The sequence below is a fragment of the Odontesthes bonariensis genome, chromosome 19 (assembly GCF_027942865.1).
Source record: "Odontesthes bonariensis isolate fOdoBon6 chromosome 19, fOdoBon6.hap1, whole genome shotgun sequence".
Lineage (NCBI taxonomy): Eukaryota > Metazoa > Chordata > Actinopteri > Atheriniformes > Atherinopsidae > Odontesthes > Odontesthes bonariensis.
The window spans coordinates 4,407,383-4,695,740 of NC_134524.1; the positions used below are offsets into that span (position 1 = coordinate 4,407,383).

Here is a 288,358-nt window from a genome sequence, read left to right on the forward strand (position 1 = left end):
TCATTTTTACTGGTTTAAAACGGGGCAAAAATCTCTATACGAACCATCATTTCCCGACTAACAATGAGAAGCTCGGTGTACAGCCCTCTTTTGGAGAAACAGAAACCTTTAAAGGTGATAAAGAATCAAAATCATCTTTTTCACGTTTTTGGTGTTAGTTCTGAGTCTCCCCGCTGTGGGGAGTACACACGAAGTGCCAGCAAGTGTCAGAACCTCTGTTTCAAGTACTCCCCCTTTTTTGAATTGCCACCAGAAAATGGACCAATCCGTGTTTGAGCATAAAGTGACGTATCTTTTGGCGCAATCGCCCCCCCACACCCAAATCCACAGCCACCCCCTTTCAGACACGCCCCTTGCACGATTCCAAGCAGGCTTCAGTCTGAATTTAATGCTCAGTAGAGGGTCAGTTCCGACTTTGCAACAAAATCAACCCCAGCAACCAGCACAGCCTGTAAGTATCACATTTTATTTAGTTTTAAATGTGTGTTGTGCCATATTCCTGTTGTAAGAATTGCACGTTAGCTCTGGCTTGTTCATCTAAAGGGAATGAGCTTTCTTTTCAGTGAGAGCAAGGGCAGCCAATCAAGCAACGGCAACCGAATAGCGCCAACACCTACCTGCATTTCATAATGAGGTTGCCAGATAAGCTCTGAAACGACGCCAATAAGGGCAAACGACGCATTCTAAACCCAGCATAGTAACATAGCGGTTTCAGAGAGCCTTTTAGGGAGGTTCTGAGCCATTACAGACCCAACCAATTTTTTTTGGGCTACATATCACATCACAGAACAAGGATTAATGCCCCATTCAACCTTTCTCTATCACCTTTAAACTGAATTATTTTCATGGCAGCGTCGTGGTAAAGTTTGAGTCTTGGTTTCAGTTCAGACTAGTTAAAGGTTCAGATTTAAGGCTGGGGAATGTGTTTCAGGTGTCTCAATTCCGCCTGCAGCCTCCTATCAAGCGAAGCCATGTGTTAAGTCAGGGAACATTATTTCAAACCTCGAATACAAAAACCTGCTCGGTCAGCGTGGCTATCCCACAAATCCTTTCAGCTTATTAAATGCACACACAGACACGCACGTACTTAAAGACGTACTCGGTTAGAGTCGCACAGGAATAAGAATTAGTCATGCAGCGAGCAGAGTGAAGCCGTTTGAAAAGCCTCGAGGTAACAAATGTGTGTGAAGGGCTCCGACTCGCTTTACAAACTCTCACACACAAACACACACATCGGTTCATATTTTAACCATCCAGACACGGTAAAAAGTGCTCTCGGGTGTGTGACAGCAGAAACTGGATTTATTTAATGCAAACCATTAAAACACAAAGCAGTTAAAGGTTCATTACGTGATTGATGTGAACTCTAGTGCAGACGGTTAATTACTGTGTGATGGCAGTAAAATCATCTTCTGCAGTCAGGGAGACGGATGAGACCCGAGTTGTTGGTTTGATGGCAAGGTGACATATTGTGCCCTTTTATTAACCCCTTAACGCCTGAATTTATATAGCTGTATGTAAAAAAAATGTTTTGTGTGTGTTTTAGCCTTTAAGTGGATGGTAAATAATGCTGATATTATTAATTTCACTTTTGCACAAAAAATAAATAGAAATTTTGGTATGTTGCAAATATGCGACAACAGGCATAATGGTCAATAATAAGATAACAACAACACAGTAATATAGTAGTGAAAAAACAATGTTTCTTTGTTCACCCTTTTTTTTTTTACATATTTATTCATATAAAGGTTCCTAGGTCCGTAGTGAATATGGACTAACCGGCATTGGGGAACAAAGATGCTATCTCAGCTGGTTGATTGAGTCAAACGGTTTGTAGCATATATGTGACAATAGGCGTTAAGGGGTTAACGATCTGTCACAATTTTCTGAGTTCTTATTGAGATGTACGAGACAGACGTTGGTAGAAAAACCATTGGTTTGAGCACAGCGGCCTTTCTCCCAGCCCTGTTTTTAGGTTTAGGAGGATTTACTCGGTGGTCTCCCTCCGCCGCTCGATAGCTGCCGGGGTAGAAACAGTTTTTGGGGAAAATTATTAAGATTAATTTTCCAATTGTGGCATGGAGGGGGGAACTTATGGTTAGGGCCGGGTCCTGTGACCCTTAAGGTAAGGGTATGTGGAAGGGTAGGGTATACAAGGGAATAGAAATAGAATAGAAATAGAAAAATACTTTATTTATCCCCCAATGGGGGAAATTCAAATTCGTCAAGTAGCTCAACATTTTTTTTTAAATATTTACAATGATTGAATTAACAACAATAAAACAACAATAATAATACTACTACTAACTAAATAATAATAAATGACTAAATGGCAAAATAAACAAACAAACAAATAAATAAATACATAAAGAGTAGAAGGTCAAATTTTGAGGTAGAAACAGTTTTTGGGGAAAATTATTAAGATTAATTTAACTTTAGGGGGGAACTTATGGTTAGGGCCTGTGACCCTTAAGGTAAGGGTATGTGGAAGGGTAGGGTGTAAATAAAAGAAGGGACGGGGTCTCATTTAAGGTACAAAAGTTTTTTTGGGGGAAAAATGATCAAAATGATTAAAATTAATTTTTCCAAAATGTGGCATGTAAACCCCAAGTTAAGGTTAGCCGTGTAAACCTGTGACCTAGTATAGGGTTAGGGTAAGGGGCTAACCCTAACCTCTCTGATTGAGGGGTGGAGACTGAGCGAGTGCTCAGCCCCACTCACATTTCATCCATCTGGTGAGGTCGATTAACAGAGTAATGTAGAAGTATTGTTCATGTCAGAGTCTTGTCTTGTTTTTTTTTCTGTGTTCCATGTTCCTAGGTTGGTGGTGGCGATGCTGAGCTAATTATGGCTCCAACTCTGTGAATACGAAGCACTGCTGTAAGCTTCTCAAAACACCTATACATATCCATGTTTTTTAGTTTTACTATATTTAAACTTTACCTTTCTATGTTCATATTTGCAACCTTTGTTTGCTTTTTCACCTTCTAAAACAGTTCAATGAGCATGTTTGTGGTTTTTATTGGAATAAATAGCTTTTTTTTTGTTTTAAAACTCAGATTTTAAGTCTATTTTTGGGCCCGATATGTTAATTAAGTAAGTTTAAGTGAAAAAAATAACTACCAGATCCTTTAGATGAAGCTGTGCCGAATTGAAAATACCAAGATGAGGGTATATGAAACATTTCTTTATGTGGTACATAAAGGCAAAATCAAAAGTATTCAAAAACGTCCCAGATAGGCTCGGACCCCTGAAGGGTAACGACACACAAATGACCCAGTTTACTGTAAGTTGACTTAATGAAGTCACCTTCAAATAGTTTTAGGAAAAGCTGTTGACTTCCTGCCTCCTCAACTCTCGGCTCGGCCATTACGGCCTCCGCTGGGACTGAAGCGAGAGAAGATGAGTACAAATTGACTTCATGTCCTTAAAAAGAGGGACAAACACCGACACTACGGACGTGATTTATGAACACACTGATGACACACAATTGGCAAACTGTGGTTTGGGTGGCTGGACATTAAAAATGCATCAGAAGCCAATTAGCAAGGCGGAGGATGGGGAGGAAGAATCTGGGAGGGAAGAGACACGGATGGGAAGAGGTGATCGATATCAGAAGGAAAAGAAAGGAGGAAACGGCAGGAAAAAGGTAACTGGTGAGGAATAAGAGATCAATTCTTAATCTTGGGTACCTCCAGATTAGCTTTGCACTTCATGACTGCTAATAGTTTGTAATTAGTCCGGAACAGGGGGGGAGTGTTAACTTTAACGACCCGGTTAAAGTGTCCTCTGATTGGTTGAATTCCTGGAGGTTTGTCCAGGGGGCGTGGAAGGAGATGACGGTGACTCGTTAATAGGGATGGGAATTGATGAGATTTTTACGATTCCAATTCCATTTTCGATTCTGCTTAACGATTCGGTTCTTTATCGGTTCCCTTATCGATTCTCATTTGGAGAAAAAGGACAACAAACCGGTCGATTAGCATCAACTTTGTTTAGTTTAGAAGTAACACGAGTCATGACCTCACAAACCCAACAACGGTGAGGTCCACATTGGTCTATCATGGCCTGGGTAATTTAACTCTTCCTGCTCTGGTGAAAGGAGAAGCTGGAGGTAGAGGTGAACTGGGGGTAGTACCACCAGCCTCTGGCTCTGAGCCAGTCAGGCTCTGTCTCTCATGATTTCATCTAAATGTAATGCCTGAGAAGGCATTCATTTAACCTTAACCGTTACTAATAGCAGCTTTTACAATGAGGCAAATGGTGCTAACATGATAGGCAGTGTTTGTTAGTTAGTTAGTGACCTGCAGTGTTAGCCGAGGACATGCTAACGTTGCTAACGTTGCTAACGTTGCTGGGTTCAGATTCACCGACGTTAATCATTCATTCATAGTTATTGCATGTTGGTAGTATTTCCTCCCTTTGGTGAAATATTCACTTTGCAAGTTGCCCTGTTGTCGTCTTTTTTAGGGATGTGTAATAAAACTTTCGAGCGTTTGTACCGCTTGGGCTCCATGTTTACTGTTGGCTGCTGGCTGCACTGGACTCGCCACGCAACGTTGCGTGGTGACGTCATTCGCGCCCACTGGAATCGATAAGGGAATCGTTTGCAAAATGGCCAAACGATTCCAAGGAATTGAAACACTGGGAACTGGTTCTCAACAAGAACCGGTTCTCGATTCCCATCCCTAGTCGTTAATAAAAAGTAGGAGGCTGCAAGACATGAACAAGAAAACACTTTGAGAAACGTTACGTTTTCAAGCGTGATGTGGAGAGTGTGTTAAAACACCAGCTGAGGTTCAGACTCGTGACCTTTTAGTGTTGGAACGGCCTCGACTTTCAGCCTCAGTCTTCCTGCAGAGCTGACGTCGTACTGGTTCTCACCACTAGGGGCACTAGTGGAAATAGGGAGATACCATAGGTGGGTTCTCCAAGTATGGAAATATTCTTGCCGTTAACTACACGTTCATTTGGTGCATGTCCTCAGAACTGAACGTGACACAAGTTGCAATATGTAGGTGACCAGTAGGGGGCCTGCTTTTGATGTTTCTGTGTTTTGTATCGTCAGTTTCCCGCCTCGTGCTTGGTTTATTGGACCTCACAAACCATCTGTCGCAGGGGTTCCCGAACTTTTCCATGCCAAGGCCCCCCAAACAGTATTAGCTTCTGGCCCCCTTTGCAAACCACAAACAATGCTACAAAATATGTAAAGAAACATCAACTTTTAGAACGTATTTTCTTTCTTTTCTTCACGGACAGCAGCTCGCTGTGTGAATGCAGCCTGACTAAATGCTCTTCTTTACGTCTGAAGACGTCTGCCGTTTTTTCAGACTCTGCCAGATGTTTTTGTATCAAGTGACGCTGAAGTTTCGAAGGTTTTAAACACTCATTTGAGAGGGTCTCCAGACAGAGGACGCCATTTCGGGCAATCGTGGCCATTTTTCTGTACGGCTGTAAAGCCAAACTTAATGTATGCTGCCTCATACTTTCTGATTTTAGTCGGCCAGTTCTTTCAGTTTCTTCCAAGTCAAAAATCTGTCCATTTTGGCTAAGCTAGCTACATGCTAGCTTGAGGAGCAGAGCAGCTTGAGAACAGGCGCAAACCGCCAGGTCTACGATGTTTTGACTGGCAGCCAATCAGAAAGACAAGCATGGCAACTAACATTTCGATATGATATATTATTATAAATTGTATTTTACAATACTGAATAAAAAAAAATGTGACAATTTTTTATAATGATGTTTAAAAAAAAATGTAATTCTATTTTTTTATTTTTGCATTTTTTTCATCTTCACTCCAATTTTCTGAGGCCCCCCTTGCGCCCTTGGCATGGAAAAGTTTGGGAACCCCTGGTCTAGCGTAGCGACGCCTACTGATCGGGAGGTGAACTGCCTCGCGTATCCGACATCCCGACGGAGAACTTCGAAAGGACGGACTATGGAGCGACGGAGAAGCATACCGAGGCCTTTACTATGGCAACAGAGACGGTTGCTTGCGTGAACAAGGTGAAACAGGAAGTCCGTCCCGACCGTGTCACAGGGAAGACGTTCCCCCCCAACACCGCGGTGCTGCCCATTATGTTGGCTGCAGAACCAGCCTTTTATGCAGCACCTGAACACAAAAAAAACACGTTTATTGTATAATGTAGTGGCCACAGAGTAATGACGCCATTAGCATTTAGACTGGTTCTCTATAAGCCTCCCTTTCATCACACGCTTCTATCAACGGGTAAAAAAAAATCTCCCAGAAAAATGAAGGCTCCATTAGCCGCTGAGAGGAAATCCGTCTTCTTCTGCCCACGAACAGGCTGCTGTTTCATCTTATTGAGCGCTTTCCGTGGCTTTCTCCATGAAGCTGAAATGGCAGACGGACGGTCGGACAACCAGGGTGACTGGGAGAGTCGGCCTGTTGGTGCCCTGCGGGTCTGAACATCTGTTTCTTCATGTTCTGAATCGAACCGGGTCGTATTTGTTGCAGATTTTACGGCTTTAGCTGCAAAAAAAAGTGAACTGAAAACAGAAGGCAGGGATTTGCTACTCCCACAAATCAACATTTTATTCACGAGAGAACACGGAAAACACATCGAACATGCCAAAAATATCAGCTACATTAGCATCCGCTCTTCTTTTAGCAACATCTGGACCTGTCTGATGGAGGATTCCGGGCTCTTCTTTGTTGTGTTTCAGGCGGTGAAACATCTGGACTGCGGGCAGCTCAGTCCAGCAGGAACAGATGCAGGATGTGGGTTCATCTTCCGTGTCTTACTTTGGATTAGTGACTTCAACTTTTCTCCGTTCAGAGATTTAGTTTCATTTGTTTTTTCATTTCCTGTGTTCCTGTTTTATTTCCTCAGTCCTGCTTTCTGCCCCCCCCCCCCCCCCCCTGCTGGCTTATTCCACACCCTTAAATCCAAGTTGTTGTACCAGTTTTAAGGATGTTTTTTCCTCTTCTACGCATTTCTGTATCCATAAACATTTGTGATAATTTCATTTTTCCTTGAACATGGCTAATTGAATTTAGTTAGCATAATATTTGTGCCGTTCGGGGGATTTCTTGCTGTGTATTCGTGCATGAATGTATTTTTTAAGCCTCTCTATGAAATGAATCAAAGTGCAGACACATGTTTGCTGTGATTGATTGAGCCAATTTAAAGTCATGTTGTGGCTGTGCAGCATTTCAGGAAGTGTGCGGCTCACAGATAAACACACGGCTGATGTTTTCAATGCTAACAACTCACTCAAGATGTCAAATATTAGAGTTATCTTCAACTCCAGGCAAAGTGTGAAATGACTTCCTGAAGCGGTGGATTTTTTTTTAGTTTTCTCTAGCAGGAAGTGATGTTTTTAGGAGCCAATCAGTCCTCAGGAAGCAAAGATCAATTATTTCATGCTCTGTGTGTCTAAATGTATGCATTGCATTTACCCGCAGCGTTAATATGTCGAACTGTGGGAGAGGAACTGATGAAGATCGGCAACGTTTTCTGCTTGCAGCTTCTCATAAGTGAAGATTTGCATCTTTTCTTCGGAGTCATATCGCTGTGAACTGACGATATTTAAGTTTTTTAGGGCACTTTTTCATCAAATATCAGCTTTTTAGAAACAGTGTGACGTGTTCATAATGTTCGGAGCATTGATGCATTAAGCTGAATTATGTTTTGGAGAAACCGCTTCTTTAATCACCTGCCAAGACTTGTTGTATCTTGTTCTGTAGGGATGCACCGATCCGATATTTGGATCGGATATCGGTACCGATGACAATGGGCTGATTTATATCGGCTGATATTTTTTTTAAATGTATTTATTTATGTATTTATTTATTTATCTATTTTTATTTTTATTATTTATTCTTTTTTTTACATTTGTTTTGACTTTTTTTTTTTTTTTTTTTTACATTTTTTTAATTTATTTTTAATTTATTATTATTATTATTTTTTATTTGATTTATCTATCTATTTTTCCTCCTTATCCTGTCCAGCATTGGCATTCATCAAGGGCCTTCTGCACCCTCTGGTGGTGAAAAACTTTGGACTACCTGATTTATTTATTTATTTATCTATTTCATTTTTTACCAAGCTGGAGAAGCTGTTGTTTTGTTCAGATGCTTTTTTTTAAATGTATGTTTAATTCCTATTTGCACAAAGAGCTAATTGCTATTTATTTTGAAAGTCTACCAACCAAGCTGGTGAAGCTATTGTTTTTGTCTCCTCAATTTCAGCTCCTTTATTATCTAATATTTTGTTTTACATTTTATTTTGAATCCCTAATTGCACTGACTGAACCAGTTGCACCAGTTTATGGTTAAGATTGTTTTACTGGTGCACAATTATTACATAAATAAGTAATTCGGTACATTTATATCTGATTTTATAAAAATAGGAAAGAAATATTTAAGTTAAGTCTGATGTAGCCTTGCACAAAAGATTGATCCCAGTCTTTTCCACACGAGGAAACTCACCGTTTGTTACCATGATTCTGCGCTGTTTTGCTGTATCGGCATCGGGTTGGTGCATCCCTCTTGTTCAGCCATTCGGCACTAATTGTTTGGCATCCCAGGACTAAGACATCTGAACCAATCACAGCAGTTTTAAAATCTTTAAAATCCCAGAACGCTTTAGGCCCAAATGCATCTGTGATCTGTTCAGAGAATATAAAGCCAGCAGAGCTCTTAGATCCAAGGACTCAGGTCAGCTGGTCCAGTCCAGAGTCCAGACTAAACATGGAGAAGCAGCATTTAGCTGTTATGCTGCAAACAAGTGGAACAAACTGCCAGTGGAGATTAAACTTTCACCAAATGGAGACATTTTTAAATCCAGGTTAAAAACATTTCTGTTCTCATGTGTCTATGCATGAAATCTGCACGCTATCTTTGAACTTATCTGGACTGTTGCTGGTTTTTAAATTCATCTAAATAATTTTATTTGTTTCTCTTTATATTCTTTTATGTATTTTTAATGCTTCTTACACTCCCTGCTGCAATGCTTTTATTTTATGTAAAGCACTTTGAACTGTTTTGTACATGAAATGTCTTCAGCGTGGTGGGATGCTAACTGCTCGTAAAGACCCACACAGACACGTCTGGCTTCCCGAAATGTGACAAAGTCACACGCTTACTGACGTTCGATCCAAATAAATCCCAAACTTAAGACGGTAAAATGGCCTGTAAGAGGCAGCGTACACATTTACTTTCAGAGGATTGTTCCTGTTCCTCTTACTCTGCATCGCATTCAATCAATGAAACACCAGAAAACCACCAGTCTTTGAATCTGAAATAATGGAGTTGCTTAAATGAGGCTCTCAAAGCAAGAAATATCAGTAAAAGTCGCTTCAAAGGGACTTCAAAAAACGTCCCGTCTTCAAACGAGCAAAATGATCAAAGGGCGCAGCCTGTGGACGTGTGTTTAAATCCAGGCTGAAAACAGTTCTAGTTAGCTTATATACATATATTTATTTAGCATATGACACCTGTAAGTATTTTATCTGCACTCTTCACTTTTAAATTAATTAATTAATGATTATTTTTTTTTATATTTTTCTTTCCCCCCTCTTCTTTGATGGCTTTTAACTGTGTTTTAATTTTTATCTTTTAACCCTCCTGTTGTCTTGCGGGTCAAAAGTGAGCCACTACCATGTTTAGCTGTAGAAAAAATACCTTAAACTATCTTTTTCCAACTTGAAATGTTATGACTTTTCCTAAAGGGACCCCATCATTAGAAAAAGTCAGACTTTATTTTTGTTCATGTTTCCATGTGGGCTGTACACCACTAGGGTACAAAGATTGTCTTATGGGTCATTTTTGACCCGTGAATTATAAAAAAACATTTAAACACCAGAAAAAAAGTTCACTGTTTTTTTCCCCTTTCAATATAATTAATTCAGAAGTATTTACTTCACATTTATATAATAGCAATAATAAACCTTTATTATGTAAAAGAAAACTGAGAAAACAAGAAAACTGTTGGTCCAACTGACAGTTGGTTTGTGGTAAAAAAAAAAAACTGTAATCCTGAAAACTGGTGATTGTCTTTTTGTATTGTGTAACAAAAAATACATGATAAAAAATGTATTGAATTGAGTTGAATAGATAAATAACAGGTGGTTTCATCATACAAAATAGATTTTGGATTTAAAATTCAATTAAGTTGCTTTATTTTGGGGCTTTGGTAGGGCGGCTCATTTCTGACCCGTAGGACAAGAGGAGTAAACACAATGTTAAGACCGCACAAAGGGTTAAATGCCTTGTCTTTATGTAAATAAAGCACTTTGAGTTGCCTGTGGTATGAAATGCGCTGTATAAATAAAGATGCCTTGCCTTGTGTTTGTGGGACTTTTGTGTGCCATTGACCTGTTCGACTCGAGGCTCGGAGGCCGTTTCTGCCTCCGTTGTTCCGTCTCAGTGCAGAAATATTTGTGTCTTCAGCAGCACGACTCTCACGTGCTCACTCGTGTTATTTATTCTGCACATTTACAGCCGGAGACGCCTCCCTCGCTCGTCTTTCCAAATGGATGCAAAGTGTTCATTCCAACCAGACCTGCAGTACAGAGGAGGCCCAGTGAGGAACAGCCGATAACCCGACGTGTGTCTCCATCTGGTGGTGATCAGAGGAACGACACCTTTCTCCCATCTCCACACCGGCTTGTTTAATTCAACTTATATTCGTGTTTGTCTTTGCCTGAGTGGAACCAAACCATTTCTGAGCAGGAATATGAACATTTTGAAGGTAATTTTTTCTCTTAAAACCTACCGTGTGCAGCTGAAAGCTTAAAAACCACAAAAAGAACGAGTTGAAACACCTCCTACAGTTTCCCTGCATCTGAAGTTATTATTAGGGCTGGGCAATGATTAACATCTTTAATCTCATTAATCTCATGATTTCCCTGATTAATCACGATTAATCGTATTTGTACGCAAAATCCAAAAATTAATCCAAAAGTAGTGTATAGCTTTTAGCATTTAGCTTTATTTTAAATGTGCTGCCATATGAATGAAAGTGCCATAACATTTGTTGTGCAAACACACTTTTAACATCAGCATCTTTCTGTAGTTTTTCTGTAGAAGCCTCGCTCCACTGTCTGTTTCCTTGAATGACTTGCTGCTATCAGTTGTGTGTTTTGCCTTTAAGTGATATTTTAGACTGGAACTACTACGCTGAGAAGACAATTCAACTTGGCAGTGTTTACAGATGACTTTGGTTCTGTCGACTCCGCCGTCTGGAAGAACTTTAAAATGAAAATGGCCGAGTAAAAGTTCCGTACCCTTCTCCATGTTTGGTGGATCCGCCGATTACTTTATCTTCCTGTTCCACAGCAGACAGCAACAGACTTTTACAAAATAAAAGCCTGTGAGCGACAGACTTTTACTAAATAAAAGCCTGTGAGCCACAGACTTTTACAATAATAAAAGCCTGTGAGCAACAGACTTTTACAAAATAAAAGCCTGTGAAGAACAGACTTTTACAAAATAAAAGCCAAAATAAAAACCCGGTTTGAGTCCCGCATTGTACAGCCCTGTACTGCGTGTCGTTCCCCCTCTCTCTGCCCCCTGCTTCCTGTCTCTCTGAACTTTCCTATCCATTAAAGGCACAAAAGCCCCCCAAAAATTATTATTTTTAAATTTAAAATAAAATAAAAAAAGCGTTAAAAGGCTAATGCACGATAAAATAATTATCGGCGTTAAATAATCAATGCGTTAACGCGATAATAACGAGTTAACTCGCCCAGCCCTAGTTATTATGAAACTGAATTTTATCTAAACAAGTTAAATAATGTGGGCTGCGTGACATCAACAATTACAAAGCATTTTAAATTAAAGGTGCATTACAAACGGTTGCCTGTTCACCACTAAATGACCCATGGGGCTCCAAGTTTGACGAGCTTTTAACTATCTGGACAGATCATCAATATAAAGATTAAAAAGAACCTCGTCTGATTTCATTTCTGACCTCGACTGGAGCTGAAACACTTTCAGCCCATTTAATTATTATGGTCTGGTATGCATGATCTATAAACAGCTCTTTAACTGTAGTTAGCCCCATCAGGAGCTTCAGAGGCATCAGTGAAACGCGAAATAATGTTGTTTACAGTTTAAAAACACACGTCGGTAACATGTTTGGAGCCCGAGCAGAAAAATACGACTCTTAGAGGATGTTTATCCAGGTTTTTTTTAATTCTGTTTTGGGAAATTAAATTTAAAAAATGAGACGAATATTCCGAATATTCCGAATATTCCGGCTTCGTAAAAAATACCCAAAATAATTCAAACTGTATCCCTTTAATGCATAAATTAGACTATATTTCACTTCCAAGGACATGAGGATCCTCTTTATTTTTCTTGTGCACATCATGCAGACCTTTGATAAATGAGTGATACTTACTCTGGTTTTTGTCGATTTTTTTTGCTGCTCTCTGAGCTGAATTATCCTCCTGAAGGAGTTTTATAATCCTTTCCATTGATCCCACTGACAGATCTCTTGTTTAGGTTCATGTTTCCTGTGAGTCAGCAGATTTAGCTCTGCGTGCACGCTCTCTTAACCGCAGGCTCATTTGCATATTTAGGCTAATGCAGATGTTTGCTTTAGAAAGTAAAAGCTGATTCCATTTCCTCTTCATAATGTGGGAAAATGCTGCTAATTGCGACAGTTTTTATTTTATTTTCTGAGGCACGTTTTGTTTTAAAAAAGCCAAAATGTTCAGCTAATAAGTAAAGTACTTGTTGCTTTAAATTAAACTTATTTATTCAGACTGATTCTTTTAAGAACTGATATATAATGAAATAAAAAGACGAGCAACTGAACGAACAGGCGGATGAGTGAAGAAATGTAGAAATATCTTTAATTTACCATAACGGCCCGTCTTCTTCTGACGGAAACCGAACCTGGAAAAGCAAACTTGTGAGTTTTCTTTTTTTTTTCATTTTTCGACATGAAAATAAAATCCACGACTGGACTAAAAACAAAATACCAACCAAGAACTGAGGAAACCGTTAAAGACCCAAAAAGCCACGACTGTTTACTCCGTTAGGAAGGCTTATCATCGTCGTGTCAGAGTGTGCTCAGTAGGTCGGTTTGAGGGGGTCCGGTTTGGCGAGAATCGGGTCTCTGCACTTTGCGGATGATGTGGTTCTGTTGGCGTCCTCAGGCCGTGACCTTCAGCTCTCACTGGAGCGGTTTGCAGCCGAGTGTGAAGCGGCTGGGATGAGAATCAGCACCTCCAAATCTGAGACCGTGGTCCTCGGCCGGGTTGGGAACGAGTTCCTTCCCCAAGTGGAGGAGTTCAAGTATCTCGGGGTCTTGTTCACGAGTGAGGGACGAATGGAGCAGGAGATTGACAGACGGATCGGTGCGGCGTCTGCAGTGATGCGGCCTCTGCACCGGCCCGTCGTGGTGAAGAAGGAGCTGAGCCAGAAGGCGAAGCTCTCGATTTACCGGTCAGTCTATGTTCCTACCCTCACCTATGGTCACGAGCTGTGGGTAGTGACCGAAAGAACGAGATTGCGAATACAAGCGGCCGAAATGGGTTTCCTCTGCATGGAGAGGAGTCAGATGAGGTGGCTCAGGCATCTGGTTAGGACGCCTCCCCGGTGAAGAGACCCCGGGGGAGAACCAGGACACGTTGGAGAGACTATAGCTACTCCTTCCTTTGGGTGAACCGTGTTCATTATTCATGTTTTATGGGATAAATAAGCTGTTCTCGTGGTGGCTTTTACCAAAGCGTCGGCAGACGGCTACAGCTAAACCTGCTGAACAAGATGTCAGGTGCATGATCGTTGTCATTGTCACGCCATCGTGGCACCAGCTGCAGAAGCCAATAGAAATGTAGAACGGCTGAGGCTGTGTACTTAAATGAACACGGAACAAGGAAGATTTCCATTTCAACGACCGCCCAGTTGGATTGAAAAGAAGCTCAGCCCGTCTTAGATTTGCATTCACTCCACAAGGTGCGTGAGGTCGTCACTTCTATCTGATTTTACAGACTGAAGCCAAGGTAAGACTAAAGCTTTCTCTTCAAGTTCAAGTCCAACTTTAAAGTCACTTTTTTCCCCTGAATTTAGTTCAACATGTTTTTTTAAAGATGCTGAAATCAGAAGGAAGGATTCAGTATTATCTTTGACTTTATCGACACCTCTGATTGTTTCATCTGTGCTACAGACCGTCAGCGTCGGAGCTCTCGGTGCCCAGCGTTGTTTTTACAGCCTGAAAGTTTGACGAGAGGAACCTGCTGAAACCTGCAGAGCCTGCTGAAACCTGGTGAGTCGGCAGTTTTTACTGACTCCTTTCAACAGATTAATGTTTCAACTGATCCACGTTAATGTCTGTTAAGTTTAAAAAAACACCACACAGATTGTTTCAGGCTGTGTCAGGGTTAAACCTGTCATCAAATATGTATCGGGCTAAATAATATATCTCCGCTACACAAAGTTCCAGTTCTATCGTTCTCAATCGATAAATTATAGTTTTTGTGTTCTTCAAAGAGTTTGTTCTAACATAAAAACAACAGAACTTTTGAAGTGTATTTTCTTTCCTCTAAATAATGTTTGGCAACAATCAGGGCCGGCCCAAGCCTTTATGGGGCCTTAAGCAGAATTTCATTTGGGGCCCCCCTACCATCACCTCAGCTCCAGATGCCTCATTATTCCACAGGCTAAACTGTTATGTGTGTAACGGACCCACAATCATTAGCATTATTTGTAATCCTCTTACATTATACAGGTGTCATTCTTGTTTTTAACCTTAAAGGGAAAGCAAACTCATAAATATGGTTTAATTAACTTCTACATAAAGAGTGATGTATAAGTATGGCTCATTAATTTAACTATTTGAAAGTAACATCAGCAGGCTGGAGACTGCATTTATAGTAAACATGTTAAATAGTTTAATTTCTTTCAGATGTGCAATGGTGTGCAAAATGTCCAAAATACAAATACAAAATAGAATCAAATGACATCTTACAGAAAAATAAAGTTGTAATAAAATTAAATTCAAAATTGCTCTCGGGGCCCCCTGGTGGCGTGGGGGCCCTAAGCGACCGCATAGTTGGCATATGCCTTGGGGCTCTGGCAACAAGTCAAGTATTTTGTGTGTTTCGTCCTTTTCACTCACACAGAGCTGTGTTGCTGCATCGCATTCCTTTTCTCGCAAATGGAAACTTAAGGCAGTAATTTCTGGAAATGGGTCACATGGTTTGTGATGTCATGCAGGGCTTGCATAGAGCTGTGCATGCAGTGACATGCGGCTTCACTTAGGTCCGGGGCCCGGGGGTTGGGGACCGCTGCTCTACAGGACCTTTTAGCTGAGAAAACAACTTGTTGAACATTTATATCGTTGTCTTCCTCGCCATGCTGGACTCTACCTGTTGGACTCTTGCTCAATAAAAATGTTTGAGCAATACCATCTCATTGTTGCATCAGTTTATGAAGCCACGAGAGAGCAAAGGCGACTGAAAAGAGCTCCCAGCTTGATTCAGTAGCAGGTAAACGTGCCTGAAAGTAAAAAGCAGACGTCGGAGAGGACTGTTTGAAATTAATGAGAGAGTTTCTGTGCCTTTGAATGTTTTGCTTTGGATTATCTTGAGATAAAAGTTTGGCCATTTTTATTGTGACGCTTCAGCTTTCAGCTGAATCTGAGTAGAACAAATATCCAACTGTAATTCCTGTGTGACTGAGTGTAACTGAAAACCAGGCAACACGCTGCCTACAGGTGTGTTACAGATGATGTAACTTTTACTGTTCAAAGTCCACAACATACTTCTTTTTTCTTCCAGGCAAACATTGCTGTTCCAGAGTTGCTCAGCCTTTTTTGAACAAATTAATGTTTCAACTGACCCACGTTAATGTCTGTTAAGTTTAAAAAAACACCACACAGATTGTTTCAGGCTGTGCCAGGGTTAAACTATATATATATCAGCCGGGGCTATTCAGAGACAACACGGGAAGCCGGGCAGCCTCTCCCATTCTCTGGCGAAATTGCTACATCTTCAATGTTAAATTGACGATAAAACAATTATTCACAAAACACAAGATATGCCCAATACTGCATTTACTTTCATAACTACAACATGTTGTCCTGTAGCTTAATGAAGTGATTTGTTCTGAAATCGCCGCCGTTCACTGAGGAAATCATGTTATGAAGCCGCCACTAACAGCCGGGCTTCCGAGCCGAGGGACGCCGGCTTCAGGAGGGGGGGGAGAGTCAAGTTTTTTTTCTACAATTCTAGGTCATCATTGGCTAAATCGACAAAAACTCATCACTTCCGGAAGCCCGGCGTCTCTGGGGGTAGATTAGACGTGGGCGTGTCAATATGAGGGGCTGTGTCGTGATGATTGGAGTTAGTGTTTGTCCATCATGAGAGATGTTGTGGCAGCCGAATTTTTAAGCGGGGAGAAGCACGCTGGAACTTCAGTCCCAAAGCGGGTACGAAAGAGACTGGTTGTCTGTGAAAGTGCTGTCGGAGTTTCACTCATTTCCCATCGTTTCCATTTCCATCCTCACACACATACACTTTTGTAAATATTACACTGTAAATAAGAAACACGTCCTTGTTTAGAAGTTTTGTCAATCATATTCCTGTTGTGCATTTGTTTGTCGTGTTAGCTAGTTAGTTTTGTTTGTCGTGTTAGCTAGTAGTTTTGTTTGTCGTGTTAGCTAGTAGTTTTGTTTGTCGTGTTAGCTAGTAGTTTTGTTTGTCGTGTTAGCTAGTAGTTTTGTTTGTTGTGTTAGCTAGTAGTTTTGTTTGTCGTGTTAGCTAGTAGTTTTGTCACAATGGCGGCTATGCTCGCAGCTAAGCAGTTAGCAACACCAAATGTAGTTGACATGCTTTTAGCCAAGTGTTTTGATAGTCTATTATACGCATAATATGGGCTTCCCCTGTTTTAAAAGTCAGCAGCCGCCACTGATATATATATATATATATATATATATATATATATATATATATATATATATATATATATATATATATATACGTATATATGAGATGACATACTCATATATATAATTTTTATATATATATATATATATATATAATTTTTGAGGTTACTGTTGGTCAGCATTTTGATTTAAAGGATTTTATAAGCAGAAAATGTGTTTTCCATTAGGTTCTAAAGTCAAGAGCAAACACCGACTGCAACAAGATGACACAGACTACAATTGGGTAACAAATATATTTAGCGACATTTTTTAAAATTTTCTCTGATTCTTCATTTAATCCCCTTTATCGATGTACTCTGTTGTATGAAAAATTCTTTGCAGGTTTGGACGCCACAATGATCCCCTTCAAGAAGAAAGTACGCAGCGCCGTGACGCAGAACAGAGACCAGCACTGCCTCTGAAGACGTCCAAGCTCTTACCATCAGAGTGTGTGTTTGTGCCTACAGAAGAGGAGCAGGAATTACTCACAAGCTTATCTGTAACTTTAGAACAAGCTCATGAAATTGAGGAGAGAACACGTGAGCAAAGCCATTATCCTAAATGGCATGAGCGCCGTAGAACCAGGGTGACCGCCTCTACGTTTCGTGAGGTGTGTCATTTCACAAGTGACGAGACTGCCGAATCAGGGATAAAACGCATAATACAGACAGTGAACCCGACAGAAGACATGCAGAGAGGTCTTAAGAAGGAGCCTAAAATAATAGCTGAGTATAAGAAGCTGATGAATGTTACCTGTTACCCCTGTGGTCTTGTCATTCATCCTGACACCCCTTGGCTTGCTGCTTCCCCCGATGGCGTTGTTTTCGACCGCGATGAAAAGCCAACATTTGGCCTCGTTGAAGTCACATCCACCAAGAAGAAAAAGTTTGCAGAGTGTAAGTACATAGAAGGAGAAAATGAGCCTTATCGTCTTAGGGAGAACAGTCGATATTACTGGCAAGTGCAGGGACAGCTGCTCATCACTGGGATGCAGTGGTGCGACTTTGTTGTCTGGGCCAAGGATGATTATCTCATATTACGAATACGTACCGATGAAACAGTGCAAAGGGAAATCAGACAGAAAGTTGACCCTTTATTTTTCTACAAATACATGCGAATTTACCTGTCTTGGAAAAGAGAATAAGAAAACATGGCTGAAGGAAACCCCCAGAGATGGGGACTCGAGTCACTGTGACTTGGACTCAAGTCGACTCGAGTCGCTGTTTTGAAGACTTGTGACTTGACTTGACATAAAATAAAAGACTTGAGACTCGACTCGGACTTGGAAGTTAAAGACTCGGCACTTGACTTGAGACACGATGACTTGAATGACTTGAGTGTTAAGCATCTAGCATAACTTCGAACTTTGTTCGTCATTTTAAGATCCATTCTGACCAGTAAGTGCTCGTCAAATTAGCTAATATTATCCTGTTAGCCTAGCCGGTAGTTAGCTAACGTTAGCTTGATATGATACGGGGTGGACAGGTTGGACACATTGGCCAATGATGTTTACTGACAGTTACTTATATCTTTACTTATAACTTTATTAAGATCAGATTCTGCAGGTAAAATTGCAATAATAAGGTGACTTGACTTGACTTGCCAAAGAAAAAATTACTTGGGACTTGCACATGCCGGCTACACACTTCCCACTTCCTGCATATTGTTGCTCGATTGTTTAGGCTTCACCTCTGATGACTCTTCACACTCTCAAATGATAAAAACGTGATTAAAACATGCATTAAACAGACGATGCTATGAATTGCTTTTAAAACACTGCATTTTAAATAAAATATGAAATGTTTAGGCTCGTCCAGCCCTTAATGGTTTGTGTCATGTTTCCTGGTTTCTGTTGAAGTTTCTGGTTTTGGTTTAGTTGTGTGATTTTTGTTAAGTTTTGACTTTTACTTATATATAACTGGAGTGGGGGACTGGATTGTGTCGTGGTAAGATTGCCACCTTTCATGTGGGTGATCTGGTTTTGAATCCTTGCTGTAGCAACTGCAGTTTAAATATCAATTAAAGTATTTTCTCTGCCTCACCTGCCTCCTGTGTCCTGCATTTTGTTTCACTCGTGCAGTTCCACACAGCAGTTTGGACCGTCACAGGTACATATGTAAGTGCTTTGAGTAAGAAATTAAGTGCTTTTCACACAAGCACCATCCTCCTAAGGTCCCGAAACACTGATTTTATAACGGTAACCTGCGCTCGATCCATATTTAAATCACGAAAAATGACATTAAAGAAAATCTATGGTTGAAACTCCATATGTTTGAGGTAGACTTTGAACTTAAATATATAAATACAAAACACTTTAAATACATTTTCATTGAGAAAATCAATTCAATAATTGTTGATTAAACCCAGAAGGCAACAACTTAGCTGATGATGTCACACACATCAGGCCAATCAGACACTCATCAAGAAAGTCAATGAAAACTTTTTAAATTTTTATTATAAAGCAACAACAAAAGCTTAATGAAATAGGAAAACTTTGGTCATGTCGTGTTTGTTTAATTATTCCAGTTTATGTTGGTTTAGTAAAATATTATTCGCCGCACAAACAATCGCATTTAACAGACGATTATAAGTTTTATTTAGGGCTGGGCTAGTTAACTCGTTACTATCGCGTTAACTCGTTAATTATTTAACGCCGATACATATTTTATCGCGCATTAACGCAGGTTTTATTTATTTATTTAAATCTTTTTTTTATTTATCTTAAATTTAAAAAATAATTAGGTAAATAAAAAAAATTGGCAGAGAGAGGGGGAACAACATGCAGCACAGGGCCGTTCGATGCGGAACCTGAACCGGGGCCAGCTGCAGCGAGGACTATAGCCTCTTTTCATGGGGCGCCTGCTCAACCCACTACGCCACGGACCCCCCCTGTTTTATTATTGGGGCCTGCCATAGCATTGCATAGGAGAGCAGTGCCTCCATGCAAATGCATGGCAAGGCACCTATTACTATTCCGTTGGCAAAAGTCTATGGGATTTAACATTGAAAAGGGGTCTCTTTATTTATTTATAGATTTACATATTTATTCCTCCGTCCACATTCACCTCTTTAAAGGGACAGTTCGCCGCTTTAAATTTTTAAATTTAAACGGCTTTGATGCCGTTTAGGCTTGAATGCTTCTTCTTTAGACCTTGCGAACCATTCCTGAGCAGCCGTGATTGGTTGAGCGATACGCACACTTTGGCAGGCCCCTTCTAAATTTCTTCAGAAATTTTCTAGTAGATATATTTATTCTTCCGTCCACATTAATGCGGGCCCATCCCAACAATATATATATATATCAAAACGACCGACTCGATGAGTTTTCGCAGGCTATTAATTTTATTGAAAATTGGAGTTACCATGGCGACTTAATAAGCAAAAAACAGTCCCCCAAAGCCCCGCTGGTGACCCCCCATGACTACATGCTGTCCCTGTCCAGCGGGGAGCTGAACGGCAGCCTGGCCAACACCATCACCAGCTTCGTGGACAAAGGAAAAGGTAACTGCCCCTTTTTCACTAGTGGGGCATTAAAGGGACAGTTCGCCTCATTAAAGGGACAGTTCGCCTCTTTAAAGGGACAGTTCGCCTCATTAAAGGGACAGTTTGCCGCTTTGAAGGGACAGTTCGCCTCTTTAAAGGGACAGTTCGCCTCATTAAAGGGACAGTTTGCCGCTTTAAAGGGACAGTTCGCCTCTTTAAAGGGACAGTTCGCCTCATTAAAGGGACAGTTCGCCTCTTTAAAGGGACAGTTCGCCTCTTTAAAGGGACAGTTCGCCTCATTAAAGGGACAGTTCGCCTCTTTAAAGGGACAGTTCGCCTCATTAAAGGGACAGTTTGCCGCTTTAAAGGGACAGTTTGCCGCTTTAAAGGGACAGTTCGCCGCTTTAAAGGTACAGTTGGCCGCTTTAAAGGGACAGTTCACCTCTTTAAAGGGACAGTTCGCCGCTTTAAAGGCACAGTTCGCCTCTTTAAAGGGACAGTTCACCGCTTTAAAGGGACAGTTCACCTCTTTAAAGAGACAATTCGCCGCTTTAAAGGGACAGTTCGCCGCTTTAAAGGGACAGTTCGCCTCTTTAAAGGGACAGTTCACTTCTAAAGGTACAGTTGGCCGCTTTAAAGAGACAGTTCGCCGATTTAAAGGTACAGTTGGCCGCTTTAAAGGGACAGTTCACCTCTTTAAAGGGACAGTTCGCCGCTTTAAAGGCACAGTTCGCCTCTTTAAAGGGACAGTTCACCGCTTTAAAGGGACAGTTCACCGCTTTAAAGGGACAGTTTGCCTCTTTAAAGGGACAGTTCGCCGCTTTAAAGGGACAGTTGGCCGCTTTTAAGGGACAGTTGGCCGCTTTAAAGGGACAGTTCGCCTCTTTAAAGGGACAGTTCGCCTCTTTAAAGGGACAGTTCGCCTCTTTAAACGGACAGTTTGCAGTTTGAGCGATACGCACACTTTGGCAGGCCCCTTCGAAATTTCTTCAGAAATTTTCTAGTTTGTTTTACTCTTCCACAAACCTCTGCTGGCGTAGGCTATAACTTGAGGCTTCCCACCTTGCTCTTGATTCAGAGCGGCTCCCAGACATGAAGAGGAAGCATCTAATTGTAGTATATGGTGGATCCACAAAAGGGAAGAATGGGGGCAAATGTTAACTTGTTAACTCACGCTCGGATGTCCACTCTGCATCAAAGGGGGCGCAAGGTTTACACAGTCCTCGTTCATTTGTATAGTTCATCTTTTTGGCTGGATTATTCATCAGTGAGATCATTGAGGAGCTTGATGATCTTAGGTTAGGCTTCCACCAAACCAAGGAGACTCTTCAGCTCCTCTCAGTTCTTAGAACGTGGTATTTTACATGATTAAAAGAACTGACACTTCTCGTGGGACAATTTCAGACGCTAGTCCTCGAGATGGTGTAGCACCTCCATGAGCCTGAGCTCGTGCTAGTTGAGGGTCTCGGAGAAAGACAACGAGGTGATCTAAAGACACACCAACTCTGCTTGGATGGCGTTCTCCAACACACTTTTTAATTAGGCCCTGGAAAGTACTGGAAGTGTTGCTCACATCTTTTGGTCTACATTAGTAGGGATGGGAATTGTTAAGAATTTAGCAATTCTGGTTCCATTATCGATATCTTTATCAATTCGGTTCCTTGTTGGTTCTCTTATCGATTCTCATCCAGCTATGTAAAGTACAAATTGCTTTGGTTGCAGTAACACTTTAACACATTGACTCCCAAGTCACGTAAAACTACGTTTTTACTGCCCATGCGTTGGCTCCCAAATGGTAAAAATACGTTTTTACGTTTTTTTTATGGATTCTGAATCTATACATTCTTAGAATCCCTCCACCTACTTGGTGGTTTTATGAACATGTAAACTCCTTTGACACAAGGACACGACGCAAATCCTCTGACCTGGATATGTAAGTATCTAAAGTGCGACAGGCTGAAAGAGCGCACGTTTCACAAAAGCCCCAATATCTCAGTTTGTTGTTGATTTTGGTGGATACCCACCTTGGTTTAGCTAAGGATAGCTCGCTAATGGCGGCACCTAGAGACACGCAGTTTTGACCCACAACGAGTTTAAAGTCTCAGCTTTCAAACGAGCCATAACATGTTTCAGTGGCCCTATCACATAATATGCTGTGACTGTACAAAAAACGTAAAAAAAAAAAGGTTTAGAACGCTGGGAGTCTACGACATAATTCCGTAAACACCGCCGGTATTCAATGTGTTAATTTCAATTATGCACCAGCATTTAATCTATGTCCACCTCTGTCATCGCTTAGCAGCGTGTCAAAGACTTTACATTCGTGCAAAGTAGCTGCATGCTGTGTGGTCAAATGTTTCTGCATGTTGGAGGTATTTCCCCCTTTGATGTGATCACAGCTCTGCACGTGTCGCAGCTGGCCCTAGTATTGTCCTTTTGGGTGAAATACAACCAAACTTTGGAACGCTTCTGCCTCGACGCCATGTTAGAAACATTCTGAGCCAAAATGCGAAGCTTGCACATGATGTCATCGCGCAAATGCGTCAGACGTTAGCAGAACCTATAAACGGGATCGTTAGGCAGGCGGATTAACGATTCTGCAGAATCGAACTACTGGGAGCCGGTTCTCGATTGCCATCCCTATACATCAGAACTCCTATAAGCCCAACGGACATGCAAATGCTGTGGAACCTGTTGGGTGTAGTTCAGTTGCTTTGGATTACAGCCAGGTAAGCTGCTTTTCATATTAAGGACTATTGTACACGGGCCTGTTTCTCAGCTGTGGAAGAATAACACCAACCTTTGAATGCTGCTGTATGACAGCTCAGACACCCATTAGGGTCGTCCCTTCAATTGTATTATTTTGACTGAAATAGGTTCTCATTGATGTCAAATTCATACTCTGGATGCCCAGAGAAACATGATGCCCATTAAAAAACCACACCAAAACCATAGTTGTCGGCTACAGTCTAAACAATATGCCATTGTCACGCCATCGTGGCACCAGCTGCAGAAGCCAATAGAAATGTAGAACGGCTGAGGCTGTGTAATTAAATGGACACGGAACAAGGAAGATTTCCAATTCAACGACCGCCCAGTTGGATTGAATAGAAGCTCAGTCCGCCTCAGATTTGCATTCACTCCACAAGGTGCGTGAGGTGAGGTCGTCACTTCTATCTGATTTTACAGACTGAAGCCAAGGTAAGACTAAATCTTTCTCTTCAAGTTCAAGTCCAACTTTAAAGTCACTTTTTTCCCCTGAATTTAGTTCAACATGGTTTTTTAAAGATGCTGAAATCAGAAGGAAGGATTCAGTATTATCTTTGACTTTATCGACACCTCTCTGATTGTTTCATCTGTGCTATAGACCATCAGCGTCGGAGCTCTTTGTGCCCAGCGTTGTTCTTACCACCTGAAGGTTTGACGAGAGGAACCTGCTGAAACCTGCAGAGCCTGAGGTGAGTCGGCAGTTTTTACTGACTCCTTTCAACAGATTAATGTTTCAACTGACCCACGTTAATGTCTGTTAAGTTTAAAAAAAACACCACACAGATTGTTTCAGGCTGTGTCAAGGTTGTGACAGGAGTACAATATACATATATATTGTAAGGTACATATAGGTTGAAACATTGGGCCTCATGCAAGTACATTTTCGTATTTTTATTCTAAATTTCTCTCACTTTTTTCGTATGAAGGTCTCGTACGAACACGCCACGTCAGATTCAACAAACGCTCTTAACTTCGGAAAAAGTGTGTAAACGACCTGCGTAAATGATGAATCACACCTGTGCGTATCTAAGTTCACGTGCACGAGGATACAGTAGTAGATTTGCATACTCCACGCCCTAAATTATACCAATGTAAGGCTGTGCTTCCTCGCTCCTATGCCAGGAAGTGTTGAGTGTTAAGTCATGAAAATGACATCAAGGCGCAAAAAGAACAACTTTAGGGGCTCTGAGATTGAAATTCTGCTTTCAGAGATCCAAAAAGGAAAATCTGTCATTTTTAGCAGTGTAAGCAGTGGACGGGACCTGCTAAAGCGAAGAAATGGGAAGCAATTAGTGCTATTGATACCATGTCACCTGTAGTTCGTAATGTCACCGAAATAAAAAATAAATGGTTTGATATGAAAATGGCTTAAATAAAACGTCTCGCCATGGCCAGGCGATCGATGGCTGCAACTAAAGCCGTGCAATCAGCTGTTGCCTCATCATGATGGCTCTTTGATGGGGCGGTCCATGGGGGGGGTCTTCTGGCACCACACTTTCTGGTCTGCCTGGGCTGGTTCAGGTGGAGACCCTCGTTCATGGCAATATTGCGCCATGAACGAGGTATCGAGACACACCCACCTGGCCTTCAGCTCAGTGCGCTCCACAACAGCACGGGTGCTTTGATGCGTATATGTGTGCAGTCTATTGCTCCAATTATGATTGGCAGTCCAGCCACGGGATGAAAGTCCCTCTTAATTTGTACTTGTTGGACAGCGGCGTATGGGAATCTGATGTACCATGGGTGATAACCTGATGAGAGTTTTGATGACCAAGGGGAGCGCACGACTCACAGAGGACTGGGACACCCCCGATCTGTCTCCAGTCTCCCTCTGAAAGGTTCCAGTGGCCAAAAATCCAAGGGTGGTGACCTGGACGTGTGGTGGAATTGGGTTTGATCGGCGTGTTTCTCTCTGGAGTTGTGGCTCTAGCAAGCTGCATATTTGCAGCAGCACAGTCCTTTGGAATCTTAATCGCGATGTCAGCCATTCGTCTGTCTCCACATGGATATCTACACGGTCTCTTCCAAGAGCCTGACGCACTAAGGCATCCGAAAGTAGAAAGTCAGCCGCTGGTTACACTTCCTATTGACCTTGTTATATACAGATTCAAATGAACCTTCAATTAGTGCACAATTTAAGTCAAACAGAATAATGTCAGCATAATTATGGGGTATAATGTATATTTATTTATGTTTTCTTCAAAGTAATTAAATATACAATCCATTAGTCAAGCAAACGTGATTTGAATAACAGCGGACTATTTTGGGAAACTCCTACGACAGGTCTGGATCGCTCGTAAATTCTGTTTGTACCTGAAAGAAAACGTAAAATACGAAAAGATTGGTGAATGCGCAAATTCTCTTAAATCACTCGTACGGACGATTTAAGAACAAATCTGTGCGTACGAACGCTTCTTGCATGAGGCCCATTGAGTTTGAGTGTGTGTGTGTGTTGCAGAGGGGGAGGTTCACATGGGAGTAGGCGTGTGTGCGTAAAGGTGTAGACTCACCGGTGACACAGGTGTGAGAGTCAGGGTTGGGAGTAGCCATAATTTTGTTGACCGCCACGCTACGCCACGCCACGCCACGCCACGCCACGCCACGCCACGCCACGCCACGCAACGCCACGCCACGCCACATTTATTCATTCATCACCTTATGTTTCCGTTTAATCCGCTGGTTTTCATCTTTACATTAATCCATATTTGCTGCGCTGTGATAACTCTGTGCGGTTTGATTATAATAAATGAAACAAAAGCATATCTTGGATCTCAGCGTATCTCTTGCCATAAACCAGTAGCGCGTCACAAATAAAGGAACCTAAGGACCCAACCTTAAACTCTGAGCGGCTAAAAGGTTTGTGTTGGAAGCCGCAACATATTTATATATATATATATATATATATAATTTTTGAGGTTACTGTTGGTCAGCGTTTTGATTTAAAGGATTTTATACGCAGAAAATGTGTTTTCCATTAGGTTCTAAAGTCAAGAGCAAGCACCGACTGCAACAAGATGACACAGACTACAATTAGGTAACAAATATATTTAGCTACATTTTTTAAAATTTTCTCTGATTCTTCATTTAATCCCCTTTATCGATGTACTCTGTTGTATGAAAAATTCTTTGCAGGTTTGGACGCCACAATGATCCCCTTCAAGAAGAAAGTACGCAGCGCCGTGACGCAGAACAGAGACCAGCACTGCCTCTGAAGACGTCCAAGCTCTTACCATCAGAGTGTGTGTTTGTGCCTACAGAAGAGGAGCAGGAATTACTCACAAGCTTATCTGTAACTTTAGAACAAGCTCACAAAATTGAGAAGAACACACGTAAGCAAAGCCTTGATCCTGAATGGCATGAGCACCGTAGAACCAGGGTGACCGCCTCTACGTTTCGTGAGGTGTGTCATTTCAGAAGTGAGAAGACTGCCGAATCAGGGATAAAACGCATAATACAGACAGTGAACCAGACAGAAGACATGAAGAGAGGTCTTGAGATGGAGGCTGTAATAATAGCCGAGTATGAGAGGCTGTTGAATGTTACCTGTTACCCCTGTGGTCTTGTCATTCATCCTGGCACCCCTTGGCTTGCTGCTTCCCCCGATCGCGTTGTTTTCAACCGGGATGAAGAGCCAACATTTGGCCTCGTTGAAGTCACATCCACCAAGAAGAAAAAGTTTGCAGAGTGTGACTATATAGAAGGAGAAAATGAGCCTTATCGTCTTAAGGAGAACAGTCGATATTACTGGCAAGTGCAGGGACAGCTGCTCATCACTGGGATGCAGTGGTGCGACTTTGTTGTCTGGGCCCAGGGTGATTATCTCATATTACGAATACGTACCGATGAAAGAGTGCAAAGGGAAATCAGGCAGAAAGTTGACCCTTTATTTTTCTACAAATACATGCGAATTTACCTGTCTTGGAAAAGAGAATAAGAAAACGTGGCTGAAGGAAACCCCCAGAGATGGGGACTCGAGTCACTGTGACTTGGACTCAAGTCGACTCGAGTCGCTGTTTTGATGACTTGTGACTTGACTTGACAAAAAATAAAAGACTTGAGACTCGACTCGGACTTGGAAGTTAAAGACTCGGCACTTGACTTGAGACACGATGACTTGAATGACTTGAGTGTTAAGCATCTGGCATAACTTCGAACTTTGTTCGTCATTTGAAGATCCATTCTGACCAGTAAGTGCTCGTCAAATTAGCTAATATTATCCTGTTAGCCTAGTCGGTAGTTAGCTAACGTTAGCTTGATATGATACGGGGTGGACAGGTTGGACACATTGGCCAATGATGTTTACTGACAATTACTTATATCTTTACTTATAACTTTATTAAGATCAGATTCTGCAGGTAAAACTGCAATAATAAGGTGACTTGACTTGACTTGCCCAAGAAAAAATTACTTGGGACTTGCACATGCCGGCTGCACACTTCCCACTTCCTGCATATTGTTGCTCGATTGTTTAGGGTTCACCTCTGATGACTCTTCACACTCTCGAATGATAAAAACGCGATTAAAACATGCATTAAACAGACGATGCTATGAATTGCTTTTAAAACACTGCATTTTAAATAAAATATGAAATGTTTAGGCTCGTCCAGCCCTTAATGGTTTGTGTCATGTTTCCTGGTTTCTGTTGAAGTTTCTGGTTTTGGTTTAGTTGTGTGATTTTTGTTAAGTTTTGACTTTTACTTATATATAACTGGAGTGGGGGACTGGATAGTGTCATGGTAAGATTGCCACCTTTCATGTGGGTGACCTGGTTTTGAATCCTTGCTGTAGCAACTGCAGTTTAAATATCAATTAAAGTATTTTCTCTGCCTCACCTGCCTCCTGTGTCCTGCATTTTGTTTCACTCGTGCAGTTCCACACAGCAGTTTGGACCGTCACAGGTACATATGTAAGTGCTTTGAGTAAGAAATTAAGTGCTTTTCACACAAGCACCATCCTCCTAAGGTCCCGAAACACTGATTTTATAACGGTAACCTGCGCTCGATCCATATTTAAATCACGAAAAATGACATTAAAGAACTGAAGTAAATCTATGGTTGAAACTCCATATGTTTGAGGTAGACTTTGAACTTAAATATATAAATACAAAACACTTTAAATACATTTTCATTGAGAAAATCAATTCAGTAATTGTTGATTAAACCCAGAAGGCAACAACTTAGCGGATGATGTCACACACATCAGGCCAATCAGACACTCATCAAGAAAGTCAATGAAAACTTTTTAAATTTTTATTATAAAGCAACAACAAAAGCTTAATTAAATAGGAAAACTTTGGTCATGTCGTGTTTGTTTAACTATTCCAGTTTATATTGGTTTAGTAAAATATTATTCGCCGCACAAACAATCACATTTAACAGACGATTATAAGTTTTATTTAGGGCTGGGCTAGTTAACTCGTTATTATCGCGTTAACTCGTTAATATTTTATCGCGCATTAACGCAGGTTTTATTTATTTATTTAAATCTTTTTTTTTTAAATTTGAAATTTAAAAAATAATTAGATGAATTAAAAAAATTGGCAGAGAGAGGGGGAACAACATGCAGCACAGGGCCGTCCGATGTGGAACCTGAACCGGGGCCAGCTGCAGCGAGGACTATAGCCTCTTTTCATGGGGCGCCTGCTCAACCCACTACGCTACAGACCCCCCCTGTTTTATTATTGGGGCCTCAACTCTAGGCTGTCGCTAGGTGGTTGAACGCATTGATATGAAGGGAGAGAAAATAGCTCCAAGCGATATGAGGTCTGACTTTTTCGTGGAGAACGATTTCGTGATGCATATGTATTACTCTTTTGAACGCATATTGGTTTGAGAAGCAAAACGCTTTATTTTTTAAACCCCAGCCAACTAGCCGGACTACTTTCGTCAACGCCAAAACGAGGCTGGAACTCTGCTCACAGGACGCAGCAGGGGGTAAGAAGATGTTCATAAATGATGTTGCTGATATGGGATGTCATACAGCTTCATGTCAAAAGAGGCGAACTATCCCTTTAACTTCAAAGAAGCATAATGAGCCATTAGACTCAGACTCAGCTAATAAAGTCATATTTTGATGGTTTATTCTTCCATCATGGCTGCCACTCGTGCATAATCAGCACGGCTGCAGCTGAACTGTAGTCGTGTTAATGTTTGTCACCATGTGGTTGTACCTGCTGACTCCGCTGACGGGGGGAGGGGAATATCTGTTTCGACTGTACGTTTCTCTGCCTTTCATCAGAGGCCGATGACCACGAGCATCTACAGCGGTTCCTCCGCCCTGCGGGTCCAGATGTGATGAGAAGGAATTAATGAATGTGACACGCTGAATGAAGACGATCAGTTTGAGTTTTACGTACCGTCGCGTTCTTCCCAGATGAAGCCTTGGTGTCCAACTCAATTTATTTCAGGAAAAAGACATCTCGCAACACCATTCTTAGAGCCGATTCCTTTCACCCACAGCACCTTATTGATAACATCCCTTTTGGTCAGTTCCAGCGCTTACGCCGCATCTGCAATGATGAGGCGGAGTTTGAAAGACAGGCCAATGACATGACTGACCGCTTCAGGAAGAGAGCCTACAAGCCTGATACGGTGGCGCAAGCCCGGTCAAGAGCGCAGGCTCTGAAGCGCTCAGACACTCTGATTAAAAAGAGCCGTAATCGAAATAAACAATCTCGCCCCTTTTTTGTTACACAATACAGCTCAGAGGCCAAACAGGTTACACGGATCATCAGGAATAATTGGGCCATTATTAACTCGGACCCTGATCTGCAACAGATCTTTCCTGAACCCCCGTTAGTCTCTTACAAAAGAGCTCCGACACTGCGCGACAGACTCGTACACACCCATCTTCCTCCTGAGAAAAAGGAGAGTTGGCTCAAGAGACCGGTGGGAGTCTACCGTTGTTATAATTGCCCTCACTGTGCTCATCTTATTCCTTCAAAAGCACTTACTGATTTCAAATCCAACAAGGAATATAAAATAAAAGATTTTATAAATTGTAACACCACGTTTGTAATTTACCGTCTGTCCTGTCCGTGCCCAGGTGTGTTCTATGTAGGACGCACTAAAAGGCGCCTACGTGATCGGCTTGCTGAGCATAAATATGCGATACGCACTGAAAATGCTGACTACCAGATGGCCCAACATTTCCTACAAGCGCACAATAAGAACGACTCCTTGCTAAAAATTGAGGCTTTGGAGCACATCAGGCCTTTAGATAGAGGCGGTGACCGGATCCGCAGGCTCAACCAACGTGAGACGTTGTGGATCCACCAGTTAGATGCGCTTAGGTATCCAGGCCTTAATGAAGATATCGAGTTTAAGTTTTTATGATATTTTGTCTGTATGTTGTATTGATGTCAATATCTGCCCACTTGTTATTTTGAATATCTAAGGGGTATATTGTTTTGTCATGCTGTAACTTTGACAACAATTATTGTATTGTGATCTATGCCCCCCCCCCCCCCTCCCTCCCTCCCTCCCTCCCTCCTCTATGATAGGTGTGCCTTAGTCTCCCAATTGTATTGGTGGCACACTAATTTTACGCCTGATTCAGGGGTGGGGTTAAACCGTTTTAACCGTTGTTCATTCTTTGTCTTCTGCTTTGCCCTGATGAAGACCACGGAGGTGGTTGAAACATGTTGGCATTTTATTATGATTAGCCAAAGTCATTAAAGGCTTTTTAATTTAATACCTTCTTCCTGTTCTACTTTTGAGTGCCTGGGACTTATTTCTTTTCGATCCAGTATTATCTTTGACTTTATCGACACCTCTGCTTGTTTCATCTGTGCTACAGACCGTCAGCGTCGGAGCTCTTTGTGCCCAGCGTTGTTCTTACAGCCTGAAGGTTTGACGAGAGAAACCTGCTGAAACCTGCAGAGCCTGAGGTGAGTCGGCAGGTTTTACTGACTCCTTTCAACAGATTAATGTTTCAACTGACCCACGTTAATGTCTGTTAAGTTTAAAAAAACACCACACAGATTGTTTCAGGCTGTGTCAGGGTTAAACCTGTCATCAAATATGTATCGGGCTAAATAAGACATCTCCGCTACACAAAGTTCCAGTTCTATCGTTCTAAATCGATAAATTATAGTTTTTGTGTTCTTCAAAGAGTTTGTTCTAACATAAAAACAACAGAACTTTTGAAGTGTATTTTCTTTCCTCTAAATAATGTTTGGCAACAATCAGGGCCGGCCCAAGCCTTTATGGGGCCTTAAGCAGAATTTAATTTGGGGCCCCCCTACCATCACCTCAGCTCCAGATGCCTCATTATTCCATAGGCTAAACTGTTATGTGTGTAACGGACCCACAGTCATTAGTATTATTTGTAATCCTCTTACATTATACAGGTGTCATTCTTGTTTTTAACTTTAAAGGGATAGCAAACTCATAAATATGGTTTAATTAACTTCTACATAAAGAGTGATGTATAAGTATGGCTCATTAATTTAACTATTTGAAAGTAACATCAGCAGGCTGGAGACTGCATTTATAGTAAACACGTTAAATAGTTTAATTTCTTTCAGATGTGCAATGGTGTGCAAAATGTTCAAAATACAAATACAAAATAGAATCAAATGACATCTTACAGAAAAATAAAGTTGTAATAAAATTAAATTCAAAATTGCTCTCGGGGCCCCCCGGTGGCGTGGGGGCCCTAAGCGACCGCATAGTTGGCATATGCCTTGGGGCTCTGGCAACAATTCAAGTATTTTGTGTGTTTCGTCCTTTTCACTCACACAGAGCTGTGTTATTGCATCGCATTCCTTTTCTCCCAAATGGAAACTTAAGGCAGTAATTTCTGGAAATGGGTCACATGGTTTGTGATGTCATGCAGTGCTTGCATAGAGCTGTGCATGCAGTGACATGCGGCTTCACTTAGCTCACCACATCGTGACTGTTTCTGGGTTCTGTTCAAGCTGTGATGCTGAAATGCTCTACAGGACCTTTAGCTGAGAAAACAACAAACTTGTTGTTTGAGCAATGCCATCTCATTGTTGCATCAGTTTATGAAGCCACGAGAGAGCAAAGGCGACTGAAAAGAGCTCCCAGCTTGATTCAGTAGCAGGTAAACGTGCCTGAAAGTAAAAACAGACGTCAGAGAGGACTGTTTGAAATTAATAAGAGAGTTTCTGTGCCTTTGAATGTTTTGCTTTGGATTATCTTGAGATAAAAGTTGGGCCATTTTTAGTGTAGTCTGTGAATAGTTCAGTTCTTCTAGTACCACTCCCATTTTCTTTAGGCAACTGTCTTGATAGCAAAGTGACTCAGAGGTATTTCAAAGCCACAGCAGATGATTTACTGAAATGCTTAATTGTGCATACACTTAGCCATCTATACTGGTGATGTAACAGCTCTAATTTAGCTTTTTCTTCCACTTTTGGCACCTTGACGTTGTGTCTATCTCTGAGCGTTACTGACACGATTTAAGTGTGCAACAGAGGTCCGTTTTCATCAGCTAGTGTTAGCACAGTGATACAAATTCATTCTAAAGTTGTTAAACTACAACATTAATGTTGAGTAAAATCAAGACTGAAGTTTGAAGATTTTGAGGAAGAAATGTTCCTAAAACTGAATCTTGGTTAGGAAGGAACTGTTAAATGAAGAGGATGACTCATCACTACAACCCAAAACTGACTCAGTCTTAGGTGCTGTTTACACATACCCGGGTATTTTGATAAACGAAGACCTTTCCCTTCGTTTGTGCCTTTCGTTTATACACAAACAGAGTTTTTTCCTCCGAAAACGAGGCATAAAAAAAACTCCGGCAAAAGTGGAGATTTTTTAAAAACTCTGTTTAGCGTTTGTGTGTAAACTGGTTGAAAGAGACAAAAATGGAGTTTTGGGCAATTGAGAATGAGGAGTTGTCGTCATAGTACAGAGCCCCGCCCCTATCCGCCATGTTGGCAGGAGTCCACACACATGAGCCTGGCGCCATACTTTCTTCTTGAAAAGGATCCGGAAGTTCTTCCTGTCAGCAGTTCTCTATTTGGCTTCTGATTGGCTTGTGTGGAATTCTCATTGTTCTAACATTGCCACCGTCAGGCTTGGCGTAATTTAACAGCTCTTGATAGCGTATTTATGCGGATCAATGTAGATGTGTTTTTTTTTTTTAAACGGGGCTGTGTGCACCAAGTTATTTTTGCAAGCGAAGGTTAGAAAATATGAGTTTATCAAAATACCCGGGTATGTGTAAACAGCACCTGAGGCCTTTCAGAGACTTTGAGGCAGTTGTCACCACCTTGACATTTTCAAGTATTTCAACTAACTGTAAACATCTATGCAAAAGTGACACATATGGTTGTATTCTGAAAAGCCTAACAAAAAACAATATGAGAGTGAAGTGAATGTAATACAAACAAGTTTTATTTAAATTGAGGGGAAACACAACTGTACAAAAAAACAAGTTTTAGAGGTCTTCAAACAGTGCAAGAAAACACACTATAAATATATCTAGCCAAGACTTTTGAAGGTTGAACCTTGTAAACAAAAGTGTTGGCTGCATAAAAGTAAAAAGTGCAGTCAGAAATGTTTTGTTGTTTCCACACAAACTGTAAAAAAGTCATTGTAACTCCAGGCAGTGTCTCTGTTAGTTGAATACTAATTAGATGGGTGTGTAACACCCCTGATTGCCCCCACCCCCCTGTCACTCTCCATGTGATAAAGTGTGTTTATGCTGGCTGAATGGGGCGTGTTCTCACCTGTGAATAGCCACTCAATCACCTGGTACTTTACATGTGAATAGCGATAGGTGTGGCCTAGGAGGCTGCTGCAGTTAGAGAGTACAGGAAATCCAAAGATTTCTGTTCACTCTCTTTAAAAAGGGCCAGCTATATCATTTATTTTAATATATATATATTTGAAAAGTAGAAGTTTCAAGGTTTTTAATGGTGTCACTTATATGTTTGAATGACAAAAACTCACAGAGTTACAGATGTGTTTTTGGAGACGTGTCAAAAATCCCGCCGGCGAGTTCTTAGACTCCAGAAGAGCTGAGACTATCTGTCATTGAAACGTGATGATTTCTTTTCAGAATACATCTGTATACATCTGGAAACATGGCAGAAGGAAACACCAGCTCCAGGGTAAGCAAAAGGGTAATGTTTCCTAAAAATGATGGAAGAGTTAAGTTTTTTTCTGTACACTAAAACGCCAGTTTCATAGCTAATCTCAGGAAGTGTTATGCATATCCAACTGTAATTCCTGTGTGACCGAGTGTAACTGAAAACCAGGCAACGCGCTGCCTACAGGTGTGTTACAGATGATGTAACTTTTACTGTTCAAAGTCCACAACATACTTATTTTTTCTTCCAGGCAAACATTGTTGTTCCAGAGTTGCTCGGCCTTTTTTTTACTTTGTTTCTTTTTTTTATTTGTTTCTTTTGAACAGTCTAATCACCCATTAGTGTAGTTTACTCTAGAGAAACTAGTTTGTTTGCTGCTTATAACAGGTTTATGCCAGCCACTGTATTATGTGTCCTACCAATACAGAAGGGGGGACAATATGGGTCCAAGTGACAGGGAGACCTTGGTCACAATACAATATGACTATAATATGACAGCTTCTGTCTCTCAGCGGGCAGTAGCTCCATTGGCACCCATCAAAATTTCTTGAGCAATTTTCTAGTTTTCTAGTTTTCTAGTTTTCTACCGTTTCACTAGGTCTTTCCTTAGGTTTAGCCATCTCAGCTACCAGCCTGTTCTCACTCTTAGCTCCTCACATCCTGGGTGTCAGAACACTTTCATCTTGGCTAACTTAAGTGTAGTTTTCGGTAAATATTGACCAATAATGTGCATTGATTACTACACTGACTATGTATTTTATCAACATTTTTCTTTTTTGGAGCGGCAGAGACACATTTATCACCGTTTTAAATCCACAAGATCCTCTACGAGGTACCCTCCACAGTAAATTATTTTAAAGAAGATTTAAATGACTTTGAGGGAAATATGTGGCTGTAGATGCTTTGACTGATGAGCCGGGATGAATTCTTCTTTTCTGTAAAAGACATAATTGTTCTATATTTCTCATGTGAACTGAATACATACATCTGTAACCCTGTTTATTGTGCTTCAAGTCAGAAAACTATTGTAAAATATGAATTAATTGATTAAAATATTAATCTAAACTTTTTTTCTGATTAAAACCATATTATTGACAAAATAAATGTGTCGTAGGCCCAACTAGACGAAACACTGATGAAAGGAGGTTCCCACCTGATGACCCCAATGACATGTTGGTCAGCACGGCTCACTATATCTATATAGGGAGTATAGGGAATTATTCACTGGTCTGGTCCATTTTTTTTTCTTTAGCACAAGTTTATTCTGTTTACCTTAAATCCAAATCTAGCCTAGCTAGTGACTGAATAGGGCAGCTGACAACAAGGGACCCTGGGGTCGTAACAAGGATGTAGAGGATTTGTTGCAAAGTCTGTTGTCTCATTGTTGAGGGAGCTGGGTGTAAGTGGACAGAGTGTGAGGAAAATAGTGAAGGAAGTGTCAGATGAGGCAGTAAAGTCTAGTCAGTGGATTTGGATTAGAAGAAGCAATAGTAGCTGGGGGCCCAGCAGGGGGAGCACTTAGGGAGCACTAAGGGTCCTTCTGTTACCCCTCCTCCCCCCTAGTGAGGAGTTAAACAGTTTGACGGCACGGGGGACGAAGGAGTTCCTCAGTCTGTTGCACTAGGGGAGAAGCAGCCTCTTGCTGAACAGGCTTCTCTGGCTGCTGATGACAGTGTGCAGAGGGTGGCTGGCATTGTCCAGAATAGCCAGGAGTTTGTGCATTGTTCTCCACTCTGCCACTGTCGCCAGAGGGTCCAGCTTCGTGCCAACCATGGAGCCAACAGAACTGGTCTAGGACTAGGTCTGTCCCTCAAAAAGTCGATGACCAGTTCCTTAGTCTTTGAGGTGTTGAGCTGCAGATTGTTCATGTGGCACCACACAACAAAGTTCCTCACCAAGCTCCTCTACTCCTCCTCTTTGTCATCTCTGACGTCACTGTAGGGGCAGTGTTGATCTGGGGTTGCTGCAGTTGGTCAGGTCTAGATTCAGCAACATTACGTGCCCAAAGAATGAGGACAGCTGACGACCTGAATATACTGAATAGTTATTCCATCAGTGGATTTTCACTTCCCATATGGCTCAGGTATATTCCAAGATGACAATGCCAGGATTCATGGGGCTCAAATTGTGGAAGTGGTTCAGGGAGCATGATGGATTGGCCCCCACAGAGTCCTAAATCCATTTGAGAATCCGTCTCTTCCATCGTCACTACAAGATCTTGGCGAAAAATGAATGCAACTCTGGACGGAAATAAATGTTGTGACAACAGAATCTGCAGAATCTTATCGAAACAATGCCACAGCGAATGTGTGCTGTAATCAGAGCCGAAGGCGGTCCAACACAATATTAGAGCGTGGGACTTTTTGTTTTGAACAGGCAGTTTATTTGAACTTTCTCAAAATCTAAATCTCTCTCTTGCTTTGCAGAAGGCTCAAAAGAGGGTGAAGGAGGAGTCCACAAAGGATGCTGTTTCATCGGTGAGTGCACTCACTGTCATAAATGCTGCATAAGCTGTGCTTTTATTGTACTATAACCTTCATTTTCTCTTCTGATTCCCTGCAGGGAAAACATGAACATCGCTTCAAAGTGAAATTCGGTTCAGATGACCAGAAATACACCATTGACTGTCATCAACCACAAACATTGCTGGAGGCCATAAAATTCCATCTAGCAGATGAGTTCAATGAAAAGATAAAGGGAACAGATGAGAACATTTACATTAGGTTGGGTGAAGGGGCCGATGCGTCTCTTCTTGCAACAAATTTTCCTTGTTGTTGTGTTGACGAAGATGAATGTCTGACCATACGTTCATCAAAAAGGGTTATAGAGGCCCAAAACCAAACAAAGTACCGGCTCCAAGAGAAAGAACATTACTGTGTATTCTATATTGAAAATGTGGGAGGGAAAGACAGTAAATCCAAGGCAAAGCAGATCTTTAGATGCACAGATATTCGTGAAGAGTTTAGGTATTTCTGTGTTTATGGAGAGAAGAGTGAGATGACCGTGGAGCAGGCTCTGAAACAAGATGGCCGCTTTGAGAAACATCTCAGCAACTTCACTTTGTGCGATAACAAAAACAACGACATCACCAAGTGCACAGCATCTCTCAGTAGAAAGATGAACAACAGGTATTTCAGGATTCAACTTACAAGATCAACAACAAAAGGCACAAAACAACCGGCCAGTAATGTAAAACAGGAACAGCAGAAAACCCAGTGTGCATCAAATGATTCACAAAGCAAGAGCGAAACAATATCAGTCCTAGAGCGAGCACAGGAGAAGGGTATCAGTGTAAAAGAAGCTATTAGAGAGACAGGCACCAATGTCAACATGCAGGAGATCTATGACCTTCTGCGTGAGCAGTTCCAGGGCCTGAAAGGATGGATGGAGAACAGGTTTCCTGGTCAGTCCTTTCAGAAAGCACTGAAGGTGAGCAAGGAGAACTTTGGAAAGATCCAGCAGTCTTTTAGGAAAATGTCCACAGTGAGGGAGCTGGTGAAGCTCGGTGAGTCAGTTTGTCTGTTGAGGATATATGACACCAGATCCTCTTTGTCAATGCAGGGCACAGGCTTTGTGCTGTTTGGCAACTTCATCCTGACGAATGCCCACTTATTCGAACCCTTTGCCAACCGGGGAATAGAAAAGTGGTGGGAATATATTAAAATCACTGCTGAGTTCCACTTTGAAAGTCATGCTGTTGGATCGAAGAAAATGCTTGATGCCAAAGTGTTTATTGACAATCCCTCCATCCATCCATTTTCTACAATAACTTCAGGGTCCCGACAAAGCTGGAACATCCCAGCACCTGTTGGCAGTGAACAACTAGATTATGCCCTGCTTGAGCTCATCCCTGAGAGCCACAACGCTGAAACACAACAATCTGAGACATCTGTTGTACCACCAGGGCTCCTGAAGAGGTTTGGTCCCCTGCCTGGGGATGGGGGGGCCTGTGTTGTTGGTCACCCAGCAGGTGGGGTGAAGGAAACAGATCCCACATGTATCATCAGAAAAGATAAGAGGGATCAGGCTGTCGACCAGAGTTTAGAGGACTACCAGAATTACTTATTTACGGTCTGCTCGATCAAGCAAGCGATCGAAACGCACCAGCTGGCAGATGTTGTTGTGACCTACAACACTTTCATGTATCACGGCTCCTCAGGCTCCCCGGTGTTTGATGCTCACGGTCAGGTTTTCTGTTTGCACTCTGGTGGCTTTTTCTTCGGCTATCCAAAGCCAGATCACAGTGTGATTGAGTACTGCTATCCTCTGCTCGGTATATTTAAAGAGCTTGTGAGTTCTCTGAAGAAAGCCGGAAGCACAGCGTTGTTGGCGAGAGTTTGCGAGGAAGCAAAGGGAAATCCACACCTAGAAAAGATCATTGAAGTTGTGGCTGGCCCAAAGGATGAATCCTCTAGAGAGGGGGAGTCATCAGATTCTGAGGAACTGATGGACACACATTAGGTTTTTGGATCAGACCGTTCTCAGATACATGGCACATCTGGCAGGACAGAAAAGTGAGATCAGAATGATTAAACCAAACAGAAACCCTTTATATTTAGTCTGAAGCTCCACCTGCTTACATGTTGTTCATACATGTTGTTTTCTTATTTAAAAAAAGTTTGAAAAGAAGAGGGTTAATAGACATGTACCAGAGAGCCTAAAGCATCTAAAGTACTTTACTGTTGTGCCTAAGTTAATGCCGGTCGGACCATCGGTGCTAGACTAGTAGCGCGCCCAAATTCATGATGGAAACGAGAAAATAATATTAAGTATACACAAGAGTAATATGTGTGTCTAATGCCTTCGGCATTGGCAACTGTTGTTGCTCTTTTTTCTAATTGTAGAAGCTCTCTGCATCTGCTGTAAACCTATTTATGAAAGTTTAATTTCCATAATCAAGTCAAGTTTAAGGCTTTGTAAACCATTTGATTTTATTCTCCTGTTTTGTTATCCTGGGATTAAAGTAAACTCACCTTTTGAGTCCTCTGTATTACCTGCTTTTTTTATTTCTTTGATTTCTACAAGGAAGCTCAACAGGCTGCACCTTCGGAAAGCACATGCAAATAGACAAAACGCAAGCAAAAAAAACTAAAACATCGTCATAAACTTGACAGCATGTGCTGCAAATCATCACAGCAGATACAACAAATACTGAAACATGCTGCAAAGCACAAACAACAGCAAAGTGTTTCCAAGGATGCAAAAACTGGATGAACTACCATGAACGTTTTAACACCTATGTAGCTAATTACCTGAAATCAGTCTCGGTGCTACTTTTAGAGTTCTCGTTTGAATGGACCGAAATTACACAAAGAAACATTCAACCACAACTTGTTAACTAGACATTGGTTCTTTATTGAATACTAACCAGAAACATGAGCCTTAAAATGCAATCAGAAAAGCAAATGAAAGAACATCATATGCACACGTTAAAAACTTGATTTTGCTCAGATGGATCTTTAACGGAGACGGATGAGAGCAATCTGCTGATTGAACACTCCTCAAGAAAGTCAATGAGAACTTTTTCATTTTTATTATAAAGCAGCAAAAAAAAGCTAAATTAATAGAAAAATGTTTGTTTATGTTGGTTTGGTACCAAACGATTATAAGTTTTATCCAAGTTGTTTAAATCTTATAAGAAGCAGTAATAACTCTAAGTTCATGTAAAAACCAAAAGAAATAAAGCAAAGAATTTGTTCAGAATTGTTGTTTTTCTTTTGCTTGTCCCTCTCTTATTGATTTATTTGTGACAGCTTGAGTCACCGCTGCCTCATAATTATTGTTCCTGTCAGAGAGATTTGTCATTATTTGCTTTGGGAGATCAAACGGTGTCGAATGCCAGTAAATGCTGCAGCATGTTTGAGTTCACCGTGCGTGCACTTTATCACAGCAAAGACAGACGCAGTACAACAAACAGTCGATCAGCGTCGGCAGGAGTTGTTGCTCAACTCCGATCTGACCTGACAGACGTTTCCCGGTGAGTCAAAGGTTTGTCACACTGAGGCTTCAAAAAGTCCAACAGCAGCCGGGTGAAGCAGAGACGAGTCTGCACACAGAAGAAGAACGACGGGAAGAAAGATGAAGTGGTTTGGTGTTCTCATCTGTCTGGTTCCTGTGGCCTTCACACAGGTGAGTTTACTTCTTAAACAATCGTACATTATTTAACAGCTTTAGTCCTGGATTATGTGTTTTGAAGTAGATTTATTAGAGCAATAATTCATTAATTCAGTCCAAATCTATTTATTACTAATCTATGATGGAAACTGTTGCCATAACCCTTCAACCCTCCTGTTGTCTTGCGGGTCAAAAGTGACCCACTACCATGTTTAACTGTAGAAAAAAATACCTTAAACTATCTTTTTCCAACTTGAAATGTTATTACTTTTCCTAAAGGGACCCCATCATTAGAAAAAGTCATACTTTATTTTTGTTTATGTTTCCATGTGGGCTGTACACCACTAGGGTACAAAGATTGTCTTATGGGTCATTTTTGACCCGTGAATTATAAAAACATTTAAACACCAGAAAAAAGTTCACTGTTTTTTTTCCCCTTTCAATATAATTAATTCAGAAGTAATTACTTCACATTTATTATATAATTAATTTACAAACTTAAATTAATTTAAATTTAAATTAATACCAATTTTATTAATTAATTAATAAACCTTTATTATGTAAAAGAAAACTGAGAAAACAAGAAAACTGTTGGTCCAACTGACAGTTGGTTTGTGGTAAAAAAAAAAAAAAAAGTGTAATCCTGAAAACTGGTGATTGTCTTTTTGTATTGTGTAACAAAATATACATGATAAAAAATATATTGAATTGAGTTGAATAGATAAATAACAGCTGGTTTCATCACACAAAATAGATTTTGGATTTAAAATTCAATTAAGTTGCTTTATTTTGGGGCTTTGGTAGGGCGGGTCATTTCTGACCCGTAGGACAAAGAAAAGGGGAGTAAACACAATGTTAAGACCGCACAAAGGGTTAAAAAGAGTCATTCGACTCAATGTAAATGTAACAGTTGAACGTTAAATAAATGATAATTAATATTTAAATTCTATCGTTGCTTTGCTGGATTGATCCGTCAAACTGACCAAGTAGAATAATTTTCTTGTCTGTCGTTTGTCGAGGTGCAGATCGACCCCAGAGGAGCTCGTCCGGTGGAGCAAGGCACCAGATCCGATAAATGTGCCCCTCAGAGGGAGTGGCCTTTCTGCATAGACGATGACTGGGTACTTCTTCTTCTTCACTTCTACACTTTACCCCGTTTCTCCAACTAAATCAACTGAGAAAACAGATGGTGGTTTTAAATTGATAGGCCTCACCCAAGAGCATTTCGACAGAACTATGCACCACGTATGTCTGAGGATGTGAGCCTTTTTAACTTTTTGACCAAAGCTAATTTAAATTTTATAAAAACCGAGAGTGTAGCCTGACTTTGAGCTCGTCACCTCAACGTGGAAAGAGCACGACTCATGAACCGGATGTTTTTGCTAATTTACTGCCTCACTTTTAGCATTACAAGACACAAATATTTTTGGATCACGACGAAGCCTTTTACACATTTAAAGACTCTCATGTCAGCCGCTGTAGCTAGTTTTATCTGCTAGCATCGTATCTGCTGGCAACCAACGGCTTAGAGTCGCTTGGCCAAGACAGCACTGTCAAATTTGTTCTCAAGGTGTTATAAACCATACGTTTATGGCTATTTTAGTGGCTCAATATCTCTAAAAGCCGCCAACTTTCACTGTAACTCATGTCATATGCTAGCTTCTTCCTGCGTGTACATCCATCAACACGATTAGCAAACACACTATCTTGGATTATGTTGGCTGGAACTAACTCTCATTAAAAAGCACGACAGTCAGCCTAAACTTTTGATTGTGACACTTCATGCCACAAAGAATGGACTCTGACATGTTTCTTTTCATTGAATTAATCCTAAATGAACACTTTTGGTTGTAAGCTAGTTAGCTACCAACTAGCTTACACCAACTAGCTTAGTTTGCTTTGAAGATACTTTAGCTCTACATTTGATGAAGATAATCAATAAACAGTTCATTTTATGTTAGTTGTGAGCACATAAACGAGATTTATATATGATTTGATAAATGTTTTCAGACCAGCAATGGGTTCTTTTACCTTTAAATCCTGATGTAACGCTAACACAACATTAACATTTTCAAGACTCAGGAAAATATAGACAAACATAAACTGAAGATTTAATCTCTTGAACTGTTTTCATACACTGTTTATATATTTTTACAGTCTGAGAAATTAAAGTGGAATATTCAAAATTTTCCAGATATCCTTCAAGTTATGCAAAGTCTCAGTGGGTTTGATTATTGATGAGTCATAATAAATTCTGTCTTCTAATTTCATCCGTTTCTTCTTCTGTCAGGGCTCTAAATGCCCGTCGGGCTGCAGGATCCAGGGTCTGATGGACAAAAACGACCACGAACTGCTGAAAAAGATCGAGAAGATCCGTATCCTGCTGGATCAGAACAAGGCAAAGCATCGCTCCGCCGATCAGGTGTCCAAACAGACCTACAACTACCTGAAGGAGAAGCTCACCATCGATGCTGGTCAGTGTTTAGTCATCACAGAAAAAAACAAAAAACATGCAAGAACAAATCTGAAACTGAAATAACACCCAAAGATCTGGTTTCCTCACATAAATGTTGTTTTGCCATGATTTAGTAAACATTTATTTATTTCCAATGTTCTCACCAAAAAGGTGGAAACCTTGGAGTTGGGAACCCAATAAGTTAATCGTGTATTAGAGTACAGATAGAGTAATATTTCGAAACATCTGATTTAAAAATGAATCGGGATGTGTGAAAACTACAACTCTGAGTGTGCTGAATCAGGGGCTGTTTGATGAAAATCTCAAAAAATAAATATTTCACTAAATAATTTCTGTTATTTTATTAGACTTTCTGGATGGAAAGGATTAACACAAACACAAACTTCTTCCACCAGGTCACGGCAACAACTACTACGACTTGGCCCAGAGTCTGCGTCAGAGGATCTCAGACATGAAGGTCAAGATTGACAGACAGCTGAGGATCCTCTCCGCCCTGAAGGATCGGGTCAAAGACCAGGTCACTGAGATGCAAAGGCTGGAGGTACGGAGAGCCAACAGGGACAAAAACACAGATATACTCTTTGCATTCACACAGTAAACAACAACAAAATAGCCACAGAGGCAGAAGCTTTTCTTTTACCCTTAAACTACAATTTAGCTTTCTTTGAATTCCAGTCAGATCTTAGGTCTTTTAGGGCGCTAAAAAGTAAGTTAAAGGCCTACAGAAAGCTGACACTACACCCAATACATAATGATAATACATACACAGAGGAACAATAATGATCATTGGACTCTACACCAAAACATTTCATAAACGCATGAAATTTGGGATTTTGAATTTGCCGCTTGGAAATCCTTCCTGGAATTACAGACTGGGGGCGGGGCTTCCGTGTGACGTCACAGGTGCACTGGATTTTCCTGACTGCCGCTATTAGTATGCTTGTTGAGTGGTGAAGGCAATAAAACGTTGGGTTCAGTGCAGTTTTTATTGTGAGTAGATGTACGAAGTGCTGTGGGTGCGTGTGTTGCCCTCAGCAGCAGCAGCTCACACCACCGGGGACAGAGGAAGCAGAGAGACCCGCGGTCTTGTGTCTGTGTCTCCCTGTCTGCCTGCCTCCTCTCTGGTGAAATCAGCCGGAGCCATCCCGCCGTGTTCAGCTCCCTGCGGTGCGGACGCTCAGGGGGAATCCACCTGGCGGAGAGCGGACATACCGCGGGATGGTTGCCCTGAAATCAGCCGGCAGAGCGACGACGTGTGTCCACGTCGGGGCTCTTGATGATCGCTCTGCCGAGATTTCCACTCTCCACCTGGCGGAGAGTGTGTCCGCTCTCCGCCAGGTGGATTCCTGTCCGCACCGCAGGGAGCTGAACATGGCGGGATGGCTCCGGCTGATTTCACCAGAGAGGAGGCAGGCGGACAGGGAGACACAAGACCGCAGGTCTCTCTGCTTCCTCTGTCCCCGGTGGTGTGAGCTGCTGGTGCTGAGCAGTGTTGCCAAAAAAAAATCACAAGAAGTCGCTATTGGCTCTCTGAAAAGTCGCTAGAAGTCGCTAGATTGCGTCATGACGTCATAAGTGACGTAACCACGGCCATATTATATTTTTTCGCTCCTACCCGAGCCGAAATCAGCCGGCCTGAAGCTGATTTCAGCTCTAAACTCTGTAAACTTTAGCAACATTTGAAACTTTCCAGGCCAGAAAGCAGTCGTTTAGCTCCCCAACGTGTTAAAAACCTGCCAAAATACCGGCTATTTACTATTTTGTTCCCATGAATTCGGCGCTACTAAAGCTAGCCGCAGTGAGCAACGCACTTCCGGTTATTTTGACAAAATAAAATACCCGTTGCCTTTTATCATAGGGAAAGATATTACGATAAAAAAAAAGGTGCTTTTGTTTTGAAAACAGGAAGTGAACCTACCCTTGTTGTAGCTAGCTTGAAACTGCCGTTTTGATGGAAATGCCGGGTTGCCGCCGTCCAGCAGTGCTTCTGTCTCGGCTTGTATGGTGTCGCGGGGCAACTGATTTGTCACTCACAAAACAAGTTAAATTGTCGCTAGATTTAGCCAGAGATGGCCAAAAGTCGCTAAATCTAGCGACAAAGTCGCTAAATTGGCAACACTGGTGCTGAGGGCAACACACGCACTTCGTACATCAACTCGCAATAAAAATTGCACTGAACCCAACGTTTTATATTTCCAAGCGACGTCCCGCGGCACACATCGAAATTTGCCGTGAAGAAGCTGTCCAGGTCTGGCAAACTGCTGGCTTCGCTACTAGAACTACTGGGGGTTGTTCCAGCAGCTGGCACTCGCGACGTCACGCACCTGTCGTTCCAGTTTGCCAAATTCGAGTCAAATGTGGTGATGGTTTATTGGGCCTAATCAGGACTATCCAGGGGCCTAAAATTATTTTAAAATCATAAAAAAATTCCATGGTATATAAGGAATCGATCTGCTATTTCAGTTTTGTGCAAAAAATCACCTTTCTGTAGGCCTTTAACATAGGAATTATTCTGAGGGCGCCATTCAGAAGTGTTATAGTAGGTGTGTTGTATTTTATTTGTGCATTATAAACATAATAAACAGTACTCTAGCCTAGTTTATCATCTTATTTACTTTAGGAATAATTTTTTTCAACCATTTGTGTCCCCCGTCAGGTTGATATCGACATTAAGCTCCGCTCCTGCAAAGGATCCTGCGCTGGTTACGTCGAGTACAAGGTGGACCACGAAAGTTACGTGACCCTGGATAAACAGGTGAGGACTCGGTTCTTAAATCCAGCTATGTTTGCTGACGCAAACATGTGAATCAGAGTTTTGTGAATCATTATCAGCTTGTTTTGCCTAATTTCCACAGTTCAAAGATTAATGCTCAAAGACCACTTTGAGTTCCAGTTTGGTTTCTAGACCTTTTTGAGAAAATACCCAAAACGTGTTTGCAGTTTTACTGTTTTCACTACCAAAAGAAGAAACTTAAGTGAGTTAAGTCACTTGTATGGCTTAAAATAAAAACTAATTCCTTTAAAAAAGAAGGAAAATAAATAAGTGACTTAATTTAAGGAGGGGAAATTTGCTAGATTTGTTTTTAGTTTAGTGATCATTTATTTATGTAAAACCACTACTTTAAAACTGTCAATTCCCCCTCCCACTGTACTCAGAAGCTGTTCCAAACTTTTATTAAAAGCAATATAAATGATCATAATCAGTAAATGAAGGGGTCATTAACATCTTAGACACGTTACATGTGTCATTCATGTGCAGTATAAACAGCTCGGGGCCCAGTATGGAACCTTGTGGTACTCCACAGGTTCTCAGGCTTTCTCGATCACAGGATATGGACCTCTCTCTTATTTTTGTTACCCCTTAAACGAAAAATGCAGTGTTGAGTGTCTCCTGTCCGTCCCTCAGGTGCAGCAGCTGGACTCTCAGTCAGTGCAGAACATCGAATCAGTGGGAACGCTTTACGTGATGAAGAGCAGGCCACTGAAAAACGTGGTCGTGGACAGCGTCTTCAAATCCAAGGATGTGGCGGGACAGCGGAGAGAAGACATGTTCCCTGAGGTGAGAGAGGTTTCCTTTTAAACATTTTTTAATTTCTCACCAAAACTCTGAACGTTCAGCTAATGCTAGTCTGCGTTTCTTCTAGCACGAACCCTAAACTGATGACCATAGATGCAGTAGCAGAATATGCTTTAAACCTTCGGGGAATTATGCTAGCAGTTAGAATCACAAGCAGTTAAAACTGTTTCCTTATTCAGGACCTAAGATATGTGGTAGTTAACATACTTATGGCTTCAGTCAAAGAGGTAGAAAATGTTTTAAAATGTGTGTAAAATCCAATGTTGGCTCACAGATACTTGGCCATAAATAAGAAAACTATGTTTTGACAACAAGATTTCAAAAAGCTTAAAAGTGGTCTGAGATAAAGGCACATAAAAACAACAGAAAATCAGTAAAATGAACGAATGTAGACTAGACGTTTATAGATTAGTCATGAAAACCAGCAGTTTTAGAGAATGATGCAGCACATTCTGCCACACAGTGTCGATGCTGAAACGATAAATGTGCAGCCCGTGACTGTTTTCACTGTATTGTATTGTTGCAAATTCTATTGTTCTGTTATTAGCAGGCTGATTTTGTTTATTTGCTAATAATTGACGGGGCACACATTAGCTTGAGCTATTAGCTTCGAGGTGGCGGTGTGAGCATTTCTGTTAATTCCCTTTTTGTCGTGAACTTCCTTGGAGTCATGCAATGAATTCTATGATGATGTTGCAATATTTTCAAATTGCATGGACTTTATTAACACAATTTAAGACGACTAATTTCGTCAATCTCATTTAAACAGAGGGGGAAAGAGTACAAAAATATTTTACTCAAGTACAAGTACTGTTACTCTGTTGAAATTGTACTCAAGTACAAGTATATTTACCAGTCAAAAAATCTACTCAAGTAAAAGTAAAAAGTAAATAATTTAAAATGTACTTTGAGTTAAAGTAAAGTTACTTTTTCACAATCTGTGTTTTCTGCCTCTACTGTGAAGCCCACATCCGTGTAACGGATGCCAAATGGCTGAGTGGAGTGGCTAACTGTCGCAGGATCACCTCAGTCATTTGCTTCAGCTCAAATCTGTTGCCGAATGCAATAGGGAAAGGTCTATGTATTTTCCCCTCCTCGCCCAATACAGCCTCGAAATATGACCCACTACACAGATTGCCATGCCTTCTACACTGCCCTGACTTTACAAAGCATTATACAAGAAATGTGAAAGTCAACTGTAGCGCCGAAATCTCCTTGCTTGCCTGTTTGCACCAATCGTTCGTGAACACATGATAAGCCCAATGTCACTGCTACAAAGACAGTTGGTTTCAGCACCGAAAATCGTCATTGGCTACCCCTGACAGTTTACATATCTGCGGTTATCAATTCAAACATTGGGCTTATTTGTTTTGTTTAATATTCTTTCTGGCCTGATGGACGTATATGTGGTAGGACCAATAGTTCTCGAGGTCAGTGGGTAAGACGGATAATGGCAGGTTAGCAAGCGGCCGTGCTCATACTATTAGCCAGCTGAATAAGCAGATTAGTTGGCATAGCTAATTTCCGTTACAGTGCCAACAACAGGTTGCTAATTCAATATTATATTAGCAGTATCATACACAGTTTTCGGGACATGGCTAGGACTCCTAGCCTTGTCAGTTTAAACATGGAAAGGGAACGAGAAACATGACTTACCTCAACGTGCTTACGCAGATTAGATGTCGAATTCTTGTAAGCCAAAATTTTGGACATCTTACTCAGATAGGGCCAGGGGTGCACTAAGTCAGAAGAACTGCTCTCCGTATTTCCATTGTCCGCCTCCATGTCTGACTCTGCCATCCTCGTCTGAGTGAGTGACAGTTCTCACGCGCCAACACTCTTTATAGTAGGCTAGAATTCTAGAGCCATACCGGCGCAGGGGCACAACGTTCAGTATTTCCCATAATATCCCATAATAATTCATTACCAGAACGCAAATTTTTTTTTACTCAGTAACGCTTGTGCTGTAAAATGTACCGAGGTACATTACTTGAAAGAAAATGTACTTAAGTAAGAGTAAAATTACACATTTTAAAAAGTAGTTAAAAAAGTACAAGTACACAAAAAAGCTACTCAATTACAGTAACGCGAGTAATGTAATTCGTTACTTTCCACCTCTGCATTTAAATAACGACTAATTTAATCCACAAGAGCCGACTGTCAGTTATTGCTCTCAATTAACTGAATTCTGCACGATTGAAAGTCATTTTAGATGCTTCATTAAAAACGGATAACAATAAAGTTTAAAATTAGTTAGCGAACAACAAGCTAGGTTAGCTTGTTAGAGCCAACCCAAAGTATGTGATTGTTGCTCTTTTGTTAGCAAGATTACAAAGAAAATAACCAGCTGAATTTAATGAAACTTGGTAGAAAGTTTGAGCATGGGCAAAGCAAAGATTTGGATCCATCTATTTGTAAGTTTGAAATACAACAATGGTCTAAGTGGAGATCCTATCATGGTATCCCTTGGTATCAGAACGCAGAGGTATCGCATTACTCTGTTTGAGAGTGAAACTTTATTTCCTCTCAACCAAACCAAAGAACCAACCTCAGCACAACCATGTTAACTCACTCTACATTCCCTTCTTCTTCTTCCAGGTAAATACAGTCCAATTGATCCTGGAGCAGGAAGGTTCCAGCTCATCCCCAGCAACCATCTCCAAGGTCCCAGGTACTTCTTCCTCTACGTCTGGATCCTCATCTTTGTCTGGATCCTCATCTTTGTCTGGATCCGCCTCTTCTTCCTCAACCTCATCGAAATCCATCACTGAACACACGGGACGTGGCGATGGGGATTTCTTCGGAGGGTTTGGAGGGTTTGACAGTCAACCAAGTGCAAGTGCAAGTTCAAGCCACGTATCGACCAAAACTGTCAGCTGCACAAAGAGCATCAGGACGACAGTGGTTCACACGAAGGATGGACCAGTGGAAAGGGTGGAAGAGGTGGTTAATGGAGGACCTGAGTGTCAGGTGATGACGGATACCAGTAAGGGAGGGATGAGTTCCTTGTTCCCAAGCCTCAGCCACACCTCCTCCTCCTCCTCCTCCTCCTCCTCCTCCATATCTACCAAGACATTTCATTCTGGGGGCACGAAAGGAAGCCTCTTGGGAGATTTCAAATCTGGGCTCACGAATCCATTTGGTTCTGATGTTGGGCTCGATCTCGGAGCGTTCATGACCGACAACGCAGAGGATGACGTCCCTGATTTCCACGCCCGGAGTGTGAAGAGCACGCGTGTCGACCGGCAGGCCGATTTTGTAGGAAAAGGTACCAAAACATCCGATCTGGAGTAAAATCTGCAAAGCCAAGAGGGGAACGACAGCTAGATAGCATGTGTTAGCATCAGCTAGCTTGCTTGTACCAAAACAAGAAGTGAATATAATATCCTTAAATCTTTGCTGCTAGAGTTTATAGATTTCTACATCCAGTGTAATGAATAAGACCACCAGTTTATTGAAGTATTTTGGCTCACTGTTTAACCCAAGAAAATTAATGGAAACTTATCACATTTAAAAAGTCAGATGTAAGATTTGATAAAAGCACCTGTTTGTGTAAAGATCGGTGTAATTTTCTTGTGTTCTAATACATTCAATAAAGCTATATTTCTCGGTCACATTCCCTGAACTCTGACATTCTTGATAAGCTCCCAACCAAACTGCGATTTTCTGATTTTTAAGAAGAATAAAACCATGAAATTTTACACGGAAACACGTAAATTCCTCTGAAATATCTCCCAACATGCTCTCGCTACGGCCCTGTTTGTAACAAAAGATGTGCCACCCCATCAAACATCTTGCAGTCTGGCGTAAATGGGTTTGATACTGGGGAAGGTTTAGGTATTTTCTTTAGCCGGAAGCGATGTTTTTAGCCTTTTTTCAACCAGTCGAGAGAAAGCCGGCCCACGCTAACTCGCGGCTTGCGGTGTGCCCCTCTGTTTACAGATTGTGTCGAAGCCTTCCAGAAGCACCAGAAAGGGGAAACAAACGGCCTGTTTGAGATCAAACCCGTCGGCGCTATCTCCCCATCGATAGCGGTTTACTGCCAGCAGGAGGGGTTAATGGGCGGGTGGTTGTTAGTCCAGCAAAGAGAGAGCGGCGTGCGCGGTTTCAACCGCACCTGGGCTGAGTACCGTGAAGGGTTCGGCTCGGTCGATGCTCAGGGCAAGGGGGAGTTTTGGCTGGGCAATCAGAACCTCCACCTGTTGACTAACCAGGGTGAGACCCTGCTGAAGGTGGAGCTGGAGGATTGGGAAGGGGGCGTAGGCACTGCTGAGTACATAGTGAGGGTGGGCACGGAGGAGGAGGGGTACCCGCTGCATGTGTCCGGTTACACCGGGGACGCCGGCGACGCTCTGACGACGCCCAAATCTGTGAGGGCGTCGGACTTGTCCCACAACGGTATGAAATTCAGCACCTTCGACAAAGACAACGATAAGTGGGAAGAGAACTGCGCACAGGTGTACGGGGGCGGCTGGTGGTACAACAGCTGCCAGTCTGCCAACTTAAATGGGATTTATTACAAAGGCGCATACGACCCGAAAACAAACACGCCGTACGAGGTTGAGAATGGAGTCGTGTGGGCGACGTACAAAGCAGCCAGCTACAGCCTGAAAGCTGTTCGTATGTTTATCCGACCGGCTGCTTTTTAATAGGCTGGGCAGGGGTGGAGCAGTGATTTTTAAATGTGGGAGGGGGGCACATGAGCACATGAGACGATTTTAGGCTCACGTTTAGCCCATTTTTTAAAGTAACACCAGGAGCGGAGCAGTGATTTTAAATGTGGGGGGTGTTCCAGGGGGGGCACATGAGCACCACATCAAGCCCATAGACACGACGCTGAAGTTGGCATCCGATTCGCAAATTAAATGGATGGGCATAAAGGGCCATTTCACTGCATTTTGATCACCCTAAACTAGATCCTGTATGGAAACTACAATAGTTACACTGCTCAAATCTGAATGGAATTATTCTAAAGAGGCTATAGATTCATTAAAACCTTATTTGGGATTTGTGAAACCTTTTTCTGATTTGTGAAAATGCAGAACAGGGTAATTTTACTGCATTTTGATCGCCCTAAACTAGATCCTGTATGGAAACTAAAATTGTCACACTGCTCAAATCTGGATGGAATTATTCTTAAGAGGGTACAGAGTCTTTAAAACACATTTTATGATTTGTTAAAATTTTATTTGGTCATTGAAAATTCAAAAAGGTGAAATCATCTTGTTGTAAAAGTGGGGGTGTCGAAACACCCCCATCCCCCACGGGTGCGACGCCCATGAGGCAGGGCATAATAAATGTGAGCTGGAAGATGTTTGGAAGTCCTTCTAATGTTCCAAAATGATGTTTAAACAACGTTGTGTATTTCTGCTGATGATTATATTTTTGTCAACACGCTGTGCAAATGGCATTGACCTGTTTGTTAGCTTAACCAGTCCAATGTTCTTTCAGCGACCTGATGTTCTCCCTGTTGCTCAACTCTGTACAGATCAACAACTGAACTCTGCTCCATCAATAAAATTCAGTCTTCACTTCAGCTGCTGCGGCTTGTGTTCTCATTTCATATAAGATTCTTTATAAAACAACAATCCAACATTTACCCAATTTTTAAAAGTTTGAATGGCTTTTTGATTGAACTACGAGTGCTTATTTTTACTCAAATGGGAAAGTATTGAGATAAATTAGTTTTAATACACTCTAATGTGGAACTTTCACCTTATTTATTGCCTGTATTATTTCATTTATTAGGGACCGAGCAGTGAAACTGCTCCCTATTGTATCTGTAGGAGTTCTTATCATTATTCTTTGCAAAAGGTGCTCGAAAACTCGTGAAATTTTGCAAGCACCACCTGCCAGTCGACAACATGGAAAAATCTGGACTCATTTTTTTTTTGGGAGTCGCTCATTGACTCTGTAGCGCCCCCTACGATGCTTAAAAATGGTGCCCGTATTGGGGTTAGTTTTGTGTGTGACAACGAAATTCGGTACACTCATTTATCATGCCCAGACGCACAAAAAAGTCTCTTGCCGCCATGGTCCCACGTCCACAGGAAGGCGGCCATTTTGGATGGAAGGTGTGTTTTGGTGCCATTTTTCCCCGATTCCACGCCTTGCATACGATTGAACTCGTCCTACAGATTTAATGCTACAGACTTCAAACTTGGCCAGGTTACTCTTAAGACATGGGGGGAAAAAAATCATGGAGAAACCTTTTCAAACCTCAAAGGGTGTGGTGACGCATCAAAGTTCAATGACTCGCCATCACTCACCACAAAAAAATGAAGTCGCTTATAACTCCCACATACATTATCCAATCTGTCCCAAACTTCATAAGGTGAATGCTGGACCCAGCCTGAAAGCGTACATATAATCATAGTATCATCCACTTATAGCGCCACCTGCTGGGGGTTGGAAATGTCTTGTTTTTTCCACACCTCGCATTTGAACAAACTCCTCCTACAGATTTAACGGTAACAGCTCCAAACTTGGCCAGGTTACTCTTAAAGGAGAACTGCGGTATTTTCAACATTAAGCCTCTTTTCTGAGTCGTCTGCAATATTTTAGAACCCCCCTCACCGCTTTTTTGATGTTTACTGCTGTCTCCGGTATTTGCCTAATTTTGATTCATTTCAACCTGCTTCAGAATGGCAAGTCATGCGCATGTCTACAAAGGTCCGTAAAAGCACCATAAACGTCCGTTTTCAAAATCATCAACTCACCGGAGTGGTTACTGGTGTGCACTGGTAATCCATATCAAATTTCGTGGCGAAAGGTTGCTTCTGTCGTGTTTTATTTGACATTTTGTACTGGATGTTCGTTGATATTACTCCGCCACCGCTAAGAAAATAGTGCGAGCATGAACAAGCTGCCAAATTTGCTATTGCAGGGGTGGCCAACCGGTCAGAGACTAAGAGCCGCATTTTTTACTGTGTTACCACAAAGAGCCAAACTATTTACAAAAATGACAGAATTCTCTCCGTTACATCCGTCTTTTCTTGACTCGCACTCGTCTCGGTCACGTGACGCATCAACGCTGATATTAAACCCACGAAACGAGCAAAATGAGTCAAAAACAGACGTGTTTGGAAAGCTTCTTCCCAGTGAGGAGACAGAAGAAGAGGCTGTGACCACTAAGAAAAAGAAAGCTGCATTTTAAAGGCATGTTTAAGCGTTACCATAGCGACCAGAGAGGATGTTATGTCAGGAGGACGCTGCTAATAAAGTTACATACAAGTACACAGTGGATTCAAGTTTATTATTATATTTACTAAATACCACAGAGTCTGTGTTGGTCGTATCATTTTATTTTGTAGTATTTATCTGCCACGCCTGAAAGGCCGGTCTGTGAAAATATTGTCTGACATTAAACCGGTCCATGGAGCAAAAAAGGTTGGAGACTGCTGCCGTATTGAACTCAAACGAAGCGAAAACGCACATAAAAAAACAACAACACAAACACAAATTTTGATATGAATGTTAGAGCCGCATGAAACCAGACAAAGACCCGCATGCGGCTCAGGAGCCGCAGGTTGGCCACCCCTGAGCCATAGTATTCTTAGACACCTGCTCAGTGCAAGTCATAAGTGAATACAAGCAAACTAACCAAATTTAACAGAACAGATCAGACTATTTATTCCAGTAGTTAATACAGATTTTCACTTTTATTCGTACAGGCGGCTGTAGTTCAGGGGTGACTGAATGGAAGTCGTCTGCTAATCAGAAGGTTGGTGGTTCGATCCCCAGCTTCCCTGGACCACATGTTAAAGTATCCTTGGTGCAGTATGTGTAATGTAGAAAACAAACTGCAGCCTGTAACTCTGTATAGAACTGCTGTACCAGGCAGGGGCGATTTTAGGATCTGGTCTTTAGGGGGGCCCAGCCCCCAGTGCTCACAGAGGCACATTATTTCTCACTAATTGAGGCAAACTAGTACATTTATAAATTTTGGAGCCGTATTCGTTTTGCTTTGAGTAGTGTTTTCCCCTACAACATTCAATTTTGACCTCTTCATTTCAAAAGACTGTGGCTCGGCAGCGATAACAGAGAGCCTGAGACAAATATTGAAGATAACTCAACATTTATTTTGGGAGTAAAGAGTTAAAACAAAAACAAATGCTAGAAAATAAATAAAATGGTCACTAAAATAATGCATCCTTGAGCAAAAAAAAGAAGTGTTTTTGCATAATATAATATTTTAAAAATGTGCTGAGCCAGGGGGTGCCGAGCTATCTCAAGAATACCCTAGCCTCGCCCCTGTGTACGAGTCTGTGTGAATGAATGTAGCTTACTGTTTAAGTGCTAAATAACTACAGCCATTTACCTTATTGGATGTTTTACAACTAAAGCTGAAACTAAACTTTTGGTAAAAACTAAAAACTCAAGGACATGGTGGACTCAATGGCTGCAAGGTGCCCAGGTCCTGTGGCTGCAGAACCAGCCCAGATCATCAGCCCTCCACCACCGTGCTTGACAGCTGGTGTGAGGTGTTTGTGCTGATATGCTGTGTTTGGTTTCCTCCAAACGTGCTGCTGTGCATCATGAGCAAACATCTCCACTTTGGTCTGCTCTGTCCAAAGGACATTGTTCCAGAAGTCTTGTGGTTTGTTCAGATGCAGCTTTGCAAACCTGAGCTGTGCTGCCATGTTCTTTTTAGAGAGAAGAGGCTTTCTCCTGCAGCCCTTCCACACAAGCCACACTTGTTCAGTCTGTTTCTAACTGTGCTGTCATGACCTTTAACCTTTAACATGCTAGCTGAGGCCCGCAGAGTCTGAGATGTAGCTCTTGGGTTTCTGACCTTGGGGTGACCTTTAACCTTTAGCATGCTAACTGAGGCCTGCTGAGTCTGAGATGTAGCTCTTTGGGTTTCTGATCTTGGGGTGACCTTTAACCTTTAACATGCTAACTGAGGCCTGCAGAGTCTGAGATGTAGTTCTTGGGTTTCTGACTTTGGGGTGACCTTTAACCTTTAACATGCTAACTGAGGCCTGCAGAGTCTGAGATGTAGCTCTTTGGGTTTCTGACCTTGGGGTGACCTTGCTGGGACGTCCACTCCTGGGAAGATTGACAGCTGTCCTGAATGTTTTCCACTTGTGAATAATCTCTCTCTCTGTGGAACGATGGACTCCAGATAGTTTGGAAATGGCCCTTTAACCCTTCCCAGGTTGATGGGCAGCAGCAGCTGCTGATGTTTTTCCTCCTTGGCATCGTGTTAACACACACCTGAACGCTGCAGAACTTCTGCTTTCATAGAGCTGCTCACACTGACTGATGATCAGTTAATCAGAGCATTGATCAGCAGCTCCTGGCTGCTGCTGACCCTCTTAGTTCCTGTGGAAGCAGGAAGGGTTCACTTACTTTTTGCTGTTAACGACACAGTGTAATATGTCATGTGATGTTCATCTATATTTAGCTAAATTTTAAGACCCGCTGAAGATCAGTTTTCATAATGTTCTGCTGGGTAAAACATTAGAATCTAAAGACACTTTACTTTGTTTTTCGATGGACGATACTTGACGAGTTCTTCCTTTGCCCACCTTCCAACTCTTATAGGGTTTCATGACATTTGGCCCAACAAACTACCATACAAACCAATCACATACACATGGAAACAGGGAGGTACAATCTATACTAATGTAGGGTTAATTATTGGTCCAAAAGGTACATATCCCTTGTGCGGTCTTAACATTGTGTTTACTCCTCTTGTCCAAAGCCCCAAAATAAAGCAACTTAATTGAATTTTAAATCCAAAATCTATTTTGTATGATGAAACCACCTGTTATTAATCTATTCAAGTCAATTCAATACATTTTTTTATCATGTATTTTTTGTTACACAATACTAAAAGACAATCACCAGTTTTCAGGATTACAGTTTTTTTTTTAATCACAAACCAACTGTCAGTTAGAAATAGAAATAGAAAATAAACAGTTTTCTTGTTTTCTCAGTTTTCTTTTACATAATAAAGGTTTATTATTGCTATTATATAAATGTGAAGTAATTACTTCTGAATTAATTATATTGAAAGGGAAAAAAACAGTGAACCTTTTTCTGGTGTTTAAATGTTTTTATAATTCACGGGTCAAAAATGACCCATAAGACAATCTTTGTACCCTAGTGGTGTACAGCCCACATGGAAACATAAACAAAAATAAAGTCTGACTTTTACTAATGACGGGGTCCCTTTAGGAAAAGTCATAACATTTCAAGTTGGAAAAAGATAGTTTAAGGTATTTTTTCTACAGCTAAACATGGTAGTGGCTCACTTTTGACCCGCAAGACAACAGGAGGGATATATGTACCTTTTTGAGGGTCTAAAAGGTACATATATACGTACTCAAGTGGTAAAAGATACATATATGTACCTTTTTTTCTACATGCTGGGGTACAATAGACAGGCTACTTCAGTATAAGGGTACAAAATTGCCACCAGATGTACAAGATTGGTCTCTGTAAGGTACAAACCACAAGGGTACAAAACTATACCTTCTGAGGTTATTGCCCCAGTGACAAGCCATCGTACCCCTAAAGGTACAATTCTGTACTTTATTTTCTGAGAGTGTAGTGTCCATAATAATAATGCAGAGAAATGAAGAACAACACAAAAAAACATCCAAAGGATTTCTGAGGTCAGAGAGAAATGTTGAAATCCTTTCGAAGCTGTTTCCACCCCCACTATCACAAGAATTGGACAAAAGCAAACATGATCTTTGATGGTCCAAAAGTCACTCGAATGACACAAAATAAACAAAGGAAAAACATCTACTTGTTTTTGTTTGAATTGGAGCTCAGTTCAAGGTAAACTGATTTCTTCCCCCCTTTTTTTTTTTTTTACCTCTGCAGTGTGCATGAGGCTCAAACAGCAGAAGCAAGATGGCCGACATTTTCCAAGTCACGCCCAGACGTACAGGACGCAGCTCTGCTCAGCAAAATCACATGTTCCCCTCTGCTCAGATGACGATTGGGTAAGAACAACAACTTCATACAGAACTGCATTCATAAGCAGTTTTTGATTTGATTATAACATAATAGTGTCAGGATGTGATTCTGCTGACTCATGGGATGAACCAGTGTTGTGTCCACACAGAACAGACAACTCAGCAAAGAAGCCATTTTAAACTGGATCTTTAGGCACTTTGTTCCCAGCAGCCTGTCACAGAGATGTACGGAAGCTCAGAGCGGACGTGGTACGTATAAACTTTTTTTTTTATCGTTTTCTCGAGATAACAAGATAATTTACCGATGGTTTTCGAGGCCACTTTTTCTCCCCAGTCCGCCCCTGTTTATATGTGTTAATCTGTATTTCTGGCAAAGGTTTTTACCCATTTTTACCCCCCTTTTCATTGAAAACTGAATAAAGTAGCCTATGAATCAAACATGGGTTGTGGAGCGTTTGTGAAAATGCACAAAGCAAATCCCGCTGGTGTGACGAGCATTTCGTTTTCTCAAGATAACGAGTTATTTATCTCGTTATCTCGAGAAAACGATAACGGCACCTCTCTTGCATCATTCGGTAACCATGGAGACGGGCTGGTCCCCTCAGCTGGTCACTGAGGTGTAAATGCCTGTTGAGCTACAGTTGAGCCGGCCGTCCCCGCCTACTTTACCAGAAATACATATAAACACATATAAACAGGGGCGGACTGGGGAGAAAAAGTGGCCTCGAAAACCATCGGTAAATTAACTCGTTATCTCAAGAAAACGATCAGAAAAAAGTTTATACGTACCACGTCCGGTCTGGGCTTCCATAGAGACACATCATTTGTTCCCATTTCTTTAGCTGCATCTGTGAAAAACAGCTTCATAGTTTCAACTTTGTTGTACATTTACGTTAAAACTGCTTTCAGTTACCAAAAGAGTCAAATTAATATATGAAATTCAGTTTAAAAAAAAAATTAATGTTATCACGTCTAAAAGTAGAAAAGTAGGAAAAAAAAAGACAATAATAAGAATGATATGTTATTCAACATCAAGAAAAAGTAAATAAGATTCAATTTAAAGCTTAAAAAAGGAATATAAGATATAATCTAATGACTAATTATGGAACAATTAATATAAATGAAATGATTAAACTGCTTTATGCCACCAGAAATGAATAATCTAGAAGCTCTTTGTGGGTTTTAGACTGGAATTAAGATTTGTTCCCATTTCTTTAGCTGCATGTGTGAAAAACAGCAAAGATAACGAAAGTTACGTATGTAACTACGGTTCTATGAATCCTGGATGACCGCCAGAGGCGGTGCTTTCAAGCACTGGATGATACATCTTGCGCATGCGCAGGTCGAGTGTTAATACCAACAACGTCACTCGTGACCCCCTGCTGACCCCGGAGAGCCTATATACTTCCGGCAACATCAGCAGGTCAGTCCTTACAGAATCTTCTCGCGAGTATACGAGGATTCTGAGTGACAGAACGCTCTGGCGGTCATCCAGGATTCATAGAACCGTAGTTACATACGTAACTTTCGTTCTATTTCATCCTTACTGACCGCCAGAGGCGGTGCTTTCAAGCACTGGATGACTAATACCAGAAGAGTCACGAGGAATCCGGCACTTACTCACTTTATTGAGAGGAAGCAGCAGAGTCGGGCAGCAGGACCACAGCCAACGGGTTGGGAGTGGCAACATTCACCCGATAGAACCTGGAGAAGGTACTCGGTGACGCCCATGACGCTGCCTCACAGATGTCTTCCAGGGGAACGCCCCGTAGGGCTGCCCATGAGGTCGAGACAGCTCTGGTGGAGTGGCAGCTCACCCCAGCTGGCTGGGGGCGCCCACTTCCCTCATATGCCTGGGTGATGGCGTCCACCACCCAGTGAGACAGTCGCTGTTTAGAGAGCGCACAGCCTCTCCGAGGGCCACCGTAGCAGAGGAAGAGCTGGTCCGACTGCCTGATACCGGCAGTCGCGGCCACGTAGGCTCTCAGAGCCCGCACAGGGCACAGTAGGCGTAACCTGTCCTCCCCCTCCGGGGGAACAAACTGTGCCAGGTGGATAGGTCTGTTAGACGAAGACAGCACCTTCGGGAGAAAAGCGGGGTTCGGCCATAGGGAAACCCCTGAGCCATCCGAGTTCCACCTCATGCAGGAGTCGCTCACCGACAGAGCATGCAGCTCCCCGACGCGCTTCGCTGACGCGATAGCGAGTAGAAAGGCGGTCTTAGCGGAGACCCACCTCAGCCCTGCCTGAGCAAGGGGTTCAAAGGGAGGCGCGCACAGGGCGCCGAGCACCAGGTGCAGATCCCATGGCGGGGTGCGCCGCACTCGTGGGGGGCGCAGCCGCCGCGCACCTTTCAGGAAAAGGGACACCAACCTGTGGCTTCCCACCTTGCCGTTATCCGCTCGAGCATGCCGAGAGGAAATGGCCGCCACATACACCTTCAGGGTAGCGGGGGACCGGCCGTCATCCAGGAGTGACTGGAGGAACTCCAGAATCCTAGGGACAGGACAGTGCACAGGGTCCTCACCCCTGTCCAAGCACCATGTAGTGAACAGCCGCCACCTCTGTTCATAAAGCGCCCGGGTAGAATGCGCCCTCGCGTTTAGGATGGTATGGCATACCTCGCCAGAGCACTCAGTCAGCATCGGGTCGGGCCCTGCAGTGGCCAGACCCACAGCTGCAGGCGGGACGGGTCGGGATGCCAGATCCGACCCTGCCACTGAGACAGGAGATCCCTCCTGTCGGGGAGGCGCCATGGGGAACCGCTGCAGAGCCTGTGCAGCAGTGGAAACCACGTCCTCCCTGGCCAAAAGGGGGCTACCAACAGCAGCCTGTGGCCCTGCTGGAGGACCCTCTGTAGCGTAGGGACTATCAGAGGGATCGGCGGGAAAGCATAGAGGAGAACCTCTGGCCAGTCGTGGGCCAGAGCATCCTGTCCCAGGGGACTGCTCTCCTCTGTCAGGGAGAACCAGAGGGGGCAATGGGTCGACTCTTCTGAGGCAAAGAGGTCCACGTTTGCTCTGCCGAAGGTGGCCCAGATATTGAGCACCACCTCCGGATGGAGCTGCCAATCCCCCGGCGGAGGCTTGCCACGGGAGAGCAAGTCCGCCGGCTGGTTGCGTTCCCCGGGCAAATACATTGCCCTTAGGCTGGCTAAGCGTGGTGCTGCCCACAGCAGGAGGTCCCGGGATGCCTGCAGTAGTAGTGCAGACCTGGTGCCACCTTGGTGGTTTATGTGGGAGACGGCCGAAACATTGTCCGACCGCACGAGTACATGTCGGCCCCTCAAGAAAGGGAGGAAAGCCTGCAACGCTCTGTGTACAGCCCACAGCTCTAGTGCGTTGATGTGCTGTGAGCGGTCCCGCGCCGGCCACAGCCCCTGAGCTGTCCGGTTCTGCCACACGGCGCCCCACCCCGAGAGGGAGGCGTCCGTCGTGACTGCCTCGCGACGGGATGCAATGGAGCCCATGGGCATGCCCTGGAGGAGAAACGAGCGCTTCTTCCACGGGGCCAGGGCAAGAAGGCAACGGTGGGACACCGCAAGCCTCCTGTGCCGGTGTCTCCTGGCGTCCAGGTGAAAGCTGTGCAACCACCTCTGGAGGGGACGCAGCGACAGCAATCCGAAGGGGACCACAGCAGCCGCAGCTGTCAGTTTCCCCGGGACGCGTAGGAACTCCACGTAGTGGAACCGCCTGCCTTCCCGAAACGGGAGGAGGTGGCGGAGGATGTCGTCTACCCGCCGCGGCGACGGGCAGGCCATCATGGTGACCGCATCGAGGGTCACCCCAAGAAAAACTGTGCTCTGTGATGGGACAAGGCCACTCTTTGTAAAATTCACCCTGAGGCCCAAACGGGCCACATGGGAAAGAAGACACGTCGTGTCGAGGGCCGCCTGAGACTGGGACGGCGCACAGACGAGCCAGTCGTCCAGATACGGCAAGATCTTCATGCCCCGCGACTGTAGGCGCGAGAGGGCTGCCGTCACACACCTGGTGAACACCCGTGGGGAGAGGGAGAGACCAAACGGGAGCACCCTGAACTGGAAATGACGCCCCTGAAAGGCGAATCGCAGAAACTGCCGATGGTGTGGCGCCACAGGAACGTGAAAGTAGGCATCCTCCAGGTCTATGGAGGTAAACCACTCCCCTCTGGAGACCGTACGCAGAACCTCTGCAGTGGTCAACATATGGAACCTCAAGACCTTCAGGAACCTGTTGAGGTTCCTGAGGTCGAGGATAGGTCGGAATCCGCCATCTTTCTTTGCTACCAGAAAGTAAGTCGAGTAGAACCCCCCGGGGTGCACCTGGGGGTCTACCGGTTCGATAGCACCCTTGCCCAGGAGGGCGTACAGCCCCTGGGCGAGGGCTCGGGCTTTCGCCGGGTCGCGGATGACAGTCATCCTGACTCGGCCATGGGTCGGGGGCCGACGTCGGAACTGAAGTTCGTACCCGTGGGTCAAGGTGGAAAGAACCCACGGGTCCCTGGTGGAAGCAGCCCAGTAGCTGAGCTGCTGCTGGGAAAAAACGCCGACGGTCGGCCCCGTGGCCTCAGCGTCGGGCCCCCCGACCTCTAGAGGCTCCAGGGGCACGACGGTCGGTACGTGAGACCTGAGGACGCCCAGGGGGCAGTCGCTCAGGTGCCCGAAAGGGCTGCGCCTGCCGCTGAGCAGGCTGTGGGCGTGAGTACTGGGGCCGAAGGAGGCCCCTGGCCCGTGAGTGGGTGCCGCGCTGCGGGGCAGCTGGACGACCCCTAGGGTTGCCAGGCGGCGGCGCGCTTCTGTGAAGCTCAGACAGCTGCTGTCGGGTCTTCCCAGCTTGGACCGTGCGCTCGAGGGCTTCCAGAGTCGCGGAACCAAACAGCTCCCCCGGTTCCACCGGAACACTGCGGAGGGTTCTCCTGCAGGCCTCCGAGAGAGGGGACTGCGCCAACCAAACCTGGCGGCGAGCCTGTACGAGAGTAGCCATTACTCGTCCCAACTCCCTGGACATCAGTGCAAAGGCCTGTAGAGAGGCGTCAGTAATACCGTGGACAGAAGTGTCCAGCTCAGTCTCCTGCAGGGATGACGACAGGGCGAGCAGCAGGTGGGACATGGAATTACCCATGCGAGCCATACGTGCTGCCGCCTCATAGGCCTTCGACAGCAATTCGTCCGTAACCCGGCACTGGGGGCGAGGACACCTCGCCTCCTGTCTCAGAGCCTCATTGGGTGAGACGATCAGGGCGGCGATAGTGGGCTCAACCGCTGGCATGCGGTCCAGGCCGAACTTGGAGGCGTCCTGCATGGCTGCCAGGGTCCGAGCATCAGCTGTCGGACGGGCAGGGGCCCTAGGGTCCCTCCAGAACTTCTGTAATTCCCTCAGATACTCTTCTGATGGAGGTACAGTTAGTTCAGCGGGGGTTGAGGAGCGCCTGAAAAAGGCACTGGCCGAAGCTGGCTGAGCCTGCGGCACGTCCAGCTGTAGCCTGGCTAGAGCTGTACGGATGGCGGCTCCCACAGAGCCGTCCTCACTACCACCCGCAGAGCCACGGGCTGAAGAAAGGGAGCCCGCTGCAGAAGGATGGGAGGCTTCGTCTCCCAGGAGCACGTCCGGAGCGTAGTCCTGAAACATAGTAGCCGAAGCTGCTATGGAAAACGCATCCTCCTCCGGCCCGAAGGAGGCCGCTGGAGGAACAAGGGCACCTGGTTGGGTTGCTCCAGCCCCAGGCTGGAGAGCCAGGAGGAGGGACTTCATGCTGTCAAGCTCCGCTGTCAGCTGATCCACTCTAGAAGTAAGCCCGGACCCCTTGGCCCTCTTCCCGGAGGTGGGGCCTGCAGTCTCAGCAGGCCGACGCCGTGGTTGGGTAGACCGAGACGGGGCCAGCCGCTGGTCAGGGGTCAACTGAGGAGACAAGGGAGGGCCCAACAGGCGCTCTACCTCGGCCAGCCTTGCAGCCCTGACAGCATGAGGCAAAATGCCACAATTCATGCAGGACTCGTCTGAGAGACCCTGCCTCAGATGTCCGAGGCCGAGGCACGAAGGACACAGATCATGGCCATCCTCAAGCTGTAGAGGAGCCATACAGGCCGAGCAGGAGTGGTTGTGATCCATGTCGGGACCACCTCTAGCTCATATATATATATATATATATATATATATATATATATATATATATATATATATATATATACACACACACACACACACAGTGTATTTGACGATAGTATGTATTTATGAATTCTTATTCATATATGTCTTCTTCTTAGTTATAGATAAATGCTGGGAGAGGGAGCCGTAAACGGTGCCTTCGCCAACAATCAACTATAGGCCCCTTGGAGAGGGGCAAGTGAAGGTTTTATTTATTTATTATTTATTTATTTTTTTTTTTAAAAGAAAATTCTTCACTTATAGATTTTCATACAAAAGAAAATCCTGTACTCATAGATGAATGCTGGGAGAGGGAGCCGTAAACGGTGCCTTCGCCAACAATCAACTATAGGCCGCCTGTTCTGGGAGCGGGGGGCGCACACGCCGCAGTGCACCAGGAGAGGGGCTGCTGTAATTATACAATGTCTATAGTTGGATGCCGGGAGCGGGAGCCGCACACGGTGCCTTCACTGACAACCACTATAGGCCACCTGTTCTGGGAGCGGGGGGCGCACACGCCGCCTTACACCAGGAGAGGGGCTATTGCTGTATTTATACACCGTCTATAGGTGTATGCCGGGAGCGGGAGCCGCAAACGGTGCCTTCGCCGACAACCACTATAGGCCGCCTGTGCTGGGAGCGGGGGGCGCACACGCCGCCTTACACCAGGAGAGGGGCTAGTGCTGTATTTATACACCGTCTATAGGTGTATGCCGGGAGCGGGAGCCGCAAACGGTGCCTTCGCCGACAACCACTATAGGCCACCTGTTCTGGGAGCGGGGGGCGCACACGCCGCCGTGCACCAGGAGAGGGGCAGAACAATAGCAGCAACAAAATCAAAGAACCGGCACAACGAGTTGGCCGCTTAACATAAGTAGGTTACAGATGCCGGGAGAGGGCTAGCAATGTAGCTTCACCGACAATGCAACTATAAACAGACTGTTACTCACGTGCAGCGCACAGCACCGGGAGAAGGAGCGAGCATGCTACCTAGACCGGCGCTTGTAACAGCTGGTCAGTAAACTTCATCAGCCGAGGGAAAAAAAGGTTACATACCTCTCGGCAGTTCGCCGCGGTCTCTGAAGGGCGAGCAGCTCGCAGCCTCGACGGGACGTCGCGAGACCACCAGCAGCGAACGATGAAGTAGAATTGGTTTTAGAATTCGTCTCATATGCAGACGCAGTACTTACCTTGCGCAGCGAGAAGATGAAAAAGGACTGACCTGCTGATGTTGCCGGAAGTATATAAGCTCTCCGGGGTCAGCAGGGGGTCACGAGTGACGTTGTTGGTATTAACACTCGACCTGCGCATGCGCAAGATGTATCATCCAGTGCTTGAAAGCACCGCCTCTGGCGGTCAGTAAGGATGAAATAGAACACAGTGTGACAGACAGAAAACAGGATTTCTGCAGCAACAAGGTGATTCCCAAAGAGCTGTTAGCTGAAAACTTGGCATATCTCAGCATGGTGTGCAGTGTGTCCTTAAAACATTTGAGGAAACTGGACAAAAGAAGAAGTGTCAGGCCTAAAGAACTATGAAGCCCATGGCCCTACATGCACCGTTTTAATAGATAGAAATACAGCCATTACTTGATTTATTCAAACACTTGTCTCATGTTCGTTGGTCTCTAAGGGAGAATACCTGATTGAACAAAGTTCATTGATCATCTTAGAAATTCTGATTCAATAGAAAAGCAATTTTTGGTTGAGTGTTTGCTTACTTGAGTTTTTGGACGGTAATAATTTGAGCTGCTTTTAAGACCAAAAAGGTTTGCTATATGATGTTATTTCACAGGCGGTCCTGGCTAGATTTACGCCCCCCCAAAAAATACTTACCCTGGCACCAACACAACAACATATTATATTATTTGTATTATTTTATTATATATAATCTTAAATACAAAAAGGTACAAAAAGAACTGAGAAAAAAAGATGATAAAAAAATGAAATACAGTATATAAATATCAATCACAAATCCTTAAATCATCTAAAAAAATCCTAAAAATAACCGAAGAAAGCTAAAAAAAAAAAATGAATAAAGGCTACTCTATGGAGCATAAAAAAAAGATTCCTGCAGTTCTGATACCAACAGAGCTCAGACTGTAGCAGCTGTTTTCACCCTGTTTACAGCTGGCATTAACATTAAGGAATTAACATTATTAAAACTTCAAGATTTAATTGATTTCCATACAGCACAGCTATTGTTCAAAGCAAGTAAGGAATTATTACCGACAAATATGCAAAGAATATTTTTAAAAAGAGAAGGTAACTACAATTTGAGGGGCTGTGGCAAATTCAAAGTACCAGCAGTGAGGACCACGAGGAAAACCATGTGGCGTCCGTCTATGGAACAGTCCATGTGCCAATATTAAACAATGCCCATCCATTCACCTTTTAAAACTAAGATACAAAAAAATGATATTATTAAAGTACAGTGCGCAAGAAGATCGCTGCGTACGACAGTAAAAGATGTTATAATCAGTTACTCACAGGCCTTACCCTTGGGGTATTCTTATTGCCATTGCTGGTAGTTTTTAAGGAAGAAGAAAGGGGGGAAGAGAAATGTATGTATATATGTATGTATGCATATATATATGTACATGTGTGTGTATGTGTATGTATTTTTTCCTTTTCTTTTTTGCAACTGTACTATGTACAGACATTTGATGAAGAACCAATGATGTAAATGGCGGCGGCCTTATTATTTATTAAGAACTGAATGGGGGTGGGAATCTATAAGCTTGTCTTCGTCCCACTCCTTTCCAAGCTTATTTGAATTTAAGTTGTATAAATGTACTACGAATACATTACAATTTGTGTATTGTACAAAAATTGTAATGTACTTAGCCGCTTGTTCTGTATATTATTTTTGCTTGGAATAAACTAAACTAAAAAAAAACAAAAAAAAAACAAAAAACATTAACATTGCTGTGTTGTAAACACAAACCGGACCAGGTTGCCTGCTGTGTCCGAATGCGGCTAATGAGGGGATTCATTCATAATGAGGGGATAATAATTAATAACCCCTTACCCAGCGCCCACTCCACTAACTTGACATGGAAATGAGTGGTCCCATAGCAAAAACCGGCCCTGTGTTATTTATGATAAAACAAACCTCTGGAAAACTCTCAGATGCAGCTCTCATGTCATTCTCTAAAGGTCTCTAAATGCCCATCTGGCTGCAGACTGCAGGGTTTGATCTCGCAGATGGAGACTGACGTGGAAAGAAAACTGCGGACATTGTGCAAAACGGCAAAGAAGTACGAAGAAGTGGCCGAGAAATCCATGTCAGCGATGACGAGCGTCTACAACTCCAACCGGAGGGTCATCGTTAACAGATACAGTTAAGACTCAGGGAAGACGCTTGGATTGGGGTTTTTTTTCTGGGTGAAAAAGGCCAAATGTTGACTTAATTAAGATGGTTTTTTTTTGTTGTTTAGTGTCAGAGCTGAAGTTTGTGGAACGTGCAGGCGGGCTGGCCGGGAACCTCACGGCCCTGCGGAGACGATCAGACACTCTGGCACAAAAGATAAAGGAGCTGAACCGCAAAGCAAAGAGACAGATAGAGGAGCTGTATCGAACAGAGGTGAGGCGTGAACAAAGACCTGTTAATGTCAAAAATATAAAAAAAAAAATCTCTTATTCAGGATTCATTGGGCTTCATACCGCTGCTTAGAATATTTTTTGTTCTTCTGGGAGCAGACACAGTAATTTACCACAACCCCATCTCCAGTTATGGGTCCCTAAAGGCTTTAGTTTGATCCAAAGGCTGTAGCTTGAGAAAAGCTTGACGCACTGGGTTCATTTGGCAGCATTTATCTTGTGGGAAATAAACAATTTTAGCACTCCTTTTTCAGAATATAAGAAGAATTTATCTATTTCTGGTCCCCGACAATTCTTAAATTGAGGTAAATACAATTTCAGATCGACAACACGACACTGTGTTTTGAACAAAATCTGAGACAAAATGCTGAAGCAAGGTATGAAAAAGGTCACCCCGAGGTCAGAAACCCAAAGAGCTACATCTCAGACTCTGCAGGCCTCAGTTAGCAAGTTAAAGGTTAAAGGTCACCCCGAGGTCAGAAACCCAAGAGCTACATCTCAGACTCTGCAGGCCTCAGTTAGCAAGTTAAAGGTTAAAGGTCACCCCGAGGTCAGAAACCCAAGAGCTACATCTCAGACTCTGCAGGCCTCAGTTAGCATGTTAAAGGTTAAAGGTCACCCCAAGGTCAGAAACCCAAGAGCTACATCTCAGACTCTGCAGGCCTCAGCTAGCATGTTAAAGGTTAAAGGTCACCCCAAGGTCAGAAACCCAAGAGCTACATCTCAGACTCTGCAGGCCTCAGTTAGCATGTTAAAGGTTAAAGGTCACCCCAAGGTCAGAAACCCAAGAGCTACATCTCAGACTCTGCAGGCCTCAGCTAGCATGTTAAAGGTTAAAGGTCACCCCAAGGTCAGAAACCCAAAGAGCTACATCTCAGACTCTGCAGGCCTCAGTTAGCATGTTAAAGGTTAAAGGTCACCCCAAGGTCAGAAACCAAAGAGCTACATCTCAGACTCTGCAGGCCTCAGTTAGCATGCTTAAGGTTAAAGGTCACCCCAAGGTCAGAAACCCAAAGAGCTACATCTCAGACTCTGCAGGCCTCAGTTAGCATGCTTAAGGTTAAAGGTCACCCCAAGGTCAGAAACCAAAGAGCTACATCTCAGACTCTGCAGGCCTCAGTTAGCATGCTTAAGGTTAAAGGTCACCCCAAGGTCAGAAACCCAAGAGCTGCATCTCAGACTCTGCAGGCCTCAGTTAGCATGTTAAAGGTTAAAGGTCACCCCAAGATCAGAAACCCAAGAGCTACATCTCAGACTGTGCAGGCCTCAGTCAGCATGTTAAAGGTTAAAGGTCACCCCAAGGTCAGAAACCCAAAGAGCTACATCTCAGACTCTGCGGGCCTCAGCTAGCATGTTAAAGGTTAAAGGTCACCCCAAGGTCAGAAACCCAAAGAGCTACATCTCAGACTCTGCGGGCTTCAGTTAGCATGTTAAAGGTTAAAGGTCACCCCAAGGTCAGAAACCCAAAGAGCTACATCTCAGACTCTGCAGGCCTCAGCTAGCATGTTAAAGGTTAAAGGTCACCCCAAGGTCAGAAACCCAAAGAGCTACATCTCAGACTCTGCAGGCCTCAGCTAGCATGTTAAAGGTTAAAGGTCACCCCAAGGTCAGAAACCCAAAGAGCTACATCTCAGACTCTGCAGGCCTCAGTTAGCATGTTAAAGGTTAAAGGTCATGGCAGCACAGTTAGAAACAGACTGAACAGGTGTGGCTTGTGTGGAAGGGCTGCAGGAGAAAGCCTCTTCTCTCTAAAAAGAACATGGCAGCACAGCTTAGGTTTGCAAAGCTACATCTGAACAAACCACAAGACTTCTGGAACAATGTCCTTTGGACAGACCAGACCAAAGTGGAGATGTTTGCTCACAATGCACAGCAGCACGTTTGGAGGAATCCAAACACAGCATATCAGCACTAACACCTCACACCAGCTGTCAAGCACGGCGGTGGAGGGCTGATGATCTGGGCTGGTTCTGCAGCCACAGGACCTGGGCACCTCGCAGCCATTGAGTCCACCATGAACTCCTCTGGATCCCAAAGTGTTCTAGAGTCAGATGTGAGGCCGTCTGTCCGACAGCTGAAGCTGGGCTGAAACTGGCTCATCAACAGGACAAAGATCTCAAACACAGCAGCAGATCTACAGCAGAATGTGTGAAGAAGAGAAGAATCGAGGTGTTCAATGGTCCAGTCAGAGTCCAGACCTCAGCCTGACTGAGATGCTGTGGTGGGACCTTCAGAGAGCTGCATCCCTGTTATTGGCTGATACAGATCTGTCTGGGGACTATGGTAGTCAGCCTTAAACTCATCTTGATCTGATGATTGATGCCATATTTTCCTTTTTTCTAACGTTCCAAGAATAAAAATGTGAACCAAGGATGGATCCATTAAATGTTGGGTGAATGGGGGGCAAACAAGGAAGAGAATCCGTCATAGAATCGAAACTCCCTAACTCATTGGTGCTTTTTTTCAGGTGGACATTGACATGAAGCTGCGGACCTGCCGTGGTTCCTGCCGGTCGGTGCTACCATTCAGCCTCGATCATCGCAGCTACCAGGCGCTTAAAACTGAGTTGGACTTCATGGACAAAACTCGCAAACAGAAAAGCAAAACCACCACACCTCTCGTGGACATTCCCCGAATCAAGCTTCGACCCGTGGACTCTAGCTCGGTGCCATCTGCAGACTATAAGACGATTCCCACAATCCGGAGAGAACTGCTGACCCAGTTTGAGGACATCGGACAGAGTCTGATCGTGATGGACGAGTCTGCGGATGTGAATTTTCTCAATGATGTAGAGTTTGAGTGATGAGCTCTTCCTCAGGGCGGGTGGGATATTTAACAAAGGAGCCACTTTGTAAACTAGTGAAAGGACCAATTCTAATAAATGAGCTGGTTTTATTCCAGTTTTTATTAATTGTGGTTGCAGTTTAGAGCAGTTTGGGTCAGTTTCTTCCTCTTTGTTTAATGTGGCGCCAACTGGTCAGGTTTTACAGTTGACTACGAAACAAAGCCAAGAATTGAACCGATTTAATAAACACGTCGTAGGTGTGTATGTAGGAGCATATTTAGAATATCAGACTGTACATATTTATGCTGTTCATGTTTGTTCAAGCTTGAAATAAAATGGATATTTCAACCCTTTAAGAAAACCCTAGATCTCGAACACGATTTAAAAAAGGAAAAGTTTTTAAATGGTTTGCAATGGAAGGATACCGTAAAGTGGAAGAACATTGTGTGTGATCCAAGGTTCATGAAGGACGCAACTCATCTAATTTGCATGTGATGATGTCAGCCTGCTGGAGGTGGGGTAGTTTGGTTATTTTATTCGCTGTGTTTTTATATATATATATATATATATATATATACTGGTTGCTGTGTTATGGTTTGCTGTGCTCTTACGTTTGCTGTGCTGTGAATACCATGATTGAATTGCTGTGAGTGCACCGTGTGTTCCCAATTGACTGCCCCCCACATACCGTCTCCTCATTGGCGGCTCACTAATGACTCAATTGCCAACACCTGATCTGCCACACGGACAATTAGGACTCTACTTATCCTGTTGTTTGGACATTGAAAGGGTTGGGTATAAAAAGGGATGTTTGAAGACGTACGAGAGGTCAGCGGGGGATTCCGCGGGGATCGGACACGGCGGCGGCAGGCGGGCCGGCACTGGTGGGCCCTGGAGGGCCCTGGAGAGGGGAAGGCAGCGGGGATCGGACGCAGGAGGCGAGCCGACACTGGTGGACCTGGAGAGCAGGACGAGACCGGACGAGACCGGACGGAACGAAACGAAACGAACGAGCCCGAAGAACCGTGGCCTGGACCAGAGTGGTACAACACGGCTGACTTCCAACTGGAGCCTAGACCAGACCTGGAGGACCCGACGCCGACCTGTCTTTCATACAACGCTCACTAACAACCACTTAAAGGGACGTAAGACACCTCCTTTACTGTTGCCTCTGTTATCGTGGTTGCACTGTATGCTGGCTCCGCGCTGACGCTTGCTTCTGTTGTCCGAGGTTGGGCCGCTTCCTGGACGAGCCACTGACGTCATCAGGGATTCCCTCAGCCATCGACCGTCAGAGGGCGACGTCACCAGCCGGACTTTCCCACTCCTCCACGACTGGCGCGCCTACGGAGGGCCACTCGCGCCGTAACTGGACTGTTTTAACTTAATTTCTTTTATTTCACCTTCTTATTAGCTTAGGCTATTTTAGAGGACAATTTATACTTTTATCTACCTAATAAAATTGTTATATATTTTAACCTATCTCTGTGATTCTTCTGTGTCCTGGGCATTTACTGAAGTCCAAAAGGTTTTTAAAAAAGGCTTTTGGCTGACAATGACATCACTGATGACTAGGGATGGGAATCGAAAACCGGTTCTTGTTGAGAACCGGTTCCCAGTGTTTCAATTCCTTAGAATCGTTTGGCGATTTTGCAAACGATTCCCTTATCGATTCCAGTGGGCGCGAATGACGTCACCACGCAACGTTGCGTGGGGAGTCCAGCGCAGCCAGCAGTCAACAGTAAACATGGCGCCCAAGCAGTACAAACGCTCGAAAGTTTGGTTACACATCCCTAAAAAAGACGACAACAGGGCAACTTGCAAAGTGAATATTTCACCAAAGCGAGGAAATACTACCAACATGCAATAACTATGAATGATTAACGTTGGTGAATCTGAACCCAGCAACGTTAGCAACGTTAGCATGTCCTCGGCTAACACTGCAGGTAACTAACTAACAAACACTGCCTATCATGTTAGCGCCATTTGCCTCACTGTAAAAGCTGCTGTTAGTAACGGTTAAGGTTAAATGAATGCCTTCTCAGGCATTACATTTAGATGAAATCATGAGAGACAGAGCCTGACTGGCTCAGAGCCAGAGGCTGGTGGTACTACCCCCAGTTCACCTCTACCTCCAGCTTCTCCTTTCACCAGAGCAGGAAGAGTTAAATTACCCAGGCCATGATAGACCAATGTGGACCTCACCGTTGTTGGGTTTGTGAGGTCACGACTCGTGTTACTTCTGAACTAAACAAAGTTGATGCTGATCGACCGGTTTGTTGTCCTTTTTCTCCAAATGAGAATCGATAAGGGAACCGACAGAGAACCGAATCGTTAAGCAGAATCGAAAATGGAATTGGAATCGTAAAAATCTTATCAATTCTCATCCCTACTGATAACAACAGTGCGAGGTGGCAGAGAGTCTGGTAAGATGAGCCAATGGGAAAGTTGACCTACAGTTTTAGTAATGGTGCACTTTAATTGTCATTTGCACAATCCATCTTTTCTGCTGGACTATAACAGGGAGAAGCACTCTGGGGAAGCCATCACTATTTCTCTTTGAAAGATCAAACCCAAATGATCTGGGTCAATGAATTTCTAGGATGCTTGTTGGTGATTTGCCAATGCTGAACATTTGCCCATAAATCAGGCTGAATTGGAACTGTAAGCCAGTGACAACCCCAGTTCCTACAAACGTGGGACGCTGTGTGAGTTGTTGATTTAAAAAAAAAAAAAATGCATTGAAGTACAAATTTCCAAATCTTCAAAAACAGAAAATGTTGAAAGCGCTGTCCACCACTTCAGATTTGGCTTCTGTCTATTACACAAATGTTGTTGTTTTTTTAATCCAATACTTAACTGTGATTTTAAAGCTTCACTGAATTTAATTAGTTTACAGAATACCAACTATTCCCAAAGGAATCCTAAACATCTTGTGCATGAGTGGACAGTCTGAACACGGCCAAAGTTTTTGAGGATTTCTACTGGTTTTGCATCCAGTCAAATCGTTTTTTTAGATCACTCATTTCAGCATTGCTGACACATTGTTGATGATGGGTCATTGGCCCATTGGAGGTAACAAAACAGAGGAGACTGAACCTAATCTTTTCTTTTCAAGGAATGGGGGCAGCTTTGGAAATGTGTTTTAACTGGAAATGAGCAAAAGGGATTGTACTGGCAGTTTCCAGGGGGAAACTTTTCCCACATAGCAGACGGGTCTGGGCCAGACCTGGCACCAAGCCGGCACTTCTGGCCTACTGCTGGCATGGCAAGTGGTAAGTGAACCGGATGTGGACCAGTTCTGGGCCAGTAAAGGGCCGTAATTCTTTGCGGTATGTGGGCCAGAACTGGGTCAGACCAGTTTTGCTCTGTGGGTTTTAGAGACAGAATATAATTCAAGCTGATATGATACAAAAATAGTTCTGTGACTTTCTCGGGTTATCATAACTTCCCTCCGAACCCCTAACCCTAACCCTTTTGCTCATTTTGTCTGAAGGAATCTCACTTGAAAACCCATTTTTCCAGATCAGGACGATAGATAATAAGTAACAAGAACAACAGAGTACGTTCCTCAATGTGTTTATTGAGTAGCAGAGGACAGTTTCATCAACTGGTCCTGGTACAATGAAGTCGTCACACATAGCAGGGAAAGACAGATCTAAACACATTTACTCACAACTGATCAAGTTTTTCATCTCTGATGAATCTTTTTTCAAGTAAAAATGCTGCATGAAAGGATGTTTTATTAGTTCCTTTAATTTTTTTGTCCATACGTTGTGTTAGTTGAGTATAAATCTGCGTATCTATCAACAAACAGGCCGCGGCCAAAATAAACTAAACCTTTTTTTTCTCCTGTAAAGCCTTTATAATCAAAACCGTCTGAGAGCACTTTCTATTGATCTTAACTTTGGCAGCGTCCTGTTTGTGTTGCACGTGATGACACTTCAACACGATTATCTGGAGGCAAAGTAAGGCCTGATCTTCATGCTGATGGCCTTGAGCGAATACCAGCTCCCTTTCCAGTTCATCCACACCACGCCATCATCTGTGCCATGCTTTGCCATTTTTGACGTGTAGGATCCACCTATGTAATATCGTCCATTAGGATTGGCTGAGTGGCAGCGATTGTACCACCAACCGCCTCCGTCTTCCTTGGCACACTGCTTGGAGGGATCGCCGGGGGTCCTAATGGATGCAAACATGGACAGGAAAGTGTGAAACGTCTGAAAAACCTCATTTGAAAGTTTGACTTAAGTAGAAGTTCATAAATATTGGCACCAAATTCATGTTTAAGTCATAAAGTACTGGTTTAATTGCACTGACTGCGATATTATTGTTATTATTGTGAGATTATCTTGGCTATAATTGGTCCAGGTTTAGACCCTAATTCAGTTACATAATTCAAGCCTTATAATTCTTGCACATCAGTTTTTGCATGTTGAATAGCTCAGTTGCCATTGGTACAGATTTAAAACAAAAGCAAAGATTAGAGTTAAAGCTCTAAGTTTCAGTTTTCACTTATATAGCCGTGATTAAGAAGTCTGAACGTTGCATCGTAAGACCATAATGGATGAGTCTTTATGCAAAAGTTAAAGGTCAAGGGGGTTAAAAACTGCTTTAATATTTAAGAGTATAACTAAAAAGTTTGGACAAATTAAATGTAAATACTCAAGTATGGTACAAGGGCCTTAAAATAGCAACTTCCCATTGCTAATTTTTAGCATGTACTTGACTTGCTTTAAAGGTTCTGTGACCAACTTTGGTGGCTACGAAAAACATCAAAGACCCAATCTACAGTCAGTATTTGTTTTCCCTTCCCCATTTTGTGTTATACAAATATTGGTAATGATGTGATATTAAAATAACAAAAATATTGATGTATTCATAATACATACATAATTCAATTATCAAACAAAAGGAAAGAAGAAGTGAAAACTTTCTATGCAGAAGGATTCATCTGCATAGAAAGTATTCATCTGAACACTTTCAGCGGACGGCCTTTAGGGCACCTACCAGGCGTCGTTGTCTCTGTCGTATGTGCTGAACATCATGCCGTTGTGAATGGTCATGGTGCGGTTTTCTCCAAAGAGCTCCAGGGATCCTTCCAGGAAAGCGTTACCAGCGGTACCAGAGTAACCACCAACGGCAAGCACATAGCTGGTTGTGTCCGATTGGACGGTGAATTGGCGGTACTGGGCGTGGACCTAAAAATGAAAAGAAAGTTCTAGAGTTGTAATTAACTGCAAAGGTATTTCAGGATGAAGTCCAATTGGAAGACATCCTAGATGTGTCTGTTTGTTAAAGAAACTTTTAGGAATACGAATTTATCAAAGGAAAAAGGAATGACGCGACCTACGCTCTCGATTTTATTTAATAGAATTACGATCTTCAAATGGCAGGTTTCTCTGACCAACAGTCTCACACTCAAAGATAACACATCAGTCCTAATTTGCTATAGTTAGAAACCTCAACACTTCACCTTGGCTCCTGTCCAGTCCTGCATCTCGATGAGAACTTCTGTTGGGCCCACCTTGGTCAGCTGACTGATGCGGTCATTGCCCAACCAGTACTCACCTGTCACACGATGAAGAAGGAAGAAAGGTGTGTTAGTCCACCACCACTGAAGGGAATAACAGTGGAATATAGAGGTGTTATCTGTTTAATGTCTCACCGGGAGTCTCACAGTGACGCTTGCTTGCTGTAAAAGCGATGTTGCCGAACCCGCGACGATATTCATCCCAACGCCGGCCGAAGTCGACGCTGCCATCAAGCCTGCTCTGGATGAGAAGCCAACCTGGAAGGAGAATAAAAGCACTTTTAAGAACATTAAAATAAAGTTCAGAGTGACACGACTTCAGTATGAGTTAAAGTGGCTGTGCGGGTGGTGTTATCGTGCCTCCTTTCTGGCTGGTCTGATCACAGAAGACCTTGAACGAAGGGTAGAAAGCATCAGGCCTGATCAGGTACATCTGGGAGTCTTTTCCTCCACGACGGAAGATGTCCTCACAGTCCTTACCTGGGAGAGTTAACCCGTGAAATACATTTAGAAAAACAAATGCTAGGTTATTTTGTGTGCAGTTTTTTGCCCAACGAGCTTTACAATTTCTATTCTCTTTTTTTTGACCCCATTGAACATGTTTTGTTAAAGAAAGCTACAATCAATAGCCCCTTTCACACTGCGACCCGCTACCTTAGCGGGTCCAAATTGCACCTTCGACCCGCGTCGAGCAATGTGAACGCTTGGCGTGTTGGTGACCCGTGTCGCCTGAAGCCGAGATCAGGGGGCGTGGCCTAGTGGCAGAGCGTCACACGAAACACATAAAATGCTGGGCTTGTACAATGACGTAGGCACAAGCCATGCGTCGGAGGTAGGGTTAAATAGAGTAGAGTAGAGTAGAGTACTATTTATTAATCCCGAAGGAAATTCAGGTGTCAAGTAGCAAACATATATCAATCCAAAAAACACAAGGCACTATACACAACATTGCACATATAACAGCCATATAACTCTTCCAAATATTACACATATATCAGCCATATAACTCTTCCATATATTACACATATATCAGCCATATAACTCTTCCATATATTACACATATAACAGCCATATAACTCTTCCATACAATCAGCAAAAAAATCAACTTGAGGACTCGTTTTTGCAATTGTATATGGGGTTCATGGAGATGTTATTTTACGGGTGTGGATGGTTACAACGTGTGATGCCGCCGAAGAACATAAGCGGAGAATACAAGAGCACTATAGTCCCCGAAATGTGGCGGTAAATAACGTCCTCTGCTCGGAGGCTGAGGAGCTCGCGGACCTCCTTGTCTCCCCAGTTGGCCATATTAAAAAATTTCTCGAACTTGATGTAGGCTAAAACAGACTGAAACTTGTCCTCACCTGTCGCTGTTGTTCTGAATCAGCTGTCCATTCTGTCTTTTAAACTCCTCACGTCACGCCACGCCCACATCTGACCCGCGTCGATTGCGTTCACACCAAACTCGGCTCTGCAAAAAGACTAGGGTCCGACGCGGGTCGAAAGGCGAGTCGAGTTGACGCGGCAGCCCGGGTCGGCAGTGTGAACGCAACAGCGGACACGCTAAATTCGGGGATTAAACGCAGGTTATTCGGCAGTGTGAAAGGGGCTATTGGTTGGTCCAGTCTTTGGTTCATCTTTTTTTGTCCCCATTGAAAATATTTTTTTTAAAGAAAGCTACAATCATTGGTTGGTCCATTCTCTGGCTCATCCTTTTTTGTCCCCATTGAAAATAATTTTTTAAAGAAAGCAACAATCACTGGTTGGTCCATTCTTTGCCTCATCTTTTTTTGTCCCCATTGAAAATAATTTTTTAAAGAAAGCAACAATCACTGGTTGGTCCATTCTTTGCCTCATCCAATACGTAAAAACAAGATTTTCCTGATCCTCGTAGGATAAACCTTGTCGGTGTCCTGTTTTTCTTTAGCACCAACACCTGTCATTGAGGATTCATCGTATTTCTTTAGCCTCATTTATGGATCCCATTCCTGTTTCCCAAAGGTTAGACCCTACAAGTTCTGAAAAAAACTCAGAATTGAGAGTTTTCTGGGTTTTAATCCTCAACTTTCCAAATATACATGTTGAAGTGTTGTTGGGTAAGACACCGAAACCTCGGTTACCCTTCACTGTTTCCTCACCGGTAAGTTTGGATTGAAATGTATGTAACTCATCCTGTGACGTTGTGAATTGTTCTGCCCGAGCTTACCTGACACCACTGGTATGGGGCACTTGGTTGTACATGGCTCCTTGCACTCCTCTTTCTGGGCCTGGACGGCCTTTTCCAGCTTCTGGATTTTCAACCGGATGTCGTCCAGAACGCCCTGCAGCAATGACGCCATATACATTACATGAGGTGCAGCCTTTTTAGTTTTACATGCATACACAGTTAACCGCCTGTATGTCGTTTTGTGATGGCCCCAGTTTACCTGCAGCACCCTGATGTTGGAGGGGAAAACGGAGTCCACCGTCTCCTTGATGTAGACGTGTTGCTCCTCCACTTGATCTGTGTACTGACCAATGACTCTGCTGTTGTCTGAGGACATCAGGAAATAGAAAACGGATAAGACTCATCATAAGACTTTCTTACTGTCTCATGATAAAATTTATACATGTTAATATGTTTGGAGTTTTTTTTAAATAACATTCAGAAGAAAAACTGTGTCGAAACGGCCCAAAAATTTCGGCTAAAACTCTCAGAAGATTCATTTTAGCTGTTTATATTGTGGTATCGTTCTTTTTAACATAAAAACTGTGAGCAAAAAGAAGATATTTTATGCACTCTTGGAACAAATTAATGGATAATGATTAATCTCGAATCATCCAAAGACATGTGTAACATTTAAAAGGGCTCTTCTGAAGGCACTGATGCTAATTAAATCAATTTTTCTTCTAACTTGAAGTATAGCCAACGTAGTATTTCCTTAAGAAGAGCGAATTTGTTCGGCGTGAGTGTTTCTCACCAGTGAAGAGTCTCTGTCGCTCCCTCAGAGAGTCAGATATGCCGTTGACGTAGTTGTAGATTTTGTTAGAGGATTGGGACAGTTCATCAATCTGAGGCCGGAGTTCATTTATGATCTGAGGGCAAAAAAAAACAGATAAACATAGTGATGTCTCATTTTTCATGGCAGCAAAGAGTCTTTTAAGCGATTTCTCAGGCTGAATTGCTGTCAGTTTGAATGATCTTGTGGAAAGCTTTACTCAGAAACGTGTCGAAGGTTAATGAATTTACCGTCTTGACGTTCCTCTCCTGCTTCTGCAGCGCGGTCTTCAGTTCGCAGCCGGTTGGACACAAAACACCCTGATGGACAAGAAAAACCTCTGAATGACTGACTTTTACAGCAACTAAACGAAGCTTCTAAACCTCTAAAAAGCTGCTTTCTGGTGAAAACTTCCAGCCAAATCTGAGTTTACTGTGCTTCAGTTGCTCAGGTTTAAAACCAGTCCCACTTCGCTCACATACAGAATGAAAATCAGCTGTTTTATGGGTTTAAATCACCGCACATGAAGCATAACTGCTGCAGACTGGAGGACGTTACCTCACCAGGCCACTAGGCCTGACCAATCAGAGCAGACTGAGCTTTGTGGGAGGGAGTCCTGTTTTTACAGGAAACTTGAATATTTGAGTAAAAAGCACCATGTTAGTCGCTTTTTAGGAACTTTAAACTGCTAACACAGTCAAAAAAACAAAACAAGAAAGTCATCAGAGTTGTTGCCTGTAGTATCCTGAAATCGACCATTTGTTGTGCAAACACACTTTTAACATCAGCATCTTTGGCTGTGTTCGAAACCGCATACTACTCCTACTACTTCTACTAACTTTTTTAAGTTCCCGGATGCATACTAGATTCTCCGAAATGTTTGGTATGCATCATGAGGTTACTACTCATACTCAAACTACCCAAGATGCAACGTAACGTGACGTCGCCGATCGTCCTGTCAAAACGGCAGTTTCAAGCTAGCTACAACGAGGGTAGGTTCACTTCCTGTTTTCAAAACAAAAGCACCAATTGTATCGTAATGGCTTTCCCTGTTATAAAAGGCAACGGGTATTTTATTTTGTGAAAATAACAGGAAGTGCGCTGCTCACTGCGGCTAGCTTTAGTAGCGCCGAATTCGTGGGAACAAAATTGTAAATAGCCGGTATTTTGTCAGGTTTTCAACACGTTGGGGATCTAAACGACTACTTTCTCGCCTGAAAATGTTTCAAATGTTGCTAAAGTTTTCAGAGTTTAGAGCCCGAGCCAAAATCAGCTTCAGGCCGGCTGATTTCGGCTCGGGCAGGAGCGAAGTGCACTGTGTGTAAACGCTCTGCATACTGTCTGATCGAGTATGTTGTTTGCAAGTGTGTAGTATGTAGTAGGCAGTTTCAAACATAGCCTTTATGTAGTTTTTTATGTAGAAGCCTACATAAAACAGGAAGTGAACCTACCCCCGTTTTGACAGGAAATGACGATCAGTGACGTCACGTTACGTTGCATCTTGGGTAGTTTGAGTATGAGAAGTAACCTCATGATGCATACCCAACATTTCGGAGAATCTAGTATGCATCCGGGAACTTCTCGCTTACTCAAACTCGCATACTAACTCAAAAAGTTAGTATGAGTTTTATATCATATGAACAAAGGTGTTTTCTTACCATCTCCTCTGAGGCGTGAGTGCATCCTCCCGCCTCAGGCTGCTGCACCTTCTCCTGCTCTTGTTGACCTCCGACAGGGGTGGCGGTGGGGCGGCCGCCATACCTGAGCAACAAGCGAGGGATCTGTGACTAACTGCGCTGGTTTTTAGCTGCACGGTCCTGGACTCAGTCACTCGAAATTAGTTTAAACTGGTTTCAGAGCAGATTAATAAATACTTCGTCCGAGTGTTTTTATGTTACTTTCCAGGATTCGGATCGGACGCCAATGTCTGGCTCTTACAAACCAGTAAATATTGAGCACATCGTTATTTTAAAAACAGCTTTTTACTTCCCTCAAAACAACTTTTGGTTGTTTTTGGTGGTGAAAAGCTCAAGCCGACATCCAAATATTCCCACTTGTCAGCAAAATAACCGCCCAGATGTAACAGCTTGTGACTTTTGATCAAGAATTGTCAGCTTAAAGGGATAGTTCGTCTCTTTTGACATGAAGCTGTATGTCACTGCCTGCTGTGTAGACTGTGCAGACCGAAGTGCAGACCGAGCAGCAAACACTGTAACAGGTGCGGCTGTCGCTGGGTGTTTGAACGCATTGATATGAAGGGAGAGAAAATAGCTCCAAGCGATGTGAGGTCTGACTTTTTCCTGGAGAATGATTTTGTGATGCAAATGTATTACTCTTCTGAACGCATATTCTTTTGAGAAGTAAAACGCTTTATTTTTTAAACCCCAGCCAACTAGCCGGACTACTTTCGTCAACGCCAAAACGAGGCTGGAACTCTGCTCACAGGACGCAGCAGGGGGTAAGAAAATGTTCATAAATGATGTTGCTGATATGGGATGTCATACAGCTTCATGTCAAAAGAGGCGAACTATCCCTTTAACTTCAAAGAAGCATAATGAGCCGTTAGACTCAGACTCAGCTAATAAAGTCATATTTTGATGGTTTATTCTTCCATCATGGCTGCCACTCGTGCATTATCAGCAAGGCTGCAGCTGAACTGTAGTGCTGTTAATGTTTGTCACCATGTGGTTGTACCTGCTGACTCCGCTGACGGGGGGAGGGGAATATTTGTTTCGACTGTACGTTTCTCTGCCTTTCGTCAGAGGCCGATGACCACGAGCGTCTACAGCGGTTCCTCCGCCCTGCGGGTCCAGATGTGATGAGAAGGAATTAATGAATGTTACACGCTGAATGAAGACGATCAGTTTGAGTTTTACGTACCGTCGCGTTCTTCCCTGATGAAGCCTTGGTGTCCTGAGGAAGATATCAAAGAATCAGCTCTAAGCTTTTTGGTCTTTTTCTAAATCCCACTGCCGTAAGAGATGTGTTAAATGATAAATAATTAGGGCTGGGCAACGATTAAAATGTTTAATCTAATTAATCACATGATTTCCCTGATTAACCTAGAAATTCCGTCCATAAAAATTATGAACAGAATCGGTGACAAAGGGGAGGAGGAGGCTGGTTCCGGAGCCCAAGCCATGCGTCGAGGTGAGTCCGACTATATCTAGCCGGAACCGCTCAGCCTCGCGCACCAGCTCAGGCTCCTTCCCCAGCAGAGAGGTGACGTTCCACGTCCTAAGAGCCAGCTTCAGTAGCCGAGGATCAGACCGCCAAGGTCCCCGCCTTCGGCTGCCGCCCAGCTCACACTGCACCCGACCCCCATGGCCCCTCCCACGGGTGGTGAGCCTGTCGGAAGGGGGACCCGTGTCGTTTCTTCGGGCTGTGCCCAACCGAGCCCCACGGGCACAGACCCGGCCACCAGGCGCTCGCCGGCGGGCCCCACCCCTGGGCCTGGCTCCAGGGGGAGGCCCCGGTGACCCGCGTCCGGGCAAGGGAAGACAGTGTCCACACATGGTATTCATCATAGGGGTTTTGTGAGCTGTTCTTTGTCTGGTCCCTCATCTAGGATCTGTTTGCCATGGGTGACCCTACCAGGGGCTTAAAGCCCCAGACAACATAGCTCCCAGACTCATTGGGGCACGCAAACCCCCCCACCACGGTAAGGTGACAGCTCAAGGGGAGCTTATTAATTCAATTAAATAATTAATTAATTTAATTCGAACTTCAGACTTAAACCAGAGTTCTCGTGTTTTAAAGTTAAATAGAGAAAAGTGAATAAATCAGCACCTTTTACACTTAATTTGACTTTTTTTTTATCAACTTAGCGATGCAATTTGGTGTTCATTTTCTGCAGATTAACATGTTTTTCTCCTGAATATCGAGCCCAGCATGACTGATATGTTCGGTGACATACTCACCGTTTCATAGTCGTCATAGTCCAAAATACCCTGAGCCCAGGCGGCGTGCACGCACAGATACAGCAACAGCAGCGTCTTCATGGTCCACTGTCAACAGTGTTCGTCTTCTCAAACTGTGGCTCCTTTTTCTGTTGCTGAAATCTGATCTGATCGGGTATTTATCCCCCCCCCGAGTGGCCGCGTCCCCCTTCATCGATCTGCTGGAGTTGGTCAATAACTGCTGGGACAGTTTACCCAACCTGAGTCAGAGTTGAACTCGCTCGAGTTCGTCAGGGAACAAAAGGGCAAAAGCCCCGACGAGTCAGAATTTGCAGAACAGATGTGTAAGCAGTTGATATGATCTGCTGTTCACAGAGATTAAAGTCAGCTGGAACACGTTGTTGAGTAATGTCACATTTACAAAAGAAAATGTTAGAACATGTTAGAAAACTGAGAAAAGCGGCGATATTTCTCATGTGAAGTTTGAGATCTGGTGGCTGAAAGTTTGAACAAGTTGGGCATTTTTAATCAGTTATGTGGTTCATTTTACACACAGGCCTTAGTGTGACCTGACCTGACCTCCCTGACCCAGGTTAATATCTTAAAGCACCACAGGGAAAATGAACGAGGTTACGCAGATATTTGGGTCAGTTAGGTTGATTAGGAAATTATTTTGTCAAAAAGTGTTGAAATATAATGAGATTTTTTTTTAATGATTTTGAACAATGAACTTACTTTGAAAGGGATACTGTCATAATCCAAAATAGATTAAAAAAATATATATATAATTGGCTAAATAATTATGTTTGTATGGTAGTAAATTCAACAATGCATGTGTCTATGCATGAAATATCTTTTAACTTATCTAGACTGTTGCCTGATTTTAAATTCATTTAAATGATTTTATTTGTTTCTCTTTATATTATTTTATGTATTTTTAATGCTTCTTGCACTCCCTGCTGCAATGCTTTTATTTTATGTAAAGCACTTTGAACTGTTTGTACATGAAATGTGCTATATAAATAAATTTGATTTGATTTGAAAGGTTAAGTCACAGTAATTTAATTTTGGGAAATTAATATTTCTTCTATTTTAATGTTGCTGTTTATTTACTTTGCCACTCAGTTTTAAATGTTATTATTTGTTATTTTCATTAGAATATATTTTATTTGTTTCTTTGTTAATTCCTGTATTTATTTCTGTACTGTTTTCCTTTACACCATATTGATCTATTTTTTCCATAAAAAAATATTTATTATCTGCATTTTACTTTAATTTCATCATACAAGTTTTCTTTTTTTTAATGAATTAACTTCTCTGTCATTTCCGCTTTACATTTTCTGCCCCTATTTATTTTCCCTTACATTTAAATTTCTTTTTACATTTCAATGTCTCCAGTTTTACATTCAGAATGTCACGTTTACACCATCTGAGCCGCCCAAAAATCAAACAACAGGTGAAACGCTGAGCCCATTAGAGATTTTGTTTTTGTTTTTAAAAGACCGCCCGCGTAATTTGCATAATGAGCCCGAAAATCATACAAAATGTAAAAACAGAGACAGGGAAATGTAAAAAGAAGATGGGAAACGAGCTTGGGGAATTAAAGGGGAAATGACAGAGAAGTAAAAACATCTATAAACTGAATATATTCCAATTAAGATAATAAATCAATGTAAAACTGAGTGGCAAAGTATAATAGTAAATAGTTTCCCTGCCTAGTAAATAGCAACATTAACACAAGCTTGAATTAATGCAGTAAAATGTATTCATTTGACATTTTATTCACTTATTGTTACTTAATTTTAGTAGCATTTATTCATCATATAACTACATAGAAATGTATTTATTGTTTAATATATTTCAGATTATGACAGTTTCAGTCCCCTGTATTTAGATGATATTATCTTTGACGGTAAAATGAATTTAATAGATGGTTATTTTTGGGAAACGCTTCACTGAGTCAGCCACTGCCAGGAAAGTTTGTTTGTTGCAAGAGATGTTTGTTTGAGTCCAAAATGGTACAAAGTGGTGAGTTATACAATAACTAGCCCCAACACCCACACACACACACAAACCTGTGGCTGTGACATAGCTTTAAAGTGTTATCTAAAAAGGTCATCTCACACCACTTGTGGATATAATTACTATAATGGTGTCAATAAAATATGACAGAAATTGATGTCAGGGCTATAAAGGGTCAAACTGATCCAAACTTCTATCTGTTGAAAGTTTAATAACTAAAAAAACCTAAAACCGAGTCAGTTGTTTATGTCGTGTGCGTCATTTGAAGCTAATGTACAGAATTTGACAGAATTTAATTAGAATTTTCAACTTTTAATGACTTTTTTTAACCTTTCTTTATCCAGGACGTATACAACAGTGACTTACATACATACATATGCATATATGTAACTCTTTGGATTTCACCTCCACCTTCCAGGCTCCTCTTTCTCCAACCAACACCTTGCCTGGCCGGTTGAACATGTGTGTTCGTTCTGCATTCAGTTTCCATTAAATCTGTATCGTTTGTTTTTGTTTGTTTTTGTTTATTTTGTTAAACGTTGTCATACACCAAAAAGGTGCCCAGCCCGCATGGGCTTACAAGACACACCATAAGTACTAAAAAGCAATAGTCAAAAGAACATCTCCATAATTGCTAATCCAACATATATACGGTCCTCAGTAGACAACAACCCCACTCAAACATTAAGCGCAAAAAAACAATTTTGTTTATAATTTTCAAATAATGTTATCTTAATTGATATGATACTTTAGTTCCTTTCATCATGCTTATCTAAAACCAAACAAGATGATCACATGAACACATGTGCTCAGGCTGTGTTCAACCACTCTTGGAACAAACAAAGGGTCGAGTGTCATTGCAGAGGGCGGTGGTCCACTTCAAGTCATCTGCAGCACAAAACAGAGAGATTTCTGGGATCAAAAAAGGATATGCTGGTTTAACTCACCCCCTTCACACATCATATTTTCTATTGTGCAGTTGCCACAGCTAAAAATACGTAGATTTCAACAACTAATGAAAATATTAAGCAGAATATGAAATGTTTCTTGATCCCAAGCTTTCTCCGTCCACATGTCGAGGTGTTCTCGTTCAAGACATTGAACCCTGCAACAGCTCCTGGTGCGTTCATCACTTTTAAGATAACATAGAGGTATATGAAGGATAATGGCTTAACCAGGAGGGGCTGAATAGTCCTGACTCCTCTTCCTTCTTATATGGCACCACTGATTGGATTGTTATTTGGACCCTAACCCTTTGGACGATTATTTGGACCCTAACCATTTTGGACTGTTATTTGGACCCTAACCTTTTGGATAGTTATTTGGACCCTAACCCTTTGGACGATTATTTGGACCCTAACCATTTTGGACTGTTATTTGGACCCTGACCCTTTGGATGGTTATTTGGACCCTAACCCTTTGGACTGTTATTTGGACCCTAACCCTTTGGACAGTTATTTGGACCCTGACCCTTTGGACAGTTATTTGGACCCTGACCCTTTGGATGGTTATTTGGACCCTAACCCTTTGGACTGTTATTTGGACCCTAACCCTTTGGACAGTTATTTGGACCCTAACCCTAAACCTAACCCTTTGGACTGTTATTTGGACCCCAATCGTTTGGACTGTTATTTGTACCCTAACCCTAAACCTAAACCTTTGGATGGTTATTTGGACCCGAACCCTTTGGACAATTATTTGGACCCTAACCCTTTGGACTGTTATTTGGACCCTAACCCTAAACCTAACCCTTTGGACAGTTATTTGGACTGTTATTTTGACCATAACCATTTGGACAGTTATTTGGACTGTTATTTGGACCCTAACCCTAAACCTAACCCTTTGGACTATTATTTGGACCCTAACCCTAACCCTTTGGACTGTTATTTGGACCCTAACCCTAAACCTAACCCTTTGGACTCTTATTTGGACTGTTATTTGGACCCTAACCCTAACCCTTTGGACTCTTATTTAGACTGTTATTTGGACCCTAACCCTTTGGACTCTTATTTGGACTGTTATTTGGACCCTAACCCTTTGGACTCTTATTTGGACTCTTATTTGGACTCTTATTTGGACCCTAACCCTAACCCTTTGGACTCCTATTTGGACTCTTATTTGGACCCTAACCCTAACCCTTTGGACTGTTATTTGGACCCTAACCCTAAACCTAACCCTAACCCTAACCCTTTGGACTGTTATTTGGACCCTAACCCTTTGGACGGTTATTTGGACTGTTATTTGGACCCTAACCCTAAACCTAACCCTTTGGACTCTTTTTTGGACTGTTATTTGGACCTTAACCCTAAACCTAACCCTTTGGACTCTTATTTGGACTGTTATTTGGACCCTAACCCTAAACCTAACCCTTTGGACTCTTATTTGGACTGTTATTTGGACCCTAACCCTTTGGACAGTTATTTGGACTGTTATTTGGACCCTAACCCTTTGGACAGTTATTTGGACTGGTTTTTTACCCTAACCCTAAACCTAACCCTTTTGACTCTTATTTGGACTGTTATTTGGACCCTAACCCTTTGGACAGTTATTTAGACTGTTATTTGGACCCTAACCCTTTGGCCTGATCCAACAGTCCCCTGGGAACCTCATCTCTTTCAGGTGATCACATTTGACGTTAAAAACCAATTGAAGCCATCTCAGAGTAAGGATGAGAGATTATATTTGTGTGTGTAAAGTCTTACAATGATAGTTCATCATCAGACAGCGCTCAGTTTCCTCATCGTGGTCATGGTCGTGGTGGTGGTCGTGGTCGTTTTCATAGTCGAACTTCGAGCCATCGGACCACATCCATAGACCAAGCTAAGACACACAAACACAAATTCACACAAACAGCACGGGAACTTGAATATGATGTAAGGTCAACTAAGTTCAAATCTAATAAAATTGTTTCTTGTTGTATTTAAATGTGTCAACAAACCATGAAATTATAGTGCGATTTATTGCTTTCTTATCTTATATTCACTATGACTGAAAGAAAAGTCAGATATTGATCTAGTCCATCTTTGTTAGAGGACACTGTTATCATAATATCTGCGTACATGTATGGCATCGGTGCCTCCGATCCAGGTCTCTGGGAAGTAGTGGGTGTCTCCTCTGGTCAAAGACTGAAGGAAGTAATTTTCTTCGTCACTGTGGACTGACGCCAGGTTGGCCTGATCAAACTGACAGTAAAACTGGAAGGAGCAAGATAAGTTATTTCACCCATAATTTCTGTGCTACATCATGAATGAACATCTACACGATCGGTGTCTTCTCTACCAGAGCTCACCTCGGCCTCGGCCCACAGCTTCGGTGCGTCGATGAAGATGAAACATCGGTATCCGAAGCGAGACCAACCGCTGGGACAGTGCGTGTCCATCTCTATGAAACATCAGAACCCCGTCAGACTCTGTTACAGTTAAATATTTGTTGTTTTGAGCTGGCATGTTCATTTATTTCTAAACTTATCTCAGACTCTTGTACCGCTCTTTATCGAGCAGAAAGAAAAAGCTCCTCAAAGCTGCACTTAAATCATCGCTGGCTCCCCCTATGGTTTTGGGATGTAAGGCCACTATCGTAAAACGAACCCCAGTATGAATCCTGCACCTGCACAAATTGCCCATGAGTGTGTTATCTTGCTTTAGAGACTGAGAAAAGGAGACGAGGTAGTGTAACGTTACAGGACCTCACAGGACAGCCATGTACATTTCAGCAAGCACAGAAAATCCCAATGACCTCAGTTTGTGAGATCTTCTTATACCTCTTGATATCATTCTGTGTTTGTGGCCCAAACTATTTGAGACTGTGTCTGGGTAACCTTAACTGTGGTTGGGGAGGAAAGTGTCCTGACTGGAGGTTGGTCTAGAACTGGAACCAATTACTTGCAATCAATGGAGCCTCGTCTACACCTACTCTCTTCACCCATAAAGTCCTGGTTCAGTCCTCCACTCGTCGCCAGATCGTCTGCTTACCTTCAGTGGTATTGTGCCTTGACTCTGGTCTTTTCTGCAGTGGTTTCTTCGCATGTTACTGATCTGTTCCCACCTGTTACCCATGTCTTGGCAATAAACCGTTTTATCACCACCACCTCTGAGCATTTTGGTTTGTGTCTGAACTAGTGTGTCCAGTTATACAGACTGTCGTGACGGAAAGGTTGACTAGAAAAGAACGCTCAACTATACCCAAGGAGCGATGACGTGACGACGGGCAGAAGACAAAAATTAAGAAGCTATTTCTAAGGTTCACACACTTCTCTGGTTGCTGCTTTTTAGCAGAGATGGGACCAAGTCACACATGTGCAAGTCTCAAGTAATTTTTTCTTGGGCAAGTCAAGTCAAAGTCACCTTATTATTGCAGTTTTACCTGCAGAATCTGATCTTAATAAAGTGAAAACACAAAGATATAAGTAACTGTCAGTAAACATCATTGGCCAATGTGTCCAACCTGTCCACCCCGTATCATATCAAGCTAACGTTAGCTAACTACCGACTAGGCTAACAGGATAATATTAGCTAATTTGACAAGTCCTTACTGGTCAGAATGGATCTTCAAATGAGGAACAAAGTTGGAAGTTGTCATCTGGCTGTCTGAGATGTTGATGCCGCATGTCTTGCACTGAGCTGTTCGTCTTTTGCCGTCAAAACGGTAATTACGAAAGCCGAAGGCAACGACTCTCGGTCCCGCTGACATGTTGATACATATCTGATATGAGCTTATTCTCTCCAATAAACACTAAGGTATGTAGAGAGGGCATGGCTGACTGACAGGGTAGGGATCCAATCATGACACCATTCTCAGCCTGCGCTCCTACCGGGCAATCAATATTATTTTTAAAATTAATTTATTAATTTTATATTCAAACTGAAAACATGAACTGAATAACACTCAAGTCATTCAAGTCATCGTGTCTCAAGTCAAGTCAAGTGCCGAGTCTTTAACTTCCAAGTCCGAGTCGAGTCTCAAGTCTTTTATTTTTTGTCAAGTCAAGTCACAAGTCATCAAAACAGCGACTCGAGTCGACGTCACAGTGACTCGAGTCCCAATCTCTGCATTTTAGTTACAGTGCTTCATTATTTTACACTGCTGCACAACAACTCAGTCTAGCTAAAGATTTGTGTTGAGACGAAATCACTCACCACAGTTTTTGGACTGTTATTTGGACCCTAAACCTAACCCTTTGGATAGTTATTTGGACAGTTATTTGGACCCTAACCCTTTGGACAGTTATTTGGACCCTAACCCTTTGGACTGTTATTTGGACCCTAACCCTAACACTTTGGACAGTTATTTGGACTATTATTTGGACCCTAACCCTTTGGACAGTTATTTGGACTATTATTTGGACCCTAACCCTTTGGACTGTTATTTGGCCTGTTATTTGGACCCTAACCCTTTGGACTGTTATTTGGACCCTAACCCTAAACCTAACCCTTTGGACTCTTATTTGGACTGTTATTTGGACCCTAACCCTAAACCTAACCCTTTGGACTCTTATTTGGACTGTTATTTGGACCCTAACCCTAACCCTAACCCTTCGGACTCTTATTTGGACAGTTATTTGGACCCTAACCCTAAACCTAACCCTTTCGACTGTTATTTGGACCCTAACCCTAACCCTAACCCTTTGGACTGTTATTTGGACCCTAACCCTAACCCTTTGGACAGTTATTTGGACTGTTATTTGGACCCTAACCCTTTGGCCTGATCCAACAGTCCCCTGGGAACCTCATCTCTTTCAGGTGATCACATTTGATGTTAAAACCAATTGATGCCATCTCAGAGTAAGGATGAGAGTTGATTATATTTGCGTGTTTAAAGTCTTACAATGATAGTTCATCATCAGACAGCGCTCAGTCTCCTCATCGTGGTCATGGTCGTGGTGGTGGTCGTGGTCGTTTGCATAGTCGAACTTCGAGCCATCGGGGCAAAAGATTTGTGTTGAGACGAAATCACTCACCACAGTTGACAGGCATGACACCAGGCCGCGTCCTTGTGTTGGGTATCTCCTCGCCGGTAATGACGTCGACGCACCAGCAGTACCCATTTGATCCAGAGCACTGCTGTGGGAGGAAGTTCCCATAGGGGTCGCACCGCGGGCAGAACGCTCCGAATAAACTCAAGCAGTGCTGCCTTTTGTAGTCACAGAGGCCCCTCGACTGCCTGGTGAGGGTGGAGTTGATCGGACCGGCTCGACTCAGGGCCAGAACCGCAGCGAGAACCAGGGACGCACCGAACAGCTTCATGGTGAAGGCGATGAGGGGCGAGGATGACCTTCAAACACAAGAAGTCAAGATGTCAAAAAGGCTCAGACTAACAGACATGACCAGGTTCATTACTCATGAAGCAGATGTGATGCAATATAAGTACAGTGCTGACTAATCCTCCCACTTTAATCACAGTAAACCCACTTTCTTCTGGACCAGCAGGAGTCTGGAGTCTCCACTGGAAGCTTCTGCTGCTTCTCAGCCTTTTATCCTCTGCAGATTACTGCCAAACCTCCTTCTTTACAAGCTTTAGGCCAAATGTCACATGACAAATGATCCTTTGTCTTCACCCGATTATTGTGTTGCAGAAATAAAAGTGAGATTTTCTTCCTGGGTTACATCGTTTTTCATACAACTCTTAAACTACATTGTTCGAAGCGTCTCGGCTTCCTAATATGCCTCGTTTGTTCGCACCTTTCAGGTTTCGGCGTTGCTCTTATCAGATCTGAAGCTGCTCTTAACTTACAACCTGCATCATTGTGGGAATCTGGCTTGGACACAACTTTTTCCAGGTTAACACTGACCTCGTTTTATCTGATACATGTAACAGAAGCTGAAAAGGAACACTCTTAAAACACAATACTTACTGTTATACTAACTTTTCCATCAAACTTTCCATTCTTACTGATCTATTGAATCTTTTCTTTCTTCTTTCTCTTGTCTGTCTATGTATTATCTTACCATTACATTTCTATTCCCCATTTGAACTATTTATCCGAATAAAGAAGAAAAAAATCTTAGAAATATTATGAAATAAATGTGTAATCAATATTTTACATAATGACTAAAATCTAGATCATTCGGGGGAATAAAGAAAGATAGTGTAACGTGGGAAAAATACATAAATAGATCAAATCAGAACAATATATGAAAAAGAACTGATCAGAAGTAAACGAGCAGAGAATATTTAGTTACATGGACATATTTAAAGCAGAAATCTTCATTTATTTTGCGTCCTATACATAAATTATTGCACAAATGTATTAATTCTTTTTTAGTTTTGCCACATTTAATGACACATTGATCAATGCATTGAGCCAGTTGTATATTTTTGATATTTGTGCGTGATTATGGCAGTTTCACAGGCTTTAAACCTTCCTCTGACGGCAGCCTGGATGCTTTTTCTCACTGTGATGGTCAGTGCAGACACCACAAAACTCTTCCTTTGTTGCATTTTATAAAACTTCTTTTGTGCCTAAAGTTACCTGAAAACTAGACGGAACAATCGGGGTTTTTTGGGGAAGTCGAGACGCAACAAGACAACAGGAACAATGCGATGAGAAGATGATGAAACTGAAAACTAATCGTGATTACAACAGTTTGAATGGGAACGGATGGCACGTGGACCCGAAACAATAAACCTTTCTTTAACTCTGTTTTCATAGCATGTCATTTAATAACTGATTTTTATCCTTCAGCCAGACTATAGAGAACATTTCCAGTTAAAAACAACGAAGCGTTTTGGGATGCGTTGACCTGAGTCTTCTTAAGGGTCGTCTGTTTAGAGGTGGTACATTAAGGAAGTGGAGACTAAAGTGGGGACAGTCTAATAATAATCAGGTCATTATGAATAGAAAAGGGAAATGGGGACATTTTGAGTTGGTGGCACATCTTTTAATGGTATTTTTGGACAGTGAAGAAGACATTATAGAAGAAGAAATCATTCAGCAAATGCATCGTTGAAAATGGACACATTTCTTAAGGTATTTTTAAACATGTTGATGTCTGTCATGTCCAATAAAGAGAATAATCATTTAATTCTGGAGAGAAATGCAATTTAATCAGCAAATGCACTGAGAACCAACCTGCTGAGAACTATTTAATGCCTCATCATGATCACCTGTTAACTGGTAGATGAGGATCCTGGAAGGTGAATTATATCACTGCAGTATTAATTATTATTAAAGATCAGCTGCTTGGAAGAAGGCTTCCCCCTGTAACCCTTAAAGTGTGAGATATGGAGATGGTGGGCTGTGGATGACTGGTGTCTTTTTATTATTATTACTATTATTATTTTATGTTGTATGCGCTGTCTGGGGGGTTGGGATGGGGGCTTTTGTTTTTTTGTATTTTGTATAACAATAAAATGTGTTTAAAAAAAAAGAGATCAGCTGCTGTTACAGATAACAAGATAAAATATAAACCAGCTGAAGTGTAGCAGAGAGGAAGGTGTGGTAGAAACCTTCAGAGGTCTCCATCAGTGGGTTGGGCTGTCGTTTCTGTAGCTTAGCAACAGCTCAGCTGATGATGTCACACACAGCGTCAGCAGGTAACTCAGGTGAGCTCTGTGATCCTCCTCCTTTCCTGTTAGCGCTCTGTCTGCGGTCTCTGTCTGCGGTCTCTGTCTGCCCGGATAGTCTTAAAGCTGAGCAGAGAACTGTCAGAGCTGTTCCTGCAGCCAGGTGTCTGCCATCTCACGCCTTCATTTTGTCATGTTTTGGTATTGAACGCTTTATTTGGGGTTCTTTTTTTTTTTTTATTGTTCTTTTTTTTTTTTAATTGGGCTTATTTCGGGAGTGGTCAGACCAAGAAGTAAATACATATTAAAGCTTTGGGGAGTTGTTTTTTTTTTTGCGGGGCTTGAGATAACGAAGCAATGTGGATGTAATGATATCGGTGCTTTCTAATTCACGGCGTGCACATGTCATGCAAGATTGAAACAGGGAAATAGCATTTATTGTCTTCACAGTAAAAGGGGTGGTGTATAAAGTGTAACTGTAACATATTGTATATTGAAAAAAAAAAAAAAAAGAGCTGTTCCTGCAGCCAGGTCCAGGATTACAGCATCTGTTGTTAACCAGCTCTGTGATCCTCCTCCTTTCCTGTTACCGCTCTGTCTGCAGTCTCTGTCTGCCCGGATAGTCTTAAAGCTGAGCATAGAGCTGTTCCTGCAGCCAGGTCTCTGCCTGATATTCCTGCTGTGTCCTCATCAGGGCTCCAAGCTCGTCCATTTTATCCACCAGTGATCTCACATTTCCCATTATGATCAGGGGAAGAAATTATTTAAATTGTCTCTTTTTTTCTAAATTGTCTTCCCATTTGTTTCGGTACCTAACTTACTGCACTTACTCTAGCACTAGTTATGCTCTTAGCTGTTTGGTTTTGGAAGGAAATGTACTTATGATTTCTTGTGACCTGAAGTTCTTTTGCCTACCGATGTGGAACGTACTTATTGTAAGTCGCTTTGGATAAAAGCGTCTGCAGAATGACCGTAACGTGATCCTCCTTTTCCTCCATTTTGTTCCCGCTCTGCATCCCAGACGTCTGCTCTTGAACTCATCTGGATTTGAGGTGTTGTTCCAGGCATTTCTCGGTCGTTCCTGTCTCCATGGTTTACATCACGACAGATGTGCAGCACAGCATCCAAACCTCTTCTCAGACGGTGAAATTAAATATGATTTCATCGTGTCCAGCCCGCTCACTGTGTGCTAATTAAGTGCACCCTGTATCCTCATCATAACCACTTTAATGTCAGACCCGTTTTCTTCTGTAAAGTTCACTTTGTGTCAGATCCAAACAACCAAAAAACACATTTTTTTATGTGAGCAGCACTTACGTCTCACTCTGACCGTGAACTTCCTCTCCTTCTTTGCAGAAGGATTCGCCACTTCTGATTGGACAGGACGGGCGTGTTTTAGTACTTTGCATACTTATTTATGGGTGGTGTAATTATCTGGTGCGTATGGACTAAGCGTGTGAATGGCTTCACATGTATTTTTTCAGATTCTGTGACTGAAAGCTGCAGCAGTCTTTCTTAAACAAGGCTTTTTCATAGGATTGTTTTCCCTTTTGTGAAATGTCAGCTCTTCTCTCATGAAGAAAACTTTGATATTAAATCAACAACGTTCTTATAAAAGCAGTAATCTGACTCGGTTGGTATGAGCCAGAGTCAGAGGGGAAGTCACAGTCCATGCATTTTGGAGGTTTCAGTTCTCAAACAACACAAATTAGCATCTGATTCCTTCCCTTCAGCTCGATTTTTGAGATAAATTCAACAAAAAAACAATAATTACTGAAAAGTGATTTTCTTTTTTCTTAAAGTCGCCCAAGTTAAACTGAAGTCTTTAACTTTTGAAAATGTTCAAAAATTTGAATGAAGTGTTATTTAACCAGTTCATTTCCATGCTCAGTTCCTCTTTTTTCCGCTTGGCTTCAGATTTCACCCTCGACTTCTTACTTCCTCTCAGTAAAGTCGGAGAAGCCCCCTTATCTCAGTCTGTTATCTCTCTCGGGTTCATGCGACACCTTTATCGGGACTCTGCTCAGAGGGAAAGATCAGGTAAGACCACACAGATTTACTGAGGACATGTGCAGCCTTTCACCTGTTGCTAGATGTGAGGAAAGCTGAACTGTTCCTTCACCTGAAAGTCGTCTCAGCTGCAGCCGACAGGAACAGGGAAGCAAATAAAGGGCTATAAAACTAATACAGCCTGATTACCAAACTGCGTCTAACTGAAGGTAATGTCTCCAGCAAGAGTTAAACCTCATTAGATTTGTATGATGTTATATTCTTTAACGATAAAGTTTAATTTCCTTCAGTCACCGCTTTTAAAAGTGCATTTTCCTGTCGGACTCTTTCTGCTTCGTGCCTCTTTATCCTTTCTCATGTCAGTTATGTCAAAGTTAAAGTTAAAGTAGGATTAAATACGATTATTTTCTAATAAGTTGGATAAAAAAAGTTTTAACCCCTTAACGCCTATTGTCGCATATATGCTGCAAACCGTTTGACTCAATCAACCAGCTGAGATAGCATCTTTATTCCCCCAATACCGGTTAGTCCATATTCACTACGATATTCACTTCGACAAGCACTTTTTTCTAGTGGGACCGCAAAGTGACGGACTTATTTGATATAAAATCTGCAAAAGGTTGTTGTTGTTATCTTATTATTGACCATTATGCCTGGTGTTGCAAATAAGTAACATACCAAATTACATACCAAACAGACCAAATTGATCAGGATGCCTGTTGTCGCAAATTTGCAACATACCAAAATTTCTATTTATTTTTTGTGCAAAAGTGAAATTAATAATCTCAGCATTATTTACCATCTACTTTAAGGCTAAAACACACACAAAACATTTTTTTTTATATTCAGCTATATAAATTCAGGCGTTAAGGGGTTAAATTAAACTTGAATTTTATGCTAAAGTCTGTGACCTTTCTCCCATTTTCACTTCACTTAAATTGTGGTAAACTTGCTCTCAAAGCAGCACAGTCTGAAGGTTCCTCACTGCACTTATTTATTTCATGTCTTCCTGAAAGAGTTCGAACGTGCACGCCAACCTTCCTCCTTCGGGGTTGCTGACTGCAGCTCGGTGGGCTTTGTTTTTAACGTCCAAATAACACCAATTTATTGAACACGTGTTGAATTTCAGTTATTCTGTTGGCTGTTTCCCTTCCGGCACACTTTGTTTCATACCGATGCATTCATAAATGACAGAATTAAATAGTTTAATTGCAGATGAATGAAGTAAGTTACCTGCCAGCAGCACATTTTATCGCCTTGGCAGAAGCTGGACATCGTTTGGTGCAGCAGACCTTTTGGATTCTCACTCAGGGACATCGTATTAGCATTTGAGTGAATATCACAATAAATTCTGTGGTGGAATTAATCCTCACAAAGAGCTTACAGCTGAATTAAATGTTCTTTACTATTCTGATCTGACAGGAAGCCCTCAGATGAGCCTTTGCTGCTCATGTTTGGTTGGAATGGCAGCAAAACTTCTTGGAACAGACCTGAACTGGTCAATTGGAATCTTTAGGTCATATAAGCTGAAAGCTCAGGGTTCAGGAAGTTCAACCTTTGCTCTGCTAATGCTACATACGGTTAAAGTTTTAAGACAGACCCCATAAAATGTGAAAAACTTCCTCTTTTTGATAAATTCTACTTCCTTTTTTTTTTTTTTTTTTTACCCTTTTTTTTTACAGCATTATGGCAGCAGAATTGTAATCTGAATACCGTTTATGCCAAACACATTTGCTATGCCAAGGGAAGCTTTCTGAATGTAAAGCTCCCCTTGATGCCCATCAACTCCTCGCTTTTATTTATTTATTTTTGTTACAATACTTAATATGATGTGATAATAGTGTCGAACTGGACCGGGGGACAGAGAGAGAGGGAAAGCGAAGAAGAGAAAAAAAAAAAGGAACAGAAACATGGAGAGACAAACATAATAAAAACAATGAAAAATCAGACAACCAGCTGCTACACCTGTAAAAACAAAACAGAAGACAATTCACGGCTTTTGTGGGGAATCCAGCCTTAGAGCCACCAGGAGCACCTGTAAGCAGACAAGCAGAGAACAAACACACAAACAAACAAACAAAAAAGCACAAGCAGCAGCAATCTCATATAATACACTGCTCACTAAGCAGTTGTTGTGTTGTCCTGTGGTTTAAGGTCATTTGTATCCACAGTTTATATCTGTATTATATGAGATTGCTGCTGTTTGTGCTTTTTTGTTTGTTTGTTTGATAAATTCTACTTCCTCCGTGCGTGATTTTCACTTCTATGTCTGCAGCCCACCCCAGCCAATAAATCAGCTCTGCCACTGAACCGCATCATGAGTGGCGGCTGCCGCACCCTCCTCCTCGTCTTCCTCTCCTCGTGCACGGGTCTGAGCGCGTGCACGGGCGACGGAAGGTCACCCTGCAGCCGCTGCGACCCGCAGCTCTCCTGCAACTGCTCCCACGCGGGACTGACCCGCGTTCCCATGGTAACGGACCGAGCTCTGAGCCTCGATCTGTCCTTCAACAACATCACCACGGTGACCGATGACGACCTGACGGGACACGCCAGTCTGAGGACTCTGGATCTTCACGGTAATGCTGTTGGGAAACAGTAAAAATCACAGAAATCTCATGTTTTCAGTTCTGTGTTTTATCACGTTTTAGGTTATTTCACGTCTTAGTTTTTAAGTTCCTGTTTTGTTAAGTTTTGCCAATGTTTTTCCTCAGTCCCCATGTTCAGGTCATTAGTTTCATTCACTTCACTCGTCCATTGTCATCAGCTGCACTCAGTTACCCATCACCCTGTTCAGTATTTTGTTTCCAGGTTTCTTTAACGCGGTCAAGCTAATTTATTAGCTTCACACCAGTTCAATGGATCTAATGCATTTCGTGTTGGAATATTTTTTTATTTTCACCTGCCATGGACAGATATATCGATCGTTAGGTTCATTAGAAATGGGCTGAAGCAGAATTTTAGTGGTTAATCTTATGGTTTGTGCATCCTGTAGCCATCAGAAGACCAACCCAATCAATGATAACGAGGGAAGCTGCCACAGTACCGTGCAACTTCAGCTCTTTAGAAGAAGCTAAATCATATATCATGAAAGTTTGAGCCACCAAAGTCGAGCTGAGCTTAACCCTCACACACTAAACATGAACAGAATCTGAGAGTCTGAAGTCAAGTTAAACATCAGTCAGTGGGGTCACATGGCACTGAAAGGATCGGATTATTGGCTAAATTACAATAAGACCTAGTTATTAAGTTAATGTAGACACCTTAATCTGACAAGAAACTGGATCGGATCGGGTTAAGACCCCGAGATAACTCCATTCAAGGTCAAATTGTTGTTGTTGTTGGTGGTGAAGAGGTCAACAGGAAGTGGCTCTATTAGCAACAGCTGGAATGGGTACAGCGCCACCTATCATACCGGGGTATGACACGCTTTGTGCCTCTGATCCCATTCATTCACCGCCATATTTCCAAGGAGAATTACCCTTATAACTCATTCTTATTGTAATTTAGCCAATAATCTGATCCTTTCAGTGCCATGTGACCCCACTGAGTGATAGCTTTCCTAAAATAATGAGTATCTTTCACAGTCTACAGAATCCAAGGAAAACCGAGTATGTGTTGTTAGGCTGGGTCGTCGGCCGCCTTTTTCCACCCTTTGTTTGAGGGGAAGATCCACAATCTTAGTGGGAAAACCTGATAGTTCAGTTCATATCTAATTCCGAGTCCTTGCTGATGGGACTCTAACTCTCTAGCTCTGCTGGGTCGCCAACAAACACAGAGCTGCCGTAAATTTAGACTTTACTCTCCTCCAGGGAACAGATTATCTGTGATCCATCAGTCGGCGTTCGACTCTCTGTGGAGTCTGGAGGAGCTGGACCTGTCTGACAACCAGCTGGCTGCTCTCAGCCAGGAATGGTTCAAGAAGCTGGTAGCTCTGCAGCGCCTCAACCTGCTCAACAACCCGTACAGGTGAGGAGCCCACTTGGACTGTGGGAACTCTGAGCATCCATCCATTATCGGGTCGCGGTGGCAACGAGTCCAGCAAGGACACCAAGGCTGTGTTCAAAACCGCATACTTCTCCTACTACTCCTACTAACTTTTTAGTTAGTATGCGAGTTTGAGTATGCGAGAAGTTCCCGGATGCATACTAGATTCTCTGAAATGTTGGGTATGCATCATGAGGTTACTACTCATACTCAAACTACCCAAGATGCAACGTAACGTGACGTCGCCGATCGTCATTTCCTGTCAAAACGGCAGTTTCAAGCTAGCTACAACGAGGGTAGGTTCACTTCCTGTTTTCAAAACAAAAGCACCAATTGTATCGTAATGGCTTTCCCTATGATAAAAGGCAACGGGTATTTTATTTTGTGAAAATAACCGGAAGTGCGTTGCTCACTGCGGCTAGCTTTAGTAGCGCCGAATTCGTGGGAACAAAATTGTAAATAGCCGGTATTTTGTCAGGTTTTCAACACGTTGGGGATCTAAACAACTACTTTCTCACCTGAAAATGTTTCAAATGTTGCTAAAGTTTACAGAATTTAGAGCTTAAGATTTCGGCTCGGGCAGGAGCGAAATGCATTGTGGGTAAACGCTCTGCATACTGTCTGATCGATGAGTATGCAGTATGTAGTATGCAGTATGGAAGTATGTATTATGTAGTATGTAGTATGTAGTATGTAGTATGTAGCATGCAGCATCCAGTATGCAGTATGTAGTATATACTATGCAGTATGTAGTATGCAGTATGTAGTATGTAGTATGCAGTATGCAGTATGTAGTATATAGTATGCAGTATGTAGTATGTAGTATGCAGTATGTAGCATGTAGCATGTAGCATGTAGTATGCAGTATGCAGTATGTAGTATATACTATGCAGTATGTAGTATGCAGTATGTAGTAGTACGTAGTATGCAGTATGTAGTATGTAGTATGTAGTATGCAGTATGCAGTATGTAATATGTAGTATGCAGTATGCAGTATGTAGTATGCAGTATGTAGTATGTAGTATGTAGTATGTAGTATGTAGTATGTAGTATGCAGTATGTAGTATGTAGTATGTAGTATGCAGTATGTAGTATGTAGTATGCAGTATGTAGTATGTAGTATTTAGTATGCGGTTTCGAACACAGCCCAAGACATTCCTTTGCCCGGCTCCTCCTGGGGGATATAATCCCTCCAGCATGTTCTGCGTCAGCCCTGAGGCCCATCCTAACCAGATGTCCTGTAATTCAGGCAGAAACATTCAAATTAAACCTGAAGTTCAGGTGTGTCTCAGTACACGGTGTTCTCACCGGCTCTCCTGCAGGTATCTGGGCTCTCCATCGGTGTTTTACGGACTCATCAGGCTGAGGAGGCTGGCGTTTGGAGGTCCTGCCCTGGAGGAGCTGAGGAGGGGAGATCTGTGTGGAGTCACCCAGCTGGAGGAGCTCACAGTGCACGCCAACAACCTGTCCAGGTTTCACCCGTTTCTGTTTTAATCATGACAGATGCTTGTTGTTTCCGTTTCCCTCCAATGATCCAGACTTCCTGTAACCTTTAAAGTGTCCTGATCAACAGTTCTCCAGCTTCCTGAAGCTCTTTCAGAGTCTTTCTTTGGACATTTTCTGCTTCTTCCCTCATCTTCAGTCCAGTCCTTGTACCTGAGCATCTTCAGAGAAATGTGTTTTTTCTTTGTTAAACCACTTAACTCTGACCTGTGAACCATTCAGGCAGGAAAAAGGCTCCTAACTCAAGGGATGAACCAGTGTTGTGTCCACACAGAACAGACAACTTAGCAAAGAAGCCGTTTAAACTGGATCTTTAGGCACTTTGTTCCCAGCAGCCTGTCACAGAGACACATCATTTGTTCCCATTTCTTTAGCTGCATCTGTGAAAAACAGCTTTATAGCTTCAGCTTTTTTGTACATTTACGTTAAAAACGCTGAAAACTTGGCATATCTCAGCATGGTGTGCAGTGTGTCCTTAAAACATTTGAGGAAACTGGACAAGTGGAGGACAAAAGAAGAAGTGTCAGGCCTAAAGAACTATCTACAGCAGATGAACAGGATCTGAAAGTGATGTCCTTAAGAAAGAGGAAAACATCCAGCAAAGACCTGACACAGGAGCTGAGAGATGCATCTGGACCTTCAGCTGATCCATCTGCTGTTGGCCCAAGCCTCATCAGAAATGGGCTCCATGGAAGGGTGGCTGTCAAGAAGCCGTTCTTAAAGGGACACTAAGTAATAAATTAAGTCATTTATTAGCTCAAATCAACATATTCATTCATAAATTAGTCCTCATTGGTGTAAAATTATCTCTGTCAACAATCTCAATTATCCTCCTGAGTGAAGAATAACTTGTCTGTATCTGCATAGAGCGGGCAAGCTCGATGGAGGCTGCCATGTCCTTCCGGGTCTATTTAAAAAACAACGAAGTGCCGAGAGGGACAAAAAGGACTTCGAATCGCGTTTTCCCAACGCCAGGCCTGCAAGCGTAAATGACGTCATTTTGACGTCACGTCCGCCGAATGGCTTATTACTGGCGCTAATGGTAAATAGATTTTATCTCGTAAATTATCCCACTAATAATGCATTGATTGTTACCAAACTTCTGCTGTAGTACACATAGGCTCTTAACTCACAAAACGAGGCATTAGAAAGTTTGTAAGTTTACCGGGAGTTTATTTAAAAGAACACTTTCCAGATAGCAACTACACACTGCTGCTAACGCTACTGCTGCTAACGCTAACGCTACTGCTGCAAACGCTAACGCTACTGCTGCTAACGCTAACGCTGCGTCGACGTCACTTCCGGTAACTCCCGGAATATGACTCTGTGTTTATAGTGTTATTGTATGTGTGTTATGTAATCCTTTGTACTGTGTGTCTTGATGTCTTTTTGTTTGTATGGAACTTGAGTCTGAAGCCATAGCTTCTTGAATCTTGACACATACCGCCTGCCGTAGTTCAAGAAGTTGCAACGCACATTTGAAACTGCGAGGCGCTAGAGACCAAATTCATTCGACTTTGCAAAATAAAATTGCACCTCTATATGGGGGAAGAAATTACAAAGTGTCCCTTTAAGGAAGGGAAACAGGGAGAAAAGGCTGAGCTGTGCCAAAGGACACAAGAAGTGGGCTGAAAATCAGTGGCAGCAGGTCTGATGGAGGGATGAATCCTCCCCAGAGCCCGGAGCTCAACATTACTGAAGCAGTGTGGGATCATGTTGGCAGAGAACGGAACAAAAGGCAGCCCACATCCAAAGAAGAGCTTTGGGATGTCCTTCAAGAAGCCTGGAGAACTATTCCTGAAGACTCCTTAAAGAAAGGACAGAAAGCTCGTCTGACAGGGTTCAGGCTGTTGTTTGAGATATTTCCATATGTAAAATATATAAAACGTCTTCTCTCCTCCTCCACTCTTTCTGTCTCTTCTCTACAGATACGAGTCTGGTACTTTGGCTGACATCTGGCCGCTGGGCCGGGTCACTTTAAGCCTCCACCGTCCCTTTTTAACAGATGGAGCCTTGGCCTCGGCTGTGCTCGCTGACGTTTCGTATCCTGAGACGCCGATGGTTCTGGAAGACCTCCATCTGACTGGGAACCCGTCCGTTCAGCCCCTCAGAGAGTCAGCCAGGAGGAGGATCAGGTCTGCTGTGTTTCTTTTCTTTGAGTTGAATTTGTTTTACTTTTGACATTAAATACGTACTTTCTTGTCGTGTGACTCTTCAGGCACTTGTCTTTCCGTAACTTTTCTGCATCTGATGAGTCCATTATCGACTTATTCGTGGTGATGGATGGAGTTCCGCTCTCCTTACTCCACTTGGAGGATGTTACACTGACCGGCGAGGGCAGGTGGGACATCTATCTGACCTGTCGACCTTGGTAAAACGTGTCTTTAAAACCTGAAACACCCGGGAATGGCACTGATGGAAGCAGCTTCTCTGCAGGTTGTTTTAAAAGTGTTCCACCACTCAAAGGAAAGAATCAAACACAATATTCATTGTCATTAGGTATAAATATGAAATTAATCTCGATGAATTAGAAAGTAAAAATATTAGGGCTGGGCAACGATTAAAATATTTAATCTAATTAATCACATGATTTCCCTGATTAATCACGATTAATCGCATTTGTGCGCAAAATCCAAAAATGAATCCAAAAGTAGTGTATAGCCTTTAGCATTTAGTTTTATTTTAAATGTGCTGCCATATGAATGAAAGTGCCATAACATTTGTTGTGCAAACACACTTTTAACATCAGCATCTTTCTGTAGTTTTTATGTAGAAGCCTCGCTCCACTGTCTGTTTCCTTGAATGACTTGCTGAACAACGCACTTCCGGTTATTTTCACAAAATAAAATACCCATTGCCTTTTATCATAGGGAAAGCCATTACTATACAATTGGTGCTTTTATTTTGAAAACAGGAAGTGAACCTACCCTCGCTGTAGGTTCACTTTCCTTGAAACTGCCGTTTTGACAGGAAATGACGATCGGCGACGTCACGTTACGTTGCATCTTGGGTAGTTTGAGTATGAGTAGTAACCTCATGATGCAGTCTTTGTATTCATTTACCAACTTTTGGTTGAATATCTAAGAACTGAAGCAGACATTTTTTGTGCTTAACATGAGCATGTGTTTTACATATGCATTACATACCAAAACCAAGTTTTAGTGACGGTTTAATTGGGTTCACCTCCACTTATTTAGAGCATAGAGGATAGAGCAGACCACCACACTGGAAAAAATGCCCCTCCAAAAATAGGTAAAAAAAACAACAAATACGAGACGTTTTTGCTTGAAATAAGCAAAAAAATCTGCCAATGGAACTAGTGAAAATCGGCTTGTCAAGATTTCTTGAAATAAAATGTGATATTTAGGACTTTTGAGTTAAAAGTGATCTTGAAATTAGCTAAAAAATGAAAAAAAAAGCTTTCATGTGAAATATGACTCAAAACAAAATGTTTTCAAGACTTTTTCATTTAACAAGATATTCAAGATTTATTGTATTAAAACAAGTCCCTATATCTGGCTGAAATGGTGCTTGTTAGGCAGTTGTGTCTTATATCAAGTGTAATGAGATACTCAATGAGACAAATATACTTGGTAAGATTTCGATTTTTTTCCAGTGCAAATGATAGAGCAGGATCTTAAAGAATCCCAAAGACCCCAGGATTCTGTCATCTGGTGACAAAAGTGCAAAATATATCCGCTTTAAAGTCTCCGTGAAGTCAGATATGACGTGTATGTCTTGCATTTAAAGCTACTGTTACACCTGTACCTGCCCCTGCAGTGGCAATTAAAGGAGTTTTGTTGGTATCCTGAAGTTGAACGGGTTGTTCAGCAGGGCTTAAGCAAATTGGTGGGACCAGTAATGACCAATCAAGACTATCCTCTTATAAACAAATAGCCCCATTGGTTGATTATGTCTAAAAAACATTTCATTCCTAATTCTAGCTTGGAAACTGTGACCATCAACTGGGTAGTTGTGATGTATAAATAGCGAGTGCGACTCAGAGGATGAATGAATGAAAAAGAAGTGAAAAACAGTTCAAGTGACAGCGCATAGTGCTGTATTGTCAGGACAAAACTAGCTAAACTAGCTAATTTGCTGACATTCAGATATGATTCAGAGTGCCGTGACAGTTTTTATTCTTTTGGTTGGTGGTAGGTGGGAAAAGGCCAACTGGACGGATCAGAAAAGCATCGATGAGTTCTTCGTTCGGAACGTCTTGGTGCTGGATGTCTACAAGTTCACCTCGTTTCTGGAGCTGAAGTTCCTGCTGACTTACCCCAGGAGGGTGTCCGTCATAAACTCCAGGGTAACTTCCGTTTTAGTCGGACCAACACAATGATTCGACTTCTTTTGGAACACCATGTAAACGCGCTGTCATGGCAATTAAAGAAATGGTGGCTGACAAGTTGATCAGGTAAATGTTTGGTTGGTCTGATTGGTTGGAGCTCACTTAGGACTTTGACGGGCAGGTGCTTCGTCCAATCACAGGTTCAGTGTTTTATGAAAGTGCCTGACCTTTTAAGATGGTTTTATGAAACAAACTACTTAGGCCCACCAGTGTTTGATATACAAAGCTGCCCACTCGCTACTTTCAGACGTTTTCTAACCCCCAGCCGGTCGCCTCGTGCACGCTCAGGTCAGCAGAGCGGATCAGAGAGAAGTCCGGATAAAATCTGTTGGTTTCCTTAGCCCCGAAACGTTTATTTAAAATTTGTTTTTTTTTAAATTGGACCTATCAACTGAGAAACTAATGACTCGTGCCACAGTCAGTGGGGTTAGATGGCACTGAAAGGATCGGATTAAGGGCTAAATTACAATGAGACTGAGTTATTAAGGTCATGTAGACACCTAATCTGACAAGAAATTGAATCGGATCGGATTAAGACCCCGAGATAACTCGGTTGACACACTAAACCTGCTTGTAATCCAGGGGTGTCAAACTCATTTTCACAGAGGGCCACATCAGCATAATCGTTGCCCTCAAAGGGCCAGATGTAACTTATAAATGTAACTACTCCTTAATGTTAAATTACTCTGAATTTATTACTTATTCAAGTTACATATATTACACATATATTTGCATAGATGTAAAAAAAAAAACATGTTTGCTTGTTGCTCTGTTGTTATATCATAAATCCTTTTAATTTGTCAGGTTATGAAACCCACATCAACTCCATCAATCAACGATCAAACTATCCAAGTGAATAAAGAAAAATAACATCAAACACAAGTTATGACATTTACTTTGTTCCAAACTTGAACTATCAAACAAAGCTCGCTTTTACTGCCGCATTGTTTTCTTCAGAATGCGGACGTAGATCGTACGCTTTGACAACCGCCTCATAACACAAAAGACGTACCGTTTTTTCTCCTTGAAGCACAAACACGTGTTCGCCTTCCCATCTTTCTTGAAACAGAAAAATCGATGCAGATGGAAGGGCATCTGCATCAACTTTTATCTTCCTGGACATTTTGGGGTCATTATTTGTATTTCTCAATTCCACTTGTTGGGAAAATTCGCATTGATTTGGAAACACTGCACTCTAGTGGCGGGATGCCGTCACTTCACGCATAACATAATCGCCATGCATTGTGGGAAATGTAGTTTTTGGTCACTGCACGTATTTGACATTTATTTTTAGACAATCAGACCTTTTAGGCTCTCGCGGGCCACATAAAATGACGTGCCGGGCCACATTTGGCCCGCGGGCCTTGAGTTTGACACATATGTTGCAGATGCTGAAGCACGTGGTGAATCAGACTTTGCGTTCTGCGCATGCTCCAGATGTTTTCCCGGGGTCATGACCCGGAAGTCAAAGGAGACGATATTCCTGTTGTTGTCGCCGTCAGAAAGAAACAAACAACGCGATGGAGAATGCTCCGTTGGCCATCGAGTTTGTGCAACAAGCAGCTTGTCACAGACCAAATGTAGAGGGACGTAGCTTCATCTGGCTCTGCGTTCTCCATCTTTCTCCAATGCCTGAGTTTGTTGTTGTTGTTGGTGGTGAAGAGGTCAACAGGAAGTGGCTCTATTAGCAACAGTTGGAATGGGTACAGCGCCACCTATCACACCGGGGTATGACACGCTTTGTGCCTCTGATCCCATTCATTACCCTTGCTCAGCTCATTCTTATCGTAATTTAGCCAATAATCCGATCCTTTCAGAATCATGTGACACCACTGAGTGTCTCACGGATCAGTCAAATTAAATGACTGATCTGAAGGTCTGGGCCAGACCGGGAAGAAGTCTCGAGTCTCGGTGGAATCGGTGTGATGGTGGGTTTCTGGAAATAGCTTAAAAAACCCTCGAGCCTGTTTTCTGCCATTGTTTTCACACAATTTCTCCATTGGCTGACTTACCAACAAAACAAACTGCGTCGATGTACCCAGCAACACAACGGCAACATGGCGGCAAGCCAGAGCAAAAACGCAATTTTGTTCCCATCAGAAATCTTTAATGGAACGATTACTAGTTGAATTATATCTAGAACTTTCCCCAGTTGTGTTACGCAAACTTGCATTACATACATTACACTAGACAGTTGAGTTATCTGACAACGCCTGTCTGAGGCGAGCTTTAATGTTGGGCTGTTTTTTATGGAGAGGTTGTGATAAACACGATAGCTGGCACTAAAATGACTTAAAAACTTTCTTTAGGTGCTCGCAGGAGTCTGTGGACTCCTGTTCTTACAGGCTTTTAAATGCTGATGCGTGCCGAAGCTGCTGAGAAAGCAATTGTTTGTTCATTTTTTTGTGCATTTCCTCTTTTTCTTGAATCTCTGAGGAAAAATTAGCTGAACACATGTTTGAAACAAGTTTGATGTGCATCAGATCATTTAAGGATTCGAGATGAAAAGGTGCTGGATGTAACCCGCAGCTAATGTAAAGTTCCATCTGTGTGAGTTTCCTCAGTCAATGATGACCTTTACCTTCAGGTGTTTGTGATGCCCTGCCAGACGTCCCAACTGTTGGTGAACCTGCAGTACCTGGACCTGTCTGACAACCTGCTGACTGACCTCACTGTGGCGGAAACACTCTGCGAACGAAACAAAACGCTGGAGGAGCTCAGAGTTCTGAACATGAGCGGAAATGCCCTGCAGGTGTCACTTGGAAACACAAAGTAAAATCATTGTTCCATGCTGGCATTCTTGCCTTGTGAAAGTTTGACGGTTTCTCTTCCTCTGTTCAGTCTTTGTCCACGCTGAGCCGACTCGTAGCCAAGCTCACCAAACTGACCCACCTGGACATCAGCAGAAACGGCTACAGCTTCATGCCCTCCAGCTGCTCCTGGCCCTCCACCCTGCGATTCCTCAACATCTCCAGGACAAAGCTTACCAACATCTCTCCCTGCCTACCCACATCCCTGGAGGTAGATAGATTAGACCAGTGTTTCTCAATTCCGGTCCTCAAGTACCACTGCCCTGCATGTTTTCGATGTTTCCCTCCTCCAGCACACCTGATTCAAATGATCAACTCAGTGCAGTGGCCTGATCAGGAGCCACTCATTTGAATCAGGTGTGCTGGAAGAGGGAAACATCGAAAACATGCAGGGCAGTGGTACTTGAGGACCGGAATTGAGAAACACTGGATTATGTGTCAAACTCAAGGCCCGCGGGCCAAATGTGGCCCGCCACGTCATTTTATGTGGCCCGCAAGAGCTTAAAAGGTCTGAAATAAATAAGTCAAATACATGCAGTGACCAAAATAATAATACTAATAATAATAATAATAACTTGGACTTATATAGCGCCTTTCAGGGTACCCAAGGTTGCTTAACAAGAGAAAAGAAGGGGGGAAGGGTAGGGCGGGGGGGGGGGGGGGGGGGGTGTAAGAAGAGTAGGACATGGAGAAGAGATGTGTTTTTAGATTCTTTTTGAAAAAAACTAAAAAAAAAAATAACACAATGAAAAACTACATTTCCCACAATGCATGTCGATTATGTTATGCGTGAAGTGACGGCATCCCGCCACTAGACTGCAGTGTTTCCACATCGATGCGATTTTCCCAACAAGTGGAATTGAGAGATGCAAATAAAGATCCCAAAATGTCCAGGAAGAGAAAAACTGATGCAGATGCCCTTCCATCAGTTTTTCTGTTTCAGAAAAGTTTAACAGAGTAAATGTCATAACTTGTGTTTGATGTTATTTTTCTTTATTCACTCGGATAGTTTGATCGTTGATTGATGGAGTTGATGTGGGTTTCATAACCTGACAAATTAAAAGGATTTATGATATAACAACAGAGCAACAAGCAAACATGTTTTTTTTTTACATCTATGCAAATATATGTGTAATATATGTAACTTGAATAAGTAATAAATTCAGAGTAATTTAACATTAAGGAGTAGTTACATTTATAAGTTACATCTGGCCCTTTGAGGGCAACGATTATGCTGATGTGGCCCTCGGTGAAAATGAGTTTGACACCCCTGGATTAGACCATGAAGAAATCAGCCCAACATTCCCGACACCATCACATGGGAAGGATTCACTCTGTGCTTCATTGCTTTCAGGTGTTGGATCTAAACAACAACGACCTCAGTGCCTTCACTCTGCCCCTGCCCGCTCTCAGAGAGCTCTACCTCTCCGGGAACAAGTTTCTGAGGTTGCCCTCAGGACAACTCTTCCCCAATCTACAGACATTGACGATACAGGTCAGAAACAGTCACGTCTAATGCTTCTGCTTCCAGCCTTCTCTGTGTTCCACAGTGTGACTCCCACTGTTTGTTTCACAGTCAAACACCCTGAACACATTCGGCCGTTCGGACCTCAAGTCATACAGGCGCCTCCAGACTCTCCAGGCAGGTCAGAACAAGTTCATCTGCTCCTGCGACTTCGTCCCCTTCCTCCAGTCTCAACTTAAAGGAGATGGAGACGTGAAGCTGACAGATGGCGAGGACGGCTACGTCTGCGACTCCCCTCTCTACCTGCAGGGGGAGCCCGTGGGTCGAGTTCGCCTTACCGTCGTTGTGTGCCAGCGGGTTTTGTTCGTGTCTGTGAGCTGTGGGTTGGCGCTGTTTGCCTGTGCTGTGGTGTGTGTTCTGCTGTGGAGACTCCACGTCTTCTGGTACCTAAAGATGACCTGGGCATGGCTCAATGCCAAGCGTAGCACCCGGCACCGGCAACGACGCAACGATGTTGAGGAATCAGAGGCGTTGCTGCCTTTTGACGCCTTTGTTTCCTACAGCGAAAGAGACGCTGGCTGGGTGGAAAACTTTTTGGTCCCTGAGCTGGAGGAGCCAAGGTTAGTGTGTTTGTGTGACACTCACTTACCGACTGAGCAGCAGTTTCATTAGTGTAGATAGTTTTCAGTATAATCGACTAAAAGCATCATGGAGGGTACCACCACGATGCTTTTCCAAGTTACTTTAGACTTTACAAAGATCCTCAACCTAGGGGTCTCCTAAATTAACTTTAAAAGTCAGCACTGGCACTTCATGTGTATTGTATACAGGACAACACCAGGGGAAGGGGGAAAGCTCGATGGGTAAATTCCTTGAAGGACACCACAGTTGTTCTCCCTGGACCCTAACCCCATTTCCTAGGTGCATCCCTTACAGAGTTTAGGTTCTCGTGCCGAATTACTTTAGACTTTACATTCAGCAATGATGTAAAACATATTTTAATGTGAAGCTATTAAAAGACAAGGGAAAAAGCTTTGTGTAAAGGGGATGATTGTTTCTTTTTCATGATGAAAGAAGCTTACATGGCAACCCCCAAAGGGCCTCGAAGTCCCCTTTAGCAATTCAAAAAGGTTAATCATTAAAACCTGGAGATGCTTTGTGATGTGGTTCTACAGAGAGTCTGTGAAAGCTGCTACTTCATACTGCAGATTAAACTGCATATCTCATCACAAAATCAACATAACCGACAATGTCTGGCTAGACATGTTGAAGTATCCTTGGGAAAGATCCTCAACCTAGGGGTCTCCTAAATTAACTTTAAAAGTCAGCAGCTGAAAATGTGCACTGGCACTTCATGTGTGTTGTATACAGGACAACACCAAGGGAAGGGGGAAAGCTTGATGGGTAAATTCCTTGAAGGACACCACACTTGTTCTCCCTGGACCCTAACCCCATTTCCTAGGTGCATCCCTTAAAGAGTTTAGGTTCTTGTGCCGAGTTACTTTAAGGACGAAGAGGCAGACATGTGACACACTGAACTGAACTGCTTATTCTTTCGCAGAGAAACCGGCTCCCGGCCTTTAACCCTTTGCCTCCACAAGCGGGACTTCCTTCCTGGACAATGGATTGTGGACAACATCATGAGCGCCATCGAGCGCAGCCGGCGGACCGTCTTTGTCCTCTCTGAGAACTTTGTCCAGTCCGACTGGTGCCGCTACGAGCTGGACTTCTCCCACTTCTGGCTCTTCGACGCCGGGGGAGACGCGGCCATCTTGATCCTGCTGGAGCCGCTGTCCAAGGACGACGTCCCCAAACGCTTCTGCAAGCTGCGCAAACTCATGAGCTCCACCACCTACCTGGAGTGGCCTCAGGAGGACGAGGGGAAGGAGGAGTTCTGGAGGAGTCTTCGCAATGCTTTGAAAGGAGAGGGCAACTGAAACTGAGAGAGAAGGAGGCGATCGAGGAGAACAAAGGGAAACAAAGACGAGGAAAAAAAAGGACTTTTAGATTTGTTCATTTGGAGGTTTCGGTTTGCCTCACAATGCAGCTGCAACAAGATAAAGTTTTCTCACTTTCACGTTGAATAATTCCAGATATATTACATACTTTTTGGTTGTAATGTGGTAAAATGAAATCTCTTCTTTTTTACGTCAGTTTGAGGAAGTGGTTTGAGCCAAACTTGTGACTCAGGAATGGCTTCACTGAAGTTTATTTCCTCATACGCGGCAGGAAAAGTTATTAGCTTTGTATTATACTTCCAATTTAAATCCAATGTTTGATTCTATGGGTTCTTGTTTAAGACTTTATGAAAAGAAAATTCCACCCATTATGTACTCCCAGCACACGTCATAAACACGAGATTGCAGGAAAATGGTACCATTAGTGACACCATTGGTGAAGTGTCCAGTCACTCTATTTGGTGTCTTTTTTCCATGATGTAATGATGTAATTTTTGCTGTTTATTCTTTAAGCTTGTAATGTTTTTTTTAGCAGCTATTGTGGTGCATATTGTGTATTTTCTGTGTAACTGTAAGTATTGTAATGACGGCGTGTTGTGGTGAAATGTAGGTTTTCAGGTTGAATTGTTGAAAAGAGCACTTTAGGTGCCAGTGACTGTTTCCAGGACTCTGTTTCCGGAAGACTTTTCCGGAACTGAGTTAAACTTATTTGTTTGTCTGCTCCTCCATAATCAATATGACATCAGGGTCAACTTACCTCCTCTTAATGGTTGATTTTGAAGACTGAATTTTATCACAGCAGTAGAATCACCGCAGCGAAAACTGTCGTGAGCTTAAGATAAAAAGAATTCATCGAAATGCTCTTCCTCCTGAGCCAAAGCCGCCGGCCAATCAGATCAGTGGTTAGACTCACGGCTTCTCTGAGCCACAATTAAAAGCGTTTTTGGGCAAGACACCGAACCCCAAGTTGCCAACTGACACATCAATCGGTTGGTAACTTTTAAAGTGGCCAAAATTCATCACCCTTACCCTTATGGTACAGTCCATTTAAAATCTAACAAAGTACTAACCTCTTCTTTTAACATCCTGTAAATCCGGCAGCTTCTTCCGATGCGAGGGATCAGGTGCGCCCCCTTGTGTAATCATCCGGTAACACGCACACTACACAGGAAGTTTGTGGGCAGTTACGCTGAGGATGGAGACGGCTGCTTATGTGAATGCGATGTGAAACAACAGGTAGATCCCCACCTTTACAGACTCTGCCTCTCTAAAGCCCCGTTTCCACTATGCAGTGCGGTACGGGTCGGTTCAGAACGGTTCGTTTATATCAGTGTTTCCACTACCACGAAAGCGTACCGGTCCCATGGAACCCGTTACCATGGAACCCGTTACCATGTCTGTAACCCTTCTGCTTGGGGTACCGAGCACACAGAACCGGTTCCCTTGGGGAGGAGCCAAAGCACTGCGAGCTGGTGATTGGTCGAGCATATGACGTCATTGCGCAGGGCAACGGATATCTGAAGAACAACCCAGCACAAAAATAAAAAAAATTGGATTATTTTATAAATAATTATGATTACAATTAATTGAATTCCAATTGGCTTGAATTGGACTTTATTATTTAAGTGCCTTGAGATGACATTTGTTGTATTTGGCGCTATATAAATAAAAATGAATTGAATTGAAATGAATTAAACAAACACACCCGCGCCGTTTAAGAAATGTCTGCTTGCAACGGAGTCTGGAGTGCTGAGGAGGTCCAGGCTCTGCTCTCCGGTGTTGGTGAGGAGGCTTTGCAGCGGGAGCTCGATGGCGCTGTGCCAAACCAAAAAGTTTTCCAGCTGATGGCCGCAAAAATGGCAGAGAGTGGTTTCAACCGGACCGCGAGCCGAGATAATAAACCGTCACGTCTTTACGTAAATCGACGTAGTGACGCTTCGGCATGCACTCCGCCCACCCCTGAGGGTCCCCATTGTACAGCAAGCTGACCCCAAAGCGACCCGACCCGTACCGTACCGATACGAAGTGACCCGACCCGTACTGACAGTGGAAACGAGGCTTAAGGTGCTCTTTTTATACTCAGTCATGTTACAGACCTGTTGCCAACCAGCCTCATTGGTTTGAACATGTCCCTCCAGCTGTTTCTTTTTAGTACCGCTAAGATGAGCGAACGTTTTTCATGAAATAGTAAAATATCTCACTGTCAACATTTTATATTTTTTCTATGTTCCATTGAGAATAAAACATTTGTGCATTAGATCTGAAAAATGACTTTATTGTGTTCGGGGCAGAGTGATTGGACCTAAAGAAACCACTGTTGGTGTCATCCACAGTTGCCTCTCACCAGGAGGAATAGTTTAATTTACTCATTCATTTATATCTTATCTTATACCTTATTATACCTCAGGGTCGCTGGGTTAGGCTCCAGGCCCCCCGCGACCCGACCGACGGATTCAGCGGGTATAGAAAATGGATGGATGGATGGATGGATGGATGGATGGATGCTTTATTTTCCGCTTTCTTAGAAAGGCTTTTAATGGAGAATTAAAGGTAGGGTAGGAGATCCTGGACTTTGAGTCCAGCGAAGCTGCATTTTGAAAATACACAGGTAAAAAGTCCCAACCCTTTTCTTCACTTTCCCCCCGAAGCCACGCCTCTAGAGTACATGAACGCGCACGAGCACGAAGGTGCACGAGCACTGTTCTGACAGCAAGCATCGATTGGTTTGGCTAACTTTTGCTAACGTTTTCTCATGGCGGATTCACAGGTAAGAAAATACCTTTCAACATCATAATGAACCGTTTAATAATGCTAGGTGCTAGCCAAGCTGGCTCTAGTTTAGCTTCCTGCCAAGCTTCTGGACGCGTAATTCGTTCACGATGAAGGGTACGCGCACAGGGGGGGGAGGGGGAGGGAGGAGCAGATTGCAGTTTGATAGACGCATCAGAATCCAATCATCATTAACGGTCCGTTCAGTATGATTGGATAGTGTTTTTCCTGGATTGTACGTTCTAGAGGCCACTAAAACTTTTCATTTTTGTGTCAAAACTTTTAATTAATTGGTTGCAATGGGGGTATGAAGAGTATTTCAAGCAATATATAAAAAAAAATGCTCCAGAAAAAGAACCCCTAGACCACCTTTAAGTGTGTTTTCCAAACCTCCAAAATTCTAGATGAAGCCTTCAACTGCTCGACTGCGCCATCAAGTGGACAATAAATGTAAAGCAGCCGGTGATTGAAATGACAACATGGCTTCACTATGTCGTCCACCATTATAATGATTCATATAATTTTATTTATAATATTTAACATATATATATGCAGTTAATTCTATGTTCTTGTCGCTTTGCTATGGAATTAATAAAGTATTTCTAATAAGTTTCACACGATTATTAATGTTTTCCTGCCTTATTAGGAGAGATCAGCTCAAAATGTTGTCAGACAGCAGAAAATCTCCTCTCTCTCGCTGGCTCCATGAACAATAAGTCTGCACCATCAGGTTCTACATCCGCGCAAAGCCGTGAACTCTTCGTGAACCGGTCACGTGGTACGGCTGGTTTGCGAGGCCTCAAACGTCGCCACAAAACTCCTCCTGAATTACTCGACACAGATCACCACTTATAGTCATATCAGCATACAGCCAGCAATGAATTTGCATAAATACTACCTCTTTTCAAACAGACAGTTGTCTTCCAGGGTCACTGATTTCTTAGTTCCTCTCTTAGAAGTTAGAAATCCCTCCTTAAGTCAGCTTACGGTCTTTCTCAGTTCTGTTATCTCCGTCATCAGGCTTCAGCTCGGCTAAAAGTAAGGTAAGACAACAGACCTGTGAAAACAACTAGGGATAAAAGGGCAACTTATCGGCTTTTTATGTGTCATTTTGCTTCATTTCAATCTGTATTTAACAGCACAGTAATAACACCTGGAGGTGTTAATTTGTCTCACAAAACTAGAGAAAAACATGTACAAATGAGGGCTACAACACGAGGGAATCGGTTGAGATACCTGGACAGAGTTTTGGTTCATGTCTCGTTACTTTAAGGGCACTTATTCTGTTTGCAGACTCAAAAGATTTGTGATTCCATCAACATTTTACCAAAGATTTTGCACATTTTGATGTGCACGAGAAAAGGTTAATGAAAGCTCAGTTTCAGGGCACTTTATTCACTCCAATCCGAGTCAGCAACACAAGCCACAGGAACGATTTCTGCAGAGCTGAGCTTTGTGGACGCGAACGTTTAATCTGGATTTAAGGGTCAGTAAACTTCACCTCTGTCTCTCTCAGGTGCTTCCCAAAGGCATCGTGGCTAAATCTTCAGGCAAACAATAATACAGTTTGTTGCCTTCTGTGCTTGAGGCTTTGTTTCTGTGTCGCCTTCTCTTGCTTCGCGCCTCCGAGCTCCACCGACAGCAGCTCTTAAGGCTTCAGTGTCGCGCCCGTGGGACTCATGTTTTAAGTTTGATGTTTTTTGTGTTCAGTTCATGTCCAGGTTTGGAGTTTAAGGCCCCGTTTACACGATAGGAAGACGCAGATATTTTCCTGCGGTTTGGCCTCTCATTTACACCAAAACCCCGTTTTTAATCACAGAAAACGATTATTTCTAAAACCTCCGGCCAAAGTGGAGATTTCTGATAACGCCGGTTATGTGTTGCCGTGTCAACTGGGAGAAACGACGTTTTAGGTTCTTAAACGTCACATTATGCGCCAGAAAATGCTTAACGTCATGCGAGCGCCTTATGTTTACAGTTTGTTTGGCTACTGATCAGGATTATCATGGATGATGTTAAAGTTCTACTCATTTTTACGTTTGTGCAAACGATTCTGGCCTTTTTGCATTTGCAACAACTGCTCTACATGGATGAGCAGAGGCGAAGGATTGCACGCAGGTCAGCCGCCAACAGGTTTGGCATAGTTATTATGTCGCTTGACGGCGTATTTATGCGGGTTGATGTAAAAGTTTTTTGAAAACGATGTTGTGTGCACGATGTTATTATTGAAAACGGAGGGGGGGGAAATATTCGTTTCTCTAAATACCCGGCTATGTGTAAATGTGGCCTTAGTCTCGTGTCTCCCCCGTCTGTTTGTCGGTTCTTTGTTCGTTTCTTGCCCCACATGCCTTACCTGCCTTGTTACCCATGTGCCACGTGACCTACCAAGTTAAGTATTTATTCATCCATGCCATGTTAAGCTCTTTGTTTTGTTTTCCTAGTATGGATCCACAGTTAAGTTTTTGAAATCCGCCTCAGCCGCGCCTTTTGTTCTTTGTTTTTGCTTTGATGAACCAAGCTTTCTTTTTGAAGTCCGCATCCGTGTCCTACCTTCCCCAGCCCTACGTGACATTCAGCACGTGCTGAGATTGCAGAACAAACTGGTGCCTAAAGTTTCAACCAAAGATGAAAGCTTTGTGGTCTGAAACGTGCAACATGACATTTACATTTAGTTAACCATTGAAACTAAGAACAGATGGGTGCAAAGAAATCTCATTTTCAAAGCCTGAGAGCCAAATTCCCACACTCTCTAATGCAAATGAGCAAATCTGCTCTGCTTCAGTTGGTGTTTCAGCCCCCAGATTGAGTCCTTCTCCTTCCACTCATGCTTCTCCTGCTGCTTGCACGGCTCAAAAAACTACCAAGTGAGTTCATGTGTCATCCAAACGGTTCATCTGCTGACAGGATGGATTTCAACATGTTTTAAATGAAACTGATGCAAGTCCCCAGAGTCTGCTTTGGTTAAAGAACAAAAAAACAACACAGAGACAGTACAGCAGCTCCTTACTCTTCCTTTAATTTAAATCTCTGCTCAAGAGGATCATTTTACACTCTTTACCTCAGACTCTGCCTCTTGCTTTAGACTTAATAACTCTTAAATATCCTGAGAACATCCTGAGCAGTTTTATTTTTATTCTAAAACGCTTACATTTCCCCGACCTGGACCATAAACAGCTGGTGGGCTCGTCAGGTGTTGAACAGCTGCTGGAAGATTAATAAAACCACTGGAAACTCCCTCTGTTCTTTGTGTTTTACTGGTGCTGGTGTTGCATTGAAATTACAACTGGGAAATTAGAATTTCTCAGTACTGTCCAAGAATTAGAGTTTCTTTGACAGGATATAAATCATAAAAAAAGTACTGGTAGAGCATGCTGTTTTATAAGCTCTTTTATTGCTGATGTTAATTAAACCATGAAATTAATGATGAAATTTGATGTAAATATCAAAGCAAAATAAGTTTAAGCTTCCCATTTCTGAGGTACAGGGAAAGCTGCATCAAATGAAGGACATAATGGGCTGTATAACCTCGTAAAGTGACATAAATTCCCCCGTGCACGTCTGAACGGCTTACTGAATGAGACATTTTCAGATATATAAGGCCCAAAACAAAAAGTATGTGAGGAAACGCAATGATTTAAGGCAAACACAAGAAACTTGTGCTAAAGAAAATAAATAGATAAATGGACTCAGTGAATAATTCCCTTTACTCCCTGTAATATAGATCAGTGAGCAGTGCTGACCAACATGTCATTGGGGTCATCAGGTGGGAACCTCCTTTCATCAACCTCCAGGAGGCTAAACGGTGATCACTGGTGTCCCAGAGTCACTCCCCTAATGCCAGCCAACACTGCTTCTTTTTTTTCCACAGCCACAGGCTACCTCAGCCTCTCACCAACTGAACATCAGTCACAGCGGGGTGGGGATACAAACCCTGGTTCGGGTAGGGGGTAATGAAAGCATGGAGGGTGCCAGAGGTGGAGGCAAGACAAGACTTGCATACTACATACTACATACTTGCAAATGGCATACTCATCGATCAGACAGTATGCACAGCGTTTACCCACAATGCATTTCGCTCCTGCCCGAGCCGAAATCAGCCGGCCTGAAGCTGATTTCCCTTAAGCTCTAAACTCTGTAAACTTTAGCAACATTTGAAACATTTTCAGGTGAGAAAGTAGTCGTTTAGATCCCCAATGTGTTGAAAACCTGACAAAATAGCGGCTATTTACAATTTTGTTCCCACGAATTCAGCGCTACTAAAGCTAGCCGAAGTGAGCAACGCACTTCCGGTTATTTTCACAAAATAAAATACCCGTTGCCTTTTATCATAGGGAAAGCCATTACCATACAATTGGTGCTTTTGTTTTGAAAACAGGAAGTGAACGTACCCCCGTTGTAGCTAGCTTGAAACTGCCGTTTTGACAGGAAATGACGATCGGCGACGTTACGTTGCATCTTGGGTAGTTTGAGTATGAGTAGTAACCTCATGATGCATACCCAACATTTCAGAGAATCTAGTATGCATCCGGGAACTTCTCGCACACTCAAAGTCGCATACTAACTCAAAAAGTTAGTAGGAATAGTAGGAGAAGTATGCGGTTTCGAACACAGCCAAGGCCATACAGGCCAACTCACCTAGAATGACCGCCTGGTTTCAAAAGGCTCACATGGGCCACACCCTCCACTTAAATATCCTGAATTTCTTCTTTGCTTCTTCAAAGAGTCTGTTTTCCCTAAGTGCTCCCCCTGCTGGGCCCCCAGCTGCTATTGCTTCTTCTTATCCAAATCCACTGACTGGACTTTACTGCCTCATCGGACACTTCCTTCACTATTTTCCTCACACTCTGTCCACTTACACCCAGCTCCCTCAACAATGTGAGGAAACGCAGTGAAGTAAAAGTGATGTCGGCGACATATCTGGCCCTCTACTGGCTGCGACTTTAGTTTCACAGCAGTCTGAGCGTGAAAAGTAAAAATGTCCAGAAGGACTCAAACTGGAGAGCTGAACAGAAGTATGGAAAAGCGTCTGGGTCAAACTCACGTGGATCAATAGATTTTTGGCTAGAGATGCACAAAACTATGGCCAATCATTGCCCCCCTTAAAGAAACCCAGCCACCTACACAACGTGGGCCAGTGATCACACAGCTTGATAAGGTCAGAAAGCAGTCGATTTCACACTGCATTATCTTTTCTTCCTTATTCCAACACTACGTTGTTTAGCGACCTAATTCAGAATCAGAATCAGAATCAGCTTTATTGGCCAGGTTTGACAAAACAAACAAGGAATTTGACTCCGGTAACTTCACTCACAAAGTACAACACTCAACAATAACATGAAATAATAAAAATTAGAAATGCAGAACAGTAAGAGTTGAATTGATTATAAATATGAATAAATAGAAACTATGGGTGGGAATGCTATTCCTGGGTGTTCAACAGAGTGACTGCTTGGGGGAAGAAGCTGTCTTTGTGTCGTCTGGTTTTGGCAAGCAGTGCCCTGTATCGTCTACCAGAGGGGAGGGGATTGAACAGTTTGTGACCAGGATGTGAGGGGTCTGCAGAGATTTTTACTGCCCTTTTTCTGGCCCTGGACCGGTACAGGTCCTGTATGGAAGGGAGGTCAGTTCCAATAATCCTCTCTGCAGCCCTAATTGTCCGTTGCAATTTGGCCCTGTCACGTTTGGTGGCTGACCCAAACCAGACAGTGATGGAGGTGCAGATGACAGACTGGATGATCGCCGAGTAGAAGGTGGTCAGCAGCTCCTTAGGCAGATTAAACTTCCTTAGCTGTCTCAGGAAGTATAACCTCTGCTGGGCCTTTTTCTGGATAGTTACAATGTGGGGAGACCATTTTAGGTCCTGTGAGATGGTTGATCCCAGGAACCTAAAGGAATCCACATTGGACACTGTTTCGTTCTGAATGGTGAGTGGGGCGAGTTGGGGGGGGCTTCTCCTAAAGTCCATTTTCATCTCCACAGTCTTCTTGGGGTTAAGCTCCAGATGGTTCTGACTGCACCACTGGACCAGCTGCTCCACCTCCTGTCTGTAGTCAGACTCATCTCATTGTTCATCGGCCCACCTGGAAAACTCGCCGGTCGGCCTCGGGGGGACTCGGTTTGGCTTAAACAAGCTTCCTGCTTACACTGTTGAGTTTTAACCCGGACCAAGAGATCTGAACACATCACAGCAGCTTTAAAATCTTTACTCTGGCTTCCAGTCAGTCACAGAATAGATTTTAAAAGCCTGCTGATGGTTTACAATCTGTGATATGTTCAGAGAATATAAAGCCAGCAGAGCTCTTAGATCCAAGGACTCAGGTCAGCCGGTCCAGTCCAGAGTCCAGATTAAACATGGAGAAGCAGCATTTAGCTGTTATGCTGCAAACAAGTGGAACAAACTGCCAGAGGAGATTAAACTTTCACCAAATGGAGACATTTTTAAATCCAGGTTAAAAACATTTCTGTTCTCATGTGTCTATGCATGAAATCTGCACGATATCTTTGAACTTATCTGGACTGTTGCTGGTTTTTAATCAATTTAAACTATTTTATTAGTTTCTCTTTATATTCTTTTATGTATTTTAATGCTTTTTGCACTCCCTGCTGCAATGCTTTTATTTTATGTGAAGCACTTTGAATTGTTTGTACATGAAATGTGCTATACAAATAAACTTGATTTGATTTGATTTGATTTGTTGTGTCAGCCCACTCTGCTTGCACCACTCTTCCTTCCTGCTTTCACTTCTGTGTCACACAGCGTTCACTAGCACGTACAAGCTGACTCACTTCCCTGTTTCAGTGCATCCACCCAAACTCTTCTTGTTGGGTTTTTTCATGCATTTGGCAGACGCTTGTATCCAAAGGACATACACTCATATCCCAGGTGGGCAGGTAGCGTAAGGGGGGTCTTGTCTAAGGACTCAAAACTCCAATCGCCCAACATAAAAGGCGGTAATCTTACCTCTACACCAGGGGTGGCCAACCAGTCAGTGAATAAGAGACGCATTTTTTACCGTGTTACCACAAAGAGCCACATCATACACATGGGCACACATGAACATCACCCCATCCCTTCCTCTCTCACACACACCTGTGGTCAGCCAGATTTTTTTAAATGTCACACACCAACATGATTGTAGCAACTAATATCAAAAAACAAAATAGTCGCTGAGAGGCTGAGGGGTTTGCTGATTGTCCGACACGCTGTACAAACAAAGACATTTTGCTGAGATCAAAATGCGTTTTACTGGTTTTTATTCAAGAAGTAGCACAACTTATTATATTGTCCTCAAAGTATGAAACAAAATCACAGCATGTAATGCCATGGACTCATGTCATGAGTTTTAGGTCATGTTTTGGTTTATAGTTCATGTCTTAGTTTAGTTTTTTTCTCATGTTTTAGGTTCAGGTCTTGTTTAGTTTTCATGTCACACCACCCTCTCCTTCCCTGCCATCAGCCTCACGTCCCTCACCTGTGTTTTCCCCATCAGCTGCACTCAATCACCACAGTATTTAGGCGCCGTTTACACATACCCGGGTATTTTGAAAAACGCATATTTTCTAACCTTCGTTTGCAAAAAAAACTAGGTGCACACAGCCCCGTTTTTAAAAAAAAACACGTTTACATTGATCCGGAGAAATACGCTATCAGGAGCTGTTAAATTATGCCAAGCCTGACGGTGGCAATGTTAGAACAATGAGAATTCCACACAAGCCAATCAGAAGCCTAATAGAGAACCGCTGACAGGAAGAACTTCCGGATCCTTTTCAAGAAGAAAATATTGTGCCAGGCTCATGTGTGTGGACTGATAGCGAGACTGAGCTACTTTTACACGTTGCGCTGGACTATAAAACTGCTAAAGCCGTGAAAAATGTCTTTGTTGTTCAATACATTGTATGACTGTGATTTTCAAAATCACACAAGCGAGTATAGCTCTCAACAACAGAAATGCTGCTAGTACCTCCATGCTTGCTAGATAAACAATGGACGGAGAGAATGTTGGTCTCACGCTAGCATCCTGCCAACATGACGGATAGGGGCGGGTCTCTGTACTATGACGACAACTCCGCATTCCAATCTGAAAACTCCGTTTTCGTCTCTTTCAACCAGTTTACACACAAACGCTAAACGGAGTTTTTAAAAAATCTCCACTTTTGCCGGAGTTTTTTTTTAGCTTCGTTTTCGGAGGAAAAAACTCCGTTTGTGTATAAACGAAAAGCACAAACGAAGGGAAAGGTCTTCGTTTTTCAAAATACCCGGGTATGTGTAAACGGCACCTTAGTCCCCAGGTCTTTTCATGCTCCATGTGAGATTCTTTTAAGCCAAGCCAAGCCAAGCCAAGCCAAGAAGTTAAGTCCTTTTTTCCATGGTATGCCAAGTGTTTTGTTTTACTTTTTCCACAGTTCAGGTTTTTCTATCCGGCTCAGTCGCGCTTTCTTTTTGATACTTTGTTTTTGTTAAATAAATCAAGTTTTACTTTTGGAATATCCGCATCCGTGTCCTCCCTTAAAACCCACATCCCTTTACACAGCAATCCAAATCAATCAAAACGAATATAACAACTGAGTGCTTCGTACATTTTTGGAAAACCTGTACCTGCTTTTCTGCTTGACTTTTCAAAGTGACCAACTTGTGCTTGCGAAAATCAGTCCCTTTCGGAAATTGAAATTGGAGTGAGCTGAAGTGGCGCTGAAGATTTGAAGCTTTGAAATGCGCTAATGACGCCTGACATATAAGGTAGAATGGCTTGCCATTACGTTCAACAAAAAAATATAAACTCTCCCACTCTGTTAAAAACGTCCTGTGTTCATCTTCATATTTTCGTTTAGCTGTGCATTTTTTCATTGCCATTTTGAGAGCGAAATTGACACAAATTGTTTACTCAAATGGTTTTACCTATACTGGAAAACTTGGCGGTATTGAACTCAAACGAAGCGAACACGCACATTTAAAAAAAAAAACACAATCACAAATTTTGATATGAACGTAAGAGCTGCATGAAACCAGACAAAGAGCAACATGCGGGCTGGGAGCCGCGGGTGGGCCACCCCTGCTCTACACGATCCAGTGTCCTTTTTTTCGTGCCACCTCTCTCTCATCCAGTTCTGCTCATCTTTTGTCTACAGTATGAGACAACCAAGCTGCTGCACCTTCCTCCCCCTCCTCCTCCTCTCCGCCACCCTGTGCCGGAGGTTAGACGCAGATGATGGCAGGTCATCCTGCCGCCGCTGCGACCTGCAGCTCTTCTGTAACTGCTCCCACAGCAGATTCATCCATGTTCCCCTGGTAACGGGTCACGCCCTGGCTCTCGACCTCTCCTCCAACAACATCACCGTGGTGACCGATGACGACCTGACAGGTCACAGAGTGCTGAGGGTTCTGGATCTCCATGGTAACACCAGTGGGACTTACCGCCTCACCGCTGTTTCGTGCAGGACGTGCTCAAACGTCAGTTTTACTCTCCTCCAGGTAACCGGTTGTCCACAATCCATCCGTCGGCGTTCGACTCTCTGTGGAGTCTGGAGGAGCTGGACCTGTCTGACAACCAGCTGGCTGCTCTCAGCCACAACTGGTTCAGGAAGCTGGCAGCTCTGCAGCGCCTCAACCTGCTCAACAACCCGTACAGGTGAGGAGCCCAGTTGGACTGTGGGAACTCTGAGCACCCATCCATTATCGGGTCGCGGTGGCAACGAGTCCAGCAAGGGCACCAAGGCAGTGTTAGAAACCGCATACTTCTCCTACTACTCATACTAACTTTTTGAGTTAGTATGCGAGTTTGAGTAAGCGAGAAGTTCCCGGATGCATACTAGATTCTCTGAAATGTTGGGTATGCATCATGAGGTTACTGCTCATACTCAAACTACCCAAGATGCAACGTAACGTGACGTCGCCGATCGTCATTTACTGTCCAAACGGCAGTTTCAAGCTAGCTACAATGAGGGTAGGTTCACTTCCTGTTTTCAAAACAAAAGCACCAATTGTATCGTAATGGCTTTCCCTATGATAAAAGGCAACGGGTATTTTATTTTGTGAAAATAACCGGAAGTGCGTTGCTCACTGCGGCTAGCTTTAGTAGCGCCGCATTCGTGGGAACAAAATTGTAAATAGTCGGTATTTTGTCAGGTTTTCAATACGTTGGGGATCTAAACGACTACTTTCTCGCTTGAAAATGTTTCAAATGTTGCTAAAGTTTACAAAGTTTAGAGCTTAAGGGAAATCAGCTTCAGGCCGGCTGATTTCAGCTCGGGCAGGAGCGAAATGCATTGTGGGTAAACGCTCTGCATACTGTCTGATCGATGAGTATGTAGTATGTAGTATGTAGTATGTAGTATGTAGTATGCAGTATATACTGCATATAATCCCTCCAGCATGCCCTGAGGCCCATCCTAACCAGATGTCCTGTAATTCAGGCAGAGACAATTCAAATTAAACCTGAAGTTCAGGTGTGTCTCAGTACACGGTGTTCTCACCGGCTCTCCTGCAGGTATCTGGGCTCTCCATCGGTGTTTTACGGGCTCATCAGGCTGAGGAGGCTGGCGTTTGGAGGTCCTGCCCTGGAGGAGCTGAGGAGGGGAGATCTGTGTGGAGTCACCCAGCTGGAGGAGCTCACAGTGCACGCCAGCAACCTGTCCAGGTTTTCACCCGTTTCTGTTTATTTGAATGGTGGCAGTGTATAAAACAATTTGTGTTTTCTCTGACTTTCATTTTCTCTGCAGTTACGAGTCTGGAGCTTTGGCTGACATCTGGCCGCTGGGTCGGGTCACTTTAAGCATTCAAGGTCCTTTTATAACTAACGTGACTTTGGCCTCGGCTGTGCTCGCTGACGTGTCGTACCCTGAAACGTCTATTATTCTGAAAGACCTCCATCTGATTCGGAAGCAGTCCCTTCTACCAATCAAAGAGTCAACTAGGAGGAGAGTCAGGTCGTACCACAAATCTCCTTTTCTGTCGTTGAATTTCATATTCCAAAACATCTTTTTTGAAAGAGAAACCAACTAATCATTTTCCTGTGGTGCAACTCTTCAGGTATTTATCCCTCCAAAACATTTCTCTATCTGACGAAGCAGTGATTGGCTTCCTGATGGTGACGGATGGAATGCCGCTGACCATCCTTTCTGTAGAAGGTCTAACTCTGACAGGCGAAGGCAGGTGGGAAACCAACGCGTCGGTGTGATCCTCTGAAAGCCTAACAGTTGCTCTTATAACACAGCTTTCTGTCATCGCGGGAAAAAACTTAAGCACCTCCAGAACCAGCATTAAGCTGTGTTCATTTCAAGTAAAATATATAGAGGACTCAGTCAGGGATGGGGGGTAACCAGCTATTGATTCATTTCTGACGCTTCTTGATCGCAACACTTTGTCTTACATATATAAACACTTGCAGGGTAGGTATATGCTGAACGAGTTAGCTGTTTTTGGTTCAGTACATGTGATTAACATCTGTCTCTGCAACACTGACATAAAAGTTGGCAAATCTATGCACGTCTTTTCTTGTTCTGTATGTATCCGCCCACAGAAGCATGGACAGCAAACTGTTACTGCACGATAAGAGCAGCTTTTAAACTGTTTTTAGAGCCCGTGTTATAGCTAACATACAAATGTTTTAAAAACAAGCCACATTACAATGTGTAGTTTACAGTTTAGACAGTTCAGTTAGAATCTAAATTTCAATTTCTAAAACCTGGTGACTCGAACAGAGGAGGGAAAGAAAGCAATGAGCTGGGGATGACGGTTACATGCTGCCATTCCAACATACCGACATTCCGACATTGACGTTCAATTGTCGGAATGGTGACATTTTTCTAAGAAATTAAACGTCCCGTCATTCCGAATTTAATTTTTTCTTTTGTCGGAATGGCGGTTTGATTTTTTCTTTTCAACATACCACCATTCCGACTTCGCGATTTCAGCACCACACGCGTGGACAGCTCGCCATGCAATAATAGGGCTGCACATGCCCGAGAGAGAGACATTCCAGCACGCAAGTCAAGCAAGACTGATCGCACCCACTCAGAAATTTACTGATGATGAGGGCTGACGAGGGGCTCGTTGTGTAGCCAATATTTCATTTGGCAGTGTAAAACGGATGCTATTTGTTTTTGTGACAGTTGCCTCAATTTATTTTACCTTAAACCACTGAGAATGCTGTCAAAGTGAAGCGGAGATGCGCATCGCAAAGACAGCACAGCACCAGAAAACCAGCAAATGCAATGTTTAGCCTATGTTACCGTGGGAGTTGAGATGCAAAAAAAGATCAAATCTTGTGCAAGTTTTTCGATATTAGGCCTATACAAATAAAATGTAATTCAACGAAAAGCTTCATGACGTATTTCAGTCATTAACAAGATCGCGGCCCACACAGAATCGGAGATGACTTCAATTAATTCATGCATGCCTTGTGCTTGTGGAGGGGACAGCAGGTTAGATAAATGCACGTGGCTGCAAAAGGAATACCAAATTTAAATGTTGGTTTCAGTTTTCAATTGGGGTGCGCAGAGTTACAATCTTCATCGCGCATTCAAGGCTGTGACAACTGTCGGAAGACACGCAACCTGCTGTTGTTAAAAATATTGCCCGTCGACATCTCTACAAAGGAAGGTGAGCCCCGATCTTAAGGGATAAACTCACACAGAACTTCCTCCCTACTCGTAAAAAGAGCAACGGTTAAATAAACCAGTGGGCACCTTTAAGTGCAATCCTCATACAATCACTATGCAAACAAACAAGACAACAACAAGATCCACATCAACAACAGCATTTTATTAACTTTTCATTCAAAATGAGGTAAATACAACTAAAATTAGCAACAAAAAAACAATAATAATAATTAATTTCGCCTAAACTGTAGGCTTTCTTTTGTCCCTATATAAACATCTATTAACATCTACAAACATCAGGGACACAAAACCCAACGATTTTAAAACAAGGCCTACTATTCCAAATTTACGATGCAGCGCTGGGCAGCGCTCCAGTCCTGCTCCAGCGTCCTGCCTCCCCGCCTGTACTGTCTGCGCAGCCGCTGAAGGCGCTCCTCCAGCTGCCTCCACTTGCGCCGCTGTGGTGGAGGTGGGTCCCCACCGGCCGCCCTGTGGCACTGGGACTCCACCAGCTGCTGTTCGTCTTTAAGGCGGCGGATGAATACCCATAGCCGTTTTTATTTTTATTTAATTAATTAATTAATTTAATTAGATTGGAGATACTAATTAATACTGGGGGGGGGGGGGGGCGATTTTTTTTCCCAGTCCGACCCTGACAGCTCCCAACAAGTGTCGGAATGGTGGTATCAAAGTGTCGGAATGGCGGGATGTCGCAGTGGCGTCATGTCTGAGTGACGGGATGTCGGAATGCCGGTTGCATACCGGGGATGACAGCAGTTAGCATGCTAGCTGCTGTCTCATGCTAGCTGCTGACTACACTGACAATGCATGATGGTATAGTTAATTCTATTAGCAGCTTCTGAACACCATCATTGTGCTATGTGACCAGTTTTTTTGTGCAGTCTATAGTGGATAAAAGGTTACAGTTAAAAATTCAGACACCAAATGGCTGATTCTTTCCATGGTAGATGTACTGAACAAGCGGACAATTCGAACACTACCAGGTGGGAGGTCAGGACTACAAAATAATTACTTCAGTTCCACAATTATTTAATTATTTTGTTTTCCTAAGAGCTGAAAAATCCATGTTTTGGTCTTCTATAACAGTCAAGAGTTTCATGAGCAAACAGCAGCAACAGCAGTAAGACGACTTGGACGTAGACTGTGGGTATAAACCCAAAGTACAAGCCTTTACATATGAGACAAAACAAAATCAGGTGTTGTGGGTCTCAAAATTAATGGAATACAACCTCAGATGAACATCACCAAATGACATATTACATTGGACTCGAATTACCACCCCACTCAGAATGAAAAGTTTAATTTACAGCAAGGGGTAATGTGCAAACTGATCTCCTGGGTCTCGTCTTCGGGCTCCGTGGTTCAACCACAGCTGTGGGTGTGACTTCAAAGGTAATGATTTCCAGCGGTGGGAGAGGCGGGTGTGAGATGAGGACTAGACGAATTTGGAAAGACTAGGGGTCAGATTGCTTTCACTGAAGGTAAACGGAGAGGGAGGGTTAGGCAAGACGTCGACAGGATGATTGACATACCCCGATATCCTGAGTCTGCAACCAGGTAGTCCATAAACAATCATCCGATCTGTGGTCCCAAAAAAAGGGGAAACAAAGGTGCCAATGGTCAGTATCTCTTCAGGTGGAAAACAGGAATCTGAACTTACAACAGTGGGCAAGGTAAGGAGGCAAGGTCCAAAGACCAAGGCTGGAGAAAACAAGGTCATACACTCTGAGGTTAGATGGATCGCTGAGCAGTGTAATATGTCACGTTTTGTTCTACTCATCTGAGGTTGTTTTTACCTGATTTTTATGTCCCGAAACATAAAACCATAGAGTTAAAAGAGGGTTTAGTTTCTTTATCACATTTCTAAAAATCTCTTTGGGAGTGATGACTGATGTTTTATCCAGCAGGTACACAACTGTTCCTTAAATTAATGACTGCACGATTATTTTCCCTGTGTTTTCTTTTTTGGTTCTATTAGGTTGGAACCTGCCACACGGACCGATCACAGCAGCATGGACGAGTTCTTCGTCAGGAAATTGGTGGTGATCGATATGTTTAAGTTTGCCATGACTGGAAACTTGGGTTTTTTGTTGCAATACCAAAGGAAACTGTCCTTAATTGACTCACAGGTAAAAATCAAGACATTAGTGGTGGCCGATTTGTTGGTCCATTCCAAAGCTACAGCAAAAGAATTGCTCCAATGCGCGGAGATTAGATTAAATATTGTTGGTAAGGTATATTATTTCCATTGGTTGGTGAAGGTTGTCGATAACTTTCTTAAAATAAGGGTTTAGCGTCTAAAAATGAGGAACTTTCTCAATAACCTGGTTCTGTATGTCAAATGATGGAGAACGTCCACATATTGGAAAATAATGAGAAACTTTCTCAAAAATAATTACTTTTATAATAAACTAAAGTGAGACTTTGTCAACACTTTGACTTGGTATACTAAATTATTTGTTTCAACATGATTAAAACCTTCTTCAGCACTCTGGGTTTGTCACCCAAATAATCGGAATATTTCGAAAATAGTGACTCGGTAACTTTATCAATATTCTGACTGGATATTAAATAGATATTAAATATTAATATGCAGATATTTCAGTATCTTCACATAGCATCTAAAACCTATTATTAACAGTCTTTTTTTTATCTCCAACTATAGAGAACATTTCTCACAATCATTACTAAATATCTCAAAACAAAGGTAACCTTGATGAATTAATGATTAATTTTTGTGTCAATATTTAATTTTGACACTTCAAAAAGATAACTATAGTTTCTTATATTTGGGAGGTATCTTTATAAGCCTTTTTTGGCTTCCAACTTCTCCAGCACAATGTTTAATTGTATTATTATTATGATGTTTTATATGTAAAATGTGCAAATAAATAAAAAAAATTAAAATTGGTAAAAAAAATAAAAAAATGATGAGGAAGTGTCTCAAATGTGCCCTTATAACGAAGTCTTTCAGCAACTAATTAAACTTTTAAATAAATAACTAGACATGTAATTACTTTAAACCTCCAAGTCAACGTTTTGATAAAGTTTTTCCTCATTTTAGTCCCGCCCATTGGCCCAACTCTTCAATTTTTCATCCTGCCTCTCTTCTTTTGGGCATTGAGGAGTAGTGGCCAACTCACCATCCTACTGGCAGAAATAGGTTCTCAATTAAAGGCAAAGTTATAAATGATTTTATCTTATTTTGGGAGGAAGTGAACGATGATTTTGAACGTTTAGTTTGGTCACGGTATAAGGTCTGTTAGCAATCCGTTGTCTAAAATAATTCGATGCCCTGCTAACACCATGCTACTAACAACTGATCATCATCAACATATCCATGAACAAGATTTCTCAAGTCTGGCCCCAACAGGTCCCACGGATGTCTTCCTGCCTCAGCCATCATCCACCACTCTGCACACTTTCATTTTATTCACCTCTTCGCTTTAGACTCCTGTTCACACAAGTCTGATCGACCAGTGAACCGAAATGACTCCTAACCGTATTTGTAATGCTCCGAGGAGTATTAGTGTTTTTCAATCAAAGCAATAGAAACACAGAGTGGGGAAAATGCTTCAAACCCTATTTAACAAAACTTGTCTAACTTTGTGACTTCTGCCCTCAGTTGTTTTTGATGTCCTGTCAGACGATGCAACTCATGATGTCTGTGCAATACCTGGACCTGTCTGACAACCTGCTGACCGACCTGACTCTGGGCTACATGCTGTGTGACGAAGATGAACCACTGAAGGACCTCCGAGTTTTAAACATGAGTGGAAACATTTTAAAGGTGCAAGCATGGGACTTGAAAAGTAAAATTAGTGGGCCTAAGAGCTTGAATAAGGGCCACTGGACTCATTCTTGGTTCTTGAAGATGTTTACAGACCACCCAGTTTGCCTAAAGATAATCTTTATGCGGAGGAAGTAGAAAGCAAAGGACAACACACCAAGCCACAGGTTCAGGTATGTGGACGACACCTGGGTCAAGATCAAAACTCAAGAAGTGGAGGCTTTCATGGAGCATCTACTTGGCGGACAGCAACATCAAGCAGAGGACGGAAGTCTTAAAGGGATAGTTCGCCTCTTCTGACATGAAGCTGTATGACATCCCATATCAGCAACATCATTTATGAACATCTTCTTACCCCCTGCTGCGTCCTGTGAGCAGAGTTTCAGCCTCGTTTTGGCGTTGACGAAAGTAGTCCGGCTAGTTGGCTGGGGTTTAAAATATAAAGCGTTTTGCTTCTCAAAAAAATATGCATTAAACAGAGTAATACATTTCCATCACAAAATCGTCCCTCCAGAAAAAGTCAGACCTCACAATCGCTTGGCGCTATTTTCTCTCCCTTCATGTCAATGCGTTCAGCCACCTAGCGATAGCTGCACATGTTACGGTGTTTGCTGCTCGGTCTGCACAGTTTACACAGCAGGCAGTGATATGAAGTGAGAGAAAATAGGGCCAAGCGATTGTGAGGTCTGACTTTTTCCTGGAGAACCATTTTGTGATGCAAATGTATTACTCTGTTGAACGCATATTGTTTTGAGAAGTAAAACACTTTATTTTTTAAACCCCAGCCAACTAGCCAGACTACTTTCGTCAACGCCAAAACGAGGCTGGAACTCTGCTCACAGGACGCAGCAGGGGGTAAGAAGATGTTCAGAAATGATGTTGCTAATACGGGATGTCACACAGCTTCATGTCAAAAGAGGCGAACTATCCCTTTAACACTGAGGTTTACAGGAAACCCAAACATACGGACCAGAACCTGCTTTTCGACTCGCATCGTCCACGAGAACCCAAACTGCCTGTAAGCAGAACTCTACATGACGGGGCTGAGAGTGGACCTACCAAGGCTGAGGGAAAACAAAAGGAACATCAGCAGTGGATACCCAAACTGGGCCTTTGTCAAATCAGCAGAGACAAATGGACCAAACCACACTGGTGGAGAAGCTAAGAAGAACAGGTGCAAACATACTGTAATTCCATATGTGCCAGGAGTCTGGGAGAAACTGTGAAGGATCTTCTCCAAACACTTCAAACCCAAGACCAGAACTCGGTTCACCCAAAGCACCCAAACACAAACTGAGTGGCGTTGTGTATGCAGTGCAGCGAGGAGTGCTCACAAGCCCATACTCACCAGCATCTAGTTTAGAACTGAAGAAGCCTTTCAGATGAGAGCTGAAACCTCTTCAAGAACCAAGTCCAGTGTCCCTTATTTAAGCTCTTAGGATGACTGAGAAAATTAGTGTTACATACTCGTTATTAAAAGTATTAAAGTTTGACGGTTTCTCTTCCTCTGTTCAGTCTTTGTCCACGCTGAGCCGACTCGTAGCCAGGCTCACCAAACTGACCCACCTGGACATCAGCAGAAACGGCTACAGCTTCATGCCCTCCAGCTGCTCCTGGCCCTCCACCCTGCGGTTCCTCAACATCTCCAGGGCAAAGCTTACCACCATCTCTCCCTGCCTACCCACATCCCTGGAGGTAGATAGATTAGACCATGAAGAAATCAGCCCAACATTCCCGACACCATCACATGGGAAGGATTCACTCTGTGCTTCATTGTTTTCAGGTGTTGGATCTGAACAACAACGACCTCAGTGCCTTCACTCTGCCCCTGCCCGCTCTCAGAGAGCTCTACCTCTCTGGGAACAAGTTTCTGAGGCTGCCCTCAGGACAACTCTTCCCCAATCTGCAGACATTGACGATACAGGTCAGAAACAGTCACGTCTAACGGTGCGTTCACACCGTTACTCGCGCGAGTTTTGCCGCGGGTGTAATTGAATTTACTCGCGCTATTTGCGCGAGTAAAAAATGAGCGAATAGCTCAAGGGGCTATCCATTTCATCCTCTCATCAACCATGGCTGATATAAGAACCATCGCGTCCTTGTACCTGCAGTGGCAGTCCGAGATTCGTCGGAAACGCACACGCCATCGTGTCTGGGTCAGTGACATCATCCGGAGGTGCACTCAGCTCGGATAATTTCGCCGCCTTCTCCAGGAGTTGCGTCTGGATGACGTCCGCCTCCAGCGGCACCCCAGGCCCACCAGGACCCAGTTTGATGACCTGCTCGGGAGGACACCAACTACAGGCGCTCCATTTTCAGCTGCGGAGCGCCTGTCCATCTGTCTCCACGTCACTGTCGTCCAGAATCTCAACGCTGATAGGCTGTCGTGACGCGAATATTTCACCAAAGTTGGATTTTCTGAACTCGCGCGAATTCACATCTTTTCACTCGCGCGGCGGCATTCGCCTCATTCGCGCCGCCGGCCCGAATCCGCGTCTATTCGCATCTTTGCATTGACTTTGTATGTAATCACGTCGCACGAACGATTCCGGTGTGAACGCACCGTTATGCTTCTGCTTCCAGCCTTCTCTGTGTTCCACAGTGTGACTCCCACTGTTTGTTTTACAGTCAAACACCCTGAACACATTCGGCCGTTCGGACCTCATGTCATACAGGCGCCTCCAGACTCTCCAGGCAGGTCAGAACAAGTTCATCTGCTCCTGCGACTTCGTCGCCTTCCTCCGGTCTCAACTTAAAGGAGATGGAGACGTGAAGCTGACAGATGGAGAGGACGGCTACGTCTGCGACTCCCCTCTCTACCTGCAGGGGGGGCCCGTGGGTCGAGTTCGCCTTTCTGTCGTTGTGTGCCAGCGGGTTTTGTTCGTGTCTGTGAGCTGTGGGTTGGCGCTGTTCGTGTGGATCCTTATATGTGTTCTGCTGTGGAAACTTCACACCTTTTGGTACTTAAAGATGACTTGGGCATGGCTCAAGGCCAAGCGTAGCTCCAAGGTCCGCCAGCGGCGAAAAGCGAAAGAAAGTTCGGAGGCGCTGCTGCCTTTTGACGCCTTTGTTTCCTACAGCGAAAGAGACGCTGGCTGGGTGGAAAACTTCTTGGTCCCTGAGCTGGAGGAGCCAAGGTTAGTGTGTTTGTGCAGATTATTTTTATTCTTTAACATTTTCTTCTTACAAAGAAAATGCTTTTTCACAATTTCCTTGAAAGCTTTGGATTCCATCCATCCATTTTCTATACCCGTTTAATCCAGTTAAGGGTCGCTCTCGCTCCCTGTGAACTAATTCTAAAGTATTGGGACGTAGGAGAGCTAATCTAGAGGTACTCAACATAACCATTCACAGTCCAACCTACCATATTTGAACACTTGCGTACACTTAAAAAATGAAATCACTGCACGCCATGACAATAGTAGAAAGTCATGTGACTTTCTCTAGCCAATCAGCAAGGATCAGACGACTTCACAAAAGGTGATGTCATTGACTCCGACCAATCAAGAATGAGCCAGAAACAGTCAGACTTTCTCTAGGGTTAGGGTTTGTGTCATTTTGTGTTCTCGAGTTCTTTTTGTTAATTTGAACATCTGAAATGTTGATATGAGTTTATAATTGTATTTCTATCCATACATTTTTTGGAACTTTTTCTTTAGACGGTTATAGAATCACTTCTTTGGTCTTGATTTGCAGCCTGAACCGGAAACTATTTAAAAAAAGTATTTTTAAAGCCTCTAATAACACTCAAGGGTTGAAACGTTAAATTTCAGTGATTGCCCATTAAAGGGTTAAGAGTAATGACTGAAAACGGTTGTACCGTGTCTACTTTACGCTGACCAAGCACTTTGTTGCCAAAAGTTAACTAAAAAGTGGGTGAAAATCAAAGTTCAACTTAAAGGGAATTAACCAGATTTTTTGGTAAAGGTCGAGAATGTCATTCCATCTTCACCTTAACTGATTCAAACTCCAAATGCCCCGAATAAATCTAAACTACTGTGAACTATAAAACTTTGTCTTTAAAGCCAGTGTAGTAAATATGAGGGATGGTCGCCGAGCCGATGAAGAGATGAGTGATGAAGAACTCTGCTGACACGGACTTAGTCGAACATAGAAATCTTTATTTCTGTCATCAGGTCCGTCTCGAATTTACAGAAAAGATGCATCTTAATCTGGAGAATGTGCGTCTCAATTAGCCGATGGAAGACACACTCTGCCTTTTCAGGGGGGGAACATGTTTTTTTCATCTCAAGGCTTGTGTCTTGTCCAGGCATCTAGCCAAGACATAGTGTATACATACGGTATAACTTTGGAATGTCTTTTCATTCAAATCTTTCCTTATTTGGCCATATGTTAACTTACTACTTGAAACCTCTGCACTCTGTGACTGGTACGGGGACGCACCCAGCGGATATGTACTCAATGAACTCACGAGCAGGCCTTTTCTCCATTTTCTCCTCTGAGTCTCAGACACCTCACCAGTTTAAGTTCCAACTCGAAGCTTTGAGGAACTATAAAAAACAAAGTCTATTTGTGATTATACAATCTTCTTAATGCATTTATGCTCTAGCTTTAAAGTGATGGTTCGGAGTAGATTCACCCTGGGGTCATTTGAACCGTGACATCCAGCCAAGTAGCCCACCCGAAGTTTTTCCGATATTGGCTGAACATCAGCTGAGTTACCGAGTTATCCCGAATAGCTTAGTACAAGGGTTAATGGACCCTGGCAGTATCTCCAAAATTACCACACTAAAATCACATGCCAACAAAGCAAGGCTGCTCAATTTCTCCATTGATAAAATAAATTCACAACTCTACAACATAAAAATTCATAAAAATTCATGTAGAATATAGCATATACTTTGTTGTCTACAGTAGTAGATCAACCCTCATCTTACTTTGAAGCTCCCAGTTCAAGGAAGTGACGTCGACGCAGCTTTAGCTGCAGAGAAGCTATCAGGCTTGTGTTGATAATAATAAACTCCTGGACTATGTACAAACTTCCAAATGCATCGTTTTGTGAGTACAGACCATATTTGTACTACTGTAGAAGTTTGGTGTCATGGCATGTGATTTTATTGTGGTAATTTTGGAGATACTGCCAGGTTCCATTAGCGCTTGTACGAAGCTATTCGGGATAACTCAGTAACTCAGCTGATGTTCAGCCAATATCGGAAAAACTTCGGGTGGGCTACTTGGCTGGATATCACGGTTCAAATGACCCCAGGTGAATCTACCCCGAACCATCACTTTAAGTCAATTCTATGACCCATGACAGAAAGAACCCTAATATGCGTTCTTCTTTATTCTCTGACAGGGGGACAGACTCTGATAATAAGAGATCCCCTAAGAAAGAGTCTCCTAAATTAACTTTAAAAGTCAGCACTGGCACTTCATGTGTGTTGTATACAGGACAACACCAGGGGAAGGGGGAAAGCTCGATGGGTAAATACCTTGAAGGACACCACAGTTGTTCTCCCTGGACCCTAACCCCATTTCCTAGGTGCATCCCTTACAGAGTTTAGGTTCTCGTGCCGAGTTATTTTAAGGACGAAGAGGCAGACATGTGACACACTGAACTGAACTGTTTATTCTTTCGCAGAGAAACCGGCTCCCAGCCTTTAACCCTTTGCCTCCACAAGCGGGACTTCCTTCCAGGACAATGGATAATGGACAACATCATGAGCGCCATCGAGCGCAGCCGGCGGACCGTCTTTGTCCTCTCTGAGAACTTTGTCCAGTCCGACTGGTGCCGCTACGAGCTGGACTTCTCCCACTTCTGGCTCTTCGACGCCGGGGGAGACGCGGCCATCTTGATCCTGCTGGAGCCGCTGTCCAAGGACGACGTCCCCAAACGCTTCTGCAAGCTGCGCAAACTCATGAGCTCCACCACCTACCTGGAGTGGCCTCAGGAGGACGAGGGGAAGGAGGAGTTCTGGAGGAGTCTTCGCAATGCTTTGAAAGGAGAGGATGAGGAGGATGATTGATTTTTGTTCGTGCTCTGTTGAAGCATGATTGAAATCACTTTGTAAAGCTCTGATGGATGTACTACAATCCGTCTCTAATCACTTTGATACTGAAGGAAATTTAAACAATTGATCGTTACCATGTTTTTTCATGTTCTTCCACACATTTATTGGAATCTTTGGAGGTGTAAGCGTCCTTATACGTACTTTGGTCTCCATGGATGACCTTTATCATTGATTACCAATAAATGCCATTAATAACCTTGGACATGGCAGCTATTGTGTGAAAGAAAGAGTCAATATATCTTTAAATCATACTGTTGCACAGTTTCTCATCAGAAACTGTCATTGGTTTACATCATTTCCAGCTAAAATTCAGACTGAATGAGAATGAGTGTAAATATGATCGCCTTGTCTCGTGTTGAACTGACCAACTGAGGGAGGTGTTGCTTCGTCCTCATTAGGGTTAGAGTTTCTTCCTTTTATTCTACTTTGGGTGTCATTCTGTTTGATTGTGTTTTGACCTTAAATGAATTGACATTAATAACATTTCTGTTGCTTTTCTGAATTCATGTTTTATCTAATTACTTTTCCGAAGAAATAATATTTTAATCATGGGGAAAATTTAAACACTGTAAATAATTGAGTTTGTCCGTCCAACTATGATCATGTAAGTATTACATTAAATTTCAAGCTGTGTGGTGTTGAAATTGTTAAAATCTGAACAAAACCACCAAAATTGTACTGTTTTGATTTGTTTGTGATTGGACAATCCTTGATTTGTGGGTGGAGACACCATGAGTCAGTGTCCCTGCATGCCTTCTGCTTCATAAGCTTGGCACAATGGTAATAAGTAGTGAGATACCTCATCTGGTGCCAACTGCTGTTCATTACGTTTCACATGTGAAGAGAAACACTCCGTGTTTTCCATGGTTCCCTGCTCCAGCAGACCTGATTCAAATAAATCTGAAGAGTTGACAGAGCTTCCGTTGCTTTGCATTGTTAAACATAAGAAAGATCAGGCCCTACCTAACCCAACACGCCCCCAAACTCCTGGTGTTTGGTCTAGTTTGTATGGTCTAGTGATGGGAAGTTCGGCTCTTTTGACTCGGCTCCCAAAGAAGAGCCGGCTGTTTCGACTCCCAAACGGCTCCTTATTTAGGATCTTTTGTAGCCTATATTTTACCTTAACTTTGCAAAAAAAAGAATCATGGTTTATGTGTTGAAAACCCTTTTGCTTTCAGTGTTTTTATGAGAGACCTTGTAATTGCCTAATTCTTTGCATTTATTCTGTGACAAAACCACTTTTACATTTGTTTATTTCAATTAAACTTTTTTATTGCACAAATTAACAATAAACTTCAAACAAATCCACAGAACAGAACCAAAACCAGAACCAAACTCCTTAATTCTCACGTGAATACCGCATGCTGGTCGCCATGCTGGCCAATCATAACAAAGCTCTGTCGTAACCAGAGCTGGGACTGAGCACTGAAAGTGTAACCTAAGCAGCGAATGGAAAAAAACTTGGAGTCGGCTCTCACTTGATGCGAGCCGGCTCTTCTGATTCACTACAAAGAGCCGATGCTTGTGCGCATGACCATCACTACTATGGTCGTCTCCCTCCTTAACTGCTGCAACGCCCTCCTAACTGGTCTCCCAGCCTGTGCTGTGAAACCTCTGCAGATGGTCCAGAAATGCCTTGCCACGTCTGGTCTTCGGTCAGCCTAAAAGTGCACACATCACCCCTCTGTTCATTGAGCTCCACTGGCTACCCTTAGCCGCCCGCATCAAGACACTCAGTGGGTCTCCATGATGAGATTAATTCAATTACAGCTATAGTTGCTCCTTATTTGAGCAAGGGTAATTCTCCTTGGATATATGGCGGTGAATGAATCGAATCATTGGCACAAAGCGTGTCATACGTATGATAGGTGGCGCTGTATCCATTCCAACTATTGCTAATAGAGCCACTTCCTGTTGACCTCTTCACCACCAACAACAACAACATTGTGCCAATGATTCCATTTTTTTTATCTTTCTGTACTTCCCTCTATGCCTGCACTCTATCTCTACCCTGTCACCTCTAACAGAGTCTGACTGGTGGTTTCCTTCTATGTAGCTTATCGTTAGCTTCGATGTTAGCTGTAATATTATATCCTCATTTGTAAGTCGCTTTAAAAAAGCGTCTGCTAAATGCATAAACATAAACAAACCTTTGCATTAGAAATGAACATGAACTTTACTTGTCCGGTCGTTTTCCTGCTTTGTACATGCACATTTAGTGACATTTTGGATGCTAAATGACCTCGAGGCTCAGAACGTTGGTTCTTGATGATGAAAAGTCGATATGAAAATGTTCAGCACTTTGAATTCTAAAGATATCTTGGCTGAAGCTGTGAAAAATAAGAACATTTGGAAGCCAGAAACAATTTAATAGAGAATAATGTTTCAATAAAGGTTTAAGCCTTTCAAAGTATATTTCTAAACTTGGACACATTGAAAAGAACAAGCTTTTTCATTACATTACAAGACTTAAAATTCACTTTCAACTAACATTTTAATTTCGTAAATCAAGGCTATAATTTTCTTGCTTTATGTGTTTAGTGCCATTCTTTTTTTTCGTTTTATTTTCCTTGTCCTGTCCAGCATTATGGCAGCAGAATTGTAATCTGAATACCGTTTATACTAAACACATTTGCTATGCCAAGGGAAGCTTTATGAATGTAAAGCTCCCCTTGACGCCCATCAACTCCTCATTTTTATTTATCTATTTTTGTTACAATATTTAACATGATATGCTAATAGTGCCGAACCTATAAAAGAACAGGCATTAACCCTCTTCTTTTCAAACTCCTTTTAAATAAGAAAACAACATGTATGAACAACATGTAAGCAGGTGGAGCTTCAGACTAAATATAAAGGGTTTCTGTTTGGTTGAATCATTCTGAACTCACTTTTCTGTCCAAACCTAATGTGTGTCCATCAGTTCCTCAGAATCTGATGACTCCCCCTCTCTAGAGGATTCATCCTTCGCGCCAGCCACAACTTCAATGATATTTTCTAGGTATGGATTTCCCTTTGCTTCCTCGCAAACTCTCGCCAACACCGCTGTGCTTCCGGCTTTCTTCAGAGAACTCACAAGCTCTTTAAATATACTGAGCAGAGGATAGCAGTACTCAATCACACTGTGATCTGGCTTCGGAAAGCCGAAGAAAAAGCCACCAGAGTGCAAACCGAAAACCTGACCGTGAGCATCAAACACCGGGGAGCCTGAGGAGCCATGATACATGGAAATGGAATTCTTGTAGGTCACAACAACATCTGCCAGCTGCTCCTTTTCGATCGCTTGCTTGACCGAGCAGACCGTAAATAAGTAATCCTGGTAGTCCTCTAAACTCTTGTCGACAGCCTGATCCCTCTCATCTTTTCTGATGATACATGTGGGATCCATTTTCTTCACCTCACCTGCTGGGTGACCAACAACACAGGCCTCCCCATCCCCAGGCAGGGGACCAAACCTCTTCAGGAGCCCTGGTGGTACATCAGATGTCTCAGGGATGAGCTCAAGCAGGACACAATCTAGTTGATCACTGCCAACAGGTGCTGGGATGTTTTGTCGGGACCCTGAAGTTATTGTAGAAAATGGATGGACGGAGGGATTGTCAATAAACACTTTGGCATCAAGCTTTTTCGATCCAACAGCATGACTTTCAAAGTGGAACTCAGCAGTGATTTTAATATATTCCCACCACTTTTCTATTCCCCGGTTTGCAAAGTCTTTGCATAAGTGGGCATTCGTCAGGATGAAGTTGTCAAACAGCACAAAGCCTGTGCCCTGAAATGACTTAGAGGAGCTGGTGTCACTTATCCTCAACAGACAAACTGACTCACTGAGCTTCACCAGCTCCCTCACTGTGGAAACTTTACTAAAAGACTGCTGGATCTTTCCAAAGTTCTCCTTGCTCACCTTCAGTGCTTTCTTAAAGGACTGACCAGGAAACCTGTTCTCCATCCATCCTTTCAGGCCCTGGAACTGCTCACGCAGAAGGTCATAGATCTCCTGCATGTTGACATTGGTGCCTGTCTCTCTAATAGCTTCTTTTACACTGATACCCTTCTCCTGTGCTCGCTCTAGGACTGATATTGTTTCGCTCTTGCTTTGTGAATCATTTGATGCACACTGGGTTTTCTGCTGTTCCTGTTTTACATGACTGGCCGGTTGTTTTCCATTACTGGCCGGTTGTTTTGTGCCTTTTGTTTTGAATCTTTTGTCCTTTGGAAGTTGAATCCTGAAACACCTTTTGTTCATCTTTCCACTGACAGATGCTGTGCACTTGGTGATGTCTTTGTTTTTGTTATCGCACAGAGCGAAGTCGCTGAGATCGTCCACAAAGCGGCCATCTTGTTTCAGAGCCTGCTCCACGGTCATCTCACTCTTCTCTCCATAAACACAGAAATACTTAAACTCTTCACGAATATCTGTGCATCTAAAGATCTGCTTTGCCTTGGATTTACTGTCTTTCCCTCCCACATTTTCAATATAGAATACACAGTAATGTTCTTTCTCTTGGACCTGGTACCTTGTTTGGTTTTGGGCCTCCATAACCCTTTTTGATGTACTAACGGTCAGACATTCATCTTCCTCAACACAAGAACAAGGAAAATTTGTTGCAAGAAGAGACGCATCGGCCCCTTCACCCAACCTAATGATAATGTTCTCATCTGCTCCATTTATCTTTTGATTGAACTCATCTGCTAGATGGGATTTTATGGCCTCCAGCAATGTTTGTGGTTGATGACAGTCAATGGTGTATTTCTGGTCATCTGAACCGAATTTCACTTTGAAGCAATGTTCATGTTTTCCCTGCAGGGAATCAGAAGAGAAAATGAAGGTTAGAGTACAATAAAAGCACAGCTTATGCAGCATTTATAACAGTGAGTGCACTCACCGATGAAACAGCATCCTTTGTGGACTCCTCCTTTACTTTCTTTTGAGCCTTCTGCAAAGCAAGAGAGAGATTTAGATTTTGAGAAAGTTCAAATAAACTGCCTGTTCAAAACAAAAAGTCACACGATCTAATATTGTGTTGGACCTCCAGCTCTGATTACAGCACACATTCGCTGTGGCATTGTTTCGATAAGATTCTGCAGATTCTGTTGTCATAACATTTATTTCCGTCCAGAGTTGCATTCATTTTCTGCCAAGATCTTGTAGTGACGATGGAAGAGACGGATTCTCAAATGGATTAAGGACTCTGTGGGGGCCAATCCATGTGTGAAAATTATGTCTCATGCTCCCTGAACCACTTCCACAATTTGAGCCCCATGAATCCTGGCATTGTCATCTTGGAATATACCTGAGCCATCAGGGAAGTGAAAATCCACTGATGGACCCTCACCAAGGGCGATGAGACTCACTACAGGAAGGAGGTCGACCTTCTGACCACGTGGTGCAGAAGTAACAACCTCCTGCTGAATGTCAGCAAGACCAAGGACCAAGACCAATTGTTAGCGATGCAAGCCACCCTGCTCACAATTTGTTCAGCCTCCTGTCATCCGGGAAAAGGTATAGGAGCCTCCGCTCCCAAACCACCAGACTCACCAACAGCTTCACCAACAGCTTCATCCACCAGGCTGTTAGGATGTTAAACTCTCTCCCCTCACCACCCTCAATCACCAGGCTGGATGGAAGATGAGAACCCCCCCCCCATGACTGTCTTTGGACTATTATTCTGCCACTTGCACACTTAAGGCTCTAGCATGGTTGCCGCGTCTGCTAGCGCGAGCGGTGTTGATGACGTCACGATTTCGTGCCCGCAATATATAGTGGCGCAAGTCGTTGCGCCAGTAGTTGCAATTTTCTCCGTCACAGAGGTGGCGCTGCTACGTTAAGGTTACCGCTACTCTACAACCACGAAAGTGGAGAAGAAAACAATGCCTCTGTCAAGAGCAGGAATACTGTAATTAATGATACTGCTGCAGTTTTCGGATCATTTTAATTTTTTAATTCAGTTAATAGAGGTGAAGGTTTGAAGCCCCCGGCATCAACTGCCCTCTTCTCTGCCTTCACGTATCTGTCCCGTAGCTTCTTCCACACATTCTTACAGAACTCTCCCTCTTTCCCCAAAGTTCTGCCCATCTCTGTGCACCAGTTTTGGGAGTTTACGTGCTCCCTGTGCTGTTTCACTGCAGTTTCGCTCATCAGTTTCGCCCATCACGCTGTGTTTAAAATCATATTAACTAAAAAATTATACTTTTACTTCCAAGAATGGAAATGTAAGGAGTGGCATATAACATATGTACAATGTATTATTCTTAATATTCACGGTAGATTTTGGTAGGTATGTTGGGTAGGCTTATTGCTGTAAAGCCTCAGCTGCTTGTGCCATCTAATGCGCTCCTGCACTATGTGCCCCACATGAAGGATCGGACAGTGGTGTGCGCAGCTAAGATCATGTTTCTTTCCTCAAGCCAATGACAAGAACTTCCGTGAGAAGTAACGCGAACGTCTGAATCATGCGGGAATTGCGGGCGGGAGCGGGACTGTAAATTCTGTCCCGCGCAGGCCTCTAGTGGGAACCTCCTTTCATCAGTGTTTTGTCTAGTTGGGCCCACGACACCTCCAGGAGGCTAGACAATGACCACTGGCGTCCCAGAGTCACTCCCCTAATGCCAGCCAACACTGCCCCTCACAACAACCATCTTTTTTCTTTTTTTACAGCCACAAGCAGTGGCGGTTGGTCAATAGAGGGCGCTAGAGCGCCGCCCCTCCCGTGAATCAACCATAACAAATATGAAATTAATTATACATTTGTACATTGCGTTTTTACTCGTGCAGTGGTGTGATAGACTCTGCTGTAGGCTACATGCCACTGCCAGCAACCATTAAATGCTTTCGACTTTAAGATAGGCTTGCTATTTGCTATTGGATATAAAGCCTTCCTCCAGGTGGTCGCCGGTAACACTGGAGTCTATGAGAGCTAGCAAACTTTTTTACCGCGAACAAGCAGAGGCAGCTTTTCATTGGCGCATGAAAAATGTATTCTAGTTCACAGCTCTGTGCGCCCAGACCAATGGCAGAGTTTTCCTTATTTTTAATCTTAACGTGATTGGACAATTCATCGAATCAATCACGTCCATCAAGCAAGCATCCGAGGAAGCGCCGGGCTCTCGGGGAAGAAGACCACAGACAGTAGGATTGCTGCAGAGGTGAGTCTCTGTTGTAGAAATTAGTTGTTGTCCATTTTTCAGTGCAGTCAAATCAAGTCAGCTTTATTTATATTGCACATTTAAAAACATCAGAATTGATCCAGTCTTCTATATTAGTCCTCAAAACATTAGACACACCTACCTTTTAATGTGGTCTTTGTTTTTCCTGAATATTTGTACATTTTGCAATAGAATAGGAAATTCAGAACCATCATCCCTCCCTACTATTATGTTGTGGTTATGGTATAACATATGGTCTATTTTCATTAAAGTAGCCTACTTTCTGAATCTATTCTGCCCCAAAACTCTTCATTTTTGATCAACCCAATGTCTGTCTCTAACTGTATTGATAGTTTAACAATGATCTAGTTGACTGGTGTTTAGATGGTGTAACATGTGGTCTATTCTAATTACAGTAGCCTATATTTCTTTATCTATTCTGTCCCAAAACTCTTTATTTAAGGTCAACAATATCCAAAGTATCTCTCTAATTGTATTAATACTTGAACAATGGTCTAGTTTAGGTGGTTTTTAGAATTTGTGTGTTGTGTTCTGATTGTGAGGTGCTATTTGACCCGTCACGCGCAACTGCGCCCCCCCAACAAATTGAATCACCAGCCGCCACTGGCCACAAGCTACCTCGGCCTCTCACCAACTGCACACCAGTCACAGCGGGGTGGGGATGCAAACCCTGGGTTCGGGTAGGGGGAAAAATAAAAGAGGTAAAGATAAGTAGGAATGGGATTCAAACCCTGGTTCTAAGAAATAAGAAAAGTAGATCTTGGGTCAAAAAAGGTTGGGCACCCCTGCTTTAGTCGATGGAGTGCCACCTAGCGTAGCGTAGCTCGACCCACTAGCCACCCCCCAGCAGAACCCAAGCAACAGGGACTCCAGGCTGGCTGGCTGGGCGATATTCAGGAAGAGGAGGTACAGCCCTAAAGTCAAGCCCGTGTTTCACCATCAACCTGTTCACGTTGAAAACTCACCGGATAGTCTGAAATCCTCGACTTTTTTGTCGGTGGGCTTTTAACGCCAGGAGAGTCCTGAAAACAGGATGCACACAACTCAGCTGGGGATGCAGTCCACGCAATAAAAAAAAGTTAAGATGACGAGTTTTAAGCAATGATGACAGAAAACTGTGATAAACCAAGCTGTTACTTACATTTGCCTTCTCCAAAAAGTTCCTGATATCCGGTAATTTCTCCTTCCCAGCATTTTTCCTTTTGGGATCCATTTTCACCTGCCAGCACAGAGATAAAGTTGGAGAACAATTGGTTCAGGCTGTGTGAAAACCTCTCTATAAACCGCTGCCTCTATTTCCTGTTTTCCATAGTGGAATCAGGGACAGCTCAACACTTTACTGTCGTTCTGTAGAATGGAGCAACAAGTTAAAGGATTTTAATGATAGTTTGCCTTGGCATATTGTAGAAATTGACATGACAAAAGCACACAGCCAAAGCTGTATAAACAGTATCTGTGTTTTACAGTAAAAATTAGGGCTGGGACTTTAGCGCGTTAATTTCGATTAATTAACTACACACATATAAGCACGTTAAAAAAAATAACGCATTTTAATCGCACACTATAATTATTATTATTATTTTATTTTTTTAAATACAGACGGATGGAAGCGTCGACAAGAGCGTGGTTATGTGCAGATTATGCAACAAGGAATTCGCGTATCACCGCAGCGTATCAAGCCTCAAATATCACCTCAACGCTAAACATGTAGCAGCTAGCGTGGAAGCTAACGGGGGCCCAACGCAGCTTAACATCCAAGATTCTATATACTGTGTTTTCATGCATGCTACATTCAGATTTCAAATAGGGATATGTTCTGTGTTTGTTGAAATATTGTTGAAAATGTTAATTTTCTAAAGGATAAAGTATATGCGATTAAAATGCGATTAATTTCGATTAATTAATTTCAAAGCCTGTAGTTAACTCGATTAAAAATTTTAATCGAGTCACAGCCCTAGTAAAAATGTTTAAAAAAAAAAGCTCATTTTTTAAGATTACACATCCAGTTTACTGTTCACATTGGCATAAATCTAAATTCCTCTTCTTCTTTCGGCCTTTCCCTTTTATCAGAGCCCGCCCCAGCGAGTGGATCTCGCTGATTTGGCGCTCGTTTTACTCCGGCTGCCCTTCCTGACCCAACCCTCACCATTTTGGCACCGATCTAAATTCTGAAATAAAATTCTGCATAAAGCCGACTCAGCTCCAGTGTTTCTGGGGTTTCAGCTCAACAATGACAGCATTTCTCTGCAACTACAAAACTCTGTGTAAACCTTATCGGCATGAAAATAAAGCACGTCCATGTTAAGTAACACCTGGAGTTACATCACATGACACCAGATCTTCCCCTCCCCCACAGGGTTGGAGCGAATAAACATTCTTTCTGCGACTATCAATCTTTGAACTCTGCCATAAACTGTCTGCAAAAACATGAACACACACGCACACATTTCTTTATAAGCCTGTGGTAAGCGCTCATTTATGACTCACCGAGTTTTCCTGACTGGAAAGTCACTGCCAACTTGAAAACAAGCGGTGAGAAATGAGGAAATGATTCAGAGGTGGAAGAACGGAGCTGAATCTGACGGATTCAAAAGATCTCACTTGTGGATAAAACACCGCTGGCGAGCACCTGGTTCTGCCGTCGGTCCGTCTTCTGTCCTCCGCTGATAAAGACTGCGTCAGCAGAGGTTAGAGGCTCTTCGTATAATGGCGCGACTTTAGTGGGAACCAATCAGCGAGCAGAACGTCATTATGGACATGTTGAATTCACGGCAGCTGGGAACTCCGAGCTTTAAGAGAACTTTCTAGAAACTTTAGGTTTCCAACTTGGTAAAAAAAACACTTCTTTCTTTTGAGTTCTGGGCCTCTTCTAAGCCGTCCTCTTGCTGGTTTCCCTGCCTCACAGCGCCACATTAAAACAACACCAGAAAAGTTTGTGAACCTTAAAAAAAAAGCTGTGCTTCTGACTCATTTGTCTGCATGAATTTAAAAACTTCATGATCACGTAGTGTTGTCACGATACGGTGCCAACAAGTACTTTGATACTTTTCCAAATAAAAAGAAAACACAATAGAATTCTATTCCTTTCAATAGAAACTCTCAGAACTATAACTGTGTATCAGTAAATAAAATAAAATACCACAAAGACCGGCTTTTCTAATGGTAGCTAAATGGCGTCACTGTGCTCATTTGTTTTAAAGCCGGAGTAATTCCACATAGCACTTTGCGCACCTGGTTTATCTACGAGTTGTGGCGTGTTGAGGGTTGCAGCAGCTGACATTCTCTCCCTTCTCCTGTCTCTCCTTTATCTCTATCACTGCACGCTAAAAAAGAAAGGAAAAAGAGAAAAAGCACCGGTCTCATCCAACCTAGTGTAGTTTACCCTATTAGTGTAACACTATTTCTAGTCTCTACCAGCCTGTTGTGAAACCTGCTGTACTTAGTATCTAATACTTAATACTAATACTGTACTTAGTATCTAATACTTAATACTACTACTGTACTTAGTATTTTAGTATCTGCTGTCTAATATCCTGAAAATATGCTTTTACTAAGTTAACAACTACTCCAGGGACTCTAAAATAAGGCTATGTGGCACTGAACCAAATTCATTTGCTAGATCCAGAAATATAACATGCAAGTCTTTTTTCTCACTCTTGGCTGTCTGAATCTGATGCCAAATCATGCTAGTGTGCTCTAAACACCCTGTGAAACCTGGTATTCCTGCCTTCTGCACAGTAGTATCTATTAAGCTATTCTTTTCTCAATAACTAGCTAATCTCTGTGCAACTAAACTAAAGAAAAGCTTCCCCTCTACATTTAGGAGAGAGATCATCCGACTCTTTCTCCTTTGGAACAAGAAAGCCTCCTGCCCTACACCATTCTCTAGGAATAACCCGTTTCTCCCAAAGCACTCGCCGTGCTGCTCGGGTCCCCCCTCCCCCCCAGCAGAACCCGAGCAGCCGGGACCCCAGGCTGACTGGGTGACGGTCACAAAGAGGAGGCTGTAATGGTAAATTCTGTCTCTTAAGCCCCGTTTCCACTACGCAGTCTTATTTCAGTGTTTCCACTACCACGAAAATGTCCCGGTCCCATGGAACCCGTTACCATGTCTGTAACCCTTCTGCTTGGGGTACCTAGCACACAGGACCGGTTCCAGGCTCTGCTCAGTACGGTACCACCTCTATCGCTGCACGCGAAAAAAGAAAAGAGAAAAGGAAAACGTACCGGTCTCATTCAAGCGCAGTATAGTACCGTTTTAAATGCCTAGGTACCGCGGTACCAATTTAGTACCGGTATATCGGACAAGCCTACAATCACATAAAACTGACAAAAAACTGATAAAAACTTATCTTTTCTCATCACATTCTGGTTCTTTTAAACAACTAAATAGTCTTTTATTTAGTTTGTCAAAGCAATAACAAATGCATCGACATGAGAGCATCAGTTAAGCAAAAACAATCCAGCAAAATAAAAAATCTTCCCACTGCTTCACTGAAGCATCACTACACCAGACCACCACTGAAACTTTGATAAGGTTTTATAAATATTTATTAAAGTCATCACCAGCACTCGTCTCCATAAGGAAACCGACCAAACTCGACCTGCCGAATGTTTTGAGGGCGATTCTGCTGTAATACGTTGACTTTTACGGTCAATAAATGTTAAATAAGCTGCACAATGGACATCGTATAAAACACAACAAAAGACATTTCAAATCAAGCTTTTGTAACAAAGCTAAATTAAATATAAAACAGCGGCTTAGGCAAAACTGTCTCTTTCTGTGATCAATGTGCAAAGAGTTGCAGCGTTAGAAAAAACAGGAACTTGTTAGTGGTGTCGAATAGTCCGGCGGGCGGGAGTGTGCACATAAAACCTAATTTCTACGTCATGCTACAAAGGAAAGCGGCACTTTGTCTTAACGGAAAAGGCATGCATGGGACGCGACTTTCAAATACTGGATCTGTGCTTAAGGTTTCCGGAGATGGCAGGATCCCAGGACCGTGTGGGTTCACCAGCGTTCAGTCCGTGAACTCAAAGAGCAGAATGAGTCAGGTCCACAAACTGCTGACTTTAAGGGCTTCTGTGATGCACGGCGGCATTCCTCAGGGATCTACTCGAGGCCCAGGGAGAAGTTTATCCCGTGAACAATACCGATGATGATGGGCTGCCAGGCCACTAAATATCTGAGCCAGTCGAGCAGCTGTCCGTACAAAACGTGAGTCTTCTCCCAGCTGGACAGAGATGAAGGAATTAAGGAGGCATCTGAGCAATAATCAGAAAAAAAAAAAAAAAAACATTTTGTAGGCACAGTAAAGTCAAAACTAAACAGGATGCCAGTCTACATGCAGTGGCAGTGTGGGACACATTGGGAGGCAAGTGATGCTGTGGAAAAATCACCACTTTTTGGGCATTTTTAGTCTAACGAAATCCACATTTTCCTTAATTTTGTTCTGTTCGGTCGGAATGAGGGGAGACTGTAACAGAGAGAAGATCAATTTCAAAAACCTTTTCTGCATCCTGTTGTAATTAAATGAACATTTTAATTTATGTTTTCAACGTTTTCTTTATAGCAGGTTGTAAGAACACATATTGAAGGAGTTGATTGGCCCAAAATCTCAAAATTGACCAATGCATGAAAAATCACTGTTTTTGCCTGCCGTGTCTCGCCTTAAAATTTCACTGAACCAAACCCACAGAAAACTTACTCTAAAATCAGAATTTAAGAGTTTCTGACTGTGGATATCTTTAATCTATCAAAGCTTGGCCTATTTTACTGGATTTAAATGGAAAATCTAAAGCTGATATCAAGCTGATATCGCTTCATGTTTCTTTTTCTCGTAGAACTAAGGCTGTGTTCGAAACCGCATACTTCTCCCACTACTCTCATACTAACTTTAACTTTTTTTAAGTTCTCGGATGCATACTAGATTCTCCTAAATGTTGGGTATGCATCATGAGGTTACTACTCGTACTCAAACTACCCAAGATGCAACGTAACGTGACGTTGCCGATTGTCATTTCCGGTCAAAACGGCAGTTTCAAGCTAGCTACAACGAGGGTAGGTTCACTTCCTGTTTTCAAAACAAAAGCACCAATTGTATCGTAATGGCTTTCCCTATGATAAAAGGCAACGGGTATTTTATTTTGTGAAAATAACCGGAAGTGCGTTGCTCACTGCGGCTAGCTTTAGTAGCACCGAATTCGTGGGAACAAAATTGTAGATAGCCGGTATTTTGTCAGGTTTCCAACACGTTGGGGATCTAAACGACTACTTTCTCACCTGAAAATGTTTCAAATGTTGCTAAAGTTTACAGAGTTTAGAGCTTAACGGTGCGGTCGCGCGACGTTATTACATACAAAGTCAATGCAAAGACGCGGATTCGAGCCGGTGGCGCGATGGGGCCCGCGCGGTGAGGCGAATGCCGCCGCGAGAGTGAAAAGATGAGAATCCGCGCAAGTTAAAAAAAATCCAACTTTGGCGAAATATTCGCGTCAGACAGCCTATCAGCGTTGAGATTCTGGACGACAGTGACGTGGAGACAGATGGACAGGCGCTCCGCAGCTGAAAATGGAGCGCCTGTAGTTGGTGTCCTCCCGAGCAGGTCATCAAACTGGGTCCTGGTGGGCCTGGGGTGCCGCTGGAGGCGGACGTCATCCAGACGCAACTCCTGGAGAAGGCGGTGAAATTATCCGAGCTGAGTGCACATCCGGATGATGTCACTGACCCAGACACGACGGCGTGTGCGTTTCAGACGAATCTCGGACTGCCACAACAAGAACGCGATGGTACTTATATCAGCCATGGTTGATGAGAGAATGAAATGGATCGCTCCATGAGCTATTCGTTCGTTTTTGACTCGCGCGAATGAGGCGAGTAAATTCAAATTACACCCGTGGCAACACTTGCCCGAGTAACGCGGTGCGATCATTCGTAAGTGAAATAAGCTTCAGGCCGGCTGATTTCGGCTCGGGCAGGAGGGAAATGCATTGTGGGTAAATGCTCTGCATACTGTCTGATCGATGAGTATGCAGTATGTAGTATGTAGTACGCAGTATGCGGTATGGAAGTATGCAGTATGTAGTATGTAGTACGCAGTATGCGGTATGGAAGTATGCAGTATGTAGTACGCAGTATGGAAGTATGCAGTATGTAGTATGTAGTACGAGGTATAGAAGTATGCAGTATGAAGTATGCAGTATGTAGTATGTAGTACGAGGTATAGAAGTATGCAGTATGTAGTATGCAGTATGCGGTATAGAAGTATGCAGTCTGTAGTATGTAATATGTAGTATGCAGTATGTAGAATGTAGTAAGTAGTATGTAGTATGCAGTATGTAATATGGAAGTATGCAGCATGTAGTATGCAGTATGTAGAATGTAGTATGCAGTATGTAGTATGTAGTATGCAGTATGTAATATGGAAGTATGCGGTATGTAGTATGCAGTATGTAGAATGTAGTATGTAGTATGTAGGTATGTAATATGTAGTATGCAGTATGTAGTATGCAGTATGTAATATGGAAGTATGCAGCATGTAGTATATAGTATGTAGAATGTAGTATGCAGCATGTAGTATGTAGTATGTAGTATGTACTATGCGGTATGCAGTATGTAGTATGTAGTATGCGGTATGGAAGTATGTAGTATGCGGTTTCGAACACAGCCCAAGTCTTTGTTAACACTCCTCATGACGTTTGGACACAAACAAAGAGGATACGGGTTGTTCATCATCCTCTTCATGTCGACCTTCTCGTTGCAGTACGGACACGTCTGCTTCTTACCCACGATGCACCAGCCGCGGATGCAGAACTCGTGGAATCTGGAGGGGCGGAGCAAGTTAAGGCTGAAAATAACGGTGGCCCATTCTCCGCAGCACACAAACTCGAGGCTTCTGAACCCCTGACCTGGATTCACACGCTAAACCCTGAACTGGACTTTCAACAAGGTGCTCAACTCTCCTCCGTGTCAGGATACATGTGTCCACAGGAGAGCTGGTAGGTATCCTCGATAAATCCCTCCTCCTCCACGTCCACCAGGATCCTCTGACCGCACACCGCGCAGATGTCATCGGTCAGGCTCCTGCTGGGGATGCCTCCCTTGGTGTAGTACTGAAAACAAGCCAAAGAAAACCACCGATTTACAGGGAAACAGTTCCTCAATGCTTCAATACTGAGGCATTATTTACGTTTGACTTTACCCCGATTGTAGAAGCCATGTAGTCAGAGCAGATTTCAGCGAAGTCTCTGCCCATGACGCCGTAGTAAAGACCGTAAAACAGCATGATCACACCGACGTCCATAGAGTCCTCCGCCTTGATTCTGCACAGCCGAACAAAGAGGTTAAAACCATGTAAGGAGGGGATGTGTTGGGTGGCGAGACGGTCAGCAAGTTAGCTTTGGTTTTGTTTGGTTTAAAGGGATAGTTCACCTCTTTTGACATGAAGCTGTATGACATCCCATACAATAACATTATTTTTTATGTTTTAAAAAATAATAATTTTATTGTCTTCTTGTGATTTTATGTAGCTGTAAAGCACTTTGAATTGCCTTGTGTACGAATTGTGCTCTACAAATAAAATTGCCTTGCCTTGCCATACTAGCAATATTATTCATGAACATCTTCTTACCCCCTGCTGCGTCCTGTGAGCAGAGTTCCAGCCTCGTTTTGGTGTTGATGAAGGTAGTAAGGCTCGTTGGCTGGGGTTTAAAAAATAAAGCGTTTTGCTTCTCAAAACAATATGCGTTCAACAGAGTAATACATTTGCATCACAAAATGGTTCTCCAGGCATAAGTCAGACCTCACAATCGCTTGGTGCTATTTTCTCTCCCTTCGTATCACTGCGGGCTGTGTAAACTGTGCAGACCGAAGTGCAGTTACGGTGTTTGCTACTCGGTCTGCACTTCGGTATGGCACGATTTTGTGATGAAAATGTATTACTCTTTTGAAGAAGCAAAACGCTTTATTTTTTAAACCCCAGCCAACTAGCCGGACTACTTTCGTCAACGCCAAAGACGAGGCTGGAACTCGGCTCACAGGACGCAGCAGGGGGTAAGAAGATGTTCAGAAATGATGTTGCTGATATGGGATGTCATACAGCTTCATGTCAAAAGAGGCGAACTATCCCTTTAAAGTCAGAACAATCCAGAGAAATGAAGATATGGAGAAGGAGAAGGAGAGAAACCACAAACAGCACCGATCCTCACGTTGAACTGGATCACCGCCTCCGCCAACACCACTTTAACTACGTCTCTGGGCTGGGTGGACCAAATGGCTTGAATTGGACTTTATTATTTAAGCGCCTTGAGATGACATTTGTTGTATTTGGCGCTATATAAATAAAAATGAAATTTCAGCAACAATATTCATGTAATTTGTGAAAAGATTGTAGCTCAGTCACGCTCCACATTCAAACTACTGAAGGCGTTTTTTTTTAGATTTACCGTCGAACCTTAAAACGGCGCCAGTGACTCACCTGAAGAAGACGTTGAAGCCGAACATCGTGAACATGATGGCCAGGTAGCCCAGAACTCCCACTGCGTAACTCAGCTTGTAGATGAGCAGGAACCACTTGTAGACCATCCTGAAAAATGAACGACGCAGGGTGAGTGCGACAAACAGCTCACACCGTCACAGACTTCGTAGATGATCGTTAACGATAAACTCTAAAACTCCGAGGGTGAGGAGGATCGGAAAGTGTGGCCTCAGCCATCAGTCGCCATCCTACAGCCATCCCACAGCCATCAGACGCCATCCCACAGCCATCAGACGCCATCCCACAGCCATCAGACGCCATCCTACAGACACCCCACAGCCATCAGACGCCATCCTACAGCCATCAGACGCCATCCTACAGCCATCAGACGCCATCCTACAGACACCCCACAGCCATCAGACGCCATCCTACAGCCATCAGACGCCATCCTACAGCAATCAGACGCCATCCTACAGCAATCAGACGCCATCCCACAGCCATCAGACGCCATCCCACAGCCATCAGACGCCATCCTACAGCAATCAGACGCCATCCTACAGCAATCAGACGCCATCCCACAGCCATCAGACGCCATCCCACAGCCATCAGACGCCATCCCACAGCCATCAGACGCCATCCCACAGCCATCAGACGCCATCCCACAGCCATCAGACGCCATCCTACAGCAATCAGACGCCATCCCACAGCAATCAGACGCCATCCCACAGCCATCAGACGCCATCCCACAGCCATCAGACGCCATCCCACAGCCATCCCACAGCCATCAGACGCCATCCTACAGCCATCCCACAGCCATCAGACGCCATCCTACAGCCATCAGACGCCATCCTACAGTCATCAGACGCCATCCTACAGCCATCAGACGCCATCCTACAGCCATCAGACGCCATCCTACAGACACCCCACAGCCATCAGACGCCATCCTACAGCCATCAGACGCCATCCTACAGCCATCAGACGCCATCCTACAGCCATCAGACGCCATCCTACAGCCATCAGACGCCATCCTACAGCAATCAGACGCCATCCCACAGCAATCAGACGCCATCCCACAGCCATCAGACGCCATCCCACAGCCATCAGACGCCATCCCACAGCCATCAGACGCCATCCCACAGCCATCAGACGCCATCCCACAGCCATCAGACGCCATCCCACAGCCATCAGACGCCATCCCACAGCCATCCCACAGCCATCAGACGCCATCCTACAGCCATCCCACAGCCATCAGACGCCATCCTACAGCCATCAGACGCCATCCTACAGTCATCAGACGCCATCCTACAGCCATCAGACGCCATCCTACAGCCATCAGACGCCATCCTACAGACACCCCACAGCCATCAGACGCCATCCTACAGCCATCAGACGCCATCCTACAGCCATCAGACGCCATCCTACAGCCATCAGACGCCATCCTACAGCCATCAGACGCCATCCTACAGCCATCAGACGCCATCCCACAGCAATCAGACGCCATCCCACAGCCTTCAGACGCCATCCCACAGCCATCAGACGCCATCCCACAGCCATCAGACGCCATCCCACAGCCATCCCACAGCCATCAGACGCCATCCCACAGCCTTCAGACGCCATCCCACAGCCATCTGACGCCATCAGACGCCATCCCACAGCCATCTGACGCCATCCCACAGCAATCAGACGCCATCCTACAGCCATCAGACGCCATCCCACAGCCATCAGACGCCATCCCACAGCCATCAGACGCCACCCCACAGCTATCAGACGCCATCCTACAGCAATCAGACGCCATCCTACAGCAATCAGACGCCATCCCACAGCCATCAGACGCCATCCCACAGCCATCAGACGCCATCCCACAGCCATCCCACAGCCATCAGACGCCATCCTACAGCCATCCCACAGCCATCAGACGCCATCCTACAGCCATCAGACGCCATCCTACAGTCATCAGACGCCATCCTACAGCCATCAGACGCCATCCTACAGCCATCAGACGCCATCCTACAGACACCCCACAGCCATCAGACGCCATCCTACAGCCATCAGACGCCATCCTACAGCCATCAGACGCCATCCTACAGCCATCAGACGCCATCCTACAGCCATCAGACGCCATCCTACAGCAATCAGACGCCATCCTACAGCAATCAGACGCCATCCCACAGCCATCAGACGCCATCCCACAGCCATCAGACGCCATCCCACAGCCATCAGACGCCATCCCACAGCCATCAGACGCCATCCCACAGCCATCAGACGCCATCCTACAGCAATCAGACGCCATCCTACAGCAATCAGACGCCATCCCACAGCCATCAGACGCCATCCCACAGCCATCAGACGCCATCCCACAGCCATCAGACGCCATCCTACAGCAATCAGACGCCATCCTACAGCAATCAGACGCCATCCCACAGCCATCAGACGCCATCCCACAGCCATCCCACAGCCATCAGACGCCATCCTACAGCCATCCCACAGCCATCAGACGCCATCCTACAGCCATCAGACGCCATCCTACAGTCATCAGACGCCATCCTACAGCCATCAGACGCCATCCTACAGCCATCAGACGCCATCCTACAGACACCCCACAGCCATCAGACGCCATCCTACAGCCATCAGACGCCATCCTACAGCCATCAGACGCCATCCTACAGCCATCAGACGCCATCCTACAGCCATCAGACGCCATCCTACAGCCATCAGACGCCATCCCACAGCAATCAGACGCCATCCCACAGCCTTCAGACGCCATCCCACAGCCATCAGACGCCATCCCACAGCCATCTGACGCCATCCCACAGCAATCAGACGCCATCCTACAGCCATCAGACGCCATCCCACAGCCATCAGACGCCACCCCACAGCTATCAGACGCCATCCCACAGCCATCAGACGCCATCCCACAGCTATCAGACGCCATCCTACAGCCATCAGACGCCATCCTACAGCAATCAGACGCCATCCTACAGCCATCAGACGCCACCCCACAGCCATCAGACGCCATCCTACAGCCATCAGACGCCATCCCACAGCCATCAGACGCCATCCCACAGCCATCAGACGCCACCCCACAGCTATCAGACGCCATCCTACAGCCATCAGACGCCACCCCACAGCCATCAGACGCCATCCTACAGCCATCAGACGCCACCCCACAGCCATCAGACGCCATCCTACAGCCATCAGACGCCACCCTACAGCCATCAGACGCCATCCCACAGCCATCAGACGCCATCCCACAGCCATCAGACGCCATCCTACAGCCATCAGACGCCATCCCACAGCCATCAGACGCCATCTTACAGCAATCAGACGCCATCCCACAGCCATCAGACGCCATCCTACAGCCATCAGACGCCATCCCACAGCCATCAGACGCCATCCTACAGCCATCAGACGCCATCCTACAGCAATCAGACGCCATCCCACAGCCATCAGACGCCATCCCACAGCCTTCAGACGCCATCCCACAGCCATCAGACGCCATCCCACAGCCATCAGACGCCATCCCACAGCCATCCCACAGCCATCAGACGCCATCCCACAGCCTTCAGACGCCATCCCACAGCCATCTGACGCCATCCCACAGCAATCAGACGCCATCCTACAGCCATCAGACGCCATCCCACAGCCATCAGACGCCATCCCACAGCCATCAGACGCCACCCCACAGCTATCAGACGCCATCCTACAGCCATCAGACGCCACCCCACAGCTATCAGACGCCATCCCACAGCCATCAGACGCCATCCTACAGCCATCAGACGCCATCCCACAGCCATCAGACGCCACCCCACAGCCATCAGACGCCACCCCACAGCTATCAGACGCCATCCTACAGCCATCAGACGCCACCCCACAGCCATCAGACGCCATCCTACAGCCATCAGACGCCACCCTACAGCCATCAGACGCCATCCCACAGCCATCAGACGCCATCCTACAGCCATCAGACGCCATCCCACAGCCATCAGACGCCGCCCCACAGCCATCAGACACCCCACAGCCATCAGACGCTATCCTACAACCATCAGACGCCATCCTACAACCATCAGACGCCATCCTACAACCATCAGACACCCCACAGCCATCAGACGCCTCCAACCACCAGACGCCGCCCCACTTACCTCGGCGTCCTGCAGGACAGAGGCTTCCGGGTGGCTCTGAAGATGATGTAGCTGGTGATGACGGAGAACATCCCCCACATGGACAGAAATCTCCACCAGTACAGTTTGATGGTGAAGTAAAGAGGAACCACCCACATCTGGACCAGAGTCACCAGCTGGAGGGGGAGACGGACAGTTAATTATGCTGAAATGGTCATTTCTTCACTCCCACCCAAGATAGCTTTGGCTACAAATGACCCAGTTACAGTTATAGCCAAAGGCTCACGAGCGCAGCTCAGCTTGGGTTATGGGGCTCAAATATCATACGCCATCTCTGACATGAGTTAGGGCCAGATGAGGCCCAAGATAATTAGAACACATTACTTGGAAAAGAGACACATCCTGTACACTTTAACCATAGTAGGGGCCATCTGTTAAGAGCAGGTTTCACACAGGAAACTGAACGTTTCACAGCAAACTTTCACACAGGAAACTGAACGTTTCACAGCAAACTTAACCCGGTAAACTTAGTCTTAAAGTTAAAAGCCATCTTTTTCCCCAACGTTGAATACCAGTTTTCAACTTAACTGAAAACTTTCCTTGGGGGTAAATAAAGGTAATGATGGGTCCGACCTGACTTAGGCCTGAAACAAACACCCATGGATGTCTGGTGCTCTGTTGGAGAAGGCTGACTGAGCCTCAGCACTGATGTAAGGAGAAAGTACCCACAGATAATGGCCTCGGTTTGGATAAACAAAAGGCGATGCGCAGAGATGGGACCAAGTCACACATGTGCAAGTCTCAAGTCTTAGCTTTCAAGTCTTTAGTAAGTTCCAAGTAATTTTTTCTTGGGCAAGTCAAGTCACCTTATTATTGCAATTTTACCTGCAGAATCTGATCTTAATAAAGTGAAAAGACAAAGATATAAGTAACTGTCAGTAAACATCATTGGCCAATGTGTCCACCCCGTATCATATCAAGCTAACGTTAGCTAACTACCGACTAGGCTAACAGGATAATATTAGCTAATTTGACGAGCACTTACTGGTCAGAATGGATCTTTAAATGACGAACAAAGTTGGAAGTCGTCGTCTGGCTGTCTGAGATGTTGATGCCGCGTGTCTTGCACTGTGCTGTTCGTCTTTTGCCGTCAAAATGGTAATTACGAAAGCCGAAGACAATGGCCGTTTCTCAATACCCAAGTACACAAGTCCGTACTCGTGTGCTTACAAGTATGGACTTCTGAGCACACAAGCACGCTCATTGTGCATTTGGAACAGAAGCATCATCGCCGCTCGTGCCGCACTGCTTTCTGGGAAAGCAAGCTGTCTGAAGTCTACACAAGTCCCCACAGAAGCAAACTCGATAAAAATGGGTGGAGCAAGCACACGTCCGGGAATGTGGAGCGTACTCGTCCGGATGCGTACTTTGAATCGGAACAGTACTTGGTCCTTCGGTGATGACGTTTCAGAAGTACACGAGTACTGACAAGTACGCATATTGAGAAACGGCCAACGACTCTCGGTCCCGCTGACATGTTGATGCATATCTGATATGAGTTTATTCTCGCCAATAAACACTAAGGTATGCAGAGAGGGCATGACTGATTGACAGGGTAGGGATCCAATCATGACGCCATTCTCAGCCTGCGCTCCTACCGGATAATCCATGTTATTTTTTTAATTCATTTATTAATTTCATATTCAAACTGAAAACATGAACTGAATAACTCTCAAGTCATTCAAGTCATCGTAAGTCAAGTCAAGTGCCGAGTCTTTAACTTCCAAGTCCGAGTCGAGTCTTTTATTTTTTGTCAAGTCAAGTCACAAGTCATCAAAACAGCGACTCGAGTCGACTCAAGTCCAAGTCACAGTGACTCGAGTCGCCATCTCTAGCGTTACGAGACAGAAACTTTGTGAACCCCCCCCTCTCGCAGCGCTCACATTGTAGGATCGGTGGTGTCGCTGCTTCCATTGCACCAGGACTATCTGAGCCACCACCAGCGTGGCGATGAGGATCATCACCATCTCGGCGTGCATGGCCTCGTGCCCCCGGTGCTTCACGTGCAGACGCTCGTGCTGCATCCTGCCAAAGAGGAGAGTGGGGCATACACAAGAAGTCAGGGCTGAATATGAAGAGAGAGGACACATTCCTTCCTTTCTCTCAAAGAAGCTGCCTTTAGTTTCTCTTAGCGTTGGTAAATGTCTTGAGACTCGGGCCCTTACGATCACTGACCGAGTTGGTAACCTGGGAGTGTTGATAGACTCAGATCTGACTTTCAGCAGCCACATCAAAGCTGTCACCAAGGCAGCTTTTTACCACCTCAGAAACATCAACAGGATTAAAGGTTTCCAGGAGAAACTCCTCCATGCATTCATCTCCAGCAGACTCCAGCACTGTAACGCTCTTTTAACTGGACTTCCCAAAAAGAGCATTAAACATCTGCAGCTCATCCAGAACGCTGCTGCTGGAGTTTTAACCCGGACTAAGAGATCTGAACACATCACAGCAGCTTTAAAATCTTTACTCTGGCTTCCAGTCAGTCACAGAATAGATTTTAAAAGCCTGCTGATGGTTTACATCTGTGATATGTTCAGAGAATATAAAGCCAGCAGAGCTCTTAAGGCCCATTTATGCCCTACGGAACCGGACGAAATTCGTCTGTCCGGTCCATACGTTGCTCCCGGAGCTTCTGTTTATGCCTCCGTCCGTATTGCGCACGTCCGTAAGAAATCCTCTAGAGGGCGGTATATATTGAGTCATTGTCGGCCGCGGGTTTGAGAAACATGGCGTCAATTGAGGAAGTTGCAGTCATACAAATGTAAATACCCCCTGACCATCTCACAAATCCTCTCCTCCATTACCTGGCATTTTTAAATCTTAAAATGTTTTAATCTCCTACTCTTCGTTCTTCTTCTTCCTCCATAACTTCCGGAGCCAACACGCTCCTGACTCTCTACTGCCCCCACGAATTCCTCTGGTATTGCTCCGTTTCGCCCGGAGCTCACCGGATTGCTAAGCTCTTGACCTACGGACAAACTGACGGATGAAACGCCCCCCGTAACCGGGTGAAAGCGTACGTTTCCGTAGTTAACGTAGGGCATAAATGGGCCTTTAGATCCAAGGACTCAGGTCAGCTGGTCCAGTCCAGAGTCCAGACTAAACATGGAGAAGCAGCATTTAGCTGTTACGCTGCAAACAAGTGGAATAAACTGCCAGTGGAGATTAAACTTTCACCAAATGGAGACATTTTTAAATCCAGGTTAAAAACATTTCCGTTCTCATGTGTCTATGCATTAAATCTGCACGATATCTTTGAACTTATCTGGACTGTTGCTGGTTTTTAAATTCATTTAAATTAGTTTCTCTTTATATTATCTTATGTATTTTTAATGCTTCTTACGCTCCCTGCTGCAATACTTTTATTTAATGTGAAGCACTTAAAAAAAAACAAAAAAAACAATTTTTCTGTCTAATTTATTTTTTGGGTTTGTTTTTCGGGGTAATTTTTTTCTGTTTTTCTGGCTATTTTTACCTGGAAAAACAGAAAAAAATGACCCTGAAAAACAGAAAAAAAATAGCCAGAAAAACAGAAAAAAATTACCCGCAAAAACAAACCAAAAAATAAATTAGACAGAAAAACCGGAGTTTTTTTTTTTTTTTTAAGTGAATGCAATACGCTTCCGTAGTTTTGTACATGAAATGTGCTACAAATAAATGAGATTTGATTTGATTTGGACATGATGGCGGCGGAGGAACTGGCAGCTCTCACCTCCAGTTTTCTCTGTGTGTCATCTTCAGCAGGTCGTCCTGTAATGAGACAGAAATAGCAGCAGCTCAGAGGTCTGTGGGTCTCACTGGACACAGAAATGTAGGTTAGCACAACTTAGACGAGTGAAAGACGGCCATGTCCGCGGAATTCAATGAAATAAAGGTTATGTTACTGTGATAGAAAACGGACATTTCTTATCTACGTTAACACACGGCTGCGGTGCCACGTTGAGGAATCACACTAAGGGCTGTTAGCCGAGAAACCGTTAGAACAACACTAACGGCTGTTAGCCGAGAAACCGTTAGCCACGTTAACGGCCGTTTTCACTCATTTAAACAGTAACACGTTGACCGTTAGACAAACGGAACGGCATTGTTTAACAGGTGTACACTCACCTGGGGATGCACACCCGCCATCCTCTCTTTTCTGCCCTCCACTTGTGCAGTCCAGCCGGTGACAGGGGCAGTTAGCCACTGAGATACCGGTATGGCAACCCAAGAGGGTCACAACTGCCAGAGCGCTCATCGCTGTGTTTGGATCGTCCACACCAGGGGCGTTGCTGGGCATACAGCTGTACGGGGGCCCAGGCCCCCAGCCAGAACACCACTGCCTTACTGTCAAGAGGTGTGACCAGAATGGCATGTGTGGGTGGGCAGTTAGCTCATCTGGGGGGGCAGAAAACAATTAAAAAAAAAAAAAATCGGTGGAAAACCACTACTACAACCTCAAGCATAATAATAATAATAATAATAATAAAAATAAAAATAATAATAGTAATAATTCAATTCGGTAGTGAAAATATGGTCACACTGGCATAAATCATGACCGTCAATTTTGTTAACCGTGTGGAATTTTTTTTTTTTTTTGAGGGTTTAAATTCAAGTAGATACTTTGGGCACGACATCCAGCCAACTCCAGCTTTTTATTACCTTCATTAAGTCTACATTTCAGATCATTATATACAACAAAAAAATCCTAAAATGTGATAACAAAAAAATAAATAAAGCTATAAACTTTGCAGATATATACTTTTTTTTTCTGGCCATTTTTTTAGATGGACAGGGCATTTCTTAGGTGGGCAGGACTTGTTCCTGGATGGGCACTGCCCCCCCCCCCAGCCACGCCCCTGCTTACTGTAGACAGAAAATTAGCCTTTACTGGATGTATAAGAACATTTATTCAAATTTGCATGAACCTCAACAGGTTTAACAGAGCTATAGGCTACCTAAGCAAATAAAAAACACTTTTGAGTTCAGTCATTTAGCTTTTTAATTCCTTCTCCTCTTCCAATACTCTGCTCCTCATTCTGTTACAGCAACATGAAAAAAAAAAAAAAAAAAAAAAAAAAAAACACAATTTACTCTGCATGCATCCATTATGTATACAGGTACATTATGTATGTTGATGTATTCCATTCTCGTATAACCTTTTCAGTCTTTAAAAAGTTTTCCTGTTTCAATTTCCTCATGCCTAAGATAGTTTAGTAAATAGGCAAATAAATCAGACGTTACTCAACAGTTACTCAGTACTTGAGCACTTTTTTACTCTCACTCAAGTAATTATTTGGATGACTACTTTTTACTTGAGTCACATTATTCTAAAGTAACAGTACTTTTACTCGAGTACAATTTTTGGCCACTCTACCCACCTCTGGTTGTGCCTCACTGGTGAAATGTAAACGTCACACATGCCAAATAGAGGCATTGCAGAATTGTGAGTGATGACGGTGTCACGGAATAGAGTAGCACGAGTATCGAAGCCAGCTTGTCGTCACATAAGGCCTTTCAAGTCAGGACTAATGCACCTCTGTTGTGCTTTCTTCCAAAGATTGTTAAGCTCTGCAGCAGCCTGCTGATGATGCATTGATCTGAATCAGGTTTGTTGAAGCAGGGAAACATCCAAAACCCGCAGGACAGCGGCCCCTTGAGGACCGACTTTGGACATCCCTGCTCTGTACAGGCATTTTTCACCTGGGTAATCCAATATTAACACTCAGACTGCTTCAATGCAGAAAGCTGTGCAATGTCAAGGTTACCCCAAAAGGTGGTGCTGTTCACTCTAGAAAGCTCATAAATTAAGTCAGACAAGTAGGTCCAAGCTTTTGAAATGAATCTTTGGTTTGTTACAAATGAGAGTTTAGCATTACTAGCTTATTAAGTTTAATATCTTACTAGAGTAGAATCTTGCAGTTTACTTTGTTTAGAAGTACATGAGAATAAAACAGGTTAACGTAGAACAATTGTAGAATTAAGCATTTAAAAACAGCGCTTTAGTATTTTCTTACCATGGCCTCTTTGAATGTGTATCAATATTAAACTTGTGTTTAAAGTGTGAGGTCATTCAGTTCTGAGAAATTATCCCAAAGCAGCGTTTCAACATGGTACATTTATTTTTAAAGTCCTCTACATCCCTCAGCGGGGAGGGATTATGTTGTGTTTAGTGCTAAATAATTAGCATGTTGAGCTTTAGTTGAAATTGCAAAGGGCACAACAATAAGGCCGACTCAAACCACTTAGTTTCACTTTGCATCAGATGGATTTATTTCTTCAACACAAATCACACGAATCCAACTTTATAATGATGCGACAGAAGAAAAGAAGAAGTCCCATCATGTGAAATCGGCACCTTCTTTTCAACAGTGGACCTGTGGGAAGAAGGAAATTCAGTCACCAAAAAACACAACTCCAAGCTAATATTCACCACTAAAATTAAAGTCGCTCAGACATCCAAGGAAGGTTTGGGCCATCTTTGGTCGTGAGACCTCTGGTGGAAACTACGAATGGCAGGGAAAAGCATCATCACAGCGACTAGACCAACAAAAATAATGCCAACCTAAACATACACACCAGTTTCTCAATCATTGGTCAGCAATGTTAGGACTCTTCTGCTCTGTCATCGGTCCAAACAGCCCAGGGGAAAGATGATCAGCCTAAAATAACACGATAAGAGTTAGTTCTGAAAGAGAAGAACGGGAAGTTTACAACATCTACTGTTCGCTCAGACATCCAAGGAAGGTTTGGGCCATCTTTGGTCGTTAGACCTCTGGTGGAAACTACGAATGGCAGGGAAAAGCATCATCACAGCAACTAGAACAAAAAAATAATGCCAACCTAAACATACATACCAGTTTCTCAATCATTGGTCAGCAATGTTAGGACTCTGCTGCTTTGTCATCGGTCCAAACAGCCCCGGGGAAAGATGTTCAGCCTAAAATGAAACAACAAGTTTGCTTTGAAATGGGAAAACTCAAATAGAAAAAGAAATAAAAATGTAAATCTATTGTTCGCTCAGACATCCAAGGAAGGTTTGGGCCATCTTTGGTCGTGAGACCTCTGGTGGAAACTACGAATGGCAGGGAAAAGCATCATCACAGCGACCAGTGAGTACAGCTGGACTTCTAAAATTCCATATACTCCATCACTGCTGGATACCAACCTGGAACCAACCGCTGATGCAGGAGCTTCCTTCCACTGGAGACCAGCTAACGTAGCCCTCAGCAGAGACCGTGTACCTGAAACAAACATGTAGGATGTTAAGTTCTGGAGCACATGGGATGGGGCAGATGATATGGTCTACGTTTATATTATGTCGCTCAGACATCCAAGGAAGGTTTGGGCCATCTTTGGTCGTGAGACCTCTGGTGGAAACTACGAATGGCAGGGAAAAGCATCATCACAGCGACTGGAAGAAAAAGAATAATGTAACCTAAACACACATACCAGTTTCTGAATCATTGGTCAGCATTGTTGGGACTCTGCTGCTCCGTTATCTGTCCAAACAGCCCCGGGGAAAGATGTTCAGCCTAAAATGATACAACAAGTTTGCTTTGAAATGGAAGAACTCGATTAGGAAAAAATAAATAAATGCAAATCTATTGTTCGCTCAGACATCCAAGGAAGGTTTGGGCCATCTTTGGTCGTTAGACCTCTGGTGGAAACTACGAATGGCAGGGAAAAGCATCATCACAGCGAGAAGCAGACCAGATCAGAGCTGGTTAAGTCAATAACTGAACTATAGGTTTTATCCAGCTGGTGTCACAACCGTACAACTTCATAGAGATATTACGGATCTTAACCATAACTCCCTTTTAAGTATGGTGTGAATTTTCTAAATCCTTCCACAGTGGATGTTGCCGTATGGGACAAAATTAAGCCATCAAAGAAAGATGATCTCTTTGAATCTCAAAGTTTTTTTTCAGTCCATCCTCAGTTTATTGTTTACATTAAAACCAGTATCAGTGTAAGAGTAAAGTAGAACATGTCCAGGGTTTATTGGAAGGTAAAAAAAAAAAAATCTTTAGCCGACACCAGCTGTTAATGGCAGAGGAAACTAAGATTAAAATAAAAGTTGAAGCTCACCTGTCCACAGGTTTCTTTCTGCCTCTCGTGCTGAAAGAATAACCAGAATCCTCCATGTTGGCACAGCTTGGCATCCTCGCTGTGGTGTCCCTGAAGGTCGTGTTCCACAAACAACAAAGCAGCCCAACTTTTAGGGAGTCGCTGCAGACGTCCACAGAACAAGCAGGAACATTTAAAACCTGGAAAGAGAAGACGGAAATTAATGGATTCATTTAGATGCCAAATGAACAAAAGCGCATTTTTCTATGAAGATTTAACTCAATTATGGTCAGTTCAAGTCAAATATACAGAGACATTTAAGTCAAATTATACAGATAACACAATCAGTTTAAATTAAATACTATAGCTCACTGTTTATACTGACATATTAGTACTGTTAATTCAGTTAGTACTGCTCCACTTGCCACATTAATACAGATCTGCCACTGCCTTTTCAGCAACCATCTTTTAGCTTGTATGTATATATATATATATATATATATATATATTCTCCTCTATATTTTATTTTCATATTTATTGCGGTTTGCACCAGGGATAAGAAGGAAACGCCATTTCAATTCTCAGTGTGTCCTGTACATATGGCAGCATTGGTAATAAAGTTGACTTGACTAATCCCCATGTAGCTGTAACATGATTACCGTTTATAAAGCTTGAAAAACAACTTTTATTCCAGCTAACTAGCTCTCCATGTTTACATACTCGGACCATAATGCTTTCAGGATAAATAATCTAGTAAAACAAGACTTTAAAAATACTGAAACTAACTAAAAGTAGTGAAAAACAAAAAGATTTGATATATAAAAACAATCTTAGCACCATTTCCGCTAAAGATAACCCCCATGCTTCCACCACGTGGTACGCTGCTAAAGTGCAGTTTTAAATAAAGTTTTTTTAAACAAACTGCCCGTTATCGTCATAGAAACGCGGCTCGATTAAAGAAAAAAAAAAAAGCTAGAGTCCTTTAGAGTTACATTATCTTTACAACAGGAGACATCCACCGCCATCCGCTGCATTTACTCCTCATATCATGTAAATATCACCATCTAACAGCTAAATATAACCTATTTAAAAGGGATAATGTTTTTATTTAAGGTATAAAGACAATATTTAGGCCATATTTACCGTCATTGTCCGACCAGTCTCCGACTCCCCCACTGCTCCTGTTCAACTGACCGAAGGCGCGCTGCTCCGCCTTTTAAATACATCATGGAGGCTTCTAAATCTGGTTTGATGCGGTTTAGCGCCGCCTGCTGGTCCGGAGGCTGAAGTGAAACAGCTACAAGAGGTCGCCTAGCATGCTTTTCTGTGTTTTCTGGCTCGTCTCCAGCGTTAAAAATATAAATTATCACCTTAAATGTCACCAAAAGCTTTAAAAAAAGAGATACACATTTGTTTTAGTATGTTTATACAGAACTAATTTTATCCAATTCAATTCAAAGTCAAATCACAACAGATGTCATCTGTTCAAAGATGCAGTCCAATTCAAGCCACTTATTATCAGATTCTTAGGGATACAATCATAATCCAATCAAGTCAAATTAATTGAATTCCAAATTAGCCCAATTGAAATAATACCAATTTGAAAAAAAGTTGCCTAGCTAAGGAAGCCAACAGATTGAATTGAATCTTCTCTTCGATTCAATCCTGAGTGAAAAAAAACTCCCTTAATTAATTTAGGGTAAAGAATGTAAAGAAAGCTTCACATCTCAAACGGCTGCAGCTTTAAAATGGCCAGAGATAAAGACCCAAAGTTTCTGAAAGTAGTCGATTTAATCACCTAATTTGCATGTGATGACATCACCGATGACATCATTGCGTGGCGGCGTCTTGGATTCCACAACTTCCACCGACTTTCTTGTGGATTTTGAACACATTTACAAAGTTTTCTCTGAATTCATCAACACAACGACGAACAACGATAAACCAAATTATGATCTTTTTCATGTTTTAAAAAAAAATCATTTTACCCACATTAAAAACAACAGAAAATCAGTAAAATATCTTTCAATCGGATCCTGATTTATCAGCGTTTGAGTGGCCAATAACTGGTGTTTGTATCTGTTGGTTTCATTTGTTCTCAGACTCCAGAAATCACGAGTTAGAATAGAATAATTTTTATTGTCACTGTAGAACATTTTGAAACAGCGAGATGAGGTTGGGCAACAAAAGGCGATGACTAAATAAAGATAAACCACGACTGCCAGAAATAAATCTGTTAATGGTTCCTCGGCTGAAGCTGTCAGACAGGCTCAAAGCCTAGCAGAGGATGAGGAGCAGAAATAATCGTTAAATAAAAACTAGGGCTGGGCAACCATTAAAATATTTAATCTAATTAATCTCATGATTTTCCTGATTAATCATGATTAATCGCATTTGTACGCAAAATCCAAAATTGAATCCAAAAGTAGCGTATAGCTTTTAGCATTTAGTTTTATTTTAAATGTGCTGCCATATGAATGAAAGTGCCATAACATTTGTTGTGCAAACACACTTTTAACATCAGCATCTTTCTGTAGTTTTTATGTAGAAGCCTCGCTCCACTGTCTGTTTCCTTGAATGACTTGCTGCTATCAGTTGTGTGTTTTGCCTTTAAGTGATATTTTAGACTGGAACTACTACGCTGAGAAGACAATTCAACTTGGCAGTGTTTACAGATGACTTTGGTTCTGTCGACTCCGCCGTCTGGAAGAACTTTAAAATGAAAATGGCCGAGTAAAAGTTCCGTACCCTTCTCCATGTTTGGTGGATCCGCCGATTACTTTCTTTTCCTGTTCCACAGCAGACAGCAGCAGACTTTTACAAAATAAAAGCCTGTGAGCAGCAGACTTTTACAAAATAAAATAAATAATAAAACTTTATTTGATTTTAAACAGACTTTTACAATAATAAAAGCCTGCGTTAATGCGCGATTAAATATTTATCGCGTTAAATAATCAATGCGTTAACGCGATTATAACGAGTGAACTCGCCCAGCCCTAATAAAAACGATTCAGTCAGTGGCTTATAAACGCTCATGTTCTTATGTTTGATTGTATTACTGATATAATCTTTATCATTATTATTCTAACAAGTTGTCATGATCCCATTTCTACTCTGTAAATTAGATTTCTACTGAATTAATTCGTATCATTCTTGTTTTACTGTTTAACCAAAAGTCTGATTTTCTTTTTTTCTTTTTTTTCCGACTTTTTATTTCTCATTATTACCTCATCAATCCTTCCGGAAACATCTGATTTGTTCACACAAAGTCAAAAGACCCGAGTGTTGTCAGACTCCCAAACGCCACCTCACGACTGACAGATGCATGAACCAATCAGCTCGCTGCCCCCGTCTTGCACCCGATTGGTTGCCGCACGGCTATCTATGACGCTCCACCCTCCCCCCTGTTCTCAGCTCTTCCTGCTCATGGTGCTGCTGGTGCTGCTGCTGCAAGCTGCTGGTGTTGCCGTGACGATGAAATCCTCCCCCCTCCCACATGCTTGCACACACACACACACACACACACACACACAGGAGAGGCAGCAAACAAGACGGTATCATGACGCGATGGCTTCAGGCTGGAAAACAGACACTGATCATCCAGAAAATATGGTGAGTGCAGGCTTTATTTTCTGGGATGAGAGGACAGGAAGATGGGTGGATGGATGGATGGATGGATGGATGGATGGATGGATGGATGGATGGATGGGTGGGTGGGTGGATGGATGATGGACAGATGGAGGAATGTTTGAGGATGACAGCAGCAGCTGTAGCATGCCTGGGAGAGAGGGATGAAGGATAGAGGAGTGGAGGAAATGAGGATGGACAGATTGAATGAATGAACGCAGGCATGAACTGATCCACCTCAGCTTTAGAGCAAAAACAAGTGTCTGTGTGTGTGTGTGTGTGTGTGTGTGTGTGTTTGTGGTTGGGTGGGTGCGTAGGTGGGAGGGTGTGTGTGCTGTCAGGCCTGTATGAACGCGTTAGCATCCCGAGTGCTAACAGTAACAGGAGGTACGTCACTTCTGTGAACAGAAACTGGGCCGATCGTCTCGTTTTCACAGCTCCACTCTGCTCTGTGCACACGTACAGAATCCAGACGGGTCAGAGGCTGGGCCGACAGGGGGGGTTTATGTGTGAGACGACGTTTAAAGTTATTATTTCTGCTTAAAAAGTCAGTCACGTGACCAAAAAGAGAAAAAATGAATCCAAAACAACTATGAACGGATATTAAATCCCAACAGAGACAAGAACTACGATAAAAATGACCACACTGAGATGTACACATGGACATAAAACTATTGTAAATTGTATTGTAAAGTCAGCTAAAAATAGATAATAAGACATCAAATAACTATAACGAGAGAGACACTGAACGACCAGTCAGATCTAAAGTGGTTGTAGCAAAATAGCTGAAAAAGGGCACAAAATGGGCACGAAAAGACACAAGACTGTTAAAAAAAGCCCCAAAATTACTGTTAAGATGCAAAACGATAAAAGGAGAAAACATGAAAATGATGAGCAACAAGACAAGAGAAAGAAAACAGAAATTTACAACAAAAATCTCTAAACAGCAACAAGAAAAGTGGTGAGAAGAATGAAATGATTGTTAAAAAAAAAACATCCAAAACAACTATAAAGATTAAAATGGAAACAACTACAGATGCACCGTCACTGACAAAAAGCACACAAAATAACTCCAAAGAGATTTGAAATGACAACGAAGAAAGATGTTCAAAATGTCTATGGAGACACATTACATACAAAGGAAACCACAAAAAGACATAAAAGACTCAAATCAGAAGCAAAATAAGTACAAAGAGACACAGAAATGCAAAACTACTACAAAGATGCAACATGATGCTGGCAAGATGCACACTGACCACAAAGAGAGCAACAAAATCAATAAAACAATGTAACATTTTATTAAAATGACGTTTAAAACAACTGAGAAGGACACACAAAATACCTTTGAAGAGGACTAATAAAGACAAAAATTATGAACTGGAGCAGAACAACAACAATGAGATTTAAAAAATGCTTCTCAAGAGATGCAACAAATTACAGTACAATTACAGAGTACAAAAACACTCATATGAGAAGCAAAACAACAAAAACCGCAAGAAAATGGCAATAAAGATATCTAAAACTGCTAAAAAAATACACAAAATATCTACAAACTACACCCAAAATGACCAAGAGAAGATATGTCAACCGCAGTAAGATGCAAATCGACCACAAAAAGATACAAAATTACCGCAGTAAGATGCAAATCAACCACAAAAACAGACAAAATTACCGCAGTAAGATGCAAATCAACCACAAAAAGATACAAAATAACCGCAGTAAGATGCAAATCGACCACAAAAACATACAAAATAACCGCAGTAAGATGCAAATCGACCACAAAAAGATACAAAATAACCGCAGTAAGATGCAAATCGACCACAAAAAGACACAAAATAACCGCAGTAAGATGCAAATCGACCACAAAAAGATACAAAATAACCGCAGTAAGATGCAAATCGACCACAAAAAGACACAAAATAACCGCAGTAAGATGCAAATCAACCACAAAAAGATACAAAATTACCGCAGTAAGATGCAAATCGACCACAAAAAGATACAAAATAACCGCAGTAAGATGCAAATCAACCACAAAAAGATACAAAATAACCGCAGTAAGATGCAAATCGACCACAAAAACATACAAAATAACCGCAGTAAGATGCAAATCGACCACAAAAAGATACAAAATAACCGCAGTAAGATGCAAATCGACCACAAAAAGATACAAAATAACCGCAGTAAGATGCAAATCAACCACAAAAAGATACAAAATAACCGCAGTAAGATGCAAATCAACAGCAAAAAGATACAAAATAACCGGAGTAAGATGCAAATCAACAGCAAAACGATACAAAATAACCGCAGTAAGATGCAAATCAACAGCAAAAAGATACAAAATAACCGGAGTAAGATGCAAATCAACAGCAAAACGATACAAAATAACCGCAGTAAGATGCAAATCAACCACAAAAAGATACAAAATAACCGGAGTAAGATGCAAATCAACAGCAAAACGATACAAAATAACCGCAGTAAGATGCAAATCAACCGCAAAAAGATACAAAATAACCGCAGTAAGATGCAAATCAAACACAAAAAGATACAAAATAACCGCAGTAAGATGCAAATCAACCACAAAAAGACACAAAATAACCGCAGTAAGATGCAAATCAACCACAAAAAGATACAAAATAACCAGAGAAAGATGCAAATCAACCACAAAAAGACACAAAATAACCACAGTAAGATGCAAATCGACCACAAAAAGATACAAAGTAACCGCAGTAAGATGCAAATCAACCACAAAAAGATACAAAATAACCGCAGTAAGATGCAAATCAACCACAAAAAGACACAAAATAACCGCAGTAAGATGCAAATCGACCACAAAAAGACACAAAATAACCGCAGTAAGATGCAAATCGACCACAAAAAGATACAAAATAACCGCAGTAAGATGTAAATCGACCACAAAAAGATACAAAATAACCGCAGTAAGATGCAAATCGACCACAAAAAGATACAAAATAACCGCAGTAAGATGCAAATCGACCACAAAAAGATACAAAATAACCGCAGTAAGATGCAAATCGACCACAAAAAGATACAAAATAACCGCAGTAAGATGCAAATCGACCACAAAAAGATACAAAATAACCGCAGTAAGATGCAAATCGACCACAAAAAGATACAAAATAACCGCAGTAAGATGCAAATCGACCACAAAAAGATACAAAATAACCGCAGTAAGATGCAAATCGACCACAAAAAGATACAAAATAACCGCAGTAAGATGCAAATCAACCACAAAAAGATACAAAATAACCGCAGTAAGATGCAAATCAACAGCAAAAAGATACAAAATAACCACAGTAAGATGCAAATCAACCACAAAAAAACGCAAAATAACCGCAGTAAGATGCAAATCAACCACAAAAAGATACAAAATAACCACAGTAAGATGCAAATCAACCACAAAAAGATACAAAATAACCGCAGTAAGATGCAAATCAACAGCAAAACGAAACAAAATAACCGCAGTAAGATGCAAATCAACCGCAAAAAGATACAAAATAACCGCAGTAAGATGCAAATCAAACACAAAAAGATACAAAATAACCGCAGTAAGATGCAAATCAACCACAAAAAGACACAAAATAACCGCAGTAAGATGCAAATCTACCACAAAAAGATACAAAATAACCACAGAAAGATGCAAATCAACCACAAAAAGACACAAAATAACCACAGTAAGATGCAAATCGACCACAAAAAGATACAAAGTAACCGCAGTAAGATGCAAATCAACCACAAAAAGATACAAAATAACCGCAGTAAGATGCAAATCAACCACAAAAAGACACAAAATAACCACAGTAAGATGCAAATCAACCACAAAAAGACACAAAATAACCGCAGTAAGATGCAAATCAACCCTAAAAAGACACAAAATAACCGCAGTAAGATGCAAATCGACCACAAAAAGACACAAAATAACCGCAGTAAGATGCAAATCAACCACAAAAAGATATAAAATAACCGCAATAAGATGCAAATCAACCACAAAAAGACACAAAATAACCGCAGTAAGATGCAAATCAAACACAAAAAGACACAAAATAACCGCAGTAAGATGCAAATCAACCACAAAAAGACACAAAATAACCGCAGTAAGATGCAAATCAACCACAAAAAGATACAAAATAACCACAGAAAGATGCAAATCAACCACAAAAAGACACAAAATAACCACAGTAAGATGCAAATCAACCACAAAAAGATACAAAATAACCACAGAAAGATGTAAATCGACCACAAAAAGATACAAAGGAACCGCAGTAAGATGCAAATCAACCACAAAAAGACACAAAATAACCGCAGTAAGATGCAAATCAACCCCAAAAAGACACACAATAACCGCAGTAAGATGCAAATCAACCCCAAAAAGACACAAAATAACCGCAGTAAGATGCAAATCAACCACAAAAAGATATAAAATAACCGCAATAAGATGCAAATCAACCACAAAAAGACACAAAATAACCGCAGTAAGATGCAAATCAAACACAAAAAGACACAAAATAACCGCAGTAAGATGCAAATCAAACACAAAAAGATACAAAATAACCGCAGTAAGATGCAAATCAACCCTAAAAAGACACAAAATAACCACAGTAAGATGCAAATCAACCACAAAAAGACACAAAATAACCGCAGTAAGATTCAAATCAACCACAAAAAGATACAAAGTAACCGCAGTAAGATGCAAATCAACCACAAAAAGACACAAAATAACCGCAGTAAGATGCAAATCAACCCTAAAAAGACACAAAATAACCGCAGTAAGACTCAAATCAACCACAAAAAGATACAAAATAACCGCAGTAAGATGCAAATCAACCACAAAAAGACACAAAATAACCGCAGTAAGATGCAAATCAACCCTAAAAAGACACAAAATAACCGCAGTAAGACTCAAATCAACCACAAAAAGATACAAAATAACCGCAGTAAGATTCAAATCAACCACAAAAAGACACAAAATAACCGCAGTAAGATGCAAATCAACCACAAAAAGACACAAAATAACCGCAGTAAGATGCAAATACACCACAAAAAGATACAAAATAACCACAGAAAGATGCAAATCAACCACAAAAAGACACAAAATAACCACAGTAAGATGCAAATCAACCACAAAAAGATACAAAATAACCACAGAAAGATGCAAATCGACCACAAAAAGATACAAAGGAACCGCAGTAAGATGCAAATCAACCACAAAAAGACACAAAATAACCGCAGTAAGATGCAAATCAACCCCAAAAAGACACACAATAACCGCAGTAAGATGCAAATCAACCCCAAAAAGACACAAAATAACCGCAGTAAGATGCAAATCAACCACAAAAAGATATAAAATAACCGCAGTAAGATGCAAATCAACCACAAAAAGATACAAAATAACCGCAGTAAGATGCAAATCAAACACAAAAAGACACAAAATAACCACAGTAAGATGCAAATCAACCGCAAAAAGATACAAAATAACCGCAGTAAGATGCAAATCAACCACAAAAAGACACAAAATAACCGCAATAAGATGCAAATCAACCACAAAAAGATACAAAATAACCACAGTAAGATGCAAATCAACCACAAAAAGATACAAAATAACCACAGAAAGATGCAAATCCAACACAAAAAGACACAAAATAACCACAGTAAGATGCAAATCAACCGCAAAAAGATACAAAATAACCGCAGTAAGATGCAAATCAACCACAAAAAGACACAAAATAACCGCAGTAAGATGCAAATCAACCACAAAAAGACACAAAATAACCGCAGTAAGATGCAAATCAACCGCAAAAAGACACAAAATAACCACAGTAAGATGCAAATCAAACACAAAAAGACACAAAATAACCGCAGTAAGACGCAAATCAACCGCAAAAAGATACAAAATAACCGCAGTAAGATGCAAATCAACCACAAAAAGACACAAAATAACCGCAGTAAGATGCAAATCAACCACAAAAAGACACAAAATAACCGCAGTAAGATTCAAATCAACCACAAAAAGACACAAAATAACCGCAGTAAGATGCAAATCAACCACAAAAAGACGCAAAATAACCGCAGTAAGATGCAAATCAACCACAAAAAGATACAAAATAACCGCAGTAAGATGCAAATCAACCGCAAAAAGATACAAAATAACCGCAGTAAGATGCAAATCAAACACAAAAAGACACAAAATAACCGCAGTAAGATGCAAATCAACCGCAAAAAGATACAAAATAACCACAGAAAGATGCAAATCAAACACAAAAGACACAAAATAACCGCAGTAAGATGCAAATCAACCGCAAAAAGATACAAAATAACCGCAATAAGATGCAAATCAAACACAAAAAGACACAAAATAACCACAGTAAGATGCAAATCAACCACAAAAAGACACAAAATAACCACAGTAAGATGCAAATCAACCGCAAAAAGATACAAAATAACCGCAGTAAGATGCAGATCAACCGCAAAAAGATACAAAATAACTGCAGTAAGATGCAAATCAACCACAAAAAGACGCAAAATAACCGCAGTAAGATGCAAATCAACCACAAAAAGATACAAAATAACCGCAGTAAGATGCAAATCAACCGCAAAAAGATACAAAATAACCACAGTAAGATGCAAATCAACCACAAAAAAACGCAAAATAACCGCAGTAAGATGCAAATCAACCACAATAAGACACAAAATAACCGCAGTAAGATGCAAATCAACCCCAAAAAGACACACAATAACCGCAGTAAGATGCAAATCAACCCCAAAAAGACACAAAATAACCGCAGTAAGATGCAAATCAACCACAAAAAGATATAAAATAACCGCAATAAGATGCAAATCAACCACAAAAAGACACAAAATAACCGCAGTAAGATGCAAATCAACCACAAAAAGACACAAAATAACCGCAGTAAGATGCAAATCAAACACAAAAAGACACAAAATAACCGCAGTAAGATGCAAATCAACCACAAAAAGACACAAAATAACCGCAGTAAGATGCAAATCAACCACAAAAAGACACACAATAACCGCAGTAAGATGCAAATCAACCACAAAAAGACACAAAATAACCGCAGTAAGATGCAAATCAAACACAAAAAGACACAAAATAACCGCAGTAAGATGCAAATCAACCGCAAAAAGATACAAAATAACCACAGTAAGATGCAAATCAACCACAAAAAAACGCAAAATAACCACAGTAAGATGCAAATCAACCACAAAAAGATACAAAATAACCGCAGTAAGATGCAAATCAACCACAAAAAGACACAAAATAACCGCAGTAAGATGCAAATCAACCACAAAAAGACACAAAATAACCGCAGTAAGATGCAAATCAAACACAAAAAGACACAAAATAACCGCAGTAAGATGCAAATCAACCACAAAAAGACACAAAATAACCGCAGTAAGATGCAAATCAACCACAAAAAGACACACAATAACCGCAGTAAGATGCAAATCAACCACAAAAAGACAAAATAACCGCAGTAAGATGCAAATCAAACACAAAAAGACACAAAATAACCGCAGTAAGATGCAAATCAACCACAAAAAGACAAAATAACCGCAGTAAGATGCAAATCAAACACAAAAAGACACAAAATAACCACAGTAAGATGCAAATCAACCACAAAAAGACACAAAATAACCACAGTAAGATGCAAATCAACCACAAAAAGACACAAAATAACCACAGTAAGATGCAAATCAACCATAAAAAGATACAAAATAACCACAGAAAGATGCAAATCAACCACAAAAAGATACAAAATAACCGCAGTAAGATGCAAATCAACCACAAAAAGATACAAAATAACCACAGAAAGATGCAAATCAACCACAAAAAGATACAAAATAACCGCAGTAAGATGCAAATCAACCACAAAAAGATACAAAATAACCGCAGTAAGATGCAAAATGGTTGCAATGATGTAAAATAACATGCAGCACTTCATGAATAAACATCAAAATGACCACAATTTATTTAATATGTACAAAAAGCCCACAATGAGCAGAATAAAACGTAGAACCACTTTAAAGAACACATAAAAAATACCATTGAGAGATGCCACAAAACATACAAACCCAAAGAAAATCTACAGAGAAGCAAAGTACCAAAAAGAAAAATGACTCGACCACAGAGACACCAGAAGTATGAAGAGATGCAAAGAGACTGAACAGAGAAATAAACTCTAAATAAAAACCGCTGATGACAGTAACACATTTCATTTCTGACTTGAGGGAAGCGGGCCGTGAACATGAACTTTCCCACGGGAATAAACAGGAGACGGATCAGATTACCAGTGCGAGCGTTTGATTTCAGAAACCGGTCTGACCGTTAACGTCAGCCTGCAGCTGCGACTCGCCTCAAACTCGTTTTTACCGACTCCCACCAACAGCTGATGGAGTCTGCTGAGGCAGGACGATGGAAGCCGCTTCCTAATTAAATGAGAGTGTTCTCAGCAGCCGGCGCGTTGGATCAGGGACATCGTGCTTCTGTTATTCCAAGCAGAGTTAAGCCGACTTCCTAAAATGAAAACTAATCTTTTAGGCTACATTTACACTGTCAGTTAAATGTTACCCAATTCCGATTTTTCTCTCTCATGTGACACAGATCGGATATGTTTTTTGACCATGTAAATAGGAGGAGGACGCATGCATTCGGATATTTTGAGATCGGATACAGGCCTCCTTCATATGTGGAAATGTATCAGATACGAATCGGATATGTGACAATGCGACCGCCGTGTACACAGGCAGATCGGATATTCTTACACATTGCGTTCCGCACGTCATTAAATATGCGAGGATTTAGGTTTTTTTGTCGCACGTGGTAAGCTAGTGCATGCGAGACGCGTAAACATACGAGGAACATGTTGGAGGAGGTCAAAACCAACGAGGCGCAGTGGACAGTTGAGGAAGTGTTGGGCGAACTTCTCATGTACCGCAACACCAACATCACACCTGTGTCAACGTCGTCCATTTGCCTCAGCAGCAGAGTTTGGTAAACACTTAAGCGCGATGTTTCAGGTGATAGGCAAGTGTAATCGCGTGAATCAGATATGAGTCACATTATTAAAGTACGTGTAACCACACGTTAAAAAAAATCGGATTTAGGCAAAAAATCTGATCTGGGCATCAAGACTTGCAGTGTAAATGAAGCCTAAAGGGCCGTGTATACTCTCGCAGCAGTCTGTCGCAGGTATGACGCAGTTATTTTTGATTTATGCCCAATTTTGAAGCGCTGTCTGCGGTATGTTAATTCCACGCCACAACGCAAGAGGGACAATCATGAACAAGCTAGGACTGCTGGTGTGGTGGGTGGCGTGTTTCTCTTCCGGTTACGGAGGTCATTCAACAACAATGGCGACTGGACGAATGCGCACTTTGATTGAGATGCAGCTGATCGATCTAGAAATAGAAGAAATATTGCTACTACTGGAGCTGGCAGAGAGGCGAAAGAAGCGTCACGGTTAGCACGCTTAGCGTCACCATTAGCCGGTTAGCAAACCAGAAATACGCATAGTGTAGAGCGGATGTAGAGTTGACCAATCAGAGGCCTCCTTTCTCTCCTCCCTGCGACGATATCTGTCCAACTGTCTGCGGTCAGTTACAGTTTTGGGGAGGTGCACCAGAGTGTCTGCGAAAGGTGGGGGGGCATGTCTGCGTTAACTGCGACACACACGCAGACGACCTGGTTTCTGACCATAAACAGGCCTTAAGTGTGCGCAGCAGAGGATCGTACATACACGTATTTTGTTTAAAACACGACCACAAACTGTCACTAGTCAGTTCATTCTGACAGGAAGTTCTTTTAGGTTTTTAACTGAGTGAAAATAACCAAGTTCAAACCACATTCCCGTTGAACAGCAACAAAAAGTTGAATCTGTGATTTATTATCAGTTAGTCTGAACATTTATTCAACAGACACAAGTCAAAAGAGATGGTTTTCAGTGCCACTTTATGGAGAAAATAGACACAAATGTCGCCTTTGAATATATTAATCGATTCAATCCTTTTTCTCCAGTAGTTTTAAAGTGATGTCTCAGTTGAGGGCACTGGAGAGGTCTTATTTCCCTAATTTTCTAACCTCCTGAGAGTGGCTGAAACGCGTTTAAATCCTCGGTGGACGATACTACACAAACCTGACTGTGTTTTTATGGGTTTTATCAGCGAGAGCCAGGCGCTGCTGTTGCCACATTGTTAAGAGGGACATCGTACGAATGTGTTGGTCGAGCTGAGTGACTGTTTCAAGTACAAAGAACATTAAAGCATAATGGTCGATCTGGTGACCCCAATGGTTACCCTGGTAATAGGTGTTTGGTAAAACTAAACCAAAGCATGTAAAGCATGGTCTATCCATTTGTATAATGCTGGTGTGGCTTACACTATTCCTTTCTTTAATGAGATTTCAGCTTGAGGAGGATTACACCAGCATTTTGTGAACATCGTACAAAAACCACGACTTATTTCTGCAGAATTAGCTCCAGACTGAGGTCGCTGCCATTCCTGCACTGCTTTGTCATCAGCACTGAAGAGAGACGTTTGCAGGAAACTGCTGAGAGGTGGAGGCCAAAGGCAAAACTGTAGCTCTTTGTTGCATTTGATTTAAAGTCACAAGTCAGAGTTTCCAAATATTAACCGTCAAAGGGAGGTTATCTGACTCTAAAGTCCAAAGACTCTCACCAGCCCTGACCTAAAAAATCCAACTATTTGTAAGAAAGATAAGACTTTACTCCCTGTTATGTAATTAAAGATTAAAAGATCTCAGCTTTAACAATAATGCTGTAACAAACAGACTCTTGTAGGTTAGTCATGAAAACATTTTTCTTGGGAAATTCTCAATCAGCAAAGATTTTAACCAAAACATCTCTTTGTTTGGAACATTTTTATATTCGTTATCTCAAAATTTCACCAGAGCATCTTCGATAGAAAACACTCGATTCGGTTTAATTCAGGGGTATATTTCAAATAATTCATGTCTGTCGTGTACAGGGCCGTAGAACCAAATTTGGGGCCCCAGGAACAACCACTACCATGCATATTTGAACCAACATCGACCCTATGTTAGGCTTTTGGGACACTTGTATAGGCTAATAGTTATTATGAAAATAAATACATTAAGACAAATATGGCTTCTATATCACAATTATGTGGTAGCCAACAAAATTAGAGATTATTTTTTAATTATTTGACTTCGGCTGCTGTCACAGTGGTATGCAACGGAATGGGAATGGGATAATCAGTTACTGTAGGCTGTAATTTTGATATTTGGGCTCACCTTTCTTGGGAAAGAAATCAGTCAGCAGTTGCTTTCCTTCATTTTGTCTCTCTTGCCTTTCTATTCTTTTCTGAAAGCCTGATTTTTTTTTTTTTGGATGACATCTTTCATGTGCCGGCTGCTGCGTTTAATGCCTAATAATAAAGTGAGTGAAATTTATTGCGCATGTACAATCAAAGGTCCGCCAGAAGGCGGACTAAACCAATGCGCACTGATAATGGGGGTGTCTGATATAGATTATAGCCTATTTGCAGGCTGGGATATACATTTCAACAGATGTATTTCCAGAGAACATTGGATTTGCATAAATTACCAACATATATTGACATCATTTAAACAATTATTTTTAAAAAACGAAAGAAGAAGAAAATTTCCCTTAGGGCCCCCCCTGTAGGCTGGACCCTGTGAATCAGTCTGACTTTTCCCCCCTTTTCGACGCCGCTGGTCGTGTAGTGGTGGAGAGTAGAATCAAGATTTCATGTGTTTTGAGGGACTTTCAAGCTGTTTTTCAGTGTGGTTGGTTGTCACAGTTTCAATAACAATGGCACTTAACAATAGTTAACAAGGGAGCCAAAGCAGGGGGGCTAAAACAGGACCAATGTCATCTGTCTTGGTGGTACTCGTCAACACTCTGGCAGCAGTTTTTTTGGATCAACTGAAAGATTTTCAGTGAGCTGTTCTGGCATCCCGCTAAAACTGCATCGTAGCGGTCGAGCCCAGCTGTGATGAAAGCATGAACACATTTATTTAGCTTCACTTTGGGACAGGGTGCTTCTGATTTTGGTTATTTTCGGCAGATGAAATAAGGCTGCTTTAGAGGCCTGTAGGATAAGTGAATGAAAAAGATCCCAAATGGCTTCCAAGGTTCCTCACAGTTGTACTACAAACCAAGGAAATGCTGCCTGGAGTGATGATGTGATCAGATAGAGAATCTCTGATGACCAAAAACTATGACCTCAGTTAAGTCTGAACTCAAAGGTCATCCAGGCCTTGATGTCTTCAACACAAGCCTGAAGCTACAGTAACTGATTAGTTTCCTCAGGCTTCATGGGGAAATAGAGCTGGGCGTCATCAGCATAACGGTGGAGATCTATGTCATATTTCCTAATAAATCATGGAGAAACATGGGTTTACAACACTGAATAGCCATTTCTGACACCCACTGTGGTCCAACCTGAGCTTATCTGGCTGCTGTCTCTACTTCAGACCTGTAGCACCAAACAGTGGACGTCTGTCCAAGTCCTTTCCAGAGCTGACAAGGTCCAAACCTTTTCGACATATAACGTCTTTTTTTTTACGTCTTCGAAAAGAAGGATTTTCAGCCTCCGCTTTTCAGCCAAATCAGGTTGTAGTTTAAACATCTGGCATCTTTTTTGTGGTGGGATGATTGTGATAAGATGAAGTTACACTGAGGGACCTCTACTCTCAACCTTTTTGACCCTCTTTACTCTGCACCAGGTGCTCTGCTGAAGCTCTTTGCCCGTTTTTCTCGTTTGATGTTGCTGCTGTTGGACTTCTACACTGTTTGACCTTTTCCTGAGAGGCCTTCTCTGTAATCGAGCCTCGTGACAGCCGAAAAAACTACAGCTGCTTTGATACTGAGGCCCAAAGTGCCAAAACAAAGGAAATCAGAAACTGTTTGTGCATGCAGATGACATCAAAACGTCTCTTCCATCCAGAGGTGTGAGCAGAATGGCATGTGTGGGTGGGGCAGTTAGCTCATCTGGGGGGGCAGAAAACAATGCCTGAAAAAATCGGTGGAAAACCACTACTACAACTAGACACCAACTGGAAAGCAGTTTTGATGATTGTTCTGCCCCTTAACCCCTTCGCCATGTTGCAAATATGTCCCATTTTGGAGAGGCTTTTAGACCAGGACTTTAGGATGCAATAGCTTTTGTTTAACATGCTCCACATTCTCCATTGAGGGTTTAAATTCAAGTAGATACTTGGGGCAAGACATCCAGCCAACTCCAGCTTTTTATTACCTTCATTAAGGCTACATTTCAGATCATTATATACAACAAAAACATCAGCAAGGGGTTAAGGTTACGGAGGGGGGGAAACACGATAAATAAAGCTATAAACTTTGCTGATATATGCTTAAAATCACCACCTGCATTTATTCTATCAATACAAGACACAAACAGAGATAATAAATCGTGGCCTTTTTTCTGGCCAGTTTTCTTTGGATGGACAGGGCATTTCTCTCCCCCCGTAGCCACGCCCTTGCTTCCATCCAAAGAAAAAACTCCCTTTTATCAGGAAGAAACCTACATCAGAACCAGAACCAGGAAGGGCGGCCATTCCTGGCCAGGAAAGAGGGGACAACAAGCACCAGGCCAGGGATACCTGCTGAGAGAGAGAAACACAAGTTATTAATGTGCACGTACAGTCACAGCGTGAACACACAGTCATCTGAGTGGAAATCTCTCTCCGAGTCACATAACTGCAGATGAATTGTAAATACTGATGAATTTCCTCTTTGTGAACCTAAACGTAAGAAGGGCTTTGATTGTCTCTGACTGGGTGACAGTTACAGACAGTCACCACACTCTACAAACAGAGCCCCATAATCCTTTGCAGCAGAGAACACGCTTGAATGGAAATGTGGGGGAGTGACCGCAGTGTAAAGATGAGCTGAAAGACTTCAGAGAAACCATCCTGCTCTCATGTCCTCTGAGGGGGGAGGATGTGTAAATTTGTATGGAATTCAGATCCATAATCCCTCCTTTCCATGGATTATTCACAAGAATACTCAGCTAATATTTTACACGGGAGCAAAAACATGTTCACGATAAGAACCCAAACATTTACGACTCTTCCTCTGCTCGTCATTTAGCTTAAATGATGCTCTGCAAACAGAAATCTGCATCATTCATGAAGAGAATAACAGAATAAAGACAAAAAAAGCCAGATTAGAATGGTAAAATAAGATGTTTATCTACAATAACATGATTCAGAAAACACTGATATGTGTGTTTATGTGTGGATTCTGATCATTTACTAATCAGCTAACTTTTTCTTCCGTTAATTACAATAATGAATTCAAGCACATCATCTCCGTCTGTTTCTTTTTTTAAGATCTCTCGAGAAATAACCCGAGAGCTCAGAACACACACCGAACTGACAGAAAAATACTGAGGTGGCGGTTTTATGGACAGCTGGAAGGCTGCTGATCCCTCTTAAGTCGTGTGCTGAACAGCCCAAGTTGTTACAGCACAACGCAGAACACAACGGCTGCCGGCAGGTTAAAAAAAAACGAATGAGAACGTGCATCATAATCCTTCGGTCACGTATATGTTTGTTTTTGCAACAACTGTTTACTGTTGCTGTACCGATGGTGCGAGAATGGGGAAACAGAATTTGTGAAAATGTCGTGTTTTCTTCTGTTGGGCTCAAAACAAAGTACTGGTAGAGCATTGATAGCTCATTTATTTCGCAAGTGAAATAAAACTAATGATGAGATCTGACGTTGATATCAAAGCAAAAAGCAAAAGCCAGAAGGATTCGACTTCCCACATCTGAGAAACAGAAAATGCAGCATGGCGTGAGGTTGAACTGCGACAGAGATCCAGAGGAAGAAGCATGCAGTGAATTCAGCTGATCTCACAGAGTCCACCACAGAGTCCACCACAGAGTCCACCACAGAGTCCACCAGAGTCCACCAGAGTCCACCAGAGTCCACCACAGAGTTCACCACAGAGTCCACCAGAGTCCACCACAGAGTCCACCACAGAGTCCACAACAGAGTCCACCACAGAGTCCACCAGAGTCCACCACAGAGTTCACCAGAGTCCACCACAGAGTCCACCACAGAGTTCACCACAGAGTCCACCACAGAGTCCACCACAGAGTTCACCACAGAGTCCACCAGAGTCCACCACAGAGTCCACCACAGAGTCCACCACAGAGTCCACCACAGAGTCCACCAGAGTCCACCAGAGTCCACCACAGAGTTCACCAGAGTCCACCACAGAGTCCACCACAGAGTCCACCACAGAGTCCACCAGAGTCCACCAGAGTCCACCAGAGTCCACCACAGAGTTCACCAGAGTCCACCACAGAGTCCACCACAGAGTCCACCACAGAGTTCACCACAGAGTTCACCACAGAGTCCACCACAGAGTCCACCAGAGTCCACCAGAGTCCACCACAGAGTTCACCAGAGTCCACCACAGAGTCCACCACAGAGTCCACCACAGAGTCCACCACAGAGTCCACCAGAGTCCACCAGAGTCCACCAGAGTCCACCACAGAGTTCACCAGAGTCCACCACAGAGTCCACCACAGAGTCCACCACAGAGTCCACCACAGAGTCCACCAGAGTCCACCACAGAGTCCACCACAGAGTCCACCACAGAGTCCACCACAGAGTCCACCAGAGTCCACCACAGAGTCCACCACAGAGTCCACCAGAGTCCACCAGAGTCCACCACAGAGTTCACCAGAGTCCACCACAGAGTCCACCACAGAGTCCACCACAGAGTCCACCAGAGTCCACCAGAGTCCACCAGAGTCCACCACAGAGTTCACCAGAGTCCACCACAGAGTCCACCACAGAGTCCACCACAGAGTCCACCACAGAGTCCACCAGAGTCCACCACAGAGTCCACCACAGAGTCCACCACAGAGTCCACCACAGAGTCCACCAGAGTCCACCACAGAGTCCACCACAGAGTCCACCAGAGTCCACCAGAGTCCACCACAGAGTTCACCAGAGTCCACCACAGAGTCCACCACAGAGTCCACCACAGAGTCCACCAGAGTCCACCAGAGTCCACCAGAGTCCACCACAGAGTTCACCAGAGTCCACCACAGAGTCCACCACAGAGTCCACCACAGAGTCCACCACAGAGTCCACCACAGAGTCCACCAGAGTCCACCACAGAGTCCACCACAGAGTTCACCACAGAGTCCACCACAGAGTTCACCACAGAGTCCACCACAGAGTCCACCACAGAGTTCACCACAGAGTCCACCACAGAGTTCACCACAGAGTCCACCACAGAGTCCACCACAGAGTTCACCACAGAGTCCACCACAGAGTCCACCACAGTCCACAGCTTACTGGGACAATGAACCAGTGAGCTGTAACATTACTGATTGTTGGAAAAAGTCAGGATCAATGAAAACTCTCTCCTGAAGTTTGGGACACGGTTTGGGTTACGGTTTGGGACACGGTTTGGGACACGGTTTGGGTCACGGTTTGGGTCACGGTTTGGGTCACGGTTTGGGACACGGTTTGGGACACGGTTTGGGACACAGACACAGTTCGGGACACGATTCGGGACACGGACACGGTTTGGGTCGCGGTTCGGGACGCGGTTCGGGACGCGGTTCGGGACTGTAACCAGGCTTTTGGTGTCGATCCGTCACCATCACGTCCGTGTCATTCATACATGTGAACTGAATCATTTCTTCTCTCCACGGCTAAATTTAGGATTTTGGGATTAAAGGCCCAGTGATTTTCTTCACATTTCTATTTCTTAGCTGGTGCCACACCCCACTCTATGCAGTCTATCACCATGGAAACCACTACCTTCCCTCCCCCCGTCTACTTTTCATCACTTTGAAGATATTTCGGTGACCCACATTCCTGCTCCCAGAGGCTCCTTATTAGCATCTCACTTCTTGGTTCACTTCGGCTGCGGGTCCTAAAAGAAACAACCCGTCCTCTTCACTCCCGTCCTCTTCACTCCCGTCCACGGACCATCAGTACCGAGGCGTGCCATGAAGGAAAGAACAAATATGCTTTCTCCTTCTTTCCCAGCAGATATCGCTGCAGTCTGAGGTTTTTATTGCCGTTTCCTTTGTGCTTGAATGCAGGAATTCTGGGACATAAGAATGTAAACATTGGAATGGGACTGCATCACTGTGGCTGTGACAGTCAGAAATCAATAAGTCGGACAAAGGAAAGATGGAGAAAAGTGACACTGCAGTCCCTCTGTGAATCCCGGCAGCATCAGCTAGAGTTACTGCTGTTACTGACGGCTTCATTTGTAACGTCTTTACTCGAAGGGGAAGATAAAAAAAGACTGTTCTTAAGTGCAACTGTGTGCAACGCTGGAGTGTGTAACAACCCTCAAACCTGAGACAAATGTTGGTGAAATCTGACCTCCCTGTCACTGTGTTCCGCTCCTGGAGATTTGTGATGTGCACTCAACGCACTCACCCGTCCAACACCAGGAAAGCTATGACAATAAGAGGTGCAATCAATTCTTCCACCAGAAATGCCATTCCTAAGCGTAACCCAGGGCCAGAGCCGTCCCGTAGCCTCACTCATGAACATCTGCATTAAGCATGTCAGGTTTGTGAGAAGAGGAACAGATGCAACTCAATTCAAATTGACATAACTTCACATGAAAACGAAGTTAAGATCTTCTACATCTGGAGGTTTGCAGCTGGTTGAATGTGTCAGTGGGTCATGTGACTCCCTGTTTGTGCTGATTTAGCTTTGGGTTTGTCCTGTTGCTGCTGTTTGGAGTCATATTCTCTGGGAGATTGCTGTTTTTGAGCACTGAGTTCCAAACCCAGTCCAGTAAGAGTTATGAATATGGGTGTGTTCTCTGTGGTTCAAACTTTAGACTTGATCAGTTCATAAATCTCAGCAGCATGGAGAAAATGCAGGTATTTCTTTCTCTCCTTTTTATGAGTGTAAAGAAAGTGGCTGAGTGCATTAAAGTCTGGCTAAGTTCCATTTTTCTTGAGTTATCAAACCTTCTGGCACCACAGAAATAAATTCGATCTGAAAATAAGTAAAATCACAGATTCAGCTACTGTAAGACTGTGAATGGAAGTAAATCTTTGTCCGGTGAGTTAGAAGCGTCACCTTCAAGAGTTCATGTGAGGTTAAAATAGTTTAAATATGTGAAAAACAGTAGATTAACTGCGAAAGCAAAGCAACATCGAGAGCTAAGAATATTTTCAAAGGATCGAAGATACAGAACACGCACAAAAAAGGTTTTTAATACTTTATCGTTTGATGGAAGTTCTGGAACTTCTTTATGAATAAAAGCAGTTTTGTATGTGACAAAGTTTTAAAGTTTCGCTGAAATGAACAAAAAGGAAAAAAGTTGGACTGAGCAACTGGAAGCACGTCGAGGAGAAGCTGTAACTCTGTGTCTGGCAAACTGAGACCCTCAGTTCCTGCTTCATGCCCAAAAAAGAGGCAAATCAAGCATCCATGTTTATCAGCCAAGTCAACACTATGACACTATGATCATCCACTTTACACTGAACGGTTAACTTTACTGCCATCTGGTGGCCAACAGAGGAACTGCAGAGTGGGTCATCTAGCTTTGTCTGTAAAAGCCTTTTCTTTATCTGCTTTTCTGGTTAATCTTTATCTCTCTCCTCTCTTTCTCCTAGGAACCATCAGATTCTGAACTCGGCTTGAAACGTCTGTGAATTAAAAAAAAACTTTTGCTTTGCCTCATATTATACCTGAGGAGGACTGGACTGGCTTCTCACAAACCGCAGTTCTCTTGTTTTTGGTGTTTCAAGAGGCATATAGCAGTCTGGGACAAGAAAACACAGGAAGCAGAAGGATGTTTAACAAGACAAACCTTTTTACCCAGCTGTAATCTTAGTGTACAGGCTCACTTGAAGGGTATTACCCCCTCTTTTCTGCATGAGGCTTCCAGAAAGGGAAGCCGACGTGGCTGATTGTGCCCTAAAATTGCATCTAAGGTCCAGGCATTCTTTATGGGGCGCTAGACTTCAACAGGCTTTTTCCTGAGATCCATCCTGTGACAAGAGTCACACTGTGAAGGTTTCATCCCGTCTCTCAAATCTACGATGGAGTAAACAAAAAAGACGAGAGGTTTGCTCAAGGAAACAAAACCCAAACAAAGTGGTGAACCTTGAGTCTGAAAAGTAAGCCCCCTCCCCTGGCTGCAGTGTGGACTAAGGGGTGTGTTCGGAGGTTCACCCCCACCAGGCTGCCACTCGTAGATGGAGGCCCACCAACACTCCCCAGATAGCAGCAGTGAGGAGTGCACCGTCCTGGAAGCTCCGCCCGGCAAAAACACCTGCCCGCAGCATGCAGGGAAGGTAAAAAGATGCTCCTTCAACAGAAAGTAACCTCCTTATGACAACTGCTGCATTAAAATGCTGAGGGTCACAAAGACTCGTTGGTTAAACAAAGCTTAAAAACAAGAAAAAGACAATTGTATGGCTTTCATTACGTCCGCTTGTCTATTATCTAAATGCCGTAAACTGTGGAATCTGCACAAGGCTAAAAGTCGGTCTCAAACCCATCTCGTAAGTCCTCACCCAACTGAACCCGACTGGCACCCGAATCTGACCTTTAGGAACCACTTCATGTCCCCAATCTTCTTCACAGACTGGAGGATTCAGCTGTTGGCTTAACTCCTTTGCCATCAGGGATACTAAATCTGGTTACTTGTCATGTAAGGATGGGAACTGAATAGAAATAATTAGAGCTCAGAGCTTTATGCAACAAAACAACCCAAAACTCAGTTCCCCGTCGGGAGCTTTTGGGTTTTGGTTGGGTTGCAGAACCTTCCCTTTTGCTACATAAAGACAATGGGCCTAATGCAAGAACCGTTCGTACGCACAGATTTGTTCTTAAGTCGTCCGTACGAGTGATTTAAGAGAATTTGCGCATTCACCAATCTTTTCGTATTTTACGTTTTCTTTCAGGTACAAACAGAATTTACGAGTGATCCAGATCTGTCATAGGAGTTTCCTAAATTAGTCCGCTGTTATTCAAATCACGTTTGCTTGACTATTGGATTGTATATTTAATTACTTTGAAGAAAACATAGATAAATATACATTATACCCCATAATTATGCTGACATTATTCTGTTTGACTTAAATTGTGCACTAATTGAAGGTTCATTTGAATCTGTATATAACAAGGTCAATAGGAAGCGTAACCAGCGGCTGACTTTCTACTTTCGGATGCCTTAGTGCGTCAGGCTCTTGGAAGAGACCGTGTAGATATCCATGTGGAGACAGACGAATGGCTGACATCGCGATTAAGATTCCAAAGGACTGTGCTGCTACAAATATGCAGCTTGCTAGAGCCACGACTCCAGAGAGAAACACGCCGATCAAACCCAATTCCACCACACGCCCAGGTCCTCACCACCCTTGGATTTTTGGCCACTTGAACCTTTCAGAGGGAGATTGGAGACAGATCGGGGGTGTCCCAGTCCTCTGTGAGTCGTGCGCTCCCCTTGGTCATCAAAAGTCTCATCAGTTTATCACCCATGGTACATCAAATTCCCATTCGCCGCTGTCCAACAAGAACAAATTAAGAGGGACTTTCATCCCGTGGCTGGACTGCCAATCATAATTGGAGCATGAGATACATATATGCATCAGAGCACCCGTACTATCGTGGAGCGCACTGAGCTGAAGGCCAGGTGGGTGTGTCTCGATACCTCGTTCATGGCGCAATATTGCCATGAACGAGGGTCTCCTACTACCTGAACCAGCCCAGGCAGACCAGAAGGTGTGGTGCCAGAAGACCCCCCTCATGGACCGCCCCATCAAAGAGCCATCATGATGAGGCAACAACTGATTGCACGGCTTTAGTTGCAGTCATCGATCTGCTGCCTATGGCGAGACGTTTTTTTTAAGCCATTTTAATATCAAACCATTTATTTTTTTTATTTCGGTGACACGGTATTAACAGCACTCGTAATTGCTTCCCATTTCTTTGCTTTAGCAGTTCCCGTAATTCCACTGCTGACACTGCTAAAATGACAGATTTTCTTTTTTGGATCTCTGAAAGCAGAACTTCAGTCTCAGAGCCCGTAAAGTTGTTCTTTTTGCGCCTTGATGTCATTTTCATGACTCAACACTCAACACTTCCTGGTACAGGACAGAGGAAGCACAGCCTTATATGGTATCATTTTGGGCGTGGAGTATGCAAATCTACTATCCTCGTGCACGTGAACTTAGATACGCACGAGTGGGATTCATCATTTACGCAGGTCGTTTACACACTTTTTCCGAAGTTAAGAGCGCTTGTTGAATCTGACGTGGCGTGTTCGTACGAGACCTTATTACGAAAAGAGAAATTTAGAATAAAAATACGAAAATGTTCTTGCATGAGGCCCAATGAGTACCATTCTTTTATCAGTGATGCTCGAATTCTAATTTGATTGGACTAATTCAAAGGAATCGTTTGATAATTACAGAAAAAAAAAAATGCTTTCTTAAAAAGAGTTAAATGTTCAGATTATTTCTTGCACGCACTGTAAATATTAAGCCAGAGCCAGCAGCTCATTAGCTTAGCTTAGCTTAGCTTAGCTTAGCACAACAACCGAACATGGTGGAAACTAAATTTAGGCAACCAGAGATTGAAGGATCAAATTATCCCTGTATTTCACATCGTTTCGAAATCACACTAAAAATAACTCAACTTGATATGAAGCATCAGCAAAACAGCTCAAAACATGATACTCTGTTGGCTTCAGGTTCAGGAGGTCGGTCAGACATTTCCCTTTGAAACCACAATGAGATTAAATAGACAAATGTTAGATCAGATTCAGTGTCAGTCCACATCATCCGTCCGTCCGTCTCTGGCTGAACACCCCTCCCTCTGCAGGTGGCTGACCTGTACTGTTCGGTGTGTGAATGTGCGCTGTGTGAGGACTGTGTGTTGGAGCACGAAGAGCACCCCAAGGTGCCCCTCAGCCAGGCCCTGGAGCAGCACCGCTGCAGGCTGCAGGAGAGGCTTGGCGCTGTCCAGAACAGGTACGAGTCGAGGTGGGAACCACAAACACCAGACAGCACACACATTTTTTTTTTACCAATGTGTCACTTGTTGTAATTTTACTTTGATAGCAAAGGATGTTATGAGTGTATGCATCCAGTAGGGGGCTCTCTCATCAAACAATTCCCATTCAACAGTCATTCCTTGTCAATACAGTCCTTATGAAGGTGTCTTATCTTAATTTAAATCACTAAACAGCCTTTCCATATCGTCACTGATTAGAGCGTATGTCAGGTCTATAAAAATCGGTACTCAGACCTATGGTAAAATATTAGAATAATTCACTTACATAAGTAGACATATCAGGACACTCAAAGTTAAATGAGAAAACACCCCCATCTGGTGGACATATAGGGAACTGCAGGTTGAGGGATAGAAGATTTATCAGGATGCTAAAGACACAACTATTTACATTTTTCATTTAATGAGTTAAAGAGTGTAATTGGTGTTCTGCAAATTAGGGACAAGTTTGGCCTTACCTTTAAATCTCCTCCCTCCAGACTCCCTCAGATTTCAGATGCACTGTCCTTCGTTAAGGAGATCCTCCAGCAGCTGACCAATCAGAGAGCTTCCATCGAAGAGGACATCCAGTCAAGCTTTGAAGACCTGCACAAGCAGCTCGATGTTCGGAAGAGTGTCCTGCTGATGGAGCTGGAAGTCACATATGGACTCAAACAGAAGGTGCAAACGTGTCAAAATAAGATCAATTAGTTTAGTTCCGAGTATATTACCTTTTATGCTTGTAAAGGTACAACCTAACGCGCTGCTTGGATAAAAGATAAGTTTCCGTCTCTAGGTCCTCCAAGCCCAGATAGACAATCTTGTCCGAGGAGAGGGGGACATCACGTCCACCTGTACCCAGACAGAGGAAGCTCTGGCTGGGGAAGCATGTGTGGCGAGCCTGCAGGTGGAACGTGAGCTGGAGGAGAGGCTGATAGAGCTGGCTCGCTTTCGTTTGTCATGCCAGCCGGAGGAAAATGACCAGCTGGATCTGGTGATGGAGACAGATGGACTAAGAAAGTCCATACACAACCTGGGAACCATCGTCACGACCAGGTGAGACCATTCTGACAGCAAATATTCTGGACAGAGTTCAAAGTAAACCTCTTCTAACCTCTTTTTTTGTGTATATAAAACTTCTTCATCTGCTTCAGCGCGGTGGCAAGCCAGAGCGAAGCCATGGGTGCCGGCCTTGAGCAGTGCATTGTGGGGCATCCTGCTTCTGTTACCATTGTGACAAGAGACAAGTCAGGGGGAGCCTGCAAAAGTGGAAACGCAATCCTGTCCGCTGAGGTTTGTTTTATGGCTGCACTCAAATTAAATGTAGCACATTTCTGTGAACAGGCTTTGGCACCTTAGTTCAACCGTCAGAAATCTGGGAGTGACCTTTGACCTTTGACCTTTGATCTGAGGTTGGACAAACAAATGAATAATGTCGTCAGGACTAGTTTTTTCCAGCTGCGTCTCCTGGCCAAAGTTGAAATGTTTTTAAGTCGTCATGACCTTGAGAAAGCCATCCATGCCCTGATAAGTTGAAGGTCAGACTATTGCAATGCCCTTTATGTGGGCGTCTCCCAGTCTTCTCTCAGCCGCCTTCAGCTGGGGCAGAACGCTGCTGCCCGTCTTTTAACCAACACCAACAGACGTGTGCACATCACTCCTGTTCTTAACTCCCTCCATCGGCTTCCTGTCCTTTAGAGAACTGACTTTAAACTTTTAATGTGTGTTTTTAAAGCTCTTAACGGCCTCGCCCCGTCGTATTTATCTGAGCTTTTAACAGTCCTGGTAGAGCTCTGAGGTCAGCAGATCAGTTTCTGCTGGAAGTGCCCAGGTCAGAATACAAACCCTGGGGTGAGCGAGCCTTTTCCCAAAGCTGCCCCCAGGCTCTGGAATAAGCCCCCCGTCCAGCTGCCTCTTATTTCTGACCTGGGCCTCTTCAGATCTAGGCTAAAAACCTACTTATTTAGGATGGCTTTAATACCCAGTAGTATGATGACAGTTTTATTTTATCTTATATTATTAGATTTTGCTGTATTTTATTGCTTTCACTGTTCTTTTATTGTTTTTATTTGTTTTTACTTCTTCTTCTCTTTATTTATTACCTGCTGTAAAGCACTTAGGTACACCGTAAGGATCGTCTGTAAAGGGCTGTATAAATAAAGTACATTTACATTTCTGTGAACAGGTTCCCTCTGAGATGACTAATCATGACCCACATGTTCATGCAGGTGTTCACCCCAGATGGCAGCATCGTAGACGGTGAGATCGTCGACCACAAGAACGGGACGTACGAGTTTGTGTACACGGTGCCAAAGGAGGGCGACTTCTCACTGGCTCTCCGTCTGTACGACCAACACATTAAAGGAAGTCCCTTCAAACTGACCATCACCAAGGTCTTAGAGGCAGAGGTAGAGGTGGGTGGAGTCCTCTTCTTCTCCTGCTGTTACAACATTTGCATGACAAAGTTGCCAAATTCTTGCCAGCCAAGTCTAAGGTATGCTAGTCAAACCGCTCATCTTCTCTTTCCTGAAAGTGTGTTTAAATGGTCCAAAATGCCCAAATTAGAAGATGAGTTGAAAACACACTTTAAGACAGCCACAATCCCAAGATTCACGTTTCTGCTCTGGGGAACGAGACCTACTCTTAGACCTATTATGATCGAGTCCCATTACGACTATGTCTTCCATGCTAATAGCTCAACATGCTGTTATTAACTTTGGAGAATTAGCCATTTCCTGGAACTTAGCATAGGTTCAGAACTCAACTGCGGCCAAAGTAAAGGTCAGTTTTAAGGACACCTATGAATCCTCTATTTCTCTCAGTGATCTGCATTTAAAGTCGTATGAAAATAAAGAATACTCCCTATCGGTTCTAAATTTTAATGTTTGAGGACGTCATAATGAATCATCGGTCCTCACCGGTGGTCTAACCTAACTTACCCTAACAATGGACATCTTGCTTAATGTTTCTGTGATGCTGGCTATCAACTCTGTAAGTCAACCCAGGTTTTCAGACTCTGGATATGCACGTGTTTACATAAAAAAGGGTCTTATTCTGCCTTAAGGAACACTGGCTGCCATGGTTTAAAATGCTCTTTGAACCAAATGAAAAACGATTCAAAGCAGTTATTGGTCTACTTATAAACATCTTAAGTTCATTTTCAGGCTTACAGACTCTAAAATGTTCATCAAAAAGGGTTTTAGCTGTCCAGGAATTGAAGTTGGTTTTTGAAACATTTTATCAGATGGATATGTGGACATGAATAAAAACAAGGGGAGTTTGGTACACTGTGCACTCACACACTGTAAGAGGAACAGCAAGGAAATCATTTCAAGCTCACAAATCATTTCAATAAATCCAATTTTCGACATCTTGGAATATCAATGGGAACAGGTTTTAGAGTAGGCTGTTTCTGTTTGAGGTTGATTATTCTCTTCTTCTGACATGTTTTTGTTTAATTTTCTTACAGAACTGCTTGGTTGCTTTTACTTGCGTTGATATCTTAGCATGAGTTGTCGTGAACCAGAAGTTATACTGGGTCTATGCTACTTTTTAAATTAATTCATTTATTATCATTAATATTATTATTATTATTATTATTATTATTAGTTAGTAGTAGTATTTGTATTAGAATTGGTATTATTATTGTTGTTGTTAATATACAATCATTGTAAATATTAATAATTTTTTGAGCTACTTGACTAATTTGAATTTCCCCCATTGGGGGATGAATAAAGTATTTTTCTATTCTATTCTATTCTTCTATAAAATGTATTCATTATGAATGATTTGACCCAAGGTCAAAGTAAATGGTGTAGTTCTGTCCAATCTTATGACCGATACTGTACGTTTTTTTTACATTTTAAAGTGTTTTTGGAAACATTTAAACTAGTATCTTGTGTGTTTAGATAAATGTTTTCTAATTATAATGAAACCTAAGAAAAGCCACAACATTTTAGTGAGCCTAATACCACATTTGCTTATTCTGTATGGCAGGGATACCCACATCTGGTCCTCGAGGGCCGCTGTCCTGCAGGTTTAAGATGTTTTCCTGCTTCAACACACTTGATTCAGATCAATGCACCATCAGCAGGCTTGTGCAGAACTTAACAATCCTTTGAAGAGATCCATTTCATTTGAATCAGGTGTGTTGAAGCAGGGAAACATCTAAAACCTGCAGGACCGGATGTGGGTATCCCTGCTGTATGGTCTCCTCAGCCTGTACAAATATTTTCAAAGTAGAACAGCAATTAAACTCTTTAAGTTCATACTTGTATTTACATATCGTCGCTGTGTCATCCTTCTGTTATCGTCTCTCCAGGTATCTCCCTCGACCACAACGGCAACCAACTCAGCCGCAAACGCCACCCCGTCCACAGGCTCCTCTGAAGGGGCAAAGAGACGAGGCAAGTCCCCCGGCCAGAAGAAGAAGGGCTCCAAGAGGGCCAGCAGCGCCTTGGGTACGCCGCGACGCAAAACTCAGAACCCCATCGAAGATGACCTCATCTTCCGGATTGGTGAGACATTCCTCTGTCATTATGCATTTAAATCCCTGAGAATCAGGTGGTGGTTGTACTAAAGGCACTGAAGCCAAAGCTCTTATTAAAGTGACAACACACATTGTTGACTGTTAGACTAATCAGGCATTTTGAAAGGCTGGTTTGCACTCTCTTACATCAAAGACTGTTTCTAAAATGTTCCCTTCATAGTTAACAGTCTACACGGAGGTACAGATTCACCAATCAAATACAGTCAAATATCAAAATAACCTACCTGACCAAAGGGTGTTGTGCCGATGATATTTTTGTTATAGACAAAACAGGTGAAATGTCAAATGTTAAACAGAAAAATGGTGCTTGTTCAGTTTTGTTTGATGTTTTCTTCAGGAACAAAGGGGAGGAATAAAGGAGAGTTCACCAACCTTCAAGGAGTGGCTGCCTCCTCCAGCGGCCGGATACTGATAGCCGATAGCAACAATCAGTGTGTTCAGGTATCCTTCGTTTTTTTGTCCGGTCCTCGGGTCTTCATAGGGTGCATATGACACCTGAAAGTATTTTATCTGCACTCCTCACTTTTAAATTAATTAATTAATGATTATTGGGGTTTTTAAAAAATTGTAAAATTTTAATTATTTTTTATTTTTATTTTTATTTATTTTTTAATTATTATTTTTTATTCATTTATTTTTTTTATTTTTTTATTGTTTTTTAAATGATTTTATTGCCTTCTTGTGATTTTATGTAGCTGTGAAACACTTTGAATTGCCTTGTTTACAAATTGTGCTCTATAAATAAAATTGCCTTGCCTATAACCGACAAACTGGGAAATGTATCACATCTCCAGATTTTCTCCAATGAGGGCGAATTCAAGAGTCGTTTTGGGGTGCGTGGACGGTCGCCGGGCCAGTTGCAGCGGCCGACAGGTGTAGCTGTGCACCCCAGTGGTGACATCATCATCGCCGACTACGACAACAAGTGGGTCAGCATTTTCACCTCTGAGGGCAAGTTTAAGGTAAGAGCTTAAGGGCTGCGGGATCACCGTGAGCCTGGAAGTCTTCTTTTATGTATAAACATAAACTGTTCGACGTCTAATCTCTCGTGTGTTGCTGAGTTTTTCTTCATCCATGCTGGTTGCATTTGCTGTCCACCAGGCAAAACTCGGCTCTGGTAGACTCATGGGGCCAAAGGGCGTGTCCGTGGACCAAAATGGCCACGTGATCGTGGTTGACAACAAAGCGTGTACGGTTTTCATCTTCCAGCTGACTGGCAAACTCATCACCAAGTTTGGTAGTCGAGGCAACGGTGACAAGCAGTTTGCAGGTAATGTTTATTCCAAGAGATAGGAATTCATTAACTCATACTATCAAATAGAACAAGCACTATCATTTAAATAAGACTTTTTGATCATATTTAAACAACTAACACAATTCCTGAGTGGACAATGTGAGTTTTTGAGAAGAAAACAGCGATTATACTTAATTTTTCAAGATGCGATTTGAAAATTAAAGCATCAGAAACTACTACAAGTGACTGATTTTCATCAATGAAAGCAGGTGAGGTATCAGGAGTCAGCTTTGTGAACCTTTGAACTTGATTGGTAACTTAAGAATGGCTGTGACTTGATGAATAACTCTTACTCTACTAATAATGAGTTCTTCGCCATATAGATTAATCTTCTTCTTGGAAAAAAAATAAAATATTTGAGTGGGTAAAGTTGATGTTAGTTGAGGTAAAATGTCAGCAGTAATGTGATACTGTCTCTATGTTCCTGCCCTGAAGGTCCACACTTTGCAGCCGTAAACAATAACAATGAAATCATCATAACGGACTTCCATAACCACTCTGTCAAGGTACATAATATATAGCATTTACTCTGTAGCTCGCCGTAGAATAAAAGAAAAGCTTTAGTCTAATGTTGTTGATATCTTTGTTTGGTCAGGTTTTCACCCCCGAGGGAGAGCTAGTGTTAAAGTTTGGCTCAAATGGGGAAGGAAATGGCCAGTTTAACGCTCCAACTGGTGTAGCGGTTGACATTAATGGGAACATCATAGTAGCTGATTGGGGAAACAGCAGAATACAGGTACAACACTGATCCACAGGGTTTTCAAGCATGTAATGACAAAAAATCCCAATTATATACACATTTCCTCTCCTGGTTCCAACATTTCCAGGTGTTTGACGGCAGCGGCTCTTTCCTGTCCTACATCAACACATCGGCGGACCCGTTGTACGGCCCACAAGGTCTGGCTCTGACCTCAGATGGACACGTGGTGGTGGCTGACTCTGGCAACCACTGCTTCAAAGTCTACCGCTACCTACAATGATAAAGGCACGGATGGAAACACTGAAGTGGAAGCTGGAGACAGGTGGACGAGGGAAGGTTAAAATGGGGGGATACGGCGCACAATGTCATAGTCTTAGTATCACTGCATGAACCTGTACCACGGGATGGATAAAAAAAGAAGAAACTCCACGGAAAAGAGTTGGCTTACATCAGAACTTCACTGCAGGTGTGTACTTTTGATGATCTTTGATCAAGAACGTAACGTAATGAAGATGGAAATATAAGATGATGGCCTGAAGAACTGCCAAAACCCTCCAGGAAATCAGAGAAATATCGCAGAAGGGGATGCAGGAATGATGTAAGTAGAGACAGTTGTGTTAACGTTGGTATCGTCCAATTTGGGGGTCGCTATTTCCCCCTAAGTTTGGCACGGATGGATCAATGGAAGACTAGATGGATGAAAGTTTTCCAAAGAAAAGAGAAAAACCAATTGATGATGAAACCACTGCTTGAATCTACAATATTGTGACTGTTGGATTAAGGGATCAAACAAATATCAAAGGCATGAATACATAAATGTGGATATTTGGAGAGAATGGATTGGAATGTTTCAAGTTTTATAATGTTTTGCCTTGTTGTATGTAATAGACAAAATAATGGCCAATGAGCTAAAAGTGCTCCATGTCTAAGGCAACTTTTTGTTATTCCACGTTATTAAAACTTCCTCGAGAGACTTTGCACCACAGTTTAAACCTAACAATTCTTTGAGGTGGTCAGGGTGCCCTTAAGCAAAGCTGTCAGTTTTGCAGTTGTGCTGGAAAATGTGTGAATGTCTAAATGTTTAAAGGAATTGCTTAAAGGGCAGCAATGTAAGGGCAGCCTCATACAGACAAATCTCCTTTGACTGAATGAGGATGTATAAAGAATTAATAAAGTTATTGAAGTGTCCCTTTAGTACCAAGCACTAGTGGTGAATCTGCCATCCAATTGGCTACCAATGGCAGATTAATAGGGTTAGATGACCACAATGTCTTGATCCCTATATGAAAAGTAAAAGGGGGTACTTTCACTTCTTAAAAACTAAGGGGTGCCCTACCGTAGCCCCAAGGGGAGGAACTAGGAGTGAGCCCAAGACATGGACCCCTTTTAGCCTGTTGTGCATTGTTTGTACATTAGGATCGTTTGAATGTGGAATGTTTATTTTCTTTCCCATATACCTGTATACTTTTTTTGAAATCTTAAACAATAGATTCAACATTAGGAAACAACTGCTTGACTCTGACTGTCTGAATGATTGGCTGGATTGTCACGGTGGCTTTGGCAAGCAGCATCGTATGTGATGGGTCGTCCGTTCATATATTTTTCCTGAGAAAATCGATGCATTGAGAAAAAAAAACCCATCTATAAATCTATCCTATATATTTGTGAGAATACCTTGTAATAATATGTTAAATTCTCAAAATGATCAGCATAATTCCAAACAGCAACATTTTTACACACTTGTTTCTGCTTGTTGTCTTAGTAACGGGAAACCAAGAGGCAGGAGATTGTCATAGCTGAAGGTTCTGGAACCTTTTTCCAGTTCCGTAGGATGCTGCTTGTACAATTCCACGTGTTCTGTCACAAAGAAAAAAAGAATACCTCAGTGTTTTGGAAGCATGCCTCTGCTATCATGTGATTGTCTACAACAAACCTACCAAGTTTCAACTGTACCCTTTTTGGATTCTCCAAACCCGTTATGCGTGCAGACCATTCAGGAAGCAGATACAGACACAGATGTTTTCAGTTTCTGGTACAAGAACAAACGAAATTTAAATTTAAAGGCTAAACCCTGGTTGAACAAAGGGTAAGTGTATGTACAACTTAGTGTCATGGTTAAACATAAAATAGGTACTGTGTTTACGGGCGAAACTAAAGGACATGCACATGACATAATACTCTGATAATGCTCACCGATTGTCAAAAAGGCTGTTTTATTGGCGTAAAAACAGAGAAAACACGTTTAAATTGGTAATTGGCTATTGTGGAATCAGCGTTACCGACAAATTAAGTAAGAAGTCAGAGTTAATTTGATAGGAAGGAAGATAGTGGATCTGCTATGTTAGATATTTAGATAAAAGATTATTTTGAACCATATTTTGACAAACTATTGACTACTACCACTGCTACTTAGCGTCCTTTGTTTATAGTCCGTGTAACTGCAGTATTATTGAAATTAACTGCCTTTGCAATCCTGATCCTGAGATTCATCAGTCAAATGTCATTCCACTGTCATAGATTAAAAAGGTAAAATCGTGCCCCTAAAACATTTTTTCTCAACTTTGCTCACAAAGTATAACGTGGGCTGCACGGTGGACTCCATACCATACCTTAGTTAAACTGTTACTATAAACCTAACCCTAACCTTTGGGTTCACTCACTTGGGCGGCTGTAGCTCAGGAGGAAGAGCAGTCGCCCACCAATCGTAAGGTGTTTCGACTCGAACTTCCCCGGGCCACATGTCGCAGTGTCCTTGGGCAAAACACTGAACCCCACGTTGCCTACCGAGGCATCCATCGGTGCAGGAATGTGCATGAATGTGTGTAAATGAGTAGAAAAGCACGTAGTTATAGACGAAGCCATGCTGTATGAGTGTGAGTGAATGGGTGAATGTGGCATGTAGTGTTGAAGCACTTTGAGTGGTCAGTTAGAGTAGAAAAGCACTCTACAAGTACAGTCCATTTACCATTTACTCACTTATAGAGCACTACATTTACCGATCTTATTTTTCCACTGGGGTCCACTTTAATTTAGCTGACAAATACTGCCTTGAAGTTTGACCAGGTATCTGGCCTTTAAATGCCTTCAGAATTTGCTCGTTGGCTTTTTCTGGCCCAAAATTGAGGCGCATATAAAAATTTCGAACACTGATTTTTAGCCAGGTGCTAATGTCCACGGTCCATAGATTCTTTGGTAAGTTTCGAAGATTCCTGTTGAGACCAAAAGCTTTAAAGATAACAAGCAGCCATGTTGGGTGTTTTTTGCCAGTTAGTGGCATGTCGAGGTGGAACCATGAAGTTGGTGCATTCCCTTTATTTTCGTCATGGCACTCAATTCAATTCAATTCAATTCAATTCATTTTTATTTAGATAGCGCCAAATACAACAAATGTCATCTCAAAGCACTTGGATAATAACTTAGATAATCCTTACCTACACTTTACATATTTTGTATCTAGGAAAGAAATGATCACCCAATGAAAGTAAACAGTCACTTATAACAGAAACTCGAAAAACAATAAAGTTTAGAAAGTAATGGGACAAAGAAGAAAAAAACTCGTCTTTAACTCCATCACCAAAAGCTTCCAGCCTCTTAAAACTGGCGCTCCTTTCGTGACACTTTCCCAAAATGTCATGTGATGGCAGTGTCATGCCAGTTTGAGGCTGTCAAATTGTGGTTAGTTGTGTGTAATGTTAATTGGTTAATCTCTTGAGGATGCAGTAGAAGGAATAAATGTAGCTAAGCAAGTAAAATGCTAATGGTGGAGTAGCTTCATGCAAACCAAGGGTCTAATGAGAAAGAAACTAATTAAATGTTCTACTTTCAGTGTGAAAACGCTGCACACGCATCTGTTTTGATATTCGCAGTGCACACCAAATGGTACATGCTGCCACCAATCCAAATCAGTTGCTTATTCCAGAGGTTTAGTGTTGTGCCGCTGTTTTGTGAATGGACTGCATACATGTTCAGTGTAGCCATGACGCAAGCTCCTGGTTTACAACATTTTCACGAGCCGATTTACAGTGATGCTAGTGCAGAAGGGGAAATGACATATAATTGCAAAGCATTTACATGTTAGTGTAGAAGAAGTGCTGTGTGATAATAATAAGAATTCTACTAAGCATTTACATAAGCTGCTGCTTACAAAAGAAAAACATCTGAGTCATTCAGCACTAGGTATGGACAATTTCAACATGCACTATTATAAAGAAACTATCTTTGTTGGTTAACAAATGCTTCTGCATCATCTTCAGTTTTATGAAAACAGGAATATGGAAACAATAATCAATATAATCCATTTAAACTGTCTGTAAGTTACTACTGGTATTTATTATTTATTAGTTAAGTAATGAGTTAATTTGATCCTGCCATTTGATTGTGTTCCACCACGTGCATTGAAATTCTTAAGTGCCCATATTCTTTTGATGCATTTCATCTTGTGCTCTGAATCAAAATGTGATTGCTGTGACTGTTGTGACTGGACCAATGTGTTTAATTAAGTTATATTATTTTTGTCAAAATAAAGTTGGCATGACGTAGAGGATCAACAACCAAGCTAGCTAATTTGAAAAACAGCTATTTAGCATTGCATTTCATGTTGAAACCAATGGACACGTTTAGCATAAAGCTAGTTTTAACTAGCTAGTTAGTTGTGGCTTAAAATGACACAATAGCTAATAGCACAACAGCTGCTAGTTTTTAAATGCTGGTACTGGTGGTTTTAAAACCATTTAAATGACAATTAGCTTTTGGTTGTTTGTGCCATTGGTTTGAATCTTAAATGCTTGTCGTTTTTACAAAATAGTTCCTAAAACCATAAAGCAAGTGCATGTTCAATAGAAATAATAGATTAAAATCCAAGTTGTCCCAAAGAGTCAATGCTGCTTTTCCATATGTGCTGATTGTGAGTCTTTTCAAAGTTAATTTTCTGACTGTTTAGCCCCCAAAAGTTCTGCTTAACCTCAGCTAGGATTATATTTCATAGATTTGTGCTGTTTTTTTCTAGCTTTTCTTTCTTTTTTTCCAACAAAATCAGACCATGTTTATACTTTGGGCCTTGTTTATGGAATATTCAGCCTTAACTTGAGAAAAACAAAAGAATGTTGTTATGATGGATGGATTGCCTTCTTTCATCTTGATTTGTAATGTATTGCAAACATTAAGCAAGAGTTAGGTAATTACCTTTAGTTAATATTAATCTGTAGTGCTGAAATAAATCTTCCAGGACATCACAAATACGATTGTTTTCACAATGAAAAAGAATAACAGCTTTAATTTAGCTTCTCCTCAGATGTACTGAATATGTGGAGTTTAAGCAGTTCTTAATGTACTTTATACAGTGTCACTTGCCTGCTCTGCCTCTCTTTGTAATTACCGTTTTACTGTCATGTCTGTTCACTGTTAAGGCTCATATCTGAATATTCACATCCACCCAACACTGAAATAAAACATTGATTCCTTAATGGCAGCCACTTGTTTTATTCTGATTTGCAAAAATTCCTCACGATAAAGGTGATGGTTGGGTTCTGTTGTCTCTTTCGATGTTTAGCTTTTTGTTTTTACATGTAAAAGTTTGGTGGAGCTCAAAAAAACCCACAAAGTCCTCATTAAAGAGGGTCATTTAAGCAGTACTTGTTTTAACTTGAATCATCATCGCCTGTAGTACGTGCCTTCGGGATAACAAAGAAACAAAACAAATCATTTACTTTGCATTTTTCATCATCTGTGGCCACATACGTGAATGTGGGACGGGGAAAGTAATGGTTCACTTGTCAGAGTAAAACGATTTTCATATTAATCAATTATACCAGTGTGTTCAGAGATGGACACAACAAAGAGCTTAATGATGATTAATAATGATGTAACATAATGAGTCAGACATTATATAAATGATATACAGATTATACAGATTTTATCATAACATAACTCAACTACATATATAAGGAAAGGTAGGTAGCACCCACCAGGACAAGTTAGGGACCAAACCATGAACAATAAACAGTAAAGGCATGGGCTTTCGTACATGTTAACTCCAAACAATACAAACTCCAGGACCAGTGAAGTTTCTTTTTAACCTTTCTTATATTGATTTGTGCATCCACGAAACACCACTACAGTGTAGAAATAGTTTACTAATTTCAGCCATTACTCTCAAATTCTTTGCATAAATATTAGGGCTGGGCAACGATTAAAATCTTTAATCTAATTAATCACATGATTTCCCTGATTAATCACGATTAATCGCGTTTGTACGCAAAATCCAAACATGAATCCAAAAGTAGTGTATAGCTTTTAGCATTTAGCTTTATTTTAAATGTGCTGCCATATGAATGAAAGTGCCATAACATTTGTTGTGCAAACACACTTTTAACATCAGCATCTTTCTGTAGTTTTTATGTAGAAGCCTCGCTCCACTGTCTGTTTCCTTGAATGACTTGCTGCTATCAGTTGTGTGTTTTGCCTTTAAGTGATATTTTAGACTGGAACTACTACGCTGAGAAGACAATTCAACTTGGCAGTGTTTACAGATGACTTTGGTTCTGTCGACTCCGCCGTCTGGAAGAACTGGAGGATTATGGGAAAAGTTTTTACTGTTACGCTCCCTATGTGTAAGGTAAGTCCTCTGTTCTTTTCCTCTAGTAGATGTAGCTATACGATGAAGGTATATGCCAGTGTTTGTACATGAGCAGACCAGTGACCGGACAAAACGTCTTTTTTCTGTGGATATCCTTTTGCGTTTCAGCTCTGCCTGCAAAGCTCCTCCCTGCAGAGGAGGCTGTTATACATAAATAGGCTGCTGACTCTCTGATTCTTAACCAGAAAAGGGTAGAGTGCCACCTCCAGGTCGGGTCATTGCCACAGGTGGAGGAGTTCAAGTATCTTGTTTGCGAGTGATGGTACGTTAGGGGGATTATACTTCCAATCTGGCCTGGGAAAGTCTCGGGATCTCTCAGGGACCTTTTGTCCCGTACGATCTGACCTTGGATAAGCGGAAGATAATGGATCGGTGTATCGTTACACCCATGCTCTGATGTGTTGGTTTCTAGTAAATTGCATTAGATGCATAGGGAGGAGCGAGAAGAAGCAATTTTTTTTTTTACTGCAGATCTGCAGTCCTCATAGCAAGACTATCAACAAGCCATGAGTGTGAGCTTCGATGCTCTTTGAAGGGTTCCTGTGGTTGCACTTTAAAGGGGTCGCTGGTGCGGGTTTGGGACGGTCCTCGTAGAGAAGCCCAGAGAATGGTCAAAGAAATGCTGTTTTCCAGACATGCTTGTTGTTTGCAACCTGCTCCTTCCATAGCTGGTTCGATCCTACAAGCTATATAGCCAGAATTAGATATTATGCATCCAAATTATCGCACCCAGCCATGAGTCTGCTGGCTGGCTCTTAACATTTATTCCATCTATATTTTAACCTGGTAGCTTTCCTAAAGCCATGCAATCCCTAGCATGGACCTAGCAACAAAAAAAGCCGCCAATGCAACATCGGAGCAACAGACTTAAGTGTCCAAGCCATAACATACACCAATGAAACATGGAAATCCTAATCACCCATCTCACAGACTAAGAAAATATGGAAACAAACTGCAACCATCTTTCCACCCAGTTTGCAACAGTTTAAACAATCACCTATACTGCAAACTGACAAGCTACACGTAGCTTCTATGCAGCCACGAGATTGACTTACACATTCTTTAAATCAGATTGATTTATCCTCTAATGTGTAATTATAAACGTTCACTAAATATATCTTTTTAAAACTCCCCTGTGTCCCCTTTCGGGAACCACCAAAAGTGTTGCTCAGTTTAGGGTCGAAAAGTAAACGATGATGCGGCTTACAGATTTCATAAAACAAAGAACTTTCTTGATTATTTACTTCTTAGACAGATGTTTGTGGTTAAAATGAAAAAAAAAACATGTATGTCCCTACATCTGAAGCGGTGTGACGTATAAATCCTCCACAAGTAGCACATTTATGATGTTGCTTATCTTCTGTCTACAACGAGCCGCCATGCGGAATCCTATTTTAAAGTATCACCAATCCTGGATAGAGCTTTTATTATTTTATTTGTTTTGCTTCTACCCATCCTTGAAAGGACATCCTCGCTCAACTTCATTCAGTGCTCTGTTTGCAGCGAGGCAGTTTTCCTGCCCGGTGCAGATACAGCAGAGGTAACACCCCAGTGCACGGCAGACATAACCAGGGTACAGATGCTATAATCATACATTTGTCTTTTTCGGAGACCAGAAACACATACAGAACATTACAGACCAGTGCCAACCCTAAACTCAGCAACAAAGTACCCGTAATGGTTAAGATTGTGAGGAAAGCCCTCCTCTTGGTTTGGTTAACGGATCCCCCGTCCCTGCCTGGTTCCCCTGGACCTGGACGCCTTAAAGCACAGAGAACTGAAATGCTGCAAAAACAGACAACTAAGAAGGTGAGGAATGACAAACTAAAAACCATAGTAAAGTTCATCAACTCAGTGATTACATCTTTTAAACTAAACCACACGAGTAAGAGCAGCCAAATACAGCAAATGTTGATGTCTCTGATCCTTTTACCCTTCTTACTCTTATGCCCCAGGTATGTCACTGGATGAACAACAGCCAAATAGCGCTCCACACAGGTCAGGGTATGAAACTGTAATTTCATAGCCCAGGTGTTGAAGAACAACACGGTCCCAAAATTGGTCAGCTCTTGGATAGCTTTGTGTCCACCAACAGAATAAAGGATGGATGCCAAGATTTCAATCAGCACCATGGCAACCATGTTGTAGGTGAAGAGGTCAGACTGACTCGTCTTTGCAGTGGTGGATGTGGAACGCCGTTGTCTCCATCGTTGAAATCCGAGGTAGAGGACGACGATGGAGAGAGGGAAGATGAGGAGGGTGTTGATGACACTGAATCCTGTGATGATGTGGCTGCTGGTTCTGAACTTGAGGCATTTGACAAAAAGAGACTGAGTGGAGAGGTTGGAGGAAGAGAAGTCGGTAGGAGGTTGGAGATCGGCGAAGGCAGAGGAGCTGACTGACATGGTCTGATTCATGGAGGTCTGAGAAGGAGAATATGAAGAGAGATCAGGAACAGAGGGGCAATTATGAAACCAAATGAAGACATGGATCATTCAAAGCATGCAAAAGTTTGATAGAAAAAACATTTCATTAAGAGTGGAGGCTGTTTTCACATTTTGTGGCACAAATCAAAAACTGCAACCTCCTAACCTTCAATCCACGATTATTAAAAACATCCTTAAGCCAGGGTTTGGTTTGCCCCATAAGAATTAACTTTTATTATATAAATGTAAGCAGTTTTAGACTATTAATACCTTGTTTTAAGGTAATTAATTTTTTTTTTTAGAAATAATCTTATATTGTAAGCCTGCCATAAGATTAATTCTAAAAAAGAATTCATGCTTTGTGCATTCGCTTGAACGTAAAGTCGTTTTGATGTGAACTTCTCATTTGCACCAGTCTGCAAGGGTCCAGACTGCACCCGGATCAATCTCCACTCAGAAAAGACAAAACCAGACTAAAGCTGGGCATACACTGTGCGATTTCTGGCCCGATTTCGACACGATTTTCACTCGTGCGACTATTTTGGAGATCGGGCCGAGTTTTGGCTCAATCGTGCGTCTCGCATCGTGTAGTATACATGGGGTAACGACAAACGATTAAGCCCTCCCGACCACCTCCCGATCGATCGGATGAAAATCAAACTTGTTTGAAATCGTGGTCGCTCCTCGTGAGGCTCTCGCACAGTTGAAGCAGCTGGACGAGCCGATTTACCTCATCCTGTCACACTACGCATGCGCAAACAAAGGCACGGAAGAGAAAATTGTCAACAGAAGAAGAAGAACACAACAGAACAGCATGGCAGCGACCGGCGACCGAGTCCGACGTGTCGTGCAGTGTGAGCAGCCAGATCGCATCAGACCATCGGATCGTACAGTGTGAGAACAGGAATCGTGAGCTGTGACGTTTTAACCCTTGCGATTCACTCGTACAGTATGAGCAGCAGCTGAATACCGCGATTGAAAAAATCGCAGAGTGTATGCCCAGCTTAAGGACATTGTCACAATGGGTGGGTAGGCAGGACATGGATGCGGACTCGAGAGATGTAAAAAGCAAACTTGGTTTATTTTTAACTTATTATTATTTTACCAAAGCAAAAGCCGGATAACAATACTAAACTGAAGGTCAAAGACATGAATGTAATTGTGACAAAACAAAACAAAAGACTTGACATAACATGGAAAAAGCACTTAGCTTAAGTCGAGTGCCGTAGCGTGGCATTAAGAGGTGAAAATCAAGGAAAAGATCTCACCAAAAGACAGGGGAGCCTGGAAACTAAATAGGGAACTGGGAGTGATAGGTGACTGAGTGCAGCTGGGGACCATGACAAACAGGTGACGTGAGTGAAACGAATGAGCAAACAGAAACTGTGGGGAAGACAATGGTAAACTAAATACAAGACATTAACCCAAAAACCAAGACATAAAACAACCTAAAACATGATAAAACATAAAACTAAAAACATGGGGAAAATCCCATGTCAGACATGAGGAGCAGAAGAGCAACTTGAATGTTTTTAGGGCTGGGCAATAAAACGCTAGCGATAGTTATTGAGGAATAACTTTTCCTCGATAGAGATTTGAAACATGGTTGATATACTTTTCCATGGATTACATTCGTCCATCTTTTGACAGACAACACAAACAGCCAACGACAACGAGAGTTGCCAATCACGTGGCTGGAATGAAGCCATGCCAGCAGCTAGCAGCTAGCAGCTAGCCGTGGCGTGTTTGTTTGTGCTGCTGCAGCCGTATAAAAACAGAAAATGAGTGCTCCCTCTGAGGAAACGACGGGAAACGCAGCCCAAGGCGTAAAGGATGACATCGTTGATGATGTTGTTGATAAGAGAGCCAGAACAGTTCGGTGGTGTGGAGGTATTTTGGTTTTTTGAAGTTTGACACAAAACAGAGTAGCATGCACTGCGAATTATGTCGAGCACATGTTCCGACAAAGACGGGGAATCTGTTTCATCACCTGAAGCAGCGCCCACTGTTTGAGCACAGAGAATGCTAACTTTTACAAACACAGCCTGGAACAAGTGCTAATCTTCCCCCGATAACAGCGCCTGTGCAGCAGCAGCAGAAGGCCACAGAGTCTGATTTATCCAGCGCCGTGTGACACAAAGTCTGAGAGACACCGTGATGTTACAGATGCAGCTTATTGTGTTACAAAAGACATGCTGCCAATAAGCACAGTGGAAAATAAGGGGTTCAACTTAAAAGTTATGGACCCGATAAATATCTATATTGACTGATATAAAAAAATGTCGTGTTATGACTTTTTCCCATATCGCCTAGCCCTAAATGTTTCTGTTGATGGGAGATGTTGCAGGAGAATCGGCATCATCCACACTTCAACGTTGTTCTGTAAACCGTTTTCATGTTCCAAATACATTGGAAGTGGTGCAGCCGGCCCAAAAGATAGTATGAATGATAATCCCAATTAATGCGTGCATGAGCGCACAGAAAGCATAAATTCCCTTTAAAGGGTTAGTTTGCCATTTTGCACATTAAGCCCTGTTTTTAGGTAGTCTGGGGTGGATTATAGATGTTCTGATCACAATTTGGACATTTGGTGCTGAACGGAGCATTTGTATTGTACACAAACAACGCACTATCGCCACCTAGTGGCTGGATGTCTTACTGCTGCTATTCAACGGTGTCCGGAAAAATAGGTCCACCAAATGCTAAAACAACTGTTAAAAGGCACATTTCGCTGTGATTTTTGGGTCAATTTATCGAAATTGACCCGAAATTCGCACCGGACGGCCCTGTGCTGCATGTCTTCCCCCTCTCTCTGCCCCCTGCTTCCTGTCTCTCTCCAATTGTCTTTACATTAGAGGCATAAAAAGCCAAAAAAGAAAAACTAGACTTCAGAGCCTGAGGAAACAAATTATGCTTTGAAACCACTGATAAATGCCTCATTAAGATCGTTTAGTGGCTGTCTCGTTGCTGTCCTTTAAGAAAAAAACTTTTAAATCTCTGCTGTTGGCTAGTTTATTAAGTTTAATTTGTTTCGTTTGGAAACTTTTCTCAAACAAGAAATGAAAACCAAATGAACACATTTGGGGGTGTGCAGTTTCTATCAGACTGGTAGGGTCTGGTTTGGAGTAATCTCTATATTTGCCTCCATGCCAAAATAGTTACAGGGAGTAAAAAGATACACGAGATGATAGTATTTAATAGTTTAATCGTAGCATTTCATCATAAAGTGACTAAATGCTTCCAGGGAGCTCTGTCTGTTGGAGCTGGACCCACAAATATATTCAGCAATGGTAAAAATCTTAGAAAGTGGATGAGTAATTCAGTCATTTCGTTACATTAATGAAAATAAAGCATATCACAGAGTCTGTGCCAGCTTGATTTACAAGATATAACCAATGTGAATATTAACAATTCATAAAATGTCTAAAAGTCATCACATTAAAGAGAGCAACAAAGGTGGAATTTATAGAATAGTAATTCAATTTGGGGCTTTTTTGCTCTAAATCTTGCAGAAAAAGAGAGGAATAGTCTTAAAACATAAACATTAATGACTTACTTTGTTGGATTCTGATCGATCTTCCCTTTAAAGTAGCGTTGCTTCTGGCGGTCCTTCTCCTGAGTCTCCGAACACATTAAATGCTGTTCGCTTGGGTTTGGCTGAATTTGTTTTAATGTCTTAGGAAAGCAGCTGGGAGCAGGACTGCAGGATCTACTTCATGCAAAACCGATGCAGATTTTCAGATACTTTCACGGTAAATTGAAGCAGGCAAATGATCCTTTCCTTCATGCAACACGGGACTTAAAAAGTGGGAAAGTGTTTAACCCCACAGCTTCACAGCTGAAATAAAACACCTTTTTAGATAGCTTTTAGCAGTATTCCATTTCTGTAAAGACTGCACAGCCAGGACAGTAAAATGTAGAAAGTTTTACAGTTTGTTGACAGCGACATCAAAATACACGAGTAGTTTTTCCCTTTACATAATCACACCCTTAGATTTGAATACAGTATTCAAATGTAATGGTTGCTCAGGCTGAACATCACCTGTTTGGTCTGTGTGTGTATGTGTGTGTGTCTACTATCTCTATGGGAACCAACTTAAACAGCACATACTGTAAACCAGTGGTTCTCAAACTTTTTTGGTCATTCCCCACTTTGAACAAGTGGGGATTTCCAAGCCTCACCTGCCCCTGTCGCCCCAACAAAAATATTGATAAATTACATTTCCACTCGATTGAACTGACACTAACATCATATTTTATAATGAATCAAAATAACATCAAACATCAAATAACTCAAAGTTCAAAAAGAGAATATAAAAGCGTTTCATTTGCAATCTGTGCAAAAAACAAAGACAACTAAAATGTATCCCTGCATTAGTGGCTGCAATGAGCCTGTTTTGCACTGCACAACTTCTCAAAACGTGGTTGGAGGCTTGAAACTGCCACTCAAGTCATGCTCAATGTTGGGCTGAGATCTGTGTTTTGTTTTCAGAGATGCCACGGCTGAAAAGCATGTGGTTGCATTGTGGGATTCTGTATGTAACTTTGTATGAGGCCATTTGTGCTTGACTGTTAACTGACGCAGCCTTTACCAGGCGGTGCTCCTGCTGTCGATTTTCTGTTAAAGAAATCCAGTGGCCTGTTAACGTGACGGGTGTGTTATAGTGATGGGATACTCGAGTTTGTATGAGTCACTCACTAAAATGAATCGGGTTTTCTAGTCACTTGAATCAATCACCCAGAGTGTGCGCCACGGAATGTACAAACAAGTTCCAAACCACGTCCCAAATCATTTTGAAAAAGGCTAAAAATCAAGAAGTCTCCAAGGCCAAACATCTAGTTTTCTTTCTTTCTCTCTAAATAAATTCAAGTAACCCAAATAGCCAATAAATTAACATTCAGTGCAAAACAGTGCAAAATTATAATAAAATGTATGAAACTGTGCACAAATAGAACATTTAAATAACCTAAACAATAGTGCAAAAATAATAATATTCTAACATTCAACTGTGCACCATTAGAATAAGATAATTATGTACAGATTGAATGAACTCTCGCTTCCTTCAAAATAAAGCCGGAAGGGAGAGTGAGCTGTGAGCTGTGAGCTGCCTGTGAACTGTGAGTCGGGTATAAATCATGAGTCCTGAACCGTGTGGAGCAGCGAGTTTGTATGAAACGGCGAGTCTTGAATCATGAGTCCTGGCTCCTGAACCATGAGTCCTGAACCATGAGTCCTGAACCATGAGTCCTGAACCATGAGTCCTGAATCATGAGTCCTGAATCATGAGTCCTGACTCCTGAACCATGAGTCCTGAACCATGAGTCCTGAACCATGAGTCCTGAATCATGAGTCCTGAATCATGAGTCCTGACTCCTGAACCATGAGTCCTGAATCATGAGTCCTGACTCCTGAACCATGAGTCCTGACTCCTGAACCATGAGTCCTGAATCATGAATCATGAGTCCTGAATCATGAGTCCTGACCCCTGAACCATGAGTCCTGAACCATGAGTCCTGAATCATGAGTCCTGAACCATGACTTCTGAACCATGAGTCCTGACTCCTGAACCATGAGTCCTGAACCATGACTTCTGAACCATGAGTCCTGAACCATGACTTCTGAACCATGAGTCCTGACTCCTGAACCATGAGTCCTGAACCATGAGTCCTGACTCCTGAACCATGAGTCCTGAACCATGAGTCCTGACTCCTGAACCATGAGTCCTGAACCATGAGTCCTGAGTCCTGAACCATGAGTCCTGACTCCTGAACCGTGTGGAGCAGAGAGCTGGCGAGTTTCTCGGGTATGGGAGGGGCTCTACGAGCTGGGAGGGAGCGCGAGCTGTGAGCTGTGTTAGCTCCGCCTCAGCCACGGAGCATGTCTCCTCTTTACAGTTAGCTAACAGTAGCAGCGGTGAGTCAGTGAACGAGTTAATGGAGACAATGACTCATAACTCCCGAACCACAAATTTATCCATGTTGCTCACAGCTGCAGTACCTGCTACCTTGTTGTCCAGCCTCAATTGAAACCCGACGTCAATCATTGTTTTTGCACCTTAGTTCCAGGTTACGTTTTTCTCCCGGTCTCCCAATGCTCTCTCATAATTTTAGCTATTCATTATTACTTTGTTTGTGTGTGGGTGTTTTTTTTAGTGAATTATCTTTATTGTCAATAAAGAAAAGCATTTAAGATAGGCATAACATTTTAAATTTCCTCCCGTTTGTGGTGCCATGTCTCCGTTCCCCACCAGTGGGGCACGCCCCACACTTTGAGAAGCACTGCTGTAAACCAATCTGAAAAGTACCACTGATCATGTTGATACAAAACAATGCTCTGCCAGGTTAGCTGACATTTACACGGATGTTGCTTAGACATTCCCACCTATCTGAACATTTCTACAGACCGGTCATCCTGCTCAAAGAACACCACAAAAAGAGCCGGAGGTCTTGATCCAGCCTCCTATCATGGATAAATGATCTTGTGTGTGATGTGTAATTACGTCAACATGGTGTTGGTGTTTAGAAATGGCCTATAAAAGAACATGTAAACTTGACTGTGCCTATGAACCATGAGCAATGTGCTTCTTGTTCTGCTAGGGAACTTCGCAGATGTGTAGAGAGAGCATGTGTTATAGCTCATACAGCTTTACTGACCCAAGATGATGACTGGCTAATGAGTTGTTTCAAATTACTGAGAGCTAATCCCTTTGTGCTGAACTTGGCCTGGTTTTGGAAAGGGGACGATGAGAAACCATGCCTCTCCCATCCCCTTACAAGCCTGACTGGTCTGGTATCACTCAGTCATCTCTGAGTCGCGTCACGTCAGCTGTATGGCACGACATCCTTCACATGGGTGAACAAATCCAAATTCCAAATGCAATCAGAGTAATACAAGAGCACCATCGGAGGATGAATTTGCTTAAGTTAACAGGAAGCACATTTGTTCTATCAGTGAGCAAGTCATTAATGAAATGCAAATGTGTTTTGCAAATCTTTTGACATGTCTGCCAGGGTCAACTCATGTCATACTGCAGAACAGAAGTGTTGGGAGCAGGCTGCAAGCTGGGATGTTTACCGACTCAATGACTGTCCCAGCTCAGGCTCGGTTGGTGGGGAAGCGAACCATAGGGCAATGAAACACCGCTGGCAATTTTTTTAATAGCACCAATGGTGTGCTATTCTTCAGTCCACGAATAGTGTTGCTTTGCATTGGCATGCAGAGTGCTGCATGATGAGGCCCACAGACGTGGCATAGAAGCAGCTGTGGAGAGGCAAACCAGACCTTGTCATAACATTAATGCCATGGATATTATTCATCACAGTGATACAAAGGGAGAGAAAATAGTGCCAAGCGATTGTGAGGTCTGACTTTTTCCTGGAGAACGATTTTGGGATGCAAATGTATTACTCTGTTGAACGCATATTGTTTTGAGAAGCAAAACGCTTTATTTTTTAAATCCCAGCCAACTAGCCGGACTACCTTCATCAACACCAAAACGAGGCTGGAACTCTGCTCACAGGACGCAGCAGGGGGTAAGAAGATGTTCATAAATGATGTTGCTAATATGGGATGTCATACAGCTTCATGTCGAAAGAGGCGAACTTTCCCTTTAAGGCTTGTAAGTCCCACAGCATTGTCAGTGGGCATTTGTATGTTGTTTTCAGCACCGTTTTCTGTATGCGTTCCGGGACCTTGTGATTTACAAATTAAGCACTGCCACGGGCACACTCTGGCACCTCGTGGTCGGATGAACCACAGAGTAAAGTAGTTTTCCTGGCTTCCACCTCTGTGATCAGCACTTCAACCCAATTCTCCGTGGAGTTCTTGAACCATACTGTTGGACCCCCTACTGAAGACGTGTTGTTACTTGAGTATCTTTTTTCCCCATTTGCTTAACTCCATCTACGAGTCACTAAATGACTGATTAAGTTCCCATAGTAAGGTCCCTGGTGTGTTTTGTGCCCAACAAAGTCCCTAATCTTGTCAGTTTCAGAGTTTTCTGATACTAAGTTTCACAAGGAAAATGTTCGTTACCACAAAGCTTCACAAACAAATTAATAAACCACCTCCAATTTATATGTCTTCTTTTTATTATATGTGTTGTATTTATAAACAACTCTGCAGAGAATAAACCAAAAAAAATCACACAAATATTACATTTAAATATATCATTAGATTTGAATACATATTCAAATGAACCTTTATTCATCCCGAACATCACGTGTTGTCACTTCTCAGAGGAACGGTGTGAGGACACGCATGCAACATAAAGATATTTGGTTCGTCTCACCATTGAAAACAGTTTGAGCATTACAATGTAAAGGTACTGAGCAACTACCACATCAAATACAGAATAAAACCAAGGAAACATATCCAATATCATAGAAATGATTTAGAAACCATAGTGAAACACCAACTAGCCCCCAAACATCAAATAAATAATTAAAACATAATTTTTTACACACTCATCAGCTTAAAAATGTTTTAAATAAAGAAAAACTTATTACTAGGAGAGTTCAGCTCTTCTGAGAGTTCCCTGCTGATGCTTACACTCATCAGCTGAGACGTTGCTAAGCTACAAAAGTGATTTTTTTGTTGTTGTCTATCTTTAACAATCGCACACATTTGATAATAATCTATTCTGGAGCCATATAACTTCCCCTCAGGGTTCATTGAAACAATATTGGACCGAGTTAACCTACAACATGGCAGTGCGTCATTCTTGTGTCAAACCTATGATGATTTTTAAACAGTCAAAGGGCTCCAGGGCTGCAAAGTGTTGAAAAGACATCTACTGGCCTCTGCAACATGACAGCTTCCTTGCTTTGTACAGATAAAGGATAGGGGACACCAAAGAGCTCGGCGGGAAAAACCAGCTCAGAGATGCCATCGCTATACATTTGACAGCGTTGCTCACCAATGGTGACCGGTTCAGGGCTGCGGAAATGATGAGGACTATAAACCACAGCCACAGCACACATGATATGGCTGTAATGGTGAGGAAAGCTCTCCGTTTTGATTGGTCAACCCTTTCCTTTCCCCCTCCCCCTTCCCCTGGCCCTGGGCGAATCAGAACACGGAGGACAGAGATGCTACAGAAAGAAATGACTATTATGATGAAAGCCAAAAGGCCGAATATCATGTTCACTGATGATGTAAATGTTACGGAGCGCTCGATATTCATTGTTACAAAGCTCAGCAGCCAAACACAGCCAATGCTGATGTTTCTGATCCTGGCCCCACGCTCTTTTCTCAGCCCCATGTAGGTAACGGGGTGAACGACAGCCAGGTACCGTTCTAAACAGGTCAGCACGTGGAAAAACATCTCCCCGTAGTAACCAATTAAACAAAAACACATTCCAACTGTAAATATCACTGAGCGATTCGCATAAATGCCATCTAAGAACAAGAGGCAACCCAAGACGCAGATCAGCTCCATGAGAGCCAGGTGGTAGGTGAAGAGGTCGGAGTGGCTCGCCGTTTTAAAGGAGCGCTGCTGCTTCCACTGCTGGTGAGCCAGGTAGAGCACGAAGGTGCAGAGGGGCAGCAGGACGATGACTCTCGTGACAAACATGCCGGTAGTGATGAAGATGCTAACCTTTGAAACCAAGCAGTGGTATGGCTGATAATCATCGGTTGAGGAATTAGCAGACATGTCTACTGCGTACGTTGTCGGCCTGAGAAGAAAAAGAAACGAGGATAAATAATGAGACAATGTCACACCCTAATGTTGCAGCAGCATTTGTTGCAGGTCGTGTGATCAAAGAAAACCCCAATCCAGGTGTGTCTCACTGCCATTGCTACAGGAAAGATGAGGTTTCCCATTTTAAGGGCAGGAATCGGTCGGTCACCAGTAGAGATTGAAATCACAACACGATTTAGTGGCATCAACGCCGTAAAAGAAGACCATTAAATATGAGGCGTAGTAAGCTGATAAACAAACAAAAAAAGACTTGTCAGCCAAATAACTTCAACATGTCTGAACTTCAAACATTTTCATCCCGTTAGAACTGATCATTACTGATAAGATTCAGAATTAGGGCTGTCAAAATCAACGCGCTCATAACCAGTTAACCAACATTTCTCTTAACTGTTTCCACACAAGATTAACCCGTTAAAAACCCGTTCTGTGAATGTGACCACCAGTCTGTCCCTAGGGTGAGAAGAAGGACGGGTGTAGCCTAATGTTGTGGATTGAAGCTAAAACCGATCAAGGAAAGGGTGTTTTGGAGGTTAAATTCATCTTTAAAACCCAACCAGATGGTTCTCCTGACAAGGAGAAAGTTATCCGGTGTTACTTTGGGTGTAAAAATGCCCAGACTCGCTCCTGCTAAAGGCAGACTGCAGTTACAGTGTGAAAGATTATTATCTAAACGTGAGAAAGAGTGTTTCATTTGGGTCAATGTGCCCTGCTGTTGTTGAGCTTATTGAACGCTGAACAATGTTCTGGACGGCATTTGTCAGGGTGATCTTTTTGGGTTGGTGAAAGATTGAATATTAGCATATAGCGAACATATTGATCTGATCCTATGCTGATCAGGGTATTATCCATTTGGCAATCATTTAGTTTAATCGAATGACAACCCTATTAACACAATTTAAATCAAAACTTTGTGGAAAAAATAAACACATTTTACTATCTAAATGACACAGCAGTTAGATTGGAGTCCTTTACAGACATTTAGTAACATCAGTTTTACGAAGAAAAAGGTCTAAGCAGGAATTTAATAGAAAGTTAAACACCTACCTCGTCAGACGTATCTGTTTGTGGCTGCACTTAATCCCACATCTCTGAGCTTGCTGTTCACCTCTCAGTATGAACAGAGAGGAAAGCTTCTGCCCCTCTTAGCGCTGCGATGTTCATCCATCACAGTCAGAACTTTGCATGATGCAAAGCACATAAATCTTACTGTAAACACCAGGGCTAATTTTCTTGTCAAATATATGTGACAGTTCAGAGTGATGGATTATGAAGGCCAGTGTCACAGAAGGGTCAATGATTTAGAAGAATTCCAAGTGAAGAGATGAGTTCAGGACCTACAGAGCAGGATCCAACCGGGGGCCAAAAGTCAGAATTCAAATGGATTAGTCAGAATTCAAACCAGGTGAGAGTTGCATCAGAAGGGAGAGAACACACATGTGGGAGTGAAAGATGGGGAACCAGATGGATGATTCAAAAACCTCCTGGGACTAGGCCGTGATGCTGCAGCAGGGGTTGGAGAGGAAGGAAGCTGAAGGTGAGCAGGCACCAAGGCGAGTGGGAGAGAGAATTAGTCCAAACGGTGATCGGGTTACTGGGCAGATCTGTGGATCCTGACTTGAGAACAGGTTATGACAGGGGAGATATAGAGGAAGACAGGGGGCTCCGAATCCTATTTCCTTCAGAAAGAATCAGAAAGTCAGGAGAGGGAGATGTATAGATCCAAACAATAGCCGTTAGAGAACTCCCAATACCCCGATCAGGTCCAGGATCCCAACAAGGTTGATCCACTGAACATCCAAAGGTAGACAGGTGACCAAAGAACACTTTAAACATCCAGAGATCCAAGAATAGTATCGTAGAATAGTTGAAGAGGGTCAAGTTTTCATGAATTCTCAGAAAAAGGGAACCCAGAAGCAGGGATCAGGGCAGGACAGGAACGAAGAACTGAAGCCAGGAATCATGTGCAGGTGCAGGTGCATGTATAGGTGCAGGTGCATGTATAGGTGCAGGTGCAGGTGCATGTATAGATGTAGGTGCAGGTGCAGGTTCAGGTGCATGTATAGGTGCAGGTGCATGCATGGGTGCAGGTGCATGTATAGGTACAGGTGCATGTATAGGTACAGGTGCATGTATAGGTGCAGGTGCATGTATAGGTGCAGGTGCATGTATAGGTACAGGTGCATGTATAGGTACAGGTGCATGTATAGGTGCAGGTGCAGGTGCATGTATAGGTACAGGTGCATGTATAGGTGCAGGTGCAGGTGCATGTATAGATGTAGGTGCAGGTGCAGGTTCAGGTGCATGTAGAGGTGCAGGTGCATGTATAGGTGCAGGTGCATGTATAGGTACAGGTGCATGTATAGGTGCAGGTGCATGTATAGATGTAGGTGCAGGTGCAGGTACAGGTGCATGTAGAGGTGCAGGTGCATGTATAGGTGCAGGTGCAGGTGCATGTATAGATGTAGGTGCAGGTGCAGGTTCAGGTGCATGTAGAGGTGCAGGTGCAGGTGCATGTAGAGGTACAGGTGCATGTATAGGTGCAGGTGCATGTATAGATGTAGGTGCAGGTGCAGGTTCAGGTGCATGTAGAGGTGCAGGTGCATGTAGAGGTGCAGGTGCATGTATAGGTGCAGGTGCATGTATAGGTACAGGTGCATGTATAGGTGCAGGTGCATGTATAGGTGCAGGTGCATGTATAGGTGCAGGTGCATGTATAGGTACAGGTGCATGTATAGGTGCAGGTGCAGGTGCATGTATAGGTGTAGGTGCAGGTGCATGTATAGATGTAGGTGCAGGTGCATGTATAGGTACAGGTGCATGTATAGGTGCAGGTGCAGGTGCATGTATAGGTGTAGGTGCAGGTGCATGTATAGATGTAGGTGCAGGTGCAGGTACAGGTGCATGTAGAGGTGCAGGTGCATGTATAGGTGTAGGTGCAGGTGCATGTATAGATGTAGGTGCAGGTGCAGGTGCAGGTGCATGTAGAGGTGCAGGTGCATGTAGAGGTGCAGGTGCATGTAGAGGTGTAGGTGCATGTATAGGTGCAGGTGCAGGTGCATGTATAGGTGCAGGTGCATGTATAGGTGCAGGTGCAGGTGCAGGTACAGGTGCATGTAGAGGTGCAGGTGCAGGTGCATGTATAGGTGCAGGTACAGGTGCATGTAGAGGTGCAGGTGCATGTATAGGTGCAGGTACAGGTGCATGTAGAGGTGCAGGTGCATGTGTAGGTGCAGGTGCAGGTGCATGTATAGGTGTAGGTGCAGGTGCATGTATAGATGTAGGTGCAGGTGCAGGTGCAGGTGCATGTATAGATGTAGGTGCAGGTGCATGTGTAGGTGCAGGTGAAGGTGCATGTAGAGGTGCAGGTACAGGTGCATGTATAGATATAGGTGCAGGTGCAGGTGCATGTATAGGTGCAGGTGCATGTATAGGTGCAGGTGCATGTATAGGTGCAGGTGCATGTATAGGTGCAGGTACAGGTACAGGTGCATGTAGAGGTGCAGGTGCAGGGGCAGGTGCATGTAGAGGTACAGGTGCAGGTGCAGGTGCATGTAGAGGTACAGGTGCAGGTGCAGGTGCATGTAGAGGTGCAGGTGCATGTATAGGTGCAGGTGCAGGTGCATGTAGAGGTACAGGTGCAGGTGCAGGTGTATGTATAGGTGCAGGTGCAGGTGCAGGCTACTGACTGAGGTCAGAATCATAGACAACCCGGCAACACACTATGGTAAATCTGCTTAAGAAGGGAGAGGAACAGGTGAGACTGATCGGGTAATTAGTGACTGATGCAGGGAGCAGGAAACGAACGGAGTGAGAGCAGAAAAATGACCAAAACAAAAAGATAGGTTGGTTATTGTAACAATCTCATCTCTGCAGAGGTTCAGTTTCACTCAAACACGATATATATCACACCCTGAAACTTCAGGCCTGATTCAGAGCATTGTTCTCTGTGTAGTTTTAAAGGAGATTTAAGGCAAATTATTCTGAAAAAAATTGCCTGTAGTACGTTCAAAGATAACATAATTATACTATAATAATTCACCTTAAAGAGGAAGTTTTTAAACCTGGACCTTATTTCTGGCATAAAATATGTCCATCTATTCACAGAGTAGAAACTCGGCGTCCTTCGGAAGATATTTAGATCACTGGAGATCGGCGTATATTCATATAACGGGAGAGAACAGGGCAGAGACAATACAGCCTCTAAATAAGGCATTATCTGTCTTTATTTCACCAATACTTTAAGACCAATGAATGAATGAACGCGTACTATTGCACTGTTAGCTCAGAGCTGCTGTGTTGTTGATATCCGGGGCTATCAGGGGGCTTATAGGAAGCTTTCTACACCTGCATCTAGTGGGATGATGTCATGGACGCGCCGCTGCAGTACAGCTCATTCACTCCGGTAAGGACATCAAAGTTGTCGTCCACATCGTCAAACTCTGATAATATCCTGCCATGTTGCACAAAACTAGCAGCAGCAAACTAGCAGTGGTGACGTCATCCCACTGGACGCGTGTGTTGAAAGCCCCCGATAAACAACAACACGGCACTAAGAACACTAAGAAATTAAGATTTGTGTTCGGCATGTTACATATTTGGATAGAACCACTGTTGTTTAAAAATATGAAAAAACATAAAGGAGAGGTTGATTAGCCTTTCCCAACGCGATGTTTCTGTTAGCATATAATGAAGAAAAACTCTGCTACGGCGCTCCTTTTGGTCTGAACTACGAATTAAGGTTATATTTAATTTGACCTGTTTCAAACATACGATTTAGCAAATCGATTACAAACTATAATCACCAATGCAATATATACAGCCTTTAAATTAAAAGTACCAAGTCAAAGCACATTAAAGTACTAAAAACAGGAGCAGACTTCCAGTTATACCATCACCCTTCGAGTTTTCTTAAAATCAGTTTAAAACTCCTTTATAGGACCCAACTACACAGTTTCACATCCTGTTGTAGCATGTTCAAAGTCAAAGATTAGTTTTCCATAAATAAGTGTATTATTGAGTGTATACCAAATGTTATGAATTGACTTTTGAAATGGTAAAAAAAACAAAACAATTAAAGAATAAATTAGGAGTCTAGAAATAAGCATTTAAGCATTTTTAACTGTCTCGACTGTTCAAGTGTCAGGCGTTTGGCCTATTTTTATAAACGAAGCATAAAATTACATATCGACTGTAATCACTGTTGTTCTAACCGTTGTCTGTATTTCGAATTTTGGTTTTAAGAAAGTTGGCCAACGCATATAAAGTCTGGTTTTGTTGAACTTGGTTTTCACAGTTCACCCCTTTAACCTTTGACCACATTTGAAGTGGCTACATGACAGTTTTCCAGCTTTATGTAGATACAGGAGAGGTGACACCAAACAGCAGGGCAGGTTAAAAAAGCTAAAAATGGCCTTCAACGGACAAGCAATCTCTTCGCTGAGCAGGGAAGTCTTATATATAACAGCGCCACCAAACAGGCCTATAAGCCAAAACCACAGCACGCTTGATATGGCTGTGATGGTGTGGAAAGCTCTCAACTTTGATTGGTCTACTCGCCCATCTTGCCCACCCCCTTCCCCAGGCCCTGGACGAATCAGAGCAAAGAGAACCGAGAGGCTGCAGAAAGAAATTACTATTATGGAGCAAACCAAAAAGCATAATATTGTGTTGATGACCCAGTCTGCAGTTAAATCTGCGTTTGCACCGAGGACTCCAAAGCACAGCAGCCAAACACACCCGATGCTGATGTTTCTGATCCTGACCCCACGAGAGGTTCTTAGTCCCAGGTAGGTGATGGGGTGAACGACAGCCAGGTACCGTTCTACACAGGTCAGGACATGGAAGAACAGCTCTCCGTAGAAAACCAATGAAAAAGAAAAGGATCCCACAAGCACCATAGCTGAACTGTGACAGTATATGCCACAAAGGTAGCAAACCGATCCAAAGACCCAGATCAGCTCCATGGCACACAGGTGGTAGGTGAAGAGGTCAGAGTGGCTCGCTGTATTAAAGGAGCCATGCTGCATCCAATGTTGGAGACCCAGGTAGAGGATGTAGGTGCAGAGAGGGAGCAGGAGGATGGTTTTAACTACAGATATGCTAATTTGAATGAGTAATGTAGCTTTTGAGTTGGAGCAGTGTGAGACCAGAGAATCATTAGAGGTGGATGAGGAGTTAATGGACATATTGACTGTATACTGCAGCCCTGAGGAGAAAGACAAACAAGAAGGGCCGATAAGGAAACAGGAGGTTAAGAGACAAGTAAAGGGGAGAAAAAGATGATAACACATTGATGAAAAAGAAACATTTTGTCTTTCTGGGGTTATCAAGAATTAGTTTACATTTAATGTCCAATGTACATTTTGATGTCGAAAAAAACCACCAAAACAAATGGATTTCTGATAAAAGCTGAGATTCTTTTTTGTTCAGGTTGGATGAAGGTCAGTCCCAAACACCCCAGAAAAATACAGAAACACAAATGTCGTCTCTAATTTTTCTCAAAATCACAAACAATTTGCCAAACAGATGTGAAAATAGAATATTTTTTTCCCCCTTTAATCAACAATGGTTTTAGCTGACAAGAATTTTCAACAGAAAAATATGAATATCTGATTTCTATGAATTATTAAAGCGTCTCTTCTTCAGAAGTCCATTTATCTGTTTGACTGTTTTAGTTACTGATTAGAAGATACATTTTACATAAAATAAAACAATGTAGAAGAAAACAAGAGGTATGGATGAAACCTCAGTTTTCTCTTCTCTAAATGATGTTGAAATCCTAAACATTAAAGCCATGGGGGAATTACCTACCAATTACAGCCACTCTTCAAAAGTTCTTTACGGATTTACAACAGAATAAGAGCGTCCCTGACACCATTGAGCAATAAATTTCTCAAGAATTTTGACAAATCAAAATCAGTTCCTTAGCTGAACCCATCTGGTTGGGTTTATAGACACAGAAGTAGCAACAGCAGAGCTGAGAATAACTTAAACCATGAAGGCAGCTTCTTGACTTTGATCAAAAACATATTGTTACAGTAACACAGGTGATGTGGAAGCAACCTCAACAGTATTCCATGGAGCTCTCAGAAGGAATGAACAGGAGTAGAAAATCTCTTAAATGAAACCAACCTTGTTCGTGGTGTTTTTTCATTTATTTTTCCCCGACTGTCCCTGATCCCTTTGTGTCCAGACTCACTGACTGATAGATAGGCTTCCTTCTGTCTGGGTGAGTGTGTTGCCAATGCTCATATGTCACAGCCAGGGCGGGCTGCTTTGCATGGTACAAAGAAAATGAATCTATCAATAGAAACTGACATAGAGTTTATGAAGTTTCTATACAACATGAATAATGTTTTCATGATTTAGACTGCAGCATATGAAGTTCTGAAGCACAGGACATGAAGGGTTGGGAGAATTTTATCTGTGAAAAGATAAGCTTCAGATTTGATTCACCAAAACATTGACCAAACAAACAAATCAATAAATGAGACACATTATTTACACAATTCCTACGGCTTCATATGAGCAATCCCTTCCACCTGACAGAATTCAAATGAACTGCAACCAGCGACAGATGTTTATTTATTCAAATGAAACAGACAAATGATGTGTCACACCGTGGTGAGGTCAAGGGGGATTTTTGTCCTGTCTCCATGTCTTGTCTTGTCATTTCCTGTTTTGTTAGCCTAGTCCTCAAACGCCTTCTCGACAACCATCTGTTAGTCAAAGCAGAGAAGAGAGACTTTCAAGTCAGGACCATCTCCTTCCTGGGATTCATCATAGCCCCAGAAAGGGTGCAGATGGATCCAGCTAAAATAAGCGTTGTGGGCAGAGTGGCCGACGCCTGAAAGTCACAAGAAAGTACAACAATTCTTGGCATTTGCTCATTTTTACAGGCGATTCATCAGAGACTTCAGCGCCATTGCTGCTGCCCTCCACGCTCTAACATCCTCCCAAGTTCGATTCCACTGGGGCCCAAAGGAGGAAGAAGCTTTCCAGAATCTCAAGCGCCGCTTCACATCCGTACCCATCCGCACCCATCCTCACTCTGCCAGATCCACAGCGTCAATTCGTCGTGGAGGTCGACGCATCCAATGAGGGAATCGGGTGGGGGGTCTTTTCTCAGCGTTCAGAGGTGGATGGCAAGATGCAACCCTGCGCCTTTCTGTCTCGATGTCTGAGTTCCGCGGAAAGGAACCACGACGTTGGCAACCGTGAGCTGCTGGCGGTCAAGGTCGCCCTGGAGGAGTGGAGACACTGGCTGGAGGGGGCACAGCATCGATTCATTGTGTGGACAGACCACAAAAAAATGGAATATATTAAAACCAAGAATGGCAGCTCAGCAGGCAGAAGCAACTCTTAGACATGCAGAGATTGTGGGTAATGTGCAAATAGGCCGGAAAGTTGGAAGATGGAAAGTTAGGATCTGTTCAGTGGAAGTAGGATGTAGAGGATTTGTTGCAAAGTCTGTTGTCTCATTGTTGAGGGAGCTGGGTGTAAGTGGACAGAGTGTGAGGAAAATAGTGAAGGAAGTGTCAGATGAGGCAGTAAAGTCCAGTCAGTGGATTTGGATTAGAAGAAGCAATAGTGGCTGGGGGCCCAGGAGGGGGAGCACTTAGGGAAAACAGACTCTTTGAAGAAGCAAATAAGAAATTTCAGGATAGTTAAGTGGAGGGTGTGGCCCATGTGAGCCTTTTGAAACCAGGCGGCCATTTTAGGTTAGTTGGCCTGTATGGCTTTGTTTTTGCTGGCATTCTTAGTGATTGTAGGACTGTTTAGGTGAGTTTGTCTGCTGAATCTGCTAGTGTGTCTTGTCCTGCCTCCACCTCTGGCACCCTCTATACTTTCATTACCCCCTACCTGAACCAGTGTTTGTATCCCCATCCCACTATGACTGGTGTGCAGTTGGCGAGAGGCGGGGGTAGCTTGTGGTTGTTTAAAAAAAAAAAAGAAATAAAAAAAGATGGTTGTTGTGGTGTGAGGAGCAGTGATGACTGGCATTAGGGGGGTGACTCTGGGACGCCAGTGATCAATGTCTAGCCTCCTGGAGGTGTCGAGGCGACCCTGAACCTGTTGCCAAGGAACCAGAACCCATTCTTCCACTGAACCGTGTGGTTGGAGTGGTTACCTGGCAGATAGAACAAGAGGTGAAGCAAGCAAATGGTGAGACCCCTCCACCTAGTGGGTGCCCAGAGCATCGTTTGTTTGTACCTGTTATTCTGCGCCCACAGGTGATTCATTGGGCCCACACCTCGCTGCTCACTTGTCACCCGGGAGTTCGGAGAACCATGTTCGCCATCTCTCAGTACTCGCCCGTCAAGGGGACAGAGTTAAAAAGCAGCCGACCGAAAACGGCGTCCTGCACCCGAGTATCGACCCGGGCAGAGAGTGTGGCTCTCAGCCAGAGATGTTCACCTCAAGGTCCCCTCTAAGAAGCTGGCGCCACAGTTCGTTGGTCCTTTCCATATCCCCAAGGTCATCAGCCCAGCTGCCATCCGCCTCCATCTGCCCCGATCCCTCCGTGTCCGCCCCACATTCCACGTCAGCCAAGTTAAGTCCACTAAAGAGAGCCCCACGGTTCCGACCACCAAGCCCCCGGCACCACTGGAAGCAGCCGACGGAGGATCGTTTTATAGTAAAGAAACTCTTGGCTGTACGCAACCAGGGGCGTAGCACCAAATTTGGGGCCCCAGGAACAACTACTACCATGCATATTTGAACCAATATCGACCCAATGTTAGGCTTTTGGGACACTTGTATAGGCTAATAGTTATTATGAAAATAAATACATTTAAGACAAATATGGCTTCTATTTCACAATTATGTGGTAGCCAACAAAATGAGAGATTATTTTTTAATTATTTGACTTCGGCTGCTATCAGGGCCGTAGCCAGTATTTAGGAATAGGCAAGGTCCGAAATTTTTACTATATATATATATATATATTTTTTTTTTAAATTATATATTTTTTAATATATAGCAGTGTTGCACATTGAGGCTAGTAGCAAAATAAACCATTATAATATAACAAGAACCCATAGCTAAAAAGAACCTGACTATTTCCCAATGCAAGCCTATACAAATGTTTGGTACAAGCAAAGGCCATTTGGCCAGCCATAGAGTAAGGCTAACTAACCAATATAAAAAATAGAGTTAAATATAGATGGATAGATGCATTTTGTAGGCTATAGCTGTTGCTAAACAACCTATAAAGATTTATGGGCTATATTGAATTCATTACTAAATTAGATGTGAAAAATTGTCTCCAGCCTACATAAATGTGCATTGCTATAACAAGGTGCTGTCTTCTTTATTCACAAACCATACATGACATCGATATAACAATCATATCATTCTAAAGAGCTCGAGTTGAGCTTTCGGTCAGTGTATAGCAATCGCCGCTGCACTGCAGAGTGGCCGAGGAAATCGTTCGTCACATTCGTCTAATTTTTCTATTACTGATTACTGGTATGCAGCTACTATGTTGACGGTACTTTTCTCACCGACTACGGAGCGCACACACGTGTTATACACACCGTTGGAAAGGGCAGAAACAGATCTTTCAAATGGTACCACGCAGTCACACATTCACGAAAGTGATGTAAACACAAACGTCAATTGAAACGTGTATGCGAAAACCGAGATTAAAAAAATAAATAAATAAAAAATCCCTGAAAATTGCCGAGGTCCAGACCTCGCTTTCCTCATAGCTGGCTACGGCTATGGCTGGTATCACAGTGGTATGCAACGGAATGTGAATGGGATAATCAGTTAGCCTACTGTAGGCTGTTTGACATTTGGGCTCACCTTTCTTGGGAAAGAAATCAGTCAGCAATTGCTTTCCTTCATTTTGTTTCCTCTGTCTCTCTTGCCTTTCTTTTCTTTTCTGAAAGCCTGATTTTTTTTTTGGATGACATCTTTCATGTGCCGGCTGATGCGTTTAATGCCTAATAATGAAGTGAGTGAAATTTATTGCGCATCTACAATCAAAAGTCCGCCAGAGGGCGGACTAAACCAATGCGCACTGATAATGGGGGTGTCTGATATAGATTATAGCCTATTTGCAGGCTGGGATTTACATTTCAACAGATGTATTTCCAGAGAACATTGGATTTTTATAAATTACCAACATATATTGATATTATTTAAAAAATTATTTTTAAAAAAACGAAAGAAGAAGAAAATTTCCCTTAGGGCCCCCCCTGTAGGCTGGACCCTGTGAATCAGTCTGACTTTTCCCCCCTGTTCGACGCCGCTGTACGCAACTGAAGGAGGGGAAAGTTTTTTTGGTAGACTGGGAGGGATACGAGCATGAGGAGAGACAGTGGGTTCCGCAGAGCTACATAGCCGACCCTTCCCTTATTCAAGACTTTTATAGAGACCATCCTGAGTTGCCTGGACCATCAGGTGTCGGTCCTAGAAGGGGGGGTTCTGTCACACCGCTGTGAGGTCCAGGGGTTTTTTGTCCTGTTTCCATGTCTTGTCTTGTAATTTCCTGTTTTATTTTGAAAAATTAACTCTCCTCTCGTTTCAGGTCACTTGCCCCTCCTCATGTGTCTCGGTCTGATTGTCAGATGAATGTTTCCACCTGTTCTCTGTTAACCCTGTGTATAAGAGTTTGCGTCTCCCCATGTCTTGTGCCAGAGTGTTGTACTCGTCGGTTTCTACGTGCGTTCGCTCTAGTCTTCCCAAGTCTTGTCACATCCTTGATCAAAGCAACCTTCGTGGTTTGTCTATTTCTCTTAGAGACAGTTTTTGTTTTTTAGTAATTTTTATATCATAGACTGGTTAAACCATAGTTTACGTTTCATAGCTTTTTTATTTCCTCCGAGTGGAGGGATTCTTTGTTTTCTTAATATTTTTCATAACCTAGTATATCAGCTTTTCAGTTAATTCAGTGTTTTTCAGTTAATTACTTACCATAGTCTTCTTAGTCTGTCCTTCGTAGCGGAAGGGATTTTGCGTTAATTATAACCTTTGATAGTCTTTTGTGTTTTTTATCCTTATAGTGCAGCGATTATTATTTTGATAACTTTGATAGCTTGAACGTCCCCCTAAAATACGTGACTTTTAAAGTGGTACTGGCCAGCTAAAGCTGTCCAAAATGTTTGCCCATCCGCCCCAACAGTTATATTTTAATAGATTGTTAGAATGGAGAATTGGAAAAATAAATCCTAACATGTGACATGTAAGTAAAAAGGGTGAAGGAAAAAAAGCTGGCTTCTTTTATTACAAACAAATGATAGACCACTACATCACTGTGACTATGACAGCTGATTTTATTATCAAATTAGTCTTTGACACACAGATCAGTCAGCAGTATAGACAGCATTACTGCACGGCTTCCTTTGAGCAATCCCTTCCACCCGACAGAATTCAAATAAACTGCAACCAGCGACAGATGTTTATTTATTCAAATGAAACAGACACGTGGTGAGCAGAGCAGTTTGGTGAAAACTGATTTATGTGCTTCATTATTTCTGTATTTATGACTCCAGCTTTTATTATCACACTATTTTTTACAATGCTTCCATTTATAAAGTTCTAAAATTCAGTAACAGGAAATCGACCCCAGAGTGGTGTAAGTGTGAACAGGAGCCAGAAAGATGAGGGGTATGGGGATCTAGAAGACCGGGGGAGAGGGCAGCCAGAGACTGTCCACAATAGGCATCCCCATTTCCTGGGACCTGCCACAGGGCAGGAGGGCCTGATGTCCACCAGGTGAAGGTACTGCTTACCCAGAAGGAACCCACCCACCCCACCCCAGAAGATCCCTACAAATAAAGAAGAGAACAAAATAAACAACTAAAAAAAACCAAAAAAACCACGCTGTCACTAAAGTCGCATCACCCCTAGCCTGAGACCCACCCAAGCTGACTCCAACAGGGTAAAAGCACCACCACACCCCACCAAACGGCAAAACACCCTAAAAAAGAAAAACCTGCAGACATATATCCCGGATCAATCAGCCCGACACTAGGATCTGCACATACCCATCTACTTTGTGGCGTGCCTAGGGCAACCCAGATCCCCAGCCACAGGAAGGGCACCTCCGGGGTGCAAGGCAGTGCCCATACACCAGGGCCCAGGCCAAGCACTACCACCATGCCAGAGTGGCGCGGCCACCCAACTCAGTGCCAGCGGCCACCACCCCAGGGCCCCAAAGTGACCCCACCCCACGCAGCAAGACAACTCCACCACAAGGAGAGAACTTAAGTACATAAAGTACATACTAGTTCATGGTTTGAAAGCCTTTTTCTCAGAGATGTTTGAAAAACCTCTGTTACAGCTCTCTTTCTGTTCTGTACTATGGATGAAGATTTTATTTATTTTTTAATTATGGGTGACAAAGCCGAAGGTATTAGACACACATATTAAAAATGTTGCCAGACTTAATTTCCAGTTTCCGTCAGGAACTTCGGCGTGCTACTAGTCTAGCACAGATGGTCCGACTGGCATAAAAAGCACACCGCTGTGTGCGCAACAACCTTGATCGGTGTGCAATGACGTTTGGCTCTCATTAGTCTGAAGGAATTCCGGCAAAATGGGAAAAAGTGGGAAAATTGTCATTGGCAAAATGAAAATAAAATTTACATTGAAAATAAAAAAATAGGGCAGTTTTAAACTGCCAAAAACTATGTTAAAAATCTGATCTGCTTTTCTCCTTTAAACTGATAGAGGGGAATTTTGAAAATATCCAAAATGTAATAGGAAAATCGATTTAAAAGCACTTAACGAGGCCATTTTGAAAATGCCGTGAAAGATGTCTATTAAACAGGACCTTGATAAAAATGACATAAATGTCTTCAGGAGACCAGTCATCCTCTGCGAGGCCAAAAATGCAACAGGAAAATGGATTTAAAAGCAGTTAATGCGCAACAAATGCCAAAAAATGCCCTAATTTGGAGGCCTTATAACTCAGCCATACAGCATCACAGAGACCTCATTCCAATTTTATATGTGACAGGAGACTCTCAACTTCAACTGAACTAAAGGGTTTGTTGATACTGCGAGCAGTAGATTGGCACCCATCAAAATTTCTTCCGAAATTTTCTAGTTTAACATTTATTATTTTTAGACAGGGAGTCTCACTCTTTCGAGAGACCAGTTTCAATGAACAATTTAGCTAATTGGTTACAAACAAACAGAATATAATAAATTCTGATTACATAGAATAAATGTGTTTAAATTGAAAACACCAACTATCTTTATTTTGAATTTTGGTTTTAAGAAAGTTAACCCTAACCCTAACCCTAACCCAGCACATATGAGGTCTGGTTAAACTTTAACCACATTTGAAGTGGCTACATGACAGTTTTCCAGCTTTATGGAGATACAGGAAAGGTGACACCAAATAGCACGGCACGTTTAAAAAGCCAAAACTGGCAATCAATGGACAAGAAATCTCTTTGCTGACCAGGGAAGTCTTATATATAACAGTGGTAACAAGCAGGCCTATAAACCACAACCACAGCACGCTTGATATGGCTATGACGGTGTGAAAAGCTCTCTGCTTTGATTGGTCTACTCGCCCATCTTCCCCACCCCCTTCCCCAGGCCCTGGACGAATCAGAGCACAGAGAACCGAGAGGCTGCAGAAAGAAATTACTATTATGGAGCAAACCAAACAGCATAATATTGTGATAACATACCAGTTGGAAGTCAAATCTGATTTTACACCAAGGATTACAAAGCACAGCAGCCAAACACACCCGATGCTGATGTTTCTGATCCTGACCCCACGAGAGGTTCTTAGTCCCAGGTAGGTGATGGGGTGAACGACAGCCAGGTACCGTTCTACACAGGTCAGGACATGGAAGAACAGCTCTCCATAGAAAACCAGTGCAAAAGAAAAGGATCCCACAAGCACCACAGCCGAGCTGTGACAGTATATGCCACTAACGTAGCAAACCGATCCAAAGACCCAGATCAGCTCCATGGCACACAGGTGGTAGGTGAAGAGGTCAGAGTGGCTCACTGTATTAAAGGAGCCATGCTGCTTCCAATGTTGCAGACCCTGGTAGAGGATGTAGGTGCAGAGAGGAAGCAGGAGGATGGTTTTAACTGCAGAAAAGCTAATTGTAATGAGTGATGTAGCTTTTGAGTTGGAGCAGGTTGTGACCAGAGAATCATTAGAGGTGGATGAGGATTTAACGGACATATTGACTGTATACTGTAGCCCTGAGGAGAAAGACAAACAAGAAGGGCCGATAAGGAAACAGGAGGTTAAGAGAAAAGCAAAGGGGAGACAAAGATGATAACACATTGATGAAAAATAATCATTGTGTCTTTCTTAGGTTATCAAAAATAAGTTTACATTTAATCTGATGTCCAAAAGAACCGCAAAATAAAGGGATTTCTGATAAAAGCAGAAGAGATTCATTTTAGCTCTGGTTGATCTGACTGGTCAAAAGTGATGGAGAGCAGGAAGCTACTTCTCATATGGATACCAAAATAGCCACAAGACAGGCACAAGCCAAAGGGATTTAGGATGATTTAGACAGAGTTCACTTCACTAGAACTAGTTCAAAGTTCAGCTCGAACAGTTCTTCTTTTCAAATCTAGAACTAAAATCACAGTCCCAAAATAAAGTAGCTCATGTTCTGACCTTTGAATTGTCTGAATTGCCCTACCTAACTGGAGCATAGGAACCCAATTCCCTTGAGCAGATGAAAATATATGCATTTATATCTTCAATGGTAAACTACCAGATACTCAAAGTCTATGTGTAAAAAAGCTGTTTTTAGTAGATGGCCTACTTCATTCAGTGAGTTCCACAGACTGCATTTGAGACCTGATTCACATGCAGCAACCTACCCTCAGAGTTAACATTCGTTTATACAATTCATAATACTATTCTTATCACATAATTCCAAAGGTTAATTACTCTAAATGGTCATAAACTGCAGGGCTCAGATCAGATACATTTACCTCATAGATAACATAATCCTTCATAATGGTAATGTTGTGCAGAAATCATTGCAAGGTCTGGAGGATTTTCTCTCATAACGTTGGAAGGCAGGTAGTGTACAGCTACCCAATCTGAGCTGAAACAGAGTTTTGGGGTTTTTCACATGTGCACGGCAGTCGACAACTCTCAGCTCTAACTCAATAAAAAGGAGAACAGGTCGACTTTTGGTTCTACTGAGCCTTGCAGATGTGTCTCGCTGTTCCAAGGAACAACCTGGTATCATTAGCTCTTCAAAATAAGTGTTAAATATTTTGAGAATGAGTGGTTCCCCCTTCACTTAGTCAGCTAAACAAGATATAATAATATCAAAGTAATCCGTCTTTTCCTTATTTCATCAATCACACATTTGATTAAGAGAGACTGTATAACCAAGGCAGTCACACAAAGAGACAATACAACCAACGCCACACGGCTTTCTTCTGTTATCTTAGATGTAACATACATCAACTAATTGGGATAAGCAATGAACAGGAGTAGAGAATATCCTAAAGAAAAACCAACCTTGTTCGTGGTGTTTTTTAATTTGTTTTTCCCCCGGACTGTCCCTGATCCCTTTGTGTCCAGACTCACTGACTGATGGATATGCTTCCTTCTACCTGTGTGACTGTGTTGCCAATGCTCATATGTCACAGCCAGGACGGGCTGCTTTGCATGGTACAAAGAAAATGAATCTATCAATAGAAACTGACATAGAGTTAATAAAGCTACTATAAAACATGAATAAGGTTTTCATGCTATAGACTGCAGCAAATGAAGTTCAGAAGCACAGGACATGAAGGGTTGGGAGAATTTTATCTGTGAAAACATAAATTTCTGATGGATTCACCCAAAAATTGACCAAACAAACAAATCAATAAATGAGACACATTATTTACATAATTCCTACAGCTTCATTTGAGCAATCCCTTCCACCTGACAGAATTCAAATAAACTGCAACCAGCGACAGATGTTTATTTATTCAAATGAAACAGACAAATGGTGAGCCGAGCAGTTTGGTGACAACAGATTTATGTATTTCATTATTACTGTATTTATGACTCCAGCTTTTATTATCACACTACTTTTACAATTCTTCCATTTCTAATGTTCTAAAATTCAGTAACAGGCAATCAACCCCAGAATGGTGTAACTGTCACAAGTATTTTAACACAGTAGAATAAAACTGGCACTAAAACTTATTCATATTCATCAAAACTAGATTTATATTCTGAGAAATAATCATTTGACTTCTTTCATGTTAATAGATACATAAATAAGTGCACAGAGGAACACATTGTAGAGAAATTTGTCTAAATTGTTGCAGACAAGAATGGATAGTACAGTTGATATATTTTTTTGGTAAGCATGTTATTCATGTGTTGGGACTCAAGCAGGGGTGGGATTAGTTATCAATAGATATCAATAAGTGTCTAATGACAGTCAATAATACCGTAAATCCTCTAATATAGGCCGGGCCTTCATTCACTCACGTGCATCTTGGTCCCGGCCATTATTGGAAGGAGGCCAGAATTAGAGACAGGCCTCTATTTCTATTTGAGCAAAACAGACTACCAGTGGAATGAATAAAAACGAGATTTTGTGTCTATTTGAACCTATAAAATAGACAAATACCGGCAATTCAGGCTAAATTCCAGTGTAGTACCGGTAATATGGTAACAGAAACGTAGCAAACATACCGGTACCAGTAGACTGCGGTCAAGTGAGCCGCCACTCGTTCATCCGCTGCTCACTTGACCGCAGTTACCAGTAGTGCATTGTCACTTATCCATGGTGATAATTAGGCTACCGGTATTTCATCTCCTCTTCATCTCTCCCCGTAATCTCCTCATCACTCGCGCCAGTCTCTACGACAAGTTCATTATTGTACAGTTCTTCTTCGTCTTCCTCAAGTTCTGCTGCCTGTCTGTTCTCTCCCTCGCGCAGACGGGCAGCAGCGCAGGGCTGTAATAAACGATATCGGTAGTTTGGCCGTTATTGCAAGTCACAGTGGACAGGCTCACTCACGATCGTGATCGCATTCGAATGCGATAGTGATAGAAGTGAATGCTAATTTCAACATACCATAAATCCTACTTATTTATTTTTCATTTTACTTAATTTTGCTTTAACTTTGTTGTTACCGGTAATCTGACTGTAAAGCGCATTGAGCTTCAAGTCTTGTCTGTTACGATCACAAGTACCGGTATAATATTGAGGCTGCCCAGAGGAATCGTTGGTTCTAATTATAGACCCGGCCTGTATAAGAGTCCGGCCAGTATTTACCTCCTCCGACAGCGAGACCGGCCAATATTAGAATCCCGGCCAGTAATGGAATACAGGCCAATATTAGAGGATTTACGGTATTCAATAACAGCATTAATGAAACGCATTAACCTTGGGGCACCACTGACCAAAGTCAGAAACTAATAACTAAACCCCAGTGTCAGTCACAAAATATGTTGGTTTATATCTGTCAATCTGGGACAAATATGACACAAAGATTACAGATATGAAGGTTACAAATTTATGCACTGACCTTTACAACCAGCAATTATCACAGTAAATCTACACAATGACCACAAGTAACTTCACATTTAAAACACTACAATAGACTTTATTGAAGTTGGCACAATGATTAAATCAATGGAATTTCCATCAATAAACTCCATTGGCTACTCTGCTACTGCAGTATGTACAAAATAAACATGTAATGAAAGACAAACTATTAGTCCGTGTGTGTTTATGATATATGAGTGATGGAGTTATGTTATATTGGGAAAAGAAGGATCTTTCCAAGAACTGTAATTGCAGATAGTTTAAAAAAGTAATGAACAAGTAGGTAATTGAGAAGGAGAGATGGGGAATTCTTAAAGAGCACAAATAATTTCAAAGCATTCAGCTCAAGTACACACTGAAATGTGTACTAGAAAATTTCTGAAGAAATTTTGATGGGTGCTAATCTACTGTCCGCCCAATCAATAAACCCTTTAGTTCAGTTAAAGTTGACAGTCTCCTGTCACATATAAACGTTCAATGAGGTCTCTGTGATGTCGGATGGCTGAGTTATGACAACTCCAACATAAGGCAGTTTCTGGCGTTTGAGGCAAAAGTGCCTTCTTTTTTTCTCCTTATGACCATGAGTTTTAATCTTGATTCATATGCCTGGAACAAACCCTATAAAGTTGACAGTCTCCTGTCTCCTGAGGTATCGCCTCTGCGAGGTCCAAAATTCCAAAGACAGGTCTGCTGTAGACACCCATGTCATTTTTATCAAGGTCCTGTTTAAATTACAGCTTTTATGGCATTGTCACAATGCATTTTGGGGCTCGTTAAGTGCTTTTCAATCAATTTTCCTATTGAAATTTGGGCCTCTGCGAGACCCAAAATTCCAAAGACAGGTCTGCTGTAGACAGCCATGTCATTTTTATAAAGGTCCTGTTAAAAAAAACAGTTTTTGTTAGCATTCTAAAAGGCATTTTGGGGCTAGTTAACTACTTTTCAATCGATTTTCCCATTGAATTTTTGGCCTCTGCGAGACCCAAAATTCATAAGACAGGTTTGATGAAGACAGTTATGTCATTTTTTTTTTCAAGATCCTGTTTAAAATACAGCTTTAATGGCATTTTCAAAATGGCCTCATTTTGTGCTTTTCAATCGATTTTCCCATTCCATTTTGCGTCTCTGCCAGTCCCTAAATGGAGGAGACATTTATGTAATTTTTATCAAGGTCCTGTGTAAAATACATCTTTTATGCCATTTTAAATATGCCTAAGTGCTTAATATTAAGTGCTTTTCAATGCTTATCCCATTGAATTGTGGGTATTTGGATAAGGAAGACAAGGCAAGGCCCGATATGGCTCCATCTTGGCTTTGCCGTCTGTGGTGGATGCTCTTACCAAAACCACATCGTGTTAGGATTTATATATTCTATATTTGCATTTTATATCATTTGAATGATTTACTTACGCTTGTTCTTTTGCTTTGAGGTGCTGCAAATTAAGATCAGCTGGAGGAGGAAGCCTGGAACATACCACTCTTTCTAAAAGACTGGGGGCAGAAGCAGAGCAGCGAAGATGGAAAGTTAGGATCTGTTCAGTGGAAGTAGGATGTAGAGAATTTGTTGCAAAGTCTGTTGTCTCATTGTTGAGGGAGCTGGGTGTAAGTGGACAGAGTGTGAGGAAAATAGTGAAGGAAGTGTCAGATGAGGCAGTAAAGTCCAGTCAGTGGATTTGAATTAGAATAAGCAATAGTAGCTGGGGGCCCAGCAGGGGGAGCACTTAGGGAAAACAGACTCTTTGAAGAAGCAAAGAAGAAATTTCAGGATAGTTAAGTGGAGGGTGTGGCCCGTGTGAGCCTTTTGAAACCAGGTGGCCATTTTAGATTAGTTGGCTTGTATGGCTTTGTTTTTGCTGGCATTCTTAGTGATTGTAGGACTGTTTAGGTAAGTTTGTCTGCTGAATCTGCTAGTGTGTCTTGTCCTGCCTCCACCTCTGGCACCCTCTATGCTGTCATTACCCCCTACCTGAACCAGGGTTTGTATCCCCATCCCACTATGACTGGTGTGCAGTTGGTGAGAGGCTGGGGTAGCTTGTGGCTGTTAAAAAAAAAAAAAAAGATGGTTGTTGTGGTGTGTGGAGCAGTAATGGCTGGCATTAGGGGGGTGACTCTGGGACGCCAGTGATCATTGTCTAGCCTCCTGGAGGTGTTGAGGCGACCCTGAACCTGTTGCCAAGGAACCAGAACCCATTCTTCCACTGAACCGTGTGGTTGGAGTGGTTACCTGGCAGATAGAACAAGAGGTGAAGCAAGCAAATGGTGAGACCCCTCCACCTAGTGGGTGCCCAGAGCATCGTTTGTTTGTACCTGTTATTCTGCGCCCACAGGTGATTCATTGGGCCCACACCTCGCTGCTCACTTGTCATCCGGGAGTTCGGAGAACCATGTTCGCCATCTCTCAGTACTCACCCGTCAAGGGGACAGAGTTAAAAAGCAGCCGACCGAAAACGGCGTACTGCACCCGAGTATTGACCCGGGCTGAGAGTGTGGCTCTCTGCCAGAGATGTTCACCTCAAGGTCCCCTCTAAGAAGCTGGCGCCACGGTTCGTTGGTCCTTTCCATATCCCCAAGGTCATCAGCCCAGCTGCCATCCGCCTCCATCTGCCCCGATCCCTCCGTGTCCGCCCCACATTCCACGTCAGCCAAGTTAAGTCCACTAAAGAGAGCCTTATGAGGGAAGAGCCAAGATGGATGCCCTATGATAACAGCTTAATGTTATAAATCTGATCTGCTTTTCTCCTTTAAACTGATAGAGGGGATTTTGAAAATACCAAAAATGTAATGGGAAGATTTAAAAGCACTTAACGAAGCCATTTTGAAAATGCCATAAAAAATGTATATTAAACAGGACCTTGATAAAAATGACATAAATGTCTTCAGAAGACCAGTCTTCCTCTGCGAGGCCCAAAATGCAATAGGAAAATGGATTTAAAAGCAGTTAATGCGCAAAAAATGCCAAAAACTGGACTAATTTGGAGGGCTTATAACTCAGCCATACAGCATCACAGAGACCTCATTCAAATTTTATATTTGACAGGAGACTCTGAACTTCAACTGAACTAAAGGGTTTGTTGATACTGCGGGCAGTAGATTGGCACCCATCAAAATTTCTTCCGAAATTTTCTAGTTTAACATTTATTATTTTTAGACAGGGAGTCTCACTCTTTCGAGAGACCAGTTTCAATGAACAATTTAGCTAATTGGTTACAAACAAACAGAATATAATAAATTCTGATTACATAGAATAAGTGTGTTTAAATTTAAAACACCAACTATCTTTATTTTGAATTTTGGTTTTAAGAAAGTTTGCCAGCACATATGAAGTCTGGTTAAACTTTAACCACATTTGAAGTGGCTACATGACAGTTTTCCAGCTTTATGGAGATACAGGAAAGGTGACAACAAATAGCACGGCACGTTAAACAAGCCAAAACTGGAAATCAATGGACAAGAAATCTCTTTGCTGACCAGGGAAGTCTTATATATAGCAGTGGTAACAAGCAGGCCTATAAACCACAACCACAGCACGCTTGATATGGCTATGACGGTGTGAAAAGCTCTCTGCTTTGATTGGTCTACTCGCCCATCTTCCCCACCCCCTTCCCCAGGCCCTGGACGAATCAGAGCACAGAGAACCGAGAGGCTGCAGAAAGAAATTACTATTATGGAGCAAACCAAACAGCATAATATTGTGATAACATACCAGTTGGAAGTCAAATCTGATTTTACACCAAGGATTACAAAGCACAGCAGCCAAACACACCCGATGCTGATGTTTCTGATCCTGACCCCACGAGAGGTTCTTAGTCCCAGGTAGGTGATGGGGTGAACAACAGCCAGGTACCGTTCTACACAGGTCAGGACATGGAAGAACAGCTCTCCATAGAAAACCAGTGCAAAAGAAAAGGATCCCACAAGCACCACAGCCGAGCTGTGACAGTATATGCCACTAACGTAGCAAACCGATCCAAAGACCCAGATCAGCTCCATGGCACACAGGTGGTAGGTGAAGAGGTCAGAGTGGCTCGCTGTATTAAAGGAGCCATGCTGCTTCCAATGTTGGAGACCCTGGTAGAGGATGTAGGTGCAGAGAGGAAGCAGGAGGATGGTTTTAACTGCAGAAAAGCTAATTGTAATGAGTGATGAAGCTTTTGAGTTGGAGCAGGTTGTGACCAGAGAATCATGAGAGGTGGATGAGGAGTTAACGGACATATTGACTGTATACTGTAGCCCTGAGGAGAAAGACAAACAAGAAGGGCCGATAAGGAAACAGGAGGTTAAGAGAAAAGCAAAGGGGAGACACAGATGATAACACATTGATCAAAAATAATCATTTTGTCTTTCTTAGGTTATAAAGAATACATTTACATTTAATCTGATGTCCAAAAGAACCCCACAAAATAAATGGATTTCTGATAAAAGCAGAAGAGATTCATTTTAGCTCTGGTTGACCTGACTGGTCAAAAGTGATGGAGAGCAGGAAGCTACTTCTCATATGGATACCAAAATGGCCACAAGACAGGCACAAGCCAAAGGGATTTAGGATGATTTAGACGGATTTCACTTCACTAGAACTAGTTCAAAGTTCAGCTCGAACAGTTCTTCTTTTCAAATCTAGAACTAAAATCACAGTCCCAAAATAAAGTAGCTCATGTTCTGACCTTTGAATTGTCTGAATTGCCCTACCTAACTGGAGCATAGGAACCCAATTCCCTTGAGCAGATGAAAATATATGCATTTATATCTTTAACGGTGAACTACCAGATACTCAAAGTCTATGTGTAAAAAAGCTGTTTTTAGTAGATGGCCTACTTCATTCAGTGAGTTCCACAGACTGCATTTGAGACCTGATTCACATGCAGCAACCTACCCTCAGAGTTAACATTCGTTTATACAATTCATAATACTATTCTTATCACATAATTCCAAAGGTTAATTACTCTAAATGATCATAAACTGCAGGGCTCAGATCAGATACATTTACCTCATAGATAACATAATCCTTCATAATGGTAATGTTGTGCAGAAATCATTGCAAGGTCTGGAGGATTTTCTCTCATAACGTTGGAAGGCAGGCAGTGTACAGCTACCCAATCTGAGCTGAAACAGAGTTTTAGGGTTTTTCACATGTGCACGGCAGTCGACAACTCTCAGCTCTAACTCAATAAAAAGGAGAACAGGTCGACTTTTGGTTCTACTGAGCCTTGCAGATGTGTCTCGCTGTTCCAAGGAACAACCTGGTATCATTAGCTCTTCAAAATAAGTGTTAAATATTTTGAGAATGAGTGGTTCCCCCTTCACTTAGTCAGCTAAACAAGATATAATAATATCAAAGTAATCCGTCTTTTCCTTATTTCATCAATCACACATTTGATTAAGAGAGACTGTATAACCAAGGCAGTCACACAAAGAGACAATACAACCAACGCCACACGGCTTTCTTCTGTTATCTTAGATGTAACATACATCAACTAATTGGGATAAACAATGAACAGGAGTAGAGAATATCCTAAAGAAAAACCAACCTTGTTCGTGGTGTTTTTTCATTTATTTTTCCCCGGACTGTCCCTGATCCCTTTGTGTCCAGACTCACTGACTGATGGATATGCTTCCTTCTACCTGTATGACTGTGTTGCCAATGCTCATATGTCACAGCCAGGACGGGCTGCTTTGCATGGTACAAAGAAAATTAATCCATCAATAGAAACTGACATAGAGTTAATAAAGCTACTAAAAAACATGAATAAGGTTTTCATGATTTCGACTGCAGCAAATGAAGTTCAGAAGCACGGGACATGAAGGGTTGGGAGAATTTTATCTGTGAAAACATAAACTTCTGATGAATTCACCCAACAATTGACCAAACAAACAAATCAATAAATGAGACACATTATTTACATAATTCCTACAGCTTCATTTGAGCAATCCCTTCCACCTGACAGAATTCAAATGAACTGCAACCAGCGACAGATGTTTATTTATTCAAATGAAACAGACACATGGTGAGCAGAGAAGTTTGGTGACAATTTATTCATGTGCTTCATTATTACTGTATTTATGACTCCAGCTTTTATTATCACACTACTTTTACAATTCTTCCATTTCTAATGTTCTAAAATTCAGTAACAGGCAATCAACCCCAGAGTGGTGTAACTGTCACAAGTATTTTAACACAGTAGAGAAAAACTGGCACTAAAACTTATTCATATTCATCAAAACTAGATTTATATTCTGAGAAATAATCATTTGACTTCTTTCATGTTAATAGATACATAAATAAGTGCACAGAGGAACACATTGTAGAGAAATTGGTCTAAATTGTTGCAGACAAGAATGGATAGTACAGTTGATATATTTTTTTGGTAAGCATGTTATTCATGTGTTGGGATAGCCTGATAAACCAGCCTAAATGGATTGGATGTCTAATTTAGTCTGGCTCCGATCAATGGATACAACGGAACATTGTTGATGAGCACAACCCTTTGTCTTTCAAACCGTGTCTGTGCCTATAGGGCAACGCTCTGACCAATCAGCGCAACTGACTGTGATGTAGTAAGCGCTACAGAAAGCTTTGGTGGGAGGGGACTCTTCCAAAACTGATGCCAAGGCTGAATCAAACGAGCGCTGTTCCATTGCCGCCGCCATCTTTCTTGTTGTGCTTTCGCTGTCTATGTTCGCTTCCACTGCCCAACGTCGCACTGCTCTGTCGTCACTCCCTCAAAACCCCGCACCAGAACCCTCTGCCCCGCCCGCGTTGATTCAAAACACATCTCTGTGTTGTGATTGGTTTAGTTGCCATCTGCCAGATTCAGGGCAGTATTTTCAAAATGAAAAGTGGTTTGAGGCCAGACCCAACCGCAGGCAAAACATTTTGCCGTCCAGCAGTTGGTGCTGGTTTTCCAGGCTAGTGTTGGGACTCAAGCAAGAGTGGGATTAGTTATCAACAGATATCAATAAGTGTCTATTGGCTACTCTGCTACTGCAGTATCTTTAAAATAAACATGTAATGAAAGACAAACTATTAATCTGTGTGTTTATGGTAGATGAGTGATGGAGTGATGTTATATTGGGAAAAGAAGGATCTTTCCAAGAACTGTAATTGCAGATAGTTTAAAAAAGTAATGAACAAGTAGGTAATTGAGAAGGTGGGTGGTGAATTCTTAAAGAGCACAAATAATTTCAAAGCATTCAGCTCAAGTACACACTGAAATATGTACTAGAAAATTTCTGAAGAAATTTTGATGGGTGCCAATCTACTGTCCGCCCAATGAATAAACCTTTTAGTTCAGTTAAAGTTGACAGTCTCCTGTCACATATAAACGTTCAATGAGGTCTCTTTGATGTCGGATGGCTGAGTTATGACAACTCCAACATAAGGCAGTTTCTGGCGTTTGAGGCAAAAGTTCCTTCTTTTTCTCTCCTTATGACCATGAGTTTTAATCTTAATGCATATGCCTGGAACAAACCTTATGAAGTTGACAGTCTCCTGTCTCCTGAGTTATCACCTCTGCAAGGTCCAAAATTCCAAAGACAGGTCTGCTGTAGACAGCCATGTCATTTTTATCAAGGTCCTGTTAAAAAAACAGTTTTTTTTAGCATTTTAAAAGGCATTTTGGGGCTCGTTAAGTGCTTTTCAATCGATTTTCCCATTGAAATTATGGCCTCTGCGAGACCCAAAATTCCTAAGACAGGTTTGATGAAGACAGTTATGTCATTTTTATCAAGATCCTGTTTAAAATACAGCTTTAATGGCATTTTCAAAATGGCCTCATTTTGTGCTTTTCAATTGATTTTCCCATTCCATTTTGCGCCTCTGCCAGTCCCTAAATGGAGGAGACATTTATGTAATTTTTATCAAGGTCCTGTGTAAAATACATCTTTTATGCCGTTTTAAATATGCCTAAGTGCTTAATATTAAGTGCTTTTCAATGCATTTTCCCATTGAATTATGGGTATTTGGATAAGGCATCTGGAAGGCCCAATATGGCTCCAATATGGCTCCATCTTGGCTTTGCCCTCTGTGGTGGATGCTCTTACCACCACCACATCGTGTTAGTATTTATTTATTCTATATTTGCATTTTATATAATTTGAATGATTCACTTACACTTGTTCTTTTGCTTTGAGGTGCTGAAAATTAAGATCAGCTGGAGGTGGAAGCCTGGAACATACCACTCTTTCTAAAAGACTGGGGAGGGGAACTTTATTTAAATTTGGCCTTGGTTCCTTAATTTTTTCACTTTAACATTCACTTATTATTTGTGCTAAGTTAAAGTTAGTTTTGCTTTATTTGTTTTATATTTTGCTCTAGGTAATTTTGTAACTTTTCCCGTTTATTATGTTCCCTCATGTGGCAGATTTGGGTTACTCCGTCCCTATTTAAGCAGCCTTTGGTTCTTTGTTTGTTAATGTTATATTAGTTGACGTCATTTTAGTTGGGCCCAAATTTGTTTTTGTATGATTTAATTGTTATTCATATTTTGAATTATTAAATTTAAATTGTTCCTAATTTTTTGAATACCTTTGTCCTTAATTAAGCATGGTCCCTCACACCCTCATAAGCAGTCTCAGTGTCAGCCCAGAGCAGGCTGTTAAGCTTGTTGCTAGGAGACAGCTCGTCAGCATGCGAGCAGCTGTACCAACTGACACAGACTTATGCTGTTTAAAATGGACTATTTTGGACTTTCGCCTACTTTCTCCAACAAACGGTCACAGCTCGAAAAGTAAATGTCGTATCCGAATAATTTTTGTACCGTGAGCACCCCAAGGGACGGTAGAAGCCAGCGGTGTAATTTTCATTCGGCTACCATATAAGGCTAGTTTTTTTATGGCAGTTTTAAATAATTTTTACACATTGATTTTATCAGTTTAGCCATTTATAATGGAGGGAATGTCAGTTGGAGGGACGACTCTCTGCGCTCAGAGGTAATTTGTGATAAATCTGCGTGGCAGAGATCAATGAGTGTGACATTGTGTGAAAGAGGACAAAAATGCCTACGTTTTGTGATAACATTTGTCCAGATCGGCGAGCTATTTCGGACATGAGAGAGATTTGTTTGACGAATCGTTGCAGAATGAAATTTAGAGTGAGCAGTAGAGTGGGAGAGACGCAGGACCTGACACTTTGTCTCCCTAAAACGTAAACTCCCGTTGTGTCAAAGCTGTATAAGATATATACAAACCCTTCAATTCAGTTAAAGCCGAGAGTCTCGTGTCACATACAAACTTTGTATGAGGTCTGTGCTATGTTGTATGGCTGAGTTATAAGGCCTGTGAAAAGGCCATTTCAAGCTCGTTTAGGCCCAAAATCCCCTATTTTTGAATATTCAAAGCTTTTTCCCATCCGCATTTTTCCAACTTTTTCCCATTTTGCCAGAATTCCTTTGGACTAATGAGAGCCAAACGACAAAGCACACCGTTCCCGATCGATACGCATGCATCGGTGTGCTTTTTATGTCGGTCGGAATATCGCTGCCAGACTAGTACCATGCCGAACTTTAGGGAAACGGAAAAATAATAGTCTGGCACAGGAGTAATATGTGTGTCTAATGCCTTCGGCATTGGCACCCATAAATATGTTGCAGACAAGAATTGAACGTCCCACTGAAATATGTGACTTTTAAAGTGGTACTGGCCAGCTAAAGCAGCCCAAAATGCGTGCCAATCCGCCCCAACAGTTAAATTTTTCTAGATTATTAGAATGGAGAATTGAAAATATAAATCCTAAGCTTTGACATGTAAGTAAAAAAGGTGAAGAAGAAAAGCTGGCTTCTTTTACTACAAACAACTGATAGACCACTTCATCACTGTGACTATGACAGCTGATTTTATTATCAAATTAGTCTTTGACACACAGATCAGTCAGCAGTATAGACAGCATTACTGCACTGCACACAACCACTTCCTCATCATTTTTGAAGACTTTATGGAGGTGAAATTGAACATTTCAGACCTGTTCTACTGAGAGATTTCCTTCAGATTTTGTAGGTTCTTGTGTTTGTTAACAATGGGGGAGAGATAACAGAAAAGTACGCAGAGAGGGGGAGGTGACATACAGTAAATGGACCCAGGCTGGGCCTTCAGCACAGACCTGGTGTGATGAGGGCTTCATTCCTAATTCCCAACAAGGCCACATACACCACAGTTTGTTCTATCTCTCACTAAGTGTTTCAGAAGCAGAGAACATAGTTTTCCCAGTCGTGTAATTCAAATTTAGTCAATCAAGCACTTGTATTTTTGTTGTATTTATCTTATAACTCAAAACTCCTGTTGTCATGTTACGTTGTTTAAGTAGGACCCAGACACAGGAACACACAGGGTGCAGCCAGATGAAGAAGTGAACTAACAAACTGTAAGTTTACACTCCAAAAGTTGTGTGTTTAAACAAGTTTTTAAAAAAAAAAAAGCATGTACACCTGATAAATGAGCCGAGTAAAGCCTTTCCCATCACATGTTGTGGCATGTTTAGTATCAGCTATGACAACATGAAGGGATGGCATTACACTGTATCCTATGTGTTTCTGAAAATTATGAAATTTGTCTTGATGAGAGGTGAAAGAAACAAGAAATAATCAATCAGTTTCACCTCTTCCTGCTGTCAGTTTCAAAGACTAAATGTGTGTTTCTAGAGAGAAAATGTGAGCTGTGTACATTTTAGGTTACCCAACCAAATCATTCTCAATGAAAATGAGTGTGTCTACCCGATTGTTGTGTTCCCATTGATAGTGAGCTGAGATGCAGCTTTATATAAAGATCACTGGGAAAAAAAAGTAATTGGCCACTTGAACCAGATTCAGTAGCCACCACCCCAGGGCCCCCAAGTGACCCCGCCCCATGCCGCAAGACAGCTCGACCACAAGGAGAGAACTTAAGTACATAAAGTACATACTAGTTTATGGTTTGAAACCCTATTTCTCTGCGATGTTTGAAAAACCTCTGTAACAGCACTCTTTCTGGTCTGTACTATGCATGAAGGTTTTATTTATTTTTTAATCATGGGTGTCAAAGCCGAAGGCATTAGACACACATATTAAAAATGTTGCCAGACTCTTACAATTTTCCCGTTTCCGTCATGAATTTCGGCGCACCATTAGTCTAGCACCGATTGTCCGACCAGCTTAAAAAGCACACCGCTGTGTGCGCAACGACCTTGATCGGTGTGCAATGACGTTTTGCTCTCATTAGTCGAAAGGAATTCCAGCAAAATGGGAAAAAGTGGGAAAATTGTCATTGGGGAAATGCATTGAAAATCAAAAAATAGGTGATCTGCTTTTCTCCTTTAAACTGATAATGAGGGGAATTTTGAAAATACCCAAAATGCAATGGGAAAATCGATTTAAAAGCACTTAACAAGGCCATTTTGAAAATGCCATAAAAGCCGTATATCAAACAGGACCTTGATAAAAATGACATAAATGTCTTCAGCAGACCAGTCTTCCTCTGCGAGGCCAAAAATGCAATGGGAATATTGATTTAAAATTACTTAACGAGCCAAAAATGTCAAAAACTGCCCTATGTTGGAGGCCTCATAGCTAAGCTATACAGCATTACAGAGACATCATTCAAAGTGTATATGTGACAGGGAAAACTCAGCTTTAACTGAACCAAATGGTTTGTTGATACTGCTGGCAGTAGATTGGCACCCATCAAAATTTCTTCAGAAATCTTCTCGTTTAGTATTTATTGTTTATAGACAGGGAGTCTCACTCTTTCGACGGACCAGTTTCAATGACCAATTTAGCTAATGGTTACAAACAAACATAATAGAATACATTCTGATTACATTGAATAAATGTGTTTAAATTGAAAACACAACTTGTCTTTATTTCGATTATTAGATTATTATTATATTTTGATTTTAAGAACATTGGCGAACGTATAAAGTCTGGTTAAACTTTAACCACATTTGAAGTGGCTACATGACAGTTTTCCAGCTTTATGTAGATACAGGAGAGGTGACACCAAACAGCACGGCAGGTTAAAAAAGCCAAAACTGATTGTCAACGGACAAACAATCTCTTCGCTTAGGACAGGAGACTTAACTATAGCAGTAGAAACAAGCAGGCCTATAAACCACAACCACAGCACGCTTGATATGGCTGTGACGGTGTGGAAAGCTCTCTGCTTTGATTGGTCTACTCGCCCATCTTGCCCACCCCCTTCCCCAGGCCCTGGACGAATCAGAGCACAGAGAACCGAGAGGCTGCAGAAAGAAATTACTATTATGGAGCAAGCACAAAAGCATAACATTGTGTTGATATACCAATTTGCAGTTAAATCTGCGTTTGTACCAAGGACTCCAAAGCACAGCAGCCAAACACACCCGATGCTGATGTTTCTGATCCTGACCCCACGAGAGGTTCTTAGTCCCAGGTAGGTGATGGGGTGAACGACAGCCAGGTACCGTTCTACACAGGTCAGGACATGGAAGAACATCTCTCCGTAGAAAACGAATGAAAAAGCACAGGATCCCACAAGCATCATAGCCCAGCTGTGAAAGTATATGCCACAAATGTACCAAACCAATCCAAAGACCCAGATCAGCTCCATGGCACACAGGTGGTAGGTGAAGAGGTCAGAGTGGCTCACTGTTTCAAAGGAGCCATGCTGCTTCCAATGTTGGAGACCCAGGTAGAGGATGAAGGTGCAGAGAGGAAGCAGGAGGATGGTTTTAACTGCAGATAAGCTAATTGTAATGAGTGATGTAGCTTTTGAGTTGGAGCAGTATGGGACCAGAGAATCATTAGAGGTGGATGAGGAGTTAACGGACATATTGACTGTATACTGCAGCCCTGAGGAGAAAGACAAACAAGAAGGGCCGATAAGGAAACAGGAGGTTAAGAGAAAAGCAAAGGGGAGACACAGATGATAACACATTGATGAAAAAGAATCATTGTGTCTTTCTGGGGTTATCAAGAATAAGTCTACATTTAATCTCATGTCCAAAAAAACACCAAAACAAATGGATTTCTGATAAAAGCTGAGATTCTTTTTCACTCAGGTTGGTTGAAGGTCAGTCCCAAACGCCCCAGAAAAAATACAGAAACACAAAGGTCGTCTCTAATTTTTCTCAAAATCACAAACAATTTGCCAAACAGATGTGAAAATAGAATATTTTTTTCCCTCTTTAATCAACAATGGTTTTAGCTGACAAGAAATTCCAAAAGAAAAATATGAATATCTGATTTCTATGAATTATGAAAGCGTCTCTTCTTCAGAAGTCCATTTATCTGTTTGACTGCTTTAGTCACTGATTAGAAGAGACATTTTACATAAAATAAAACAATCTAGATGAAAACAAGAGGTATGGATGAAACCTCGGTTTTCTCTTCTCTAAATGATGTTGAAATCCTAAACATTAAAGCAATGGGGGATTTACCTACCAATTAAAGCCACTCTTCAAAAGTTCTTTATGGATTTACAACATTTCAATGGATAAGGGTTGAGAAAGCAACTTAGGTCTCTTACACCTATCATTTTAAAATAAAAAGGGAAACTTTGGGGGTTAGATCTGTCAAAGCTACAGAAACCCTCAGAATAAGAGCGTACCTGACAACAATGAGCAATGACTTTCTCAAGAATTTTACAAATCAAAATCAGTTCCTTAGCTGAACCCATCTGGTTGGGTTTATAGACACAGAAGTAGCAGTAGCAGAGCTGACAAGAACTTAAACCATGCAGGCAGCTTCTTGACTTTGATCGAAAACATATTGTTACAGTAACACAGGTGATGTGGAAGCAACTTTAACAGTATTCCATGGAGTTCTCAGAAGGAATGAACAGGAGTAGAAAATCTCTTAAATGAAACCAACCTTGTTCGTGGTGTTTTTTCATTTATTTTTTCCCGGACTGTCCCTGATGCCTTTGTGTCCAGACTCACTGACTGATGGATATGCTTCCTTCTGCCTGTGTGAGTGTGCTGTCAATGCTCATATGTCACAGCCAGGATGGGCTGCTTTGCATGGTACAAAGAAAATTAATCTATCAATAGAAACTGACATAGAGTTAATAAAGCTACTATAAAACAAGAATAATGTTTTTATGATTTAGACTGCAGCATAAGAAGTTCAGAAGCATGGGACATGAAGGGTTGGGAGAATTTTTTCTGTGAAAACAAAACCTTCTGATTGAATTCACCCAAAAATTGACCAAACAAACAAATCAATAAATGAGACACATTATTTACATAATTCCTACAGCTTCATTTGAGCAATCCCTTCCACCTGACAGAATTCAAATGAACTGCAACCAGTGACAGATGTTTATTTATTCAAATGAAACAGACAAATGGTGAGCCGAGCAGTTTGGTGACAACTGATTTATGTATTTCATTATTACTGTATTTATGACTCCAGCTTTTATTATCACACTACTTTTACAATTCTTCCATTTCTAATGTTCTAAAATTCAGTAACAGGCATTCAGCCCCAGAGTGGTGTAACTCCTCCCAAGCCCGAGTTTTTGCCTCAGCAACCGCCGAGGCCGCGTTCCGCTTGGCCTGTCGGTACTCATCAGCTGCTTCCAGAGTCCCACTGGCCAAAAAGGCCCGATAGGACTCCTTCTTCAGCTTGACGGCTTCCCTCACCACTGGTGTCCACCAGCGGGTTCGGGGATTGCCGCCACGACAGGCGCCGACCACCTTACGGCCACAGCTCCGGTCGGCCGCCTAAACAATGGAGGCTCAATGTCCCCCACCTCCCTCGGGACATGGTTGAAGCTCTGCCGGAGGTGGGAGTTGAAACTCCTCCTTACAGGGGATTCCGCCAGCCGTTCCCAACAGACCCTCACAATACATTTGGGCCTGCCAGGTCTGACCGGCTTCCTCCCCCACCAGCAGAGCCAACTCACCACCAGATGGTGATCAGTTGACAGCTCCGCCCCTCTCTTCACACGAGTGTCCAGGACATACGGCCGCAAGTCCGATAATACGACCACAAAGTCAATCATCGAGCTGAGGCCTAGGGTGTCCTGGTGCCAAGTGCACATATGGACACCCTTATGCCTGAACAAGGTGTTCGTTATGGACAATCCGTGACGAGCACAGAAGTCCAACAACAAAGCACCACTCTGATTCAGATCGGGGGGGCCGTTCCTCCCAATCACGCCCCTCCAGGTCTCACTGTCTTTGCCCACGTGAGCATTGAAGTCCCCCAGCAGGACGAGGGAGTCTCCCGGAGGAGCACTCTCCAGTGCCTCCTCCAGGGACTCCAAAAAGGGTGGGTACTCTGAACTCCTGTTCGGTGCATAAGCACAAACAACAGTCAGGACCCGTCCCCCCACCCTAAGGCGGAGGGAGGCTACCCTCTCGTCTAATGGGGTAAACCCCAATGTACAGATGCACAGCCGGGGGGCAATAAGTATGCCCACACCTGCTCTACGCCTCTCACCTCAGGCAACTCCAGAGTGGAAGAGAGTCCAACCCCTCTCGAGGAGGCTGGTTTCGGAGCCCAAGCCATGCGTCAAGGTGAGTCCGACTATTTCTAGTCGGAACCGCTCAGCCTCGCGCACCAGCTCAGGCTCCTTCCCCAGCAGAGAGGTGACGTTCCACGTCCCAAGAGCCAGCTTCAGTAGCCGAGGATCAGACCGCCAAGGTCCCTGCCTTCGGCTGCCGCCCAGCTCACACTGCACCCGACCCCCATGGCCCCTCCCCCGGGTGGTGAGCCCGTCAGAAGGGGGACCCGTGTAGATTCTTCGGGCAGTGCTCGACCAAGCCCCACCAGGCGCTCGCCGGCGGGCCCCACCCCTGGGCCTGGCTCCAGGGGGAGGCCCCAGTAACTCATGTCCGGGCAAGGGTACACGGTGTCCAAAAATATTCATCATCATAGGGGTTTTATAAGCAGTTCTTTATCTTGTCCCTCAACTAGGATCTGTTTGCCATGGGTGACCCTACCAGGGGTTTAAATTCTAGAGACATTGGTCTAAATTGATGCAGACAAGAATGGATAGTACAGTTGATATATATTTTTGTTAAGCATGTTATTCATGTGTTGGGACTCAAGCAGGAGTGGGATTAGTTGTCAATAGATATCAATAAGTGTCTAATGATAGTCAATAATATTCAATAACAGCATTAATGAAACGCATTAACCTTGGGGCTCCACTGACCAAAGTCAGAAACTAATAACTAAACCCCAGTGTCAGTCACAAAATATGTTGGTTTATATCTGTCAATCTAGCACAAATATGACACAAAGATTACAGATATGAAGGTTACAAATTTACGCACTGACCTTTACAACCAACAATTATCACAGTAAATGTACACAATGACCACAAGTAACTTCTCTTTTAAAACACTACAATAGACTTTATTGAACTTGGCACAATGATTAAATCAATGGAATTTCCATCAATAAACTCCATTGGCTACTCTGCTACTGCAGTATGTACAAAGTAAACATGCAATGAAAGACAAACTATTAGTCTGTGTGTGTTTATGGTAGATGAGTGACAGAGTGATGCTATATTATATATGTGACAGGGAACACTCAGCTTTAACTGAACCAAAGGGTTTGTTGATACATTATACAGCTTTGACACAACGGTAGTTTATGTTTTAGGAAGACTAAAACTCGGCTGAGGTGGATCTCCCACTCAAATCCTCACTCAAAATTTATTAACAAAAAATTCCTCAAACAAATGTCTCATTTCCAAAATATCTACCCGATCTGGACAAATTGTACCTCGAAACTTAGGTATTTTTGTCCTCTTTCACCCAAAGTCACACTCATTGAGCTGTGCCACACAAATGTCTCACAAATTGGCTCTGAGCACAGAGGTCGGCACTCAGTTTCCATTATAAATGCCTGAAATCATAAAATCAATGTGAAAAATTATTTTAAAACCTCCATAACAAACGAGTCACACTTAAGCCCTTTTTCCATCAGATTCTGTAGCGAATTAAAAGTTATATCGCATTACTTTGTTGCGATATAAGATGCATTCGGTTGGTTTTCCATCAAACAGGACGATTCTAGCGAAATAAAATGACATCACACACACTTTTGGGACACAAATTTGGGACACATTTGGAAGAATACAGGCACACACTTACCGGTACCGCTGTCAACCGTGGCTCCCTTCGCGGCGGTGACCACGGGCCGACTGCCCAAAATTGAGTCGATTTCCTCAAAATATTCATAATCTATTTTCCCCTCGGCTCCACTCTTCCCACTAGCCCTCTTCTCTGCCAGGTATTTCCCCTTCATGCTCTTCCATTTGTTTCGTAGGGCCTCCCAATTCCTCTCAACGCCTCTCTTGTACAAAACGGCGGACAGTTTTTTGAAGACATCTGCGTTTCTCTGCCTCTTCCCATCCAGGGCCGAAACAACGTCGACCTCCTGAATTGTGTTTAAAAAAAGCAGAGTCTCTGCTCTCGTCCAGTTGTTTCTTTTATCATCGGACATTGTTGTTACTAGTTGTTGCTGCTGTTTTGATACCGACAGGATAGGTGAAATGGGGCGGCTGAGCGGCTCAACAACAACATTCGAATCCTCGCGCTTTACCAATACCATCTGCGCATGCGTGGCTAGTCTGAATCGCATTAACCTTTTCCATCACTTCTGTAGCGATACAACTTAGCCCTGAACCACCTATTTCGAGCGAATTGATTTAATGCGACAAAACAGACGTTCTAGCAATTTAACCGTTTTTCCATCACATGTATCTCACTAACTTCTTGATGCGCATCAAATTAAAGCGAATCATGTCGTTGATGGAAAAAGGGCTATAGTACCAGAATAAAAATTACAGCACAGGCTTCTGCCGTCTCTTGGGGCGCTGACGGTTCAAAAATTATTCGGATACGACTTTTTATTTTTCGAACAGCGACCGTTTGTTCGAGACAGTGCCGTCAAAAAGAAAAACCTCCAAGGTTAAAAACCCATAGTCTGTGTACTAATGTCAGTTGGAACTCAGACGAGCCGCAGCTGGTGCCGTATCCGTGGTAACGCATTAGGAGCCTGCTCAGTTCTAAGACTGCTTATGAGGGCAGAGCCAAGATGGCTGCCCTGTGATAAGAGCTTAATGTTATAAATCTGATCTGCTTTTCTCCTTTAAACTGATAATGAGGGGAATTTTGAAAATACCCAAAATGCAATGGGAAAATCGATTTCAAAGCACTTAACAAGGCCATTTTGAAAATGTCATAAAAGCTGTATTTTAAACAGGACCTTGATAAAAATGACATAAATGTCTTCAAATGACCAGTCTTCCTCTGCAAGGCCTTAAATGCAATGGGAATATAACTTAACGAGTCAAAAACTGCCCTATTTTGGAGGCCTCTTAACTAAGCTTTACAGCATTACAGAGACATCATTCAAATTTTATATGTGACAGGAGACTCTCAACTTTAACTGAACTAAAGGGTTTGTTGATAGGGCGGGCAGTAGAATAGCACCCATCAAAATTTCTTCAGAAATCTTCTCGTTTGGTATTTATTATCTATAGACAGGGAGTCTCATTCTTTTGAGAGACCAATTTCAATGAACAATTTAGATAATTGGTTACAAACAAACTGAATAGAATACATTCTTATCACATAAAATAAATGTGTTTAAATTGAAAACACAAGTTATCTTTATTTTGAATTTTGATAAGAAAGTTGGCGAGTCTGGTTAAACTTTAACCACATTTGAAGTGGCTACATGACAGTTTTCCAGCTTTATGTAGATACAGGAGAGGTGACACCAAACAGCAGGGCAGGTTAAATAAGCCAAAACTGGCCGTAAACGGACAAGCAATTGCTTTGCTTAACAGAGGAGACTTAGCTATAGCAGTGGAAACAAGCAGGCCTATAAGCCACAACCACAGCACGCTTGATATGGCTGTGATGGTGTGGAAAGCTCTCTGCTTTGATTGGTCTACTCGCCCATCTTGCCCACCCCCTTCCCCAGGCCCTGGACGAATCAGAGCACAGAGAACCGAGAGGCTGCAGAAAGAAATTACTATTATGGAGCAAGCACAAAAGCATAATATTGTGTTGATGACCCAGTCTGCAGTTAAATCTGCGTTTGCACCGAGGACTCCAAAGCACAGCAGCCAAACACACCCGATGCTGATGTTTCTGATCCTGACCCCACGAGAGGTTCTTAGTCCCAGGTAGGTGATGGGGTGAACGACAGCCAGGTACCGTTCTACACAGGTCAGGACATGGAAGAACATCTCTCCGTAGAAAACCAGTGCAAAAGCACAGGATCCCAGAAACACCATAGCCGAGCTGTGACAGTATATGCCACTAACGTAGCAAACCGATCCAAAGACCCAGATCAGCTCCATAGCACACAGATGGTAGGTGAAGAGGTCAGAGTGGCTCGCTGTATTAAAGGAGCCATGCTGCTTCCAATGTTGCAGACCCAGGTAGAGGATGAAGGTGCAGAGAGGAAGCAGGAGGATGGTTTTAACTGCAGAAAAGCTAATTGTAATGAGTAATGAAGCTTTTGAGTTGGAGCAGTATGAGACCAGAGAATCATGAGAGCTGGATGAGGAGTTAACGGACATATTGACTGTATACTGCAGCCCTGAGGAGAAAACGAAACAAGAAGGGCCGATAAGGAAACAGGAGGTTAAGAGAAAAGCAAAGGGGAGACACAGATGATAACACATTGATGAAAAATAATCATTGTGTCTTTCTGAAGTTATCAATAATAAGTTTACCTTTAATCTGATGTCCAAAAGAACCCCCCAAAACAAATGGATATTTGATAACACCTTTTTTCAACTTTCAACCAGCTCTGGTTGGTTGAAGGCCACTCCTTAAGGCCCCAGAAAAATACAGAAACAACATACAGTTGTTTCACAAAGGTCGTCTAAATTTTTCTTAAAATTCCAAACAAATTGCCAAATAGATGTGAAGATAGAAAAATAGAATACATAAAATACAATAATGTAGAAGAAAACAGGAGTTATCAACGAAACCTCCGTTTTCTCTTAATAGGTTAAAACTAAATCTAAATGATATGGAAATCCTAAACATTAAAGACACGGGGAATTACCTACCAAGTGTAGCGAACTCAAGTATGGAATTAATACAAATATACAGTGTTGTGCGTGAACAAGTTCAAAAGAACGTGTTCATTGAACACGCTCATTTTTTCACGAACGTTGAACTGAACTGGTGAGTTTTCGAATACGTTCAGGCTCCCCCCTTTGCGATTCCGCGTGGAGAAGAAACGAGAAGATGAACAAGAACTGCAAGCAGTGATATCGGCCCTCGCAGCCAAGCGCAGCTCCGGCCTTGCGACCGCCTGACCGCCGGCACCGCCGCCCCGACATGATCATCGACACCGTCACGCGTCTCCCGCGCCCGTCCACCGGGCGGAGCGTGCGACAAATCTCCCAAATCGCCTTCAGTCCACGTCAGTACGACACCAGTGGCACGTGTTCAAAGTTGGACCGATATCTCACCTTCCAGACAGGAGTTACCATCACTTCCTGTTTTGTGGAGGCGGGGCTTAGCGACGGCAGCAATATACCACGCCAACGTGTCAAGCGCTGCTCCGTAATGATGCACAAAAAATATGGTGCAGATCGGATGATATCTCAAGGAGATATAGCTGTTTAAATGATATAGGGGGCGCACTGGAGTCACACTTCAATATTATCCTATTGGGCTCTTTAGATGTGAACAAAGGTCATTCATATCTAATTTTGTGCAAATCGGATGATGCCTGTTAGATTTAGAGCCGAACGTATGCAAACGGCGAGGGTTTGGAATGTGCCATTCTGCCACGACCACACTATTTTGTAGGTCCTGAAAAGACGCACAGGTGTGCTGAGTTTCATGATTGTCGGTGAAAGCATGGTTTGCGGCTGATGTTTTTAGATGTTCTAGGGGGCGCTGTGGAGGCATTAGGCCACGCCCATCAAATATTGGACTGCACACCTGTTGGGGGGCAGATTAGGATCAATCCCAGTGAGTTTGGTGCATCTCGGCTCAAAACTGTAGAATTTAGAGCCAAACGTATGGTAACGGCGTGATGTCTGACTTCGCCAAGCCGCCATAGCCACGCCTTCACCTGAAAACTGTTGGTGCTTTAAAACAAGTGAGACCAACTTGTTTTCTGTATTCTGACACAAGATCATGTTGATTAGGTGAAGGGGGCCAGAGATGGAAGGTTCCAAGTAAAAAAAGTGACTTCCTGTTCTGGGGGGGCGGGGCTTAGATGACGTCAGCATATGACCACATAGGATTGACATGCATCCAACATGGATGAGTCATACCAAGTTTGGTGCAGATTTAACTCTTTACGTGAAAGTTATAGGGTTTCGTTTACACTGGCGAGTACGCCAAGTTCACCGCTTGGCCAAGCCCCCTAAACATGCTCAAAAACTCAAGATTTCTGATAACTTTTGTGCCCCCATCCCTTAACTGCATACCGACCAAACATGAAGTCCGTAGCTCAAAATCCCTGTGGCGTGGAAAATTTTCCTACGAGGTGTGTAAATATGAAAAATGGCCAAAATTTGCCCTTTGACCCAAAATGGCCGCCTCCTTGTACGTTTTAGAGCATACCTCCAAGAGACTTTTGTTCTTGATTTGAGGCGATCTACATACTTACCGAGTTTCAGATCTCTACGATGTACGGTTCGGGCTATCTCACGTTAGCTGGCGCTGTAGAGCAGTTTGGCCACGCCCACTTTCAAGTACATTAAAATCATGCAGTTTCACGCGGGGGACAATTTTGGGTAAAGTTTGGGGAGTTTTCGAATACGTTTAGGTCCCCCCATTTGCGATTCCAGGCGGAAAAGAAACGGAAGAAACTGAAGTATAATAGTGAAATCCTACAGATACAATAGTCCTTCGCAGCGCTTAGCTGCTCGGGCCTAAAAAGACCCCCTGCCAACCCCAAACGCAAATGACACTGCCAACTGGTCTACCTTGTCTGAACTGCTGCAAGTTTCATCACCTGGTAAGAAACCCACAATTGCAGTGTCATGAGCAAATGTCTACAATGAGCAGTTTCAAAGAACGCATAGTGATTTCTAGCTCGTAGTATGAAAAAAAGTATTTATTTGAATATCTCACGAAAAAAGTAAAATGAACTGAACTTGAACTAGTTCAGCATTAAAATTGGGAACTTTGAACGTGAACTGTTCACTTTGAGCATGTATGAACTGAACTTTGAACTAGTTCAGCATTAAAATTGTGAACTTTGAACGTGAACTGTTCACTTTGAGCATGTATGAACTGAACTTGAACTAGTTCAGCATTAAAATTGTGAACTTTGAACGTGAACTGTTCACTTTGAGCATGTATGAACTGAACTTTGAACTAGTTCAGCATTAAAATTGTGAACTTTGAACGTGAACTGTTCACTTTGAGCATGTATGAACCGAACTTTGAACTAGTTCAGAATTAAAATTGTGAACTTTGAACGTGAACTGTTCACTTTGAGCATGTATGAACTGAACTTGAACTAGTTCAGAAAAGCTGTGAACTGGCACAACACTGCAAATATACCTGTTCCATAAACCTATGTGGGATTCATTAACAACTTAGTGCTAAATAAGCTGAACAAACAAATTCAATTCAATTAATTTTTTTAAGGACCCTCTTAGGATAATATTGGAGAAAACCCAGACTAACCCACTCCCTACTTTATCTGGACAGAGTAAATCAAAGGTGACATCTACCCTCATCAGCCAGATGAGAAACAGACACCAAAATGGAACTCTGAAAATGACCTTACTCAGATTACCTTTCCAGATCCCGCAATCCAAAATTCAGATTTGGAACGACAACGAGAATGTAGAAAGGGTCAGAGGAAGATGGAAAGACTAGGACAGATAGAAAGATGACGAGCAAGAAGAAGATCTGAGCAAAGAAAGCAACAGAAAGAAGTAGTAAAAAGATTTACGTTTTTGTATTTTGTGAATTTAAGTTCACCTCATCAGAGTTGGTCAGCAACCAAACAAACTCTGACCCTTGGACGATTTTGTTATTCTTTGCGGTGGAGGCCTCGACACCATTCAGTTCCGTCTCCTTGGTGACTAGAACTAGAAGCTCCGGTGTAGAGAAGCGACCTGCCCAGGCCACTTGAAAGTCCACGAAAGTCACCCACAACTAAGGAAGACCGTGAGACGCGGAACCGAGAGAAACCCACTTGGACCCCGCTGGCTATCACTTGGTGTGTTCAGAGCTGACTAACTGGGCTAAAGTGTCAACGAAGAAGTAAGGTCTACCCTCTTTTACCTTTAAGACGGACACGATGGGTGTCGATGAGAATTCAATGTTAAAATGATAAATGACTCCTAGATGTCAACCTTTAACTGCAAATAGTAAACAAACCTAGACTATTTGAGTAGATCTGGTATCTCCCCATTCCCCATAGTTTTTTCAATTCACTAAGTATTTTTTTTTGTATATAATCACCCATATTCAATGCATTTCTCCATTTTGTTTTAAGGTTCATATCTTTGGTTATATCATTTTAATAAATAATTCATATATGTATATATATATATATAAAAAAAAAAATATATATATATATATATAAAAATATATATATATATATATATATATATATAGTTAACAGGCTGTGTTGTATGCTTTCTTTACGTAATGTCTGTAAAACCAAACGAGAATTGACGAAAGTAGCGCGATATGAGACTAGTTATTAATTTTAACATTAATTTTAACACAGCAGAATTGTAAGAATCTGTCTTTTTACTTATTTGAAGGTGGTGCCCTAAATACAACATTAAATAAGATGTATTTATATTTTATCAAGTTACGCTACACAACTTACAGCCACTTTTCATTACATTTACATTACAGTCATTTTGCAGACGCTTTTATCCAAAGCGAACTCTTTTAAAAAGTAAAAAAAGAACTCTTTTCAAAAGTTCTTTACGGATTTACAACATTTCAAGGATTAAGGGTTGAGAAAGCAACTTAGGTCTCTTATACCTATCATTCTAAATAAAAAAGTCAAAGTTTGGGAGTTGGATCTATCAAATTAGCGAATCCCTCAGAATAAGAGCGTACCTGACAACAATGGGCAATAAATTTTTCAAGAACATTGACAAATCAAAATCAGTTTCTAAGCTGAACCCATCTGGTTGGGTTTATAGACACAGAAGCAGCAGTAGCAGAGCTGAGAAGAACTTAAACCATGCAGGCAGCTTCTTGACTTTGATCGAAAACATATTGTTACAGTAACAAAGGTGATGTGGAAGCAACTTTAACAGTATTCCATGGAGTTCTCAGAAGGAATGAACAGGAGTAGAAAATCTCTTAAATGAAACCAACCTTGTTCGTGGTGTTTTTTCATTTATTTTTCCCCGGACTGTCCCTGATGCCTTTGTGTTCAGACTCACTGACTGATGGATATGCTTCCTTCTGCCTGTGTGAGTGTGTTGCTAAAGCCCATATTCAGTCAGAGTCAGGCTGCTTTGCATGGTACAAAGAAAACAAATCAATTGATAGAAACTGACAGTTAATAAAGTTTATATAAAACATGAATCGTACTTTCATGATTTAGACAGCAGCATAAGAAGTTCTGAAGGGTTGGGAAGGGTTGAAGGGACATGAAGGGTTGGGAGAATTTTATCTGTGAAAACATGACCTTCAGATTGGATTCACCAAAAAATTGACCAAACAAACAAATCAATAAATGAGAAACATTATTTACATAATTTCTACGGCTTCATTTGAGCAATCCCTTCCACCTGACAGAATTCAAATGAACTGCAACCAGCGACAGATGTTTATTTATTCAAATGAAACAGACACATGGTGAGCAGAGAAGTTTGGTGACAATTTATTCATGTGCTTCATTATTACTGTATTTATGACAACAGCTCTTATTATCACACTATTTTTTACAGTTCTTCCATTTCTAATGTTCTAAAATTCAGTTACAGGCATTCAGCCCCAGAGTGGTGTAACTGTCACAAGTATTTTAACACAGTAGAGAAAAACTGGCACTAAAACTTATTCATATTCATAAAAACTAGATTTATATTCTGAGAAATAATCACTTGCCTTCTTTCATGTTACTAGATACAGAAATAGGTGCATGGAGGAACACATTCTAAAGAAATTTGGCTAGATTATTAGTTTCAAAACATTTAGCTTAAGCATACATAGCAATATGTTTTATGTTCAGACAAAAATGGAAAGTACAGTTGATATATTTTTTGGTAAGTATGTTATTCATGTGTTGGGACTCAAGCAGGGGTGGGATTAGTTATCAACAGATATCAATAAGTGTCTAATGACAGTCAATAATATTAAACAACAGTATTAATTAAACTCATTAACCTTGGGGCACCACTGACAAAAGTCAGAAACTAATAACTAAACCCCAGTGTCAGTCACAAAATATGTTGGTCGATATGTGTCAATCTAGGACAAATATGACACAAAGATTACAGATATGAAGGTTACAGATTTACGCACTGACCTTTACAACCAACAATTATCACAGTAAATGTACACGATCACCACAAGTAACTTCTCTTTTAAAACACTACAATAGACTTTATTGAAGTTGGCACAATGATTAAATCAATGGAACTTCCATCAATAAACACCATTGGCTACTCTGCTACTGCAGTATGTACAAAATAAACATGCAATGAAAGACAAACTATTAGTCTGTGTGTGTTAATGGTAGATGAGTGATGGAGTGGTGTTATATTGGGCAAAGAAAGATCTTCCCAAGAACTGTAATAGCAGATAGTTTAAAAAAGTGATGAACGAGTAGGTAATTGAAAAGGAGAGATGGGGAATCATAAAGATCACAACTAATTTTAAAGCATTGAGCTAAAGTACACGCGGTAATATGTAATATGTTGCAGACGAGAATTGAACATCACACTGAAATACGTGACTGTTAAAGTGCTACTGGCCAGCTAAAGCAGCCCAAAAATATGTACCTCTCCCGCCCCAGGAAGCAACCAGGCAACAGGAGTGTGATAGACCCCTCCCCTCGCCCCTCTGGCTCTTCAATATTTTGTTATAGTGAGCATTCAAAATTGAGGGGCAGGCAACCTTGTGGAACCGGGAGCGCGACCCTCCGGGCAGCCTACATGACACATCAGAGCCCCGCCAACCAGATACCACACAGTGCTACCACCCCCCAAGACCTAATGTGTGTGTGTCTGATAAGTAGTAATGTCTGAGGTGTAATTAAAACTAGGGCAGGGGGCTGCAGAATGCAGCAAAGGGGACCACCTACGTCAGGGCTACCCAAATCCGGTCCTCGAGGGCCGACGTCCTGCAGGTTTCAGATGTTTCCCTGCTTCAACACAGCTGATTCAGATGAAATGGAGCTCTTCAAAAGGTTGTTAAACCAGCTGATGAAGCATCGATCTGAATCAGGTGTGATGGAGCAGGGAAACATCCAAAACCTGCAGGACGTCGGCCCTCGAGGACCGGATTTGGGTAGTCCTGACCTACGTAATCCCATCCACTACAACCCGCAAAACACACGCCCTAGGCACCCCCATTAGGCACTCCCATTTCCTGGGACCTTCCACAGGGCAGGAGGGCCTGATGTCTACCAGGTCCGGGGCCTGGAGCGACCGTACTCTGGGAGGCACTGCTTACCCAGAAGGAACCCACCCACCCAACCCCAGAGGGCCCCTACAAATAAAGAAAAGAACAAAACAAACCACAACAAAAAACAAACAAACCACGCAGTCACCACAGTCGCAGTAGCCTGTACCTGAGACCCACCATAAACCAGGCCCACCCAAGCTACCCCCAACAGGGTAAAAGCACCACAACACCCTTAAAACCCTAGGAAAGAAAAAGAATCGGAGATCCCAGAGCAACCAGCCCGACACCAGGACCCGCACTAACCCATCTACACCGTTCCATACCCAGACCCCTAAGCACAGGCAGGGCACCCCTTGGGCGTAAGGCAGTGCCCATACAGCAGAGTGGCACGGCTACCTGAACCAGAGCAAGTGGCCACCACCCCAGGGCCCCCAAGTGACCCCACCCCACGCAGCAAGACAACTACACCACAAGGAGAGAACTTAAGTACATAAAGTACATACTAGTTTATGGTTTGAAAGCCTTTTTCTCTGCGATGTTTGAAAAACCTCTGTTACAGCACTCTTTCTGGTCTGTACTGTGGATGAAGGTTTTATTTATTTTTTAATTTAACATTTATGTTTTATAGAGAGGGAGTCTAAATTTTTTGAGTGACCAGTTTCAATGAACAATTTAGATAATTGGTTACAAACAAACAGAATAGGAAACATTCTGATCACATAGAATAAATGTGTTTAAATTGAAAACACCAATTATCTTTATTTTGAATTTTTGTTTTAAGAAAGTTGACCAACACATATGAAGTCTAGTTAAACTTTAACCACATTTGAAGTGGCTACATGACAGTTTTCCAGCTTTATATAGATACAGGAGAGGTGACACCAAACAGCAGGGCACGTTAAAAAAGCCAAAACTGGCCGTCAACAGACAAGACATCTCTTTGCTGACCAGGGAAGTCTTACATATAACAGTGGTAACAAGCAGGCCTATAAACCACAACCACAGCACGCTTGATATGGCTGTGATGGTGTGGAAAGCTCTCTGCTTTGATTGGTCTACTCGCCCATCTTGCCCACCCCCTTCCCCAGGCCCTGGACGAATCAGAGCACAGAGAACCGAGAGGCTGCAGAAAGAAATTACTATTATGGAGCAAACCAAAAAGCATAACATTGTGCTGATGACCCAGTTTGAAGTTAAATCTGCTTTCGCACCAAGGACTCCAAAGCACAGCAGCCAAACACACCCGATGCTGATGTTTCTGATCCTGACCCCACGAGAGGTTCTTAGTCCCAGGTAGGTGATGGGGTGAACGACAGCCAGGTACCGTTCTACACAGGTCAGGACATGGAAGAACATCTCTCCGTAGAAAGCTAATGAAAAAGCACAGGATCCCACAAGCATCATAGCCCAGCTGTGAAAGTATATGCCACAAAAGTACCAAACCAATCCAAAGACCCAGATCAGCTCCATGGCACACAGGTGGTAGGTGAAGAGGTCAGAGTGGCTCGCTGTATTAAAGGAGCCATGCTGCTTCCAATGTTGGAGACCCAGGTAGAGGATGACGGTGCAGAGAGGGAGCAGGAGGATGGTTTTAACTGCAGAAAAGCTAATTGTAATGAGTAATGAAGCTTTTGAGTTGGAGCAGTGTGAGACCAGAGAATCATTAGAGGTGGATGAGGAGTTAACGGACATATTGACTGTATACTGCAGCCCTGAGGAGAAAGACAAACAAGAAGGGCCGATAAGGAAACAGGAGGTTAAGAGAAAAGCAAAGGGGAGACACAGATGATAACACATTGATGAAAAAGAATCATTGTGTCTTTCTGAAGTTATGAAGAATAAGTTTACATTTGATCTGATGTCCAAAAGAACCCCCCAAAACAAATGGATTTTCTGATAACACCTTTTTTCAACTTTCAACCAGCTCTGGTTGGTTGAAGGCCACTCCTTAAAGGGGAACTCCGGGGCATTTGAAGCGTGTTTCCATTGCTAGAGGTTGTCAAATACTGCTAGTAGGACACAGAGAGGTCCAGATCTGTGCTCCCTGTGTGGAGATTGCTCTGTCCGCACAGCATGTCATGCGAGGCTAATACGTGGTGGCTAAGGGGCAAGCGCTAACCCTTCCACGTAAAACAACAACTTGCACACTGCAGAAACGTCACACCACTTTATAACCCATCCGACAATAAAGTCACAAGCCTTACCATCAAAACCATATGCATGGTTCTCACATTACTGGCATGGGGACGTTACAAAACAACTTTATAAACAGCATGTAACTCACCGGCTGGTTGTAGGCTCGCGCATGTGAAAGCCCAAAAGAGTCGATGGAGAATAATCCCATATACAAAACAATTATATTCTCTAGAAAAACTGCGTTCAAGTATTTAAAACATTACAAGAATATTACTGGGCATGTATTGTTGTAATGTTTTAAATACTTGAACGCAGTTTTTCTAGAGAATATAATTGTTTTGTATATGGGATTATTCTCCATCGACTCTTTTGGGCTTTCACATGCGCGAGCCTACAACCAGCCGGTGAGTGACATGCTGTTTATAAAGTTGTTTTGTAACGTCCCCATGCCAGTAATGTGAGAACCATGCACATGGTTTTGATGGTAAGGCTTGTGACTTTATTGTCGGATGGTTTATAAAGTGGTGTGACGTTTCTGCTGTGTGCAAGTTGTTGTTTTACGTGGAAGGTTTAGCGCTTGCCCCTTAGCCACCAGGTATTAGCCTCGCATGACACGCTGTGCGGACAGAGCGATCTCCACACAGGGAGCGCAGATACGCATCTCTCTGTGTCCTACTGGCAGTATTTGACAACCTCTAGCAATGGAAACACGCTTCAAATGCCCCGGAGTTCCGCTTTAAGGCCCCAGAAAAATACAGAAACAACATACAATTGTTTCACAAAGATCGTCTAAATTTTTCTTAAAATTCCAAACAAATTGCCAAATAGATATGAAGATAGAAAAATAGAATACATGAAATACAATAATGTAGAAGAAAACAAGAGGTATCGATGAAACTTCCATTTTCTCTTCACAGGTTAAAACTACATCTAAATGATATGGAAATCCTAAACAATAAAGACACGGGGGAATTACCTACCAAGTGTAGGGAACTCAAGTATGGAATTAATAGAAATATACCTGTTCCATAAACCTTTGTGGGATTCATTAACAACTTAGTGCTAACTAAGCTGAACAAACAAATTAAATTCAATTCAATTAATTTCTTTAAGGACCCTCTTAGGAGAATATTGGAGAAAACCCAGACTAACCCACTCCCTACCTTATCTGGACAGAGTAAATCAAAGGTGACATCTACCCTCATCAGCCAGATGAGAAACAGACACCAAAATGGAACTCTGAAAATGACCTTACTCAGATTCACTTTCAGTGGAATCCTAAAACTGTATTAAATGTGTTTTATATCTTTGTAGAAGTTATTTCAGGTTCTTAGTGAAATCACGAATTGTATTTTAAGACCCTTTTCAAGATCGTACTTGGAAGAATGATGAAGAAAACAGCATTCGGAAAAATCACTAACCTGCTTATGGAACCACATTGCCCCCTAGTGGTCTGTAGTATTAAATAGTTAAACCCAAATGAAGTCAGTAAACTGGACATTTATATGAAATAATGCAACTGTTAACCGATGTTTCTTTTTGTATTACATGGTTAACACAGGAAAATAACATTGTTTGGTTCGTTATTCACGTCAACTTGACAGACATCCATCTGAACATTGTCCAGTATAGCGATGGTTTAAAGCGCCTCTGGTTTTCCGTCAGCTTAGCCTTTAGCTTAGCCCCAGCCTTGCAGCCTCTGTACCTCCTATGCAACTCTTCTGGGATGTTGTGCCTTTGTCCATGTGTGCTAATTCTGAGAGCCAACAACTCCTCTCTAGAATAAACGAGAGAGCTGGCTCTTGTGCAAAAGTCCGCTGTATCCAAGGGATACATGTGCAAAATGGAGAATGGAGAAATAGAGTTTCTTTGGTTTGTCCAAAATGTCTAACATTAAAATTAGATAGTCTTACAAACAATTCCAGGCAGACGTCACAACAGTTTCACCCACATCATTGGCTGAAAGTATTGAGAATGAGGAGTCACGTGACTCTGGTCGGCCGGCCGGCCATGTTGGCAGGAGACGCTATTGGTTGCCAGGGGCAACGCCATCAGAACTTAACGGAGGCGCGCCTATATATTCCAGATATCTTCCCGCATTTGTCATTTCGGCAGGACAGAGACGAATACAAAAAAAAAGAAAGAAAGCAAAGCAATGCAGAAAGGTAAGGCGAAAGAAAAGGGACCTTACAGGGACAAGCTTATTACAAGCGCAAAGCAGCGGTATTTGGAGAAACTGTCCAGCATCCAAAATATTGATCCTTACGAGCTCCCTGCAGCAGAATGGCACAGAGACCTGGACCAGTTACCTCCGTGCACATATATGGACATAGTAAATTATCTTGTCTTTGGTGTAAGTTACTACTTACAAGTTAAGACTTGTTTCGACTTGTTTCGTAAACACTAGATTAACGAGATGTTCAATGTACACAAACGTTTCCAATGTTTTGATGTATGCTAAAGCTTATGTTTAGGTATTCAGTTGTCATTTGATTTTAGCCCAACGACACATTTAATTCTCAACGTCTGTACCTCTCGGGAGCTGAAAAAGCAGCTAATTGAATTACTTATTATATGTACCACACACAGCGCTTTTTGTCCGCTCATTGAACAAACAAATAATTGAATTAGCTTAAATATGTTTTTTGTTTTTTTTAAATGCTTCCTCACGCGGAGTTCAAAGTTAAGTTTACGCCAAATAAAATCTGGTGTTTAGTACAATCCGGCGTCTCCTCGTCAGGTCAGACGCCTGCTCTCCCTGATGCTGCATCCATTTAGGAAACCGAAAAAAATGTATTTCGTTGTTCCTATGTTTCCCAAACGTATTATGTGAGGTACTGGAACAGTTCTTTACACAGCAGTGTGAATATTACTGGGCATGTATTGTTGTAATGTTTTAAATACTTGAACACAGTTTTTCTAGAGAAGATAATTGTTTTGTATATGGGATTATCGTCCATTGACTCTTTTGGGCTTTCACATGCGCGCGCATACCAACAACCGGTGAGTGACATGCTGTTTATAAAGTTGTTTTGTAACGTCCCCATGCCAGTAATGTGAGAACCATGCATATGGTTTTGATGGTAAGGCTTGTGACTTTATTGTCGGATGGGTTATAAAGTGGTGTGACGTTTCTGCAGTGTGCAAGTTGTTGTTTTACGTGGAACGGTTAGCTCTTGCCCCTAGCCACCACGTATTAGCCTCGCATGACAAGCTGAGCGAACAGCGCGATCTCCACACAGGGAGCGCAGATGTGCACCTCTCTGTGTCCTACTATCAGTATTTGACAACCTCTAGCAACGGAAATGCGCTTCAAATGCCCCGGAGTTCCCCTTTAACAGGGAACATTTTCATTCATCATATGTATTTTCATACATATTTTCATCAGATCATATGTGATGCGTAAATGCAATTAACCAACATTGTGGCGAGGTGGCCTGGTTCAACGCACGATTCATACATTCTGAGTAACAGCATCGTTGGGAACAGACTTACAGGGTGGCACTGTGCAGGATGGCTGGCTTCTTGGTGAGTAACTTCATTCTTGTAGCTAATTGTCCTAATATTATTCCCCGTGACGCGCATTGAGTATGTGCGCCCCCAGTTTCTATCCCGTCTTCACAGCATCATTATTATATTATATATATTAGTCGGTGGTCAAAGTTAGTTTCTTGCTGTTTTTGCTGGTTAAACTTCAGTTTAAGATGTTTCTAACAAGCCCCTGATCCTCTCTGTGGGTAAATGTTAATAACCCTGTGTGTAAAGTGTGAAATGCCTCAATCAGCCTCACTTTTTCCCCGGCGCACTTCTGCACGTTACTGTATGAACACGCTGTTGTGAGCTACACAAAAACATCGGTATTTAGCTTGGGGGTAATCAGAGTCACCCACATGAGCTCCCACCACCCCATGAGAGAGCAGCGACACCCATTGTTGCCCCGACTCTCTGTTCAAACAGAGTTGGTCACCCCCCCCCACCCGCCTGTTTTGGCCACACTGCAGCGGTGGGCAGCCAGTCTCCGTTTCACATCCACCTTAATGTCGGACCACTTCTTCTTCACCTCTGCTTGGGAGGCTTCTTAGACCCCACAGCATTGACAGCCTCAGGCTCCCCCCCCACTCTTCTTGTGTTTGCCGGAGGACAGCGTGCCAAAAAACACATTTTTGAGGGCCTTCACATCAGAAAGTAGCGCCGACATCTCGCTTTCCGTGAAGTTTTTCATTTTTCCCCGTCTTATTAATTCTTTTTTCTTTATTTACTGACGGTACGCAGAGGGGAATCGCAGGTGCAGGGCTCATTTAAATAGGATTTGTGTATTTAAGTAGAGGCGTGGACAGGGAGGAGTCGGGTGCTCCGACATGTGCGCTCAATTCCAAGTTGATTGGGATGTACAAACGAGATGTGCTTGGATTAATGCGTGCGCACAGATTCGTACATCCGACGTTGGAGGGCATTTGGGTTTGAGCGTACGCCATGTTTCAGTAGGAAATCCACGCAAGTCTTTGTACATGAGGCCCCAGGTGTGTTCAGAGCTGACTAACAGGGTTAAAGTGTCAACGAAGAAGTAAGGTCTACCCTCTTTTACCTTTAAGACGGATACGATGGGTGTCGATGAGAATTCAATGTTAAAATGATAAATGACTCCTAGATGTCAACCTTTAACTGCAAATAGTAAACAAACCTAGACTATTTGAGTAAATCTGGTATCTCATGATACCCCATATCCCATTCCCCATAGTTTTTTCAATTCACTAAGTGTTTTTTTTTGTGTATATAATCACCCATATTCAATGCATTTCTCCTTTTTGTTTTAAGGTTCATATATTTGGTTATATCATTTTAATAAATAAATGTATATATATATATATATATATATATATATATATATATATATATATATATAGTTAACAGGCTGTGTTGTATTCTTTCTTTACGTAATGTCTGTAAAACCAAACGAGAATTGACGAAAGTAGCGCGATATGAGACTAGTTATTAATTTTAACAGTAATTTTAACACAGCAGAAACATAAAAATCTGTCTTTTTATTTATTTGAAGGTGGTGCCCTACATACAACATTAAATAAGATGTATTTATATTTATCAAGTTACGCTACACAACTTACAGCCACTTTTCATTACATTTACATTACATTACAGTCATTTTGCAGACGCTTTTATCCAAAGCGAACTCTATTTAAAAGTAAAAAAAGAACTCTTTTCAAAAGTTCTTTACGGATTTACAACATTTCCAGGGTTAAGGGTTGAGAAAGCAACTTAGGTCTCTTATACCTATCATTCTAAAATAAAAAAGTCAAAGTTTGGGAGTTGGATCTGTCAAATTAGCGAATCCCTCAGAATAAGAGCGTACCTGACAACAATGGGCAATAAATTTCTCAAGAACATTGACAAATCAAAATCAGTTTCTTAGCTGAACCCATCTGGTTGGGTTTATAGACACAGAAGCAGCAGTAGCAGAGCTGAGAAGAACTTAAACCATGCAGGCAGCTTCTTGACTTTGATCGAAAACATATTGTTACAGTAACACAGGTGATGTGGAAGCAACTTTAACAGTATTCCATGGAGCTCTCAGAAGGAATGAACAGGAGTAGAAAATCTCTTAAATGAAACCAACCTTGTTCGTGGTGTTTTTTCATTTATTTTTCCCCGGACTGTCCCTGATCCCTTTGTGTCCAGACTCACTGACTGATGGATATGCTTCCTTCTGCCTGTGTGAGTGTGTTGCTAAAGCCCATATTCAGTCAGTCAGGCTGCTTTGCATGGTACAAAGAAAACAAATCAATTGATAGAAACTGACATAGAGTTAATAAAGTTTATATAAAACATGAATCGTACTTTCATGATTTAGACAGCAGCATAAGAAGTTCTGAAGGGTTGGGAAGGGTTGAAGGGACATGAAGGGTTGGGAGAATTTTATCTGTGAAAACATGACCTTCAGATTGGATTCACCAAAAAATTGACCAAACAAACAAATCAATAAATGAGACACATTATTTACATAATTTCTACGGCTTCATTTGAGCAATCCCTTCCACCTGACAGAATTCAAATGAACTGCAACCAGCGACAGATGTTTATTTATTCAAATGAAACAGACACATGGTGAGCAGAGAAGTTTGGTGACAATTTATTCATGTGCTTCATTATTACTGTATTTATGACAACAGCTCTTATTATCACACTATTTTTTACAGTTCTTCCATTTCTAATGTTCTAAAATTCAGTTACAGGCATTCAGCCCCAGAGTGGTGTAACTGTCACAAAGAAATAGGTGCATGGAGGAACACATTCTAAAGAAATTTGGCTAGATTATTAGTTTCAAAACATTTAGCTTAAGCATACATAGCAATATGTTTTATGTTCAGACAAAAATGGAAAGTACAGTTGATATATTTTTTGGTAAGTATGTTATTCATGTGTTGGGACTCAAGCAGGGGTGGGATTAGTTATCAACAGATATCAATAAGTGTCTAATGACAGTCAATAATATTCAACAACAGTATTAATTAAACTCATTAACCTTGGGGCACCACTGACAAAAGTCAGAAACTAATAACTAAACCCCAGTGTCAGTCACAAAATATGTTGGTCGATATGTGTCAATCTAGGATAAATATGACACAAAGATTACAGATATGAAGGTTACAGATTTACGCACTGACCTTTACAACCAACAATTATCACAGTAAATGTACACGATCACCACAAGTAACTTCTCTTTTAAAACACTACAATAGACTTTATTGAAGTTGGCACAATGATTAAATCAATGGAACTTCCATCAATAAACACCATTGGCTACTCTGCTACTGCAGTATGTACAAAATAAACATGCAATGAAAGACAAACTATTAGTCTGTGTGTGTTAATGGTAGATGAGTGATGGAGTGGTGTTATATTGGGCAAAGAAAGATCTTCCCAAGAACTGTAATAGCAGATAGTTTAAAAAAGTGATGAACGAGTAGGTAATTGAGAAGGAGAGATGGGGAATCATAAAGATCACAACTAATTTTAAAGCATTGAGCTAAAGTACACGCGGTAATATGTAATATGTTGCAGACAAGAATTGAACATCACACTGAAATACGTGACTGTTAAAGTGCTACTGGCCAGCTAAAGCAGCCCAAAAATATGTACCTCTCCCGCCCCAGGAAGCAACCAGGCAACAGGAGTGTGATAGACCCCTCCCCTCGCCCCTCTGGCTCTTCAATATTTTGTTATAGTGAGCATTCAAAATTGAGGGGCAGGCAACCTTGTGGAACCGGGAGCGCAGCCCTCCGGGCAGCCTACATGCCCAAAGAGCCCCGCCAACCAGATACCACACAGTGCTACCACCCCCCAAGACCTAATGTGTGTGTGTCTGATAAGTAGTAATGTCTGAGGTGTAATTAAAACTAGGGCAGGGGGCTGCAGATTGCAGCAAAGGGGACCACCTACGTCAGGGCTACCCAAATCCGGTCCTCGAGGGCCGACGTCCTGCAGGTTTCAGATGTTTCCCTGCTTCAACACAGCTGATTCAGATGAAATGGAGCTCTTCAAAAGGTTGTTAAACCAGCTGATGAAGCATCGATCTGAATCAGGTGTGATGGAGCAGGGAAACATCCAAAACCTGCAGGACGTCGGCCCTCGAGGACCGGATTTGGGTAGTCCTGACCTACGTAATCCCATCCTCTACATCCCGCAAAACACACGCCCTAGGCACCCCCATTAGGCACTCCCATTTCCTGGGACCTTCCACAGGGCAGGAGGGCCTGATGTCTACCAGGTCCGGGGCCTGGAGCGACCGTATTCTGGGAGGCACTGCTTACCCAGAAGGAACCCATCCACCCAACCCCAGAGGGCCCCTACAAATAAAGAAAAGAACAAAACAAACCACAACAAAAAACAAACAAACCACGCAGTCACCACAGTCGCAGTAGCCTGTACCTGAGACCCACCATAAACCAGGCCCACCCAAGCTACCCCCAACAGGGTAAAAGCACCACAACACCCTTAAAACCCTAGAAAAGAAAAAGAATCGGAGATCCCAGAGCAACCAGCCCGACACCAGGACCCGCACTAACCCATCTACACCGTTCCATACCCAGACCCCTAAGCACAGGCAGGGCACCCCTTGGGCGTAAGGCAGTGCCCATACAGCAGAGTGGCACGGCTACCTGAACCAGAGCCAGTGGCCACCACCCCAGGGGGCCCAAGTGACCCCACCCCACGCAGCAAGACAACTCCACCACAAGGAGAGAACTTAAGTACATAAAGTACATACTAGTTTATGGTTTGAAAGCCTTTTTCTCTGCGATGTTTGAAAAACCTCTGTTACAGCACTCTTTCTGGTCTGTACTGTGGATGAAGGTTTTATTTATTTTTTAATTTAACATTTATGTTTTATAGAGAGGGAGTCTCACTCTTTCGAGAGACCAGTTTCAATGAACAATTTAGATAATTGGTTACAAACAAACAGAATAGGAAACATTCTGATCACATAGAATAAATGTGTTTAAATTGAAAACACCAATTATCTTTATTTTGAATTTTTGTTTTAAGAAAGTTGACCAACACATATGAAGTCTAGTTAAACTTTAACCACATTTGAAGTGGCTACATGACAGTTTTCCAGCTTTATATAGATACAGGAGAGGTGACACCAAACAGCAGGGCACGTTAAAAAAGCCAAAACTGGCCGTCAACAGACAAGAAATCTCTTTGCTGACCAGGGAAGTCTTACATATAACAGTGGTAACAAGCAGGCCTATAAACCACAACCACAGCACGCTTGATATGGCTGTGATGGTGTGGAAAGCTCTCTGCTTTGATTGGTCTACTCGCCCATCTTGCCCACCCCCTTCCCCAGGCCCTGGACGAATCAGAGCACAGAGAACCGAGAGGCTGCAGAAAGAAATTACTATTATGGAGCAAACCAAAAAGCATAACATTGTGCTGATGACCCAGTTTGAAGTTAAATCTGCTTTCGCACCAAGGACTCCAAAGCACAGCAGCCAAACACACCCGATGCTGATGTTTCTGATCCTGACCCCACGAGAGGTTCTTAGTCCCAGGTAGGTGATGGGGTGAACGACAGCCAGGTACCGTTCTACACAGGTCAGGACATGGAAGAACATCTCTCCGTAGAAAACCAGTGCAAAAGCACAGGATCCCAGAAACACCATAGCCGAGCTGTGACAGTATATGCCACTAACGTAGCAAACCGATCCAAAGACCCAGATCAGCTCCATAGCAGACAGGTGGTAGGTGAAGAGGTCAGAGTGGCTCGCTGTATTAAAGGAGCCATGCTGCTTCCAATGTTGCAGACCCAGGTAGAGGATGAAGGTGCAGAGAGGAAGCAGGAGGATGGTTTTAACTGCAGAAAAGCTAATTGTAATGAGTAATGAAGCTTTTGAGTTGGAGCAGTATGAGACCAGAGAACCATGAGAGCTGGATGAGGAGTTAACGGACATATTGACTGTATACTGTAGCCCTGAGGAAAAAACGAAACAAGAAGGGCCGATAAGGAAACAGGAGGTTAAGAGAAAAGCAAAGGGGAGACACAGATGATAACACATTGATGAAAAAGAATCATTGTGTCTTTCTGAAGTTATCAATAATAAGTTTACATTTAATCTGATGTCCAAAAGAACCCCCCAAAACAAATGGATTTTCTGATAACACCTTTTTTCAACTTTCAACCAGCTCTGGTTGGTTGAAGGCCACTCCTTAAGGCCCCAGAAAAATACAGAAACAACATACAGTTGTTTCACAAAGGTCGTCTAAATTTTTTTTAAAATTCCAAACAAATTGCCAAATAGATGTGAAGATAGAAAAATAGAATACATGAAATACAATAATGTAGAAGAAAACAGGACTTATCAACGAAACCTCCGTTTTCTCTTTATAGGTTAAAACTAAATCTAAATGATATGGAAATCCTAAACATTAAAGACACGGGGAATTACCTACCAAGTGTAGCGAACTCAAGTATGGAATTAATACAAATATACAGTGTTGTGCGTGAACAAGTTCAAAAGAACGTGTTCATTGAACACGCTCATTTTTTCACGAACGTTGAACTGAACTGGTGAGTTTTCGAATACGTTCAGGCTCCCCCATTTGCGATTCCGCGTGGAGAAGAAACGAGAAGATGAACAAGAACTGCAAGCAGTGATAACGGCCCTCGCAGCCAAGCGCAGCTCCGGCCTTGCGACCGCCTGACCGCCGGCACTGCCGCCCCGACGTGATCATCGACGCCGTCACGCGTCTCCCGCGCCCGTCCACCGGGCGGAGCGTGCGACAAATCTCCCAAATCGCCTTCAGTCCACGTCAGTACGACACCAGTGGCACGTGTTCAAAGTTGGACCGATATCTCACCTTCCAGACAGGAGTTACCATCACTTCCTGTTTTGTGGAGGCGGGACTTAGCGACGGCAGCAATATACCACGCCAACGTGTCAAGCGCTGCTCCGTAATGATGCACAAAAAATATGGTGCAGATCGGATGATGTCTCAAGGAGATATAGCTGTTTACATGATCTAGGGGGCGCACTGGAGTCACACTTCAATATTATCCTATTGGGCTCTTTAGATGTGAACAAAGGTCATTCATATCTAATTTTGTGCAAATCGGATGATGCCTGTTAGATTTAGAGCCGAACGTATGCAAACGGTGAGGGATTGGAATGTGCCATTCTCGCCACGCCCACACTATTTTGTAGGTCCTGAAAAGACGCACAGGTGTGCTGAGTTTCATGATTGTCGGTGAAAGCATGGTTTGCGGCTGATGTTTTTAGATGTTCTAGGGGGCGCTGTGGAGGCATTAGGCCACGCCCATCAAATATTGGACTGCACACCTGTTGGGGGGCAGATTAGGATCAATCCCAGTGAGTTTGGTGCATCTCGGCTCAAAACTGTAGAATTTAGAGCCAAACGTATGGTAACGGCGTGATGTCTGACTTCGCCAAGCCGCCATAGCCACGCCTTCACCTGAAAACTGTTGGTGCTTTAAAACAAGTGAGACCAACTTGTTTTCTGTATTCTGACACAAGATCATGTTGATTAGGTGAAGGGGGCCAGAGATGGAAGGTTCCAAGTAAAAAAAGTGACTTCCTGTTCTGGGGGGGCGGGGCTTAGATGACGTCAGCATATGACCACATAGGATTGACATGCATCCAACATGGATGAGTCATACCAAGTTTGGTGCAGATTTAACTCTTTACGTGAAAGTTATAGGGTTTCGTTTACACTGGCGAGTACGCCAAGTTCGCCGCTTGGCCAAGCCCCCTAAACATGCTCAAAAACTCAAGATTTCTGATAACTTTTGTTCCCCCATCCCTTAACTGCATACCGACCAAACATGAAGTCCGTAGCTCAAAATCCCTGTGGCGTGGAAAATTTTCCTACGAGGTGTGTAAATATGAAAAATGGCCAAAATGTTCCCTTTGACCCAAAATGGCCGCCTCCTTGTACGTTTTAGAGCATACCTCCAAGAGACTTTTGTTCTTGATTTGAGGCGATCTACATACTTACCGAGTTTCAGATACCTACGATGTACGGTTCGGGCTATCTCACGTTAGGTGGCGCTGTAGAGCAGTTTGGCCACGCCCACTTTCAAGTACATTAAAATCATGCAGTTTCACGCGGGGGAAAATTTTGGGTAAAGTTTGGGGAGTTTTCGAATACGTTTAGGTCCCCCCATTTGCGATTCCAGGCGGAAAAGAAACGGAAGAAACTGAAGTATAATAGTGAAATGCTGCAGATACAATAGGCCTTCGCAGCGCTTAGCTGCTCGGGCCTAAAACGACCCCCTGCCAACCCCAAACGCAAATGACACTGCCAACTGGTCTACCTTGTCTGAACTGCTGCAAGTTTCATCACCTGGTAAGAAACCCACAATTGCAGTGTCATGAGCAAATGTATACAATGAGCAGTTTCAAAGAACGCATAGTGATTTCTAGCTCGTAGTATGAAAAAAAGTATTTATTTGAATATCTCACGAAAAAAGTAAAATGAACTGAACTTGAACTAGTTCAGCATTAAAATTGGGAACTTTGAACGTGAACTGTTCACTTTGAGCATGTATGAACTGAACTTTGAACTAGTTCAGCATTAAAATTGTGAACTTTGAACGTGAACTGTTCACTTTGAGCATGTATGAACTGAACTTTGAACTAGTTCAGCATTAAAATTGTGAACTTTGAACGTGAACTGTTCACTTTGAGCATGTATGAACCGAACTTTGAACTAGTTCAGAATTAAAATTGTGAACTTTGAACGTGAACTGTTCACTTTGAGCATGTATGAACCGAACTTTGAACTAGTTCAGAATTAAAATTGTGAACTTTGAACGTGAACTGTTCACTTTGAGCATGTATGAACCGAACTTTGAACTAGTTCAGAATTAAAATTGTGAACTTTGAACGTGAACTGTTCACTTTGAGCATGTATGAACTGAACTTGAACTAGTTCAGAAAAGCTGTGAACTGGCACAACACTGCAAATATACCTGTTCCATAAACCTATGTGGGATTCATTAACAACTTAGTGCTAACTAAGCTGAACAAACAAATTAAATTCAATTCAATTAATTTTTTTAAGGACCGTCTTAGGATAATATTGGAGAAAACCCAGACTAACCCACTCCCTACTTTATCTGGACAGAGTAAATCAAAGGTGACATCTACCCTCATCAGCCAGATGAGAAACAGACACCAAAATGGAACTCTGAAAATGACCTTACTCAGATTCACTTTCCAGATCCCGCAATCCAAAATTCAGATTCGGAACGACAACGAGAATGTAGAACGGGTCAGAGGAAGATGGAAAGACTAGGACAGATAGAAAGATGACGAGCAAGAAGAAGATCCGAGCAAAGAAAGCAACAGAAAGAAGTAGTAAAAAGATTTACGTTTTTGTGTTTTTGTTCGTCCATCGTCATCCACGTCTTTTTACGTCGCACATTCTTAACCTCCACTACTGCAAACCAACTTTTGCTAATATTTTGTGAATTTAAGTTCACCTCATCAGAGTTGGTCAGCAACCAAACAAACTCTGACCCTTGGACGATTTTGTTATTCTTTGCGGTGGAGGCCTCGACACCATTCAGTTCCGTCTCCTTGGTGACTAGAACTAGAAGCTCCGGTGTAGAGAAGCGACCTGCCCAGGCCACTTGAAAGTCCACGAAAGTCACCCACAACTAAGGAAGGCCGTGAGACGCGGAACCGAGAGAAACCCAAACGGACCCCGCTGGCTATCACTTGGTGTGTTCAGAGCTGACTAACAGGGCTAAAGTGTCAACGAAGAAGTAAGGTCTACCCTCTTTTACCTTTAAGACGGATACGATGGGTGTCGATGAGAATTCAATGTTAAAATGATAAATGACTCCTAGATGTCAACCTTTAACTGCAAATAGTAAACAAACCTAGACTATTTGAGTAGATCTGGTATCTCCCCATTCCCCATAGTTTTTTCAATTCACTAAGTATTTTTTTTTGTATATAATCACCCATATTCAATGCATTTCTCCATTTTGTTTTAAGGTTCATATCTTTGGTTATATCATTTTAATAAATAATTCATATATGTATATATATATCTATATATATATATATATAGATATATATATATATATATATATATATATATATATATATCTATATATATATATATATATATATATATATATATAGTTAACAGGCTGTGTTGTATGCTTTCTTTACGTAATGTCTGTAAAACCAAACGAGAATTGACGAAAGTAGCGCGATATGAGACTAGTTATTAATTTTAACATTAATTTTAACACAGCAGAATTGTAAGAATCTGTCTTTTTACTTATTTGAAGGTGGTGCCCTAAATACAACATTAAATAAGATGTATTTATATTTTATCAAGTTACGCTACACAACTTACAGCCACTTTTCATTACATTTACATTACATTAGTCATTTTGCAGACGCTTTTATCCAAAGCGAACTCTTTTAAAAAGTAAAAAAAGAACTCTTTTCAAAAGTTCTTTACGGATTTACAACATTTCAAGGATTAAGGGTTGAGAAAGCAACTTAGGTCTCTTATACCTATCATTCTAAAATAAAAAAGTCAAAGTTTGGGAGTTGGATCTGTCAAATTAGCGAATCCCTCAGAATAAGAGCGTACCTGACAACAATGGGCAATAAATTTCTCAAGAACATTGACAAATCAAAATCAGTTTCTAAGCTGAACCCATCTGGTTGGGTTTATAGACACAGAAGCAGCAGTAGCAGAGCTGAGAAGAACTTAAACCATGCAGGCAGCTTCTTGACTTTGATCGAAAACATATTGTTACAGTAACACAGGTGATGTGGAAGCAACTTTAACAGTATTCCATGGAGCTCTCAGAAGGAATGAACAGGAGTAGAAAATCTCTTAAATGAAACCAACCTTGTTCGTGGTGTTTTTTCATTTATTTTTCCCCGGACTGTCCCTGATGCCTTTGTGTCCAGACTCACTGACTGATGGATATGCTTCCTTCTGCCTGTGTGAGTGTGTTGCTAAAGCCCATATTCAGTCAGAGTCAGGCTGCTTTGCATGGTACAAAGAAAACAAATCAATTGATAGAAACTGACATAGAGTTAATAAAGTTTATATAAAACATGAATCGTACTTTCATGATTTAGACAGCAGCATATGAAGTTCTGAAGGGTTGGGAAGGGTTGAAGGGACATGAAGGGTTGGGAGAATTTTATCTGTGAAAACATGACCTTCAGATTGGATTCACCAAAAAATTGACCAAACAAACAAATCAATAAATGAGAAACATTATTTACATAATTTCTACGGCTTCATTTGAGCAATCCCTTCCACCTGACAGAATTCAAATGAACTGCAACCAGCGACAGATGTTTATTTATTCAAATGAAACAGACACATGGTGAGCAGAGAAGTTTGGTGACAATTTATTCATGTGCTTCATTATTACTGTATTTATGACAACAGCTCTTATTATCACACTATTTTTTTACAGTTCTTCCATTTCTAATGTTCTAAAATTCAGTTACAGGCATTCAGCCCCAGAGTGGTGTAACTGTCACAAGTATTTTAACACAGTAGAGAAAAACTGGCACTAAAACTTATTCATATTCATAAAAACTAGATTTATATTCTGAGAAATAATCACTTGCCTTCTTTCATGTTACTAGATACAGAAATAGGTGCATGGAGGAACACATTCTAAAGAAATTTGGCTAGATTATTAGTTTCAAAACATTTAGCTTAAGCATACATAGCAATATGTTTTATGTTCAGACAAAAATGGAAAGTACAGTTGATATATTTTTTGGTAAGTATGTTATTCATGTGTTGGGACTCAAGCAGGGGTGGGATTAGTTATCAACAGATATCAATAAGTGTCTAATGACAGTCAATAATATTCAACAACAGTATTAATTAAACTCATTAACCTTGGGGCACCACTGACAAAAGTCAGAAACTAATAACTAAACCCCAGTGTCAGTCACAAAATATGTTGGTCGATATGTGTCAATCTAGGAAAAATATGACACAAAGACTACAGATACGAAGGTTACAGATTTACGCACTGACCTTTACAACCAACAATTATCACAGTAAATGTACACGATCACCACAAGTAACTTCTCTTTTGAAACACTACAATAGACTTTATTGAAGTTGGCACAATGATTAAATCAATGGAACTTCCATCAATAAACACCATTGGCTACTCTGCTACTGCAGTATGTACAAAATAAACATGCAATGAAAGACAAACTATTAGTCTGTGTGTGTTTATGGTAGATGAGTGATGGAGTGGTGTTATATTGGGCAAAGAAAGATCTTCCCAAGAACTGTAATAGCAGATAGTTTAAAAAAGTGATGAACGAGTAGGTAATTGAGAAGGAGAGATGGGGAATCATAAAGATCACAACTAATTTTAAAGCATTGAGCTAAAGTACACGCGGTAATATGTAATATGTTGCAGACGAGAATTGAACATCACACTGAAATCCGTGACTGTTAAAGTGCTACTGGCCAGCTAAAGCAGCCCAAAATGTGTACCTCTCCCGCCCCAGGAAGCAACCAGGCAACAGGGGTGTGATAGACCCCTCCCCTCGCCCCTCTGGCTCTTCAATATTTTGTTATAGTGAGCATTCAAAATTGAGGGGCAGGCAACCTTGTGGAACCGGGAGCGCGACCCTACATGACACATCAGAGCCCCGCCAACCAGATACCACACAGTGCTACCACCCCCCAAGACCTAATGTGTGTGTGTCTGATAAGTAGTAATGTCTGAGGTGTAATTAAAACTAGGGCAGGGGGCTGCAGATTGCAGCAAAGGGGACCACCTACGTCAGGGCTACCCAAATCCGGTCCTCGAGGGCCGACGTCCTGCAGGTTTCAGATGTTTCCCTGCTTCAACACAGCTGATTCAGATGAAAATGGAGCTCTTCACAACACCCTTAAAACCCTAGGAAAGAAAAAGAATTGGAGATCCCAGAGCAACCAGCCCGACAGCAGGACCCGCACTAACCCATCTACACCGTTCCATACCCAGACCCCCTAGGCATAGGCAGGGCACCCCTTGGGCGTAAGGCAGTGCCCATACACCAGGACCCAGGCCAAGCACTACCACCCATGCCAGAGTGGCGTGGCTACCTGAACCAGAACCAGTGGCCAATTCAATTCAATTCAAATTCAAAGTTTATTTCTATAGCACATTTAAAACAGCCTCAGCTGACCAAAGTGCTTCACAACAGCAACTGCATCACGAAAGTCATCAATAAAATCAATAGGAATGACTTTCAAACACAGATAAAAATAAAATATTAGATAAAATTAGCAATAAAATAACAATAACAGTAACAATAACAATAAAAGTACCAAGCCAAGGTGAAACTCCATTTCAGCTATGGAAGGCCAGGGAAAAGAGATGTGTTTTTAGTCCAGATTTGAACTGGCCTAAAGACTGAGAGGATCTAACAGACAATGGGAGGCTGTTCCACAGTCTGGGTGCTGCCACAGAGAAGGCTCTATCACCTCTGGTCTTTAGCCTGGATTTGGGAACAGCCAACAGGAGCTGGTCAGCTGACCTCAGGGCTCTGAGTGGAATGTAGGGCTGCAGCAGCTCACTTAAATAAGATGGGCCCATGGAGTTTAAACACTTAAAAACAATCAATAAAACCTTATATTTGACCCGAAAGCCGACAGGGAGCCAATGAAGGGCGCACAAGACTGGGGTGATGGATTCGCGCCTCTTTGTTTTGGTCAGCAGGCGGGCTGCAGCGTTTTGGACGCCCTGTAAACGCTGCAGAGAACGCTGGTCCAACCCTATATATAAAGAGTTACAATAATCCAAACGCGATGTTATAAATGCGTGGATTGCTCTTTCAAAATCAGCCCGAGGAAGATAAGATTTAATCTTGGCAAGAGTCCTCAGCTGGAAAAAGCTGGCCTTGATGACAGTGCTGATGTGCTTATCAAATTTAAACAGGGGGTCAACAGCCCAGGGCCCCCAAGTGACCCCACCCCACGCAGCAAGACAATTCCACCACAAGGAGAGAACTTAAGTACATAAAGTACATACTAGTTTATGGTTTGAAAGCCTTTTTCTCTGCGATGTTTGAAAAACCTCTGTTACAGCACTCTTTCAGCTCTGTACTGTGGATGAAGGTTTTATTTATTTTTTAATTTAACATTTATGTTTTATAGAGAGGGAGTCTCACTCTTTCGAGAGACCAGTTTCAATGAACAATTTAGATAATTGGTTACAAACAAACAGAATAGGAAACATTCTGATCACATAGAATAAATGTGTTTAATTTGAAAACACCAATTATCTTTATTTTGAATTTTTGTTTTAAGAAAGTTGACCAACACATATGAAGTCTAGTTAAACTTTAACCACATTTGAAATGGCTACATGACAGTTTTCCAGCTTTATATAGATACAGGAGAGGTGACACCAAACAGCAGGGCACGTTAAAAAAGCCAAAACTGGCCGTCAACAGACAAGAAATCTCTTTGCTGAGCAGGGAAGTCTTATATATAGCAGTGGTAACAAGCAGGCCTATAAACCACAACCACAGCACGCTTGATATGGCTGTGATGGTGTGGAAAGCTCTCTGCTTTGATTGGTCTACTCGCCCATCTTCCCCACCCCCTTCCCCAGGCCCTGGACGAATCAGAGCACAGAGAACCGAGAGGCTGCAGAAAGAAATTACTATTATGGAGCAAACCAAAAAGCATAACATTGTGTTGATGACCCAGTTTGAAGTTAAATCTGCGTTTGCACCAAGGACTCCAAAGCACAGCAGCCAAACACACCCGATGCTGATGTTTCTGATCCTGACCCCACGAGAGGTTCTTAGTCCCAGGTAGGTGATGGGGTGAACGACAGCCAGGTACCGTTCTACACAGGTCAGGACATGGAAGAACATCTCTCCGTAGAAAGCTAATGAAAAAGCACAGGATCCCACAAGCACCATAGCCCAGCTGTGACAGTATATGCCACAAAAGTGCCAAACCAATCCAAAGACCCAGATCAGCTCCATGGCACACAGGTGGTAGGTGAAGAGGTCAGAGTGGCTCGCTGTATTAAAGGAGCTATGCTGCTTCCAATGTTGGAGACCCAGGTAGAGGATGAAGGTGCAGAGAGGGAGCAGGAGGATGGTTTTAACTACAGATAAGCTAATTTGAATGAGTAATGTAGCTTTTGAGTTGGAGCAGTATGGGACCAGAGAATCATGAGAGGTGGATGAGGAGTTAACGGACATATTGACTGTATACTGTAGCCCTGAGGAGAAAGACAAACAAGAAGGGCCGATAAGGAAACAGGAGGTTAAGAGAAAAGCAAAGGGGAGACACAGATGATAACACATTGATGAAAAAGAATCATTGTGTCTTTCTGAAGTTATGAAGAATAAGTTTACATTTGATCTGATGTCCAAAAGAACCCCCCAAAACAAATGGATTTTCTGATAACACCTTTTTTCAACTTTCAACCAGCTCTGGTTGGTTGAAGGCCACTCCTTAAGGCCCCAGAAAAATACAGAAACAACATACAATTGTTTCACAAAGATCGTCTAAATTTTTCTTAAAATTCCAAACAAATTGCCAAATAGATATGAAGATAGAAAAATAGAATACATGAAATACAATAATGTAGAAGAAAACAAGAGGTATCGATGAAACTTCCATTTTCTCTTCACAGGTTAAAACTACATCTAAATGATATGGAAATCCTAAACAATAAAGACACGGGGGAATTACCTACCAAGTGTAGGGAACTCAAGTATGGAATTAATAGAAATATACCTGTTCCATAAACCTATGTGGGATTCATTAACAACTTAGTGCTAACTAAACTGAACAAACAAATTCAATTCAATTCAATAATTTTTTTTAAGGACCCTCTTAGGAGAATATTGGAGAAAACCCAGACTAACCCACTCCCTACCTTATCTGGACAGAGTAAATCAAAGGTGACATCTACCCTCATCAGCCAGATGAGAAACAGACACCAAAATGGAACTCTGAAAATGACCTTACTCAGATTCACTTTCAGTGGAATCCTAAAACTGTATTAAATGTGTTTTATGTCTTTGTAGAAGTTATTTCAGGTTCTTAGTGAAATCACGAATTGTATTTTAAGACCCTTTTCAAGATCGTACTTGGAAGAATGATGAAGAAAACAGCATTGGGGAAAATCACTAACCTGCCTATGGAACCACATTGCTCCCTAGTTGTCTGTAGTATTAAATAGTTAAACCCAAATGAAGTCAGTAAACTGGACATTTATATGAAATAATGCAACTGTTAACCGATGTTTCTTTTTGTATTACATGGTTATCACAGGAAAATAACATTGTTTGGTTCGTTATTCACGTCAACTTGACAGACATCCATCTGAACATTGTCCAGTATAGCGATGGTTTAAAGCGCCCCTGGTTTTCCGTCAGCTTAGCCTTTAGCTTAGCCCCAGCCTTGCAGCCTCTGTACCTCCTATGCAACTCTTCTGGGATGTTGTGCCTTTGTCCATGTGTCCTAATTCTGAGAGCCAACAACTCCTCTCTAGAATAAACGAGAGAGCTGGCTCTTGTGCAAAAGTCCGCTGTATCCAAGGGATACATGTGCAAAATGGAGAATGGAGAAATAGAGTTTCTTTGGTTTGTCCAAAATGTCTAACATTAAAATTAGATAGTCTTACAAACAATTCCAGGCAGACGTCACAACAGTTTCACCCACATCATTGGCTGAAAGTATTGAGAATGAGGAGTCACGTGACTCTGGTCGGCCGGTCGGCCATGTTGGCAGGAGACGCTATTGGTTGCCAGGGGCAACGCCATCAGAACTTAACGGAGGCGTGCCTATATATTCCAGATATCTTCCCGCATTTGTCATTTCGGCAGGACAGAGACGAATACAAAAAAAAAGAAAGAAAGCAAAGCAATGCAGAAAGGTAAGGCGAAAGAAAAGAGACCTTACAGGGACAAGCTTATTACAAGCGCAAAGCAGCGGTATTTGGAGACTCTGTCCAGCATCCAAAATATTGATCCTTACGAGCTCCCTGCAGCAGAATGGCACAGAGACCTGGACCAGTGACCTCCGTGCACATATATGGACATAGTCAATTATCTTGTCTTTGGTGTAAGTTACTACTTACAAGTTAAGACTTGTTTCGACTTGTTTCGTAAACACTAGATTAACGAGATGTTCAATGTACACAAACGTTTCCAATGTTTTGATGTATGCTAAAGCTTATGTTTAGGTATTTAGTTGTCATTTGATTTTAGCCCAACGACACATTTAATTCTCAACGTCTGTACCTCTCGGGAGCTGAAAAAGCAGCTAATTGAATTACTTATTATATGTACCACACACAGCGCTTTTTGTCCGCTCATTGAACAAACAAATAATTGAATTAGCTTAAATATGTTTTTTGTTTTTTTTAAATGCTTCCTCACGCGGAGTTCAAAGTTAAGTTTACGCCAAATAAAATCTGGTGTTTAGTACAATCTGGCGTCTCCTCGTCAGGTCAGACGCCTGCTCTCCCTGATGCTGCATCCATTTAGGAAACCTAAAAAAATGTATTTCGTTGTTCCTATGTTTCCCAAACGTATTATGTGAGGTACTGGAACAGTTCTTTACACAGCAGTGATTTCCAGGCATGTTCTTGCAATTCCGCACTGTTTAAACTTACTGATTTAAAAACACACGCGTACAATGTAAACGAACGGAGAGAATGGCGTTTTCTCGCTAGCATTCTGCCAACATGGCGGATAGGGGCGGGGCTCTGTACTATGACGACAACTCCTCATTCTCAATAGCGTAAGCCTACGTCATGCCCCGGAACCCGCAATCCAAAATAAGGATTCAGAACAGAACAGATTCGGAACGACAACGAGAATGTAGAACGGGTCAGAGGAAGATGGAAAGACTAGGACAGATAGAAAGATGAGGAGCAAGAAGAAGATCCGAGCAAAGAAAGCAACAGAATGAAGTAGTAGAAAGATTTACGTTTTTGTGTTTTTGTTCGTCCATCGTCATCCACGTCTTTTTGTCGCACATTCTTAACCTCCGCTGCTGGAAACCTATCACATAGTTAGTTTCTTACCAAGAAAGCCAACATTAAGCTTGTCAACTTTTGATAATATTTTGTGAATTTAAGTGCACCTCATCAGAGTTGGTCAGCAACCAAACCAACTCCAACCTTTGCGGTGGAGGCCTTGACACCATTCAATTCCGTCTCCTTGGTGACTAGAACTAGAAGCTCCGGTGTAGAGAAGCGACCTGCCCAGGCCACTTGAAAGTCCACGAAAGTCACCCACAACTAAGGAAGGCCGTGAGACGCGGAACCGAGAGAAACCCACTTGGAACCTGCTGGCTGTCACCTGGGGCCTCATGTACAAAGCGTGCGTACGCACAAAACAGTGGCGTACGCACCTTTTCACGTCAACGATCAGATGTATCAAGAACGAAAAGACCGTGAAAATGTGCGGTGCCTCACGGCAGCTTCAGGGCTGGGGTACGCACTTTTCTGCAGCTGTTGATTCTTTGGCGACACCTAAGGTGATGTTGGGAAACTGTTATAATAAATAAATGTGAACACAATTTGTCCTCAGACAGTGATGTGCACATTTGAGATAGATGAGCAATTAATACTGATAAACAATTAATACACCCATGTGTCTCCATTTACACGAGTGGATATAAAAGCAGCGCTAAGTGGTGCAATGCATACCATTAAAAACAATGGCTGCTTTAAAAGTATTAGAAGACTTTGTAAATGGTGCAATTCGAAGAGAGCGTGTGTTCACTACAACAGAGAGGATTAGCTGGCACATGATGGCGACTGATTACTCATTAGCCGTTTTGAGGGAAACCCTCCTGGAACTGTGCGCAGAGCAGCGGCCGGCGTTGGAGCGCAACACAGCGAGGAGCCATGCGCTGCCTGTGCCCACAGGTGATGTGCACACTGGGGTTCCAACCGGGGCATTCCAGAGGGAGCTGGCCAACCGATTGGGACTGTGCTAGTCAACCCTGAGCCGAGCCATGCCAGCCGCGTGGGACAGAATTATCCGCATCTCAGCCACGTATATCAAATTCCCAACAGGCCAACATTAAAGCTCAATTTGAAGCGAGAGCCGATTTTGTAATCGGAACTATCGACTGCGCACACATTGCTATAAAAGCGCCATCACATGATGAATTTGTATGTTAAAGGGGAACTCCGGGGCATTTGAAGCGTGTTTCCATTGCTAGAGGTTGTCAAATACTGATAGTAGGACACAGACAGGTGCAAATCTGCGCTCCCTGTGTGGAGATCGCGCTGTTTGCGCAGCCTGTCATGCTAACCAAATACGTTGTGGCTAAGGGGCAAGCGCTAACCCTTCCACGTAAAACAACAACTTGCACACTGCAGAAACGTCACACCACTTTATAACCCATCCGACAATAAAGTCACAAGCCTTACCATTAAAACCATATGCATGGTTCTCACATTACTGGCATGGGGACGTTACAAAACAACTTTATAAACAGCATGTAACTCACCGGCTGGTTGTAGGCTCGCGCATGTGAAAGCCCAAAAGAGTTGATGGACGATAATCACATATACAAAACAATTATCTTCTCTAGAAAAACTGCGTTCAAGTATTTAAAACATTACAACAATACATGCCCAGTAATATTGTTCTCCTCTCCAGTACCCCCGAATAGACCTTACCAGGGAGGCTGAGGAGTGTGATCCCCCTATAGTTGGAACACACCCTCCAGTCCCCCTTTTTAAAGAGGGGGACCACCACCCCAATCTGCCAGTCCAGAGGCACTGCCCCCGATATCCACGCGATGCTGCAGAGGCGTGTCAACCAAGACAGCCCCACAACATCCAGAGCCTTGAGGAACTCAGGACGGACCTCATCCACCCCCGGGGCCTTGCCACCGAGGAATTTTTTGACCACCTCGGCGACCTCAGCCCCAGAGATGGGAGGTCCCACGTCCGAGCTCCCCAACTCTGCTTCCTCATCGGAAGGCGTGTCGGTAGGATTGAGGAGGCCCTCAAAGTATTCCCCCCACCGACTCACGACGTCCCCTGTAGAAGTCAGCAGAGCCCCGCCCTCACCATACACGGTGTTGACGGTGCACCGCTTCCCCCCCCTGAGCCGCCGGATGGCGGACCAGAATCTCCTCGAGGCCGTCCGGAAGTCGTTCTCCATGGCCTCCCCGAACTCTTCCCAAGCCCGAGTTTTTGCCTCAGCAACCGCCGAGGCTGCGTTCCGCTTGGCCTGTCGGTACCCATCAGCTGCTTCCAGAGTCCCACTGGCCAAAAAGGCCCGATAGGACTCCTTCTTCAGCTTGACGGCCTCCCTCACCACTGGTGTCCACCAGCGGGTTCGGGGATTGCCGCCACGACAGGCACCAACCACCTTACGGCCACAGCTCCGGTCGGCCGCCTCAACAATGGAGGCACGGAACATGTCCCATTCGGGCTCAATGTCGCCCACCTCCCTCGGGACATGGTTGAAGCTCTGCCGGAGGTGGGAGTTGAAACTCCTCCTTATCTGGTATCTCATGATACTCCATATCCCATTCCCCATAGTTTTTTCAATTCACTAAGTGTTTTTTTTTGTGTATATAATCACCCATATTCAATACATTTCTCCTTTTTGTTTTAAGGTTCTTATCTTTGGTTATATCATTTTAATAAATAATTCATATATATATATATATATATATATATATATATATATATATATATATAAATATATATATAATTAACAGGCTGTGTTGTATGCTTTCTTTACGTAATGTCTGTAAAACCAAACGAGAATTGACGAAAGTAGCGCGATATGAGACTAGTTATTAATTTTAACATTAATTTTAACACAGCAGAAACATAAGAATCTGTCTTTTTATTTATTTGAAGGTGGTGCCCTACATACAACATTAAATAAGATGTATTTATATTTTATCAAGTTACGCTACACAACTTACAGCCACTTTTCATTACGTTTACATTACATTACAGTCATTTTGCAGACGCTTTTATCCAAAGCGAACTCTTTTAAAAAGTTAAAAAAGAACTCTTTTCAAAAGTTCTTTACGGATTTACAACATCTCAAGGGTTAAGGGTTGAGAAAGCAACTTAGGTCTCTGTGGCACCCCTGAGAGGGAATGGCCACATTAATATTATTTTATGTAAATGCTGTGTTAATGGGACACTTTTCATTAATGTATTTATTTTTATTTAAAACAAAAGCCGGAAAAAACATATAAAACGGGTTATTTTATTTTGAAAGCAGGGGGGCGGAACGTTTGTGGTTGCTCCAGGTGTTCGGGGGTACGGTAATAGAGCGCCACCTTTCGCTGCTCCCTCAGACACACTCTGGAGGAAAACAAAGAAGCCTCGTGTTTCATTATTCCGTTCTTCACCTGCTTTCACAGGTCGGTAGTGTGGTGAACACCGATAAAAATATTGTTTGTACTGTTGCTTGTTACCTGTGTTAATATAAACCAGAGAGTTAAGGTGTTTCGGCCGAGTTAATTACAGGAAAAGCGAGTTTGTAACGAGGGAAGTTTCCCGTCTGGCCGCCATTAGAGCTGAGCTCGTTATGGTTTAGCGCTCGTTAAGGAGAGCCGGTGCGCTGGATATACTGTGAAACTGTTTTGGGTAAAATGTATTTCGTTATGGTGTTTTATGAATATTTACTGTTATATTAATTATATAAGTGACTGAGCTGGTGAGCTGATAAGCTAAGGGAACACGAGCACTAAGCAATTCTGTGTGGTTAA

The 288,358-nt window shown here is 42.5% G+C and overlaps 8 protein-coding genes, 3 long non-coding RNA genes and 5 other non-coding genes across 18 annotated transcripts; 7 read left to right on the plus strand and 9 right to left on the minus strand.

The window, feature by feature from the left end:
* The first annotated feature begins 13,709 nt into the window (after nucleotides 1-13,709).
* Nucleotides 13,710-34,239, plus strand: LOC142368922 (uncharacterized). Of its 2 annotated transcripts, none has more exons than XR_012767455.1 (3): nucleotides 13,710-13,980; nucleotides 30,951-31,041; nucleotides 34,188-34,239. It is a non-coding gene; the product is annotated as an uncharacterized LOC142368922 (long non-coding RNA). The 2 variants fall into 2 exon arrangements; XR_012767456.1 differs by lacking the exon at nucleotides 13,710-13,980 and adding an exon at nucleotides 23,542-23,585.
* On the plus strand, nucleotides 23,755-27,962 carry LOC142368921 (uncharacterized). Its single transcript, XR_012767454.1, has 3 exons — nucleotides 23,755-23,842; nucleotides 26,132-26,187; nucleotides 26,286-27,962. It is a non-coding gene; the product is annotated as an uncharacterized LOC142368921 (long non-coding RNA).
* Nucleotides 34,240-36,292: 2,053 nt separating the features above from the next.
* On the plus strand, nucleotides 36,293-38,700 carry LOC142369497 (serine protease FAM111A-like). Its single transcript, XM_075451843.1, has 4 exons — nucleotides 36,293-36,301; nucleotides 36,645-36,695; nucleotides 36,781-37,906; nucleotides 38,021-38,700. Exons 1-4 carry the CDS (start codon nucleotides 36,293-36,295, stop codon nucleotides 38,677-38,679), a joined length of 1,845 nt encoding a protein of 614 aa, XP_075307958.1. The 3' UTR covers nucleotides 38,680-38,700.
* A 1,580-nt stretch (nucleotides 38,701-40,280) lies between these two features.
* Nucleotides 40,281-51,034, plus strand: fga (fibrinogen alpha chain). The gene is made up of 8 exons (XM_075451119.1): nucleotides 40,281-40,347; nucleotides 41,358-41,453; nucleotides 42,623-42,806; nucleotides 43,204-43,349; nucleotides 45,465-45,563; nucleotides 46,215-46,367; nucleotides 48,984-49,653; nucleotides 50,328-51,034. The coding sequence occupies exons 1-8, from the start codon at nucleotides 40,297-40,299 to the stop codon at nucleotides 51,032-51,034; spliced, it is 2,106 nt and encodes a 701-aa protein (XP_075307234.1). The 5' UTR covers nucleotides 40,281-40,296.
* Nucleotides 51,035-73,784: 22,750 nt separating this feature from the next.
* fgb (fibrinogen beta chain) lies at nucleotides 73,785-82,346 on the minus strand. Its single transcript, XM_075451116.1, has 13 exons — nucleotides 82,266-82,346; nucleotides 81,222-81,258; nucleotides 81,040-81,127; nucleotides 80,004-80,106; nucleotides 78,597-78,665; nucleotides 78,328-78,442; nucleotides 77,794-77,900; nucleotides 77,574-77,688; nucleotides 75,728-75,847; nucleotides 75,503-75,625; nucleotides 75,311-75,405; nucleotides 74,845-75,035; nucleotides 73,785-74,016 (listed from the first exon to the last, which is right to left on the minus strand). The coding sequence occupies exons 1-13, from the start codon at nucleotides 82,344-82,346 to the stop codon at nucleotides 73,785-73,787; spliced, it is 1,476 nt and encodes a 491-aa protein (XP_075307231.1).
* Nucleotides 82,347-94,746: 12,400 nt separating this feature from the next.
* On the plus strand, nucleotides 94,747-111,850 carry LOC142368893 (toll-like receptor 2 type-2). Its single transcript, XM_075451095.1, has 12 exons — nucleotides 94,747-94,808; nucleotides 97,054-97,354; nucleotides 98,588-98,744; nucleotides 100,085-100,234; nucleotides 102,194-102,400; nucleotides 102,484-102,606; nucleotides 104,424-104,574; nucleotides 107,204-107,368; nucleotides 107,458-107,637; nucleotides 108,781-108,921; nucleotides 109,003-109,511; nucleotides 110,453-111,850. Exons 2-12 carry the CDS (start codon nucleotides 97,096-97,098, stop codon nucleotides 110,826-110,828), a joined length of 2,418 nt encoding a protein of 805 aa, XP_075307210.1. The 5' UTR covers nucleotides 94,747-94,808; nucleotides 97,054-97,095; the 3' UTR covers nucleotides 110,829-111,850.
* A 10,895-nt stretch (nucleotides 111,851-122,745) lies between these two features.
* On the plus strand, nucleotides 122,746-136,605 carry LOC142369048 (toll-like receptor 2 type-2). Its single transcript, XM_075451278.1, has 11 exons — nucleotides 122,746-123,010; nucleotides 123,088-123,244; nucleotides 124,103-124,252; nucleotides 124,335-124,541; nucleotides 124,645-124,767; nucleotides 128,215-128,365; nucleotides 129,862-130,026; nucleotides 131,542-131,721; nucleotides 131,810-131,950; nucleotides 132,655-133,163; nucleotides 135,629-136,605. Exons 1-11 carry the CDS (start codon nucleotides 122,746-122,748, stop codon nucleotides 136,011-136,013), a joined length of 2,433 nt encoding a protein of 810 aa, XP_075307393.1. The 3' UTR covers nucleotides 136,014-136,605.
* A 726-nt stretch (nucleotides 136,606-137,331) lies between these two features.
* LOC142368780 (serine protease FAM111A-like) lies at nucleotides 137,332-145,915 on the minus strand. Its single transcript, XM_075450958.1, has 5 exons — nucleotides 145,713-145,915; nucleotides 144,367-144,444; nucleotides 144,191-144,247; nucleotides 140,945-140,995; nucleotides 137,332-140,859 (listed from the first exon to the last, which is right to left on the minus strand). Exons 2-5 carry the CDS (start codon nucleotides 144,436-144,438, stop codon nucleotides 138,964-138,966), a joined length of 2,076 nt encoding a protein of 691 aa, XP_075307073.1. The 5' UTR covers nucleotides 144,439-144,444; nucleotides 145,713-145,915; the 3' UTR covers nucleotides 137,332-138,963.
* A 1,762-nt stretch (nucleotides 145,916-147,677) lies between these two features.
* Nucleotides 147,678-161,104, minus strand: rnf175 (ring finger protein 175). Its single transcript, XM_075450860.1, has 9 exons — nucleotides 160,987-161,104; nucleotides 160,592-160,629; nucleotides 158,763-158,904; nucleotides 156,841-156,995; nucleotides 152,702-152,809; nucleotides 151,427-151,547; nucleotides 151,204-151,337; nucleotides 150,947-151,048; nucleotides 147,678-148,459 (listed from the first exon to the last, which is right to left on the minus strand). The coding sequence occupies exons 1-9, from the start codon at nucleotides 161,005-161,007 to the stop codon at nucleotides 148,339-148,341; spliced, it is 942 nt and encodes a 313-aa protein (XP_075306975.1). The 5' UTR covers nucleotides 161,008-161,104; the 3' UTR covers nucleotides 147,678-148,338.
* A 2,003-nt stretch (nucleotides 161,105-163,107) lies between these two features.
* LOC142368646 (uncharacterized) lies at nucleotides 163,108-166,149 on the minus strand. The gene is made up of 7 exons (XR_012767401.1): nucleotides 166,072-166,149; nucleotides 164,950-165,128; nucleotides 164,311-164,393; nucleotides 164,027-164,102; nucleotides 163,716-163,798; nucleotides 163,438-163,520; nucleotides 163,108-163,235 (listed from the first exon to the last, which is right to left on the minus strand). It is a non-coding gene; the product is annotated as an uncharacterized LOC142368646 (long non-coding RNA).
* LOC142369555 (small nucleolar RNA SNORD14) lies at nucleotides 163,306-163,398 on the minus strand. The gene has a single exon (XR_012767636.1). It is a non-coding gene; the product is annotated as a small nucleolar RNA SNORD14 (small nucleolar RNA).
* Nucleotides 163,585-163,677, minus strand: LOC142369558 (small nucleolar RNA SNORD14). Its single transcript, XR_012767639.1, has one exon. It is a non-coding gene; the product is annotated as a small nucleolar RNA SNORD14 (small nucleolar RNA).
* On the minus strand, nucleotides 163,875-163,967 carry LOC142369556 (small nucleolar RNA SNORD14). The gene has a single exon (XR_012767637.1). It is a non-coding gene; the product is annotated as a small nucleolar RNA SNORD14 (small nucleolar RNA).
* Nucleotides 164,180-164,272, minus strand: LOC142369557 (small nucleolar RNA SNORD14). The gene has a single exon (XR_012767638.1). It is a non-coding gene; the product is annotated as a small nucleolar RNA SNORD14 (small nucleolar RNA).
* Nucleotides 164,470-164,562, minus strand: LOC142369576 (small nucleolar RNA SNORD14). The gene has a single exon (XR_012767656.1). It is a non-coding gene; the product is annotated as a small nucleolar RNA SNORD14 (small nucleolar RNA).
* Nucleotides 166,150-168,360: 2,211 nt separating the features above from the next.
* trim2b (tripartite motif containing 2b) lies at nucleotides 168,361-202,613 on the plus strand. Of its 2 annotated transcripts, none has more exons than XM_075451089.1 (14): nucleotides 168,361-168,540; nucleotides 187,232-187,915; nucleotides 190,449-190,609; nucleotides 191,117-191,297; nucleotides 191,413-191,672; nucleotides 191,771-191,909; nucleotides 192,845-193,030; nucleotides 194,938-195,133; nucleotides 195,503-195,606; nucleotides 195,960-196,127; nucleotides 196,267-196,435; nucleotides 196,895-196,965; nucleotides 197,055-197,195; nucleotides 197,287-202,613. In XM_075451089.1, the coding sequence occupies exons 2-14, from the start codon at nucleotides 187,817-187,819 to the stop codon at nucleotides 197,437-197,439; spliced, it is 2,028 nt and encodes a 675-aa protein (XP_075307204.1). In that variant the 5' UTR covers nucleotides 168,361-168,540; nucleotides 187,232-187,816; the 3' UTR covers nucleotides 197,440-202,613. The 2 variants fall into 2 exon arrangements, with proteins under 2 accessions (XP_075307204.1, XP_075307205.1); XM_075451090.1 differs by having other exon boundaries at nucleotides 190,449-190,597.
* Nucleotides 202,614-288,358: the final 85,745 nt, after the last annotated feature.

Coding starts and splice junctions, on each gene's coding strand:
- LOC142369497 (XM_075451843.1), top strand. Junction 36,696..36,780: donor CAAAGGATGCTGTTTCATCG/GTGAGTGCACTC, acceptor GATTCCCTGCAG/GGAAAACATGAACATCGCTT. Junction 37,907..38,020: donor TGCTGAGTTCCACTTTGAAA/GTCATGCTGTTG, acceptor GGAACATCCCAG/CACCTGTTGGCAGTGAACAA.
- fga (XM_075451119.1), top strand. CDS start 40,297: ATGAAGTGGTTTGGTGTTCTCATCTGTCTGGTTCCTGTGGCCTTCACA. Junction 41,454..42,622: donor TCTGCATAGACGATGACTGG/GTACTTCTTCTT, acceptor TTCTTCTGTCAG/GGCTCTAAATGCCCGTCGGG. Junction 43,350..45,464: donor CTGAGATGCAAAGGCTGGAG/GTACGGAGAGCC, acceptor GTCCCCCGTCAG/GTTGATATCGACATTAAGCT.
- fgb (XM_075451116.1), bottom strand. CDS start 82,346: ATGAAGACGCTGCTGTTGCTGTATCTGTGCGTGCACGCCGCCTGGGCT. Junction 77,901..78,327: donor GCGACAGAGACTCTTCACTG/GTGAGAAACACT, acceptor TGATGTCCTCAG/ACAACAGCAGAGTCATTGGT. Junction 75,626..75,727: donor TCAGACCAGCCAGAAAGGAG/GCACGATAACAC, acceptor TTCTCCTTCCAG/GTTGGCTTCTCATCCAGAGC.
- LOC142368893 (XM_075451095.1), top strand. CDS start 97,096: ATGAGTGGCGGCTGCCGCACCCTCCTCCTCGTCTTCCTCTCCTCGTGC. Junction 104,575..107,203: donor TGTCCGTCATAAACTCCAGG/GTAACTTCCGTT, acceptor CTTTACCTTCAG/GTGTTTGTGATGCCCTGCCA. Junction 107,638..108,780: donor GCCTACCCACATCCCTGGAG/GTAGATAGATTA, acceptor CATTGCTTTCAG/GTGTTGGATCTAAACAACAA.
- LOC142369048 (XM_075451278.1), top strand. CDS start 122,746: ATGAGACAACCAAGCTGCTGCACCTTCCTCCCCCTCCTCCTCCTCTCC. Junction 124,768..128,214: donor ACTCTGACAGGCGAAGGCAG/GTGGGAAACCAA, acceptor TGGTTCTATTAG/GTTGGAACCTGCCACACGGA. Junction 128,366..129,861: donor TGTCCTTAATTGACTCACAG/GTAAAAATCAAG, acceptor TTCTGCCCTCAG/TTGTTTTTGATGTCCTGTCA.
- LOC142368780 (XM_075450958.1), bottom strand. CDS start 144,438: ATGGATCCCAAAAGGAAAAATGCTGGGAAGGAGAAATTACCGGATATC. Junction 144,248..144,366: donor ACTTTTTGGAGAAGGCAAAT/GTAAGTAACAGC, acceptor TCCTGTTTTCAG/GACTCTCCTGGCGTTAAAAG. Junction 140,860..140,944: donor CAAAGGATGCTGTTTCATCG/GTGAGTGCACTC, acceptor GATTCCCTGCAG/GGAAAACATGAACATTGCTT.
- rnf175 (XM_075450860.1), bottom strand. CDS start 161,007: ATGGCGGGTGTGCATCCCCAG. Junction 160,630..160,986: donor TGGCGGGTGTGCATCCCCAG/GTGAGTGTACAC, acceptor GTCTCATTACAG/GACGACCTGCTGAAGATGAC. Junction 156,996..158,762: donor GACACCACCGATCCTACAAT/GTGAGCGCTGCG, acceptor CTCCCCCTCCAG/CTGGTGACTCTGGTCCAGAT.
- trim2b (XM_075451089.1), top strand. CDS start 187,817: ATGGAGGCCCACCAACACTCCCCAGATAGCAGCAGTGAGGAGTGCACC. Junction 190,610..191,116: donor CAGAACAGGTACGAGTCGAG/GTGGGAACCACA, acceptor TCCTCCCTCCAG/ACTCCCTCAGATTTCAGATG. Junction 196,436..196,894: donor CGGTGACAAGCAGTTTGCAG/GTAATGTTTATT, acceptor CCTGCCCTGAAG/GTCCACACTTTGCAGCCGTA.